Source organism: Harpia harpyja, chromosome 8, assembly GCF_026419915.1.
Source record: "Harpia harpyja isolate bHarHar1 chromosome 8, bHarHar1 primary haplotype, whole genome shotgun sequence".
NCBI classification, from domain to species: Eukaryota; Metazoa; Chordata; class Aves; order Accipitriformes; family Accipitridae; genus Harpia; species Harpia harpyja.
Genome location: NC_068947.1, coordinates 8,475,180 through 8,763,537, shown reverse-complemented (window position 1 = coordinate 8,763,537; position 288,358 = coordinate 8,475,180). Strand labels below are relative to the sequence as shown.

At 46.3% G+C, this 288,358-nt stretch overlaps 3 protein-coding genes and 1 long non-coding RNA gene across 11 annotated transcripts; 2 read left to right on the top strand and 2 right to left on the bottom strand.

Annotated features, from left to right (window-relative positions):
* Positions 1-108,332: 108,332 nt before the first annotated feature.
* On the bottom strand, positions 108,333-110,109 carry MID1IP1 (MID1 interacting protein 1). Of its 2 annotated transcripts, none has more exons than XM_052794661.1 (2): positions 109,914-110,109; positions 108,333-109,601 (listed from the first exon to the last, which is right to left on the bottom strand). In XM_052794661.1, exon 2 carries the CDS (start codon positions 109,462-109,464, stop codon positions 108,973-108,975), a length of 492 nt encoding a protein of 163 aa, XP_052650621.1. In that variant the 5' UTR covers positions 109,465-109,601; positions 109,914-110,109; the 3' UTR covers positions 108,333-108,972. The 2 variants fall into 2 exon arrangements, with proteins under 2 accessions (XP_052650621.1, XP_052650620.1); XM_052794660.1 differs by having other exon boundaries at positions 109,960-110,108.
* Positions 110,110-110,275: 166 nt separating this feature from the next.
* On the top strand, positions 110,276-121,091 carry LOC128145063 (uncharacterized). The gene is made up of 3 exons (XR_008236318.1): positions 110,276-110,734; positions 113,828-119,187; positions 120,163-121,091. It is a non-coding gene; the product is annotated as an uncharacterized LOC128145063 (long non-coding RNA).
* A 21,659-nt stretch (positions 121,092-142,750) lies between these two features.
* TSPAN7 (tetraspanin 7) lies at positions 142,751-242,700 on the bottom strand. The gene is made up of 8 exons (XM_052794375.1): positions 242,551-242,700; positions 162,451-162,639; positions 160,141-160,215; positions 158,676-158,771; positions 156,411-156,566; positions 151,836-151,919; positions 144,189-144,261; positions 142,751-143,877 (listed from the first exon to the last, which is right to left on the bottom strand). The coding sequence occupies exons 1-7, from the start codon at positions 242,629-242,631 to the stop codon at positions 144,193-144,195; spliced, it is 750 nt and encodes a 249-aa protein (XP_052650335.1). The 5' UTR covers positions 242,632-242,700; the 3' UTR covers positions 142,751-143,877; positions 144,189-144,192.
* On the top strand, positions 240,938-275,744 carry LOC128144930 (uncharacterized). Of its 7 annotated transcripts, none has more exons than XR_008236266.1 (7): positions 240,938-241,370; positions 247,887-247,948; positions 248,189-248,283; positions 248,417-248,524; positions 254,181-254,252; positions 274,015-274,144; positions 274,245-275,744. XR_008236266.1 is itself a non-coding variant. In XM_052794376.1 (6 exons), the coding sequence occupies exons 1-6, from the start codon at positions 241,993-241,995 to the stop codon at positions 275,241-275,243; spliced, it is 603 nt and encodes a 200-aa protein (XP_052650336.1). In that variant the 5' UTR covers positions 241,657-241,992; the 3' UTR covers positions 275,244-275,744. The 7 variants fall into 7 exon arrangements, 5 of the variants coding, with proteins under 5 accessions (XP_052650336.1, XP_052650338.1, XP_052650341.1 ...); XR_008236265.1 differs by lacking the exons at positions 240,938-241,370; positions 248,189-248,283 and adding an exon at positions 241,657-242,176 and having other exon boundaries at positions 274,245-274,377; positions 275,197-275,744; XM_052794376.1 differs by lacking the exons at positions 240,938-241,370; positions 248,189-248,283 and adding an exon at positions 241,657-242,176 and having other exon boundaries at positions 275,197-275,744.
* Positions 275,745-288,358: the final 12,614 nt, after the last annotated feature.

The window sequence follows — 288,358 nt, the reverse complement described above, 5'->3', positions numbered from 1 at the left end:
TATAAAAGAAGGGAGGCAGCTGTAAGTTTTTTTTAAAGTGGGAGGCAATTGTTTATGAAAAGATGCTAGAGGAACAGTCAGATGTACTTGAAAACAACTAGCATAGCATGTTTTTTTGATTTTAAAGCTCAACAAAAAGCAATGAAATGATTCTTTAATTAGTTTTGTATCTGGGTGAATCCTAAATTTCACTGTTTGGGTCTTGTTGGGAGGATTACTTGGCCAATGCAAGCAATTGTGAGCATTTCCAAATTCTTCAGCTAAACGCTGAGAAAATTGAATCAGAACTAATAAAAGGTCTTGTTACAGAAATAGGTGCTGGCATGGAAAAGGGATTCCAGCCCTCCAACTACTGACATATGCATGTTCATCATGTTCAGAGTGTCTGTTTCGCTTAGACTGAGTCAGAGTTATTACAAAAGGTTTAACTATTGCATACATGAACTTCTAATGGTAATCTACTGCCTCATTACAAAATAACTAGCCTTGCAGAGACTCTGAGGCTCAGCTACTTCTCTGTGATGTCCTCAGAACCAAGCTACAAGAGGAGCAGAGTTTTGGATTGCAATGTATAACAAATGATAACAGAAAGATGTTGTCAGGAGGTATTAGTAGGCTAAAGGAAATGAAGAAAATTGTTTGTGGAAGCAGCAGAGAAAGGATCTCATTAAAATGGATCCCATTGCAAGGAAGCTGTTTGAAAAAGAACATACCTTTTCAGAAGTCATAAGAATACTTATGAGAGCCATGCACCTTCCATATCTATCATTAGCTGGTATTTGGGGTTTTGAAACAGTACAGATGCAGCCCTCAGAGCCTTTCACAGTGACAGAGCCTTGGAAGGTAACACTGGAGAGGACCTCCTCTTGGGTAGCGGAGGCTAACAGCAGTGGTGACATCAGATAATCACTTCTATGGGTGAAGACTAACTGGTGCACAGCTCTACCCCAGAAAATATTTAATACCATTCCTCTGGCACCACATTTTGTTAGGCGGGAGCATAGGCCAAAACTGGCATGTGTGAGGTCCCACGCTGCTGTGGGACTTGGGAGAGAGACTGCAGTTATCTACTTGTGACAGAACTTTTAAAGACGGCCACTTGGTTTTGGTTTTAAGTGAATTACAGGATGTTCTCCCCCATCCCCTGGGGCTCTCACACCTATGTGCTGCCTTTATAAAATGAGGCCTTTTTCCTTCAGGGAGCAGAAAAGAGAATACCCTTCATACAATTTTACTTTGCCCATAAGGGCATCAACCAGGCATGACGTATTCATGGCAAATAACAAGGTTTGTAAATATACTATGTCTAGGAAGTCACTGGTGGCAGATGTTTTTTCTCCCTCACTGCACACAAGCGTTGTAAGCACAAGCAACCTCTCAGCATAGTAGCGAAGGGAAAATGCAGTGATGTCTTGCAATGGAGAGAGAAAAGACATTGTCTAGAGTTGAGTGCCTGGGGCAGGGGGGAGTGGGCTCATTTAGAAAATTAAACATGACCTTTTAAGCAGAAAATGGATGGATGTAGAGCAGACATCCCATCAGCTGTGTGAGGAGACAAAAATGTTACAATCTGGCTAAAAGCACCCCATGCTTTTTTTGAACTCTAGATACTATAAAAAGCTGTGGGCAAGTAATTTTGTCCGGTTCCTATGAGTATTAATATATGCAACCATTCGCAACAAGAAAAGAAGCAGTGTCTAATAATAATCATGATGCATTCTCAGCACTTAAAGGAGCAAATTTAGTCCTGATGCAATCAATACAGTTGCACAAGAGTCTGACTTCCCTGCTGCCTACATCCTGCAGGTCCCTACATGCCCTTATGTTTCAGTGGCTACAGCGCAGCCAGCTCTGAACTACCTCCCCGGAGCCCCAGCACTCATCACCCAGATGAAGAACCGAGGCACCCGCTGCAGTATGTGCTTCATCCCTGACTCCCTGCAAGCCTTGTCTTCTTGTCAGGCTCAACCCGGTATGTCACAAAAGCATGGCCAGGATGTGCACCCTCACGCAGGAGCTGAGAAGCGCTCTCCAGCTCCCCGGGGCCAATGCAGCCGTGGAAGATGAGCAAGTGCTCATTGCCTCTTAAGAAGAGATTCTTGCAGGAGATCCAGAAGAAGACCTAGGGCTAAAGGAGACCTCAACGTTTGCGGAGCACAAGAGCTGCAGAGTCACTGATGAATCCACTGAAGTATTTGAGGTGAAGAGTGAACTGCAGAGATCTCCTGCTGTGTTGCGCAAGTCATGTCTGTCCTCTCCAAGGTCCCCATACCACACCACAACCTCTATTGACCCCTCCTTGGATGCGATACGACCTTCCCCCCTGAGAGTAGGGGCAGCTGGTGAGCCAAACCTGCCACCTCGTCTGCGAGTTTGGGCTTGTCTACTGCCCTTTAGGCTGCTGCCACCTCCATTTCTCTGGTCCATTCAGCTGTTGCATCTTGTCACAGTGCCAGCCACCTGGCGCTCTGAGTAAGTGGTTGCCTGGAAATGTCAAAAAACCCCAAACCTGCCTGCCCTCCTGCTTCTGCTTCACATCCCAGACAGCCTGTGAAAGAACACAACCTTGTGGCTATGCCTCTAGCACTGTGAGACCAGGGGTTACGGCACGCTGCTGTGACTTCTGTCACAGCAAGCCACAGCAAGCCTCTGATTTCAGGCTGTCCTCCTTTTTTTAATAGTGTGTTTCATTCATCCAAAGCTGCCTGACTGGAGGAGCCCATGCCCACACTGATACTGGTTTGGAGACATCATTTGTACGTTGGGTTTTGTTTTATTGCCACTCATCGCCCACTTTAAAGTGGAGTCAAACCATTCAAGGAATGCACAGGCTTGGTGCCCTCCTCTGTACAGCCTGTATAACACTGGTTTCCAGGAAGAAGATACGGTGGGGAGGGAGGGCAGGCAAGCATCAAAGAGTGGAGCCTTTTAATTTCTGTGTTTACATACTCAGAAAAAAAATGTAAAATAATGTTTAAAACTCCCTTTAAAATAGCAGGCATGCTCTTTCTGCTGACCTTGCATAAAAATGATAATCAAAGAGCCTTTTTAGTTTACAGCTCCAATAGAATCATATGGAGAGAAAATACATGTTGGTCCAGTGAGTGACAGGGAGAGAAGTGTTACTAACAGACTTCCAATGATGTCATCCCAGGGGAAAAAAGGGAGAAAAAGAACCAGCTGAAAATGAAATACAATAATAGAAACATGTCTTTTCATACTAAAATGTAGATAAATATGGACATTTAGAGACATATGCTGGATGTAAGTCAGCATAACCCTGCTGATGTCAGGAGTGCTGTGCCAGTTCACACTATCCAAAGAGCTTTTCCTTTAACTATGTTCTGCTTTGAGCCAATGAATTCCCAAGTATACCTTCCAGCCTCCAACTGGACCAAGTATGCAGGTTCATAGCGGTGATAAACCAAAGGGCTGGAGACATGGCCGGGAGCCGCTGGCTTAGAGTTTTTCCTCCTGTTTGAGAAGACTGTGATCAGCCATGCCTGCCTACTGTGGGTGTCAAGAAAATAGTAAAAATATTTGCCATTTTAAGCAGTAGTACATTAGCTTTGAGGTGGGTGCATGAACATTATCCTTATCTGGCAAACGGGAAAACTGCATTCCCTCAGCATCAGGTAGCAGGTCTGCGGCAACCACAATTAGACCTCTGGTCTTCTGTCTCCAAGCCCCAAGCCTGTGGCTCCAGCTCAGTGCTGTCACAAAGTGACTCCAAAGAACGAGCACTTTACCTTGAAACAGAGCAGATTGCACCAGACACAAGATATTAAAAAAAAAAAAAAAATCAAGCGGCAGAATGCACTCAGTGCCCCTGCAAGGTCTCCACTTACACACAAACCATTTCAAATCAGCCAAGTTAAACACTGGCCTGCACTATCCCCACACTCTGTACATTTCCCAAGGACACAGTATAAATGCTTCCATCAAGGCACAGCTTAATTTATTTGTTTGCTTCTCTCCTTGCTCACGAGAAAGCATTTTTGTTTAAATGGGGAGAATAAATAGTCTCCTGACCCTTCTCTCTGCAGCACATGCTCCAGCACTGCCCTGTGTTTATGAGGCTAATGGGGGAGAATGCTGTGGGAAGCCCTTGTTAAAACACTGGCAGCACCTTCCCTTTCATAACACAGTGATTCGGGGCTGCATCGTGTTTGTAGAAGCAGGAGGAAGAGGAGGCTAATAAAAAAAATCCATTATTGGAGCTTTCTATGCGTAAGGACAGCCGGTCAAAATGCAGGGAAGACAACAAATACCTTGGAATAAAGAGCCCATGATGGAGATAAATAATCATGGGGCTCATTCAACAAGAGCCTGCTGTTCAGAAATCCACTGGAACAGCTGCAGCTTACACGTCATTATACTTCTGATCAGTGAGCATTAGGAGCCTTTTTGTGAGTCCCTTGTTTGTTATAATAATCATTGCAAAAGCAGACTCTACAGATATAAAACCACACAGGAAATGTGGGGACTTCTCCTCACCCCAACTTTGCCAGTCAGTCTCCATTTTAATCTTTTTCACTCCACCCCTTTGTTTTTCTTTTTTCCAGTGGTCTGGGGTGAAATGTACATCTTCCTCATCAGACCTGCATGGCTTTTTGCTTTTTAAATCATCTGTTAGCAGAGTTTGATATGATGTCAAGCCTTCTGACTTGGAGACACTCATGGAAATCTGGAGCCATGAAGGTAGGGTCTCAGGTCTTACGTATCAAGCTTATTTCTGCACGCACTTCTGGCCCCAGCAGTGTCTTGGCATTGTGGCAACATGCTGTGCAGCAAAAGTTGTTTTTCACTCCTCTAATTCTTTTGGGAATGCGCTGAAGGAAAATGGCATATCCCCGAGAATGGAGGGGAACAAGGCACCTGGCTTTGACTGTGAGAAGAAAGGTGCATCTTTCTTTCACAAACAAGTGGAGGAAAAGAATAAAAAAGAGCTGGGACCCCAACTGCTCTCTTCTTGTTACAGATACCTTCTTCAGGCTTTGGATCTAGGGCTGGGTGAAAATCGTTTGAGTGCCTGAACAGAGTGTTCCTTAGGTAGATCCGTGAGGTGTGCTTCATCCTGCTTACCTCATGGTGGTAGCCCATAAGCCACACAGAGTGATAAGCGACCTGCAGTTCCCTTGGTGGAGGTAGCAGTAACCGAGCCTCCCCCAGCAGATACTTTGTTGGACAGGAGAGGGCAATAAAACTATGCCCACTGCCTTCGTCCTCCCCAGCCACTAAAGTTCATTTGTGAGTTAGTGTCACTGTGGTTCATCTGCAGCCACAGATCTTGTATTGAATACTTCTCTGAGATGTATGGGGTCTTCTGTAGGCACAGATGTTTGTTGTGGAATGAGTTGTGTTCAACCTTTTCTGTGAGGTTTTCTGTGGATCCGCACTGGCTCGATCGTTTAAGTACAAGCCGATACTGATGTAATTGCGGGAAGCCCCGTTTTCTAAACTGTGTCTGTATTACCAAATTGGTTGGAAGTTCCCAGCTGCTAGCTCCAGATTTGCTCCACCACATTCTGACCCCACATGTCCCTGCCACCTCCTTTCCACAGTCCCAGTTTCTGAACACAAGGGAAACGTGGGCGTGCTGGCTGATGGTGAGCAATGACATGGTCTGGGCAGGTACCCAGTTTGGACCACTACAAAGGCAGGAACTTGGGGTGTTCTGTGGAATACCCTAGCATGCTCATGTGGATACAGTCTCCATCCCATCACTCCACCAACAGAATCTTAATTGCGTAATTCAGCTCTCAATATCTTCCTTAAGATCTATTACTTTGTTTCCCACAACCTTTCATCACACAGCCTGCTTTGATAAGGCTGTATCCTGAGTTAGGTCTTCATCCTGCCAGGGCAACTACTGCCTAAACATATGCCTCCTGTGCCTGAGAGAGAAAATCCCCTGCAGGTACTGAAACGTTTGCCCAGGTGCACATATTAATGTGAAAAGATGCCTAAGCAGCAGGAGGGCTTAATATATACTGGACCGAACAGTGCCTGTCACAGCGAGGACTGTATCACAGTGCACAACCTGGAGAATACATCATGAAACACAGCAGGCAAGTTCCAGCCCAGGTAGGGCCGGGAGAAAGGATTTCCCTTCTTGAATCTTTCTTGAGACCACTGCAGCTGCAGTGAAGCACCATGAGGAACACCAAACAGCCAAGCTAACTTGGCTCTCGGATGCTTTCACTGATGAATGAGAGGATCTCTCTGCTTTTTGTGTTTAACAACTGCTCCACCTTCTCAGGAACAGATGGGAAAAAACAGTTTCCAGCACAACGCTTTTGTGCACCACCCACAGATCTCACCTGGCTGTTCTCCACCTCTGCCTGGTCTGCCCCCACACAGCGTGGCCCTTCCAGTTCCCCAGGGAGGGGACATCTCTGCGGTGACAAAGCCAACTTGTCCTGTCTGTGGACGCAGCCCTTTGTGCTGGCCATTGCTTTGCTCATCCTGCTGCATGCATGCTGAGAAGGAGGGGTTTTCTGACAGCTTTAAGTGCAGGATCCTTTGGATGCTGAACTCATTCTTGCAGGTTTTCTCCAATTTCCTATGTCTTCTAGACTATTATCTTTCCAACAGTGTAAGGGTGACAACGCAGCCCATCTAAACAGGAACCTAAACACGAAGTCAGTGGTTAACCATAGCTGAGCAGGCAATCCACATGCAAAAATATAACGTGGTGTGTTTCCGAGATGTTTATTTAAGATCCTGTGAGAGATAAAATAATATTATTCAGAAAAATGATGTGATATAATTAAAAAGGCCTCCTCCACCCCCATTGCCTGCTATTGGTTGTTCCCTGCTCTCCTTGGAGCTCCCTGGCAACATACGAGCAAATAAGCAGCATAAATCACTTACATTCAGTTTGGTTTTCTTTTTCACCCTTGTTGTTTAATTTAACAATGCTCCAAAGTTTTTACTGTGTTCCCCCACTCCTAATAAAGAAAAAAATCATAAAAAGAAAAAAACCAGGAATTAGTACTGACTTGCTTGTGACCCGCCTGACTAAATATCACAAGCAGCCATGTTCCAGCCATCACATCCTCAGCCCCTGACACCAAAGCTGTTCTTGACAACAGCACCTGAATAACTTCAGCAGGGTGGGTAGCTTCTCCTGAAATCATTCATAAAAATGATTTGTTATTTAGGAGGGCAAGTAAGGCCACTGGGATTTGCCACTTCCTGCTCAAGAAAGACATACTACACGCTGTCTATGCTAACCCTCTAGGACAGTTACGTACATACTCACCACTACCAACAGATCATAATTAGACTTCTCATTAACCCCATTAGAAAATTACCCCAGTGATTTTTCTAGAGGTGTTTTTTTCCATTGGCTTTTGCCCTAGCCAAATGCAAAAAAAAAATCATGATCAAGCAAATGCAGACTTTCTGAAGAAGAAAAATATTCCCAGGGCAGGAATATTTCCTAGCATGGCTAGGAAAAGGGAGTCATATTTATGCAAAAGGGGTTGTCCTCTGGGCAGTGCTGGAATAATTAGGAAACATTAATTCCACAAGAAAAAACCCTCTTCTGTGCTGGAGAGCTAACATTCAGTCCCACTTTCCAAAGGAACTGTAATTCAGGGTAGCAAGGTTAGTCCAAAGTCTCAATAGAAGGGTGTCCACAAAATTTCTCCCTTCCAGCTGCTTTATGCACCATGAACCCCAAGACAGAAGGACACAGGAATTGGGAAACTCGCTCCTTTGTCTTCCTGTAAATCTCTGTGGCTTCTCCACAGCTAATGAGAGAGGCTACTGGTGAGGGTGGCACACACCACTGGCCGTCCTCACTGCTGAAATTGTAGACACCTAAGGAGAATGAAAGGGCCTCATCCAGAGGTGACCCAAATCAACAGACTGATGGCTTCAAGTAAATTTGGATGGGGCCTAAAATAAAATGCTGGTGTCGTGGTTTAACCCCAGTGGGCAGCTCAGCCCCCACACAGCCGCTTGCTCACTGCCACCCCAAGTGGGATAGGGAAAGAATCAGAGAGGTCAAAGTGCAAAAACTCATGGGTTAAGATAAAGACAGTTTAATAGGTAAAGCAAAAGCTGTGCATGCAAGCAAAGCAAAACCAGGAATCCATTCCCCACTTCCCATGGGCAGGCAGGGGTTCAGCCATCTCCAGGACAGCAGGGCTCCATCACACATAACGGTTTCTTGGGAAGACAAACACCATCACTCCAAACATCCCCCCTTTCCTTCTTCCCCCAGCTTTATATGCTGAGCGTGACGTCCTATGGTCTGGAATCTCCCTTGGGTCAGTTGGGGTCAGCTGCCCCAGCTGTGTCCCCTCCCAACTTCTTGTGCCCCCCCAGCCTGCTCGCTGGTGGGGTGAGGAGCAGAAACAGCCTTGACGCTGTGTAAGCACTGCTCAGCAGTAATGAAAACATCAGTGTGTTATCAACACTTGTTTTGATCACAAACCCAAAACATAGCACTGTACAAGCTACTATGATGAAATGTAACTGTATCCCAGCCAAAACCAGTACAGCTGGGAATGTCTAAGCTGTGTTCGGACTTCCTACACAACTGTGACAGCTATTCTGATGTGTAGTTCAAGACCATGGGGGATTCAGCCCCTGCTCTTCAGACCTGCCTGTCAGGACAGAGGGAGCCAAGGCATCGAAATCAAGCGCTGGTAGGGTGCAGCCTGAATGCAGTCACTTTTCTGTACTGGGGAGCAAAGGAATCTCCTGCCCTGAGGTTTTTTGCTCCTCTGTTTTGTCCTGGAGGCATTTCCCCTGTCTTCTCCACCCAAGTGGCCTACTTTGGGAAGGATACATAATTCCCTGGGGTTGTCACTGCAGACAAGTTGATTTGGCAGAATTCAGAGAGGGAACAGGGTCTATGAGGAGCGAGGATGTCTTCCCAGGCCTCCTTGTAGCACATCACCAGCACAGGAGGGGCTTTGCAGGCAGACAGTCCATCTATACCCTGGCCCAGCTTCCATTAGCTGTTAATTGCCCTGCAAAAAGGCTACCTCGGGGCTCCTCAGCCTTTTCCATGCCGTGACCCCTCGTTTGAACACAAAAGAAGTTTTTTGACCTCTCCTCCCATATCTCCCAGAAAAAAAGGAGGCAGAGGGGGAGTGTTCAATCCCCTGCTGCAGGCTGTAGCCCAGAGGTTAAGGGACTCGGAGCTAGGACATCTGCATTTCTTTATAAACAGCATTTTTAACACTGCAGCACCAGTAGTGGTGAGTGGAAGAGCTTTGCTCTGAAAAATGCTGCCACAGAGCGCAGCCTAGCAGGAGACATGGTTTCTCAGCCTGTGAGTAGTAGCAATCCAATATACCTGCAGTAATAGCTGTGGTGCTTAATGATCTCCAGGTCAACGCCACTCTGTCTAATCAACATTTACATGGTGTCCTTGAGAGCCCAGAGCACCTTGGGGAGCAGCAGCATAAACCCACGTTTCCCGTTGGATCCCACGGACAGGGACTGACTGTGCTCTGCAGTGCCATTTAACAGCCCTCCTGCTCCAGAGCCAGCAGGGAGCTGGGGGAGAAAGATAGCAAAACCAGCCTCTCCCACTATCAATTCTCTCTACGGGTCACAGTGACCAGCAAAGGTGCCCTGCCCCACACACAGTAATAAGCTGATAGCAATGCTTTCCTTGCCTTTTGGATGAAAGAGGTGCCAAGGGCAGCCCGCTATGTACCCACAACAAGGCAGCAGTACTGCCAGCGCTGTCTCTGCTGCAAGGTGAAGGCATCGCTCAGAAAGCTGAGAAAGTAGTCTCTGCCATGCCCAGGCAGTCTGGCAACAGAGCTCTTACTCAGATCTTTTATCTTCGTGCTAGGAGCTGGAATTAATCTGAGGATTTTGGAATTATTATAATTTGTCATCAAGATGGAGTGCGGAAAGTTTCACAGAGCAGAAATGTACTTGAATTCAGTCACTCCCATAACATCATTCACACAAACCCCTGAAAAGAACATTTTTTTCTTCTGTGTTTTATTTTTGTGTACGAGTTAGACCCAACCACCTCCTTGGCAATGCATGTATGCGGGCAAACTCACACTAGGGTGGCCTGATGATACCATTTCGGCTTGTCTGGAACTTTGCCAAAGAAGACCCATTTGGGTTGCATCTTTTCAGGTAGGTTTGGTTTCAGTTGTATTAGAGAATTACAGAGGCAGAGTGAGGACTCATGAAAGATGTCTTGTTTTGCTTTGGTAAAGTCGTAAGGTATAATTAAAGCGCGTGTGTGTAAGAAATGTACAAGCACAGAAAGGCCAATTTAAAGATACATGTGCAATGATAATTTATGTACCTAATTTGTAAGTATTTGACTTCTCTGTCTTAATTTCTACCTTTTGTAAAATGAAAAATGGGCTTCTTGTATATGTGATACAGCAGTTGTTTCTCTGGTCTTCTCCCAGTCCTTCCTGTCTATCCCCGAGTATAAAGTCTGCATGTCAGTGTCTCTCACCACTCTGTTAACTTTGCGTATGAATGAGCAATATTCAAGATATAAAAGAATTGTGAAAGCCCGGTTACAGTGTAGGTATGTTTACCTGTATGCTTAGCAATATACCATTGAAACTGGACTGATGACAAAGGAATGTCCTTGTAATGGAACTAACTTCTGAAGAAATTAAACAAACCTCGTCAGAAGAAACTAATGCTGTTTGCATGTTAGGCAGGCAGGCACATGGGCTGCAGTCGTGTGAATGCACCTTGATGTAGGAGTGGTGCAGGGCCCCAGGCTAGGGCCAGAAATGGAAAGAGTGATAGGTGCAGCCCTACTGGGAGTATGCTGTACCCACCATAAAAAGCCCCGCAGATTGCTAAGTAATCACAGCCCTAATCCTTCTGGGCCTGAGCATCTGGGCACATGCTCAGGGGTGCAGGCACTGTGGTGGTAGCAAAGCCATGCTCTCAGCCATCGCTAACCCACGATGCAGAGCCCTCCGGGAAGTCCCAGGTGCCTTAAGGAAATGAACTGGGATCACCAAACACCCCTAATACCTGGTGGTTTCCCTCTGATAATCCGTATTGCTTTCTGTTTCCTCTGAAGTATCAGAAACACAAAACTAATGCCCTGTTCACCTAACCAGGACAATTCCCAGGAAAGAGATGGAGGACATCATTGTCTTTCAGCAACTCCCGCAGTGCAGTGCAGCTTGGCAGTCGCATCCTTACACACCTCTTCAATTAAACTCTTCTTCTGCCCCAGTGGCTGTTTGCAAAGACTGGCTGACTAGTGACAGCATCTAGTTAGGAATAATGGTGAGGCGAGGGAGGTAGTTATCCTGCTTAGTTTGCATGACATAAGGCTTTCCATTCTGTCCATATAAAGAGGAGGGACATGGAGGAAAGAAAGATAAAGGGAAATGTCAATGTAGAATTTAAAAATGGTGGCAGTTGCAGGTTACACTGTATAATCAAAACAACTTGTGTTGTGCAAAAACAACTTGTGTTGCGCTAACTATCTTTGACAAATAATCAAGGGCTATTTAAACGCAGCTGCTGGGGTCAGAATGCCAACAGCCCCAGTGCAGGGTGGCAGAAGGAGAGAGATGCTGCCACTGCTTCCTCAGAGCTGTTTTCCTGACTCAGCTTTTGCAAAGCAGCCACATGGTGCATGATCCCCAGACCAGCTGGATAGCTCCTAGTCTTGCTCCCAGTCTTTTCCCCAGAGACAGAGAAATCACGGAGTCCATTATAAGGCATCTCGTCTTCTCGTGACAGACTAGCCTCCGCAGCAAGAGCTGGCTCCCCTCAGCCTGGGTACCTCTGCAAACACACATGGGGTGGCCCTGGGTGTGCTACCCGCTCCTCCTGCCGCGTACCTGTCTGATTAGTCAACACCATTGAGCCTTTCTGCTGGCGTAGCCCATGTGGCTATGAGGGTAGGCCACAGGGCTGTCATGGAGGCATGGAAAACCATGTAACCCGGCACCTCCCTTCTCCCGGGATGGGATGCGTTCCCATTGCACGGCTGACACCCAGGGGTGTCTCTCATAGGACTTCCCTGGCACCCTGTCATTTGACCAGAAGTGCAGATATGGCATGGCCAGATGTGGATGTGTGCACCCCCAACCCTCACACATTTTCACCCACTTTTGTGCATCTTTGGAGGGGTGGGATGGCAGGGCAGGGCCACCCCTGTGGTAAGTCTCCCTCTGGAACAAGCAGCCAGTTGCCCGGCTCGCAGGAACATTTATTGCAGACGTTTCAAATCACAGTCAGAAAACAGGCATCTGCTTCGCTTTGATTTTAAAAGAAACCGAGTCCCTCTTCCGAATTATTCAGCTCTCAAATTTCAAAGGCAGGGAGGAGACCGCGTGTGCAACAATCCTGCTTTATTCACTCCCTGTAATTTGTGGTGTGGCTTCTGCTCCCGGTGTCAGGGAGTAACTTTTCAAAGAGAATTAAAGAACAGCAAGCACTGAGCGCCTCTGGGTGAACAAGCTGTTTTCTTTACACCTGAAGACATTACAAGAGAATCCCAGGCTCTATTAACACAACTGCTGAGCTTTCATGGTGGCAGAGGAAAGCTTTTGAGCATGAACTCTGACTGCTCAGAAAGCAGAAGTCAAATGAGAAACACGGAGAATATATCAGTCACAGGAAGCCCATTAGTGCAAGCATGGAGGGATGCAAACATGATTGAATCCAACAGCAGCCTGTTTGTAAATGTTTGTAAATACTGTTTCGTATCACTTGGGTATTGCAAATCCTCTAAATTTTTGCTTTCCCAGAATTCCTGCTCTCTCCTGAAAACTCCCATTGGTTTCAAGCTGGCATCTCTCAAGGTCACACTGGTCTACTATTCACTATTAAATCCACCTCCCACGGAAGAAACCATTAAAAGCATCAGGAATCAGATCGCGAGCCATTTACTGCAGAGTCTGCTTCTCCCACTGTGTTTGCCGTGCTCTTAGCTAGCACAAAGGGCTCCTGATCCTGAATGGGGCCTCCGGGCACGACTCTAAATGTTAAACAGTAATTATTTTTGGTTAGTTTCGTTTTAAACAAAACGCATGAAAATCAGGGCTTGCAGAACTCCCCAGACAAAAGGCAGCTTGGGTTATCATAAACTGCCCTGGTCTGTGGCAGACCATTTGCATTGCCTCCTCTGGCACATTCTGGCTCTTAAGGAGGTCAAACTTGCCTTGGCTTTCCCTAGAAAAAATGTTGTAATGTTTTGTATGACACTTGTTTTTAAAGTAATTCAAAAAATAAATATGACTATCTCTCCGCACAGTTTATTTTTATGAGTCTCAGAGAATTGTATTAATTGCTTAATTTATATTTCCATCAGGGTCCATCAATTAAGAGGAATCGGTGGTATTATTATCCTTGTAAAACACCACATCAGTCAAAAATGAAGCAGAGTCAGAGGTCTAACTGTTAATCAGGTCACATTTCACTTCCTGTTGACATTTTTATTTCCCTTGCAGAAAATATTTGACGTTAAGTCTCAGATTATGAGCACTATTCACCCAATGCAAACACTGCAGAGAAGTAGTTGTGCTGGTGCAGCTGGGAAGTATGCACCGAGGCACTTGCAAGGCACCTCTTTAAGCAGCGCAGGGTGGATCGACAGCTATTCATCTTGATGATGAATGGGAAATCACTCCAAGGTGAAGGTCAGATTTCCATCTGCACCTCAGAAAGCAAGAAACAGGACCAGCAATGGCAGCAGAGGTTGTTCTGTTGTGGCTTTGCTGCAAGGTGAGCAATTTGAAGAGTTTGGACAGGGAGGCAAAAATACCATAATGTGATAAATGCAATCAAGTGTTTACTGGCAACGGGGAGACAGTAGGCTTGGCTGATGACACGGCAGAGGAGAGTACAACTGTGGTCAAGGATTCACTTCAAAACAAGGCATCAAACAGGAAGGATGGTTTTGTAGTTAAGGACATTGGCTAAGAGATAGGCTTTCAGTTATTCAGAACTAGATATTCATATGCTACTTGAGCAACCTTGAGCAGGTAATTTAGTTCTGCTGGGGTAAACTGAGCCTGGGAGAGGTGTAAAGCATGTCAGCCTGAACAAGATGGTATCGGGTGGCTGTTGCACCCTGAGCAATACTGGGAAACACAGACCCTTCTCTGCCTCACAAGTTTCTTCCTAATGGACTTGTTAATTTACATCCCCATTACGTCAAAGACACATCCCATGATAGTTTTCTGACTCAGCGTTTACTACTACTCAGAACACTATTTGTTTGCAGTCTGTAGTAAGGATCTAATAATATTTTCCCTTTGTTCATCGGTAACTTCCCAGAGAAGTCCCCAGTACTGTCTGTGGAATTTGAGTAATGTGCTCTGCTCTTGAGATAGCTGACTTACACTTTGAGAACAACATACGGTGTCTTCCAGCAATCATCCCAATGTAGCTAGTTTAATCTCTTTCTTTCCTATTCACCCTTTGCTAATGCCTCCTCCTCTCTCTTTATGCATATTGTCTCACACTGTATAGAAATAAAGAGATGCTTTACTTGTTATTGCTCCTTTCTCCTGCACCCCCCCGTTAATGCTTTTTCTCAAAAAGTGATGCAGAATATTGATTAGAGTTGTTTGTTAACAATGATAGCACTGCACTGGAAAAAAAAAAAAAATCTTTATTAAAACGTTTTGCTTGCACCAGCACCTGCAAAGGTGAATCCACTGTTGATAGAGACAAAACCAGTAACTTTCTAAAACTATGTTTGCATTTCAGCATTTTATTCATAGTTTTCAAGCTGAGAGTTATCTAACTACCTCCCTAACTGTCTGAGCTGCAGAGACTAAAAAAGGGGAAGAAACTACAGAGATGTGTCCTTTTTCTCAATCAAACTTTGTAAAAATTTCAACTGTCATTAGGAAGCTGAGTTTTCCGCCTGAAAGATCTGCAGAGAGCTGCTAAGATCTGTTTCAGAGAGGACCAAAACCCTCCATTTTTGTGAGCTGGGGTGGAATTAGATCCATGCTGTGGTGCAAAGTCCATTCCTACGGAGTGTAACACACCTGCCAGAGGTATTCTGTTAGCAGCAAAATCTGCAGACCTTGCCTCTCTTTCCTGCCCACAAAAGGCATGTTTGAGTAGTACTAGTTCTCAGATAAGCAGATATTTCCTCTTACACATATTTACTTTCTGTGGGGTGTGTGGCTCCACATTTTCTCTACAACAGCAGTCTCAAAACTCCCTCTTTTTTGGATTGCTCTCTAAACTTCCAGTTTGACAGCACTGCTTAGAGACCACTTTAACTCAGAATAAGTTTTTTTTTTTCCAGATTCTGCACTAAATCTTTATTTCACTGAATATTTTACATGTTTGAAGTACGTGTGTGAAGGGGGGGGGAAGGAGAGCTCTCACTTGTGGCTGAGGGGCGCGTGTGAAAAAGTGTGGCTTTGCTGAGGCCAGTGAGAGTGATTGGAATCACTTTGCAGTCCCGTAACACTCAGAAGTTTCCTGAGGTTTCTGGCTGACTCTCAGGCCCCCAACAGAATCAGCAGATATAGGGTCCTCTTCTGTTCATTTAAAGCAGGTCCTTTCTGTGTGTGCCCCAGGTGTCAATCTTTTGACACTCCTGTGCCGAGACAAAAAATAAGCCCAATTCCAATCCCCTTGATGTATATAGTCTACCTCCTGGATATAAAGACAAAGGTGGGCAATTAAGACCTCCAATGTAAATAAATTTTTTAGTCTTCCCCAGAGCTGATCCACCGTTGAGCAACCAGTTTCTCTTCATTTCACAGCAAGCCCCCGTCGGCTCCCAGCACTGCCGTAGCTCTCCGCGGTTATTTGGGTTGCCTGTTCTTGGGGCCCCTTTTGTCCCAACATAAGTTTTCAAAAGCCACCAGCTTGAAATCTCCTCCTGATACAGGTGAAGCCTTGGGTAAATATTGGTATCTCCCACCACAAACTTCTGTATGAAAAAAAAAGTTTAGCTCTGCAATCTAATTGTGAAAGAGCTTGTTCCTTTCCCTCCGTAATATTGCATAACTGCAGCTGAGTGTGAAGGGAAAACAAGTGCATACGTCTATTATTTTTCCCTATGCATTACCTTCAGACAAAGGATGTGGTTTCTGTTACATCTCTGGCTGCAACAGATGGAGTAAGATGGGGTTTTTTTCCTGTGTATGACTATAACATCTTAAAAGCTGCCTTCCCAAGTTGATCAAGCAAGTCATGAAAAATGGTCTGTTTATAAAAATGATGATTCTGATTGAGTTAAGGCACTGTAAGGCAGGCAGTACTGTCCCTAAAGAGAGAAAAAGAAAGGCTTTATGGAGAAATATCTTGTTTTCCTAATAGCTTGGTTTGGAAACAAGTTTATAAAACACATTAAAATCCCCCAGGGGCTTCAAGACTGCAGTGTTTCTAAACAGTCACATTTACCTTGACCTTGCAGTTGTAGGATAAGGAAAGATTGCCTTCTTTTTAGCCCCAGGAATACAATACTTGGCATTTATGTAGCACTTGAAATCTTAATAGGTGTAGAACCATGAACTGAGAATCCTCACGGCCCAAACAGAGCAGCGGGTTCAGGCACCTTTACCGTCCCCTGTATTATGCCCCTTTCCTCGTCTGCCTGAACAGAAAGCCTGCCCTGTGGGGCTCTTGCCTGCCAGGGTCAGAAATTGTCAGCAAGAGTCCAGCAGGCTACTGAGAGACACAGGCCAGTCAAACAAAAAACCAGCGTGTTTCATGTAGGTTGCAATGAACAACTTAGATTTTGATCATATTCAAAGTATGCTAAGGGCTGCTGAGTGGAGAGGCAGGATTTTCATTTGTTTGATTTGTTTTGGTTTTTTGAGATGTGACAACCACATTTTGTAATCCTATTGTCTGCTTTTAAACCTTAGGAAGATCTTGGTTCCTACCTCTCACCATCTTATTATGCAAAGTACTTGGAAAAAAAACATGGAAAGGAGAGGCAGGGACCAGTAAGTGAACAAGCTGGAGAGACCAGACGTGGTCAGGTTCTAACATGGATCAACTTCTCGTTTGTCTCTTGCTGTCCTCACTAACGCCTTGGTTTTTTTATTTTATTATTTTGACTCAGCAAATTAATGGGAAAGTGGCTGAATGTAAGGCTAGCAAGAGAGATTTCTTAATGTCAGTTCTGTAAAGTGACAGTGCTTTATTTCCTTGACCACAGCACCAAGGCAGAAAGTTCCTTACTGGCTTCATGATCATTAAAGACAAACTATACCAGTGAAGACTGCATTTTGTTTACCAGAGGGTCAGTCAATGTCCGTCCAGCATTCTCATGCTCACCCAGAACACAAAATTCTCATCAAATAGGGTAAAATGTGGACATCGGTGTGTTCCTGTGGCTCTCATCTTCTCCATCAGACCCATATTAGAGAAACAGCTCACCTTGTCTCCTTGAATGGCAGAGCGTGATGGTGGTAGGCTGCCCAGCGCATGAAAAAAACACTGCCTCCAAACTGGGAGAGCCCACTGTCTTTTGAGAGGGTTTCAAGAGGCTTCATGGGGTGTTGCCTGCTGCCCAAGCACTCTGTAGGTAAAGACGAGCAGAGGGGAATGAAGTCAAAGGAAAGTTTATTTTAAGGAGACTTCACTCTGGGAAGACAAAGCGGGAGATGATGATGATGATGATGATAATAATAATAATAATAGCCTTCTAGCATAGCCAGGAAGCATTTATCTAAACAGACGAGTCCACAGCAATATGCACTGTTAGATACGTCTGTCCTGGTGACTAGATCTTGCACCTAATTTTCACTCCTAGGTATGTCTTTTTAATTGTATACTTTTAACCATTGCTTTAGATTTATAACAACTTAGAACACTGGGATCTCAAATCATGATGGGAACCCCTCAGATATTAACTCAATATGGATATTAACCTTCAATTATAATGCACTGTTTCACCCAGCTGAATCATTACATTGAATTATTTAAAACAGAGACTACCATTGAAAAAAAAGATTTTTTTTTATATTAACTCAATTTTCCAGAAGTAAGACACCATTTTCCAAAAGCAATGAGTATAAAAATAAAAAATTGCCATGTCATCTTATGAATTATATAGTACTTAACTGAGAAGAATAGGCATCAACTATAGATTTAAAAACTCAGTGGATTCCTGGGAGGTGCTATGTAATCTTACTAATGCAATTATGATTCAAAGCAAACTTTAAAATCAGTGCCTTTATGACTCATCATGAGCAATGCATCCCTCCAAAGAGAAGGCTGACCATGAAGTTAACTGATGGATGCCTGTCCTGTAATGCTGCGCAGGGCAAATAACTTTACAGCACATTCCAAAGTGCTGAATGGACAGGAGAGAGGCCAACCCCTTTGTGATTCCCCTGGGAACCAATCCAGAGACAGGTGGAACTCACCAGTAAAAAATTTGACTTGCTGAATAAACTGTTACATTTTTTCTCAGTCAGATGCTCTATATCCACCAAAATGAGGATGCTGCAGCAACCTTCCCAGATGAAATTGAATGGCAAAAAGACCTGTGCCGCGGAACTAAAAATGTGTGAGTTTATCATGGTTTTACCAGCAGGCAGAGACTATATTGTGAAAACCTCTGGACTCCATCTATAAGCCTGATGGTGGACAGTAGCATAGCTTTAACCTTCAAGGAATTCCTTTAGCCTAGCGAGTTTTGACAGTCTTCTACAGATCTACAGGAAGTTATAGTTTGACTTTTCCCATACATAACATGTGCTTGGTAGTCAACCTTTTTGTGATAATTTATTTCCACACCTGTGTCATTTAGATCATAACAGAGGTTGTAAACTGTCTGAGTTGTAACCATTTTTTCCATGAAATAATTTTGGGCTGCCCTTGTGTCATTCTGAAAGGACTGGATGCAAACACTCTGTGGATGGGGAGGTGGATGCCAACAGGATATGTTCTTAAGCTCTTAATCTCAAAGAGGTTAAAACCATTGTGAATGCTCTGCATTCAGAGTCAGAAAGTGGAATTATCCTTTTCCTTACATCCCTCAGTGAAAAAACAACCAAATAAGAAGGACCAACAAGTACCTTCCTTCAATATAAAAGAAGTCTGTAGTTCTGGCTGGATGCTTCCCATGATAGTGGTATCTCTTCATACTAAAATAATGGTGAGCTAATCCCAGTTAAAAGAGGACTTTCAGTTTAGCAACTCCTGCCAATGAGCGTATATGGCATACACTATAACAGAGCATGGCACCAAGCTGGAGAAAGTCATGATTCATTGCTGGGCCCCACAAGGCAGACAATGGATGAGAACAAAATCCTCCTCCCAGAGCTGTTTTTTCTGCCAAGGATTACGAGCAGGGAGTGTGGCAAGGCCGAGGTGGTGTTGGCGGGTCGCTCCCCAGGGATGGCACCCTATTTTTGTACCAACATATCCAGATACAGTGGAGGAGGGTCCCCTGAAAGAGAGTCTGCAGACATTCCTTAGTGGGAACAGCCTGACAAGTCTGTCCTCTGCCCAAAGCAGCTCACTTCAGCACAAGTCCTGAGACACCTGATGACAGCATCTGAAGTTCAGTTAAATATCTGCAGATGGAAGTCACTTAAATATCAAGAAGGAACCACAAAATAGGGCAAATTGTAGAGAAAAATGGTCTCCGATACTCTGGCATGCTTTACGTAGAGGTATCTCACACGGAGACGTTAAGCTGGGAAGGCTTACCATGGCTATACAATCTAGAAGGGCTCCACTGGCAGTAATGTCGTTGTCATTACTCAAAAATATAGCATCCCAAATCCACAAAGAGTTGGGATCCTTCTGAAATAGTGCAAATTCAGAGCTGTCCTGAGCATGGGAAACAAGTATCAGGTTTGCTGAGCTGGGAGATGGGACATAAAGCGGGAAAGCTCAGGGGTTAATTAGGCACAGGAACACATACACGGCAGTAAAGCAGCTGTTGAACCACTCTGAGATTTACAGGGACATCAGGAGGGAGAGAAGAGACCCCAACATGACCTCTCAGAGGTACCAGAGGAACATCAGACATGACCCAAGACACTGAGCCAAAGCAGACTGGCACAGACCAAGGGCAAGTGCCTGGCAAGCGTGAGATCATAGAATCATAGACTGACTTGGGTTGGAAGAGCACTTTAAAGATTGTCCAACTGCCCTGCTGTGGGCAGGGATATCTTTCACTAGACCAGGTTGCTCAAAGCCCCATCCAACCTGGCCTTGAACACTTCCAGGGATGGGGCATGCACAACTCCTCTGGGCAACCTATTCCAGTGCCTCACCACCCTCATGACCACCAGAGGCAGTTCCCTCAGCCTGCCCTCGAGTGCCATGTCCCCCGGCCCCTCACCATCTTGAAGGCCCTGGGCTGGACCCACAGCCCGCCACCAGTATCTTTCCTGGACTGGGGAGACCAGGAGGGGACGGAGGAATCCAGATGCAGTTGCCAGAGTACTGAATAAGAGAGCAGGAAAGCATTTTTACTGTTTTTTTCTTGTTTTTTTTTTTTAAAAATTGTTTATTGCCAATCTTGAAAAGAACTAACAAAGCAATTAGAAGGGACCTTAATGCTGAAGGCCAGCACTTCTTCCTGGCAGAACTGCAGTCTTCTGCTCCTCCAAAGGAACAGCTGTCTCTCTAACTTCTTTGCTTGACCCGTTGTTGTTCTTCATGCACCGCCATGGAGGGTCTGGCTTCATCTTCAACCACCCATCGGGCAGCCTTCTCATCCTCAGACTGAAAAAACCCACCTCCAGGCCCCAGGGACCTCGGTGGCCCTCTGAGGGACAACTCCTGTCACCCAGGGCACAGCAGCCCAGCAGAAGCCAGGTTGTCTCATCCCCTGTTGTTGGGGCTCGGAGCAGAGGAGATGGCACCCCTTCAGGAGGGGTGGGGGGCGATGGGAAAGAAGGGGTGACACCACCCGTGGCAATCACAAAATAATTGCTAATTGCTGGGAGATGTAACGGGTGAGTCTGCAGGACGGCCAGGCGCAGAGGCTGGACCGATGGTGGGGCGCTGGCCGGGTGCTCCTGCGATGCCGCTGCCGTGGCGTCATGGAGGGGAGACCTGGCACGGTGTAGTGGTGCCAGGGGAGCCATGCTGGAGGTGAGTCCGCTTCCATCGGTTCTTCCTGAACTTCGGATGGATCCACCTGCATGGGCTCCACACCACCAGCCACATGAGCGATGGCCGTCGCTACCATGCAGCTCATGGTCCTCCCCACCGAGGCCACCTCCTCTTCCTCTGTGGCTCCTGCAACCATCTCTCTTCTCTGCCACTCCAAGGTGGGCAACCACTCACCTTGCTGAACTGGGACCTCTTGCTTCCAAGCATTCTTGGCATGAGAGGGCCTCAAAACTCAGCAAACTGTGGGCCAGCTGCTGGGGTCCCTGTATTTATAGGGCCTGGAACAAACAGCCGTAAGGTGGCCCGCGACATCAGGAGGCCAGTGTGATGGCGATGCGTGTGGCCAAAGATGGCTGTTCGGGGAGTTGGGAGGGCTGTGGCCTGAAAGTTCCCCAACTGTGGGAGGAGGAGGAGGGTTGGTGGGGGACTGAGGGCCCCTTTGCTGGGGATTGCTCCCCTGTGCCATTCTGCTGCCCCTTGGGCACAGGGACTGCCCTCCACCTCCCCTCGTCTGCCCTGAGCTCCAGCCCCCTCCTCATCCCACGCCTGGGGTCTCTTGGATGAGACGGTGGCAACCAGTGGGGGGGGCCAGGGGTCCTCAGTGACCCCCCCACCAACCCAGCTCCCTGCACTTGACAGCAGCTGCGAGGGGGCGAAGCATCCAGGCATCCCGCCGTTGGGAAAGGGAGACGCAGCCGGCCCGCACAAGGTCTCCCTGCACTCCATAAAAGAATTGCCGATTGCCAAGTGTTGCGTGGGTCCCTCTTCCCTGTCCCCTGGCCCTGCCCCTGGAGCGTGGAGAGGTGCCATCTCCTCTGCATGGAGCCCCGAGGGAGAGGGTCTGGCGTCCTTTGGGCTGCTGCGCCGGCACGACGCGAGGAATCTGTCGGCAGCCCACCAAGGTCCCTGGGGCCTGGAGGTGGTGGGGTTTCCTTTCAGTCTGAGGTTCACCCTTGCTCTCTTCTCTAGCTTTAAGGACAAACCTCAGATTTTTTTTTTTTTTAATTTAATAAGAAGAGGGAGACATATGTCCTGGGAAAGACCTTAATAAGCGTGTGGATTCTTAACGCCTTGGCTTGGTAGTTGTTACGAATTTCTAAGTGGATGCAACTGCTGCCTCCCATTGCTACGAGAGTACAGACTATGGGTCATAATTGCTGTTCACAAAATTTCCTCTGAAATAAGCATGCACTGATGTTTTCAGGAACGGCGTGGTGCATGCCTGCCTTGCATCATCTTCTGCACTGGGCGGTTAACAAACATCTGAGAGAATGCCAAGATGGTTTCCTGGAGCGTGTGGAGGGAGGTTGGCGTATCTTCACAGCCTTCTGGGGAATTTCCCTTGGAAATCTGAGTTGAAAACCTACCTGCCCCCAGCAGATAAGTCAGCATCACTATAGGCTTCTTTACAAATAGGTGAAGAACGAGGTAAAGGCTACTGGGAACCATGCTTCAGAGCCCATGTGGATGCCTCTGAGCACACAGCGGGCTTGGCAGGACCCCAGCAGCCGGCAGAGGATGGGGGTGACTCTGCCCACCTCCAGAGCTCACCTGGTGTGTCCCCAGTATAGCAACCACCATAATCAGAGGTAACTTCTCCATTGGGATGCTTGATGCTGCTGGAGGATAGGGGTGACTGCAAGGATTTCTTAACAAGACCTCGGGCTGGGTTTGTTTTTACCTACAGTAACCTTTATTTCCCCACGTTTCCTTTCTGGCAAACATGTGATGGCAATGTGTAAAAGTGTGAGGAGCGAGCTGAGCCTCCGAAAGCAGACTTTGGCACACACACGGGGACGTGGGAATCTTGTTTTGTGGTGGAGCCACCTCAGGAACACAGTGCTGCATTTCTTGTTTATTCACAGCATACGCTCTGCCAAGGCCTCATGCTGGTCTCTGCTTCTTGTTAGCTCTTCAGCCGCTCACCAGGCCCCAGCTGGTGATGGCTAATTGCAATCAGCAGGTGAAAAATGCAGTGTCTCAGCAACAGAATTGGCTCCAGCTTTGGGACACATTCTGGGAAATGGGGAGTGCCCAGAAAAAGAAAGGGAGATGCCTTAAACCTGAACTTCTGTGAAAAGCATTACTTGAGAAAGACATCAATGTACAGGACAAATCACATTTGCTTTTACTGGAAATTATAATGGAATGATTTAGTGTTAAGAGATGGGAACCTTTCAGCACTCACCTCTGGTGGTTTCTAGTTGCAGTCTAATATCACCTGATGCCTTTGTAACATGGCTTTTTTTTGCAAGGCTGTAAGCATCCTTCTAAAGCTCAAAGGACAGCGAGGGTATAAAGACTGTCTTGCACTTGGACCAGCAGTTCAAATACAGCCCAGGGTCTTAGTGTCTGAAAGGTGGCCTACTGACACTGGCCATCAGCCTGTGGCCTCCGGTGGTGGGCAGTTTTCCGCTTCACTGTCGTTGTTTGGGAACCTGGGATGCCAAAGCCAACTTATGGCACAAGTGTGTGGTCTGTGTCTTGTAGCAATGACTGCTTTCAGGTGATTTTGTCTGGCCTAAAGATATCTCTACCATCTTGTCAGTCAGAGCTCACAGCAGAGGAAACAGTGATTAGATCTGCAAGTAGAATTTGCTGCTTTCTCGCCCTGAGAAGTAGATCCTCAGAGGTCAAGGTTGAGTCACAAAAGCTGAGAAACTTGCCAGGCAGCAATGTAAGCTTCTCTGTTGATAAATTTGAGAGGACTTCCATTTCCATGGCTAGCAATATAGTATCTTGACAGGTGCTCAGTTATCACAGCAGTAGGTATGTTACAGGACATAGAAAGCTATGGATGACAGATACATGTTTGAGCAGCTCTACGTTTTAACAGGGTATTGTGAAACTAGGATTCCTCTGAGGTAGACGAGTGGGCCGTTTCTATGTGGTTTAATCAATGAGAACGAAGATTTCAGTCCTGCAAAAAAAAAGACACCATCTTCTTCCAAAAGAAATCCCACATTACCTCCCATGCAGGGATGGCCAGTATAGTGGATATGTGATATTAGTATATGTGCTGAGCAGTTCCCCATCAGTGATGCTGCATGCAGCTGCTGAAATGAAAAAGCATTGAGCAGCCTGGGAACAATGGGAGAGATACCTGGATTCTTCTAATGCGAGCGGCATGTATGTGTTTATTTGTTTGCAATTGTGCCAGTGTTACGGGATGATCAAGGGCAAATTCTGCTAGATACAGATCAGTGCATGGGCAGAAAAAGCAATTAAGGTTTTATTATCATCCCGTTCATATGCAATTAAAATAGAGTTGATTCTCCTTCAGATAAAGATGCATAAATAAGTAGAGACCAGATTGGGGTCCTGAAGTAGACAAAGGTATGCTGAAAGTCGTAAAAGATCACCTGTCAATTCAGTCGCTCAGACTGAGGAGCTGCAGGAAGAGGTGGCTGAGACAAGCAGAACACATGGGAAATGGCAAGCCAACGGTGAGATAGGATGTATGCAGCTTTTTTTTGTTGTTTCAAAACCCGATTTTAATTGCTGTGGGTTTACAGATTAATAAAACAATACACTTCTTCCAAAGAAACAGCTGTTCGGTGGGTAATTTTAATCACAACCTGGTGATAACCTCCCACGGGAGTTCATCTGAGCTGCCAAATAACTTTTTTAACAAAGAGTAAAGATGGTCACGAGACTGTAGCTAGAGAACTGAACAAGTGGAAACAATTGTGCAAATTGAAACGCAAGTCTGTCCCTTGCATGCATATCTCTGAGTAGAGGGAAAGGCTTGAGAACACAGATCACTTTGTCATGAGAATACAGCTAGTACCAGTATACACACAATCACTATTGCTAATCATCAGCTGGTGCGAAATGGCACAGCACATTTGATGCCAATTGATTGCACCCCAGCATGCCACCCATTAAGCAGTTTATTGAAGCACTCAGTTTGGATACGCTGCTTTGAGGCAGCTTCCACTGCTGAAATTGCTGGGAAATGTCTGGAATCAGGCGCTTCTTGGGTCAACTAGATATTGGTCACTTAGCCTGACATTAATTGTCCCAGCAACCACTCACTGTAGAAACAGGCTTCTGCCTGTCTAGGGTAAACAGCGCTAGTGACACTCCCTAAAAATCAGACAACCTGTCTGGTGAAAGCTTTTAGAGCCTTTCACAAGCTGCAAAAGAGCACATAAGTGATGGAAGGAGGTAGGGTGGGTGCATTATTGTTCTCGTTAGAGCATCATCTGCCAATTTATTACAGCAAGAAGCCAGCAAATGCAAAGCCTTCTCAGTGTAATGAAACCGCCGTGCTTTTTATGTAACATTTAAAATATTCAAGAGTTGGGCATGGGGTTCTGTGAATGTGGCCCTCGCTGAAGCCTGGTTCTCCGTTTATAAAAGCAAAGGAAGGCAGAGGAGGGGGCAGCGAGGTGGCCGTACAAAGATCCCAGCACATGGCTGCAGCGAGGGCTCCTGAGGGCACCGCAGGCACCAGCTCAGGGCCCAGGCTGTCTGATAACGTAAAGCACGTGGGCTCCCCAGGATTTCATTATAATGAAAAAAACGCAGATTCTCACCAGGCTGTTAATTTTTATGCATAAAAAGAAATACATCACTGTCTTAGACACATGCTTCCAGCCACACATTAATTTGATAAGGTGGATTGATTTTTCCCCATCTTCACTTACTTATGGCCTAGATCCTGTTGCCTTTGAAGTATGTGGTTTCTGTAGTACAGGATCAAACATGTTAGCAGCTCTTGAATTAGAAGAATCCCACACTGCTCTTCTAATAACTGTCCATCCACACGCAGCCATCTGTCTCCTGTCCTTCTAATGGACAGGCTAATAGTTTTGCTTAAGATATGCTGGTGGAAGAAATCCTCTTACTTGGGGAGCAGGCAGGGTTTGGCCATTCATTTACAACAAAATTTGTGGTATAATCAGCAGTTCATCCCATGGCTGCTAGAGACCAGGACTTTGATAGACCCTGTGCGGTAACAACAGGTAACCCTAGTTTTGTTCCTTACTATACAAGTTAAATAGTCAGGGACTGCAGGTCATCGTGGTGTGAGCAGCTCTGGGCGCCCGCTCAATTGCAGCAGCTCTGGGCATCAGCTGATTGCAGGAGCATCGGAGGTGTCACTCCCCAGCTGGCGAGAGCAGCTGGAAGACTTGGTGCCTTCACTGACCCCGCTGGGGCTGGGTTTGGCTGCAGCCTGGCATCTGCCCAGCGAGGCCTGGGAAACTCATTGGGAGCTCTGCACGCTACTGTAATATAGACATAACAAATTAATAAAGCCCTGTGATGCTCCGAAGAGCTGCGTGTGCTACACATGTGGCTCTTTGCACCTGCTAGGGAGGCTGCAGGTTTTATACGAGCAGCTATTCCATTTCTAAAAAAGAAACTAAATTTTGGAACTTTAGGGAAGTGGCATACATTTGCCCTACCCTCAGGCAGACCTGAGGTGTCTTGAGATGGACCTGAATCCTCTCGCCTCTTTGCTTTCTCAGCTATAGCAGCCCACTTCCCCGGAGAGAAGGAAACCGGGGGAGAGCAGAGGAACAGTGGCCAGGCTATCCTGATGAGCTAAGGATCCCTCGCCTCCCAGTCTGCTGCTCTGAGCCCAGCTGAATCTACCCTGTGAAAACTGGCCGCCCGCCAGTTTCTAATGGGCAGTGACACACGGCAGCTCGTGCCCTGCAGAGCAACCCAGGGAAAGGGAAATCTCAGCACATTCAAATCCTTCCCGCCGTTACGCTTAGAAGCACGAAGCAACGCAGGGGACTGCTCTGTGGTACGGCACTGACCTAATAGCATCTCATTTCACAGCAGCGCAACTGCAGGCTGATGGGGAGGGATGGACTACCTGGACCTTTGCAAAAGATAAGGGTGAGAGGGCACTTGCGGGAGGGATCGCAAATGCTTTAGCAACCCCGCAGTCCTGCACCAGGCTTCAGAGCGCTGCTGGCACTGGAGAGCGTGCTGATCGTCAAAACCTGGAAAGGAGCTTCTGAAGCAGCCTCTATGGCTGCGGAGGGCAGGCCATCCAGCCCTCCCCTAGCAATGCGTCGTGCCTGGTTTGCAGAGGAAATATAAACTGCCTGGCTGGCTGCAAAAGCATCTCCTCCAGGGGAACACACTGGGTAGCTCTGATTTAGACACCACCTCCCAGGGGAGGCTGGGATCCCAGGCACCTCAGCAAACCCAGCCTTAAATGTTCCTAGGTTTTTCAAGTTTTGCCCGCCACTCCTTTTCCTTTGTGGCTGTAGATCAGAGAGAGAGGAGAAAAAGCAGATGGTTTGTCTAAACAAAGGTCAGACTCGCTGCTCAAGAGGCAGCAGACCAGTGTTGTTCTGCAACGAGCAGTGTAACACTGTCAGGTCACGCAGCTGGAGAGTCCCCTTGAGAAGGTGAAAGCTTTATCCCTCTGATGCAATTCCTATCTTTTACGAAAGCATGCACAAACACACACAAATTAAATAGTACTCAGCTGGTACCTTCTAAGTGACTCAGAGAATATCAGGCAGTAAAAGCAGCAGAACCTCCTGCTTAAAACATCCTAGGGGTGCAAAACCATGCCCCAAACAAGAAAACCTAGTTTTCAGCCATGTAGCTGAGCCTGTTGCCAAATGAAGAGTACAGAGTCAGGAAACATACGCAAGAGAGAGCCGGGTAGGTAACTAGCACTGGCTACTCCAGCAGCCGGACCTACTGGGGCAAAGGAAAGCTAAAATTCAGTGCTTGCATTGCATCAAAGACAGAGCGAAGCCAAAACGTGAGCAAGCTGCGTAATCAGGTTACGCAAAGTTGTCTTTTACTTCTCATTCTTTAAGAAGGAAGCATTGTTTTTTATCTAACAATGGCTATAGCCAAACTGTAAAGCTCATGGGGGAACAAGTGAAATACCGTACTATTTCAGTAGAGCAGACGTCACTAATTACCTTCTTACCTTGTAGAATGTCAAATTAGATGAAAAAAATAGATCAAGCTACTCTTAAGTACAGTGATTAAAGTGATCAAAAGCTCATAACAGCACAGATTGTGCAGCAAGGTTGTAGTTGTGCTCTAAAACCTGCATTTCATGATGGAAGATAACAACAAGAGGCAAGGAGAAATGTAAACATGAGTATTTTGCAAATTCCACAAATCATCTCAAATGTGGACTTTTGGATTTAATCTCAGGCTTCAATCTCAAGCTGTGTTTTTCCAAAGCTAGGCAAGGCTTGTAGGAAGAGGTAATATTCTCTCGTTTGACCTTCAATCATCTTGGCTACAAAACACTGTTATGCCATTATTCTAGAGGCTCATTAATATTCTGAAACATAAGGAGATATTGCGAAGGTTTAAAAGACCCAGGCCAACTTCTGTGTCAGCATTCAAACCAACCTTCAGTTTTTCTTCTAAAGTCTACGTAGCTATCCACCACCTCTCTATCTGGAATAGAAGGACAGATCTCATTACTTCACTATATTTAATATACTGATCTTCACAATGCTACCGTGTGGACTAAATGCTAAGTATCTTTTTACACATTTGGAACAACCCCATGTAAAGGTCAAAGCCTGGACTTTTCATAGGTCCCTTTAGGCACCTAGCAGAGTTGTCTAAGCTAGCAGACTAAATTTTCTGCATAGTCCATGTAGCAACACGGGCAACAGAGAAGGGTAATTTATTCAGGTTCCCAGGTGCCTTCAGTGGCCCTCAAGGCAACACGGCTTCCTAATTTAGACCATGCTCCCATCATAGGGACTTCCAGTGATACAGCAAGAATTAGGTGCGATAAACCCAGACCTAAGTGACTTATCCAGTGTCATACTGGGAGCCTGTGGCAGATCAAAATTTAAAGCCATGTTTCCCTGGGTCCTGAACTATTCCATTATAATCAAATTGTTTTGTTGTTTTGTCTCTTGCCTGAGCAAGGTGGTAGATGAGTTCCTCTTGGAAATTTAGGTTTGTCCAAGTTAAAAATCCGCAAGAAAGAAGCAGCTGAAAAGTGTGACAAATGACAGTCACAGTGTCCATAAGGGTCCTCTTGTATAGTCCACGGAAACAAGAGAGCCCGTGTTAAGTTCAATAGACTTGGAGTTAAACCTATGAACCCTGTATGAAAGATAATTGGCTGATTTTATAAAGAAATCCCCCAAATGAATATTATTTTGCCTGACATCATTTATCTAAGCAAACAGAGCCAAATAGATACTCAATGGATGTAAGCCAGACTCCTCCAAACACTGTTGCATTAGTTTACAGCAGGACTAAATTTGACTCAGCATATCTAACAGGATATTTGATAATCAGGATGTCTTTGAGAGATCTGGAATGATTGCTTCTGCTCTTGGCCTTGTGTTTCTTTAGCAGATGAAGGGGCAATTCTATAAAGTTTTCACAGAGATTACTGGAAATTCTGGAGAAGATAAGATTAAGCCTGATGAAATACATACAAGTATTGTCTTTGGCATCCTCATAAAGTGTTGCAAGATAGAAACTCATTTTCTCTTTGAAACTGAGCAAAATTGAACCTCAAGGTACAGTAACATTATGATTTGCACAGAAAGGGAGACTGCAAACAAATCAGGAATGAGAATTTTTAAAATCAGTTTGTTAACAAAAGGTACTGTTTTGCTTACTTGCATTTTCTGCCCTGCAAAATGTAATTTCAGAAGAAAGAACCTTCCTGTCCTTAATTTCTTACCGAGAAATTATTTTTAGTAAAAGGTAGGCAACATTCCTATCATACCTCTGTTCATTAGTAAATCATCCAGAATTGCTCCTGTTACTCCTAAACATCTCCATCTTTAGGAAGCAGGCAGCAGTGTAGGTGGAGCACTGCTGACTGTTCACTGTACAGTGCCCTGGGAGCTACAGGCTCTCCATGAGACATAAAGGCAGTGGAACTGTCTGAAAACTGCTGAGACTGTGGGGCTCCACAACAGTTAATATTTTGGGTGCAGAGGAGAGGGTGGGGGAGGGAAGTGGTTATTAACAGTTTGCTTTCTAATATACAGCTTGGCAAACAGTTCAGAATTAAGAGAATTCAGCCTTTTCCTTGGCCACTATTGCAAGCATGGACACTTGTCAGCATACGACTGAAGACATACATATTTTCAGTGTTTACAGCAAAGCGTCTCCATTGCTGGTTGTTCTGCTACTGAGAAAGGGAGGGCAATTTTATTTTTCCTGTATGTGTAGCTAACAATTCCAGGAACCCCAGTTCTCCTCCCACTTCCTTTTTTCCCTTTCCTGGCTCCTTTCCTCTGGGATTTGACAACACCGGCCTGAGGCTCTGGGTTACCCCTAACATCACTTCTCCCCTCTTCCTTCCAAACGCTGTAAAAGAATTAAAAAGTGAATTTGTGGGTTTGTTTTGCAGAGGAAGACCATGGGAAAAGCCGAGATAGCACAGCTCTCCTGGACTTTCAGCTCTGGGTGCATCTGTGCTGCCCAGTGCAGTGCTGGGCGGTGGTGTGCAGCGTGCCTTCAGAGCCCATGCTAGCCCAGGATACCCACTGTGCTGCTCAGGAACAGCCTCCTTTCTAGATTTCTGCCACTTCCCTTAAGGCCTGGCCTCAGTAATCAAAATATTGAGCTAATTCTGGCCCTAGATTAATCCTTGCGTCAGTCATCCCGCTGGCACAGCCTTATGCCAGTGGCAAAGGTAGGAAAGAGCCTGATCCCACTTGAGACCCAGGAGATACCTGAGGGGTTGTGGCTGTACTTAAGAGGCTCATTCCTCAATACATCTTCCAGGCATTAAAATCTCAGCATGCACTGAGAGGCTCTGAGAAAGATAAACACAAAATCTGGATACCCTTAGAAATGGAAATTCTGGGGTACAGGGAACTGTGGGTGCCACAAGCTTTCTTGCTGCCTCTGTCTGTGTGTGCAGCTGGATTAAATACCGGACATGCTTTTATACTACAGCATTACATCCCTTCTGGAGGGCACAAAGAGGCAGCACAGCAGTGAGAACGGCAGCATGTCTGGGAAGGATCTGGTTTTGCTCCGGTACTTCTTACAGCCCTGGTCTATGTTAGAGGAAAGTTTTCCTTCTGCGTGACTGTGAAGCAGGGAGATGTCTGGTTTCCCTGTCACACAGGGAGTTTATGGCTGATCCCTAAAGTGAACCAGTTCCCCTGATTTCTAGTCTCATGCTCTGACTCTAAGACTGTCCTTCCCGCACGGTTCCCGCATGCATGTTGCGAGCAGGGCTGGGAACGCAGCCCAGTTTGAGACCGTAATAACCTAGACCAGTGGTGCCCAAAGCCTTTTGATCGCTGCTCACCATACCAAACAGAGCATGGCGTGTGGGCCACTGCCACATGCTGGGGCATGCCTGTCATGTCAGGTCACCGTAGCCAGGGAGAAGCCAAGTCCCTGCACTGGGGCTACCACACGTGCCACCTACAAGGGCTGCCTTGGGTAACTGTCCCGACGCGGTGTGGAGCCCAGCTGGAGATCATGTCTCCTGGCCTCACAGGTCACCAATGATCTGTAAGCTACAGCCTGGCATGGCCAACAACTGAGCAGAGGGTCTGTTTGGGAAGTGATTCACTTCTAGCTTTTTTTCCCAAAGAATAGCTTGCATGCTTTGCCGGCATGGAAAGTCATGATGTGGTATTTCTTAAAACAGGGACTTTAGAAAAGGTTTTAAAGTTCTGTTTGAAACATTTTGTTGCATTAAAGTAATGGTGCGGTGTCTTTCTCTGACCAAGCTTGGAAGCTAGCAAAACCTAATTTCAATGTTTAAGTGCGATGTTGTCTGTTTAATGCCATAATAGTGTTGGCTGGAAAGCCCTATAAAGGCAAAAGACTTTGGCTCATGCTACAAGGAAAGTTTTGGTTGAAGAAGACAACGATGAAAGTAGTACAGCCATAATAACTCTGTTTTGCCAGGCATGCACTTAGTTCAGTGTCCAACAGGATTATTTTACTGTATTTACATTTATAAAGTCCTGTCCACTACACCTAGGGCTCTTGGTCAAAATTAAGTATAGGCAGCTGCACTCATGCTGATTCTTACATGATTCCTCCAATCCTCCTTGCCCCTACACGAGCAATAGCTTTTTCTCCCACCCAGACCCTCACGCACACAAGCAGTGATAGCAGCCAGTGCATGTAACGTTACGGTCCCAGTGAAGTTGCACTGGGCTCCCCCAGCTCAGAACATGACCTTCAGGACTTTACCCCAGCAAACGGGCAAAAGAAGGCAGGACAGCAGGATTTTTGCAGCTGTCTTTGGCTTGGTTGCAATTTTTCAGTTCAGTTTTACTCTCCGGCTCAGAGGACTTGTTACCTGCCTCGCTAGACAGGGTGTTTCAGGTCTGTAGGGTGCAGCTACGGCACGCGGTGACGGCAGCTATTTGCTCGGCTCCCCAGTGCTTGGGGCCAGCGTGGGGTAAGCAGCGCCTTTGCATTCCCGCTGATCCCTGCTGGAACAGCACCAGCCCTACGTGGCCTTACAAGTCGGCTTCACTTTCCTTCTTATTTAAAGCTACAAATTAGCAGCCAGGAAAACATTTTGGTGTCAGCCCCTGGCAGTCCTCAATTTCACAGCAAGGAGCAATAGAAAACCGAGAAACAAAGAAAAATGCTAGGAAAAAACCCAACTAAGCAAAATATCATATAAGATGGGTCCTAGCTCCCTTCCTGCTCACGTTGTAAGATTACTTAGGTCCCCATAGCTTCTTAGTCCTATGGGTATGACAAGAGGTATGCCAGTGTTATTATCTGTTCAAAAATCGTGCACAGAATTTCCAAGTGACAGTCAGGACTGCAGTGTATGCAATATGAGAAAGGAAGCACAATACCCATTTAAGAGGTGGGTAACGATCGCTGTAAGAGACACAGCTAAGATTTCAGGGCACAGAGCAGGTCAGGTAGCCAGTACCACCAAAAAAGGTTATATAGGTGTCACAGGGCAAATTCACTCAGTAGGGAATCGGAGCCGTGTGGTATTTAGGAGTAAAAGTACTTACAGAAAGATTCAGCATTATGGAAGTTTCTGCAAGAAGCTTTTGTCAAAGCTAGTATTTAATCCAGATCTCCCACATACCTCCCCAGTGCTTAGACTGCAAGAATATACTTGTTCCCTAATTGCAAAAGAACACCAAGGATCTGTAAGTATTTCTGCCAGTGGGATTGCTGAGTGTTGGCATAATCAGAGAAACCCTTGACTGCAGGCTTTCAAGTGTCCAAGCAGTAGGTCAGAGTGCTTGTTGCCATGCTAAGTGGTGTTTTTTAATTCCCCACCCAAATCAGATAATTTAGGGAAGGTGGTGCAGATTAAACTCAAGAGTTCCTGAATGCCGTGTACCCATTCTTAAGCAGGAGAAATTTCCATTGCCCTCTAGAAAGGCCTTAGTTAAGTAAGGTCTGAGTATCACCTTGGAATGTATCCTGACTGAGTTGTGCAAGCTTTGCTCATGCTGCTGCCCTCAGTTCAAGTAGTCTCTTTTCAAAAGCCAGTTTTTGTACGCCCTGAACCAGCTCTGTGTATATATGCACCTTTGATGTAGCTGTCCCTTTTGTAGTACCTCCCAGCCAAGGATCTCCAAGACCCATATAAATATTAGTTATGAAACTCTAACGCAAGCCTGTGAAGTGGTTTAGGATTTCTCTTTGTCACATGAAGAGGAGTGAACAGAGGGGCCGAGCTAGTAAGTGCTTTGCCCGAGATAACAGTTGTTGGCGCAACGCAGTTGGAGGAGTAAGGTATCAATGGAAATATGGGGTCCTGCCTTCAAATCCCTGCCTTTTACTGACAGAGCTGCAGTTTTGAGACTGCCCTGTCTTTAAGACACCACCAGAGTTCATTTGGCCTTCATCGAGCCTCCCGCTTCCCTACCATTTCATTTATCCCCTTTTGAATCCGTGTGATTAAAGGAAACGTGAATTTGTTCCCAAACTGACTCTGCACTGCCGGTGTCTCAGGACCCGCCTGCAGCAGGAGGAGGTTTACCGGGACAGTGCACGGCGGAGGAGGAAGAGGATGCACGAGGACCGTCCGGTGGGTGTGATGGTGGATGGCTGCAGCCACCATCGCTCAGCCCCTGCGCCACGCAGGTGGGGACCGTGTCCATTCCTGGGTGCGACCACCTGGGTGTGATGACCTCCGAACTCTTCGAAAGCTGGGTGCTGGCACATGCCACCAGCCCTGCTGCTGTGCCCTTGCTGCTGCGGCTGTTCCGTATACCATCTAGATGACACTGGCTTGTGTCATTCCTATGTGCCAGCATGCAAATACAGGCAGGGAGGTGGCCAGGGACAAAGAGGAAGGAGCTAAAGAAGTGAGCAGAGGGATCCTTTTGCACAGCATGACCACGAACACCCCAGTTACCTACGGGCACATTAGCGAGGCTGCTTTACTTCTCACCCCTCCTGACTGTCACCTTGACAGCCAGGTTCCTATGCACCAGCGTGGGAAACAAAGGCTGAAGGTGCCCCCCAGCAGGCAGCTTGCCACAGCTATCGGATGATCTCCCTCGGCAGGCACTGCTGCCTCCGAAACGCCTTCACCTGTTGTCTGCTTGGCTCCCCCCGTCGCCACTGATAGCATCGCCACCATGACCTTGAAATCTTTCTCACAAGTGCCACCCTGTCTCTTAGCAGTGGGAAATCAGATTTTCCTTCCCTCAGCACCACTCCCCGCATTTTCATTTCTGAAGAAAGAGCCAGGGAGGGAATGAAGTTTTTCCCTCTGCAGCAGCGACTCTATTTTCAGCCGTAGCCCAAGAGATTGCTTCGCTCTTCAGCCTTATCATCCAATACCACCTTAATGCATGCAGCTACGAAAGGTTACTATTACTGACTGATATCACTGGCGCTGCTGGCTGGGGGTTTTAACCCTAGATGAACCAAAATCTCCTCTATACCACATCCTTAGTACTCTCCGGGATTTCAAATGATGTAAGCTGTTATTATTATTTTTAGAGTGTTTTTTTGTAAAACAGAAAATACGGTAAGTTTGTTACGTCAGAGGAAGACAAAGAGAAAAGTCAGCCATTCTCTAGGACCAAATCAATCAGTGGTTTACCATGCACGGAGTGACTGACAGCTCTGGCCCTCTGGCATCATAATTTATTCTCCAGTCTCATCTCTTTGTGAGTATTGCATGTCAGGCTTTTAAAAATGTATATATAGAACCAGCTAGGTGGTTATATTTAGTGCGACCGTAGGTATGGAAGCATTTCTTTTTTTAGCTTCTCTTGGTACTTATATAGAGATAGGAGAGAATCGAAAGGCCCCTCTGCACCCTCTGCGCTCCTGCGAAAGCGGCCCCTCTGTTTGGCAGTGTGCCCAGAGGAGTCTGCAGAGATGCTCCCGAGAAAAAGCTCTGGAAGGAACAGGTCGAGGAACAGTGAGTTTGCAGGACATTCCCAAATTTCAGCAACAACTCCCCAAAATCTCGTTCCAGTGTGGAACAAAAACGTGGTACAAAATAGAAGTTACAATTTTTTTCCCCCCGGAAGTCCAAACAATTTATTTTTATGTTTTTAAACCTATTTTGACGCAGTGGAAGTCACTGGAGGTGCATCAGTTGATAAGTGGGAAACCTCAAAGGGCTGAACACCCCTGAGATAAGCACCCGCTCCGATATAAGCATCCTCCAGTTCAGGATTCCCCAAATGTACCCTCCTTAGCAGGTTGGCCCAGATCCAAGGAAGGGAAGCGCTACCAACTTTGGGAGACCTTCAAGGCTCCCAGCCTTTCTAGGTCACTTCCATCCTGGCAAACTGGGCAAACTGGGCAGCTCCAGAGTGTGGTTCCAAGCACTGGGAAGAACCCAGGGACCGAGAAATCCGCTGGAGACCATTGATGTCCCAGCCATATCCCCGCGGAGCGTGTCTAACCACACAAATCCGCATTTTCCATGGAAAAGTTGTTCCAGCAGCCCTGGCTTCAGACTGGGCGTCCGAGAGGCCCTCGGCAGGGAGCTGCTGGCTGCAGGAGCAAGCGTCACGGCAGGGGAGCGGGACACGGTACACGGGCACCCCCGGGGGTGCAGGGTCCCTCGCCAGCTCCCGGCTATTCCTGACAGCTGCATCCCACGGCCTGACAGCAACTGTAAGCACTGAAAGTCATGAAAAACAGACAAGTTTAATGGGTACACGGACTTTTTGTCAGATCTGAACAGAAACCTCTGCTCTGGCCTGAGGAAGGATTTGTGTGTCCCAATATACCTGTTTTTTTCAGGCTGTTATCAGCTGGTCCGATAAAAGGTGTTACTTCTTGCAGATCTCACTTTGCTTTTGCACTAGCCCGCAAGAGGTACAGACATATGAATAGCCTGTTATAAATGCACCATAAAACCAAACACCTGCTTGCATTTTTTAAATGCTGTTGTCCGTTTATATTGCGGTTTTCCATTTCTTGTCTGTTTGGTATCTACTGGTCTGTCCACACACGAGCACGCTCATTTGTACAAGCACAAATCAATTTGCACGCACCCTTTCCTATGCAAATATGCTTGTTCCTTGGGCAGTTGCATATCACAGACCGGTGACATCTCCACAGCTTATTTTAGGAGCCGGAGGTAGGTTTTTCACATGTTGACCTCAAACCTACACACACAAAATAATCTTTGCTCTTAAACTGTCAGGCCTTGTTTTTCACACTGCCCAGCAAGAGAGAAGGATAAAGCACACGCAGACCTAAGAGTGTATTTTATAACCATCAAGAAACTAATAAAATCTTCTGCTTCAAAGCAGAAGTACATAATCCATGTGTACCTGCCCGGAGCTGGTCTGAGCAGAGCTCCCGCAGGGCTGAGGCCAGGGTGATGGACGCAGTGTCACTGGCTGTTTGGAGACGGCAGCGTTTGTATCCTGGGTACCGGTAAGGGCTTGCAAGTTATTACATCCCTTGCTCAATGGGTGAGAGAGATAAGGAGCACTTTCAGCAGGGTCTAAACACACGGGGCAGTGATAAATGCAAATCCCTCGTGCTCTGCACAATACAGGTAATGGGTCTTCAGCAGCTTCTCCCCGGCGGGAGGGAGGCACAGTCGGGCTGACCTCGTCCAGGAGGACAAAAGACAAAAAGGCGAGAACCCGTAGGACACAGCAGTTGCAACAGAAAGGCAGAGAGGCGTTTTGGGGTCCGGGATCTCAGAGGTGCCGGACTGCCCTGGCCACAGTCTCCGGGGGTAGGAGACAGACCACTGCCTGGCGGCAATTTGGCCAAAAGTGGCAGAGCGCGCATTTATCTTGGTTGAAATCAAGCTTTTTGGGGGGTTCAGTTGAAGCTAACCAAACGTCAGCACTCACCCTGGCGTGGGCATCTCCGAACCAGAAATAAACCCCGGAGCGTGCCTCGCAGCAGCCCTGGCGTGTTCAACCGCACGCAGGCGAGGGCAGCTGTAGCAGCAGCCTCTCACCCGGGAGCAGAGAGGAGGAGATGCCCCAGCCGGCTCCAGGGGCTGCGATTGCTAAAGCCACAGCCAGCAAACATGCCGAAGTCACCGGGACTGGGGAGAAAAGCCCCTGGGACAAAATGAGATGCTGACAGCCCTGGGTCTAGCCCTGCCGGGATCCCTCTTTGCAGAGGTCTGAACGCCTGCAGCGTGCTGGTTAAAGGAATATATCTTTTCCCTGCCATTTTTCAAGCTTGAAGGATGCATAATCACGACTATTTGATGAAGCTGCTTGTTAATTATGCTTACTGAAAGGTGTTTCCCCCTGTGTCTTCCTGAAAGACGTGATGCTGTCCCACAATACACAGCACAGCTCTACACTGTGCAGAAAGTTAGGGCAAAAATACCACCTTTTCCAAGGTGTTAAATGACTAGCATGGACTTGCATACTTAGTATAGTATACTCTGTTCCCCTCTCTGCCACAATCAATACCACTCTGATTTCTTTATCATGGATGATGGGGGATGGAGATGAGCGATCCCGTTCATACCTCAGCTTTGGCATTTTGATTCCCAAACAGCCCATTCACTAGTAGCATAAAAATAATGTAAAAACAAATACATCAAATAAATGTAGCTTGAAGACATCTCTATTACAACCCTACTCTGTATTCTATAAGCAAAATATGTACTGTGCATACAAACACCAGGGGAATGAAGGGATGCAGGTATTAACACTGACATATCAAGCGGTTCCTTCATGAGACCATATTATCTATGCAATCACCTACAAGTATTTACATTTCACGAACGAGATTTTCCAAACAGCACCTCCAGCCATACCGCCTCATGCTGTTCTTGGATGAAGTTCAGGTGAAGAACGAGGCCAAATCAACGCTTACAGAGGGTGTTTTATGAAAGACCTGGCTGCAGCGGGAAGCAGTCGGTGCTGGTGGCTCAGCGGGGGGGGGTCTCCCCTGTGGTGTGACCCTGAGTTGGGGTGACTCTGCGGCAGTGAGAGCCCCGCGCTGCTGGAGGTAAAGCACCGCATTTCTGGAAGACATCGTCCAACACCCAAGACAGGCAAGTCCCCAGGCAGAAAAAGGGTGGGCAACTCCTCAGCTGGATTCAGCCTTGATCTTTGGCCACAAGGTTGGGTGACCTTTTTTTTTCATATTTTGGTATTGGTTCCTTTGAACACAGTTTAGGGTAGGCAGACCTTGCAAACTATTTACTAGGACTCCTCTCTAGAGCAGTTGTGGCTAATTTGTCACTCATGGGGCGCGGTTGGTGGCTGAACTCACATGGCATTTTTATAGCCTTTGCTGGATGAAAAGTATGTTAATGAGGAAGAAGGTTTTAAAAAAGCCACCCGTTCTGCAAATAGGCTCCTATAGATATGCTGACCAAACAAAACAGTGCTGACAGTTCAGAAAGTTTGAAAAACACCATAATCAATTAATGGATTTTTTTCAATATTGACCCACTCCTAAATCCTGACCACTAGTTCAGATAGGGCACTTTATGACACTATTAAAACAAATTGTGGTGTAAATCGTCCCAGCATCAGTTCAGCAAGTTGCATCCAAGTACCAGACTGACTCCAGGTTTTCGCCATGTCCGGACTCTAGCACAAGTTATCCATTTTACTTATTTAAATTCCCTTTGCAGTTCCAATGAGACATGTGCTACTTCTCTACTTCTTCTCTTAAGTCGTTGTGATTACATTTGCTTTTAAAAAGTGCCTGTTTCATTGAGTATAATTTACAGGGTAAAACACCCCCCCCCCCTTTTTTTTAAAAGTGAAGCATTTGGGAATGAAAGGTGCTAATACTGTAAAAACTATTAACCTATGCCCTTCTTACTCAAAGCAGGAATCCACATTTTGTGCAAGGACAGTTTATATGACACCATATGAAAATGTGGCTTGCATTTTTACAAACCGTTTTTTTTTTTTTTAACATGCTGATGAGCGGAGCAGGAGGTGGCTGGGACATCAGTGCAGGATGTGGGAGATTAGGGCTAAACTCCTGCTCGCCCAAGGGAATGTGATCCACTGCTCCCACCTTTTACTAGGAGAGTCTCTTTATTCCCTGTCTTCCAGCTACCCCAGGCTGTGGGTGCTCCCAGCCAGCTGTTGCAAAACACTCGACTATTTCCTGGCAATGGGAGAAGAAAGCAAGTGAGTGCCCATGTGAGGATAGAAAGACACACAGTTATGCTTGTTAAATAGATAGGCATAGTCCAAACAGAGAAATAAATGAATTTAGCATTCAGCTGTATGTCCCTCCAAGCACACCCCAGCTGCTGGAGTAATTGTGCTGCAGCCAAGGGAGCAGGGCCACGGAGAAGGATTTTCTCTCCAACTGCAAAAACCCCTGTGGCCCCTTTGAGGTCTCTTTTCCAATGCTTCATCTCCAATGATGGATACGACCACTGGTCAGGGGGATATAGCTGCTGGCTGAGGTTAATAGGAGGGTTCAGGACATGCCTCGCTGACCTTCCTCAGTCCTTTTCTGTGACATTTAGGGCAGAGCCACACTTTATAGATACCATGTTAGCATTGGAGTCCCATGTAAACCTGTGCCATTGGTATCCAGCTTCCTCACAGGCAACAGTCCTAGAGCAAATTGAGTTGCAGTGCCTTTCCCAATAGCCAGCTGTCTGGGCATTATCCAAAGCTTGGTGAGTCTCTCCGTTGCATTTTCGTGGCTTTTGAACCAGAGCCTTCCTGAATTTTGTCTTCAGAGCACCATTATGAGCTTTGCATTTACAGCTGAACCTTAAAGAAGTGCCTGTAAACTAGAACAAATAAAGCTCAGCTTAGAAAGTAGTCCTTGCTACAAAAACAAGAGCACATACACCAGGCTGCCATTAATGGCCTCGTTTACAATCCCACCTCCTGTTTTGTGGATTTCCCAAATATCACAGTTCCTACAAAAGAAGGGGAGAGTGAAGTCCATCATACCTATGACACACTCTTAGATTAATGCTAATCAGATAATTATTCCTCTGTAAGGAAAAGATCTGTAGATAAACTCCAGCCCATTATAGGACATGGTTCTGCTGGCATCAGTCATTGGTACTTCCACAACAGGTCCAACTAAGTATTTCTCAATTATTAACAAGCCCGAAGCCAGGTGAATGAGTATAGTTGTGTCACAAGGGACACTGTTATATTCGAAAACCTCTGAGTTAAACAAGATCACCTCACAGTAAGTTGGAAGTGCTTCCCATTTGCTAGGTGAGAATTTGCACCAGCCCAGGTAAAGAGCAGGGCTGAGCCATGGGGGAGTTGATCCGCTGGCACTGTGGGATCTGATCCAGACCCCATTCGTGCGTTAGGAAATTCCTCCTCACCTTCCACAGGCACAGAAGGAACCGATAGGATGGGAATTAGCGTTGTGTCGGTCGGTGCCAAAATCTCTCGTGGAAATCTCCAAAAAAATCTTGTCCAAAAGCCCTGCTACCAAGACAGATAACGAAGATGATGAAAGCTCGATAAATTTACATTCCTCTGGGCTCTTTCACTGTACCCACCTCAGGTCTGTGTGCCCTTCTGATTTGTCTCCTGGACCACTGTTTTCCATTTTGACTCTCAGGCTAGCATGGAAAAACTTCTCATGGCACAACAACATGCTGGTACAACAGCCTTCTATAGATCTGCTGCTCCCACTGTTGTCCTGTCTAAATTGGCCCATAACTTCTGGAGAAAGGCCTGGCAGGGTGAATTTTACCCACCGCTGGTAGTTTGTAGAGAACCACTGCATGTAGCCTGCAATTCATGTCTCCTTCACACAGCCAGAGTGTGAGAAGGGGTCTGAGCAGAAATTAAAATCAGCCTCCTGGGTGCCACTGCAAACAGGCGAAGTTAGCACACTCCCACTGACACCCTTGGGAGGTAGGCACCTATGCAGAAAATGGACACCTCAATCGTTTAGCAGAGTTTGTCCACAGCATTTATGGAAAACTGATACCTATGAGCATTTACGGAATTTCATGAATGGGGGAAAACATTTGAATGATATATTGCTGTGCAGGCAGGCACCATGTGGGACCCAGACAGTTGGCCTCCTGTATCATGATAATAGTATTTTGTTAGTAGTCTTATCATCTCCACCTCCACAAGTGTTCATCCGTGGTTTGCCCCTCGGTGAAGCACAAAGTCATTTCCACTCCCTGGCAGCATGCTTACTGCCTTAAAATGAACAGGGGGGATGATTGCCTGTGGGAAAATAGTGCCCTGAAAGGAGGAATTGGGGGAAACCCACACCCTTAGTTTTCTCTGGAAGAGCTGGAAAATAGCTGTTTCCTGATCCCTGGGGTAGGTGAATTAGGGAAAGGAGGAGAGGGCTGAGCTCTGACCTGGCATCTTTGGTAGAGATGCTAATGAAAGCATTATGTACTGAGGAGCCATGTGTTGGATACGGGACAGAACTGGGCAGACTTTTTACGTCTACCTGTTATATGAGAGGTAAAAAGTCACGCAATCGCTTCCTCAAACAAAGATTTGCAGTCAGACTGTGTTCATGTCAGTTGAAGGCAGATCATGCCCTCCCGAAGGACTTCAAAGATAAGATAACAAGCACACACACAAAAAATGCGGTCTGCCTTGAATTCCTCTGGAGGGTCACTAAGGCACTTGCAAAGCCAGCTCTGGGTTGAATGCACTGGCTTGCCTATAGTCCTTCCAGTAAAATATGGTTTTCTGCCTGCAAACCTCGGTACTTAGAAAAGGAGAGATGGGTGGAACAGTCTTGTCTCCAGAGCAGAGATGCAAACAGCATCTCTGGATTGACATGTTTATGCATGCGATCTGCTGTGCCCGGGGACCACACGGCTTGACCTGCACCGTATTGCAACGCAGAAACTGAGTGTGGTATACAGGGTCAGAGCAAAGTTTCTGGATCAGCCCAGTACTGCATTCCCAAAAGCAGCAGTGGGTGGATGGGGAGGGAACGAGTAAGAGAAACATGGAAAGCAGAAGATGATCCGACTCCTTGCCACCTTCTCAGCTTCTGGCAGATGTGAAACTTGAAGGACTGTCTGAGCTGGAGCTTGCAGCTGAACCTCTGTGCCCTGAAGCCCCAGTTCGTCCATCTTCCCAACTCTGGCTAAGTCCTGTTGAAACCTGTGTATACTGGGGGCCTCCACATTATCTGGCGGCAGTGAGTTCCCCAGTTCAATTACATATGGTATGGAAAAGCATTCCTTTGCATTTATTACCAATCGGCTGCCTGGTTCCCATTCTGTCCTACCTAATTCAGAGGATGTGTGCCCAGTGGGTAGACCACAGGATAGGATCTCTGAATTAATTCTATTTTCATCTCTGTCATTCTTCTAAAAGTGCAGGTATTATTATTCATTGGAGTGAGTTTCACTGTCAGCCAGCTCAATTAAAATTACCCCAAGCAAACAGTGATCTGGAATTTAGACTGAAATGACATAGTTGAGACTAATGTTCCCTGTATACCTGCAGAGAACAGGTAGAAACTAAACTAGGCAATAAAGGTAAAAATTCTATTTTAAATTTCCAATGCCTGGATCGATTTGTGCAATTGAAACTGCTGCCAACATGTTATGAAATAACTTGTCATACAGTAGTAGACCCTATTATATAGCAGAATGCCTGTAGTTACAGAAAGATAAGATGAGATCCCACATGAAAGGGAAAAATGTGTAATTTCTAAAAACAGCAATTTACATACTGACCTAAGAACCATCTATCGAGCTGTTGTAATTGTGCAGTTTTCTATTTCTATTGACATGTCCTCATGTCACTTGTTGTTTGCCACTGAAACAGCACAAAAATCTTGAAAAAATTCAGCTAGACCACAGAGTGCTTAACAGCCTGCGTTAGCGGGTGAGTAACCAAACAGCTGAGAGAGGTTCACAGATATAAAGGTGCTGCTCAAAATGAGAAGTGGTAAGTGTCCGCATTAACTATAGTCTTGGGCACATGCTAGTACTACGCTCACAGCCCAACATTAATGGGATTTTTTTTCCTTCTTTCGAAAGCAAAAAGCCACAAGGAAAGCCAGGCAGCCTTTCTGTAAGGGGTCGTTTGCATCCAGGACGTGTACAAATCTCTTTACATTTATTTAGAAACTAAAGCAATTAAAACACCCCAGGCCCCTCCTGTTAACTCAGAAACATCATTATGAAGATGCTTATGCCACAGCAGCTTACTATGCTCGGTTTACTGGAAAACTGGAAAGCTGCATTTTCAGCCATTTGATCAACAATTTCCCGAGGTTGCTAATGACTTGCAAAAATCTGCCCAACAGTAACAACCTCAGGGAGACGCCGTTGTCTCCTCTGAGAACCCTTATTTGTTTTCAGAATGAGAAATTTAATTAGGCGAGGTTTTTTGGCGGAGGAGTTCATGCCTTGGGCCCTCAACAAGCAAACCCTGTGTGACCGCCCAGCACCACGCAGGAGCCCGAGCCTTGGCAGAGCCGAGGACCAACCGGGGCAAAGGAAATTAATCCAATTTTAAACCAGGTCCCGCTGCATTTCCCCCCTTCTTGTGCAAGCTAAGCAGCTGAGCTCACCCCTCACCTTTTGCATGAGCATGGGCTTGTGCATCGGTTTCATGGCTGGGAGCAGGGCTTGGGGGTGAGGCAGGGGCTGCTGCCAGAGTCCACCGTGGCTACTCCGGGGCTGGCCAGGAATGCCACCGCATGCAGCCGGGTGGCATTCCCCCGGCGAGGTGGCGGGGCGATGGCCAGGAAGGGTGCACACAAACAAATGCATCCAGGCAGGCGCGGAGATAAGGGACAGCCGGGTGCCACCAGCATTCCTGAGGGCTTTCTCAACTTCCACTGTCCTAAAAAAACCCACGCTCATGAGGCATGATTAGGAATCCCCAAAGACTCTCCATTAAGTCACTAATTGCTGCTAATTATTGTAAGGATGATTTGTGAGCGCTGGTAACGTGCTTGGTGCTAAGGAGACTGCAGAGCAGTGGCCGGTCCCCAGCTGGTGGCACCGGCGACCGACGGAGATGCAAACATCACGAGAAGCAATTCTGGCAGCAGGCAGCGGCCCCTCGCTCTGGAGCCATCCCAGGGGCACTGAGCAGGATACGGTCCCCCTGGGGACCACGGGGTCGGGGGGGTGGGGGGGACACACACCACACATCACCGCTGAGAGCACCTCGCGATGGGTGAAGTCAGATGGGGAGAGGGGAAACGGGTGTTCAGGTCACCCAGGCGTCCCCTCTCCGGCACTGGAAAGGGTTGTGCTCCGGCTTGCGGAAAAGCCGCCTTCTCCACCACCTCGGGGTGTTTTTCTCAGCAGAAGCTGTGGAGGGGAATGTCATGTTTATCCGAACAATATTAACAGCCTCTCCTCCATGTATGGTCTCATCACAGGAGACCCAAGCACTCAGACAAGTGTAAGATTTGTATGGTGCATGGGTTGTGCACTTTTTTTTTGCATTTGCCTTTTTTTCCACATGAAGACCTTTGCTTCGTTTAGCTCCCTGTAGAAAACAACAGCCTTTGCCATGACTGGTTGCACTGCACTCTTCCCTTTCCCTCCTTTACCAAGATGTGTTTGTAGGAATGCTCCCCAAGTTATTTTAAAGACAGACTGGCACTACAAGGAGCTTAGATTCTAAGGAGAGGAGGAAGATGAGGACAGATACTTGCTTTTTTCTGGTGGGGGAGAGCGAGCCACTGGAGAAATTGCCCTTTGTAGGATAAGAGAGACTCTTCCTCTTCCTCTTTGGGTGGCAGAGTAGCACACGTAGCTCCCTACCCTGCGAAGGAAAAGCCTGTACCTGTAGGTAAGTGCCCCCAAGCTTAGGCACTCCTCAGTCAGCCACTGCCTGCCAGCCTCCACCTCTCCATCTGCTGTTCTTTGGAGAACGATTTTTCTTAAAGCAAGTGTTCTCCCTCTCCTTCTTGGCTAAACGAAATGGGCTAAATCAGTGATGGCATCTCCTACAGAGCCCATTATTTAGTTTGCTGTCAAAATCATTACATGTATCATTTTTGCACAATTTTATTTCACAGCGTAAAATTAATAGAGAAGGAGAGGGGGCCTTAAAAAATCAGTTGTAAACAGCATGTTCTGATGTAAATGAACACTCTCCGGCAGCATTTGCAAATCTGCAGTAGAGCCTTGCGCATCAGACTGCAAAGGAAAACTAACCGGGGGCCTGGCTACAGAGGGAAGCCTAGGTTTTTCTCTTTTTTTTTTTTCTTTTCTACAGTTCAAGCTGCAAGGGGAAAAAAAGGCTAATAACATGCAGCTGAAAGCTAAATTAGATATCTAAAATTCACTCTGTTAAGTTAAGGAAGGAATTGCTCAACGCTCCAGAAAGAATAAGCTTAAGGTCTCTGGTCTGAACCACACTGCGGGATGTTTCCCTGCATCAGGCCTTCCCAAGGAAGCTCCATCTTGGGCTCTGCCCTATCTCCATCTCCTGTGCAAAAAGAGTGCAAACCAGAGACAGGCATTTCCCACTCAGCTCCTGCGGCCGTCAGCAACTGATTAGCAAAACGGAAACTGGCCAAGATTATTTTTAACCTAACAACATTCATTTAAAGCTCATAACTCCCCAACCCATTGATCTACGATGAAGGTGCTGAACAAAGTCCGATACAAAATTCTTTTTAAAAATTACTTAGAAGTGAATGCAAATGTATATGGGAGTTGGAAGCTCGGCCTCCAGGCTGCTGCCTGTCTGTCAGGGCAGCCCTCTGTGCCGTACAGATTGATGACTCCCTATTGGAAGTCATTCAGAAGGAAAGCTGTGCCTTGCTAGACAGCCCCTGATTTTCATATCTGTTATCCGGGCATCACAGCAAGGTCCAGACTGAGATTAGGCAGATACATAGGTGGATGCTTTACATTGCCTTCTAGTGACAAAAAAAGGGCCCTGGAGAGACTGCAATCACTTGCCCCAAGGGAGGACATGAAGGGTGACACATCTGTGATAAGGGAGTAGCTCCGCAGGGAAAAAAGACGAACTCGCCCACCATGAGTAACTCAGCTGGTAGCTTCTACTTGCCCACTTTGACTCTGTACTTGTGGAAACTTTGCTCTGAATAGCAAAATATTACAAGCCACAAGGCTACCCAGTCAAAATGCTCTGTTTATACATCAAGGTTTTCACTGAAGTGTCTTAATGACTTAAACAGATGCTGTAAAGCAGCTTGTTGAGGTATCTCCTAAGCTTGCGATTGAAAGCCCATCAGACACATCGTGGACAGAAATATGGGGGATTGCGAATTACCTGGTGGGGCTTTTTCCTACCTCTGCCCATGTGGTGGGTTGGCTCTCCCTTTTCTCAGGCGCAATGAGCTGTTTGGGAGGGAAACAGAGAAGCTTTGCCTTGAACCTTACAGGACAACTCGCTGGCTGAAACGATTCACTGAGATACAACAAGCTTTGTTTAGAAATGGATATATCCAGCCAGGAGCCCTTGGAGACAATAAAGCATCTGTTTGACTTCCTCAACGGGTTAGCTGTGTGTAAATCATTTATCCCCACTCCTGCTCTCCCTCCTCAGCTCTCAGTATTTGTATTTTTTTGCTAAAAAAACGTCGCCTGCCTTTCTGCTGGCGAGCAGCTTGGGACACATTGCCTGGAGTCTGACCTCAAAGTAGGGTGGGATTTGAATCTGAAATCCACTTGGTTTGATCTCGCAAGAACCGCCGCACTGCACAGCTTGTACGTCTTTAGTAAAAAGGCATGCCTTCAAATCCTTCCTTTTCAGAGGCCTGTCTCCGTTGTCAGCTGCCATCTTTCGAGAGAAAGATCTAAAATTAGAGAAAAGCTGCCCTCCACTGCTGGAGAATACTGCTGCTGTGACATTTGAAAGCAGAAAAAAGCTTCAAATAAAGGTCTTCTGCTTAGGCTCACATAACAAGCAAGAAAGGCTTTGGGTCTCTCCTGTCCAGACCGGCGTTTGTGGGAATCTGATTTAAATAGGCAGCCACAGCACCAATGCTTATCTTTGTCTGCCTAAGCGTTTATACTTTGCCTGTCATCTTAGGCGCCATTATTTTGATGGAAACCTACAGACCCGAGGGTTTTTCTTTTAAATACCTTTCCTAGGAATCCTGAGGGATGCCAGGACACCCCACTCTTATCAATAAATCAGTGAAGAAGAAAGAAACCCTCCGTGTGGAAACAGTGGCTCGAGACCCTTTGTACGGGGTGGTTGTGATGAGGTGCGGGCACCGGGGAGGGACCGAGCTCTGGCTGCAGCCCTGGAGACCTCGGGTGCAAATCTGTGGCCTTCAGCTAGGCCTGGGGTGTCCTCAGGAGCCCCCCGAAACCCATCGCCAATGGTGACACTGGGGATTAGGGGTCTGGGGCACCTCTGGTAAACCCTGCCAGGTCCCTACTGACCCTGCCGCTGCTCCCGCCACCGTGCTCTCTGCGCACCGCTGCATCCCTCCCTTTGAATAGTGTTTTCCCACCCCGCAGGGATTAGTGGGGCTAACGGGGTTAGAGCTGCTCTAATGTACCACGGCACAACACCCCAGGTGTGGTGCCCAGAGGCGGGGAGCCCTGGGGAGACCCCCTCCTGGTGCCAGGGGGGAGAGGACCAGCGGTGGCACACCAGGGCAGGCGAATTAAGATGAGAAATGAGTGCAAGCCTCCCGCTACCTGGAGGCAGTGAAGACACTACAAGACAGCAGGATTTGGCTGGGAGCAAAGCAGTGTGATGGTTTACCTTTTAATCCGTGTGTCTTACTGTGTCCCCAAAACAGAGACCCTGCTCTAACCCAGTGAGTGTATGCTGTTGGGAATCACAGCAAAGCAAGCAGAAAACAAACTTCCTTCTTCCATCTCGTTCTTCTCTTCTTTTTTTTCCGTCCCCCACCCCCCAGCATCCAAAAGACCCACTCCCCCGCCGTGTCATCCCTCATGCCTGCGCCACGGTGGTGATACCATGCGGCAAACTACCTGCCTACCGGCAGCTGGCTCCAGCAAGAGTCGAACTGGTTTCCCACAGCCCAGGCTGGCCACGCTCAGATCCGTCCGGCAGCACTACCGTGCTGCGTGGAGAGGGAACAAGCGGCTTGCTGTGAAAGGTGCATCCCGGGGTTTGGGGGAGGAAAAACAGGGGGTTACTTAGTAGGAGTAACTGCCTCAGCAGTCACCTGGTTGAACAGGAGGTTGTTTGGAAGTTGACTTTAAAAATCGCTAGCCAAATGTGTGCGCACTGAGGCGAAGCTCTCACCTCCCAGAGTGCACGGGGAAGGAGTGAATATGGGCACCGGGAGAGCGGGAGGACGACAGGACCAAGGGCAAGGTGCAGAAACTACGCGTGTGTGGGAAGGCTTTGATCTGGCAGGACTACAACAGATGTCTGCAAAACCGTCCCAAGCGTGAGGTGCTTTCAGAAGCCCTTTTTCCACATTGTGAACACAGGAGAGACTGCTCCTGGTCTTCATCCTCCGGGCTCTCCCTGCAGCGGGGCCCTGGCAGCACCAGCCCCGTGCACCGGCATCGCAGGCTGCCTGTGGGAGAGGCTCTTCCTCGGATCCTCTTCGCCACAACGACACACAACGGCCGACTTTGTCATGTGCCTGGCAAAAACAGAGCCTTCAGTGCACTGCAAATGGTCTGCCACCAGCAACTGAAGCGCCGGCGTGTTTTCCAGACCCTTTCAGATCCCCGCAGCTTGTGAGACAGCACGATGACGGGGGAAAAAACAAAATTAATAGCTGGGCTGCAAGTGCAGGTGATGCAGGCATGCCCAGTACCCCACAGGGCACAGGGCATGGAAGGTAGGATCTTGTGGGAGAAAGCACCTGGCAGCTTAAGGGGCAGTGGGATTTGGTTGCTGGAGTTAAAAAGGACCCATTTTTCTTAGGCAGGAGTGGTAGAAGTTTGTCTTCTTGAACCATTAAAGTGTAACCAGGATGGCTTGTCATCACCTGGCATCACCTCAACGCCTGTATTACTGTTGGTCCTACAAAGGGATCGGATCAAGCTATTAAAGGGCACAGCTAATTGTGTGCAGTCGAAAGCGCGTATACTTTTAGCATCAGCAGCATTTCAGGCCTGATTCGAAAGCCAATGAAACCACTGGGAAAAAATCCGTTTACTCCCTCGAGTTTTCTCCTCCCAGACTGGTGTTATGGGAACAGTCCCACAGGAACCCAAGCTGTCAGCAGAACATGGCTACTTGCACGCTATGTACATGGAAAACCAGGACACATTGCTTAAACTGAGAAACATGAGTATTAGTGAGTCCGTGTTGCTCTGCACGGTATTAGTGCCATGCATGACTGTGGAGGATTTGCTCCAGAGCCTTGCCTCATCCCTCTCCTACTTCTCCTCTCCTATGTTTGTGGAGGTCTGTCTGTCACAAGCAAAACCTGATTGAAAATGGGTTATTTATTTTAAGCCAAGCCATTCGGATCAAGTTCTTAGGATGTCCACCGACTAAAATACCTGATCTCTAATCTCTGCTTAGCCTCTGACTTTGCACTTGACTTTGGAGGGTGCGATCCTGCGCTGCAGGGATGACTGCAGACGCAGCCCCAGGTCCCGCGGCCACGAGCCAGAAGGTCAGCAGAGCAGGAATGAAGAGGAAAATGGGCACCTGCCTGAAATCCATGGGGCTGAGGCATGACAGCCTTTTGCAGGCAGGACCCAGTCTTTGCAGGGGCAGTGGGTATTTGCCTTGCCTGCCAGGCAGCATGTGGGCTTACAGGTACTGGTGGGAGCTGCTGGCAAACCCAGCCTGCTCTGCCCAGGGTTACGTCACCATTTCTAGGCCTTTCTCCAATTTACGAGCAGAGAAAAGGATGTTTCGGTGTGGCTCTTTGGGCAGATTTTGGCCAACCTCAGAGTGCTATGGAAAGCTCATTTCCAGGGCACCTGCTTTCTGGCCATACCCAAGCCATGTGGATAGCGATGCATCCCGGTGGCTGGGTGTCTGTTTCTTCTCATGGCCCCTTTCACGGCAGCTTGTCTCGGTTTGGACACTGCACTGTACATCCTTTCCCACATCCCTTAACTTGCCCTGACTTCCCAGAGTGTTTTCCAGCCCGCACGGGGGGGTGAGCTCCAGCAGACGCGTTGAGTGAAGGAGACAGGAGACCCAGCAGGGATTCCCCTTCTGCCCTGTGTGCGTGGTTGCTCCGAAGCCCACCCTGCCGAGGCACTGACTGCAAAAAAGGAGGCAGAGCTGGCACTACCCTAAAAACTTGCTTCTGCTGCCCTGTGGCCCCGCTCGGAGGGCAGCTCCCTTCCCAGCTAATCGTGCCCAGCTGCCTGCCCATCAGCGGGCTGCCCGGCTCCGGGGCATCTGAGCCAGACTCTGTGCCCTGAGGGGTGGACAAAGTGTTGTTGCACCCAGGGGCTTGGTTCTCCCAGCAGCCCTGCACCTTGAAAGGCAGGACCCTCTGCTGTGCATCTCCCAGGGGGGAAAGGAGGGAAGCCATCAGTCCAGAGCCAAGCAGGTTTTTAAGCTGCTAAAATGCTCCTCTTCTGCTTACATGGGAGTAAATGGAAATGGGAAAGGCAAACTCCTCTGCACCTGGGGACAGCGGGGCTCTTGGTGCTTGTGAGCACCAGGATCAGCAGCAATGAGGTGCTTTGGCTGCGAGGCTGCAGCGCAGGAGCGGTGCCGTGACGGGGTGGGAAGCTCCAGGCATTCAAACAAAAGAAGAAGTGGACATAGTTAAAAGGATTTTCTGATATTTGTTTAGCTTGGCTGCTACACTTTACTGAAGAAAAGGAAGGTTTTTGCTAAAGTTGAAACAAACAGTAGATCAGAACATTAAATAAAGGGTTAGCAAACCTGCCAGTAGTGCTAAGTCAGGTATGCTGATGAGGTCAAAATTTAATTCCACACTGAAATTGGAAATTTCAAGTACAAGTGTTCACAGCAAGCCAAATTATATTGCCTACCAAACCTCCAGGTGCTCCGAACAGCCTCTTTCATTGTCATTCGTCTGATCAGTATTTGCAATACTAAAATCCACCACGGAAACAGAGACAGAAGGAGAGCAACTTTTTAGTCTATATAGGGCAGACACAGCAGGGAAAGATGGAAATTGTCCACCCAGCACACACATTAGCCCAGGCCAAAAAAAATAAGAATGCAATGAAGTAATGTGGCTTCTGCTCCGATAGCATCCTTCCACCATAGGAACTCCTGCGTATTTGGTGAAAACGGGGGCGTTCATCTTGTCATTACTCCTGTGGCAAAATGAGCAGCATGAGTAACTCCTTGCAGGGGTGAGTAAGAGATTCACAGCTCAGGTTGCGCGCTCATTGCTCAACATCGCACTGCCCATCATCTGCAGCAAAGCCAGGAACAGATCTGGTGATGCATAACATCCGAGTTTGTGACTTATGAGTAATAATTATTGTAATTAAACAGTGGTCCTGAAATACTCCCTGAGTTACGAATGCTTCTTCACTCAAGTAAACTCCCATTTACCTAACTGAGTAAGGGCACCGCAATTCTGCCCCAGAAGACTTCGTGTAGCATTTTAAATTTGTATCCTCAAATCACACACTTAGTTAAAACACTCTTATAAGTCATTTTCCTAACTATTTGCAGTATAAATGTATTACAAATTAAAATTAAATGTGCAATTAGCATATAGTATAATATAATATAAAATTCACTCCTTATAATACTATCTAAAATTCACCAAATAGAACAGTAATGCTATGTAACTAAGCAAACAGGATAGGTGTGAAATTAAACAGGATATAGATGCATTGTGCGAGAGAGATTTGGTGGTGGAAATGAGTCACCTCTTTCTCAACAGCATCGCTACCAGCTACGGCATGCTGTGTAGAGGGGAAGCAAGACATCCAGCACAACAGTGGCTGTGCAAAAATAACACCAGAGCCGTCCCAGCCTGCACTCAGTACTTTTTAACAGCGAGACGTGCCACAAGTGAAGCTCAGAAATGTCCAGGCTGGAGAGTTGTGCAGGGGGGGGGTCCCCAAACCGGCTCCATCGGCCGGCACAGCTCCCATCCGCTGCCACGGGAGCTGCCTCCACCCGTCTGCAAACAGGGATGACGCCTTACGGCTTGGAGAACAGATGACTGAAAGCTTATGGGCAGTATCGACTCCATCCGACGTTTCTGATAAATAAAGGCAGGCAGTGCTATGTCAGAGCTGTTCTAGTGCCTGGCTGGATTCACCCCCGCGGTGAATAAATGAGTTCTCGTTGACAACCTTGTTCCAGCACGCCCAAGAAGGGAGCGGTACCCTAAAACCTGAGGGCAGCAGTACTGTGTCCCACGCAGCCAGCCTCCTGCCCTGCAGCCAGCCTCAGGCTTCACTCCCAGCTGGCAGCACAGTCCGAGGGGTCTAATCCTGCTTTCGGGTACACTAGCACAAATCCACGACCGGGTCATGGGCCCAAATTCATCCCCGGGGTGCCCTGGTTCCAGCTCCTCTCGCTGCTGGCCCCACAGAGAGGAGAAGCTACGAGGGGCTGCCATACATTGACGGTGCCCTTCTCCGAAGGACAGCACCGCTGAGAGCCGTGGACCAGCAGACCAGGCTGCCTCACTCCATCCAGACATCACGTGGACCGCAGCTCCTTTCATGTGCGGTGCCGCGCCAGGCTGCCATGGGGACATCCCATTCCCTAGGGGACGAGAATCGGGCCCCCTGATTTAAGCAGCGGAAGAGCTGACTTTGCTCTGCGCTATTTTGCACATTAATTGTTACATAAATGCATTCAAATATTTGTAAGGTTGATTCAAAATGTTGCTAAATCAGACTACTCAGATTTAACCACCAGAAATTAAATCAGATAATAAACAATCAGCATTTCACTCCTACAAAAGGATGATAATTTTGTAGGACGCTGGGTTTATATTGTCTATGCACCTGCATGTGGAATGTTAGCGATAAAGTGAGATTTGATAGCAAATTGGACTGGCAGACAGTTTTTGAACATAATTACTCAAAAGAAACCACCCGAAATCAATTTAATCATAGTGCAACTGATTTTTAATTTCCAATGGTACAAAAAAGTACCATTCACATTAGGCTTTTACTGACTTTGGTTTGTAATCATGGAATGTCTGTATTGTAGCCAAGCTAATTAAATAAATGTTAAGTATTTCTCACTTTGTAATACAGAAAAAAAAAAATTAAAGGTGCCTCTTAAACAGCAAAATGAACAAAAGCTAATGGCTTGGCAGCCCACTGAATCCGCGTTTATACACAGTCTGTACTTGTTTTGCAGTTGTGAAATTCTGGGACTATTATCACCAATTTCTGTTGAGGCTCTCCGGACAATTAGCAATTGCGCTAACAGACGGCTAGGACACAAAGGCTAACCGCCAGAAAGGAAGCATTGCTGCAAAATACCATCTGAAATTCAGTGCGTGATGCTGGTCTCTGTCCTGCGGAAAAAGAGGGGGGTGGTCAGGGGCTAGGACCGCAGCCTGCCCTCTCTGCTCTTGTGTTTCGAGACGTGGAAGGTGCTGTGCAGCCATCAAAATGAGTGCGACAGAAGAAGTGCCAGGGCCCCTTTCGGCTTCCTTAGTTGTGGAAGCACTCGGCGTGGGCACCGGCAGACGAAGCAGCCGCTCACGGCTGCCCGCGCATCAGAGGGGAAGGCAGCCGTCAGGGCACGCGGTGACTAGAGAACGAGTCCAAAAAACACATTGTGTGTATTAGGATGAGCAAAACAAACTGCCCCGTGGCAACTTGGTCCTGAGAGGAAAGGGCTGACGCAATTACACTAATTTCATCTGGGATGGGAAGTCGTCCCCAACCTGCTTTTATTCTCTAAGTGTTCCTTTTTAACCAATTTTGGTGTTTGTTCTGGATGTCATTCTCTTAGCTGGAAGCTACGGAGGCGCAATGATCTTAAAGCCCTGTATCCTCCCGAGACAGAGATCTGAGATGAGACGAAACTGGATTCTCACCTTCTCATCTTGCTTTTGATTTAGGGAGGGAGGAATTAGATCCTACATTCGCATGGGGGGAAACATTAAAAATCATTTCTTCCTCTGAGCCTGTAGAGCTTCGTGAGCAAAAGAACGTAGACCCTGGTCCAGCTGAGGATGTATCCCCTGAAAAGTGAGGTGCTTCCCCTCCCGTCCGTGACTGCAGCGTCCCCCTCCACTAGCAACCTGCCTGGCAGCAGGCGCGGATATTTCTGATGAAGTAGCCAAAGAGCAAAATAGGCCTTTCTGCTTTTATGCTGCCTTTGTGAGGGCTGCAGGAGGACAGACAATACCTGAGCTGACAGGACGCCTGGCAGCCCACAGCCTTCAAACAGCTCCTGGTGACGCTGAACTGGCAGAGTGAGTTCCCAGTGAATCAGGACACGGCACTGCCGGGCTCTGGGTACCACGAAACGCTGCGGCACTTTGATCTGTGGCTCAGAGCCAAAAGAGCATCACTGAATCACAGCCCATCTCCTGCGTGCCCAGTCACCGGAGGGGAATAGAGAAGCCTGTGCTGGGTACCAGGGGATCCCACGCGACACAGGTAGGTGCCTGCTGAAAGCCCAGGGATGCTCAGGGAGCTTGCAGGGTAGGTGCATGAGGGCTGCCAGCCCGAGTGAGGGGAATGCAGGAATACCCTGGGAACTGATAAAACAATCTGTGACAGCTCCTGAGCCCCACCTTCTCATCATAATGATGTATTTAGGGTCGTATGCTGCTTTGCTTTTGTGTTTGCAAGGCACCTCAGCATCGCTGGGAGAAGTGTTCTTGGTCAAGGGGCAGCGTTTATGCCAGAAAGCTTGCCCCTGCCCCAGACACACGGGCACCAAAGAATGGGTGTTTATACAAGGCACATAGCAGTGCAATGCCTTGCTCATCCTTCAGGCCTTAGGCAAAACCAGCCTGTTCCACTATATATATTTAAGATTGATAATTCCTGTCACAGGAAGGCCCCAAGCAGTTGGCCTGGCTTTAATAAAACACAAGTCACTGGTGCCTTCTCTCTTTTGCTCAAGGGTGAAATAAAAGTTGCGCTCGTCTTTCGCGGAGCCGGGAAAGGACATGCATCAGAGCATTTCAGGCACAAACCCCAAACACTCGAGATTAGGCTACCCCCACGAGAGGTTTTTCCCATCCTGCAGGACTCAGCTCCAGCACAGGTTAAACAGCTGACCCTGTGTTCAGGCACTGGAGACCAGTAGCGTTGAGAGCTGCAATGGCCCCCACTTTTTTGGGTAACTGTGATTAAAGCAGCCCACTGGCTCCCTGAGATTAAGATGCTCTGGGGCTCAGTCCCTTCACTTTTGCTTCACAAAGCAAGAAAACTAGAACAAAAAAACCCCACTGCAATATGTTCCAAGCATCCAGAGGCTAGAAGGCAACCTACACCAAAGAAAGTCAGCTTTCATTCTGAATGTAGGTACTCCTCACTCACATAGCCTGTGTGCCATATTATTGGAGATGACAGACCCTTTCTTTACCATACCTGTCCCACAAAACCCCAGGCAGCCTTCATAACTCCATGCAGAACTAAAAATGAACTATACTTAGGAATGACATCCAACATAGTCTTACAAGAAGCAAAGAAAGATCTTCAAGGGCCTGTTATTTATTTTTTTTTTCTTTTGAAGAACCCATTTGAGAATGGCAACATCCCCAAATAAGCCTGTAGTATTCCCAGGCAATGACACAGCTCTGCAGGATGGTTAAAAATAAACTTGTTGAAAGGCTCTGCCTCTCTCTTACACTCTGCGGGAATTTCCTGCGACTGCTACCTTCAGGGTATGCTTAGCAGTGACACACAGAGAAATGCTGGCACGCTTCATCCCTCTTGCCCCACCCAGGGAGTGGGTCTGCTAGGAAAGGGCTTTGCTGACTCACCGGGTGGGATTTGGGTGCCTAAATATAAGCGTCTAGTGCCATTCGAGATGCCCTAGGGTACCCTGCTTGATTCGTAGCTGCCGCTCTGCTCCGGGAGGGTGGGCATTTCCAGCAGATCCTCTGCCGAATCTGCCTGCCTCAGATATCCTCTGGTCTCTCAAAGGGCACAAGGTGCCGAGATATACGGGGCCACCAAAGTTCCCGCATCGGGTCAGATGGATCAGCCTGGTGCAGACATGCAGGAGGTGAGCACGGAGAGCAGAGTGCCCACGCTCCTCCTACCAAGCCAACTTTTATTGAGGTCCTCAGGGTGCATGAACCGGGATCCCAGCAAAGGAGGGATGCACTGGATCCAGGGCAGCCAGGAGCTACGCAGCATCCTTGTGGCAAGGGCAGAGGGGGTACAGCATCGCCGCCCTGTGAAAAACTAGGAGGGTGGTAAACATTGCAGGATGTCCCAGGGCAGCATGGGGGAAAGGTGCCTCAAACAGTGAGCAAAATTTACATCTGGTCCCAACCAAGCTGGCATCTGCCTTTTGCTGAGCCCTGGTTACCTGCAGAGCAGGGCTGGTTAAATGGCTGCCACCTGCCTGAGCTGGACCCACGAGCAAATCACACGTGTTCCCAGGTATGGGAAGTCTCCCACGGGAAATCACATCATCTCACTGTCCTCCTGATTAGATTTCTTTCAGTGGGAACAGGTGAGATGCCCCAATATTTTTCCTTCCCTGTGCCTTGTGGAACAGGGCAGGAAAAACTGAAAATATGACATAAGATACACTCTTTTTCCCAACAAGATATTTTTAAAGTAAAAATATAAAATGTAATAGAAGACTTTAAATAAAATGAAAAATGACAGTGTCTTGTGGAGAGGAGGTGCAGGCACTTTTCCAGCTTATTCAAATTTGGGATCTCTTTACTTTATGGTTTATTTTTCCTCTCCTGGGACCTGGGAGCCTGATAAGAACAGTCTAAGCATCTCAAATGAGCTCAGGCCCCATCCCAAACAACCGAGTACCTGAGATGTTACCTGCACAGGGAAGTTTTGCCAGATACTGTAGCACAGGAACAGAGAAGACTTACATGTGGACACTACTATTGTGGTATAACTGCTGCCTTCGTATGGTGTTCAACTGTTTCCCAAGTTTAACCACACAAAAAAAGCATTTTTTCTTGCAAAATGGAAGCATCTACTGTATGGCTTATGTTAGTATAGCTGCACTGTATTCACACCTTTGCATCCAAAAAGCTTTCCCACAAAGAGAAGGGTGAAGGTCAAACGCCTGCAATCATTTATCCCGGTCAGAGCTTCGTGGATGTTAGCAGATCCGTGGGCTCCCCTGGGAAGAGCAGAGGAAGAAGACTGTTGCTGAGTGACTTGGGGAACCAGCGTCAGATTAGAAATCGCAACATGAGGAATAAAAAGGAAGGTTTTCAAGGCTTCCTACGGTCTCTAGGACAGCTGAGAGCTTTAAAGCCTTCCCTTCCTATCCCTCCTGTGCCTGGGGTCCCCAGAGTGGTGGCTGAACTTCTGTTTTGCCTCCCTCCTGTGTCCCCGGGAGGCCAGGCCACCATTTCAGGTGTTTCTGTGAAACACGTCAGGGCACGAAGGGTTATGAGCCACAGCTCGAAAGCTGCTTTGCTGGTCTGGAGGGAGCCGTCCATTTGTGGGGAGGATGGGAGCTGTTCATAGGCAAGGCTGGTCTCTGGGTTCCCAGCCCCAGGAGTAGAAAGTTTCCTGTCTGCAAAGGAGACGGCTCTACCCAGAATTTCTAAAGCGAAACTGTGACACCATTAATCTTCAGGGCATGTGATGAAAATTGGTGGCTGAATAAAGTTTATGAATCACGGGAGACTGCTGGGGAAACAGGCCTCCAGGGAGAAAATGCATGTTTAAGAGCAGGGCTTGTCCAGAAGCAGGGATCCTGGCAGGTGGAAGCAGCACGCAAGAGCAGGGCTTTTTCTGCAAATTGGTTCCTACTACCAAAGGCTACGCAAGCAGCTGGACATATATATTTAGCTAGATGAAACGAGAGGGAAACCTTAGGATCTGACCTAGAGAATAAGTATCAAGAGGTGCTGCAGTCTTTTATTTCAGTACAACTGTTTTCTACCCCAGCAACTTAGTATACTGTTTTTGTAATAGATGTGCTGCTGTCAGTACCCATCAGAGCTGCATGCAGCTGGTGCTGCTGCCATCGACAGGGACCTGTAGGGAAGGGAAAGCCACCAGGACACGGTCTTTGGCCACTTCCCAGGGCTCCCCAGAGGAGGCAAGAGGAAGGGTCCAAATCCAGAGCAGAGATGAGCAACACTTTTCTTTCAGCACTTCAGGCACCAACAGAGAGGCAGCTGGGACTTGTCCTCCAAAACCAAATGAGGGATGCTGCTGCCTCCATTTGGCACAGGTTATTTATCAGCTTCCTGAACACAATCCTTTTTACAGGATATAGTATCTGCCCTTGGAGCTTACACAGACATAAAAGGGGAGGCTAAAAAAAGCACCCTGACACTGACAGGCTGATAGCGCAGGTGTGAGGGGAAGGTTAAGCGAGCCTGATAAACTGGCTCATCAAATAGGTCACAAAAGCCACGTAATATTGGATCCCATTAATACTTAAACTTGTGTGTAACAGGGTTATTGCCATTCCAGATCGAGCCACCCGGCCACACGGCACTTTCATCTGCCTCTCCTCATCCCAAACATCCTTCCAGTGGCTGCCTGGCCCCTTTCAATGGAAAACCCTCGCCATTCTCGTCCCGGCCTGCCTCTTGTCTTGGTGGATGCTGCCAAGCTTTCCCGCTGGTTGGCAGAGCTGACAGGTCTCACCACAGCTGCTGTCCCCACTGGCACAGGCACGCATTTGTCCCTGGTCCTCCAGCCCTTGACACGCAGCTGGGGTGGCAACGTGGATGAAGATGGTGCTTAGGATAGGACCCAGTCCTGGGAATGCTGCAGAAGCTGCTGAAGCTTCATACTACAGTATCAAATCAGAGAGTCATTTAAAGTCTAGTTTCATCAAGTCTGGCGATGCCCGAGCCCTGCTGCAGGAGCAACGGCACATCTGAGAGGCGGATCTCTTCTTGGCAAAACTGCCAAACTTCATACATTGCAGTCTGATCGTAACTTTTCCAGTATCACTCTATCCCCTCTGCTTTACTGTAAAATGGCTTATTTTGCATTCCTGAAGGCAAACGTGCACTTTGGAAACTTCCCTAACCTTGGCGGGCCTCCCACGGGTGGGCACCTCTCTAACTTCCAAGAAGACATTGAGCAGATCTGTCTGCGAGGGGAGCGGAGCGGGGCAGATGGGGGAGGTGGTCTCCCACGGGACCCACGGCAGAGGGTCCCCCATCCTCCCCCCCCACGCACCCACCTCCCGTCACCCTGCCTTCGGGACGCCTCTGGCCTCCTGCACGTCATTGACCTCCCCCCCAGAGATTCATCACTTCTTCAGCGGTCTGATAGTCAGGCCACGCTCTCCTTGTTTTCTCCCAGTGTTTTTTGTCCTCCCACAATGTAAATTAGTGTGGGATATGCCCTAGCCTCTCTCATCCTACCTTCCTTTGGGAGTATTAAGGAAAACAGTTAATTATTTTTTTTTTTTCCATTTACCAGTGGCCAACTCACATCAATAAATCATCCTTACCATGTCTTGCAAGTAAATTTGCTGTCTCCTCCTGAGAGCTTTTCCCTTGCATATCTAAAGAGTTTCTTATTTACCTTAACCTCTTGCACAGTATTTCTTTCATGCTTTATTTTTGCTTTTGTGTGTTTGTCTCTGAGTACGCACGTGTGTGTGTTACTTCTTGTACTCGCTCCCCTCTACCCTGTAACGCCTCCCTCCCTTCTCTGGGGTGACATTTTGCACTTCACATATGTCTCTCTCTTATCCTTGATTATTTTCTGTGCTTCCATACTCACCCACGGTGCCCTGTTTTAACTCCCGTGGTATTTATTACTGTTTGGCATATAAAAACAGTGGATGGGCCGTGATTTACGTGTCAGTGCTTTTCATCTCCTACCAGCCCACCTCACGTCTTTTCTCTCCTTTACCTTGTGTCATTCGAGCTCACTAATACTTCTCATTTTTCCTAAGCAGCTGCACTAGGAGCAGACATCTCTGTTTCTCCCTGTTGGGGGATTACTTTAGGATTTAGTGAAACCACAGGTTCTGCCTCTCTCCAGGTGAGAGCTCCGAAGACCCCCAACGAGCACCATAAGCACCCAGCTGAGCCCAAACTTAGCTCGCAGCTCCACGGGGCCACACCGTCTGATTTCCCCTGCCAGTCCTCCTTACAGACCGATGTGGGCTGAGCCCCGCTGTGCTGCAGCCCCGTTCGGCGGCAGGGAGCACAGCGTGGCTCTTCCTCACCAGCCGCTCGGGTCGAGAACCGTGCCGACCTTTGGGGATGCTGCAGTACCTGGCCCCGAGCAGCCATTGCTGGTGGTAAACACGGGCTCTCGGATGAGCCCTCATCCCTAACTTGCCCTTCGTGTCAAACAGCCAGGAGAGGTTGGGCTGTAATTTTGGACATTATTGAAATGCCTTTTTGATGCAGGGCAAGAGCAGCACCCAACAGCCTGCCTTGTAGATGCCCGGTTGAGGGCTGGCTTAACACCAGGCTGAGGCCAGTGGGATTGGGCAGGCGTAAAAATGAGAGTGGTGGACCAGACCCACCGTAGAGCTCTCTGCAACACCGCAGGAAAGGTCACGGTTAAATTGCAAGGGGTGCCAGAGGGGCTGTAAAAGCAGAGAAACCCAGGAAAGGGCAAAGTGGTGACTCTGCTCTGGCCTCTGGAGATCAGGCAGGGCTGGGTTTATCTCAGCCATCCCAGCCAGGAGCTTGTTTAAGCCATCCTTTAATCTGTCCTAAGAGCTAGGGTCAGCCTCTGATTCGAATCACCGTGAGCCAGTCCCATATACCATTGTCCTAATGCCTCTTATCTCAGTTATTTCTAAACATTCCTCAGCAGCAATTACACCTTTCCTCTCCAATCTCCCCCAAAGTATCCTTTACTATTTACCCACATCGATTTTTTGCGTCCCATTTTATTTATGCCTATTGTGCCTTGAATTACAAAGTGAGCGGCAAATTTTCAGACTAGCATGCTCCTGATTCCCTCCATGTGTCTGTTCTCATTCCTACCTCTTCCATACACCACAAATTGCTCTTTCGTTAGTGAAGCTACTTTACGAACTTCCAGAGGGAAGCCTTGAAGAGGAAGCGCACATCTTTTTTTCTAGCACTTTCCTTTTATTTTGTCTGTGGGCAGATGTATCCTCTCATACTCCCTTGGGATACTTCTCCCCTCCTTTCCATGGGTTTCTTGTTAAACAAAAAGCAAAATACCTCAGAACATAGAAACATGCTCCTTATCCTAGATTTAAAAATCTTCAGGCCTGGCTGTGTCTTTCTTGGACAGTGCATTTAAGCACTGAAATTAATCCCAGGGAAGAGAAAACTTGTCTGTTTGAATGATTATAAAGACAAATAGCTTACTAAAGGCGGGTAGATAGTATTTTAATGCAAGCATTTCTGATGTTATTAGAGTTCTCCTCAGAGACCTCATCCAGAGCATACACAACATAGTGGAAATGAATAAGTTGTTCACCTGAAATTCACTTCACGGACAAACTTTACAGAGAAAACACCTGGTAAGGCAGTGTACAGAAATTACAGGTGAACCCCGCGAGTCAGAGGTGTCCCAAGCCTCCCAAATAACTTCAGCCAGCAAGCCTGATTTTCCTATAGCTTATAAAACACCCCACTTGTTTGTAGCTACAGGGAAGCCCTAAACTATGTTAGGTCTGGAGAAGCTTCATCCCAAAACTCAACAGGAGCAGGCGCATTCAAGTCTCGTATCCAGCACAAAAGGGAGCTGCCTTCTCCGGGAGCAGTGGTGGGCAGCGGTGAGCGTGGGCTCCCAGCGCTGGGGCTTTGCAGTCACAGGAGGTGCTGGGGTATCTGGTCCTTGTGTCAGCATCCACAGGACGGCCTCCTGGGACAGCTCGTTAATTTAAGAGCAGGTGATGGGCTAAAAGCAGCCCGTGGACTGGTATTGGTGGATAACGGCTATCGCTGATTGCTCGGTGCATTCAGTAAAGCCTTAACAGATACAAATCTGCTTGTGCCCATTAAAGAGCATCTCCTTCTAGACCACAGCTGTAAAGCAAAACATCAACTGGGTCTCTAAGATGGACTTCTTCTGACCAGAGGTAAGGTAATGAGCTAGGGACAGCCTGAAGGGAGAAATCAGACCTGCAGTGGGAAATAACAGGTTTGAATGACTAGAAAATGTAAACACACTTGAAGAAAAACCTCAAATGTCTGTGCCTTTAGTTTGCTTGCTTGAACATGTAGCTTGAATTCTGTTTTGCTAGGCAGACATTTCTTTTCCCTTCTTGACAATGATTCCGCCTCTCCCTTCTTTCCCTGGCTGCCATTGCCAAACGCTGCTGCTAACTGGCACTAGAAAAGCAAGAGCAGAGGGGAACAAAGAAGCTACTGTCAAACAAAAGCAGGCATAAATAAATAGAGTTTTCCTGTGGTACTTCTAAAAACTAGACAAAACCTTCTTTCTCTTCCAAAAGAAACCATTTTATAATGAATCATTCGTTCCACAGGGCTTATTGTTCAGCTGATGAACGTGCGTAATGCACATTTACATCAGTGCAGGTGCTGCGAGAGGAGGGTATACCACAGCATATAGAAAACATGTCAGTTCTGGGATGTTGCACAGATTGTGGCATCTACCCTGCTATGACATTACTTGCAACTATAGTTTCAATCTTCCGTCTTCAGCAACGGATCTTATTTATTGGTCATTATGATGCAGGGTTTTACATATCAATGAGCATCTTTCTAATAACTTTCATAGCTCTGAATCAACCCCTGAGTGTGCCCAGTGTGGGTTAATAACAGCAAGGGAACTCCCTCTCTGCCAGCTTGAAAACATTCCTGTTGAGGAGGGAAGGAATTTGTGAGTGTCTGACGGGATCAAGTCCTGCCTTCTCAGAAATCAGATGGGAGCTTGGCGTTTGGGCTGTAAGGCTTAAGGAATAAGCAAGCGCTATCCCGTGGGCTTTTCCAGCAGGAGTCCCACCGAAGCCCCCTTCACGGAGGGGCCATACCTTTGAGGGCAGCTGTTGTGGGCACGGGTGCCACCAGCTTACCGGGCAGCGTGCCGGCAACCGGCCCCTGTCAGAAATCAGAAGCGAGCTGAAGCTGATCGCTGACTGGTAACATGGGGCTTTCTCCTGCGGGAAAAAGGCTGCAGGACACCCAGCCATCCGAGGTGCTGCTGGCTTCAGCCGTGAGACGGTTACTCCTCACGTTGCTGAAGCAGCTCGGCAGCCCCTCTGCAAGCTGAGAGCAAGAAGGCAATGACGGGCATGTAGGCTGGAGGGAGCACCCCAGCTCTCCGAGCCCATCACTCTGTACCAGGGCAGGAGGACCGAGGCCAAACTTTGCAGGCAACAGTGGTTTGTCAAGCCTCTCCCGAAGTCCCCCCCCCATAAAGTTTACCCAGCTTCTTGCTGTGACTTTCTTGCTGTGGGTTGCACCGTGTTTCTGATGTGACCGTCTGCTCCCAGCAGCTGGTTGATGTTATAGAATCATAGAATCATAGCATGGTTCGGGTTGGAAAGGACCTTTAAAGGTCACCTAATTCCAACCCCTCTGCCAGGGGCAGGGACACCTTCCACTAGACCAGGTTGCTCAAAGCCCCATCCAACCTGGCCTTGAACACTGCCAGGGATGGGGCATCCACAACTTCTCTGGGCAACCTGTTCCAGTGTCTCACCACCCTCCCAGTAAAGAACTTCCGTACAACTAACCTAAATCTACCCTCTTTCAGTTTAAAGCCATTACCCCTTGTCCTATCACTACATGCCCTTCCAAAAAGTCCCTCTCCGGCTTTCTTGTTGGCCCCCTTTAGGTACTGGAAGGCTGCTATAAGGTCTCCCTGGAGCCTTCTCTTCTCCAGGCTGAACAACCCCAGCTCTCTCAGCCTGTCTTTGTAGGAGAGGTGCTCCAGCCCTCCGATCATCTTCATGGCCCTCCTCTGGACTCACTCCAACAGGTCCATGTCCTTCTTATATTGGGCACCCCAAAAGTGGATGCAATACTGCAGGTGGGGCCTCATAAGAGCAGAGTAGAGGGGTAGAATCACCTCCCTTGACCTGCTGGCCACACTTCTTTTGATGTTATATGCTTTTGCCCATGAGAAAAAGCCCGTGGTACCAGAACATCTCTCTACACAGGCGCATCTGTACAGTTGGCTCCCGCTGATGCCTGGGTGGATGCAGGGACGGGACGACCCCTGGAGGTACCCCAAGCTGGGAGTCAGCCCTACTCTTGAGGAGGTAGAGCCACTTGGTCTTTGCCAGCACAGAGGACTCCACCTTCTGCGGGCATTTCCCTCCCGTGGTGTGCCCTCCTCGATGGTCTTCCAGCATCATTTACAGGTGGGCTGTAGGACTCCAATTTGAGCTCAACCTCCGCTCCCCTGCTTACTCAGAGGAAGGCATTTTCTCCAGGCCATGAGTCACTTTTGGAGGTACGTTCTGTCCCCCTATTTTCTCAGCATCCTTTTAAGGACTGGACAGCAGACCCAGACACAGCATGCTGTATCACTGCCTTTGATTCCTGTACTGCAGGCACAAGATCCACCTCTTTGCTTCTCTCTGTTTATTGCGCTGCACCTCACAGCATCCCATTAGCCGTATTTGCAACAGCGCTCTACTGAGAGTTCATCTTGAGCCATTTGCTTTACAATCATTGGATTTATAACAAGCTTGACCAAACCCCAATCTAATTTGAAACTGTGCTAAAGCACTTTTATATTTACTTTAGTAATGAAATAAAATTTCAGTTCTGTTTTTAGAGTGATTTATTTCAGCATCACTACTGGTACAATATCTCATTTGTGTTTCATAAATTGCCGTAGGCAGGAACAAAATACTAAAACTGTTTTCAGCAAATTACTTCTAAAGAGGATGTTTTCCCCTGTACACTCTCACACACAGACTTACCTTTTCAAAACTAACCAGTGATTTTGGTGCTCAACCTGACATCTATAAAAAGTGCCTGATGTTTAGAAAAGGGTGAATAGCCATCTTCTGACCACCCAGCTCTCTCTAAAGTATCTTAGACAGGATACCTAAATATAATTCTAAATTAAATCACTCTTGAAGCTGTGGACAGAAGTTATTTAAAAATAAGATATTAATGTGATCAGAATGTGGTCAGCTAGTTTGCAGCACGCTAGCAGTGTGAGATGTCCCTGACAGTCCGTGTTTCTAGCCCTAAATTGGCAAGCAGGATCTGGTCTCCCACTGAGGACCAGAATAGGTGAAGAGTTCAAGGCAAGGCATCTCCACGAAGGGGATGGAGAGGAGACACCTCAATTTTGAAACTCATTTTCCCCTTTGGTCTATCAGTGCCCAGATTTATTAACCTTCCCAACAGGCTGTAAAGCCCATCTATTTCCCTGTTCCAAGCTAAGGCTATTGCTAAGGGTGTGAATTGAGGAGGAGTTATTTATGGATGGTCCTTTGTCTAAGTTTATGCTGTTATTTTTAATTTATGTGGTAGGCGCCCAGTGTACTGCTAAGATGCCTAGAGATGCATTTTAAAAATTTGAATACATAAATAAATAAAAAACTCTGTACTCAACCAGACCTGAATTATGTAGTACGAAGAGAGAAGCGATTCAATAGACATTAGGGAACGGACCAAAGGAGCACAGCAGACCAATGCTGTTTGCAGACCCAAGAATCCTTACCCTTGAGCAAGCAATACAGAGGAGCTACAGCTGGCAGCCCAGATTTTAGGTGGTGTTACAGCTCATCATCCAGCCTTTTACTTGAGAGCTGAGTTCATGTCTACAGTGACCCCAAACCCATCAAAGAACAGAGCTCTTCCTAAATAAGCTGAACCGGGTAGTTGTGTAACACCAGCCATAGGTGGTGAAACCCTGGCCCCTGTGAAACAGCCGGGGGCTTGGCCAGCGGCTTGTAGGGAAACGAGGGTTTCACCGACTGGGTTAATTAGTTGTGTACGTCAGGTCTAACTACTGGATGAATCCGTTGTAAGGCACCCACCACTTAAAAGACAGATGTTTAAAGAATCAAAAGACACTAAGCAAATAAGCATCAGCTGGCCTATCAACAGGATGACTCTGTTTGATGATGATGCAAATCCTATAGTGCGCAGTAAATATGGCATACATCTATAAATGTACGTAATTAGAGGTAGCGTATCATTTGTGAATGTGACGCAACAAACAACATATCACAAATGTAAGAAAGAACCAAGCTGGTCTGTGATGGGGTATCTATAAACATATATAATTATACATAATAGTGCTATAGTATGTTGATAATATACCGTACTTATTGGATATGTAATCCCAGATAGCATCTCACAAACAATGTTATGGTATGCTTGGCTAAACTACATAAACGATAAATAGGGAATAATAAATATATCCATTTTATGTCCTTCTGTTTGTGTATGGTTTTAACTCAAATTCTAAGGACAGGCAGGACCAAAGGCAGAACATGTCAGCACCTCTGCACACATCTTGCTGTGGCCCAGGACCACCTGGAGCAGAGGCTGCAGCAAGCGGAGGGGGCTCAGGGCCTTTGCCAGGCAGCATGCAAACCCCACGTCATCGAAAGCTTCGCAACAGTGAAAGTGCTGATGGATAAACTTCTGGCCTGGGTTTCCCTGGGGCAGGTTTGCACCGCAGCCGCAACTAATAAACGTTACTGAGCTATCACTTAAGCAAACCAGCTCGGGTAATTTTACCAGTTCGGTGAGCGTGGCGTGGGCTTCGGTGACCACAGGCTTTTGCTCAGGCAGCTGAGAATCCCTGTGGCCGCCGCTGCCGTAGATACTGCGCTCAGGATCAGTAATTCAAAAGGCAGCAGCGCGGCCGACCCACCAAAGCTGCGCCGGCATCTCAGGGCTGCGCCGGGGGCTTGGCCTCGGGAAGCAAAGGCAGCAGCTTCCCCTTTAAAACACTTTCTTTTGGGGTCTCCTGTCTGCATTTCACCCAGCCCCGGATTCAGGCTGGCATGGGGCACCCCTCCTTGAGCATGCTGTCTGTGAGCATCCGAGCATTTCTGAGGCATCCTCCCCAAAACGTGCCAAGCTGCGGCAGAGTCAACCCGTGAGCGAAGGAGACACCGCACATGCTCCTGGTGTTAAAGCAAAGGCATGGAAAAAGGATGTGAAGTAGGAAAGGGTCTTCCTCCTCACCGGAGCTCCAGCTCACATGGGTCACCCAGAAGCTCCTGGCTCCGGCGGCAGAGCCTGGCTAGCAGCTGCCACCCCAGGGGACAGGGACGAGGACATGGACGTGTCCCCCAGTGCGCTGCTCACCCCAGTACAGCCTGTTGCTGTCACCACAGCTGGGACGGGTGGCACAGCCCACAGCACCCTGCCAAGCCCCATGCTCCTGCCGGGTTTTCCCCCCACTTCACGCCGTCATGCCCCCACTGGCCCGCTGGAAACAAACACTCGCTGTCGCAATAGACACTGGCCTCTACTTTCCACCCTCTGGTTCCCAGTGATGGACGATACCAGCTTGAGCAAGGAGGTGGATATATTTGCCATTAAGTGCATGATCAGAAATACCTGAAAGGGGTGCATGGAAGCTGTAATTGACGGAGGCATTGATCTCATTTGCTGATATGAAGCAATGGGCATCTTTTGTCTAAGGGAGGTTGTCAGAAGGCATTGCACAATTCAGAAGTTTTATTCCCTTTGTTTTGAAAGAAGTCATTAGGAACCAGATGGCTCAGGGATTTGGTAATAGAATATGAAACCTCTCATCTCTCCATCGACCATTCAAATATGACCTATCATATTAGTCATAGAAAATCATCAGATTACTTGCTGGTGTCTTATGCAAAATGAGATAGCCGTCCTCTTCTGCAGCGCAGCTCCAGCTGAACAGATTTTCCAGTTGAAATGGTAGGATTTTGTTCCAGCAATTTGGCTTTCAGCTTTTAAAAAATTAGTCTTTCTGGACTGTGAGCTGCAGTTAGCTCCTTGCTGAGATGGAGTTGAACAGGACTGCTGCCTCATCCCTGACACTGCTGCCTGCCAGTGACATGGGGAAGGGACAACTCGGAAACATGTCTCCAAGTGTACGTACTTCACGAGTGAAAGTACCTTATGCGAGATGCTTGGCCAATGCTCCTCAAAGAGAAGAGCACGTTGGAATGGGTCTGTGGCTTTAGCAGGACGACTTCTCAGGGAAAACACTACTGAAAGCAGTAGAAGTGGTGAAACTGCAGAACAAAGATGCGCTTTGGCAGACTAATTTAGAGGAAAGACCTCAAATGGATCAACTGTGTGAGCAGTGAGAGGTTTGGGACAGGTTTTTCCCACAGATGGTACTGCCTAGCACAGAGGAGCAGCTTGGATTAGGTGGTAGGAGGCAGTGAAGCAATCCTTCGGTGCACAGCACAGCAAGTGTGGGAGTTGCTGTTTCACCAGGACTGCAGCAAGTCACCACATTTCAGCTGATCGGGGGGGTAAAAGCCTGCAAGGAAAGTCCTGCATCACGCTAAATGCAAGAGAATGAGTGGTAGCACCCAATGATAAAGCACTTTTATCATCCCTTCCACTTAGTGGAGATGCTTTGAGATTTTCGATCTCTGTGCTGCCAGCTGGAGTGCAAGGGAGGGGAGTGGTAAGAGAATATCCTCGACTGGGTCCACGACCCACACAGCAGCTGAACCAAATGCCAAACCAAACAAGCGCTCTGTTACGGTGAATGAAATGGCAATAGCATAGAACATCAGAGGCTCATAAGGAAATAAGTGTAAATATACTTCAGAAACACAGGAAAAGAGGAATGAAACAGGACAGAAAAGCAGAGTCTTCAATCTGTTCAGCTTTTCCCACTCATGACAAACCTCTGCTATGTAAGCACTGGCTCTCATCCTGGGCAGCTGAAGTAATTAAGCTTTTAAGGAATATGTGCCCTGCTGACCTCGAGGACAGGACCAGACTCCTGAGCAGTCATTCAATACTTGGTGGAAGACAGAGCATCTCTGACACTGGAGCATTGCATGCCTAATCTGCTCAGGCACAAATGTTGCTTGCGATCCTTTGCAAAAGCAATGAGCAGTCCCATCCATGGCTGCATTACGAGCTCGGGTCATACACCCTCGCCGCGCCCAGTTTCCTACCGGCCATCACCCTTCTTCGGGGGCTTTGGGCAAGGCAGAGTCAGTCCATACTCTAGCAGCTCTCCTTAAAGAGATGGAGTGGGTGAAGAGCAGCTACTGGCAGCTCAGAGATGCTGCGAGAATGAGTAGCTAAGGCTTGCAAGGCAAGAATAAATGGCTGAGGATTGTGGCACATTAAGAAGAATGGAGGGGCTACACCGGTCTCCTCATTTACAGCAGATGGAGCAAAAGGGAGGCTGCTGTGGCTTGGGCTGCGCAGCTGTAACTGCAGGGAACAGCCAGACCCGCTCTCCCAGATGGACACCAAAATATATTACAAAGCAGAAAAAGCCTGACATGTTTTTAATAGAGACAAAATTTGCTGTCCTGCTCCCCTTCCTGTAAGCCTCAATAATGTAATGTTAAAAAGGAAAAAAAAAAAAAAAGGGTATGATCTCATGCTCAGTGCTTTATCTAAAGTGAGTTGCTGATCTCAGTCCAGCTCTTAGCGGGCAGATCTAGGCTCGGTGAGCATCTGCATGCTCCTGACCTGCTGGTGGTTTCAGTGGGAAAGCTATGGCACTGAGGGCCCAGACCTTCCCAGGGGAAGCCACTGGGGTTTTGCTTTTGATTTCAGGGGCAACGGAGCTGAAGGGATGGAGACTGGAGTATTTTTTATTTATAGAGGTAGTTCTTCCCAGGTGACGGATTAGATTTACCGGTGGGGTAGTCTTGCTGAGTGGTTTCGTGCCAATGAGGGCTAGAAAGCTCCATGCCCGTAGAGGCAATGTATTCCACAAATCCAAACTTCACTTAAAAGTGAGAGAAGTAAAAGTGCTAGGAAGTAATTAACAGGAAAGCCAGCAAAAGAACAGCTGAAAATACATTTAAACCCACTCCGAAGGGGGTTGTACCCTTAGGACTAGTGGGGCCATCTCAAGAAGCCTCGCTTGCACTGACGTGACTGTGCTACTGTTGCATCCTTTTTGTCTGTTTATCCATTTTCCATCCCCAAAGTCCTTTGCTCAGGGGGGGAGGAGAGGCAGCCACCTTGATCAGTGGTGGGGCAGAGGGCTGGGGCAAGGGGGACGCGGGGCTGAGCGCGGACGTGGTTTTGTCACCCGCAGGCGGATGCTCCGCCGGCTGCCGCCGTGGGACGGGGACCTCCCTGCGCCCGCCCTGGCCGCGGTGGAGAACATCAGTATGGCAAACGTTTCTATCCCTCTGCCATCTTGGCTACGTGCGGCGTATTCATCACCTTTATATTTTTTAATCTCCTCCATTTGCATATACACAGGTCCAGATGACAACAATTACCATAAAACAATCGCGTTGTCGCCCTACCAATAAAAATTGCTCTGTTAATCAGGAGACTTTCAGAGGCACCATGCCTGAAAGACCTCATTTTAAACTGGCAGGCTGAACAGGGCAGCAGATAAATTAGCCTATATATGATTGCATGCTGAAATACATTGATTTAAGATTTTTCCCATTCAGCCTGACAACTTGTCTAAATAGGCTCATGTCTGAAGAAGACAGCTTGCAGACATGATGCGAATGACAGGGCATTGCAAATATAATGCAGCACTGCGCAGAGCGAGGGAGCGAAAACATCGCGGAAGGGATTAGCAGGGTCAAAGAGAGGGTTAAAAATAAACAGAAGCAGGTACTCTAAACAGCACAGCTCTCAAATTTCATCCTGATTTTCTTCTTCCATTTCTAATTGCTAAGTCACTACAGGGAAAAAGCAATTACTGATCTGCTATCATTCACCATGTCATCTTTAGGTCCTCATTAGCAATTCCATTGACAATCTTAGCATTTAGCTCCCATCCTGTGATTCTGAGTGTCCTAATCACACCGTGATGGTTCGGGGTGCCTGAGGAGCAGATAGCAGAGACCACGTCTTCCTCTGTGTTTGGAAAAACGTGGTACCTTAGGTATGGATTGTCAGAAGTGAGTGACTGAGATGGGCTCCGGTCACCACCACTGCTGTGGGCTCTGCCCGTGCCATTCCCACATACGTTTTTGATCCTGGTCAACAACAGAAACCCTTGAGAAGGACTAATTCTTTTTTTTAAAAAGCATCCCTTGAAGCATCCTGTAAAACAGCCCTATGCCATGAAGGTTTTAACTGTGTAGAACTAAACCCCAGTATTTTTCTGCACCAGCAGCACGCAGTGCCAAGAGGACGAAGGTGAAAGAGCTGGCATTACTTGCAGCATTAGAGTAGACTCAGCATTAGATCTGATATAAAGTAATACGTATATTTTAGTACACTGTGTAATACCATCTAGGCCCCAGTGGATTATAAATATTAAGTAACTGCTGGATTTTCAGTGCAAGGCAAAGGCAGAAAGATGAAGAATTATGGAGGGACTTCACTGGAGACCTTACCACCCAGAGAGCTCAGAAGGGCTGAGCTCAGGGAAGGTGTCCCGACCCTCGGTGGGGGTTGAGGCAGCCGGTGCCTGGCACCCCCTTGGCCCTGCAAGGGCACATGCGGAGCTGGGCTGTACGAGGCCGTGCTACCAGAGCAAGCTATGGTGGAAAGATATTCTTCTCTACCTGTAATGTACGTAGACCGGTGGGGTCCCGGCTCAGCCTCTGGGAAGCGCTCCACTGGAAATCCTCGGAGAAGCCTTGTCCCCAACCTGCCAGCCCATCTTTAGCACTTTTCCTCCCCCTGAGAGGAGCTATGGGGTTTTTGTGAGTCTCCATTGCACCTCAGCCAGAGGGTCTTCCCCTCCGCTCCCTGCCAGGAGCAACTCCTGGGACCTGCCAGGCACAAGGGCAGAGCTCAGGTATGTGGTCCTAACAAAGCCCTGACAACACATGCGATTCCTATGAAGACTGTGGCCTTGGTAACAGAGGAACTGGGAGGAAAGCGGGGTTTTTCCATGTGTACCAAAGCACCAGTGGAAATCCCTTCCCCTTTGCATGCAGACATGCCCCAAGGTGGAGCACGTGCTGCACAGGGACATGGGACCCTCACCCGAAAACTCACCTGTGCTCCTGCGTACTCAAACTCAGGTCTCTCTTAGCACCGATGACCTGGTTCCTTACTGCATTGGGTCATGACATAACTGGGCCTCCACTGTCCAGAGACCATGAACTTTTCATCTTCAACCAACATGCAGTGATGACCAAGGGTAGCTAGGAAAAGCCTATTAAAAACCCAACATGTGCCATTGGGTCCACTGGTGCTCTAACTCAATAAGTGTTAGTCACCAGAAAGGTTGAGAGCACTGTTGTGATGGGAAGTCCTGCCTGTGTCCAGTAGGACAGGAAAAAGCCGCTGCGGGTGGCCGGCTATCAAGAGCATCACATGGGCTTTCAAAACCTCCTTCATGCTTCTGCCTGATTACTGTGGCATACTGACATCTGAAGAGGGTGGGGGATCTGGGGTCTGCCTCTCTGACACTCTAATTATCATTTATTTGATCGTCCCGCGCCTTAGATCCTTATTAAAGCATTTTAGACATGATGCAGTTTTCTCTAGTGGACCAATAAATTAAGGAGCCATATATTTTTAGAGCAAGCATTTTAGTAAACAAACAGTCTGGCAGGAAGAAAAAAAAAAAGAAAATCCCAGGGAAGCTGATATTGGGGAGAAAACAGTCTTTATGTTCTGATCATTGGAAACTCCTCATGTTGGACCAGTGGGAACAACGCAGCTGCCTGGAAGACAGGGAGGGAAGGGCAGGGGTGGGGGGCAGAGGGTGCTGCCATGAGGGCACCCCACGATTGCTGGGGGCGAAAGGATAGGTCTGCCACTGTGAGGGGCGACCCTCTTCCATTTTGTTTGGAGGTATAATTACAGCACAGAGACACTGCTCAGTCATCCAGGGGGGATGATCCTCTTCCTGAAGCCGGAGGTCAAGGTTTGATATGCTAGAGTCTGAATTTGAACTTCACATGACCCCTTGCGTCAAGCCTTGACCTGCAGTATCTTGATTTTTTACTTTGTCCCTTCTGTCAAGACACTGTCCTCCTCCTTCCATGATTTACCTCTTTCTTGACATGCTTTCATTCTTTGTCACACATTAATTCCGTGCCTTCCTTTAATCTCTCCCAGAAGGTCTCAGTCCAAACCCTGGTTATAACACGATCTTATCACAGACTTTGCTCCTAAAATCATAAAGGTATTTCTGCAGCTCGAGATCACTTGCCAACTGTTCCTCCCTTGCCTACACATGCAAAAAGATGTACGTACATCTCCTTTGTTTCCTGTTGACATAACACGCACCATGCTGAAGCTTCTGCCACGCATCTTCACAGCTAATCTTAGTTAACTGCAAATGATTAAGAACGCGCCGCTTACCGCGAGGAGCAGAAGAGCTCTTTTTCTGGCACCAATTGCTTGTGCGTAGTGCTTGGCTGTACCTGAACCTCCTCCAGCTGCTCTCCATGTTTGCAGCATTTTGATTCCTGCTGGGAGAATCCAGCTGCAGAAATGAGATCCCCCCCCCGCCCCTTCCCAGTTTAAAGCTGTCTCCTGACGTTGAGGCGAACACAGGTCCTAACTCGGGGTCCGACCGCCAGCGACTCCCCTTCCCGGGGGGGCCAGGCCAGGGATGTGTCTGTGCCTGATGCGCTGATGGTTGCCGAGCTGCAAGAACGTCCCTTTGGGGATTGCTCTTACTGAACATCCCTTTGGGGATTGCTTTTATTGAATGTCCCTTTGGGGATTGCTCTTATTGAACGTCCCTTTGGGGATTGCTCTTACTGCTGCTCCTCAGGCAGCGCGGTGCACTGACCGCCCCGCTGCCCGGGTGGCGAGTGGGTCCGTCTCTTCTGCATATTCATTAACGGCGATATAAAGAACAGATGGCACCTTCTCCCTTTAGTGCGCTGAATTGAAGTTTGATATTATTCTCTGTTCTTTGTTACAAGCGGGTTTAAATTACATTAGAGGCTTCGAGAGCTGCAGTACACGTCATCCCTTATCGTGCAGGGCAGGGAAAATAAACATCGCTGGGCTCGCTACCCAGTGACTCATTCGTAGGAGAAATTTTACGTTGGGGGATCAGCTCTTGGGCAGTGCACATCCAAGGGCCAGACCACTCCTTCGCTTGCAGAGACAACTGGAAGGGTTGATAACAGGGAATGCCAAGAAAACAGAGTTTTGCTTTGGGGAATATGTCCCTAAAACAGTTGGAAATAAATGGGAAAAGAAGAACCAGATTTCAAGGATATAATTAGGTTTTTAGGTATTTGCATTTTCATGTTCAATCACATAGGTAGGGGATTAAATGCACATTAATCATTGAAAAGTCTCAGGATAAATATTTAGTTACATGGAAATTATCTCCAGATTTCGATTCCAAGGCAAAATACTTAAGAGGATGTTGAGAAATGGCCAGTACCCCAAACAGTTGCCAAGAAATGAGTAAAAGCTAAAGTTCAATTTTACAACAGGATCTGTGCTGTTAGCCCTGTAATTCCTGTGAATAACCTCTGGCTTCAGTGGATTTACAGCCTGACCTAAATAGCACTCAGCTTTCTGCTCGCCTTCCACACAGGAGCACACTTCAGCCTTCTTCATACTCAACAGAGGTATGGAAAATTATTTTTGCTTTTTTGTTTTCACCTGGAAATTTTGCTTCACCATAAAAGCATTTACTTCTAGTGAGAATCTCTGAAAACACCCATAGCCCCCCTGCCAGAAACATTGTATCTGTGCTCCCAATGGTAATAAAGTGGGGTTTGCTCCTATTTGGCTCTCCATATGGCCATCATTAATTTTATCATCATTTCTCAATGCTCCAGGCACCAGTTTCCCCAGCCGCTTTTATTATCATAGAAAAAAATGAGCACTTTACACGTAGATAACATATTTCAGCCAATTTGTCCAGCTACTTTAAGTATCGCAACACTCCATGGAGTCAAGCCCGTTGATTGAAAAGTGAAGAAAGAAGTTTGTTGACATGGTCCAGGAGTAAGGAGCACCTTAAACAGAGAAGCGGGAAGAAAAGCCACTTGTTCCGAGTCCCAGCCCTCTCGTCCAGGGCACGTAACACCCTCCTGCCTTTACCTGCCGGGGGTACCGCAGGAGCGGGGAAGTTGGCTGCCACACTCCTGGTGCTTCGCTACATTGCTGACTTCAGCAGTAGGCTTTGTCCAAAACCTGAAGCATTTTATGTTTGAATTTCACCATTTGTAACACCACTGCTAACAACGCAGCGGCTTCACTTAATTTTAGGTGAGCAGCAAAGCTTCATCTTTTATCCATATGTAATAAAGGGTGTTGTTTCCTTTTTTTTGTTGTTGTTTCCCCACTCCTTGCTCACTGGATTTGAAGTCGCTGTTAATCTGGTTAAATCCAAATTGATTAAAAATGCAGCTAATGAATAAAACTCAGGAACCTGTCAGCAGCGCACACAGCCTTTCTGCACAACTCCTGCAAAGTTCCCTCTGAGTTCCAGCCTGCCCTCATGCATTCCTGGCAACTCACCGTCTATATTGTTATTCATCCAAAAAGCTGTCCCTACAGCAGGCAGCCGTTTAAATGCTTCCTTCCTGCTGAGGGTAACTCCAGGGAGGATTGACAATCCCCTGCAGTTGTACAGCCACATGCAGAGGGCTGGGGATGCCGGAGCAGGGCACGGCTCACGCAGAGGACGTGCCCATGTGAAACGCGTCTGCCCCACCGGCTCCCCGAGCTCACCTGGCTTCCCCGGGACCAAGCTGAACTCAGGCAGGGAGAGAAAGCACGGCACCATATGGCTTTCTTTAAAAGGACTATCTTCCCTCTTTCCAAGGCAAAAAGTCCTTCAAAGAGATTGACCTCCCACTCCCAATTTTGGGTCAGCTAGTTAGTCCCTCCACCCAGGTCACCTCCTGCATCCAGGAGGACACCAGACTTCTCCAGAGGGCTTCTCTGGGCACGAGGACATGGTCTACCACCAAGGCATCCTCTGCAAGGACTTTCCTCTCTGTCCCTCCATCAGGAGCAGAAGAGCGACTAGACCCCTAGCGCTGGGAAATTCATTAAGCAGGCTGATTAGCCTGTTCCCAGCCGTGATCTGCATGGCCAGGTTCACAGTTTTCCTCTTTTGCTGATAGGTAAAACCATTCCTGGTTGCAAACATGTTTTTGCACTTTTTGTTATCATCCACACAGCCGGATCTCAGGCTTTTATCGAAAGCTCTGTGGCACTTGGTATGCCAGCTAAAGCACCCATTCCTGGAGATATGTGAGTTTATGAACATTTCAGCCTTCTTTTGATCACTTCACTTTTTTTTTTCCTCTTTGCTTTTAAATAGGTTTGCTTTAACTCTTATCTTAGGGATTTTACAGAATTGTAAAACATTTTTTGTAAAGAAAATACACATTTTTATTAAAAATATTGTAGGAGTTTTCTGACTGGCATTCTCACAAATAACAGAATAACTCCACCTTGGTCTTGTGAAATGATCTTTGCTTCTAACTGAAAGAGAAAATCTCAAGTTTATGTATTAAGAAAGTTAAAAAGAATAAATGCAGTTGTACAGCCACATGCAGAGGGCTGGGGATGCTGGAGCAGGGCACGGCTCACGCAGAGGACTTGCCTATGTGAAATGCATCTGCCCCACCGGCTCCCTGAGCTTACCTGGCTTCCCTGGGGCCAAAAAAAAAGGGGCTGAAAGGAGGTATGGATATACACTGAATCCATCAGAATGACACATAACACCCAAACAAAAGATGAGAATATCAAGACAGTATATTTTATATACTGGTTTATTATATATGATATTGAATGTACTTGGCTCATCATAGTAAAGTTATGCCTGTATGTCAGAATTCACCAGCACATTAAAAAACACTAAAAAGAGCTAAAAAAAAGGAGAAAAACAACTAAGACTACTTGCAGGTGTTGGATCCAGTTCTCAAGCTGTGGCCCAAGCTTGCATACCAAAGACGCTATTTTTAGCAAGGAGAAAACTTTGAAAACGGCCAAACTTCTTAGCTCCCAAGTTTTTAGCTATACTGAACTTTTTCCTCAAAACAAGACAAGCATTCTTCTCAAATCCTTCCTATGTGATCATCTTCAGACACTTTAAAGCTCTTTATAGACCAGATAAGCTTGAAAATATAACATAACTGATTTCCAAAGTCCTTTGGAACAACCCACAGTGCAAAGAAAAAGCTCTCCTCCTAGTTTACAGATAAGCTGTGATTATTAAACCAAGCTCAAGACTGGGGAGCTTGGGACTATTTCATGCCATATTATCAATTTCCAGATAATGATTTCTCCTGTGATCCCCACATCGGTGTTTTCTGTCTTGTGGTCCCATGATCAAACCCATAGCTGTTTTCCACATTTTAAGTCTGTTCATCTTTGCTCAAGCAATTGTTTTTCTCCTTTGCTGTTAACTCAGATGTGTCCTAGAGCTGAAGACATCTCCTTCACAACTCTCCAGCAGCAGCTCAAACTCCCAGCAGCACATCTGCCAGGCAGCAGTCCAGCTCCTTCCTCCTCTCTCTTTTGCGGGACTTCTCAAAGAAAGAAGCAGCAGCCTCTGCTTCCCTGCACAAAAATGGGCATTTGCAGGTTTTCAGCGGCTTTGCATGTTGCCTGGAGCAGCTGTTGTGTTATGGAGCCGAGGCTGGACCACACAGGACCCAGGTTTGCTCTTTCCTCAGAGGAGGGAGCTTTGTCTTGCAGGATGAGGCTGAAGAATCCCAGGTGGAAGCCCTATCATAGGATCACAGAATCACAGAATCATAGAGTCATAGAAGCATAGAAGCATAGAATGATTTGGGTTGGAAGGGACCTTTAAAGGTCATCTAGTCCAACCCCCCTGCAATGAGCAGGGACATCTTCATCTAGATCAGGTTGCTCAGAGCCCCATCCAACCTGACCTTGAATGTTTCCAGGGATGGGGCATCTACCACCTCTCTGGGCAACCTGTTCCCGTGTTTCACCACCCTCATCACAAAAAATTTCTTCCTTCTATCTACTCTGGCCCTATGCTGGGCACCAATGGCTGCTGCACAGAGTTCTGCCCTCTCTAAATACATGAGCCGAATAGAAGTAACACCAATCTAACGAGACCTGAATCTCACCCCACCTTGCCCCTAACTGGTAGTGGATCTGCCCAGTGTCCCTGAGCCGTGAGGGGAGCCGATGGTGCTTTCCCCGTCCCCCTGCCCAAGGACTTGCACTCTGGAAAGTTGCTCTAAGTCTCTGAGTGGCCAATACGCTCAGCCTCCTCCCTGGCCCTACCGCCGCATATGGACTTGGGACCTTCAGAAATACCCTAGGTCTGTGGTACAGATGTACTACACATGGGCATGAGAGATGCTCAGCTCAGTTTCTCTAAGTTTTGATTCCTTTTTACCATTACTCACTCAGGCTCAGGAGGCTAAACTTATTTCCAGAAGGGATAAATACGTGTCAGGAGGATGCATCTAAATTGTAACGATTAACCGTTAAAGATCAAGGCACAAATCGAGCTGTCTCCAGGTGGGCTGGGAACCAGCAGCATTAGCGTGCATCCCTATTAGCTTCCGACAGCAATCAGCCAGGGGGTCGTGCTGGATGTCAGGCAGGTGAGGACCCTTCCCCACAACAGGCACCTCGGGCCGGGCACGGGAGAGCAGCTTGACAGACCTGAAGCTAGCCTGGTTAAGCTGGCTTAAGTAAGAAATCCATTCTGCAGAGGCAGAGAGGAGGATTTGCAGATGGTGAGCCCGCTGCAGCCAAGGAGCCTGCCTCCCCAGCCTTGGAGAAACTCCTCGCAGCCGTGCAAGGGACAGCAGGAATTAGGGAGGTCTGCACTCAGATACGGGAGCTTTACGTGTCTACGGTGCACGATGCGACCGAGCGAGGCAGATCGGGCCTGCCGTTGTCTTCATTGACCTTCTATAGACAAACGGGCACTTGCAAGGCACAGACCAAATTGAAATTAGTTCTTGTAGCAAGGATCGTGCAACGCGTCAGCAAGCGTTGTGTGTTCTAGGGTGAATGGTATTTACTCTACAAATGCAGCCCAGCCTAGAATATCAAAATATTTTATAGATAACCATGATATATAATTAAAAGCTGGAGGTGTCAGTTAGGAGAAACAGGCAGCCAAAGGCACGTTGAGGGGAAAGTGTTAATAAGGGCAGAGCAGAGGCAATTTCCCTTCTCTCCCCAGCGTCCTGCCAGATCAGGACTTTGGGAGAGACACACTGCCCCTCCCCTGCTCTCCACACATGGCCTGGCAAAAATACAGAAAAGATTTTGCCAGTCAGCAGCAGGAGGTGCAGGAGCAATCATGGCAGGGACCTTTGGACGTCCTGGAGAACTTTCTGGAGCGGACTTAGGCAGGGAGGAGGATCGACCTCTTCTCCTCAGCCCCGATCCACTCCTGGCTTTTCTGCTTCCTTCTCCCTGCCCTGTCCCCTCCCCAGCCCTTTCACCTGGGATGATGCTGAGACAGAGACTTGCTTTATTTATGCAAAAGGTCTGAGAGAGGACAAAGAACTGAATCACACCTGAATCAACACCACAATCCCCAGACATCGGGTGGCTTTCTGGCACACCCACCTACTGTGTCCCGGGACCAGCAGCAATGCTGTGTTTGGCACTGGAAACACAGGGACTGAAGGGAACCCTCTTGGTTGTCCAGACCAGTCACACACCATCAAGGAAAGCCATAACTCCATCAGAAGTTTGCCAAGCTGCTTCTCTAAACTAGTTAGGATTTTTTCTTTTCTTTTTTGCCCCAAGTATTACTTGGTTGTATTTATTTCCTCTGCATAATGTTATGACAAACTTTGAAGGCAGCAGCTGAATTTCCAGGGGAAAAAGAAAATAATAGAGCAGGAAAAAGAAGATACAGGCTGAAATGCGTCATGGATGTGAACTGACATCAGTGCTACCCATCCTCCTGGATTGCTTACGCTGCAAATCCACTGGCATGCCCAAAAGATGCAATCATGTACAGGCTCATCAGCACAGGCACTTTGGGGGAGAAAAATAATCCAACACCAGCAGTCTTCTTATTTTCATCTACCCAACCATGAGAGAAGAGAAAAGTGGGGTGGATGCGAGGGAGCCCACCAAGGACTGCTGATTTTGTGTCCAGAGCACCCAAGGCTGTGGGGCTCGGAAAGAAGTACCTTGACCCACCCCTTCTCTGCTTGCTCCATGCCGAAAACATAATTTCCAGCAGAGCAGAGATCCCACCAAATTTGGAAGCTTTTTTTCCACAGAGATAATCTTTTTGGAAAGAGTTAGCGAAAGGAAGCTACACTTGAATTTCCTCATTGCTAGAAGAGCTGGGATCTCATACAAATCCGATCAATGTACTTTTCATAAGATTCTTTTTCCTTTATTAGCGTACATTTCAGATCTGGAGGGGGGAGGCCACCTAGCAGGCAGGAACGGACAATTTTCTCCCGCCTCACCCAGCGCCGACCAGGCAGGGTCACTTCACAGCAGGTGCAAGATCTACATCCAGATTATTGTTGTATTTTTTTTTCAGCGTTTCCTAACGCAATGTTTGCAGTGTTTTATGAAATGAGTGTTTGTGGAAGAATCAGGCTTTTGGTACAGATACAAAGAGCAAGCACTGACCCAGGATAGGTGTTTCTTTTATCTGCTGGCTCGCGTGCCCCATCTGTTCCCATGCCCAGCTCCTGAAGGACAAAAATCTGTCGCAATTGCTGTCAAGCAGACCTGGTTCTTTAGTTCAAAAGGCCAGAGACTAATTAGCTCCCTTTTGAGATCCCCCGGCCCAGCCTTTGGGGTGCTGGATCCCACTTAGCCGATTTTCAGGGTGCCAAGTTCTTAAGTCTCCCAAGATGTGCAGATGGTGCTGGCGTTTGGTGCCCCTTCCCCAGGGGAAATCAGCGGTAGGAAATTATATAGCTGCTACACACACACACCCACCCCCAACCCGCAGAATCCACCCTTCCGTGAAAATACCAGAGAGATTTAAACAGCTTGCATAATTTCAAGAGGAAGTAGCGAGGGTACAAATAAATACACATTGTAATTGTATAACATGCCCAGTGTTAAAAAAAAAAAAAAAGAAGCAATGTTCACAAAGGTATCCAGATCTGCTGGCAGCTCTTGGAGCCAGATAGGACTGGATCTACAGAAAAACACGGCAGGGGAAGTCCCTGCGATGCCGGAGTGGTGCGCTCTGGACAGCCACCACCGCTAGCCATTGCTCCAGGTGGCTGCTGGCACGTCGGTGGTTTAGCAGAAGTTGCAATGATTGCGTGGACAGACAACCTCAAAAAATGACTGCTTTGAGATTTTCTGAAACTATTTTGTGTTCTTACCTTGTGGGGTCTGCTTGCTTTGTGTTTTAAACTACCAAATGCTGATCTGCATGTATTAGCAAGGGCATGGAAATTTTACTCAATAACTAACGTAACTAACACAATAAAAATCTCTTCCAGACAATTCCAGGGTGAAATAAAGAGCTTTTCTCTCCTGCCTGGGAGGCTTCATCTCAAGTTACTGGGAGACAGACACATGGAAGCACAGTGCCCTCAATCACTCAGAGACCTTTGCCCTGTAAGTTTGCCCATCTAAGAAGCAGCACTTGAGGAGGGAATTCCCACCCGAAATAAAGTACCGGGCATTTTGCGGGATGGAGGAAGTACAAGATCCCCGAGGCTGCGAGAGGGAAAGGCTACAGTGAAGTCAGGCGGCTGGTGTCCCTGCGGCAGCCCGTACGGTTCCCCTCCTCTCGGCAGAGGCAAGCCCCATTTCCCCTGCAAACAAAAGGAGCATCAAACCCAGGAGCTTACACGCTGCGATGACATTCATCCCAGCGGGGCTCTGCTCCCAAGGAGAGCAGGCACCAGGAAATTATGTGCAATACATTTAAGTGATTTACAGCTCTGTGCGTGCGCAAGCCCACTGTCAACTCTAGTTACCTTACAGTCAGCGGCAGCTTCGAACCATTTAAAGATTTCTTTTCCAGCTCACAATACACATACAAGGTGGAAATGAAGTCTACAAAAATCATGAGTCCGGGTTAAAAGGAAAATATAATCTCAAGGAAGAAAATGCACATCACCCCATAAGACAGAAGGGTCTTGGAAGGAAACTCCCCGCGCCGACACAGGTGCTGAGGAACTGAGAGAGGGGCTCGTGGGGGCACTGGGCAGTGATAGTCCCCTTGAGCCCACGGGAGACATCAGCTAGAGGGGCACAGGTGAAATGGATACCATCGGCATATGGGCACTTTCATCCAGGATGAAGAGAATCTGCCTGTTGTTTCCCTCCCGCCCGCCCCTTAGCGTGTGGGTAGCTAAAGGAGAGCCAGTATTAATATGAATTTAGCTGGAGGTAAACAGCCTTCTCAGAAAAGCAGTGGCAAGCGTGGATGAGACAGACATAAATCCAGTGACAAACAGTCGATACAGAAGTCTCAGATTCACACATTTTGAGACAAATGTGAAATCATTAAATATATTTCTGTTTCTCATTAACCTGCATCACAGGGAATTACAACACATCTTTTAACGTGCAAAAATCTTAGTTAAAGTTAAAAATTAACTTTCCTTCTTTATCTACATCTAAGCTGAACTCAGACTATCACAATGGGCACCTCTCCAATTTCTGTTTATAATTTTGAATCACCTTTCAGATGTCTTTTTTGCTCTCGTAGCAAAGACCAGCTTTGAACTTTGTGCATTACCAGGTTTTCTTCACCAGGACCTATATCTCTTTAAAAAAATTACCCAAACTGAGGCCATTTTACTTTCAATGCTTTTAAATTTTATCCCCCTTAAGCCTGGTGACTGCCTCCCTGAACTCCAATTTGGACCCCTTCAAAGCCCAGGGGAGCAAATGGGATTCTTTCCATCCATTTCTATCATCTTTAGTTGAAGTCCTTCTTGTGCATGTGATTGAAGCACTAGGAAGTGTCAGAGTTTACTGCAACTCCTAGGTAAGTTGGAGGAGAGAACTTCTTTCACATCTTCTACATACATTAGGGTGTATATCTCCATCTCCTTATAGCCACAATTTCTCCATAGCTAAGCTTTCCAGGGGTTTCCTGTTCCCTCTCTGACTTTATCAGACTCAGCAGGGAGAAAATGCTCCAAAGAGCCCCTCTAAATTAATTACTATACAAGCATATAGGAAGAGGCAATTGCTACCTCGTAGTGTGTATGACTGGGACGTTTCCCCTAAACCATTGACACACATACACATGGCGAAACAATTAAGCCCATCTTAACCCACACCCATGTGCTGGGTCAATTGGAAAATGGCCAAAGATGTTTGCCAGATCCCACTATTTTGTTTGTAAATTAATCACTCGTTAGAACTCTGGAAAGAGGGTCTAACTGCAGAGGGGATAAAGTCTCAGCAAAGACCAAGTGATACCCAGAGACTTGCCTAAAGCCCACTGGTGAGTGTGTGTCCCTATCAATGCATACGGAAGACCTCTACATCCCAAGCTCAGAGACGTACACGGGCTCCACAACCCGCTCCACAGCAAGCACAAACCCCTTCTGCCTTCTTGCCACGCTCTCAGGGAACAGACTCTCTTGTCCCTCAACCACAGAGAACGAATTTGGTTCCTTCCCAGCCCTCCACCTCCACGCACTTCTCCTGAGCCTCTTCCTCCTGGTGGGGAGCTGGCAATTCAGGAGGCATCGTGTGCTACAGTGAAAGCCAGATGTCTGGTCTTGCCAAGCTCGGCATGAAATGAGATTGAAACAGCATAATAAAGATCACACTTAAGTGAGCCCTGCACACGATTCTTATCTTGAGGTGCAGATAAATGTAAGTACTACCTAAACCATTAAGATTGAATTACTAGCATAGAAAATGCTCTCTTTGCCATGCACATAAGTAATTAGTCTTGTATTTTGAAAATGGAATATTAATAAATAAAACTCAGCACCTATGTTGTGGCTGTGTTTCAAACTGCTTTTCAAATTAATTAATTTTCACCAGCTTGTGTGAGACAGAAAACCATTATTAGCCTAGTTTTTACACACTGAGGCGGAGAGCTTTCTCCAGCCTGTAAGCTCCTTGTGCAACAACATCGCCTAGCTCTTTAAATAGCACTTTTAACTCCCGGAGCTCAGGTTACTTTGCAAAGGAAATTGGTTTCCTTTCTTTGAGATGAAAGGAGCCAGGAGGAAAAGGGAGCTGTCAATTCAGAGGTCTAGACGTGTTTCATTTAAACCCCTGGGGTTCCAGGGATGCTCACCAGCTTTCCTGCCCAGTCCCCCCTGGCTGCTGGCAGGATCCGGGAATGCGAGGAGGGTCTCTCCCAGTGCTTATAGCCTGGAACAAGGTGGGCACTGGGGAGATGCTCCAGGCCCTGCCTGGCGTCACCTGGGTCTGCCCGGTGGCAGCCTCATCAACAGGCAGGATCCTGGGCTGTCAAGTAGCCTTCCGCATGGGACCTGCAATTTTAGCAGAAATCGCTGCGCCAGCTTTTCTAGGGTTATTATCTGGTTCCTCTTGGCCGAGATCCCAAAACCTCTGGTCTCAGTCAAGGTGCAGCTCGCAGGTCCTGGAGACGCAGACCTGAGCTGTGATTTGGGATCGGCAAGCCCTGAAGCCCCTTCCTGGAGTTGGATGATCCAGGACTGGAGACGGGACAGGTATCCCAGGCAGCCATACAGCTCCTCCCCAAGAGGCTGCTTTTTTAATGCTGAAGACTCTTTTGGGGGGTCCTCTAACCTGCTATGCAGTGATGGGGCAGGACGAGAGCCCCAGCCACCCTCCCTGGCCATGACCACAACTCCTGCCCATGCATCCTCGCTCCAGACAAGCCGCTATGCGTGGGGAGACCACGCAGCTGATGATGCACATGAACAACTGACTTCTCCTGGGCCGAGATTTAAGATTAAAACATCCACAAACTTCTCCAGGGCTTAGCAAGGAGCAGGATCCACCAGAGCACATGTGCAGGCACAGACACAAGCCATCTTCACGGAGACTCGCCAGAAAGGGGCCAGTTCCCCGAGCCAAACCCGGGACAAAAGGCAAGGTTGTTTTGGTTCACTTCTGTTTGCTTAAAGTAATTCAACGGAAGAAGTAAAATAAAAAGGGCATGTAGAACTCCTGCTGCCAGGTGACAAAGGCCATTTTAAGTAAGGGCCTGGCCTCATCGTGCCTTGCTGCCAGGTCTTCCCCTTACATCCCCCCTCTCACGCCAGCCATGCCCCCAGCCCTCTCTCCCATTTTCTGGCATACCACTTTTCCCCGACCTCGGTCCTGCGCCGGTATCTGCTGTGCCCAGAGCAACGCTATTTGCATCTGATAAACTCCACGCAATCAGGTGACGGACTGACTAGTCCTCTTTGGTGTTGCTCGCAGGCAAAATGGAACGAATCGTCCTCTGCAGCAGCATCTCAGACCGAGTAAATGGTCCGTGTAAAGCACAGGGGACTCTACGTGACCACAAGTTTGATTTAGCTTCTGAGTCAGTCTTGTGGGGGAGGGAAAAGCCATCAAAATTATAAACACAATTTCTGCAGAAGTATGCTATTATATCACCGGGACACAAACACAGCTGTCACTGCCCTGTTCTCCGTAGGAGTGCGGGAAGCAGTCGGACGTTTGATACTTGGAAATCTGTCAGCCACATAAGACCGGCGCAAGCCAGAAGCGAGTTTCTCAGTGTCACGAGCTGACGAGGGGTTGAGGGACCCCCGGAGCAGCGGGTCAGCTCTAACCACCGCCTGCAATAAGGGGTGCCTATCCCACCCTGCACACCCGCTCTCCCTGGCCCTGGCACCCTCCCCGCTGCCCAACTTGCCCATCCGCACCCAGCGCGGAGAGCCCTTGGGGATGAGAAGGAGCAGCACGGAGCCTCTGCCTGCAGCTGCCGATCTTGCTGCAGCTGTCTGAGAGTGAGATTTTGGCTGCTGCCAGGAGGGGCTTCCCCCTCCTCGCCATTCTCAGCAGCGCCAGGTGATTCCTCTGCAGCAGGTACGCAGGGATGGACTCACCTGCTTCCATCTCAGCTGGGAAAAGGCAAGCCTGTGTGAGCAAAGCCATGTTCTGCAGCCTCCCCTCCTCGCCAGAGGTTGCGTTGGCAAGCCCTCACGGTGCTTGCACACCGCATCTCGACTAACTGGGTCCTAATTTGTGGAAAAAACCCACGGGGCTCCTCTGAGAGCAAAGGCCAGCAGAGCTCACGGGTCTGTCGAGCAGTTCAAGCACTATGTGAGACCAAGGCCGGAGGCTGTCGAGAGACAAGACCTAGGGCCCCCTCTCTTCTGGGCTCTTCTTCATTTAGGTAGCAGGTTTGTTCAGGCTGAACAGCAACAGCATGTAATAGAGCAGTAGCTGCTCCCTCTTCCAAATGATCATTTAGCTTGGGTTTGCCAAGCCATTCATTTCATGCTTATTAACCTTAGGAGTATTGTTTTGTCCAGACCGCCACACAAATTAACTTTTAAGAGGGGTCTATATGGATGTCTGCAAACTCCCTTAGACACAAAGCAACTCTTAAGGAATATTTAATGAAATATGTAACAGTCAGTTTATCTATCTATAAACTAACACATCATTCTGGACAGCAGCTCATCGGAAGTGCTGTGGGTAATTCTCAGGAAAAAAAATTAATCATCTAAAGAGGTGTGTAGGGAGGAGAGTAGGATGGTCAGAAAACTCTAGAAGATTCATCCACAGAAGTGTTTATTACTGTGTGGAAAAGATTTACCTTGCTGTGGAAGGAGCTGCAGCTTACAAGGGTCCTCACATGTAGCTCAAGAGCTCATCCCCATCAGCCGTGCTCACCAGCCCTCTCCTTCCTGATGATTAACATGTTTAGGAGGCTCAGTACCCCTACCCAGCCCCCTGCCAAATTTCTCTGAAAGGACAGAACTTGGATCAATATTGTAAGAAGCAAAACCAAAGTCCACCCTGACCTCTGCTATCACTTTAGAAAGGTGCATGGTGCAAAGGGCAGCATTCCCCTTCTGAGCTGTGCCCTGTACCACACGCACAAACATCCCTTGAGGATGTCGTGTCCCAGTCCTGAGAAGCTCACAAGGCAAACTTGGCATGGCTTCAGGAGCTCCCGTAAGTATGATCTTCTACGCGTCTGACACAAATCTTTTTGAAAAGGCTCTAAAAATGCCATACCACATCCCTGCACAGTGTGCCAAAAGCCAAGCATCGGACTGCAGCAAGCTGCAGTAAGGAGGTGGCAGCTTCAGGGGGCTTGGCTGACAGTGTCATCCTAAGTCACTCGGGAAAAGCCTGGTGGAAAGCAAATTCCCTGAAAATTGCCTGGAGCCAGAGATTCTCTCTCACGACATATTTGCACGCAGGCCGGGTCTCCTTCTTAACATACTTTGCCTTTTGTCTCGTTTTTCTGGCTTCCAACAACAACCCAAATGAAACGCTGGAAACAATGAAAGCATTAAAGGAAAATGTCATGCCTATCAATATACGCCTTTGTGGCTGTAGGAATGGAGAAGGCATGATGTCACTGGTGGGAATAGCTTAAAATTTTCCATTGAGAAAAGGGATCTGCCTTTAACAGAAGCAACACATCCCAAAATATGCGCTGTGCCACCCAGTCACGCAGGAGAGCGCTGAGCTGCGACGCAGCACAGGCCAGGAAGCCGATTTAATTCAGAAGTTACAGAAGCACCTTGCACTTATTTACCATAGGGGCACATAGCGGCGATGCGTGTGGGATTTAATTCGGAGAGCAAAGACATTGAGGGCAGCATTCTCCGTATACTGATATAAAATAAAATAAAACCAACCTACCCAGCAAGTTATATGTGAAATGCTGAGGGCGGGTGTGGCGTACGTAGCTCTGCAGCTGAGCCCATCGCCAGGCTGTTGAGTTTAACTGTACTACTTTGCATCAAACCCAATAACAAGTAATTACAGAAGTTTGCTCCCTCTCACCTGGGACCAAGCAATTGGCTGTCTGATGGACTCCGGTTGCTTTCAAGGGCATGTCAAAGGGATGAGTCTACTCTCCTGGTGATGGAGATGTTAATTTCCCCGGTTGACTCTGTTCTGAAGTGGACTGGAAACAGCAGCCTGGTCCCTCTCACCACCTCCCAGCTCCCACCCTTTAGTTGCTCAGCTATTTTAAGTGCATCGCTTAAGAGCTTTCTGACTGGGGGCTCTCTGTTGTGACAGGTATACTGGATTGAGATCAGATAAAAATTTTTTGAATTTGAGAAGGGCCAACGCTATGATGGTTAATTTTGGATCCAGATGTCACACTCCTGAAATTTCGGGGCCCGTGGGATGTGAAATTCTGGTTTCAGCAGCTACAGAGGTCCAGAGGTGAGGTGGGGGCTTCAGTTCTGGGCTGGGTGAAAGCTGCTGTAAAACACTTCATCACCTCTTCGGCTCACTAAAAACTTGAGACTTCCCCACCTGGGCATAAGAGTGAAAAAGCAGCCTCAGACAGCAAAATCCTGCCAAACCTTCTGGTTTTCCTCTCTACAGGCACCATTTCTGCTCTTTTAAGGAACAAGCCTGCAGGAAAATTAGGGCAATTCACGACGTTACAGCAAACTTTATAATGAGACAGTACAGGCTCCTGGCAATTTGCGCTAGAATATATAGAAATATATGGAGTTTCATGCAAATGCACGATCTATAGGGCTTTTGTTGTTGCCGTTGATGAAAGGCACCAGCAGGTAAGAAACAAGTCAAGCAACAAGCCTGCCTGCCTGCTTTTGAGGTCATCCTCTCTCATTTGCAGCATGGCAATTGCTTGCTGCCGGAGAGATCCCCAGGTCACAAACAGAGGAAGACAGCTCCGGCTGAAGCGTCAGCAAGTGCTAAGGTACAATTTTGTTCCGGGAAAAACGATATTCTGAAAATGTCAGTGCAGGGCTCAAAGCATCTGTTCGCCCTGCCCAGACCCAGCCGAGCTGGCCCTGCACGAGCTGCCTGGCGTGGGAAGGACGCGACCGGCTTTGGTGCACCTCTCTAACACACCTTAAGTTGAGCCAACGGAGACCTTGAGCTGGCTGGAGCGGCTGTACCTAAACCGTGGGGCAGGTCTGCTCTCTATTTACCGTGGGCTCTGTCCACGGAGCGGACTGGCACATCCCACAGCTCCCTGCTTGCCTGGGTTTCTTTGTAAAGTAATCGAGGCCACCGGAGGGACTACTTGTGGACCTGCATCTTCTCGCAGTGTGCAGAGTGTGCTCAGTCCCCACTGTTTAGATGCTGCGAATCCTACCGGCCCTGTGAACTGACCCTTTCTTCAGGATGGATGATTTCTGGCTCACCTACCCCAAAAGTCAAGTTGCTACAGCTAGAATCCACTGAACGCTCCTGTTTATAAAGCAAAGGCCAGCACAGCTCACATTTCCAAAGCATAGCTGGATCTAGTTTAGAGAAAAAGCAATGAAGTCATAACAACTTCTTCTGTCATTAAATTCAGCTGGCCCAGTTTGGGCACATTCAGGAAGCAAAACAATTGAGGCTGAAGTTAACCAGACCTTTTCCAAGGTAGATTTGTACTGTAAAATGCTACAATTCTGGGTTGCTAGGGTTCCTTCACAAGGCTCCCGTGCAATGCTAACAAGTGAAGGGTCACACCAAATGTCTACCATATGCTGCACAGGCACAGTTTCCTCTCAAGGTTTTCATTATATTACATTTTGATTTTTTTCCTTTAAGATTTAATTCCCTAGGCTGTTGTTGGAAGTAGATGCAGTTGTATCGATGGAAGGAATTTCACCTGCTCAGATCAAGTTTTGAGGGATGCAGACATAGCTGGGCTTTTTACGTTGCCTAATAAGCATTCCACCCCTTGTCCCTCCAAAGTATAGTAGTCATGCTTCTCATATCCTTGCACATACCCAAAGTACCCCGGCTGTGCTGCACAGGGCTAAGGCAACACAAGAACCATCTGCTTACTTAACAGAAGTATGTAAATGAATGTCACTACCACCTCTAATGTCACGCAAAAGTCAACACAGAAAGATTATATTCCACCAAAAGTCTTTGTCTGCAGGTCACCGTCCCCCAGCCAGCCTCCTCCAGCTATTCCGGGAAAGTCAACAGACCCCAACAGGTCATCTCTTCCAGGTGGGTCAACAAATGATACCGCTGAGTTCCTTCAGACTTTTTAAAAGCATAATTTTTCAAACTGGGAAAATATATACTGAGCAAATTTCATTCTAGCTCAGACACACTTAGCCAAATTGCAGTACAAAAGTTTCTCTGTTTGTTACATTTCTCTATAAAAGCATTGCAAAAAAGACTAATCCATATCGTTAACCGTACCAAGTTGGTAACAAAGTACATCAGCCAATTCTATATTTCAGTTTCTAATTTTGAGTTTCTACACATGCTGAAGAAAGCTTAGCTGTCACAATTTGTGGATCACTGTCAAAACCTGCAGCTTTTAAACACTTTCTTATGTAGCTCCTGAATTTTGGGCAGTTGCAATTTCAAGAGATCTATTCTCAGTGAAGTTGTGGGTCAAATTTAACAGCCAAATTAATGCAAACAAAAGGCAGCAGGTCAGGTAACTTAGAAAACAAATGCTTGGGAGCCCAATTATATTACTCTTTACACAGACCACTTTTCTTGGAAGTACCCCCTCTGAACAATTCAAAACCACGTTACTTTTTTATTGTAAAGGAGGCAGAGCTGAACTTAGATTCAGGCCGAGAAGAATTAAAAGACTAGTTTTTACAGTGATGCTTTCTGGTTCCTGGCTAAATCTCTTCTTAGGTCTTACTAAGGACGTGTAGAAAGTGTTATAAACTCTCATTTGATGTGTAACATAAAGGTTTGGTCCCACGTTTAGTTAACAGTATTCTATTGCTGCTCACAGCCATGGTAACTTTGTCTAGCTATTTTAAGATATTTCTGCAGCCATTGGAAAAATGGAAATTTTAATATTCCACTTGGGTATAATAGAAACATGAATACCAGAAGCTCTTGAAGCAGAACTCATCCTTCAACTCATGGGTGGAAGCAATAGCTTCCTTGACTTCATAGCATTGTTGAAGAGTCAATAAACTACCACCTCAACCTCCACGTACTCTAGAGAAGGATGAGACCTGAATTTCCCTAAACTTTCCCATTTTATGGGACATGTAGTAGAGAGCTTGAGAACCATGGCTTCACCTAGGCATTTGGGTGTTCACATCCAGTGAGCACTACACCAGCACTCACTAGGTTAGGCGGATGAGGAAACCATCGAGGAGATTGTGTGGGAGGTATACAGGCACTCCGCAGTCAATCATTATGTACTTACTGTTTTTAACACCACTGATCACACTCTAACTAATTCTAAAATAGTGGATAGATTGCTTCGGGATGTCCCTCAGCCCTTAAGAAATTTTTTGGTATTTCCTGTTCCATCATGGCTAATTACAAGATGTGAGCCAATGCACAAAGACTCTGTCTTTTTTTGCAGCCATCTTACTTTTATCTAGCCTTGTTTATTTAATGGTGTCTTAATCCAAGCTAATCACGTCCCTAGCAGCGAATTATGTTCTAAACGACAATGAATTACGTTAGCAGGAGGATAATCAGGGGAGAGCAATTCAATCACTTCTACTTTTTTCAGCATACCTTAAGCAAAAACAGCAACGAAGAAGACACATTGCAGAGCACTATATGAGAGGAGTAAAGTATTGCTGAACCTACCTGGACCTGCATAAGCAAGCGTGAAGACAGTGTAGGTCCCTCTTATCAGGGCTGTGCCTTCAGGTTTGCACTGACTTCAGGGCAAGTAACGCATGGCTTGTAGGAAATGGGGGGGAGGGATGAGGAGGGGGTTAAAGGAGGCTGGCTGAAAAGTGTTACCTGGATTTGAAAGCACATTCAGGAGCATGAATAATTCCTAATTTATTACTCCAGCACTAATAGTCTGCACTAGACTCCAGAAAAGTCCTTGATGGGTCAGTACCCCATTGAGTATGGCTGGGACTGTGCAGTGTTTCTCTTACTGATATAAAGAGTGGAAAAAAAGAGGGTACAGGGGGAGGAGCAGGATCAGCGTGTTAAGACTTGCAGCGTCTCAGAGGATGCCGAGGACAAAGACACAGCGCGCTGCAGAGCTGCACAACCCCTTCTGTCCCCCAAGCTGTTCGTCTTCCAGGCAGGCACAGTATTCTGGATACTGGGTATTTGTTAGCCTTTCGAATACCCCGACAGACAGGCCACATGTCAAACACGCTATTTGCCAGGAAGCACTTTTATTGATTTTTTTGATAAGAGAGTAAAATATTGGCAAAAGTTTATCTTACTCCTTATCATGAGCATCAACACAGAGCAAATTTCATGCATTAGTCCCGTACTTTTTCAACAATAATGTAGAAAGCTTAAATAAATGCATTCATCTTGCAGCAATGTTGTTTCTGGAATGGCTGCTTTGTAGCAGTTATTCAAGTGCTGGGAAGTGACAGATCAGCAGCCAAACAGCACAGCCAGTCCTGGCACTCAGAGGGGATTATCCAGGGCTAGAGAACTGCCCCTTGCAGAAATGGGTGCTAGCAACAATTTGCTAAACTGATATGCCCTGTCCCAGAGCTGAAAAGTACCCAGACACTGGGACCCTTCCTCCATCCGCCTGCACACAGCTCTCATTTGCTTCAGCCTGAACGATTCAAAACCGTACTGATGAAAAAAAGTACATTTTGTCTTCAACGGTTTCACATCTGCCACAAACACCATGAGAAAACAGGGCAAAGCCTTCTCTGCAGTGGGAAAAAAACCTTAACGGACAGCTCTCTTTCAGCAAGCCTTAGGAAAAAAAAAATGCTCCTAAAAAGGCAGTATTTGAGATTCAGCCTAAAAGAATGCAGGCTGGTATGTTTTGGGGGGAGGAGGAGGGAGGAAAGGGAGGAGTACAGAGTAAGAGGCACTTAAAGTCATGAAAAAAGCTGAGAATCAATAAACAGACTGAAGAACAGCGAAGAAAATGCGCCAGGATTGAAAATGAAACAAAAAACCCTCCAGCCTTGGGAAATTTGTGCTGCATATACAGATGCAATGGCCCAGGAAAAGAAAAATCGAGGGATCTGAAACTGCAGATGGTTGTGGCCAAAACCCTACACATCTTTATTTCCCAACTTTAAAAAAGACCTAAGAGTTTATTTCCCATACCCTACCTTATGGCAAGCTCTCTAGGACTCGGATCAAACCTTGAAGATTCGGGGTAGCTGTTTGCTGCCACTCTCAAGGGCTATACCTGTCTGATGGTGTGGGAAGGGACCCTACAAGAAAAGGAGGCTTAGGAATTTGCTTTGGGAAGTTTGTAACCATGCTTGGTATACACTGAATGCTCTCAGCACCACACTGAGTTTTTAAGAAGCGTATGTAATGGAATATATTTATCTGCTTGTACTTCTTTTTTCAAAGTGTGTTGCCATAAACCTACTAGGCTTCTTAAAGCTTTGGATCCTGTTTTTCTAAGAGCCTCTTTTCCTGTTGGGGATGTGCTTTAGCTCCGGGCTGAGCACAGGGAGCTCAGGCAGTGAAGCTATATACACCGCTTCCATCGATGCCTGCTATGACGCTGAGGAGAAAAAGAAGATAATGTCCCCAGACCCTGCTCGTGTCATGAAAATGCATAGGCAAGAAGACAGAGCACATGGAAGAGCACCTCATCTCAGCACAAACGTCCCCCTCGTTACGGCAGGTTTCCTTCCACAGGGATACTAGCTGTGTTGTCGGTCCGTGGGTGGGTAATATTTCTTGCATTAACAGCCCAGCTGTGGGCTGGCCCACTCCAGTAGCAGTTTCCCCCGTGGGACTCCGTGTATGACTGCAGTGAGCGGGAGCCAGTGCCTTCGCACTCGAGTGTATTGATCTAGTCCTGGAGGAGCGGAGAAGCACCAGAGCAAAACCAACGGGTCTTGCTTACGCTTCGGAGCGAGTTTTCCCTCGTCCCAACTCACTGACCGCAGGGACCTCACCCAGCTCACAGCAGGCAGGTCTCGGCGCCCGCCCCGGAGGCATTCAGGCCGTCAACCCTTGTGCACCACGGACCTTTCCGAGGTTTGGGAACTGCTTTCTCCCAGGTGTAGGCATGGGACCAGCACCCCATACAGCCCATGCAGCTCGCTCTCCCTTGACAGGCAGCCCATTGCTGCCTTCTCTCTCCGGAGACGTTGCCTGATCAAGAGCCTTGCTTTAAGCCTGGTTTCCAGGGAAAAAAAAAGGCCACGTGATTTTGCTGTGTGCATGCATGAATGCCTGGATTTCCTTTACCGGGTTTTGAATTCATCAGCTCACTTTTGTCCCAGGTTTGACAAAGGAGTTGGTATTTCCAACTGCACTTACCTGCTGGGCTAAGCAACCTTGGAGGTGATGCATGCAGGGTACCCGGCGGAACATGCCGCGCGTCCCACGTGCACATTTCCCTCCTCTGGAAACCAGAGCCTGGGGCTGGAGAGGACAGGGGCACTGGTGTTTGGCTGTGTTTTGCCCCCGCACAGGGTGAGAGTAAGGCCATGGGACCCAGGAACACAGAGGCTCGCGGGGTTTCGCCGTCCAGAGGCAGCCAGAGATACCTGGCTTCTGCAGGTTTTGTGAGAACAGGCAGCTGGGTATTCGTGCTCTCCCTGGGGCAAAGACCGAAGCATGAGGTCATGCTTTGTCGGCAGGGAACTCACATGCCAGAGAAAACACGATGGAGACAGACTTCATAGTGCTCCAGCTTCAAGAAGAGCGTCGGTTGAAACTTTCATTTCCTTAGACATCAATCAACACCAAGACACAGATCTGTAGCAAACCATCCGGTCATTAACCCTTTTACTGCTACTCCTCCTCTTCCTTACCCAGTCCCCCAACATGTTCTACCAGCCCACTCCACTTCTGGGGTATAAAGCTTAAGAGGAAAGTGAAGTCACATCTAATCTGCAGAAAATAATACATTTTATAGTTTTAATTATTTTCTCCCCTGCACATCTTCACATGTGCCACAGACTTTTCTCCAGGGCTCAGCTCCACATCCAGGACTCTCATATGCCCTAGGATGGAAATCTGAAATCACAAAACAATATCTTATGCATTTTTCTTTGCTCTAGTTTCAATCTCCTGTCCCTTTTCCAGCATATTTCCAACATACGAAGCATGCTTCCCAGTGTTCATTTTCAACACTCTTTCTTCCTTATTTCCAGTTTAGCATATTCCTTCTCCTTGCTCTCTCTTTTCCCCTGTCTTTTGTCTACCAGTCCTCCTTTCCTCCTTCTGTCCTATTTCAAAATCTCCCTATGAGCCAAGCCTACTATCTCTAAAGAGTAATGCTGTCAGCTTTAATAGGAGCTGGATTAACTCCCACGGCTTTCATCTTCCCATCTTTTTTTTTTTTCTGCATCCTCTCTCTGTCCTCCACATCCCAGTTCCTCTCTCCATCTCCGTCTTCTCTGCAACTTGCTTGAACTTTTCTTTCCATTGCTCACCTCACACCCTTCTGCTCCAGCCCCTCCTCGCATCTTTCCTGCTCTTTTCCATCTATCCATCTCAAGGCAAACAATCTGCCTAATCTACCATCTAGCCAGCCACTGAGCTTTCCAGTCCACACCCACCGCTGTTGTATGTGAGCACCTAATATATATTAAGATTAGGATCTCTCTTGTTCCCTCCCTTTTCCTTTCCAAACTATGTTGAAAATGCTGGTATGTGGTTTTTTTCAGTAGTTCTGCCTCTTCCCTCCATGCCCCTCCCTATCTCTCCTGGAGAAACAGAAAGCCAGAGATGCGGGTTACAGAAAACTGTAGTTGGCACTTACTTACCCTGTTAAATACAAAAGAGCTTTACTGTGTCTCTCTCCCCCCCAAAAAAGGACATGAGGCCTGATGTAATGTCATCCAAGTCAATGGAAAGACTGAGATTCAACTCCCCAGGAGCAGGAACAGACCCCTGGGAGAAGCGAGATTGACAGGAGGTGTGTGAAAAAAAGAAATGGATGTGAGAGAGGACTACGGAAGATAGGGGAATAAAGGGGGACATTAGAGGAAGCCCATGTTACCTGAAACATGATCTTCTCCCTTGTAATCAGGATCCCCCTTGAAATCTGTATTTCACTAAAACAAATCGGTACTCCCTGGAGGGGTTATTCTAGGAGGCTGACCTAGACAGTAGGGTAAAGGAGGATCCACCCATCATAATCTCAGCTATTTCTTTCTCATAGTTCATAAGAAAGTCATTTTCCCACAGCCACTGTTTCTCCCAAACATCTGTGCTATCATGGGAAATAAAGCAGAAATGGGCAACTTTCTGCTTCACCCAAACTGGGTCATAGGAGAGGGACAAGCAGGTCTGGGAGGGATTCAGTAGCCCTGACAATAGTAAAAAGGAGTGGATCCCACTCCTCTCTGTCCCCAAAACCAGGAGGAGAAGACAAAGAGAGACCCTTACTGGAGTCCCTAGTCTTTCCGTGGGGCCGGGAGGGAAAGGAAACAACAGAAATCAACAAGAAGGGTGGAGAGATGCAAACACCTCCTATCCTCTTCCCAGATGCGAGAGAGAAGAGATGGGAAGTGAGGATGAAAGCCTCTTCTAGGTCTCTCTGCGGGCTGTGAAGCATCCGTCTGGGAAAAGCAGTAACATTTAGGGTAGGGTGCTGGGGGCATCATGGGGAGCAGAGGACTGAACATAGCCCTGCGGCCCAGAGACTTCTTCAGTTCCACCATGGAAGAGGGACAAAGGTGGAGGAAATCTCGTCTGCAGGCAAGCACTTCTCCAAAACACAGGGGCTAAACGCAAAAAATGCAGACAGGAAAACCACCCCAAGTTTCCAACCAGCTTCTTTAAGAAGGAAAAGAAAAGAGAGAGGAAGAAAGAGAATATGAAGAAGGAGAAAGAAGGAAAGAAAAACAGGGTCATAGAAAATTTAATTCAAAATCTCTTAATTCACCAAAATTCAAATCAGCTATGTTCTGTTAAATAAATTGTGCTAGTAAGTTAGAACAGCCTTGACTTGCCTTATCTAGCCACCACAGTTCTTTAAGTGCATCAGCAGTAAATTATGTGCATTTGCCATGATGTTCTTGCAATCAGAATTAGGTTTCTGCAGGTTTCAGTTCTCCTCCTTTCCTACAGCAGGAGCTGAGGTGGAAATAAGGAACAATTCTACTCATACGCTACTCACCATTTCCCCTCTCTCGATTACTCAAACTGTCTACTCCAGGCTGTGTAGTTAGCAGCTTTTTCTGCTGTGTTGAGGCTTTGCAGCAGGTACAACATGACACCAGCTACATGTCCTGATCTCAGTCCATAATGCTGTGTGTTTTTCCACGGACTTCCATAAATTCAGAGAAATATCTGCAGGAAGGAAAAGACAATAATTCTACGTCCATTCAGATGAATTACAACCCCAAAATAATAGCTGGAAACTTGTTTGCAAGAATCAGTAGACTTCAAAAACAGCAATGTGTAGTTTGGGAAGAAAGATTATCATGTTGATGTGCACAAGAAGGAAAAGGATTGCAGTATAAATAATGCAAGAGGGAAGGAAGAAGGGACAGACAAAAAGAACATATTATTGGTAAAAATCAATGACGATCATCATAGAGTTTTTATGAGAACCTATCCTCCTTGAATAGGTGAATGCATAGGAGCGTACCTCAGTAGCCTAAAAATCAGAATGTTAAAGAGAAGTAAAGCAGACCATGTTTTTACCACTTGTCAAATAAAATGCAACATATTTCTGAGTAACTAAGGCAGTATGTCTGCTGGCAAAGTAGCAGTGTGTAATACTGTCATCTGTATATTGGGGGAACACAGATCTGCCAATTCAGAGAAAGTGTGGCTTCCTAGAAGTTAGTAATTTCATCTGATTCGTAATGAAAGGACTTTTTTCTCTTTCCTGAAAGAACGTCTCCCCTTTTTGGGCCAATTTATTGGGGCTCTCCTCACATCAAACTGCAACCTGAAGAGCTTGTGCCTAACAGTTCTGGAGACTGGCTGCATCAGAGAGCACAGTTTAGGAGGCATTCTCAGAAAAGCCCTTATCTGAGAAATGCCTCAAGTGGCACAGAGAATAGCTTTTCCCCAGTGCCCACAAACTGCCTTTCCCTGCTGCAGTGTGCTGAAGGGACCCCGGCAGAAGTGACAGATCATGCACTATGTTCTCGGTGTACCTCGGGGGGCTTTTCTTTCCCTCTGTAAGAGCATCTTGATTTCCTTGTGGTAACTGAAGGATACTTATGTATCTTCATATATCCTTGCTACTCACAAATAATGGAAAAGACCTGTAAAATGCATTTGTGTTTCCTCTGCAGAGAAAGCTGAGAGGACCGAGGTCAAACACAACTCACCATCTCTCTGACATTAGTCAACGTGTGGCATCCATACTTAGCTGTGCTCCACATCCTTTTGTATTCTCGCTCCTAACCACTTCTGTTTGCTACCTTGAGGCTGGAGCAAAGGTGGCCCACTCTCATTCCTTTAAAAACAATTTAGAAAAGGGAAACAAAGAAAAGTGAAGACATTGCTGTACAACAGAAAGGATGACTTTGGGAGCAGATGCTCAGACAACATGAGTCATGCTGCTTTTCTAGTAAGGGGCTCTTACCATGCACTGGAGATGGACCCCATCATCACCTTTTTTTTACTCAAAATACTGCCACGTAAACCATGCACTGACGCAGCACATGACATTCAGGATAACTGAACAGAAAGAAGACAGCCTATAGCTTAGCCAGCAGAGACTGAACGATCAAGCATCAAAGGTAGTCACATTGTGTTCCCCACAATATGCTCTGACAGTCCACAGACAGCTGGTTGGTCATATGGTGCCAGTCTCTCTTCCCTGCTTCTAGCTGCTACACGATATTAAAAAGAGCAGGAAGGAAGGGAAATCACTTCTTAAAATCATGTATACAAACAATAGTTGCATCAATGCAGATGGAAGGGGATCCTGTCCAAAACACACAGTCAAAAGCAGCGAGTGATTCAGAGTCTGACAGCCAGTCTCTACCGAGCCTAGCTTTCGTGGAGAAAGCCGTTGCACCTGGAGATGTCCCCTGGCCACCGAGTCCGGGGAGGAGGAAGAGGAGGAGGAGGAGGAGGAGGGAGCTGGCGTGGTAGCCCCTGAAGCCCAGCCCTTGCTGCAGAGGGCAGGCTCCCACCGCCATCAGCATCATCAACATCAACATCCTCACCCTGCGTGGCTGCTTGGGTCAGCCCGCGGGTCAGGGCCCTTAGCCACATTTCTGACGGGAACTCTTCCCCAGAATTTTCTGGGTAAGTCATTACGTACGTGCAGACCAAAAGGCCACTGTGGACGTCGAGGCGTCTTCCTCGCCCTACGTGCTGACTCCATGTCAGATGAGGGCCTGGCGAACAACATCCTCCCCTGCCTTCCACTGTCCGTATGACGGAAAGCTGGGCAGGAAGGCTGGCCGGGGTCACGTAGCCCTCCACAGCAGCTCCCTGGCCTCTGCAACAGCTGCCGGCGACTGCCAGGCACATCAGGGCTCACAACGTCCATCTAGGCACTGCTCCAGGTCTGAGATCTGGTAAAGGATGCAAAGGGAGAATAAAAACATTTAATTTCAAAATATGAAGCTTTTTGTGCCATTCTCTTCATCCACCAAGCCACGACAGCGCAAAGGAACATAGGTATCTGTGCTTTCACATCAAAGCTCTCAGCTCTCTAAAATGGTGTTTACAGCCTGACAAAAGCACCTTATTCTTGCAAGCACTGGGCTGCTTGACGTCTCTTTCAGAAAGAGTTCACATACCAGGCAAAGCTGACTTTGGGACTTGGGGGAGATAAATCAGGTTGGAAGAGCACCGTGGATTAGCACCCTTGCTCCCACTACAGCGGCTTCCTTTCTGCTCCCCCTTCCCATGAAGGCAGCATCCCCTGGCAAACTCAATGGGCAATCCCTCCTCCTCTTTCCTCATGGTACAGGCTCCTGCCTGCACCCTCCGGTGTTTTCCAGGCGGCTGCTCTAAGAGTAGGGAGGGAAAAGAGGAGGAGAGGTGGAGTGGGGCATGGCAAGACTCCAGTGCCACTGGGAGGGGACGAGAGGGAGGCTGGCTGGGAAAACCATCACCATGCAGTGCTGCCTACCCAGCAGAGAGAATCAGGCAAAATTTGCCGGGAGAGGCTGCCTCCCTCAGCTCTCCACCCGTGCTGGTTGCAGCAGCAGCAACAGAAAATTTCGCCTTACACGGCCATGTGGAAGCAAGAGAAGAAGCCTGATTGTTCCTGTAGCGCAGCCAGATCCTACCTCCTGCAGAAGGAGAGAACCGTGCCGAAATCTGCGCTCCTCTAAATCACAACCCCCAAGAGAAATGGTTTCAGCCTTGTCGGTGGCCTCGGAGCGTATCTGCTGAGAAGGGCTCCGCACAAAATACTCTGCCTTTTTAGCCAGTAGCATCTTTGAGGGCTAGCAGAGACCTTATTTTCAAACCTCCGAGTCGCTTCAAGTTCACCTCTCAAGGTTCCTTGAAGAGTGGTTCCTGTCCCTTCAGGAGCAACCGGCTCTCCTGGCTTTCAGTCCTCAGGTCGCAGCCTTATTTTGCATGGCATCCTTTAATTAGAGAGCAAGAGAGACCTTGTGCTCAGGGCGCTTTCAGGGAGGGCAAGTCCCAGGCTCCTGTCCCTGCGTCAAGTCCTGGGACTCGGCGTGCGTCGGTGCCTGCACACAAGATGAACCCAGCATTCCTGTTGCTCTTTCCTCCTTCCCTCCCACGCACTCCATGAATGTTAAAGCCTGCCCTATCAAGCAAAACTGCTACCATGGTGTATTTGGCATCACTGTCCCCTACCATCTTCTAGGTGCTCTCCAGGAAGCTGGGACACAGAACTTCACGCTGGGAGAACTTCCCTCACTGGGAAGCCTCCCGGCAGCTTCCGAAGAAGCCGAGTATCTCGCTCTTAAAGACCGCGTGGAAGCGTGTCTCCTCTCGGTGATGGCCACCGCGAGGGGATGGAGGCATCCAAGTGCCAGAGGGCTGAGGTGTAATCAGCCCTGTCCCTTCAGTGCTTGCACCAAGCGGTTCGTGCCGCCTGGCCGAGTCCCGCTCCCCGCTGCCCGGGAGGACGGCACGGGGAGCCCGGGCTGCCTCCTTAGGGACTGCAGGCTCCGGCGGGAGCGGCGAGCCGGCCCCCATCGTGCCATGCCCAAGTCCTGCTCGGGATCTTGGCCCGAGCAGCTGCCGGTTTCAGTGATACTCAAAGTCATCAGCATACAAATCTCTTTGGAAGACGGGACTCAGGCGACGCTTTCACAACCCGCTTAATCCCATCTACGTGAAAGCGGCTGCCAAGAGGGGAGGTCCCACTCTGCCTCCTGGCAGCACGTTCCCAACCCTTCCTCCACGCCAGCCCCGCCGCTAATGCAGCTACACCTTCTGCTGAATGAGGGAATTAGTACAGCCGAAAGCTTTTTTCCGCTGCTAGTTTTCCACTGGATCAGCTCCCTGCTCTGGTAACTCCATCGCCGCATGAGCGCCGGTGCCGGCACAACGGGAACGGAGGGCTCACGGGGCCAGGGGTGGGGGACGGGGGACAGGACGGGACCAGCCCTCTTGGCGCCGCATGGGCTTAAGTCAGTCAAGAAATAGCCAGCTCTGGGTCTTAAAATACATAGCCCTTTGAAATATATTGCATGTGTTCTTAGTTTGGTTTTAAAAATAAGACTTACATGACCGCATTCACCTAGATGAGGAATTATTCTAGTCTTTGCTAAATATCGTACTAACACCACCAGTGAAAGCTGAAAGAAACCCACCGCCTGTTTCATTACAACCAGACTTCTCGGCTTCTTTGGATGAGGCATTTTTTGCATGACGCTGAGCTTGAATACAAAAGCCAGCATCGTAAATGCAAAGGCCACGATCTGCCAGCTCCCTTGCTTTTCCTCGGCCGTACAGGCTCGCTACAGGGTATATTTTCCTCTCAGTGTGACACTACAATTAATACTCATGGCAATTATTAGGGCTCCTCAAAAGATGAGCACAGCACACATTAGCAACAGAAACCAGCTTTCTGCATTGTTGGCTCTGGCTTCAGCACAGCTATTTAGGCACTCAGATATTTCTCAAAGTATGGATTGGTGATCAGCCATCACTATTAAAACATTTTCAAAAAAGCAATGCCTCCACATGAAAAATAACAGGTTAATAAAAGAAGCCAGGTTTAATTACATGATTCAAACAAGGAAATATCGTTAAATCACCCAATAGGCTGTTATTACCAATTACAGTTCAGTTCAAAACTGAGACCTGTCTGCGTGATGAAATGAGATTGGTTTACTAGGAAGTTCAGGGAGGAAACATCTCAGAGACATGGGAAAGGGAATTGGGAAGGACACAGGGACAAGTCCATAGGAGAAACAGCCTTCAGGGAACGAAGGAAGAGTACGTGAGGAGAAGTGGATGGACAGCACACATGGGAAAGCAAGAAGCAAGGCAGGTGGCTTGAGCTATCCTGAGTGTTACCCACTGGTGGGCACTCGGATAAAAAAAAATTGTGTGAAGTCGATAGATGTTTGGCTGAAAGAAATCCTCGTGTGGGCTGTTCACAGCTGCAGGAGCAGGCTCCTCTGTGGTTAGCAAGCTTGATAACCGTATTGAGTTGGTGGCTTTGTTGGCTTCTAGCTTCAGCGGTCTAAATGGACAATTTTGTAACTAGCCCTGCAAAAATGCCAAATATCACTGTACCTGTCAATATACTCTAACTAGTGCCTATCTGCATAACTCTTCAGTTAGTGGCATACAATCAGGCTCAGGCATTCCCGTTTCCAAATGGTCTGATAATAAGGATGAAATGCAAACTAACTTGGTGCAGAGTGCAGGAAGCTCTGTAGGTTGCTTATCCCCCCTGAAAATTGAAGAAAACCAGACTTCAGTTCCAGACTTCCAGTGGAGGATGCTCATTCCCCTCTTTGTGATGACAAGTCTGGGGAAGCCATTTCAAATGTGAGTAAGATGAAATACAATACCTCAGGAGCACAGATATTAAAACTTGAAAAAATGCTTTTGTTGAGGTACGTCTAATTGAGACCTTGTGTCTCCTTGGATCTGCATTTAGACTGTCTACCTACAAAAGAGACAAGGGGAGCAGAAAGTTACGCTGAAATATTTGAGAACTAAAACTATTTCTTTGCATACAAAAAAAATCACTCTCGCATTCCAGTAAAATTTCCTCTGAGTGTGGTATAAGTGAAACCAGCTGACTGGCCAGGCTTCCTACAGACTCACTAAAAAACCAGGAAGGGTGTAGTCTATCTAACATATCTAATCTCTGCATTGAAGCAGCCTCCATCCATGCAATATCTGCTTGTTGGCAGACGAGTGCTGACTCAGCAAGTCTTTAATCTCTCAACTCCCAGGTGTTTTGATAAACCACGAAAGCTGTCAACTTGGACTTGAAATAAATCTTTTCTGCCCCGAGTGTGGTGGAAAACCTTTGTGTACAGGCACCGTTGCCCCTGCTCAGGAGGGATGAAAGGATGCTCCATCATTTCCCTTTCTTTGCTCCCAGGGAAAAAACACATCGGTTACGGGGTGAGAAACCCCCCCATTGCCTTTCTCCCTCCCCACCACAGCACGATCTGGAGGAAATCCCTGAAGGAAAGCTTCACCTTGCATCCCTCTCCCCGCTCCAGCACGTATGCCAATGACCAAACAGCAATCCCACAGCAAGGGGGTTGCCATGCTGCTGCGCTATACTCTGAATTACGGCTTTAGGCACTCTGCCCGTCTTCTCAGTTCAAATACAGATGCAAAGGGAGATGCACTTAAAAAGGCTCAGCTAGTCTTAAGTGGTGCATCCGTGCCTGTCAGACATCAACCCTGTTGTTTGTAAACCAAAGTTGCTAAGGTAAAACAGGCCAGAACAAAAAGAAAGAATTAAATTAGAATCAGACATATATGTAGATAAATGCGATGAAAAGATACAACGCTTTAATTGATACTATGGCAAACCTTACAAACATCACGAGGTAGGCTCATTTACTCTTTTGTGATTTAATGCAGAGGCACCTGTTTTCTCTCTAAGCTCTCCAAGCTTCTTCTGTGCCATCTCTTCCAGGACAAAATTCAAAAGAACAAAAACTAGAAGGTGTTTTCCTCATTCCGTCACTCCGGGTCAAAAAAGTATGACTGTGTTTGAACAGGGAAGGAATATTACTTTTTATAAAGAGTGTCAATTCTGGCAGTTGGCTACCAACAGAAAGGTACACAATTATTGCGCTCCTATTTGCAAATTTCCTTTTGGAAAGGAGTTTATAACTCCATTCCTTAAAACTAATTTTGACCCAAACTTGTCGTGCAAGTCTGTGGTCTGGAAGGAAAGTGATTTTTGCAACATTAGAACTAATGCATTCAGGTATTTCTGCTTGTTTAGAGGTGACAACAACAAATAACAGAAAAATGCATGCAGAGCTGGAACTGCTTTTGCAATGCTCACCCTGCTTGCACTCCCCTCAGATTCTATGGCAGGTTATAACCCATCACGCTCTTCTTTTTTCCCTGTGTGTATTATCACCTGAGGTCTTTGAGCTCTTCGGAATATAGTACCCATCACACTGTTAGCTAGATATAAATAATAAAAAGATTTCATGTTTAAAGATATAAATAATAAAAAGCAGTACTTCCAGACAATCCTCTCCCATACTCAGTGCTTCAGGGAAGTTAAGTCTGTGGGAGAAAATCACTGCAGCCTTTTCCACAAGGCGATAAACTGTACCAAACCCATAGGCACAAAGAGGAGAAGCTTGCTACCCCTTTCTTTTTTCCTTCTATTTTTCCTGGTAGAACAGGGTGCAGAGCTTAACTCCATAATGATGAGAACCTAATATAACCTTCCATCTGGCCACTAACGGTAGTGCATCTTTCAGCAAAGCTGAGCTACTGATGACTCATGTGTCTCGGTGCAAGAGCCTGTGCAGGGGAAAAACAAACCACAAAACGCAGATACCTTGATCTATTTAAAACCTTCTGAAAGAAAAAGCTTTCAGAGGGAAAGTAGGAAGATGAGAGCCTAGCCTGACTCAGCCTCACCTGCCCCCCCCAAGCACAAGGGACTGCAGCAGGTGGGTCTAGTCCAAATGGGTGTCAAGATACCGATTTCAGACTTTTCATCTGCTCCTGGGCAGACAGGGGTATGGCAGCTGACTTCTGGAGGGGAATAGAGAAAACTTTACGGTGCCAGAGGCAGGCATGATTCCTGAAATGCACATGTCGTCCAGCACAGACCTGCCATCCATCCAGGGCAGCAGCCAGCGGCCAAAGCAGCCTTTAAAAGGGTGTTCTTCCCATGGGACTCACGCCCATCCCCAGAGCCCTTATTTGTATACACATATACATACATATCTTGAGACAAAAGCTTGACTTCCTCCCCCCCGCCCCCCCCCCATTTGCCCTCCTGTTCTTTTGTATACACAAAAATAAGTGTTGACTCATAAACTATAATGACACATACCGGGCACTTCTATATATTAACTGATGCATCCCATGAGCAATGTCCTTGAGGCTCCTTGGCTGTAACACACCTTCTGCTGTGATCAATTTGTAACTAACTGCAAACTGTTCTCGGTCTCATTATTTATTACTCTTCTAATGTTTGCCTTACTGTATACTGAGTCTATTTCATTTAAGCAAGCTAAAAATGACAACTGCTTCTCATGGTGCACGTGTCTGTTCCCCTGGTTTGTGCACGGTTACTGTAGTTTGGCAAGTTGTCTTTATGTTCACTTGTGGCTTGAAGATAAAGCCACTTGTCAAAGTATTTGACATCACAAAGATACTTTTACGTTAGACTAATGTCATTTGTCATTATCACTTACAAGTATCAGAATCACTTTACCGGAGCAGACTAAAGGTTTGCTGAACTTGGTGTCCAATCAGGAGCACTTAAAATGATCCAGTCCTTCAGAAGAAAACGTAACTTCTAATAATAAACCTAACTGCATTATATAGCACCACTAATGGAAATTTTTCCCAAATCAGCATCTAAGGTACAAAATCTGAGTGTTAAGACTCTGCAATCTTATCTTTGCTTACTGCAATGTCAGGAGCTAGCATTTACATAATTGCCTGACCACCCCACCTTTTAGGCTAAGTTGTTTTCCACAGCAGCCAACAGCAAAGTCCCGTCCCTTGTCCTTTGCGTGAGAAACACATCCCTGGTTTTATCTGTTGGTTTTTCCCCCCCCTGCATCACGAGATCGCTTTCTTGATCCCAAGAGCCTCAATCTTCTCCCATGACCTTGAAAAAAGGGGAATTCTAAAGCAGCTGCCAGGTGGGAGGTGGCAGCGTCTCTTCTGCTGGTGTGAGTCTCAGCAGTTTTTGCCGCGGCTGAATCGGGATTACCCGGGCCGCTGCCAGCCGTGCAGCCAGGCCCTGCATGGGAGCCATGTGCAGTTCAGCAACTGCGGGTTAGTCCCTGACGCAAGGCAAACCCTTGAGTCACAGTATCATCCTATCTCCTCTGTTACCCAAACCTTTACTTGTAAGGAAGTGCCACCCTTGCTGCCAAATAGCGCTAGTTTTGAGCTGCCCTTTCACTGAAACTTTTCTCTTGTCTTTTTTTAGGATGCAAAGGGAAGGGATGCAATATTCATGGTGACGCTGCACTAATGTAATGCTATTTTTCTTGTGTTACTCATAGCCTAAATCAGCACCACACTGTCCCTTGTGCAACTTTTAAACAGTATCGTCTAAATTCGTACCAGGAGAAGTTACCGGGAGTTCAAAAGAAACGCTGTTGAAACTGCGCGAGCTGCTTTTGTCTGAGGTTTTACCAGCACTCCCGAGCAGAGGTTGTAATGTGGTTTTCAGCCGGCTGAGCGCAAGGCAGAAGGGAGCCACACAGCAGAACAGGTTCTCCCTCTCACCCCCACCTTCAGGAGAGCAAAACTTTACCGTCCAGCGTAAGGCACTGCATCTTTCGCATTACATTAGTCAGACTACGGCAAGACTGGCGAGCTGACATGTTAGGAAACCAGGGTAATCCCTCTCCTTGTTCATGATTTTTTTCCTGGCAGCTTCCCAAGGGGGGAGGGGAAGAGGAGTTAAAAACGTTACGAAAAGAACAAGCATCGCCAAGCTAAAAATCATCCGGCCTTATGAAGTTCTTCTTTACCCTAGAAGGGAAAACCTTCTAAAATATTTATTTTTAAACATACACGCAGACCGATTGTTTTAACTATACAAACATCTGCCAACTAATACCATGTCTGGAGTGCTCACGCTTTACTACAATGTTCTAACAGTTGGGCTGAAAAACAAATTGCTAGGAAGTATGTGAATTTAAGCAAAAATATCCTTAAAGCTGAGAGAAAAATTCTTCTATTTTTAAATGGAAAAAGAACACCAAATAAGCCCTAAATCTGATGGCAATAATTCAAAGTGAAATTTCAGTATAAGGAGATGTCTACAAACTTGGCGTTTCAGTGCCTGAGAAGAAAACTTCATACCTTATGGAAGGACGTACATATTTATTAAATGGTCATCCTCTGTGATATGCACGCAGTGTATTGTAATCAGTAAGTACACTTTTAATATTAGAACTTAGTATTAGAACACTATATAGACACCCAATTCTGAGGCACATTAATTCAGCAAATGAAAAAAAAATGCAGAAAGAAATCAGTACTATTTGGGTAACATAAAACCAATTAATTCCTAGTATCCAAGGAGAATTACAGAGGAAAGAAAGTAATGCAAGAGATGGGGGAGGCAAGTATCCCAGACCTATTCGGAGGGAGAGAAAAGAGCTCCCCACAGTACATTAAGATACTTCCCGAAAAAAGCAAGAGTCATTCCACGGCTTTGCTCCAACCTCCATGAATTGCTGCCTGCAAAGTAACCATGACTCGGTCTTCTCGGATTTTGTTAACAGGGCACTGACCTTCACGCAGAGCAACTGGACTGTCCGGTTGGCAACAGCTTACCAAAACTCAGGCCATGTACAGTGCAGTTAATACGGTCATTCATCCATTTTAGATACGCCGACTTAGCATCACCACGCAATTGCTCCCTTTGGGGGGAAAAAAAAAAGCCACAACCCCCCTCTCTCTTGCACATGCAAAGATTTCTGTGTCTAGTAAGGCAGCTCTGGAAATAACTTGGAAGAACAACAGAAGAATTCCAGATGTTAAAAATATCATTTAATTAAACATAAATCATACCAAAAAGTTTAAGTCACTTTTAGTTAATACATTCGCATTTATTTTAGAATATACTCTACATCTGAGTAAAAAAAGTTTTAAATAAACTCCAGTACATGTACAACCGTGGGACCTGCCATCCGTCCCGCGACAGAGGGATGCTCATGAGCCCGCTGGGTTCCCTCCTGGGTAAGAGAAGCGATTTTATGCCAGTTCTGTTATGTTCATCGGCTCGCCTTGAGCCTCCTATCTGCCAGCTACGCCACCACCTCGTACACACACACGGGCTCAGCCCCGAGCAACCGCTCGCCCCAGACCGTACAATAAAAAAAAAAAAAAAAAAAAAAGGAGGGGGGAGGGGGAAAAAATAATAATTAATAAACTAGTACTGATTAATTTACACCTCTCTCCCGCTTGTGCGTTGATAGAAAACCGGCCGCGGTCCTGGGAGCGCTCAGGGAAGCCTCAGCCCCGGGGGTGCAGCCCTCCTCCTCCTCCTCCTCCTCCTCCTCCTCCTCCACCGCCGCCGCGGCGGCAGCATCGCCGGGTGGGGACCCGCCGCTCCGTTCCCGTTCCCACCGGGCCGGTCCCCGCGTCCCCCCCCCCCCCCCCCGGCGCTCACTGCCCCCAGCTGCTGAAGCCGATCTCCTGCTTGTATCTGTTGGTGAGGACGTTGGCCTTGCGGGTGAGCTTGGAGAGGACCGAGTGGAGTCCGCTGAGGTGGTAGTGGAACTGCTGCTCCAGGTCCTCCTCCCCCTCGCCCTCCTCGGCGGGCCCACCGCCCAGCTTGTCCTTCTTGCGGGTCGCCTCCTCGCCCGCCGGCGGCTGGACCACCCCCCACTCGATATCGTTGCGGATGGACTTGAGCAGCATGTAGTGGCTGTACATGTCCCTACGGGAGAAGTAGGCGCCGGGGTCGCCGGGGGGCAGGGGGGTTTCTCGCTGGGGACAGACGGCTCCGGCCGCGTCCAGCTCCTCCAGCAGCAGCGGCACGTCCCGCAGCAGGCTGGGCACCATCACCGTCTGGTCCATGTTGTTGACGGCGCCGATGAAGCGGTTCATGGCGTTGAAGAGGGAGTACTTCTGGCTGTACGAGTCGCAGATCTGCATCGTGCCGGCGGCTGGGAGAGCTCGGCGGGGTTGGGGACTTGGGGGGCTCGGACCGCGGGGCTCCTCCGGCGGCGACCTCCTCCTCGCCAGCGGCACCGGCCGCCCTCCGGGCTCGGCGGCTGCTCCCGGGCTGAGTCCTGCTGGCAAGCGCCGGCGTTAGGGGCTGCTCTCCCCCCCCCCCCAGCCCGCCTTCCCGTCCCGTCCCGTCCCGTTCCCCGCCTTTATCCTCGGCCCTATCTCCGTTTTTGAGCCTTCCCCCCCGCCCCGATCCCCTCCCTTAAAAAAAAAAAAAGAAAAAAACCAAACCAAAACGCCCCCCCAAAACCCCCCCAAACCCAACCCCGCCACTCCTCCCGGCAGCCACGCGTGGCGTGCGGCAGGGGGGGCGGCCCCGCGCCACGCCGGTCAATTAAAATTCAGTCCCGTTCCCCCGCCGCCGCCTTCCTCACCCCAGCCGGCGTGCCCGGGCCGAGGCACCGCGGGGCAGGCACCCACCGTGGTCCGCAGCCGCTCTCACCGCCGCCCCGTCAACCCGCCGCCGTCGCCCGTGGCTGCGCTCCCATCCCCGGCGCCGTATTTATAGCGCCTATCTTAAAACAAGGTGTTCCCCCAGTGCCACCCCCCGCGCCCGCACGGCAGATAAAGGCGGCGGGAGGCGGCCACCCCCCCGCCACGGCTCCGCCTCTCGCCCCGCACCGGGGGAGGGCACCGCCACGGGAAGGGAGGGCGCCAGGACCGGCCGGGCCGGTGGAGCAACCCGGGCCGGCGGCTGCAAACGAACCCCCCCCCCCCCCAGCTCCCAGGCGCCGGTAACGTCCTACCCGCCGCCCCCGGGCACGGCGCCGTGACCGAGAAGAGCTTCACCACCGGCCCCCTCCCCTCCTCGGCGACAGGGCAAGCGACCCGCAGCCGCTCGGTGCCCGCCGCCCCCTCCCCCCCTCCGCCACCGACCGGGCGGGGCAGCGGGAGGCGCGGCTCGGGCGGGGCGGGGCCGGGGCGGTGAGTTGATTGACAGAGCAGGCGGCGGGGACACGCGGGCCCCGCGTGCTGTCCGCGTTCGCCCAGGCCGCCCATTGGCTGGCGGGCGCGCGGCGAGCGTGACGGCCGCGCCGCCCGCCGCGCCCGCGCCGCGTGCCCCGACGGCAAATTAGAGCGGGACGGCGGGGAGGGCGCCGGGGCCGGCGGAGCCCCGCCGGCACGGGGCCAGGCTCGCGTCGCCGCCTCCCAGCAAGCCCGCCGAGGAGCCGCGGCTCGCCGTGCCAGCCCTGAGGTGCGCGGAGCGGGGAGGGGAGGGAGCGGGCGCGCCTTTGTCCCTCGGCCAGGCCTGCGGAGGGCCGCCCGGCAGCGGCCGCGGGGCGGCCGGCATCACCCCACAGCCTCACCTCCGGGCCCAACCAATCGGCGGGCAGCCCAGCGGCCCGGCTCCGCCGCCCCCTGCCAATCAGCGAGCCTCGGCAGCAGCCAATCGAAAACAACAGCCCCCCCCGCCACGCCCCCCATCAGCCGGCTGGCGCGGGGCTGGTCACAGGCCAGTTGGCTGGAAGCGGTGCCGTGGGTCACGTGGGGCAGGACGGCTTGGGGACGGGGGGGGGTGTTGAGGGCGTTGCCGTGGCAACGGATCAACCAATAGCCCGAGGCGGGGGCGGGCCGCCGCCTCTGGCGCCTGCGCGGCGGCGGGGAGAGCCCGCGGCCGCGGCCCGGAAGGGGACGGGGCGGCTCTGCGGAGGTGTCCGGGGCTCGGTCTCGCCCGCGGCTGGCGGGGACGGGAGAAGCCCGGCGAACGGGGCCGGCCTCAGCCGTGCCGGCTGCCTCCGTGCTCCCGCAGGCTCTCTGGTCCATCGGGCTGCTTCGGGTTTCTGCCCAGGCCGCGGCCCGGAGGGAAGGAGGCCCGGTTGCCTGGGCACCGGGTGGCAACCGGACTGCCTGAGGGAGGAGAGCTCGGCGAGCGGCACCGGCGTTGGCAAACCCTTGGGGTTAAGCGGAGATACGGGCTGGTGTCAAAATCACGATCTGTTCGCAGATAATTCATTGCGAAAACAAACACACGCAAAAAAAAATGATCGCACCAGGCCGGAGAAGTGGCCACAACATGTATTTGCGTGTTTATGTAGACACAGTGCATCATTAATACACCATTACCAGTTTCGCGACCTTTAATTGAAATGCAGCCTGTGCTGAACATTAAATACATTGGAAAAAGTGATAGATCTTTAGGAACAAGAGGAATGGGTTTCTTGTCTGACTTCCCTGTCCAAATTAACAAAAATATTAAAACGCCTGAACAAATTTAAAACTGAAGGCGTTACCTGTGGTTAGAACATACTGGCTGGGGAGGAGAAAAAGTTGACAGAAACAACCCAGCTTGAACCCCCTGCAAATGGGGGAAGTATGCGGTCGTAGCAAAAGCACCAGACGAGGAAGAGCCGTGCCTTCAGTGCGATGATACTATACAAATTACGACCTGAGCATAAAGTAAATTTCGCCCCTACCTGCCCTTTTTGTTCCGCAAAATGTAGAGCCACACGGTCTGCTTCCAGCTTCGGCTGTAAATGTTGCCTCATTTTTAGCGTAGTGCTAATACAGTGCTGTAGCCTGTGCAGGCATGTGTCTAACCCATTAGGCTGAGATAGATCATACTCAAGTCAAACTTCACAGCATAAGGCAATAGGCTTTTTTTTTTAAGCTTCCTTATGTTCTGATCGATTTTGATATGCAGTGTAAATGTCTCTGGTACGTATAATGTATATCATTAACACAAGCCTGAGTAGGTTTGATTGCTCTTTGGTTAGAGTGAAGTAAAGGAGCACGTATTTCTAACTCCAGTGGTATGTAATTGCGATGGCTGTGCACACGAGAAAAAGAAACGGCACTTTTCTTTTTCCCCTCCTGTTAAGAAAAGACGATCCCATATGTGGCACGAACGTTAACGTGCAAGTGGCATTTCTTTAACGTATTTCCTCTTCAGAACGATCTGATTATTGTGGCCACGCAGCGCCTGGAAGGGGAATCAGCTGGAAACACCTCGTCTCGTGTCCTGAGCAATGAAGAAGCTTGCATGTTTGCTATCTGGCAGTCCAAGAAGGTGTAAACGCTTTCCTTCGCCCAGCACAGGGTCCTGGGTAAGGAAACCAAAATGACAACGTGCAACAGTAGTCTTTACCCAGCACCGCAAGTGCAAGCCCAGCAGTGTGGGGGTGAAAACACCTTTCCGCTTGAATAGATTTGGTACCGCTATGCAGGAAAGGAGGAGTCACATATAAATTACCGTATTAGCTGAAAACTTTTAATTTTCCCTGAAGTGAATGAGAGCTGGTGGTGTTCAGCCCTTTCTGGACGGGGGCCTTCTTTCTGTGGCCGACTCCTGAAGAAGAACACGGATGAACTATCGCTATTGCTATTTAGCTATTACTGTTACTGAGCTATTACTATTACTAACTAGTTAACTCAGCTGTACATCGGTATTTAGCCACAGTAGCACTAAGGTTAGTGCTACAAAGGCTAGCTATAGTAACAGTGCTGCTAGTGGCCTGTCTCCTCCAGCGACATGAGCAGCTGCGCAGTATTTTTCAAGAAAAGACAGATGATTCTGTCAATTTGCGTGGGTTTTCGTACCATTTGTAAGGCCTGTTTTAATTCTCTCTTCAGTGGCAACAGGATAACAAACCGTCTTTGTTAACAGTTTTCCCAGGATGCATGCTGGCACGAAATAGGTGCCACTGGCACGTTGCAGACCAGCGATGGCTACACTTTGGCGGTTAGGAAGTTGTTCTGCTGTACAGTGTTTCCAAAATAAGATGAGATCTTGTGTAGGCGAAAAGTGATAAATATGTGCAAATATTTAATGTTGCATTCTGCAGCCTGGGAACACCATTTGGGCCGGCCTTGTAAGAGCAACATCTCTTGGGAATTTCACTTCCTCTCGTAATCTGTTGTCGATGTGACATGGCAGATTAGAGTTCAGCCTCGGAAACTGCGAGTTGTTTCCTTCTATTCCTATTTGACATACATTTTTGCTCAAACTTGTGAACTGCTTCCATCATTTTGGGTAGCAGTACAGATGCACACATTTAGCACTTCTCTCTTCTCCTTTTTCTTTCTGAAACGGAGTCCAGTTGTACCAAACTCTGAACCGAGGAAACCCGTCATTTCTCATCCAGAAGGAATGTATGTAAATTTATCGTCTTAATTGATGCCTCTCCATGAGTTTCATATAATCAGCTCTTGTAGCTTAACGTGCTAATGATCAGGGTAAGTAGAAATCTAATATGTTAAAGGAATGCAGACCAATTTGTCTGAGTCCTGCTGACATCTGCGGTATAACTTTTGCAAAGATTTACTCATCTCTCTTCTGTCTTTCACTTAGCCGCCTTTTACTCCTGTTTCTGTTGGTCCTCTGCGAGCGGAGTGATTCTCCAAAGCGGACGGAAACCTCTGGGAAGGCATGCAGAGGGGTCAGGAAGAGGACATTCGGAGAAGGGAGCGGCAATCCTAAATCCCCTTTCCCTCTGGCACGCATGCAAATCTGGGCGAGACTGCACGTTGCCAGAAGCGGCACAACAAGGGCTCTGCGGCGTCGCGTCTCGGTGCAGAGGAGTGGTGTTTTGTGTGCATGGCGAAAAGCAGGAGCTCTGCTGGGAGCAGTGCTGGGGGAGGGGGGGCAGCCATCTCAGGCAGCTCCCGTGAAGCCCCTCAAAGTCACCTAGCTCTGCAGGTTGCAGCTGGGTCTCTCCAGGCCCACCAAGTCCTCGCTTCCTCAGAAGCATTCCTGGAAATCATTGCAAAATGAGCTTTGATCTGTTCGCCAGTCACTGTGTATTTGCAGGGCCTGGGATCCCTCCCAAGCAGTGCTCAGCTAGCACCAGGACGTCAAAACGGGCTGAACCCCGCCGCGTAAAGGAGCCGGTGGGATAAATGCTGCCACGGTGTTGTTCGTATGGCGTGTGGGTAGCATCCCTCTCCCGTACCTTTTGCCAGCCTCATCCGTTTCCCCTGGAAGCTGGTTGGAGCAGGCACTGTGGTGTGCAGTGCCCAGGACAGCAGCGGCCCTTTCCAAATGGCTCCTTAGTGCTGCCATAATAAGCCTGATAAATAAAACATGGCTTGCAGACACGGATTTACTGGAGAGGGCTAAGGGGGCTGTAGCTCCCTCATTAGTATCTCCCGGTGCAGCGTGTGTGCTCCTCATTATGTGGCACAGTGGCAGTTGTCTAGTCATCCACGATGAGGCTGCAGCCACTCCAAGGATGCGCCAGGGATCCCAGGGACCTTTTTTTTTCTCCTGTGTTAATAATAGGAATTTACAAGAAAAAAAAAAAAGACCTTGAATATGAAAAGGATGAAGGGGGAAAGACTGCAGCGCTGAGTCTGATTTCCTCTCCCTTGCGTCTCTAAGTCAGCAGCAAATGCAGAGAAATCCATATAGCCGTGCTAATACGGAATTGGCATGAGTAGGATCAAGACCTCTGGACTGCACAAACTCTTATTTTGGGCAGCTTTGTTTCCCTTCAGTCTAAAATGCTGCTTGTAAACTCTTGGCCGAAGTATAAACTTCATCCCCTCCCTCCCATTTTTCTTCTTCTGTTTAAGGGAAAAGAATCATTTTGGCCGATTTCAAGTCCCTCAAAGCTGGGGACTCGGGAATCTGGGTTAATCTGAACAGGGTTTGTGGAGGTTTGATCCAGTTTTTCTTTCCGGCCATCATTTAAATCCCTCCTACCTCTCGCATACAAGCTGCAACTGCATCATCGCAGTAACCCTGTGACCGAGAGGCATGAGAGTCTCCTCTGAGACTGTAATCTCACTCTAAACAGCTCTCTGGCGGGTGCTCGTGAGTGGCAATACATCATGCAATTTTCTCCTTTAGAGGCTCGCGGTGTCATCTCCACCGTGATCCCTGCCCTGCCTGGTCAGTGCTGGTAAGCCAGAGCCCGGGGCCAGCCTGGGAGCCGGTTCCTGGCCCAGCACCGCATGGCTGGGGCACACGCGGGGTCAGGAACGGCGTTAGCAAAATCTGCCCCTTCCTCTGTGCCGCCCTGCCCACGCTCTGGCAGAAAAGATACCTTTTTAGGATGGCAGGAGACTTTACTGGCATAGCAAAATAATCTTCAATAAACTCATGACTTTCTGTAACGGTATTTAATATGCAGATAGCCAAACGAATGCCACCATGATATATTTTTATGGACAAATATTATATATTAAGCCCTGATTTATACATTTGAGCGTAATACCTGGGGCTCTGAGGAGAGCCTTTAATCTCTGTCAGCGAGGCAGCACGCATGCTAAAACGCCGAGTAAATCTGCACGGGAGCGGTGAACCGAGCGCAGCATATATCAGAGTTCTTCCGCCTGATAAAATTAAATACACAAGACCACCTTTCTGTGACATTAACGGTTTGATACGCAGGGGCTGACATTAGGAAATACCGATCTGCGCTTCCCACTCTGACCCTAACCTGCAGCGTTCCTGCTGCTTCTGCCATCCCCATCCCGACACGCGGGATGGGTGCCACCTCAAGCTCCCAGGAGAAGTTCCTGGGTGAAGGAAGGGTCTCTGCCCGTGACTTGCCCCCTCTCCTCCCATCACCCTTGCCTTCCCTGTGACTGCCTGGGTGCAGCCGCCCTATTTCTCCTTCGTCAGCACGTGTAGTAAGGTGAGCATCGGCTCAGCATGGGGTTCTGCATTTAATAATCTCACCAGCTCAACTGTTTTTATCTCAATCTCCCTTCTGAACTGATAAATCTAAATTGCACATTTTCTAAACCGCTTAGCTTAGGGGTAAATCTTGCAGGTATCCTCAAATGACTAGCTGGTGTCTTCTGCACCTGTCTAGCACCATCTACTGTAGCTTTTTTATACTGTTTTCCTTTCCCTTCCCATCTGCAGGCTTACGATTCCTGCAGGAGCTGCCTTCATCCCGAGGAGTTTGTGGAAGAACGGGAGCTCTGGTTTTCTTTGAAAGGCCCGGGGCTGGCATGGTGGTGAAACAAATACAGTACACGTTCATCCTATAGATTACATTTCCTCGTTTTAAACCAGTGACCCGATTTTCAGTGCCTAGCTTGCTGTTGATAAATTTTACACTCTTCTCAGTGCTTGGAAAGAGAAGAAGATGGAGCGGAACAAAGGTGGCCCACCTTCACTGAACCTTTCCATACTAGCTGGTGGAGCAAGAATTAGGGACGTGGCAGGACGAGGGGCTGGAGCAGAGCTTTGTGTGCGGAGGAGAAGGGCCTGCCTGGGAACAAATCTTCAGTTGCTGCCCCGAGATGGCAAGGGCGAGACATCAGCTTAGATTTTCTAGCATCTGATGGGGAGTTATGGGGCGGGACTAGAGGCAGCAGGATTTTCCTGTGAAAGTCTTATCTCTTCTTGTTATGTTCAGTATGAAAAGGGAAGCTGCTCTGAAAGAATATCCTGCTTTTTCCGAGCTCGGCAGTTCAGAGCTGACATGGAGCGTTATGTGTCCTTATTATAGGCACTCCTATTACAATGTGGTTTTGGCTGGAGGATGTTGTATGGTTAAAGACAACTATTACAACTGAAAATAGAACCAGAGCTTTCCGACTGCTACGACTATTATGGATTTGTATGATTAATATTTAGTTGCTTTACAAAAAGCATCAAAAGCTGGAAGTCAAAATCAGAGCAAAGTTGTGCTAAGGATTGCGTATTTTTTTAAAAAAAAAAAAAAAATCTGTTCATGATGAGTATTTCTGTAGGTGATAGATTAACATAAAAATACTGCCAGTCTTTTCCAGGGTTGTAAAACACAAAACAAGGTACATCATACTTTTGTTGTTGTTGTTATTGAAACCCAAATTATCTGTTTGAAACTAACTTGTTTCAATAGCAAGTAATATATTTTTCCACAGTCCTTGTGAAAACTGGAAATGAAGTAGATTTGGCAGCTTAGCCTGTGAAGTTCTGTGGCAAATCTGCAAACTGAAAGACCAGAGGGTTTTGTCCTGGCTTTGTTTCTTGATGAAGTTCTGAAGAGAGCTAAATTAAATCCATGCTTTAGCCATATGTGCAATTTTGTTCTACTGGAATAGCTTATAGCTGCCAGTGAATTTCTCCATACTCCCAGCATTGTGTAAGGGATGATACAAGAGCCTGAAGATTACTCTCTCCAGTAGTACCATGCATTCGCAAGCTTAAAATTATTACAACAGCATTTTTTTCATTTACATGGCTGGAGAGAATCTACTTTTGCAGTAAATTTGTGTTTCAAAGCAGATTTCTGTGTCCATCATTATTGGTGGTTTACAAAATTTCTGTTATTCCCCCCCCCCCCCCCCCCCCCCCCATGTGGGGATGTGGGAGCAAATGAAATAAACCCATCATAAAAAATAATTTTGTCCAGGTGGAACATAAATCAGCCAAAAAAATATTATTCTACATGGCAAATAAAAAGCATATGCTGTATTATTTAAAGCACAGCCTCCATATTCACATACAAAATTAATGCTACAGTGGGAGGTAAAACTGATGGAGGCAGACAATGAAAATATTAGGAGTAAAACATGATGCCAGGAACAATTCAAGCAGAGCCACTTGCAGGGTCATGGTCATATTCCATTTCAAATGGGCATGGAAATACACTGTGGGTTATTCTTCTCCAGAGATGCACAGATAATAAGCACCTGCTCCCCATGTCTACTCTTCCCTTTTAACTGTTGATTTATTGGATGTTTCTGAAAGCTGTGGTCAGGCTCGTGAGGGATATATAACGTGGTGCCTGCAGGAAGAAATGGGAGCGGGCAGACGAGCTGCCACGCTCCCCGTCACTACTTCAGGGTGAAGGGCTGAGCGGGGTTCAGAACAAAAGCCGGCTCCTCTTCAGCTTCCAGGCGAAAAGACCCTACCAAAAGGTAAATCGGCAGCCTCCCTGTACTTGCTGTGCCTGGGTTACACCTAGGGAAGTCAGTAAAAAATCCTAAACTACGTTCCTTGCCTCAAACTAGAGTAAATGGTGGGTTCAGAGGAGGCACATACAGCGTTCAGAAGTCTAAGGCACCAAAAGGGGTCTTCTCCATCACTAGGTACTTGACTTCCACAGCATCAAGGAAACTACTGGAATATATGTCTATAAAACATACTATTGCCTGTGTTTTAAGGTCATTTTCAGAACAACATTAGGAATCCAGCCTTCTTACATGTATAAGAAGGTACGTACCACATACTACTACACCTTACTACGTTGGAGATGGTACCATCAGCAAATTTTTTATGCTCATCCTAGTTCTCCCAGGGTCGGGGTGGGGGGGGTTCATTCCATTCCTCCCCTAAACTGACAAACAGCCTCACTAAATAAGGGATGAACGTAATCTTCAGATAATGTTGAAGCTGGGTCACTACGAAGAGACTTTGAATTGATAAGATGTTTTTCTGTGTAATTTAATAAAAAAAATCGTTGCACAGAGAGCTTGCTTGGTGTAAGTTATGCTTTTTCACTGTTCTTTGACATTTTCTTCTCTGCAGCAGGACTGGAGCTTTGCAGCTATGAGGTCTTGAGATGTTCCAGTCATGGAGGTCCGTGAGCTTTAAACAACACTGCCTGCCCATTTAGAAACAAAAGAAAATGCTGTTTAATTAAAAATGTGAATCTGGAAATGCAGGGCTATTGAGAATCACTCTGAGCTGCACATTTTACATACATGGCTAAGAAAAAGGTCCACTGTAGCAACTGAAGTAATGCAGCGTTCAGTTCCCCTATGATGGTAAGCAGTTTATTAACCTAGAACTACAAAATCATTCAAAATTACATTTGGCGATGCTGAATTTCTGACACAAATCGCCCGATGTAAGGAAACCAAGAGGGCAGCCGCACAGCCTTCCACTGAGCCCTGCCATGTCTCTAAACAGCAGCAGGAGAGGAACACTGGGAGCCAGGATCGGAAAGATAAAAAAACAGTGTGGGAGCAAGAAACTCTTGCATTTTAACCCTGGCTGCCGGAGTTTCAGGTGTTAAGCAGTCACAGTGAAGGCCAGGCTTTAAATAGAGATCCCTGTGCTCATTCCTGAGGCCCTTGGACCTGACTTAAGCACCCAAAAGAGCACCGAGGTGTTTAAAAACCAAGTCCTGATGGTGCAAGCTGGGTTGCTTTGAAATAGGATCCTTAAGGTCTGATCTTGCAAGTTCACGATGGAGTTGTGAGCACGCCCCACTTACAGCTCTACTCATGCTACCTCTCGGGCAAGGCAAGGACTGACTCCTTATTTACTCTTGACTACAAGGGAACGTAACCTTGGCCACCGCATTTGCTTCAAGGACCTGTTGGGGCCTTCTTGCAGGAGCAGGGCCCACAGGACCCACCTCCTTGGTTGGACTCGGCATGGAATGGGGAGCAGCACGGCTGCATCGGTGCGGAGCTTCGCCCTTGGCGTGACGGTGTGAGCCGCTGCGCTAGCAGGGCTTGACTGCTTTCGGGATGCGAGCTCGTGTCTCTGCGTGACACTGCACTACACTGCGCAGGGCTGCCACCTTGCCTGGGACTAGATCAGGGACCTCTGCACCATGTTCCGTCCCATGCTGTTGATGTGTCCTCTCTCCATTTGATACACCTCGTGCTTTTTCAAAATGAAGTTACGAAGAGTTTCAGGGAGTACACCTGACCGCGAGGCCTGCCGGTAGATTTTATAGCCCAACAGTTGTATATCTTTTTGCATAAAGCTCTATCTTCTCTCCTTGTCAGTGCCTTGTGCCATCTACCCTTGACCATCGTGAACCAAAGACCAGGTTTTTCACTTCTGCATGTACCAGACCTTAACCAAGGTGTAGTCTGAACGACACAGAATTACCTGCACAGCGAGGCAGAAAAAGATCATCCCTTCCCACACAGGCTTCCCGACCTGGGTTCAGATTCCTCACCACTTGCATTGTAAATCCCCCAGAGATGAATCTGCCCCATGTAACACGGCTGGAGGGCAATGCTGGTCTTCTCTGCCACCAGTGCTCGCAGCAGGTTGCCACAGACCTGGTACCCAAAGCTCCTCAGTGGATTTCCAGGTGGGCTGCTGGCCAGATTGGTACATGGGCAGAAAGGAAAATCAGGCAGACCTTATCTCTTGCCTGGCAGGTTGGTTCCTGGTCATCAGAGGATTTTTAACTCCATGTGAATCTTTTTCTTTGACAGACCAGTTTCAAGGAAAACATGTTTCCCAGCCTGACCTGCACGCATGCATCGTGTCTGCTTTAGCATGTAACTGGAAAGGAGATTTGGGGCACAGGTCTGGCAGAAAGCACTGCCAAAAGTACAAAGTAAACACACCTCCCAAAATGGGGGGAGGTAAATTTACTCTCTGATATCTTTCAGCTCTAGTAGTCTCAACTGGTCCAGTAATCTCAATTGTTATAAATAACACTGCAAATGTTCTCCAGCAGAAACGTTCTCTTTTGGCTGACGGCATCCCTTTAAGTGCTAAGACACTGTTGTGCTGAGTTTTTGCTGTAGCCAAACAGGACTAGATTGAAATCAATAGCCCCATTTCACCTGTCACTTACTTAAGCTTGATTTGAACCCATGTTTGTAAAGCTGAAAGGCTTTTCTAGTCCATGGTTATTGTGCCTCCCACGTCCAACCCACCTGTGAGAATTTCACATTCCTACATCTTAAAAAGAAATATGATGGACAATGAAGGTAAATGTTTGTTTTGTTTTAGTATATTTAATTCAACAGGTTTTCTGTTATTAAGGCTGGGCTAAAATGGGACTGCTTGGAAAGCAGACATATCTGCTCAGAGCAGAGACTTTCATAGCTCATTCAGAGTTATTGGTCTTACCCACAATATTAGTGATAAAAATTGATTATCCATTCCCACTTGCTTCACAATCCATAGCTTTTTTTTTCATTCATATTATAAGTTGGTTTATACAGAGTGAGACAGTGTTATTTAAATAGCAAAGGATGAGCGTAATACATCTTACTTGCTAAAAGCCCACTCCAGCAGAAAGCAGGATTTTTTCATGTTAGCCCCGTCCTGTCCAGAAGGTAGAAATAATCTGGACTTGGCAACTGTCACAGCTTCTTTCAACTCTGAAGAGAAAATACGCTTCGGTCAGTGTATGTGCACTGCCCACTCAGGCTTCCTGCTGCCTTTTTATCCCCAAGTGCAAAGTTTGGGACTCGATAGGGCCCCATCGTTCGATGAACAGTTATGCTGAGCTTCCTAGGGGAAGGTCATTTTGGCACTGTCACCAGCATCTCATCGAAGGCGGGGGGGAGGGGGAAGGACTGAATATTGCAAGGACGGAGAGAAAAATTAACGGGAGGGACACAGCTCAAAACTTCTGCAAAAGTTTCCGAGTGAAAGCTCTGTTTTGGAAGTCATGCTTCAGCAATATGGGCTCACCTGCTCCCAAGGAAGGGGACCATGCATAAGACATCTCCAAGGGGATCACATCATGATCGTTAGCATCCAGAGCCTTATACACTCTCTTGCAGCTGTAGAGGAGAGGAGTAACGTTCCTGCCACCAGCTCTCTACGTTCCCAAGCATTAAAAGGACAGAGCAGTTTGGATGTTGCCTTCAGATGAAGCTGTAAAACTTGCAGTCTCCAACTTAAACTGATTCCTTGAGTCCAACAGTTAGATATGGTGTGGGACCAGAGGTTATCCTTAAGGTGGGGTAAGCTATAGCATTGCAGTTGTGAGGAGGAGTTTATTGACATGACCGTAACCTTAACTCCCTTGCAAAAAATAGACAGGTAACTTACTGGCCTGCCCAGAGATCAGTGTTTTTGACTGAGACCTAAAAGATTTTGGTTATTTGATCCAAAACTGCATCCTGGAGATTCCACCTTTCCCTCTGTAACTCCTTGTAGCATAAACAGGTATTATCTGTACACAAAGAAAAGGGAGAACAGACTCCTAATAAAAATACCTCACAGCTGAACTGCATGGGTGGTAGCTTCCCTCACACAGTAAAACAGCCAATGCATAGACTGACGTAAGATTGAAAGGAGAGGTGTTTCCCCGTGGGACTATTAAATGTAAATCTCTTTTTGTTCAGTAAGGAGATGAGACAAGTTTTTCCACCCAGTTGCTGGGTAATCTCTTTTGGGGTGAGGACTGCTTGTCTTGCACAGGATCTAGAGCTCCTGAGGGCAACTGCAGAGCAAACAACTAACGCCAGCAACAGCAATAAGAAAAATAGCCACCTATACATCCACACCGGCCTTTACGGTCTCCTCGCCTCCGGTATTTCAGAGCTGCATCCGATCTTTAAGGCGCGATCTCTGCGGCCGCAGGTTCCCCCTCTGGTTTGAAGGCGGGAGAGGAGGTCAAGCGAAAGGGCAGGGGGATGCGCAGCCCACCCACCCTCCGTGGGATGCCCACGGCCAGGCTGTACCCGCAGCCTATACCTACTTCTGGGGGGGGCAGGGGGGGCCGGGACCAGCAGCCCGGGCTGCTCTGCCAAAACTGACGCTGTTTTGCCATCTAGTGCCGCGGGTCCAGATTGCAAGAGCCCATCGCTGCCCGCCCCGCTCCCGCATGGCCAGGCTCTCCAAGAAACCCAGTTTTATGGTCCAGCTAGAATTACAGGAACTTCAGCCTTTTTTTTTTTTTTTTTTTTTTTTACATTAATTTGCATCAATATTTTATGTGCCGTAATGGCTGGATAACCCCGGCTCAAAGAAGTGGTATTTCGTGTCGTCGATAGGAATGGGAAAGGGATAAATCGCCGGTGGCCGCGTGAGCTATCTGTGGCTCGCTAGGAAACCCTTCCCTCGCCCATTAGTCATCGCCTAAAAGTAGATATTTTGTGTCATTCGGATCTCCTGATTTAGGGCTGAAACCGTGACGGAGCCGAAGCCATTAGCCGAGCGCCGCTGCCGTCGCTCAACTTGTTTGGCAAATGAGGCTCCTTTGGGTTGTGAGGGATGTGATTTACACGGGGAGCTTGGGAGCAGAGCCAGGTGAATCGCTTTCAGTGACAGCGAGTAATGAATTTGATCAATTTTGCAGGCCCTCCCCTTCCTCTGGTAATCGTCCATGAGTAGGTCACGATTTTCTCACGTTTATTCATTCTTCTAAATTATTTGGTGAATAATTTCAGTGAATGTAGGGCATCCTTAAAGGACGTGCGAGCAGTTATTGGGGGAGTCCTGGAGTCAAAGGGATTTTAGCTGGTTGCCTGGAAGCACAGAAACGCTGTACTAAGCCTTTCAGTCAAGACGCATGGGGGTTACTCGTGTGTGAATTTATGATTTACTTTCTAAAATCATTCTCCCCTGTTCGTTTAGAGTGTGCTGTGTCTACAAGCTTTGGGGCTGTGACATTTTTAAGACTATAACTAGATATGAAAAAATGCCTGTGATGCAGTCCGACCTAATTTCCTATAAAATACAAATTAATATTTGCTGAACCTTTTAGTTTTAGGTTTAATTTCAGAAAATTCTAGTCACCTCCGAAATGGAGAGGGCAGAGATAAGTGAGTTTGGCTGCCCCACAATCAGTTCCCAGCATGTAGAACTAACAAGTCTCATGCTTCATGAACTTAAACTAATGGGGGTGGAAAAGGGACAGATTTGGTCTTTGAATACCATTCCCACAGAGAAAAAAACATCTCTTTGTTGGTAACCAATTTCCAGAGGAGCTTTAGAAATAATTTCTGGTTTCATTATATGAAACTTCCTTCTGCAGTTGGATCCACACATACATCTTCACAGGTACAAGACTTGTCATAGTGGGAGAGTCGGCATTGCTTGAGTAAAGGACGAGAACATAAACCATGAGCCAAGCACGTTAAAAAGTAGATGATGACAGGGCAAAGCAAAAAGAAACTGAGTTGAGCTGGGGACAGAGAGGTAGTCAGAAAGAGTGAAGACAACGATAGTAAACGAACGAGCTGTGTTCGGAACACCTCTACTGCTGCACAGGAAAACAGGGCAACAGACATACCACCATGAGGAAAACTTGGCAGCTTTCAAGTTAAGCCATACCACACCCTGTAGGGTTGGTGAGCTATGAATAATACCAAGGTTTAATTTTACGTGCTAGCACAGGCTATATTGTCATCTACAATTCAAATCTTTACTTAGGAGGTTATTGGGTTTGCTATCAAGAGAGAATAACAAAGAAGCATTTGAAGATGACATCCAGTGAGACCTGGTTTTCTACAGATTCGTGGCTTAAGGCTGAGCGCCTAAGAGGACACTGTACTGCCTAATAGCAGTTATGCTCACACTGTTCCCTTTCCCTCATTTGGGAACGTTAATAGGGTCTTTTCCATCCACCTTCCTGCTTTCATGCAAGCCACAGGAAATTTCTGTCTTGGACATCTTTGGCCCTCTGTCACATTTGGTTAAATTGGCCGGTGAATTTAAAAACTGTTGAGGTTAGCTGCACTGAAAATCAACCGATGGATTGAATTAGCCTTGCTTCCTTAGCAAACTCAAAGTTAATCAACACAGAGTTGGAGGGATGAAGACTTCAAAATGGGATTGAATCACAGCAGAAAGGATGACCTTTTTGAAGCCAGGCAAGCATTTTCATCATTATCAACAATAATGACTAATAAAGTAATAACAATAACAGCCGACCTTTTATGTAATAGCTTACATCTCAAAGTGCTTTTCAAGCTTCTTTTTTCCGCGTTTAGAGTAATTTTCTCAAAATGCGCTACATTTTTGCAGTGTGGCTGAAGTCCAGTCCCTCCTTGGATAGGACAAAGGCAATCACATGGATTGTAACACACTGCACATCAGTGGAGGGAGAGGAAATTTTAGACAAAGACATTCAGATAGATTCCTGCTCTGACATAAAATGTCAAGGTTTCTTTCATATTAAAGCAAGGAAGCCAGGACTTAAATGGTAGACATCTTATTCAGTCTTTTCTTGGCTAGACTAGGCAAACTGTGAGCATTATTGCAGATAAGACACCCCAAAGCCAATCTCCCGTCAATACAAGGAGCTGAGTTCGGATCAGAGCTGTGCTGTGAATGCATAAGCACAGCCGAGCTGATTTTATGAGATGTGCAGTGACGTGCGATCGCACAGATCCTAAAAGATACAGAGCACGCACCAGATAATGCCTCAGACCCAAACTTGTAAATGCTCCTCTTCCAAGGACTTGAGTGCCAAAGATGTGTTCAAAGGCAGAGAAGCGGCCATCGAAAAGCCTTTGAAAGTATTGATGCTGAGCTGCAATTCAGTTTAACTTTTGGGGCAGGATGGGTTATATTTGTTCATATTCTTACAGAAATATAAGCTATGGAGTCTCTGCATGTATGAGGATATATATACAGAGAGACAGAGAGAAAAAATTACTGGATGCTTTATATTTTACTCCTTATAGATTCTAAAGTTGCTGGCAGTTATATGTCGAGAGGAGGCTGAGCTCTCATTACTCACCTGCCATCAGCACACAGACATGAGTGCTTCCTCTGCAGTCTGGCGAACACACAGAAAGGGTACCGTAACACTTACTAATTAGTTTCCCTTTACAGTATTTCATTAAGATATTAGTATTATTGTTGTTGTTATTGTTACTATTATTCTCCCAGTGAGTGTGCACAGAGGATGACTAAATAATTTGGACAGACACAGCATGATTGGGAAAGAAAAGGGTTTCTAAGCACTTCATTTTCCCCATCCCGTTCCCTCCAGCAAGAAGAATAAAATCCTGCGGTTTTCATGCAGAACCTTGTGCAGGAGACAGGCAGCAAATAATTAAGCATTCCTTTCCTACAGCCCAGCTTAGGCCTTGTCTGCAAACACGCAGATAATGCCACTGCAGAAACGGGGCTTTAGCGGCTGCGTTAGCTTACCGGTACGCCAGCAAGTGTAGGAGGAGGCTGCACACCATCAGCGCTTGCTCACCGACCTGATCTGTGTCAGAGGGTCGATGCCAAGCACGGCTGAAGCCTGATGGATGGGCATAAACAGCAAAGTGCAGTGGGCTTGTATGGGGGTCAACACCTGGATGAACTCTACAAGCATTAGAGGAAGAAAGGAGCAGCACATCTTTGGCTTTCCTTGGGTTCATATGAAAGCAAGTTAACGACGTAACCCCTGTCCATCTCCCTGAGTTAGACACACAGACAGCGAGGAGATGCTGGAGCAACCTCAGATACAGTAAGCCTACACCAGCTGCTGGTGTGATGCCAGCTGTGATGTGCTGAGCATGAAGCTGACGGAGGACCAATGTGCATGGGATCCTGACTAGCCAGCTCTCCATCCAAATATTCCCCTCTGATAAAGGAAACTTGGATGGTTTCTTTAAAGGTCCCTAGAGCCGCAGAAGCTCAGTTATTTTTCTTAGAAGGGCATAGGACAAAATAATGGATGCAGCTGGAGGTGGAATTGAGATGAAAGAAGGGTAAACTAGACCGAGGTTTCCTTCTGTACTTTATTGATGCAAGCAGCACAGATAGCTAAACTGAGGTGTAGGACCTCAGAGAGATAAAGACAGGTAAGGGAAGGGCTGAAACACATTTCAGAAGGGCTGAAACACTTTTCCATGTCAGTATCGCTGTGTCAGGAATGCCCTTCCAATTTTTTTTTTTTTTTCCCCAAAATAACAATGTGTGAAGTTGTATGAAGAATGTTTGATAGGAAATACTAATTGTGTGTAAAGCTACTTCTGGAAGTTCTATAAATGAGCTTTTCAAGCAACTCACAGGGGTGAGAGGTCAATTTTAATTGAATTTCAATGGGATTTGTGCATCTGTTGTGTCACAGCCTTGAACAAAATTCTAAAACTGTTGGTTTTCACAGCAGCAAGACTTAACTGCTTTCTTCACACTGTAGTAAAAAACATCAAAGTCCTTTAACTACAAATCAATATAATGGACAAAAATTACCATTTGAAAATTGTAGGCTACTATATTCATTTAAAGAAAACATTCTTAATCTTGCTAATCCCTATTCAAATAAATTCAACAACTACTTTAAGAGACATATAATGATCTAATGTACTCAGCCAGCTCTGTGTCTCCTTGAATAACTCAAGGGGAGAAAACAAAACAAAACAAAACAAAACAAAACAAAACAAAACTCCAGCCAATTGCCAGATTGGGATACGGCACACCTTAGTAAATTAAAGTAAGATGGGAGACAGATGGACGCCCTTTCAGAAGCCAGATTTTGGTAGTTAGAAAGCATGGTGATAGTCAGGCTGTGATAAAATCCCCCCTACCAATGACCCAGAGCAGACTGGACCTAACAAAGCCGTGGGTATCCAGGAGTCACAGCCCTACACTGAAAGTCTGTAAATAGTTTAGTTAACTCCACAGCTCTCCTATGCTTGAGATATGAGTTATTTACTTGGGAGCATTACTATGGTACTTGGTACCCTGGGCTTCAGGCTGTTTTCTCTCCAGTTCAATGTCAGCGTGTGGAGTCATTGCAAAGCACTTTCCCACACTCCCCCTTGCACGCTTTCCTTTTCAGCATCGTGGGAAATACCATGTCCACGCTTTCCACGAATACTCCCTAAATGACTGAATGTTCATGTTGGGAATATGTAGGGGGATTGGTTACTCCGTCCTTTACTTTGAGGGCTTGTTGCTGGTTGCAGTATTTCCTCTTTGGCCGCGTTTCTTTCCCTGCTCTCCCATTTTGCTGGAGATACAGTACATTAGGCTTTATGGTGTTCACATGGGACACTTCTGCTTTCTCCAAATCATTTGTCTGTATCTCGTCAAGCTGAACACACTGACGCTGGGTGGTATGCTGGCTGCTATTTTGAATTGACATCATTCCTCTTTCAAACTTTCAACCTACTTCCAAAGGCACTCACGGTTACCTATCAGGGTGCTACTCCCTGCCTTTGCCTTTTCTGTGGCAATACAGTAGTTTAGGAGCAATTTCTACCAGGATGCTACAGAGCGAGGGGATGACCATCAAAAAACTGCACAGTGACGTACATGACCTAGCATGTCTTTCCAAACTGTGTCCCCTGTCCTTGTTGTGCCACCTGCGAAGCTCACTACAGGCTACAGCCTGTATTCCGGAGGTGACACACCACCTCTCCTTTCTTTAGCTCTCCCTGTGGACATCTTGCTCTCTTTCAATGACTTTTTTTTTCAGTTTAGCAGCTTTCCAAAAGCAGAGACACTTGATCATCGTCTCAGCTTCACCAAGCATGTTAAGTCTGTGCTGCACATCAACAAATGTCACGCTGTTTGATGGATTATAGTTTAAGAGTAAAAATATGGCCATCCTAATGAAATAGACACTTGTGAGGGTGGAAACCAGAGACCATGGAACATTTTACAGTCATTGCCATAGCTTGGCAAAGTCCTGTTATTTATTTACAGCTGCATTTTGGCCTGTAGCATGAGCCTGATTGTAGTGGTTGAAGGGGAAGGAGGGGAAAATACTGAGTGGCGATGCTGGTAAATGCTTCATATCCTCGCTCTCGCCCTTTCTCTGTGTCCGCTGCTCTTGCTGTCATATTTATTCTGTATATAAGCAGTGCAGTTTCTTTAGTAAGTGGTTTGAGTTGCATCGCTGGGTGTGAACACACTGACCTACTTCAACCTCCTTTGCAATTTCTAAATTTCCTTGTTTACCCCTTTCATTCTCAGCTTGTTCACTGTTGCTTATAATCAGCAGACTTTACTGCCTTTGTGGTTGGTTTCCCCAGACATAATTAAATGGTCTGGGATTGACATATGGCTCTGCTGAGGTTTGGGTTGCATCTCCTTGGCTGCCTCAACGTCCTCCTTGATTTGGGATTCTGATCAGCCTGCCCCTGCATGGCACATCATCAATGGGCGCTTTCATTCCTGCAAGACTCTCTTGTATCTGCAATAACGCTGTGAAGTGTTTCTGGCTCTCAAAGCATGCCGGAAGGTTATTCCAAGACTCAGTCTCAGCTGTGGTGCCTGTCGTGCATGCTGGAGCCTCCAGCGGGCCTGCATCAAACTACGGCAATTTACAGGGGTCCCCGTCCCTTCGCAGGAGGGTCCTGAACTCTCCAGGGCTGATGTCTTCCCCTTCCCAGGACTGCAGCTCTGGTTTGGAGCATCCCTTGGTTCTTTGGAGGCTGATAAAACCCTGTCAAAACAGCTGATTTGTGGAAGAATTGGGTCCCTTCCTGCTGCCGGTGATCTTGCCTAAAGGTCAAAGCAAGACCCGGTATCTCTCCTGCCCCCCTTCCTCTCCTCTGCTGTTACAAAGCCTTCTCTTGTTTCGTATGCTACAAGCTATGCTATCTGTGCTCTTCTTCTGCAATGCCTCTTTTAATCCCTTAATTTCAGGTTTGTGAAACATTGCAGGTGGTAACAAGAACAGACCTCATCTTTTCCATGAAGTACCTGTATGTCCCTGGGTGACGTCCCTGTATCTTTCATAAGAATACAGTTAGTCCCCTTGCTCCTGGGAAGGCTTTTTTCTAGTTATAGTTGTAGCTTTTGGTGACGTGCACCCTCTTGGTCTCGAGTCTAACAGCTCACAAACGTGCAATCTCATGACCTGCTGCTTTTCTTTGTCAAGTTCATTGACTTTAGTGGATTTAGTGACAGGTACCCAGTCTAGAGATGGCCCTTTTTGGAAAGTTAGACATTGCAAGTTTTAGTCTTCAAATTACATTTCCTGAGTTTTCTGGTCCTGTGCTTGCTTGTGTGGCCGTGGTTAGCTATGACCATTGCTATACTTTTCACTAGTGAGAGCCTTAAAAGTTGGCAGATTGTCTTCTCACTGCACTTGAACTTGCTCTTATCTTTCCCACAAAGACCCTTCACCTCCCAGCTTTTCCCACTTTGAACGTTTTGTGGTTGTTTCTAGTTGGAAGCTCTTCAAAGTATGCATTCAATCTGTCTTGTTATCACTCCTGGTGGAAAAGGTTTCCTCCTTTCCTTTGGATTTTCTGTGCACTTTTCCTCTGTCTGCTTTACTCTGGCATTTCCCGCCACATGCTCTTTGACACTTTCTAGACATCACGTTACAGTGGTGTCTGTGCATTTCTGCTGCGGGCACGTTGCTTTGCCCAACATGGTCTTTGCACCCACGCAGAGAGTGCCATGTCTCTTTGCTGTCTATAGCCCGATAAGGAGACATTCTGCACACTTGTAGGGTGCTAAATGAAGATGTGTCGAGAGCTGATCAGTTTTGAGTTACAGAGTTTCTTTAATATATCAGATTAACAAGGCTAATGATTTCTTTTAAGGCTATTTTCAATATGTAGGACTTTTTTCTTTCTGAATCCTTATGAAGAACATCAATCTTTGGTAGATCATTTATGTAAACGTGTCATCTCCGAAGTCACGTTCTTTCCTTCGTACCATCACTCTCAGCCTTGCAGCTCCAACCACCACGAAAAACAACAAAAAGTGCCACTGTGTTGTTTCCCCTTTTCCCACCTAGCTCAGGCCAAGAGGCAAGCCTTTATCTGAATTTTTTTCACAGTACCCTTCCATGTTCCCTATATTTAATCTTTTAAGCCTGGCACCTCATCTGTAGTAAGTAAGATTCTTAAAGTAAGCAAAGTAAACTCATACAGCAAGCAGCCCTCCAACGCCACCGTGCTCTAGTCTGGCTGTATTCTGGAGCTGCTTCCCAGCTCCATGTTCGAGGCGCTGCGAAAATCAGCTGGAAACTTGGTGCCGCACAATAACCCGCTAGGAAATACAGTCGCTTCGGATTTGCTGCTGCGCTTAATGCTTCACTGGAGATGACCTCTGTGTGCAGAGGCTGAACCTTTTACTACACAAGCCCTTCCACCTCGCGCTAAATGAGACGTCCTTTAACTGTGACAAAGTGGGAAATTGTATTATTAGCAAGATTAGTTGCTCTGATCTCAAGCATGAGGGCAATTTATTAATTGTACCTTTCCTTGATTAGGCAGTCTTCTCCCAAGCACCTGAGCTGCATGAAAGTTCAGGTCCTGCAGCGAGAGCCCTTAATGTGTTCCTGCACGGCACGGCAGGCAGAGCCCTTCCTGGGAGAGCCTGGAGCTGCTCTGGGCTTTGCATTCTGGTGAACAAGCTTGTTTAACAGGAGGAATATGTAAAACCCCGGTCTTGTGCCTGCGGTCATGACTATGTAATGAGAAATCTTTTTTTTAAGCCTGTGCCTTTTGGTGCTGAAATCTTTGGGTTGAGTCCCCCCGATGATCAGTGTCTGCCTGTGTGTTTCAGCAAGACCTCGTTTACACCTGGGCTCATTAATAAGAGCGAGATTTACAGAAACAACCACTGCCAGAGAGAGGGGCCTCCTCTCTTCCCGCGTTTATGTCCCTGGCTCCTAACTAGAAGTGCTCCTGGGATGAAGGGAGTGGACCCACAAATATTTGGCATCCAGCATAACTTGTTTTCCGCCAGCGGAGCTGGCAGATCAATCAGCAGAGAGTAAATTGGGACCAGTTTCAGGTGACTGCCCTTTGTTTCCCATCGATTTCAGAGCTGCCTCCGTGACAGGCTAATGAAGGCAGCCGGGTGCCAGGTGCTGCCGGGGAGTGCCACCGCGCATCCTTCCCCGTGATTGAACTGCCACCGTATCACAAAGCAGCGAGAACAACTTTGATACGCTCAGGAGGTGAAATGGCAAGTACAACTGTGAAGCTTGAAAGGGAAGCACCAGAAAGCAGAGTACAAGCTACTGCTTGTCATTTAGCAGAGACAAACGTGAGTGCAACCAAAACAACAGCATTAGCCGATTAGCAAGCACCTGCAACCCGACACAAGCAGATCTGCAAATGCAGGGGATCTGTCAGCTGTCGTTGCAACACCGCCGCGAGTGCCACAATACATTAAGTGGGAATAAAGAGCGGTGGTGTAACAGGTGTAATTGCAATAGTGCTGAAAGGGACACTGTCAGAGCTTGCAGACCTGAAATTAGATCTCCCCATCTCCCGCATGGGTGTGCGGGAGGTGCAATGTTCTATTGCACTGAGGCTCTGCCTGATGGATCTGCTGTGGCATCCAAGGATGCAACAATCCTGCGCTCAGGCACAGAGCTTGCGAAACTCAGCATCCCCTTTGCTCGCGGTCCAGAACAAGCAGAGGACTGCTGCGACTGGCAATACCTCAAAGAAAGCGCCTGGTAATCCCATGCTCGGGACCACCTTGCCGACCTACCAAATACATCTCTTCTGCCCTGGAAAGCTGCCTCTCAGAAACTGCTATCAGCTTTAAAAGCACTCAGTCAATTTTAACTTGTCCTTTCCTTGCCACATACTCTCCCTTCCCATAAGGCAAAAATGTATTCAATTTCAGTCAGAGCATAAGGTATACAGGTGTATTATACAATGATGATGATGATGATGATGATACATGGCGTAATAGCAGTCTTTTACACACATACACAGATGTGAGTACCACCACACACTTACTTTATACTTTACAGAAAATACTCAGTATATGAAATGTCACCTAAGCATGGTTTATCTGGTCGTATTTCTTCCCTGAAGGATAAGTGGTAAAAATAAAGAACATTGATAAATTGGCCATATAGGGGTTTTCATGGCTAGGGATTCTTCTGCTCATTAACCTGAACAAAACGGAGAAAATATGGTTCACATGAGGGGCTGGCCCATCTTCCACTTTAAAGATTTTACAGGCCAGTTCATTAGGCTGCTACTAATATACTCAGTTTAGTCAATCAGCCCTTGGTTGTTGGGCTGTCTTGGGACCGTGCCTTAGATGCAGAGATGTGCACCCTCCCTAGTACCTTCCCCAGGTGGCACAGGCGTGCATCTTTCTCAAGGAATCAAAACGCTGAGAGTGTTAATTGGGAGGGAAAAAACAAAAAAGCTTGGTCTTTGAACGCAGTGTTGAAAATTGCACTGTCAGCATCAACAGGGGGCTGGAAGAGATTGCCAGGGCTGCGAAACGCGGCTCTTCTAGACTCCTGCAGCTGGCCCTGCGGGTTGTGTCCTACACAGCACGACTCAGGTTTAGCCAGCTAGACCGGACTAACTCCAGCATGGGAGAAAAGCCAAGCCCTTTGCTATTTGCCCCCGTGCCATTTTGGCGGACTCGACGCAGAAGGGCTGAATGTCCAAATGTCTTTTGGGTGCTGGGACCCCACAACGCCGGGGGAATCTCTGCTCTCCACCAGCCGGAGAAGGGATGGAGATTCCCGGGGGGGTACGTGAGCCCTCCCTGGCCATTTATCAGCAGCTCCCTGGTGTGCTGGTGCCAGAGGGAGCAGCACAGCCTGGGGTGAGGTGGGGGGGGATCGCACCCTGTGCTGTGCCCAGCAGTCCTTCGGCACAGCCGAGTAACGCGGCCTTGTCAGAAGATGATTGAGGCCCTACAGATGGAAGGGTCTCCTTATTCACCTGCTAAATCTATCCTTGCCTGCTTCAGGCAGCAGGAAGGCACTACATACAGTGACTTGTTGCAGTCCGTGTGCCCTGGTTTTGGCTGGGATAGAGTTAATTTTCTTCCTAGTAGCTGGTATAGTGCTGTGTTTTGGATTTAGTATGAGAAGAATGTTGATAACACACTGGTGTTTTCAGTTGTTACTAAGGAGTGTTTAGACTAAGTCAAGGACTTTTCAGCTTCTCATGCCCAGCAAGAAGGCTGGAGGGGCACAAGAAGTTGGGAGGGGACACAGCCAGCGCAGCTGACCCAAACTGGCCAAAGGGGTATTCCACACCATGTAAACATCATGCCCAGTATATAAACTGGGAGGAGTTGGCCTGGGGGGGATCGCTGCTCGTGAACTAACTGGGCATTGGTCAGTGAGTGGTGAGCAATTGCACTGTGCATCACTTGTTTTGTATATTCCAATTATGTTATTATTATTATTGTATTATTATTATTGTATTATTATTAATAATTTTCTTCTGACCTATTCAACTGTTCTTATCTCAACCCACAAGTTTTACCTTTTTTTCCAATTCTCTCCCCCATCCCACTGGGTGGAAGGGACGTGAGCAAGCGGCTGCGTGGTGCTTAGTTGCTGGCTGGGGTTAAACCACAACACTGTGTCTTAAAAGCAGCTTATTTTTTCCCCAGAGAGATGACAGAGTTTGCTGTGAGTTTTTGGACACCTGTGCACACCACATGCCTTCTTTGACAACAAGCAGAGGACTAGCGTGGCCTTGGAAAACTTAGCCTACTCATAAAGAAAAGGGGCTCCAATTATTCTCAAATACAAGACACTGGCTGGCAAGAGAGAATTAGGGAGGCTGAGGAACAGTAACAGCCATAGCTTGTCCAACCTGGGAATAAGCCAATGGCAAACACAACAGCTCCTTTGTGCCCCAGCTAAAAATTGCCTCCTGACTATTTTAACCGTGCAGGGTGTCCAGCGTTTGAAACCCTCCCGGGACAGGCAGCTATGTGCAACCGCCTTCAACGCTACAGGCGAGTTTATTGCAGGCAGCGATGAAGCAAGGACATGGGCGATGCTTTGGCTGCCAGTTGGACAGGTTGAGCTTCAACTCCATGACCGTCTGTCACATTGCTGTGCCAGTTCGGGCCGAGAGAAATAGTTCTTGGCATTTCCAGCATTCATTTTTAACATAACTGTTCTCTGAGCGTCCAGCCATAGGCTGCTCATGGGGAAAGCGAGAGTTTGGCCGTCAGGGACCGGGAACTGGAGCCCCTGCTGCAGCCCCTGCCATGATCTGAACCGGTCGGTTGGTGCTTGTTTGGGCTGGAATTTCAATGCCTTTGCAGAAACACAGTCTGACTCCAGAAAAAGAGCTATTATTAATCACCTCAGTCATCCAAGAGCTGCATTTGCCATTATTTAAACAAGCATCAGTTGATCCACTAGGAAATAATAAAAACAGCAGAGGAACAGTTCAGGCTCAGAAGTTACTATAATTTTGGGGTTTTATTGGTTTTTTGCTTTTTTTAAGGGAGACTGCAGCTCCATAGCTTGAATGAGCTGAGCTCCTTACTGCGGTGGCCCAGGGGCAGCCTGCATTTCTGTGCATTTCCCACCCTACCATCACTACATCCCTTCCTAACAGGGAAACTTAGGCACATCACATCCCCCTCAGGACTCCAAGGAAGCTGTTCAAATACTCAGGATAAAATGCAAAAAAAGGAGCAAAGCTGTCCATCTCCTTACTCTGTTAGCCTTTGCTCTTGAACGGCTGCCGCACGCAGCCGTCCTTCAGAAGCCCGGCAAAGCCGTCCAGACGGGGAGCCGGGGGAAGGGGAGATGCTGGACATTCCAGCCCGCGGCAGTGGCAGCATCCTGGGAAGGACGGCGACTGCCCCGCAGGCTGCCAGACCTGGCCCAGGGGCTGGTGCGGGGCTGCTCGTAGGTAATAGCCGTCCAGGCTTTACGGTTGCGGTGCCTACCTGGGACAGGGTCCTTAAATGCTGTATTAATGGGAGTTTTGCAGGGCAGGTAATTTATAGGGAGGGTTTATGAGCATCTCCCACTTCGGTAAGTGCACCTCTGTATGGGGTCACAACTCCTACTGAACCAAAACATACTCGCCCCATAACTCCACCTGGTTTTGAGCTTGTTGCTGCCTTTATGTCTTAGAGTCTGACCTGTCCTAGCTGCAGATACTAGCAGCTAGTGTTTCTTGGCACTGTGGCTGTGATGGCATTAAAGGATATTTTCCTTTCCAAGCTTCAACCATTCCTGCAAAAATTTCCTTTCCTGGTATTGCAAGAAAATGAATGGTGGAAAATACAGACTCCAGCGTGCTGTATGTATGCGACTAGCAGCAAGGGGGCTGATCTAGGGATTGCAGCCCTGCTAAGGGTACCTCAGAGGATGCTTACGGTTCCACACGAAAAAAATATTTTCCCCCGTGTACTTTTTTTTGAAGTTAAGTAATTGCATCAAAACAAATGTGTGCTCAAAGAAGCTTACAGCTGCAAAATTAGGCATTCATAATCTATGAAATGGCAAAATTGAGACCGCCTAAAGCAACTGTAATGCAGCCCTGTGCTTACTGCACTGATCCCAACAGCCTCCACGCTGCCTAATTCCCTTCTCCTTGTTTTCTGCCCGTTTGTTCCTACCCTTACACCTACAGCCTTAGCTCCACGGCATGACTGTATTTCCTTGACACATCCAGTGAGACGGTGCTCTGATACGGCACTATCGCCTCCAGGCAGTACCGCAACGCAAGTTAAACAATCAATACATTTACTACCGAGTGTTTTATCTTGCTGCACGCAGCGTGGAGCAACAGCGGACACGTGGCCACCACAGAGGTGTTTGGTAGAGCCGGCTGTTAGATTTTGTGTTGGCTCCAGAGCCGGTTGCCACGCTTGCCTCCAGTGCTCCCACGTTGCCCCCGGGGCTGCAGCACCATCTCCCACGGGGAGATGTCCCCAGCGTGGGGGGGGAAGGTCCCCGCTCCCCAGAAGAGCGCAGGGAGGGCTGGAAAGGAGGAGAGGTGGGAGGCATCTTTTTGCCTTGGGATGGGAACAGTCTCCCTAGCAAATAAGTGTGAGATGATGGCAGGGGGAGAAGTGGGCAACGATCTTCTCTGTAGCACGTAAATTTGCTGCTGGCCTGCTTAATTAGACCTCCCATTACCTACCGTCTTTCCACGGGGAAAGCCAAGCTCCCCTGCCTCATCCTGGACCACTTCTTCCCAATTTAGCAGCCCAGCTTGGAGGGGCGGATCCAGCTCTTCGCTTGAATCCTCAGGTTTGTAAACGTAGTGGGGAAGCTCTCAAAGCCTGGCTGCAGGAAGCTATGCCAGCAGCCCCCCGGTCAGCAGCAGCAGCCTGGGTCCCCACCAGACGCGGGGACGTGCGGGTCGGAGGGGAGCGCTGCCCCAGGGAACAGCGGCAAGGATGCTCCCAGGGCAGGGGAAGGGTAGCTGTTGTTCATCTGTTGGCTCTTTGAGGGCTTTCCTCTGACAGGGAGCACCCGCCTGCGCCCTGTCTGACCACCCCGAGGAGAACCGGGCGGCCGCGATGACGGCGGATGGGCTGTCAGAGCAGGACAGCCACTGAACGGAGAAGTCGATGTGATTTTTGCATCTGCACCGAGGCATACGTCGCTGAAAATGCCAACAAACAGGAGCAACGGGGAAGGGATGCTGTCGCCTGGTGCCAATGGGTTAAGCAGCGAAGGGCAGACGGCAGGAGCACACAACCCTCTGCCACTCGGCTGCCAAACGCCTCTCGGACAGTAAAATCACCACGTCCAGACAGCCACGCAGCCAAGTCACGTTCCACCCCATCAAGGTATACGGACGCATCCAGCAAAAGGTAGCAGCCGGCACTATTGCATCTCTGTTGGCTTCCTAAGCTTTGCACCCGGGGACAAATGAGGCACTGGTCTTTTTGTACGCTTTGCTTCATCTCCTTAATGAGTAAGAACTCAAGTCTACTGCACTAATCCAAGCAAATTATTAATGGCCTTTCATTTTGAAGCAAACAGCTCCAGTGCTCACCAGAGTAGGATTGCCTCCTGTTTGTGACCGTCCTGCTGCCTGTGTTGTCAGACAACATCGTTTTAGAACAACATTCATCTGAAGTGGATTATTATTGGGTTGACTACCCCTTGGGGTGTAATGAAAAGCATTCATTAATTCTCAGGGCAGGAAGGCTAATTACTTTTTTTATAAAAAACCGTGCTAATTGCCAATAACTTTTTTATTGAATGGGTCTCATAGAGATGATTTTGATTGGCTTTTTGATTTCCCTTTCACATTGTAGCACTTAAAATGCCTAGTCCAAACAAGCAGGGAGCATCCAGGTTACCCGGGTGAGCATCGGGAGGAAACCCCACCATTACAAAAAGACCGGTGGACTACGCCGGTCTACGCTCAGTTCGGTGCTCAAGCTTGCTGTGGTGCCGGCCAGGGTTTTCCGAGTCTCACACCTTAACGCTGCCTCATGCTTCCACACAGCAAGCAGAGACCTGTTTTCCGTACTCCTCCAAGGCACGGCATTGATTTTGGCAGGCTGTCGGTGCCGGCACGGCAGAGGGAATGCACAAGGCTCGGGCTGGTTCCCCGCAAGGCTGAATTCCACCTCGCCGGCAGGGAGGAGGCAGTTCCCGGCCTTGCAAGCACCAGGATTACATGAAGGTAAACAGAGTAGCACACAGCAATAACCCACAGGCTCAGTGTACCAGTTCCTATACTTGGGAGAAGGACTCATTCATCTGTCATTTGGGTCACACTGAACTCCAGGAGGAAGAAAATTCTGGGCAATTTTTTGTTTGCTTTTAATTACAAATAACCAAAGGCCTGAAGAAACCAAATAATCAATATAAGCACTAACCAGCTCTTTTGAGCAAGCAATAACTTACAAACATGACATTAAAGGTAAACCCCAGAGAAGCACAGTAAGCCCGTGGGAGCCAGGGTAGGAACCTACGAGTGTTAAACCGCTCCTGCAAAGCCTCAGGTAGTGCCACGGACAGACGCTGGCCATGAATTTCACTGCATGTGCACCGCGGTAGTTTCTAGCAGTCTGACACGTGCAGAGTCCCACAGAAGGCTGCTCTCACCATCAGGAGGACATAAGAGGTGCCCTGGCAGGCAGCAGTCCCCTCCGGACTGGACCGCAGAGCTCCCCGCTGCAGGCTTGAGCTACTGAACCTGCTCAGCTTGGAGCTGGAGATTGCTGCTCTGCCACGTCGGACACGCGACCAGGTTGAAATACTTCCCATTTCAAACCCTTTTGACTGAAAAAAAAAGAAGTTTATATATTTTTTGCTCTTTTTTTTCCCCCTGTCCCAGCCCAGCAGTTCTCCTACTGGGCATCAGCCTTCTCTCACATCATGTTTTCTGATTCTCTACTCAAGAAGATAAAGCACACAAACCATGGCTTCCATGCAAGCCAGAAAGCTGTCCTTGCTTCCCCTCTGGAAATAATTCTAATTTTTAAAATATTAATTTTTTTTTACTTCGATGAATAATCTCCATTTTAAGAACAGATAGGGCTTTCAAAAAGGACTTTTCACTTCTGAGTGCCCTGAGAGGTTTTGAAAGGGCTGGATTCCCAAAAGGGAGGTCGCTTGGCACTTTCTGAAAGCTAGAGCATTTTGGAAATACCTCTAGGGGTTTGCCAGAAATCTACTGCTTCTGAAAGTCTTGGCCAAGACACTGTGTTATATGAGTATGGTGAATAAAAAATAGCATTCTGGTGATTCAGTAGTCGCATTGGGAATATACATCACACGAGGAGTTACTGTTGTATAGCGCATCAGGGATGCTGTATATATGTGTATGTATATACACACCCCAGTTATCGATTACACGGAAGGACTGCCATCTAAAATAAGTACTCGGTGTCACCTATAGATAGCTTCAGCAGAGACCAAAAATAGCCACACTGCAGTTACCACAGAGCAGAACAGACTCCAGAGCTTGAAGAGTTGCTGCCTCAGCACGGCTTGCTTTTAATGAGCTCGCATGTACCAAATATCTCCAGTCACACCGGGCAAAAATGAAACATTCTTTGAATAAAACGTTTCCTGACTGCAACAGGAACCGGTGCAATGACAAGCAAAAGGCAAAAGTAACAGCTTTTTTTCTTCAAAATCAGGCCAAGCTGGTAAAAGCAGCTTGCAGAAAGTTGACCAGCCTTTACATGTTTGGAGGGCAAACCACTTTTACTTACATAAAAGCAGAAGTGTCATTTGTATGTCGAATTATGAAGATTCCTATTTTTATTATACAGGTTCATACTGAAGCAGCCCTAACTCAGCCCTGGTAGGTCTGACATCCCAATCAATCCTCCCCCTTCAGTGGGATGCCGGGTATTTTATGAATGGGGCTTGGCTGACAGCAAATTAATTTGCTAATCTTAAAATTATCTTAAAGAGTAATGAGCCATTAAAGTCAAAGGGAAGAGCCACAGAAGACAGAATCATTTTAGCCGCTGCATTGGGTCCTTCGAGGAGCAACAGGCTGAAATCCCGTGAGCAGTCCCGCAAAGCCCGTCTCCTCCTCCGCAGCGATGCTCGCCCAAGGATGGCAGCACCCAGCAAGGCCCTGCAGCACGGCCGCCTGCTCCCAGAGCCGCAGTTTGATGCTACTGTGAAAAAATCACCTTTACAGCAACATAATACCTCTCGGCAGTGCTCGGGGCTGTCCTCCTCAGCAGAAGCAAGCCTTGGGAGCCAGCTCAGGACGGGATGCATAAGCCAGCTAAGGTCACTGGTCCACCTTGCAGCCAAACCAAGGTAGCAGCTCACCGGGACCAAAACGTGGTGATCTCAATGCCCTTTCTTCCTCCTCCCACAGTCCCCCTCCATCTCCCACTCCCCTCGTCCCCCAGCCATGCCCCGTTCCTCCTGGGACTCATCCAGTGACCCCATCACCCGCTTTGACTCCCAAACCTGCCCACCCTTCTTTTGCCCAGCTCGGGTCCGGTGACTGAATGCAGTTTGCTCGGGGAGGGATCAGGCAGCCAGAGCCAGCCCAGCGCAGCCGGAGCCGGACCCCCCTGCCACTGATTCAGTTCATGCCAGAGGGTGGACCTCAGCCTCCCAGTACCCCCTTCCAGCTTCATCTCTGGAGGCAAAATCCCACCCGGCTGACATCTACCCATACTCGGCAGCTCCGGCTTTGTTTCCTTTCTACCGCCTCGCTTCTCCCTCCAGGAGGGAGGGATGGAAGCGTGGGGATGCTGCGCCCGTGGCAGGGGATGCCACGGTGCCAGCTAGCGCATCCCTCCCCGCCGGAGCTGCTGCGTGGCCCCAGCCCGAGCCAGGGGAATTTCGCCGGGGAAGCCCTTGGTGGGTCCTTCACCAGCCTGATCCTCTCCACAGAAGCTGTCGAGAGCCCAATTAACTCACGTACCCCGCACAAGCGGGAGTGCTGCTGGGTTGAGGGCAACAATTGAGCACGCACTGAAGGGCTTTGCTGAATGGACTTAATTCAACGCTTACACCTTAAAGCTGAGCACATGCTTTACTGAATGGGGAGGGGCAAGCTGGAGCAGTCCGGGGGCCTGCTGACCTGTCACCCAACATCAGCATTTTCAAAAGAAACAGCTCTTGGCACAAACAACTCTTTCTTTCAGGAAAAAGGAAAAAAAAAAAAAAGGAAAGAAAACCGAAGAGAGGCTGGTGCTTTTCCACTCCGGAAGGTCGCTGGTGGCTCCTGAGGGAGGAGGTGGCAGCCTTGCCTCCCTCCCTCCCCTCCGTGGGGCAGAGGAGACCTGCCCGGGGATGAATAGGGGAGGGAAACTGGGGCAGCTGGTGGGCCAGTTCTTTCTGGTGTGGAAAAACATCCCCCCGCGAACTTCCTGCGCCTGCGGGAGAAGGGCATCGCTCCAGCATCGCGTAGCCCCAGCAACCGAGCAAGCGGCTGCGACTGTTTTTAAGCTCTCAGAAGGGGCTGCAAATGTGAGTGCTGCGACCCACGCCGAGTGGCTTTGTCCCCCACAAAGTGCCCAGCATTTATACAGGACCTGTATGGGCATTCTCCACGTTTAAAGATGGCCCGCTCCCTCACGGCAGATGCTTTGAGGGCAGATTTAAATTTGTGGACCAGCTTCTTCTCTTATTTAAAACCCTCTATTTCTCTTCCCTGCTCTGCAAGTGCTCTCTGAATAAAGCCAAAGATGCCACCGGGGTTTTTAAGACGTGCCGCCTCGAAATATGCCGATGGGTTTTTGCCTGTGCGGCTGCAAGCCCGTTTATAGTCGTGGGTGAGAGCGCACCGACCGCGCCAGCACCGCTCAAAGGTTCATCGGGAGATGATGCTGGAGGCACCACGCAGGGCAGCCCCCCCAGGCAGAGGGTCGCAGTAACCGGGTGGGTGGCACTGAGGGATGGACAGACGGACGGAGGACGGGCTGGGACTCCGGCAGCTGTACGGGCTGTGCGGACGCAGGCGCTGCGCAGCTCCTCCGCAGCCAGAAGGCTACAGGGCTTCCCTCCTCAAGTCGTCTTCTCTGTCTACGTTGGCAAAGTAAAGGGCTCGGTCCAAAACTTCCAGGTTTAAACTTTAATGGGCTTTCCGTCAGATCTTCAACGCTTCACGTATTCAAATGAGAAAGAGATAAGTGCCTGCCTTTCCACGAAAGCAGCAACGATGGCTATTACCCACCCCCCTCAGAAGAAGTCCCTCTTCTCCCCAGCCTCACCAAAATTAGAGAAATGCTTAATGCCAAAATCTCACACAGCACTAAGGACGGGATAATAACAACACTGCAGATCGTTATCAGTCACAAGAAGAAAAACTGCAAAGCAGAGGGTATGTATTTGTCACATGGTGAAACCAGCTGTGAAAGGTTTTTCTAGGAGTTTTGAAACAATTCCAGCTCTTTCTCTTTTTTTCCCAGGGTAGTAACATTTTTCTGTCACCAACAAGTTAGTCATTAAAATACACATAAAGACACGCCACTCCAAGCTGTGCACTTGTGCTTCCTGTTCACTTCGCCCCTCGAAAGAGTTTTGTTACGACTAAAGAACGAAAAGGAAGCGGCTAGAAATCTGTAATGGTTCCATTTATTAATACGTATATCACAAATACTCACAATATCAATGCATTCTCGTTGGCATGCTAGACAGAGGCATTATTAAAAAAGTCCTATTTTTTTAAAAAGGTTTTAAACTTTTGCTTTCCCCCAAAAATATTTCATATGCCTGTTTTTTTTGTGATTTTTTTTTTTTGTGTGTGTGTTTTTATTTCAATTTGATTCAACAATGTATTTGGTGGCTGCAACCTCAATGCAAAAAGAAAGAAAAAGAAGGAACAGGAAAAAAGTATGAAGGCCGCAGTACAGCACAGTTCAATTAGTTCATAACTACCTAATAAAAATAAAGGAAGCAAAATTCCTGCCTTCACAGTAAGCAACAACACAGCTTAATAACAGTATTACACAGGATCAGGTTCAGAGGCAAAATGCACTAGACAAAGCCTACCGGGATACGCACTAGGCATACAACACTGAGTAAGAATCAAAGATGTAGAAGAACATCAGGAATAACGGTTCCCTTCAAGCACAACATTTTAACATCATTTTCAAGTATCTTTATGTTATGTTACTGATTCCTTTGTTTTTGGGGAAGGGGGGCAGGCGCAGGGAAGGGGGAAAGGATGAAAACCTTAGTAAAGCAATAAACAAAACAAGAAAATAAGATAAACCCAAAAGAATATATATTTCATATACCGTTTTTATATGAACGTGTGCAACACTTATTAACCATGGTGAAAGGCTAATTATGCCCTCCAGTCACTACATGCACAGCCCGATCAATGCTGTTAATGAATTACCTTTGTTAACTTACGATGCAACTACTGTGTGACCAAGAACATACATACGGTGCCATCCTACGCCGAGCCGCGGGGATGGGGTCTGGGTCCGGAGGCCAAGGGGACTCAGCTGCTCTCGGTGGCACCGCAGTACTTCACAGAATGGTACACTACGCGTGGGACAGAGTTCGGGAGGTGGGGGGCGAGTGTGCGCGCGCACGTGCTTGCTTGTGAGGGTGTGGGCGTGCGTGCGTGCGTGCGTGCGAGAGACAGTGGGTGCTATAACATTCGTTTCAGTCTTTCTCCAATTCTGCAGCTCCTGATCTTCAGACAGGCTCTGGACTTCGCACTTCTGAAAGACTAGGGAGCGGGGGGGAGAAAAAAAACAAAGTGGGTTGCTTTGGTTGCTAACAGCATTCATGGCAGGTATTTTGCCCTCTCTTTTCAAGAATACTGAAATGACAAAACATTCAACAGTACATTTCCCCCTTTTTTTCCCACCGGACAGAATATTGGGATGAAAATCCCAAAGCAAAGAATCCTGTGGGAAGACTTAATTCTCGATGAACATGCTGGGCAAACTTGCCTGCTATCTTCAGCAGAAGCAGCACAGCCATGGCAATATACCGAGGTGTATATAAAATACCGCATGGAAAGCGGGGAAAGCTCACCTTGTTACACCATCTCGTACTGGTTAGCAGTAATAAACCGGGACAGACAGCATGCCAGCAGCATCCCAATCAACTGTTCCGGACAAGAATAGAAGTAGAATAGAAGGACTTAAGTTAAATGAATGCAGAGCAAAGGAGAAGCCATGGTGAGCAAAGGTTTCATGTTCTGGAGTTATTATGCGCTACAGAATTTATGCCTTTTTTTAAGGACCTTATTTTAAGGACCGCTTTAATCAGAAAAACAGCACTGAAATGTCCCGTCTTTCTTTGTCGGATCTTCCTCTTGATCGTTATCAGAGAGTGTTTATTTGACAGGCAGCATGCCTTTTTGCTGCTTTCCAATCCCGTTGTCATTGCCCGGCCAAGTCAGAGGTGGATGGGTAAACGGCCGGGGTTTCAGCACAGTACCGGCTCCGTTTCACTCGCAAGCTCCACCTGGGTCCCCCGCCACCAGCCACCGCCACCGAGAGCTGGCGGTCCCCTTAACTTTGTTTAACAGCGTGCTGGGGAAAAGCTTCCTAATGCCCCAGGGTGGTTATGCTTTCTTTACAAATAATGCAGCACCAGAGAAATGAGCGTTATAAATCTGGAAATAAATAAAAAAAAAGTCTTTCACTATTCCCTCGGCTGTCACTCAGATTATTGAAAACAGATCCCTGGCTTCCACTCGTCAATAAGCACTCAGTCATTTCAACGTTTTGCCTATTGCAGTTTGTTAGCGTTTCCCGCATATGCCAACAGCGTTAATACACTATAAATAATTCAACCTCGCCTTTCTCATTTGGATTGGTCAATTAATTAACTCATGAGCATATCCAGACTGTTACAGCTCATCCCCGGCTACAGGGGTGAGGCGAGAGGGCCGTCTCTACAGACGGACCAGCCTTCCCTGGACCTGGCTCCAAGCAAGGGCTGTCACGGCCGCTCCGGCCATCTCGCCCGTGGCCGTGGGGCACCACCTCTGCCCGTCTCCTTCTGCCGCGGGCAGAGCGCATCGCGAGGGAGCGGTGCTTGAGAAGGGGATCACAACCTTTCGGCAGCAGCGGAGCTCCCTCAGACCCCGCAGAGCATGCGTAAGATAACGCCTGGCTGGCTGCTCGTCCAAACTGGCTCCTATTTCACGCTTGGCATTGCGTGTCCTTTCCCCTGGACTGTCAGTGCTCCCTGTTAACATGATCATCATCAAAATACACGTCTTCTATACCAGCCAACTGCTTGATCTGGGCTGGCATCAGCCCAGAGCAACACCAAGCCAGGGTACCTCAAATCCAGATAAATTGTTTTCTGCCTCTGAGATGTCACATTCCTGGTCAGGCCACGCTTCACTTCCCAGAAATTTGCTTCCTCTCCTGTTTCAGTGTCCACCAGAACTGTTCTGGGCATCTCAAAAGGGCACAGAGTCACCTTTAAAGCAGGCTGAACTCCCAATGTTCTCCCCCACCCCTCCCGATTTTGGCACCAAATACCGAGGAGGACACTGCCCTGGTTATAACTAGATGTGGGGCACAGATGACCATCTGACCCTGTGTTCACCTCCTGACCAACCTCCAGTAAAAACTTAAGCTACTAGGGTGCAGGGGCTGTATTTTCAGTTGTCAAAAGAGATGTGGGTGCAGAAAACCCTCCTCAGCTTTGAAAATCTCACTTGATACCAATACGACCTTTTCGCCATCTTGTTGCCTTTTCTACTGAACTTCTCTAGACGCGTGTTCAGGCAGGAAACTTATTTGGTAGTTGGAGTGCTCATGCACTTGCCCAGGAGTCCACGGACCAGAAAAGATGAGGATGCCTGCATTGGACTTTGGATTTCCACGCTTAAATGCTCCAGTCACTGGGAGGATGATTTTACCAATTTGGCAGTTTGGAAAGTGTTGCTGAAAACCCACCACATTCTGCAGGCTTACTGGAGAGGCTTTGACAATCGCACTGCTGACTTGTGCGATGTTTCTTTAGCTCAGTTCTGTTTTGGAGAATGAGATTTCCGTTTTGGAGAATAGTATGTATTTCTCCGTGCTTTGACAGGCAGAACAGAGCAAGCGCCTCTGGGTGGCCCTGTCCCACCCGCTTCGCTATCACTTTTCTGTGTTTGTGGTAATTTTCAGTCTTTTCTCACCTTCCTTGGCTGGTCTCACAAGTTACTTCTCTGCCTTACTGAATTAAGAAGAACTTCACAGCATATTTAATCCTATTTATTTTCACTAAGCAAATTCCAGCCCAGACCCAAATCAGTTCCTCCCTCATCCTACAATGGCCAACAACATATGTACATTCAAGTTTACTTTTTTTTAAAGTTTTTTTAAGTACCTGTGCCATGAGGTATCTATTATTTCCCATCACAAGCACCCAGATTACGGCCATTGTTGTTCCCGACCACAATCTGCTGCTTGTATCAGGTTTACAAGGGGAAAGATGCTGCAGCCCATACAAAGAGGAAGCCATGGGCTTTTCTTTCCCCCTTCAGCTGTAGCAGACCTCTGCAGCTACCTTTAATTAGGGATTCTTCTGTTTTACACAGGCTGTAACTCTAATAATCAGCCTGTCTAAGCTTTGCAGCATTTGCAGGCATGTGACAATGTTTTGATTTACTCAAGTCACTCGTAAGACGAATGGCAAGTTACACATGAATGTATCTTCTGATCTTTGGCCCACTTACTAATTCTTTGCTCTGTCCATATGCTGGTTTATGCATTTAAGTGGCTATAGTACCATAACATTAAGCTTCTATATTTCAAAAATAATGGCATGCATATCGAGCCATTGCATACACATTTTACACAGCATTTCTAGCTATTACCAGGACATAGCAGAGCTATGATAAATATCTTAGAAGTACTTTGAACACATATAAAAACATCTATTTTCCAAGGTGTGTAGACTTCCACATTTAACCACAAGAGCACTGTCCCTCCTGTAGCCAAGAAGAGGCGATACTGTATTAAGTTGCTGAATTTTCCTCACGGTCCTCTTTCATTACAGTCATAACTACCGTCCTCTGCATTTACATCAGGTTACAGGCTCCCAGTCTGTGAACCACAAATGAGCACTCTCCACCCACCCCTGCTTTCTGCATTTGCTTGATCACATGCAATCTCTGCTCTTCAGACGGGAGGAAGCCCCTTATCCTGTTGTGCAGCAAGTCCTTGCAGCTCTTTTGAAAAACCAGAGGAATCGGCATAAAAGGATTCTGGCAAAGAAATCAGCTGCTAGAAGTTGCATTCATTTCCCTTCGCTCCCATTGTCTCTCAAATATCCCATCTCAACTTTTATCCACTTATTCTTTTTTTTTATTTTACAGTCCCAGTTTTTTAAGTGCTAAGATGCCAGACTTGGTTCTGCATTTGTATTCTCTTTCACTTTTTCCCTTTCTTCCCTTTTTTCTAAGATTATCTTGGTCTTCTGAACTATAATATGGAAAATTGAGAGTTTGCCTCGGCACCTCTGGTCTTGCTACAGGAAACTCGAAAATGCTGACAAATACTTTGGTTTAGAGCACTGGGAAACCCACATCCCTCAGGTGTATCTCCTATACTACCATGCTGTTGGCCAAAGCTCATTCCAGAAAGCACAATGCAGTGCATGAGTTCTTTATCTCTCCATGGTTTCTAGGAGTGATCTCAGGCATATCTCAGTTCTGACCATTGAAATCCATCCACAGCAACTTCCTAGCAACTTATCTCCTATCATATACATGATAACTGGCTTTTTAATATAGTTATCTTGCAGGAGCTAACACTGACTGGAAGCTGTCCTGCATGACATATTTATTACATCTTATTATATTGAGGAGAAACTGAAGTGCAATTTGAATTTCCATTTTATTTTGGGTCTTGGTATCTTCACCATTTCTCACTCTTTGAGAGAATTTCTATAAATAGAAATGTGCTGAAATAACTTGGAATTTGTCAGCAGATCAGGTAAGCTAAAACAGGGGGTTTTATCCATCAGGAATAATTGTTTAGCTCAATGATTTACCTTGCCATATGCTCAAAATGCAAATCTCCAAGCATCCAGGTTCCCTGGCTCTATTTTAGAAGACAGAGAATTTTCTATGTCACATGTCGCCTACCTGAGTCAGCCTCCTGTGCCGTGGCATGCCTCTGGCACAGGTCCTATCTCCATGCTGAATTCACACTGATTAGTCTTTAGAAGCAGCCCGATCTTATATCAGATTTCAAGTCACATATTGGATCCCGATACGGATCCCACTCCCTAATCCTGGTGCAAGGGGTGACAGAGGTGTAATCCTGTGCTAGGGCCAAGTCTCGGCCTCCCTATACTCAGACAGGAGTTGCAGCAGACAAGGTGGATGATGTCTGTCTGCACCAGAACTGCATCCACAGTCAGGCAGAGCTACTCACATTAACGGTGACAGTAAAGAGGCCAGGTGGATGTTGTACTGTAGAGAGGGACTGTAGCTGCCTGAGGACATATCTTCAAATGATGGGAACCGTGAGTGCTCAACAACTGGTTTTGAGCACGTGAAGAGCACCTGACATCCAGTCCTTCAGTACAAAGGGAATAATTTGGCCTTAACACTGCACTGAGACTCCCCTACTCAGGGACTCTACTGCAACCACAATCTATAAACCCCTCTAGACTCTGTCTCTTGCATCTCTTAAGCCAACGCCTGCACTGTAGTTTTATCTAGGCGAAACTCTTCATTGTCTATGCTGCTTGCATAATTTTATTCTCTGTTGGGCACAACACAGAGATCATTTTGCTGCTCGGAAGAGCACCTGCTAAACTGAAATTATTCCAGCTGGAAGTCAGCATTGGCATCCGAGTCCAAAAACAATCAAATTGTATTTTATTGTTATCGGTTCAAACCCGAGGAGCAGTGCAGACAATGTCAGCAACACAGCAGTTTTTTTAAAACTCTGACTCTGACTGAGAGGTCTGTGCCAGGCCTATAAGATGTGCAATGCCATTACATCAACTTTCCCTATTTCTGGGAATCAGCACATTCCCCATGCTAGTCAACAGCTAACAAATCATGTGAAGGAAGGGCCCTTGAGCATGCTTTACTGTAGAAGAGCAACGTGATCTAATTTGTCTTTTATTTCGATTAAACCTATTCTCAGTAGGAATAGCAAAACCTCGCCTTCAGCTGGAGCATTGCCTGGCATTACTGCCAGCCACAGTTAACCTGAAATCAATTTGTAAACACCATCCCTAATTGGGTCCAGCAAAACAGATTAGGCAGTAAATTTTAACTGGCCACCTTCTACTCTTCACACCCCAGGAGAGATGCATTTTTCTCCCCTGCATCCCCTCTCTTCTCCTTTTTACACAATCACAAACACCCCAAGCAGCTGGATATCAACTTCGAGTGCCAGAGCCTTGCGCTTACGCAGGGGAGCGACATCCCCAGCTGGCAGCAGGACACACGCTGCCATCAGGCAGCGTGAGCTGCCAACGCCACATCCAAACATACTTTGGTTTTCACTCGGAGGTGCAGCAGCAAAGCGCCTTCCTCCCCGTGCTGCCTGCAGCCTGTCACGCTCATCTTGCCTTGCGCCAAAGGGCTCCCGTTGCAGGGGCCACATTCTGCCCGCACTGCCCGCCCGCCTTCCCCTACGGAGCTCACAAACAACCGATGACCTACAGTAAACATCCAGACATGTGCCAAAATAATAACAATTCCAGCTGCACTCTTCCTACAGTCTCCCTTCCAGCTGCAAACAACTTTCAGGCAAGGTAAGATGATGCTTTGCCTATTGTACCTATGATACATCGATTAAAGGCTTTCAGATAGCATTGGTCCTGACTGGGGCACTTTCCCCAGCAACGTATGAATTGTAAAATTCTACGCATCCCATTTTTCTTTTGGATAGTTTTACATGAGGCATTTTAAAAGATGCTTTATAGCCTTCTGGCTGTCTAGAAACCAAACTGAAATAAGAGCTCAGAGTCCTATAGCAGTAATCAAGTCATAATCAAGGTTGGAGAAGAGTATCAAGACAACCGTGACCATTCAACAACAACTAGAATAGCCTATCAAAAAAAACCCCCCAAACTCCCGTGCTCCATGCACCAACAGCTCCAGACTGGTGTTTTCATCGCTTCTGGATCCCGAAGACCTGGCACCCACGCACATGCCCTGGGTGGCTGCCGGTATGATGAGCCAGCGTTTACGCCCACATGAAACGGGCTGATAGGCCAAATCACAGGCTTCTCACATCTAACACGTAGGCTACAAGGCATCAGGATTCCAGATATGCCCAAGGCAGGGCAGTCAGCTGGCCTGAGCCCAGACAGTTTTAGGGCTCCCTCAGGTTGTACATATGTTGACCGAGAGGACGTGGTGGCCATTTTCCACACGGCTTAGGGACAGTTATTCTGAAGAACCTAGAGGCCATTGCAACTGCTGAGCAAATGAAACCTCAGAGAGATATAACTAAAACACCTTGCAGCCAAGCGCAGGCTGACCACATGGGGCAGCAGGGGAAGAGGGCAACCACAGCCCTCCCGTTAATTCACTTGGCCATCACCAGCAACAGCACTGGCAAATCTCTTGTTTCCAGTGCAGCACAGTGTAAACCTACAGCTTGCTAACTGAATTAATGAGTTTTAAGAAGAAGTCAGTGATTTTTCCTAGCGCCTCATTTTTTCCAACCACTGGATAAACATAAGTCCTTCAACAGATATTTTCATATTTTCAGTGTTGCCTCAGGACCCAGATTTTTAATATTGTGTGAATGAAGCAAATGAAAGTTGCATGATAGTTTTTGAATATGACATTTGCAGTTGTACTATGTACTCTCTGCAAAGAGAAGGCAGATTGCCTCTCAGGTAGAAACGGTTCAGGCATCATGCATGTCACTGTGCATTTTGCTGAACCATTCTGCAAGCATTTTTGCATTGCGTGTGTTTCCCTTGTTCTCATTTTTGCCTGTTTCCAGGAGAGTCCTTGCCATCACACACAAGGTGACTAGTACAAAGGAGCATCTTGTTGATAGATGCAGGTGTTTTCCTGCCCCTTATTGATCAGAAAATTCTGACCAGACCTTTAGTTTCCCCAATTCTTGTCCAGGTAAAGGCAGTGTCAATATCAGGGAGCAGCAAACACCTTCTTAGCTCTCCTCTTGTCCCTCCCAGGCCAAACTCCTTTTGGTGCAGGCAAGGAGTTGGTTTAATAATTTGCTTTTGACAGATCTCTGCTCAGTGTTCAGTGCTAAAAGGAAAAAAAAAAAAAAAAAAATCGGTCACCAAAACCAGGTGCCCCCTCCAGGCTCCAGGTCCAGGATGGGGACGCCTGAAGGTACGCTCTTATTTGAATTCTAGACTCCTTTAAGAAAAAATAAGAGTACTTAGAAGGTAGAAGCCTATCCAAACAATGGATAAGCTATTTGTCTTCTTAGCTGTTTATGCTCCATTTAAGCCAATGTTTTATTGGGTTAACCTCTATTTGACCCAGTGGAGGGACAAGTTGTTTTCCTTGAGCTAGTCATTAGCTCAACCGTAACTGATATTCCCAAGGAGAAACTTCATTTAAGTTGAAAAAAAGAAAATCAATGAACAGATGACCTCAGGACTAATGAGCATGCTGAGTTCAGTCCCTTTCCATAATCCTTCCTTCCCTGAAGTCCGGGGAACAAAAAAGAGAGGGGAAAAAAAGGGGGGCAAGGGAAGCATTTATGCACTTACCTGTGAGAACGCAATCCCAAAAGCCACTCCAGCTATGATTCCCATATTTGTCTCCATAAAACTGGTCACCAAGTCATAACAGCCCTGGAAAACAAACATAATCATTCCTTGTATCAACCTTCCCTACCACAAATGCATACATAGAAATTTCTCATTTAAAATGGACTTGGGCTAGACAATATTTTTGCTGTAATTTCCAACAATGTCACCTCTTTATTTAATAGCAAGTGTGAGTAAATGATGGAAAGTGGTGGCAAAACCAGTTCTTTTTAGAAACAAATGTATTTCAGTACTTTTAAAAGCTAAATGTGATGTTGCACTCATTTTTATAGGTCTTATTAAAGAAAGTCAGTTTGCATTGTTTTAAAAAACATTAATATAGCTTTGACCTGAAACCAAACCAGTAACAATATAAGGTAATGTTATAATACAATACAGGTTTCAAGAATGAATAAATGATGCTGATCTCCTAACACTCCACATATTTAATACAAGCATGCTTCAGGCATCCAGTGAGGCATTTGGCTTGCCTTTGCCTGTCAAAGGACACCAGGCAAGGTACTGAGTAGCACATAACTTTAAGCCATATAACAAAGTTATCAAGGGTTTTGTATGAAGTTTCTTGGTTTGTTTGCTTTTGGACATAAAATTCCCTGTCCTGCTCCCCAAACCCAACTTTCTCTCTCCAGCTCAGACCCTGACTCCATCAGCTGACTTGCTTCCTCGTGCCTCAATTCACAGCCCACACCAGGGCCAGAAGATTCATATGCATTTCTGTCCTTCTCTTGGATAGGCTGTTTTGAGATGCCCCCCTCAGTATGATAATTTTCACCAAGTTTCTCCCCTCACCTACTCTACCCCTCAGAAAAGCATTTGAAATTAGCTTTCCTAGTTTGTGGTGCCTAAATGAATCTACACAAGTGACGCAAAACTTGGGGCAAAAAAAAAAAAAGATGACATCTACTTTTTCTTTCATTAGTAACCCATCTGTCCATACAATCCAAAGCCACCTCTCAAGCCCTTCTGCCACGCTTCCTCAAATGACCAGCACCACTCTCAGCCTAAGGCCAGTCCCAAGGCATTTTATTTAATGTTATAACTTTATCCACTTTATCAGAAGTTGGAAAAAACAGAAATAACAGTGAGTTCCCCTTCCCAGTTTGGACTTGCGTCCTGTAAGTGAGAAGTGTTCCACGTTTCCCCTCCATCCACACACCCCTCACTTCTGCAAACACTGTAGGAACTCAGACGATTAGATGCTTGTAAAAAATAACAGCTAGAAGGAAAGGACAATGTCCTTTGTTAAAGACAGGCCATTCGTGAACTAAATTGCATCATTTCTTTAACCTCTTTTACAATATCAGAAGACATTTTATTTAATCCTGAGAGTAATGAAGTGGTAAACCTACTAGTAGCTGAGAACCAACACAGCAGTAATTCATTTCTGAAATGTTTAAGTGTACATAGTAATCCTTAATTACGTCTTACAACAGTGTACAGTATGTCAGATTCAAGTTTGCTTATTTAACACATCAAGCAACTGTAGTTGTGTGTGTCTTACATGTTATGAAATTAGATTAGATTTCTCAAGCAGTGCTTTCATGATGTCTGACATGGCTTAATGTTCTCCCAGCTCTTCTGAAATCTGTTCTGCTCAACAGCCTTCAAGAGATGCAACATCTAACAGCAATGGTAATTTGAGGGAGACAGAAGATCTCGTTAAAAAAACATGCAAGTGAGAGAGTTGTGATCGCTCTCCTCATTTGAAGACTTTGTTTTCCCAAATCACAATAATCTGTTTCCTGAAGTACATTGCATAAATACGGCTTAATTGCTCAGTCCTTACTGTGCATGGAGTGAGAGCGCAGGAAGCACCCAAGAGCTGCATACACATTACAGAAGTATGCGAAGCACTGTGTGTGCACATCTGGGTGCTGATTCAGAGGACAGAAGTGACGATTTAGCAAGCATCCGATCATTCTTGACTCCATGCATCTGTTCCTTTATTAAGATTTTAGAGAGAAGTTCTTGAGGTTTGTTGGTAATGAACTCTGAAGATTAAAAGCACTATATGAACATTAAGTAGCTAATCCTAATGACAGCTCTCAAAGTTAGGTGTTAGTCTGAGATGAAGAAACAGACAGACTGAATGATTTACCCAAGGTCACTAAGCAAGTTAGTGGCAAAATTGGCAAAGAAAATCCAGGAATGTTGTCTTTTAGTCCTGCAATTAGATCATGAGTTTAATCCTCTTTGGATAATTCATCATTAGTCCTCATAAACTGTTAGTAATGTGATTAGCTCATAGAGAACTTGTCTTACTGAGAGTTTTGCAAGATCCACCAACAAGATGTATTCCAAATATACTTATGCACAGGAAAGGTAACAAGGGTCTTCCACAACACAGACAATACGTATTTTCCTTTTTCTCCAACACAGAGAGCAAAGTGCCTATTTGCAAGACGAGTAAGGGGCTTGGGTGAGAGGCAATGACGTTTGCTTCCTATCTGAAGTGAAAGCATAGGGCCACACAACATTTCCTCCTGCTTGCTTGTTATTCCCATGCCCCTTTCAGAACCATCCCACCTTCCTCAAACATTTTGGACAATTCCGAGAACTCGCAACTGCTGAACAGAAATCTTTACAACCTTTGATTACAACTGGCTATCTCAGAAAATGGGACACAATGTCGCAGCACATCCAAACTTCCCCTAGGTTATTAAATCATGTAAATAAGTCAAATGCTTCCTGAAGAATCAGCAGTCCTTTTCTGTCAGGTGACTTGTGCATTTGACAGGAGAGATGCTTAGGAGCAAGCGTGGCTGGAAGTGAGTTACTAGCCCTGGACTAGCACAAGCTCATTCATCCCTCAGCCACTTCCTACAATTTAGCAGGCATCCTTTGCAAAGAAGAACTCACAAGTGGACAGGGATTTCTCTGTGCATGCAGAGCACACAGAGCAATCCTGGCATTCTGGGGAAACACCAGAGCGGTGCTGGGAATGCAAATGGCACCTGCTCAGTTATGCAGCCAGGAAAGGTTCAGAGTACACAGCCATCCCAAACTGAAAAGGTGAGACCTGCTGGTAGAGCACCAGTGACACCAGAGAGTTTTCCTGCTGGGAAAGTGGGCAGAAGCAGGGGCTCAGGATGGGCTGCCCAGGAGGCACTCTGCCTGCAGCCAATGCTGGCCGTACCGCACATCCCCTAGGTCCACCCTGTCCTGCCTCTCGCCTTCTTTCCACTTCTACAAAAATGGAAAGTTACTACAAGTTCATGAAGTGCAGCTGAATGGAGCGGCTCACCCTTTACACTCACGCAACCCAGCAAGATTACTTTGGTGGTGGTGCCAACTGTGAGTTTCTTAACAGATGGACGTCACTAATGTTCCACATATGTCTGCAACAAGTGGTTCTCATTAAACTATTACAGAAAAGAAAGGCTTAGTGGAAAATAATCTTCTAGTTGGTTTTTTTTTTTAATAGATGCTAGAAAATGTTGTCCACTTGACTGGTTTTCAAAGAAAGATGTTTCGGGCTGTGCTTAGCCACCACTCCAACCTCCTGATTCACAGGTGACTGAGGTGAAAAAGACAGAAACAGAACACAGAGAGGTATTTCCATATTTCCCCTTTTATCTACGCAGGACTTTTATTTATTTTTTAAAATTCAACTCTGAAAACAAAAACAGAAACGAAAATAATCCTTAAGGCTGACTAAGCTATGCTGCAACTTAGCATGGTGATTTGGCCATTGATGATGCACTAGCACTTAAAGCAATAGCTTGAGCTGTATTTCTGCAGTGCAGTGTCTGTTATATATGCTGCATTATTTTCTCTTTATTCCTCTCTTTCTTTGTGTTCTCTGTATTTTTGTTCTCCAATTATTCCTTTTCTTCCTGTTTTCCCAAACTGCTTTCCCAACCCTGTTCTGTTTTCCCAACCTGCTCCTTCAGGTGACCCCAGGGGAGGGGTCACTTTGGCTGTGCTGTGCTTGCAGCAGCACATGTCCAAAGATTTTAAGAGTCATTGTAAATGTACCAGCCAGCCACAATGCTTGTTGTCAATTACCCATGTTGTCTCTGTTCGGGATGACAGTTAGGCTCTGGCGCTGAAACTACTGTTTGAACATAAGCAAGAGTAAAACCTGTCCTTCCCTCCTCCTAGCTATGTCCTTGTCCTCAACAAAACCCCACACCATTCAGCAGGAGTGAGCAGAGAAGCAGAGAAGTGTTGACCGACCTAACCCTCAAGGGCAGTCGAGCGCATGTGCCACTCGTGGTCCTGCGCCTGGCCAGCATGGCCTCGATGTGCAGCGCCATACCTCAACCTCTGCTGTGAGGAAGGAGAACAAATCCCCTCCTCATCAGAAACGTCGCACCTGGTCATTTGAGAAAGGCCAGCTTGAAGAATTTGAAAGCAAGTGGGGGTCAAAGCCCATCCTCACCATCACTCCAGCCCAATACACACGATATCAACCAACCATTGGAAACAAAATGCAATTGTAAGCAGCCGTACGCTCCACTGGCATACTGGATGGTTTCATAACAACTGCCTCCGGCACAACGTTACTGGTACCTTCTGGTTTACTTTGGTGGCAGCCACGGTCATGTTACGCAGATCCTGAGTATTACAGTCACTGGAGTTCATGCAACAGCTTGTAGGGATGCCGTGTTTGAAGAAGTAAGGGCTGGTGCTCCAGTTGGTGTAGCTCTGAATGCCGCAGCAGCTCAGCTATGAGGAATAAGAGGCAGATTTAAAACAAACAAACCAACCAGAATTAAAACTAGTACAGAATCATCACTGCCCACTTAGTAAGCTCGTAATCAAAATAAAGACAGGTTGTCTCCAGTTTTGAAAAGTATCCCCCACCCCATTTATTACAAAAGTATCAGGAATGTCATTTACAGAAGGTGGGAGCAGATGACCTACTAAAAAAAAAGATATTTTATGAGCAGAGCTACTATTTGCAACATTTGACAAAGGTCCAGCTGTAAGGCCATCTTTTTTAGTTGAAGGTCTTTTGGGTTTTTTTCATTTGTTTTTTTTCCTTTGCTTATTTAGTTATTCGATTAAAGATGATCTTGGAAATTCAAGACAGAGCCTCACAATGCAGTCAAAATAAATGGCCTTAAAAAGCCCAAAGCATTACACAGAATTACATCCTTCTTGTCTCCGAGTCAGGAACCTGTGGTGTTCCCAAATTGCTTTGCTGTATTACAGAAGGCCATACTGGCCAGCATTACGGCAGACTTTGAGGGGCCACGCTTCAGTCCAGCCATGCAATGCTGGCTGTTGAAGGGCCACCACGTCCCTTCAAATCCTCTGGCATATCCTTTGCCATCATGCGCCAGACCACTTTGCAGGGAGAGGTTTTTTTTTTTTCCATGAAAGACAAGGGGATTTGTGTTCAGCAGCTCCAGAAATCTCTGGGAGCCACGCTGCCAAACACATACAGGGTCAACCTAGTACAAATTCCTAAGATGAAGCCAGCCTCTCTAACTCACCAAAATAATTTCTAGGAAAATTCACTGAGCCATGAATAGGAGACCATATGTGTCTATGAAATCAGCTGAAAAACCATAAGTTGGAAAGGATGTTCTGCTCTAGATGCTAAGCTATAAGACATTCACTCAAAGATATGGAGTATGTGCTAAATTTTCTGCATGAAAAGGGCTTGTAAATGCAGTTCCTGTAAAAAACAGAGCTACAAATGAAATGAACATTTTGCTACGACAGGAACACTGAACAATTACTCAAAACTATTTAGTTTAGCCAACTCCAAGGAACCAGAAATTCAAAACACAGGTTAACATTAGGCAAACAGACAGTCTGACAGCAGAATATACTCAGTTTAGAGCAGTGCAGTAATCTGCTAACCCAGAGAAGACAGGTTAGAGGCACAGTTTCAAACACACTGAGGGGTCCAATATAGTAGTGGCAATTTCTAATGAAGATCTAGAAGTCATCAGTACAATTACATTAAAATTTCAGCTGTTCAGCAAGTTACAATCATATGAAAAGCAAGTTGGCTCATAGAATGTATTGTGAACTGAAGGGATAGCTGCTTGCTATGGTACAGTTTCCAGTAGGAATTTAAATGTGAATTTTATCGCTCTGTGTTGTAGTTGGTGGACTTGGTCCCTTTTGGTTGGCATCTCCAACTAGTATGGCCATGCTGTAGCATTCGCTCGTGCCCTGTGCCCTGCTGAAAGGCAAGGCAACCTCCCATTGCCCTGCTACTGCATCGCGTGGGTCAGAAAGGCTCTTCCACCAAGCACCTAATCCATCCTTCCAGCATGGCCAGAGAACAGCTCTCATTGCCGACCTCAGCAGCACGTTTCTCCACCCCCTTTTCCTCTGGAGAAAATACACTCCATTTCTCCCCTTAACTCACTAGGTGTCCTTGGCCAGCCTGTCATGCACTTGTGAAGAGAACTAATGCAGTTTTTCAGTGATACGGGATGCTAGACTATAAAATCCTGTCTCATCCAGCTGAAATTTACATTTCATAGTCCCCTTGACAGATTCCCTTAAGAACAAGGTGTGTTCTTAAGGGATAAAACTGGCCCCTAAACCTAACTCAAGATCTGGGTCCAACAACAAGCAAGTGCAACAGGCCCTGTCTTTATTAGATAGCTTGTTCATTAAAACTTAGGCATCTTGCATGAGCATATCAGTTGAAATACTTTTTCTTTAGATCAGTTTTGCCAGCCTCTAATTTTGCTTGCAATATACAGCTTGCAGATTGAACCATCCACACTTCATGTTCTCTGATCAAATCTGAATGTATGCTTTGTCTCTCTTTATTTATTAATTTTTAATATCCAATTTTAGACTTACACTTTCCTGTACGTTATCCACTGCATGGCTCCGCTCATCGTTCTTGTTGTAATTCTGGATTGCTTCAGTGTATGTCCTAAGGAAAGTATCCTTGATCTATGAGGGTGAGGAAAAAAACAGCACACGTGAGCAACGAAAAGCATAACATCTGGAGCAGTTTTTGCAGGAAGCAAATGCATTTCCAAACCTAACAAGGCACTCAAACTACCCCTTCCCACTCATTTTTAAGCGTGTTTTCAGAGCTGGCAGAGCTCCCTCTTAACTGCCAGGAGTCATTTATGCCCTTTTTCAAGTGGGGTCTATTGGACATAGAAAGAAAACTACCCCAGCAAACTGCTACATTTTAAAAAACAGAAAATGACTTGACTTATAAGAAAGATAGCCTTTGATGCTTTTTCCCCAAACACTTTGTTCCAGCACTAAGTCTGGTGACAGAAGCCAGTGGCATCGAAAGAAGACATGAATTACCCAACTGGGCAGCAACCCTCGTCCCTAGCACCAAAGGTGTTTGCGTAAGGAACAAGAGGTCTCTCAGCTGGAGAAGATCAGGCACATCACTAGGAAAGGCACTTTGGATGGTAAAGAGGCTGGGTAGCAAATGATTTGGGCAACGCACATGGCTGTGACCTTCGCAAGAGACTGCCTCTCCCAAAAGGGAGCAGCAGCCTGACACTGAGGAGGTATTTCAGGATCAAATTAAAACCTATCCATCATTTGCAAGGGTAGATAACAGAAAAGCCTATAGCAAGGGAAATCTCATGTCAAAAGAGGAGGCTAGAAAACCAGTTAATACAAAGAGAAGAGACAAAGAGGGTCTCTGGGGTTGTCCTGGTTCAGCACTAATGGCATGTAGGTTCATGGACTTGAAGCCAGAGGTAGACCTGATTACAGTGGATAAAGCAGAAGTACTACTACAAATCTAGACCATCATGCTTTTTTAAAGCTTCTTCCTGTCCCAGTTTCCTACCTCATTCTGTTTCTAATCTCTCCTTATTCTCAGGATAGAAACAAAATCCCATCCCACTCCCTCCCACCCCCCCCCAAAAAAAAGATTTACAAAACATCGAGTCTGGTCTGATGCAGAATTGCTCTCTGCCTTATATAAACAAGCACTTGCCTGGCTGAAGAAGCTGCGTTTAAGAAAAGTATTTAATCTATTTTGCAGTCCTCAGCATATGTAAAAGAGTAAAGAAGATCTTACATGATGGACACACAAAAAACGATAGCTCCAGAGTAAATTATCAGGCAGCTGAGGCCAAGAGCTTTCGCTAAATCCCTTCATTTGGAATCACATCAGTTTTTAAGAGCTGTACATGTTATTGTTGCACATCAGCCGCATCCCTGGAGATGTGTATGGAGCCGCCGAGCTCAGCGACCTACACATTCTCCACGCTCCAGAGAACTTCTCAGCAGCTCCTGCCCAGGAAGGCACTGCCATATGCAAACTCAGCACATTTCCACATACCTCGTGGCGAAACACAAACCCTGAAATGCCAGCCACTAGCTCAGCCAGGAACACCAGGGACAAGAACATGGCATACTGAAAAGGAAGGAGGCAAGAGAAGTCAGAACGTGACAGGCTTTTGTCTCAGCACAGATACTGCTCAGTTATCACAAAAAATTTAACTTTCTGCTCTAGACACTCTTTAAAGATGTTAAGAAACCAAAGGTCTTTTGGAGGTGATATTGGTGATATTGGAGGTTATTGCCTGAATATGTTGTATGTGTTTATACAACTCACAAATGATATGTATTGTCTAATTACTGACTCTTCTGACATTTCTGTTCCCACATTTCTTAGTGTCCTCATATAAATTAAAACACGCTCACATGCCAGAGATGGATCCAAGTCACTCAGGTTTTGATCTTGCAGTAAAGAATACAAACAGACCCTTCATGTTTGCATGGCACTCTGCTAAAGTAAATAGGCTTCTCCAGGTGTTTTGGTTCATGTTTATCTATCTCACTGCTAGACTGGGATTTGCTGCCTGATTCTTGAAATTTCTCCAATGATGAACTGAACCACTGACTTCATTGGAAATATTCTCACTGTAACACTAGACAGAGGCCTCAAATACTTTGCTGAGCCAAGGCCCATGTTTGGCTTTAGGACCAGCATTTGCATCCAGAGCTAAATAAACCTTGAAAACAGTGCTTTCAGTGTAGACACTCACAAACTATTAAAAATACATCTAAGCAGAAATAAAGAAGGTAAAGAAAAATTGCAAAGTGGGATGGTAAAAGTTGAAGTTGGGGCTTAATTATCTGGAAGGAAAATTACCTTTTTTCTCCACATGCTAAATAACAGTTAATTAAAAAAGGAAACATTTTAAATTAAATTCAGTCCTAGCAGGATTTAGTGGAAAGAGGAAAATTTATTTTTAATGGAAGGTTGTTGGAGAAGGGAGGACAACAGTGAAGGCAGAACTAGAAAAATCATTCTCTCCAATTAATGCAGCTGTCAAATCACTGCCTGTATTCTGTTCAGGAGAGAAAGAAAGTTTTGAAATATTTCTTACATGTACAATGAAAATAAAACCATATGCTTGGAACAGCACATGCCACTGTTAGGGGCATACCTTTAAAAAAGTGACATGACTTACAGAGCAACTAGCAGAGCCTGATTTCCTATGGATTTATATCATCATTCACCTTTATCCCTTTCCCATCTGGACTGCAGTAACTCCGACAAGCCTCTACACGTGCCCTGACAGCATATCACCAGCAAGAGACGGCAACGGTGCACCTACGACAGCATTAGGCACATGCCGACTGGCCACCAGCATATACCTGCTGACCAGTCTGCAGCTGCTCTTCTCCCCTACTGTGCCATCAGTTGAGGAAATGAACTCTCTTTAAGATATGCTTTTTTAAAATCCAGTTCAAACTGGAGAAGAATTGTCCCATCTCCTTAGAAAATCAGCCCCAAAATATCGTAGCAGGACATGCATTGTACTGTCAAGCCCTTTTCCACTATCTCAGTGCTTCACAAGTGCTATTTCCACCCTTCAAATCATTACATATGCAGCATTTTGCTCCTGAATATTCCTAGAAACACAGTTTATCATACAGGTTTGCTTAATCTATAGTTACTTTGCATTTTAAGGTGGGCTGGAAAACTCAGAACAGAGAATCTTATAGGGAGAGAAGTTAAACTGGACTGAGAGACAGCTGCTGTACCTCTGCTTAGTGTACCTTGAGTCCATGCTGCTTTTGAGATGAGGACAAACATACCATACAGAGCTTTGTTTTCTGGGGTTGACTTGTTTTATTCTAGTGAATGTTAGAAGAAAAAGAAAGGCTGGTGTGCTTTCAGAAAGTATCTACTATTTTTTCCAAAGATTTCAGATGAGAGTATTAAAGTGACCCCTTCAAAATATACTTCAAATGAACTTCACATTTACGATGCTTTGGACATTTTTAAGATTGTAAATATACCTATCATCTGGCTCACAGAAAAACAGAACGATTGTAGAGTTACTCACAGAGTAATTCAGCAGCAGCATTTCACCCTGCTCCCAACCACACATGGGCCTGTATGCCGTGCAGTAGCGAAATTCATTCATACTCAATCAACAACTGGTTTTGGCAAAGATTTTTTTTCCCCTTCTTTGTCCAAAAGACACACGTGTTGAACATTAAGATCAATAAAATCTAGCTTATGTGCCTAAAAAAACATGTTAACATCTGGTGAAGCTTGGCAGGGGGTAGGGGGAATCCCAATACATCGACAAAACCTCTTCCCCTCTTGCTTAAGGCACTTTGGCATGCTTACCAGTTTCAGCATCCATGGGCTGCCACGACAAGTGGCAAAGCAGCCGAAAAGGCCGAAGACAATGATTGTGGTACCCGTTCCGATGAGCACGTAGGGGGCATTGGTGGAGTTCTCAGCAATGAGAGAGATGTATGTGCCAAGGGTGAGCTTGCCCCAGACGCCGACTGCGAGAAGGATAACGCCTGTGATCTGCGAAGCAAGAGGAGGAAGCTGTCAGGAGTTACCAGGGAAGGCATCCAAGTTCAATATACAGTAATCCTGAAGAGATTTATTGGTGCTGTTGTGTTGGCAGAAGGAAGACTCAAGACTTTTACTAACTCCAGAGGGACGGACAGAGAAAATTCATTTCCAGCATCTGGAGACATTACATTAAGACTGCTACCAGAGGACAAACATCTAGGACTAATCACCACAAAGCTGACGATCGGCAAGGGAGGATGTAGTGTACCACCTGCAGGAACGGGCTCTCTGCTCCTACAGCACACTGAGAGAGGCGGCCAACTCCATCACTCTTACCAAAAGCCAACAATAACTGCCCAACAATTCTGCCACAAAACCTGACTGAACCACAAAAACCTGCTGCTTGATGTCCCATCCTTCTTAACGCCAAAGTTTCAGGAATACGAGCATCCCTTGCAGTGCGTTACTCTGGCAAGTGAGCCTTCCCCAGGCTATACAGCAAGCGACCCCGCTGGGTGGGCAGAAGCTTTCCCCCCCCCGAGCATGGAGTGGGAGGACACCAGTGGGCCCTGGGAGCACCCAGCCTCTTGCCCGAGATGTTCAAGCAGAGACGGCCATGCCGCAGGGCAGCCGGGGCACGCAAGCTCCCAGCACCAGCAGGGACGCGGGGGAAGCCCATGGTGTGCCGTATGCCGACATCGAGCAGTGGCCACAACAGGGACGATGCCTGCAGCATCTGCTGGTCGTCTCCCGATGCTGACATGCCTGCTTCAAGACTGTACACACGTAACTCATTCCCACGGCGTGTCCAAAGGTGGGACACGAAGGGCCCGTCCGGAGTGCCAGATCTGCAAATGCTTCCTGAATTCCCCCCCCACTTCTTACTAGCTCCTCCTGGCCACTGCCGAGGGGCAGGAGCAGAAGAAATGTCCTGACAGTATTCTTTTGTTCGCTTTCCAAGTTTTCTCTTGTGAATATTTTTATACTGCTGTGAAATCTTGAAATTCAACACTATTACAGCAGGGTTGCCCTCCAGTTGTTTGTGGAGGGGATCCTTGTTCACAGTTATGTTGCACCTAAAAAATCCCAGCTGAGCTACGCTGTAAGATCTTTCAGCTACTTTTCATACAGGTCGATGTGAATTAATTCAGGGAAAGCCTTCTCGAAGGAAAAAAGGAAAGTACCTTTTTTACCTAGGCTGGCTCAAAAAGGACCATGCAGGGTGTACCCCCATCACTGCCTTCCCACTGTGCCTTTCCATCGTCCTGCTGCTCGGCGCTAGCAGGCAAAAAGGAGCCCGTCCTCTGCTCGACCTGTGTCTGCGGCAGCGGCAGCAAGTGCTACTCTGGTGCAGCACTTCTCCCTCTCTGGAGAGGGAACTGCGTTCAGCAGAGCTGCTGAATAATCAGAGCCACCTAAGGAAAATACCAGGAGGAGGGAGGATACAAAACAGATGCTCTGAAGAAAGATACAGGGGGAGGGATGCAGGGAAAAAGAATAAACCAAAAAAAGAGAGAATAAGGAGAGAAACAGGAGAGGGGACCAGGCAGACAAAAGCAAATTAACATGTCCTCAGAGAGAGGAGATCCCTTCTATTCTAGAGAGAAAATAATCTTACCGGGCAATTTTGGCACTTCCCAGTTCATTCCCTTCCTTCCCCCACAGCTCCCAGAGCTGTAGGGAAGACATGTCCCAACCTGGCTCCCACTCAGAGCCCACTGGAGTGCAGCACTGCCAGGGAAACCCATCAGGTCCCTCTGTCTCCCTAAGCCTCCCGTGCTCCCCCCGACCAGCCATGGCAAGCGTCGGCATTTCTGTCACATCTTGGGGACAGGATTAGCAGAGATTTCTCCTCTCTTGCCCACCGTGGCGATAGGAATACATCTGGCTCCTGTCCATCTTCCAGTGCAGCTGCGTGAAAAGTGCTGATTCCTTGCTCTTGTACCCCACCAACTAACAGCTGAACGTCAAAAAAATCACCAAGTAGCTTACATACCCACAGGCATCAAATGCCTCCGCTGAGTCTGGTTCCATCCACACACAACACTGTCTTCACCTCTCTCCCTCTTCTCCCTAACAAAAGCTTTTTCAGAGGGTGCAGATTAATAGCAAAGTCCGAAAGCGAGCTGTGGGGGACTCGGAAATCCGCAGAACAACTTTTGGTTTCTCGCCTCCAGTTCGACAAAGGGCTGGTTTCTGTGCCTGAGCTGCTGAAAGTTTTACCACTGTCCCCAGGGAGACATAAAAGCAGCCTTCACTGCCAAAATGAACAAACAGCTTCACATTTGAAAGAGAACTCAGGCCTTGCAATAAAAAGCATTTTTAGTCGGCTGTTTGAAACAATTACTAACCCTTTACTATGCGTTTTAAGAGTTTGGTTTCCCCCTGTCTCAGGGGGGCCTATCCAATTTATGGTACACACAGACTTTGGAAAAAAGGAGCAAAGCCTCTCGGTGTTTTATTCCCCTTCTGCTTCTTAATAGAGCTCCGATTTACATGGATTTAAGGAAATCCCTCAGTTTGTGGGGAGGTCTAAACCCCCAGCAAGCTTGGCACTGTGCAGAGAGGACGGGATGTTTCCACAAAGACATGCTGCAGACACGCCTCGGGTTGCAGCAGCGCCAGCTGGAATTTCGCTCGTGAAGAGGAAAAACCAGAAGACTTCCCTGCAAACCTTTTCATGACCTTTATTTAACAGAGCACGAGCAGCGGTATGACTAACACCCACCTCCACCCAGAGGCAAACCTTGTTTCCTTATTTTCAAGACACACTTTTTATCCCTATGTCTCTGCTCCACCACGCAATCAAGGGAACAATCAATGCACCGGCCTCTTGTTTGGTTTGGGTTTTAGGTTGGTTTTCTTTAAAAGCAGGAGGGACAAGGGCAGACAGAAGACCGGGATAGCACTGGCCTGAAAACAAGGCAGCGGGAATACACACCGCGCCTGCCACTCACCATCACTACCCGCATCGTCTCCTACTCTACCTCTTGCCCCAACAGGCTGCGGAAATGAGCCCTGTATGGTTGTACCTGATTAATGAAGCAATTCCTTCATTTGACCTGAAACCACCACGCCAGCCTAATTCTGTGTCCAGTGTGACCTGTGGGTCAGGCCCAGTAGGTGCAAGAGCTAGGTGATGTGTGTCCATTTGCATCTGAAAGGTCTAAAAGGAAACTCAGAGCACCTCCTGCAATGAAAAGTCTCTCCCCAGTCTTGCCCACTCCCTTCCCACTGTAATGTTTCCACTCAGACCGTGATCATATAATTCAGTGGCGAAATGGAAAATGACCAGGAAATCATCGAGATAAACAGTGGCAGATAGATATATGGATATGATCAATACATCTTCTGGAGGTATTTCAGATATCCTGGCAGTCAGAGGAGAGTGACCGCAAGCCTTTTGACTTTTAGAGCCCCCCTGAGCCACAATTCACCATCCAGAGCAGCTTTATTTATAAACACCTGCAACAGCCAGCACACATGGAGTGAGAAAGCAGCAGTCCCACTCCACCAGTGGACTTCTACAGCAAAACCTGGCCTTTGTGTGGCCCCTCCAAGGATTAAGAGGGTTAATGGTATGGAAATGGTATGACAACTACAGCCTATGCTGAAAGGGTGGCACAACCCCACTCCAGGTCCTCACCAGACACAGAAGAAATAAACTGGCAGCTGCAGAGCCTATAATGCCCCAAATGAGACATCTGGAGCAGTACAGAAAAACAAGCCTTAGCAAAGGCAAAAAAAAAAAAAAAAGGTTTGCTTCTAAAAAGCGACTACAGGAGAGATCCTGCCCAAATGTAAGGAGCTGTGGGAGAACCGTCAGTAGCTGCTCTTTGGAGGGCTGGGACCCCATTCCCCCCACAGCCCCCGGGGGTCAGAAGGGTCAGAGCAGCCTCTCTGAGCTCTGGCCCCATTTTATGCAACACCAGTTGTGACAAGCATGATATGATGAACGCAACCCTGGCTTTCGCCACCTCCCTCAAGCATCTCCGACTTCGTGCGTTGTTGGTTTTTTTTACGGTTTCAAGCTCAGAGTTTGAGTATGCACAGAGGCGGCCGATCGGAGGAAGGATGCACAGGGAAGGGCTGCCTAGGTAGCTCAGCCATTTTCAATATTTACCAGCCGTCATGTACCGCACCATCCCCTTGCCCAGCAGCTAATGACGGGTCTGCGTCCATGGTGCAGTGCAAGGCAGGAGCTCCCAGATAGGCAGGAGGCCGAGGAGCATCCCGCGGGCACGCTGCTGCCCTCGGGGCAGGATGAACGAAGCCCATGGAGCAACTTCCAGGGGTGGGCTGGCAGTGCCTGGGCTCCCAGTTGCATCAGGGAGCTTTGCTCACTTGCCACCATTGCTGGGACCCCTGACATGGAGACCCTGCCCTCCTAAAGCAGATCTCTGAGCACCCACTTCGTCACAGCGCTGGGTCCCGTAGGTGACGGGGGGCTGAGGGCAGAGCCATCTACACTGCACACAAACAGAGCCAGGCAGGTGAAATGCACCCTCGGTGCTTACGGATGTAAAACTCGCAGCGTGGACAGAAAAACGGAAGGTGTGATTATTACATGATGAGGTTATCCAGCTTTTTGTGCCGTTCTCTGGTGTGGTTAAGGCAAAGTGAAAGAGAAAAAAACCCCAAAATAGCAGGATTCATGGCCTGTCACAAACATACCTGAAAGAGAAAAAACCCCCAAAATATCAGGATTCATGGCCTGTCACAAACATACCCAACGCTTTGATTCAGAAAAGAGCTCTGAAGTTTTCCTTGGACTTTATACAAACCTTGGTTTAAGCAGTAATAGCCCACACCTGGATAAAACAGTCAAAGCACGCATCCATCCCCAAACAGACAACATCATTAGAGAGAGATCTGTACCAGCAGCCAGGGCATGCCTGGTTTATGCGTGCTCAGGGCCAGTTCCTACTGCCATAACAAGCCCCAGAAAGTCAGACAGGTTTCGAGTCCACGAATGGCCTTGCAAGCGGTTTGGGCTGGGTTTTGTCAGCTCTTTTTGATGCTTGCAAACTGTCCCGCCTCTCACGTTATTTTGACGGATGCTCCCTTTCTGCACATTTCCAGGCCAAAAAGCGCTTCATTTCACCTCTTGACATACGATGCTCTCCTTCCAGCTGCTGTCGGGAAAGCCCCGGGCCTCGGAGTCCACCCAGCAAGGGAACATCCCAGCCATGAAAGTCTCGTGCCCCATCCCCGACACCACCCACAGCACCTCCTGCTAGCAGCCACCACCACTTATTTTGCTTTGGTGATGGCCCCACTGCCGGCGTTGCTGTCACGCTGCTCCAGCACAAGGGGCAACCGACTCTTCTGAACACGGTGGCCGCAGGATCAGGCTCCCGGGGCTGCTCCTGTCCCCTGCCAGCACAGCCCACCGCCAGATCGGGCAGCGCGGCCAGCTTCTCCTGCTCGCCCCTGGGTGGGAGAAGTCGCCGTCAGTCTCAGCAGAGCAAAGGTTTGCAAGTTACTGATACCTGCTCCAGGCTCACGGATGCCAAACTGAGGGAAGCTGAGAAAATTAAGACACCCTTTGATACACCGTTACTGCAGCGGCTTTTCAAGACCAGCAACCTCGAATCACTGTTTCTTTTTGGGACCAGAAAAGGAAAAAAAAAAAACCAACCTACCCTGCAACTTCTGGTTCTTTTCTGCGCTCTTTCTCCTGCCTTCAACTTTATTAGAAAGCTATTTCATCCTGGATTTCATCAAAGGTAGATCATGTCTTCCTTACAAAAATTTACTGCGGTGGAAGCCCCTAGACTCACGTTTCCTCAGCCAGGAAACCCGAGATGTAGCATTCAATAAAATATTATTAGGCCTGCCCTTCATCTAGGTCAAACATTTTAAAGGTTAAAAAAAAAAACCAACACAGGAGATATCCAAATAGAGCGAGGATTGTAAAGACTACACGCAACCAGAAATTGCATTGTTTAGCGCTAGCAGGTCTCACATTTCATTGCGTCTGAACTCGGGCTCGGCAAACACACCCCAGAAACTCTCGACCGATGAGATGGCAGGAAATGAAGCAGGTAGGCCACCTGGTCATTTTCTAAGAAAAACTCCACTGAAATCAGGATGTTCCCATGGAGTTTTTTAATCTAGGTGAACTGGCATGTTCTGGCTTAAAAAAAAACAAAAACCATTGGGAAAAAAAACCCCCAACCGTCTCTACCCCTTGCTGTGGCCATGCGCATCATGGCCAAACCTCACCGGCCTCCCAAGCACCGTTATGCTCCCCTGCTCCTTCCCAGCTAACATCTCTGTGAATCTCACATTTACTTTGTGTACCACACATTCACTCTCACATCTGAATGAACTGGGGATTGTCAGTAGGACAGCAAGACTGCACATGGACCACCAAAGCATCTCTCCTTGCCTTGCCCTGCCTCTCCTCAAGCATGGTATCACAGAGACATCCCACCAGTCAGCGATTTTGGTCAAAGGCAGACTTTCTAGCTCTTTTGCCTTCCTTCAGCGTTAGTGCAGATGTTTCCAACGTTATCTGCAGTATTGCCCCTGGTTCTGGACCTGATTGGATGTGGTGAAAAAGTTAACATGCTACAGGCAGGCAGAAATACAACTGAACCAAATGTTAGGTCTAACTTCACTTGTCCAATAAACCACCTGCTTTTAAGAGACACATGGGCAAAGATGTAGCCAACTGCGTTAATACAAGGGTATGTGCTGCAGCTTTATAGGAGGCAGGGAGAGTGATATTCTGGCAACATTGGGCATTGCTCTAGTCAGAACTAATGCTAAACACATGCAGTTTCTCAATAAAGGGCAATGGAAAAAATGTCTAAGAATTACTTCTTTTAATAGTGCCAAGACAAAGATTAAACTATCAACCCCCTCCTTCTGGGTAACAGCAGCGAAATATGTAAATAAGAGAAGAGGATTCAGAGAATAACTTTCAAAAGTGTGCTATCTTTAATTGTGTCAGAATTAGGCAGGGAAACACTAAGTACTCCTTTAAACTGAATGCATGCTACATCTTAACCGAGCCTGTTGTCTTCATACCTCGAATCTCACAGAGCATTGGTAGTACGGTATAAAGGCAGCTGCTGCCTTAAACTGAGATAGGAGATATGAAAGCTACTACATCTCACATCCACAGACATTCAAGACGCCCAAATGCAGAGAAACTGATTTATACACAAGGCTTCCATATGGAACATTTAAAGTTTATCATTTACAGAGGTGAAGATAAATGTGCAGCAGTAATTGCTAGTTTATTTGTCTACATAACTCATGTCCTCCTGTTCATTACAGATGTCAGCTATTTTGATTCCTAAGCTCTGGCAAAATAAAACTTGGAACCCTGTCCTGACTGATACAGAGCACACAGCAATCCCCACTGCTTCCAAAAGCAGCAGGAAGAGCTCAGCATCTCCCTGGACTGGTTCTTTATCCACAGAACTGCGATGCAGGAGGGCAGCTTCATTAATCAGGATCTCCAGTATCACTTTTCTATTTCGTTTCATATTTGCAACCTTACTAAATGAATGTAAAATGTGTGCAACTTAAAAAGAGATCCAAAGCAGCAGCAAAGAGTCAGATGCAAGGAAAATACCCCTGTTGCTGATATTTTCAGCTCCTCGATTCCAATACTTCCTTTTCCAAACACCAGCCTCCCTGCATTTTGGTAGAGGAACGCTGCCTCTGCACAGCTCTACTGCAATCTTCTCCTCAAACAGGCCAGAGAAAGTCTGTACATAAAATGGATGAAGCCAGGGGAAGGCAGACAAGAACTAATGCAATCCATCTTGGCTGAAGCTGAAAGGTCTAGCAATAGGTTTAGCAGGCTGTGAGGAAATGAGAGAGGACCAAGGCACACAGCTAATTAGATCTACCAGACATTTCCCCAAAGGCAGGAAACTTTTTCACGAAGAAAATGGTCGACCTTGATAGCATCCAGAACAAATCCTGCGTTAAAAGCATGTCCAGAGAGGCTTAAAAATAACTGGCCTACCTCTGAAAATTTTATAACTTTCCCAAAATAGGCAAGGGATCACATTCAAAATGTTCTTGCTTTACAGCCTGCCAATGGGAGTGGCTGGCTTTGAATCCTCTCCTGCCTCAGCCTCCGGGCTCTCATCAGGCAGGCAGGCGACTAAAACAAACATAAATCTTCCTTTGAGCTTCAATGTCAGCTCTTCACAGGCAGGAGCAAAGCAATAAGAAAAGATATGATGCAACATGAAGATGTATGTAAGCCAGCAACACAGCTGAATTCTCTATTCTCACATCTGGTGATCCTTACACCTACAAAACCAACTTGGGCTACCTTTTGCACAGGATCGACCTCTGCTGGAGCTAATAAGAAATGAGGATGTCATGAGCTTTATCTTTGGAAGAAGGCAACGCTTTCATGTCCTTACCCCCTTTGGAAAAAAAAAAATAATGCCCACTGACATAAAAAAGAAGTCAAACACAAAACCACCACCAAAGGTATAGTCACCAATGGTGCTGCCTAGCATTTTCACTAAAAATGCAGATGCTTTAAAAAAAAAAAAAAAATTCTGATGATAGACAGAAAAAAATGTTTCTGGTAAAACTTCCTTGTCTGTTTTTAAAATCCGCTATAATTATACTCTACTCAGTGAAGACTCTACTCAAGAAAAAGTTGCAAGCCAATTAATAACAATTTTGGGACCATCTGCAAACTGAGGGACAGTCTGTAAAGGTCAGTGTGTTAGGAGAAAACACCTTCAAAGGCCATTCTGGTACATAACTGTTCTAGCACTTTCCAGTCCCTGACTTCACCATTTCTTAATACAACCCCGGGTACCTGTATATTGGCTTTGTGTGGCAAGGTTTTGGTAGCGGGGGGGGGGGGGTTACAGGGGTGGCTTCTGTAAGAAGCTGCTGGAGGCTTCTCCTGTGTCCGACAGAGCCAATGCCAGCCGGCTCTGAGACGGACCCGCTGCTGGCCAAGGCTGAGCCCATCAGAGATAGTGGTAATGACTCTGGGATAACATTTTTAAGAAGGAAAAAAAAAAAGTTGGGACAGATGGAAAAATGGCAGCTGGAGAGAGGAGTGAGAACATGTAAGAGAAACAACCCTGCAGACCCCCAGGTCAGTGAAGAAGGAGGGGGAGGAGATGCTCCAGGTGCCGGAGCAGAGATTCCCCTGCAGCCCCTGGGGAAGCCCATGGTGAGGCAGGCTGTCCCCCTGCAGCCCAGGGAGGTCCACGGGGGAGCAGATCTCCACCTGCAGACCATGGAGCACCCCACACTGGAGCAGGGGGATGCCCGAAGGAGGCTGTGACCCCGTGGGAACCCCACGCTGGAGCAGGCTCCTGGCAGGACCTGCGGATCTGTGGAGAGAGGAGCCCACGCTGGAGCAGGTTTGCTGGCAGGACTTGTGACCCCACGGGGGACCCACACTGGAGCAGTTTGTGCCTGAAGGACTGCAGCCCGTGGGAAGGACCCACGTTGGAGAATTTCGTGGAGGACCGTCTCCCGTGGGAGGGACGCCACGCTGGAGCAGGGGAAGAGTGTGATGAGTCCTCCCCCTGAGGAGGATGAAGCGGCAGAAAATAACATGTGATGAACTGACCGTAAACCCCATCCCCGTCCCCCTGTGCCGCTGGGGGGGTGGTAGAGAATCCGGGAGTGAAGTTGTGCCCGGGAAGAAGGGAGGGGTGGAGGGAAGGTGTTCTGAGATTTGGTTTTATTTCTCATTACCCTACTCTGGTTGATTTGTAATAAATTGAGTTAATTTTCCCCAAGCTGAGTCTGTTTTGCCCGTGACGGTAATTGGTGAGTCATCTCTCCTGTCCTTATCTCGACCCACAAGCTCTTTGTTATATTTCCTCTCCCCTGTCCAGCTGAGGAGGGGGAGTGATAGAACAGCTTTGGTGGGCACCTGGCGTCCAGCCAGGGTCAACCCACCACAACCTGACATGACAATTTTTTGCCTCCCTGCTCTTCTAACTAAGGCCCATCCCTCCTCTTCTTCTCCTCCTTTCCTGCCAGGGTTTCCCATCTAAATAATGCCTTCCTAAGAAAATCCAGCCAAAAGGATTTAAAGAAAAAAAATGCCGTAAAATTAATTTGCTAGATTACATTCCTCTCTGCTATCCATCGCCTGTCTCACCTGGGTAGGCTGCAACTCTCTGGGCGCAGGGTTGTCTCTTCCCGTTGCACATGCAGGATGTCCAGCACAACGGGTCTTGCTTCGTCCCTTCGCCCCAGCAATCTATTTGAGTTATGATCCCTGCTGCTCTGCATCCATCTAGTACCAGTTGCTGTCACAAAATTGATTATCCACCACAGCTCTCGCTGTTTCCATCCAAAACTGCGATTCTTATGTATTAAAACTACTGGCCCATGCCCTCCCTGCAGAAACCATCATCAGGGCTACCACCACGTGCAAACTACGGCAACGGGGATGCTGCCTCTGCTCTCATGTTGCCACCCGGTCAGAGCTGAGTATCTAGTGCACCTGGGCCAGGGGACAGTCACCAGATTTGCCCTGAAATACAATGGAGATTTTGATTAGACACACTGATGTCAAGCTTAACAACCTGTTCCTGCACAGCTTCTTTCTGTAAGTGGACTTCAATCCTGTTTCCTTTTCAAAAATGTTGTTAAGGTTCAGTGCTTTTCCTTGCTGGGACACTATTACAAGTACATGAATAGTTGTCCTGAGTGAGCTGCCACCAGATTAGTGTCCTCAGAGGTCAAATTTTAGCGCTGGTAGAAAAAATTATGAAAAGAAAGTAAAACACTGACTCTCAGGTAGGTGCTGAAGTGAACACTAAGTTATTATGGCTTTGATCTGGCTCCTCACCACTGACTCTGCAGACAACAGAGTGTGTACTTACCCCTAACTTTAACAGTGTCTCTATCAACTACAAGGAAGGAAATGCAAATTGTATATAGAGCCCAGCTGTTTCCCAGCACCCCCACTCATCCATACACTAACCATACACCAAAGTTTAATAACACTTTCCACGCAGGCCAGGGCAGAAATGACAGTCAGGCCTGTGTCACTTATTTTGTAGGAAAAACAGGTGAAAAATCACAGGGAGGTGATTGCAACCTTCTCCTTGCAGCCAGGAGAAGAGGCCAATGATCACTGAATGAACAGCAGGGAAGAAAACATCAGAGTCATTTTGTTTGCTGCAGGATGAAGAACTGGATATAGCCCAAGAAGTCCTAAAAGCACTAACAAAGAGTGTGGGGGGACACACAACACAAGAGGTTGAAAACACCCTTGCAGTGTGGCTCAAAACTAATCATTTCTTGCTAATACAGTAGTAAATACCTATTCCTATAGAATTTTCCTATAAGGAAATAATTAATTACATGCCACTTGTAGAAAGATTGAGGAAGAATAATGAGATTTGGGACCTGATCTCCGTCCTAAGACCATGCACATAATGAATGGTCGTAATAAACCATCATATTCTTACGGTGAAAACTCAGCTTTATTACACCTTGCACTTACAGAAAAATACTTGGAAATCTTAGTAAAATTAAGTTCTTCATCACGAGCCTTATGCTTATTTTTATGTAAGACACTTCATTAAATGAGAGAAAATATTCTGTTTTACAGTTTAGTCACCAGTGGCTCTATTAATTGATTTATCTTTTAAGTCAGCTGCAGACAAAAATGTGGTCATCTCTGGATAAAAATAAAATGCAAAAATACATTTCTGCTGGGAATTTTCAGACCTAATTTCTTGAAACGTAGCTTTAAATATGCATGACTGAACGTCTAAGGAAAAAGAACTTACAGTTTGGAGACATCAAAAGCAGCAGCCCACTCTGCAAGCTAAAGCGCATAATTAGAGAAAGGAGGTGCCTTCAGCACCCATCGTTAGCTTGTGGAGCACGGCTTAGAGCCCTGCGGCCATTCGCGCTTCCCGAATACTGATTCATCGCACGTGCCGCGGCTCCTACGCATGTCAATTGTGGTCACTTGTGAAGAACCTGCACGGTGGTCCTGTGGCCACCGCAACAAAAACCAGGCTGGTGGGGGGCAAGCCTGCCTCGGACCGAGCTTGTGGGGGCACAGGCTGTTTCTGGAGAGCGGCTGGACGGCTTCAGCTTTGACCTGCTCAGCAGCCAGAGCCTCTGCAGAGCTGCAGCCTGCATCGGGCAGGACCACGCATCTCAGGCGGGTGGCTAGAGGGTCACCTCTTTGCCCAAGCCGTGATGGAAGCCGGACCGGGCCTCACCTCCCCTCACCCGCACCTCCTCCGTTGAGCTGTGGGTAGAGACGGCAGGCAGCCATAGCCTCCCTTGTCGCAAATGGGGCTCACGGAGCTCCGTTTTCAAGGGCCAGCAGCTGGGTGAAGGCTAGGGCACAGAGCCAGGACCGAGAACGCTGCTCGAGCTTGACACAGCACCGACGGGCGTTTCACGTTCCCTGTCTCCGTCCCCTTCCAAGAGGTACATGCTGACAGCCTCGGAGACCTGAGGCAGCAGTGAGGCAGCATTTTTGCAGCATGCACCTGGTCAACACACCTCCAGGACGCTGCAAATGCCGCACCTGCGCTGCTGAAACCTCATCTGCAGCTAAGCCGCTATTTCCTCGATTTTTCTTCTGAATAGCCTTCTTCCTCCATCGTGTATTTGCTCTGAAGAGGGCCTAGTCTGTCTGGTATTTGGCTAGACATCCGCTCTTGCTACCAAAGTCTGGATATGGCTTATCCATGAATGCCATCCAAACTCACAGCATTCAAGGAGTGTCCACCACACTGCAACTGAATTTCAGTACAGAAAAAGGCTAAGGGACGGGAAAGCAGAGATGGTGCTCCTGTATGTGACAAAAGGAAAAGCAAACCTTCTGGCATTCAGATTAAACCTAATTCAAACCAGTCTTAATGGGTCAGGCAGCCTTTGGGATGGGTGGAGTCGATGAGAGGCAATGACGTCACCGTCTAGATTTAATAGCGGGCAGAGCGTGCACAGAGGAATCCAGCCCTGCCATCCTGGGTATGGATGAACGCAGAAAGGAGAGCATCCCACCTCACCAGTCACCCTGAGTCAGTGTCTGTTTCACCAGAGAAGACTTTTGTTTACATCTTCTGCTCTCAAAGACGACAGTGCCCACCTGCTTTTCTATTCCTCTTGGGCAATGCAGTGACTGGTGGACGAGAACAGTGCCACAGAGCTTGAGAGTCACTGTCAGGACTGACATCCAGTGAACGACCATTCTAGACCAGGGGAGCCACATCACGGGAGAGCTGTGGCCCTCTTCAAGCTCTGCCTTTCTGCTATTCATTGATGGGCTTCAAGAGATGGAGCAATTCCCCGTGGTGGCCTCTCAGTCTCAGCACTGGATTTCCAGGCTCTCCCTTCTGGTCCCAGGTGAAGAACAGGAACCTGCCCCCTTTGAAGATTTCAACAGTCAGGCAAAGCAGCCCTGTAACAGCCTGTCCTTTAAACGAGTCAATCATTTTGTCCACCGATGACCTCCGAGCTGCTAGCACAGCTCTCCTCCGACACCAGCCTGGAGAGAGGAGCGCAGCATCGCCTGCAGCCTGGCACTGCCCTGCCGCATCGCTGCTCTCAACGCCAAGCCTTCAACAAGTATAACTTTAAACACGTGTATACTCAGTTCAATATCAATGAGAAATCACACTCCTAACCAAAGAAACAGGGCTTGTTTTGAAGGTCTAGTACTATATATAGCAGAATAGAAGGAACTAACTGATCATCAGGAAACTGATATAGCCAGAGAATATTTACCTATGGGACCTGAAAGTTTTTGGAAGCTTAAATGCAGCAGCTGTCCCTCATATTCACACTTTCAAATCCCTGCAGCAGCAATACACAAAGATGACAGAAATGTGGTTTACACAGCATAATATAGTTTGACCTCAAACTTTAAAACAGTTGTCCAATTTTACTGAGATACAAGACTTCAAAAGATAAAAAATGCAAGATAATCAAGAGTAGATGTTTTGAAACAAGAATATCCCCTATTTAAATCCTTTATTGTTTCTTAAATGCTCTTGTTGATTGCTTGCCTCCTAATAAATCCATGAAAATCTCAACTTCTATAATCCTTATGTGAAGAAAATGAAACACCCTGAAAAACAGCCTCTAGTGCTATCCATGGCCATCAGACTAGCACTACGTTCAAAGCCCATGCTGGCACAAGAATGATCTAGACTTCAGTGGAAAGAATTCCTTGCACCTCAGGACTGACCAAGGTAGGGAAGACTGAGAAAGTCTCCGATGAAGGAGTTTTGGTAGTTTCAGAGGATCAGACAGCACAAGAATTCTTCCCTGCATGTGTAACAGTCTTCAGGCATGTAGCAACAAACTACAGCATCATACTACACCATCTTAAACCCAAGCGAACCATCAAAACTTCTTCATCTCTCAACAGGAATAAAACAAAAACCACAACATGCAGTGAGCATGCAGTAAGCGTACAGTGACCATGTGGTGCAGTTCATCCAGCTCTAGAGTAGCAGAAAACAACGTGTGCATCCTGAGCACAGAAAAAAATGTACTCTTTTGCACTAGCACACACCTTAGATGACAGCACACACCATAAAAGTTGTCAGAATAGATACAGTCAGCAAAGACTCTGCAAAACAACTCTGAAGGGAGTTGCTGCAATGCAGTTTAGGAGAGGAAGCTCCTCCAGGGAATTACTGCACCCATCTAACACACACGCATAGTCAGCACGTGGAGAAAGGATTCTCTATTGCACCATCAGCAGCAATGTGCCCACAGGGGAAAGGTAGCAACCAGGCCTGTTGGGTGCACAAAAACTCTTGGGCAGATGCAGAGCAGTACCAGTCCAGTTCCAGCCTTAACTAGGCACTAGTCTGCCACTTCCATACGGCTATTATATTTCTGTAATTATGACTTTGCTGATCTCACACAGCTTCCTCTGAGTACTGAGAGGTAGTAACATAGCATATATAGTAATATTCAGTATAACACAGCAGCATGAGACCCAGAGCGATTTCTTACTGTGGGAACCGGAGGAAAAGAAAAGCTATCAGTTTGTTTATCTGCTGGTATTACAAAGTTAAGATTTAGCAGTAAGAAAACTTGAAAAGAATTAAAAAGTGATTTACAAGCTCATTAGTCACCACACACAGCAGTGGTGTGAAACTCTCTTGGAACCACTTTGTATTCAAGCATCTACGCTCCTAATAACCTTCAGAAATAGTAGTATACGGCATTGAAATGTGCAATAATAGATATGCAATGAAATTCAATAGTACCAAATTCAAGGTCACGCTTCTGGGACCAATGCCAGAAGTTTCAAGCTCCTAAATTTGCAAATAATAGTGGAGGAAAAGGATTTCTGAAGGCCAGCTGACCACAGCGTTCATGAGGAACCACTCGTGGCACACACATAGAGAAAAAGGCACGTGCAACCCAATGGCCCGTTTCCAAAGGCAAGGTATTTCCAGAAGAGGCTGCGCACGGGCTGCCACCGCACAAGGCACCGGTGAGCTCCATCTGCAATGCTGTAATGCAATCTGCAACGGGCTAAGTCCGGTTATCCCCATTCAAGAAAGCTGAGGTGATACTGCAACAGGTACAAAGAACGACTCCCAGGATGACGAGGCAATGGAGAGTCTCTCTAGCAGGAGGCGAGACACGTGGCTTTCAAAGCCTCGCACGAAGTGGGATAAAGAGGGGTAAGGGGATATGAACCTGCCTGTAAGGGGATTACACACCAAGGACAAGAGAGAGATATTTAAGCCAAAGGACAACTACGCTGGGAACAAAGCGGGCGCACGCTGGCCATGAATGCATTTAGGGTGGAAATGGGAGTAACGAGGTTAGGAGCAGCCTCCTCCTCTCGGAAGAGCGAGGTGGGAGGGAAGGAGGAGAAGCCGGCAACGTGACCGCAGCCTGCGAAAGATGACAGCTGGGCAGCTTTCATCCCTTCACCCGCGGGAGGGGGGCTGCTGGGCAGCGGCACAAGTGGAGAGCAGGAGGGCCCTGCTAAAATCCCTAATTGGCTGGAGTCCGTGACGAGGAAGCGGGGGGCCGGGGGGGCTCGTAGCCTCCACCCGTGCAGTGCCAGGCCGCCTCTGTCAAGAAGGTCGTCAGCTGCAGCGTTCGTTTCAGTTCAATCCATGCAAAAATCACTTTGGGAGCATGTGTAATGATCTGATAAGGGCTTTGTTTAAAGATTAAAAAGGGGGTTATTATTGCAACCAAACCCCTAATGTACAGATCCCATTTTATGGAAAATCACTGGTTATTTACATTCTCCTAATCATACTCAGAATGAGCCGAGAGCTGCCATTCCTACTGTGGGACTGCTTTTTTTTTTAGAAAGGACACCTTTCTTTCATAATTGAGACTTCTGGTTCTTTCCTTTTCTCCTTTCACATGAGCCATGTTTTCCCGTCAAGCCCTTCCAGGCACTGTGCTGCAGTGAACTTCTCTAGTGGATACAGGTCTGCTTTAAGCAAGCAGTGCACAGATGGTGGATCCCCACTATGTTGCTGTACGGTTCCCACGGGCCATCATGAGAAAGAAAGTGTTCTCGTTTCAGCTTACCCAAGTCAGTCCTTCAAAACCAGTGATGTTCTCTATAACCATCTGTATTTGCTCTCACCCACACCTTGGCTACTGCCCCTCCACCCAAACACAGGTAGCAACACAGCTAAGGAAGCAAAAAAGGTAACAAAACAAGGCTAAGGAGGGCAAAAGTAGGGTTTATTCCACTCTAAAATAACCCAGTTTTGTCCCAGTGAAGGTCCAGCACTCTGGCTCTGTGTCTACACAACAGTTTTTCATACTGCTCTGTTTTTCATTTGTGTCTGGCTCTGCTTTTCATGTGCTGCTCCTACTAAAGAAGCCAAAGTCAAAGCCAGAAGTCACTTTTAATACTCAAATCCTTTTTTAGAGAGAGGAAGGAAATGTCTGCCCCAAATCCCAACAGGAAGGCATTCTCATGGACCATTGTGTGCAGATGCTCAGTGCACTCTCCTGCATTGCTGGGAGATGGACTTAATAACCAAGGTTGTTCTCTCAAGTCCTACCTTCCTAACAGCTGAAAGGAGGAGGAAGGAGGCAGATGAAATTCAAATTTGTCAGTTCCTCTAGAGCCCACACAGTAGACAAACACCATGTGCAGCCAGCTCCTAACTTCTAAAAGTTTTTTGAAATGTTAAGTGTGCATTTTTAGAATACATAGTCCTTAAAACCAGCAACTGCCTACAGAAAAATCAGACACATGCACCCCCGAAACAACTATGTGGATGTCAGGGGCCTTCTGTGCAAGACCAGCTGCCAGCTAGAATGACCATCAACTCCCTTCTGTGCAGGTTTAGCAGGGATACGATGTCTTTAACCGCAAGCAAGTCGGATATTCAAGGAGGTGATGCTCAGCTGTGCATGTGAAGCTATGTGATCAGAATATCCTTATCCTCAGTGGAAAAAAGATGACTGTTCCACAAGCCGCATTGGTAGAAAGGGGCAAGTGACAGCAAGGCAGCTTTGAAGGACTGCAGAAGAGAAGCTACAATTCCCTAGCATGCTCCTAGCATTTAGCATAAGACTGCAGTGAACTGGCCTTGTAGTACACCATCTTATTAAAATAAAAATATTTCCAAGAATCAAAATTCAAAATGACCACCCCCCACATCCAACACATCATAGCTTATAAATATTATTTCAAAATAGTTTATGACCTGTAACCATTCACCAAAAGTCCCTGGATTATATCAAAAGAAACAACTGAATTGTGTTTTATATTTCTATACATACACACATACAGTTGCTTAAATGGTTGAGATACAGGGAGTGCCTGTTTGTGGGTATTGCACTTGGGTATGGGTCTGAAAATAAAGGCATATCCCTCACATACAAGTTGGTTTTTGCTACACGTTAGTTTTGTTTAATGAAAATACCGACACTTTTGAATGTGTGTATGACTGTATGCGTTTTCACGTAAAAAAAAAAAAAGTTTTTTTTATCTAGCCTTGCACTCAAACCGCTAAATTCCAGCTCAAACAAACCCAAAAGAAGTCAGCCAGAGCAGGAACAAAACTTTAAAAATTTCAATCCAGATGTTTGAAGTTGTGAAGTTCTGTGGTGTTATTAAAAAAAACCCCAAACAGTAGAAAATACCAGATAATCATAATACCAAGTGACACTCCCAGATTGCTGATAACATGTATCTAACTATACTGCTGGTACTTTAATGCTCTTCCGAGACAAAAACTAACCTTCAACTCTATTCTCCATCAGGACGGTCAGGCCATCAGGAAAGCTTTTTAACCATAGATCTCCCACCACTTAAACTCATCTTACGTTTTGGTGTGGATCCAGAAACTCTGGACACATGCAGGATTCCCTCACACCACCCTGAAGCTTTGCCACAGCTCCCGTGGGAGCACGGGGACTAACGCCCTCGTGATTTTGTGGCTGAGCTGCTGTGAGTCCCTTCAGAAGAGCCTCAGGAGGCAACGGCTGCCGCTTCCATCTGCGGACCGCTCATCCCCACTGACGTACCTCCACCCAGCCTGTGAAACGTCCTTTGTCAAAACCAGCGAAACACCTAAAAACTTCTGAGCAGGAATGCTCCTGCTATTTGAGATGCAGTGTAAGATTTGCAGAAGGTATGGATTACTGTTATTTGTTGAATCAAACTCTTAGATTTCTATATATAATACTTGTGGCTCACTTGCTCCTTTCTCCTTCAAGTTTTCTTTTCTTGAAACAGCTACAATGATGTCCTAAATGACAGATGGACCAAATTGTACGGGACTTTGCATATCTTATTTCTGTGAAAGATGATTCATTTTTAAATACTTTAAGACTTCTTTATTCCTATTCATTTCATCAGCTCTAATCAGGTTTTGATATACCATTAACATACTTACTAACCAAATCCACAATCAAAGCAAATAAATGAAGTAGGTGGATTGTTTAAATGACAGGAGAGAGGAGGACTCCTTTATCACAATTCCTAGCTCTGGCACACACAGTTTCAGACTCTGATTTGCAAAGCCTTGCTGAAGCCGCTCAGAGCAGCCACTGGAAAGGTAGAGGTGAGCAGCCATCCCACCGGCTCTTGGTGCGGCTCTTCAGTCCCCCAAACACGAGATAAATTCCCCACAGTAAGAGAAAGAGATGAGGTTTGTTCTGCGTGGCACCTCTTCTGAGTTCCCTTTAAAGTGGCTGCAACTAAGACAACTGGCGAAAGCCTCTCCATGCATTTGGTGCTAGTGCACTTTCAGCTTCACTGGAAATAGGGGTAATAAAAGAAGCCCATGTTTACATACAGCAGAGAAGAACTATGTTGAGGAAGCAATTTCATTTACAAGCTTGAATGGAAGTACTGCAATTAATGGAAAGTAAAAAGACAAATATAAAAAATAGGCATTAAAAAACCTGTTATATATTTTAGAACAGCAATTAAAGGAAATGATTCAGCGTAGAGCGCCCATTGAAAAGATTAAAGAAAACGGTCGCCTCTTTCTCAAGAAGAATTACAGTTTGAAGGGAGGTTTCATGCTAGTATAATGATGGTTTATTTACAGATATTCAATATTTATCTTACTAGCATTCATATTAGCAGTAAGGCAAGCTAATGTTACCATCATTATACACATCATTCTGTTTTATTTCATTTGACTGGTTGTTGTAAAATTCATGTTTGCACTGTTGCCAGTCAGTCTTGTTCAAGCCTCATCTATGATCTTTAAAGGTTCCAATTTGGGGAGCCACCTACTAACGAGAGAAAATAGAAGGCATTAAAAGGCTGAGCATGAGCCATACAAATTCCTAGTTGATTACTCTCTTACATGCATTTACTAAGCTTTCCTATTTTACTTCACCAGCTCTTACTACACACTGCCAGCAGCTGTCACTAAGACTGTACTGTGACTGGCTCCAGGCAGGCATGTAGCTCCCAAATTCGCCACCCTATCTGGCTGTAGCTGATGCTCACCGTTAATCCAGGATGACACACCAGCAACATGGTCGATTACCAAATGGGCTACACTAAGCTTAAAGTATCGCACCCTGGCAGCCCAGGAACAAAATAGTAGCAGTATCAGCAAGGAAGGCAACAGCAGATAAAGTTGCTACATTCACCCACATATAATGAAAAAATAAAATAGAATACCAGACATATCTTTTCCATTTCATGTTGCCATCCTCATTGTTAACAAACATTACAGTGCTTTCACTTCCAAACTCCAGGCATATACAAAAGGAGCACATCCTCCTACTTAATTAAAATATAAAAATATAAAGACCTGAGTTTTAATACGGATTATATTAACAGGTGGACCTCATGGCTTCCAAGCATGCCAGGCTGTTGGGGAGCTCTCCTGCCAGAACATTGCTGAGGACAAAGCTAGGGAATCGTGTACTTTCCTAGGATTCACAAGAAAACGCACAACAAAGCTTCCAGCTGTGACAGCCCTGACAAACAGCTCCAGTACATTCTGCTTCTTCAAAAACATGTTATTCCCACCTAAGTGTTACCAACAGGGAGTGCTCCAAGATCAACCTCTGGAGAAGAAGACACAGCCCAACAAGTAACAGGAACTTCTCTGAGAGAGTCTATGTCATCGTTGGCTTCCTCAGCCCGTAAGTCTCTCTTGGACTTCAAGACTCTGCCTACAGTTGTAGATTAGTGTAACAACAAAACTCAGTGTAAGACTTCATGGAAGCGGAAGGTGACTTGACTTTACGAAACTCCGAAGCTGATTTTACTTACTGACACTCTCACATTCAAATACTCATGAGCACCAAGATGCATGTGTCCAAGCAACTGCCTGGCCAGGATCACCTGCGTACACATACCACAGAGGTCCAGAGATGCTGGCTGCCTAGTCCTCACAACATCTCCTGGGTTCTTCTCAATGGGACATAGAAAACTGATTTGGGGTTCATCTTCCATACCATTTAAGAGTGAATATTGTTCAGAAACTTCTGCCTCATTATTTTGTTTTGCTCCTCTCAGAAGTCTTCGACAAAAATTCCTGAATTTCACAGTTCTTTTGTTTTCTTTATCTGGGCATCCTATGGCTCCAGTCTTCTTCTTCTTCTTACCCTGTCTTTAGGTGAGGTTCTTCTTCCTCTTCTTGCCATTTGGTTCCTTGATTGAACGCATGCAAAGGGTGCTCCATAGCAAAACATGCTGTTCCTTTAACCCTTGTTCTGCTGTTTCTTATGGAGGTTTCACACACAGACATTTCCATTCATACCTCACTTACGTTGATCTTGGTATGTCAGTAACAAGTTTCTACACTGCAAAGTCTTGACGCATTTTGCAGTGCATTTTGCTGCACTGCAGCTGCAGAGATGCCTTCATTATCAGTAGAAAGGATCCCCAAACGTGCCACATCAAGAAACATAAAAATCTAGAATTAACAAGAATGGATCTTTTTTGTTTGTGCCAAAAGGGCCAGACTTTCAAAAAGATATTTTAGATACACTGTGAATTAAGCACAGAAGGGCTGAAAACTCACTGCCTTGTAGGTTATGCAAACACCATACATGACAGGAATGAACTACCAAATGAATGCCTTGTCAATTAAAAAAAAAAGTACCATTCTGTGATATAGCAAGAAAGAAAAACAATCTGACTTGCACAGTTCTTTGCACAATGCAAATCACTTACTTACAACTAATCCCTTCTACCATTACACCATCCCAATAGACCAGGCAACAAGATTTGTCTCTCAGGCCACCAGGTTCCTGGACTCCAGGTTCCAGGTTCCCAGTTTATACCTTACTAGAGAAATTACAGGAGAAACAACCAACCATTTCCATGCCCTAGACATTGGAAAGGGACTTGATGCATCTCTTCCAAGAGCAGTGTGGTATTGTTTAGTATCCAGGAACAGAAGATGGATGATTGGGAGCTCTGGATGCTCTCTCTGGCTTGGGGAGAGGAACACACTTTCGTTAGAAGTAAAACAACCCGGACTTATTTAAACATTAAGATGCGTGCCATTCACAAAGGCAAAAAACTATGGCTGGATGCTAAGGCACAAATGGATAAATGAGTGTCCAGATAAGAACACATCACAAGAATACTTCACATTGGATAAATGATGCCACAGCGACATGAAGCTGTCTACAAAACAAAGCTGAGGCAAGCGCACGCCCCAGAAGATGCCTCCCCTTTCGTCAGAGAACTAGTTTCTCTGACAGTGCAAGGGTCACAGCCCTGCGAAACCGGAGAGGACTGACTCACGGGAGCTGGAACGAGCAGGCACCACGCAATACTTGTCGCATTACTGCACACAGGGCACACTGGGGAGTTTGACGTGGCTAGCACGGGCATCCCCTTGGCCCTCGCTGGGAAAAACTCATCAGCACTTCCTAGACAAGGCTGAAAACAAACCTGAAGGAAGCCTGGTAAGTTTGGAATAGTTAGATTTGGTCTTCTTTTGCTACCTGCTCACTGAGTACACCATATATATAATAAAAAGATGTTAAGTTCTCAAAAGTTAGTTTTCTTTTCACTAAAAGGGCCCACGTAGATTGGGAAATCAGAAAGTGTGAATGTTCCCACAATACAAGTACGTTGCCCCCACTATACATAAATATTATTGCCAGCACAATTCAAGGCCTGGCTCTAAAGTACTTAACACTTGGGAGAAATTTCACCTTAGCTATTTTGTGCTACAGATGACAGCACAGCAGAATGCCCTGCTACTGAGAGGGCAAGAACGAAAAGAAGATAAATAAAGGAATACAGGAAAACATAAATAGAGAAAAAAGCATAAATAAGTGCAAACAAAGGAAATCTTCAAAAGCAAACGTGTTCTCCCGAAGAAAATTAGCTGAAGTTTTTTATCTAGCAGGACCAGTTTTGGTATATATCTTCACCCACCAATGAAAAATAAACAAAACTGTTTTAAGGAGGATCTGCCACCTTTCATCCTTTTTCATCTTTGACTGCTATTTTCCTCCATCTCTGTGTTTTACACTCCTCACGGGTGCCTGCGCATCCCCTTCTAGGCATGCCTCTGAGGCACTTGGGCTCTGCAGCCCAGAGGTAGGTTTGCTCTCTTCTAAATGCCAACCCAACACAAAGGGAAGCCAACAAAACCCACGGGGAAGCTGCCAAATGTTTCAGTGGCTCTAGATCTCCTCCCTCCATGGAGGGGCATTCAAAAGCCACTCGTGATCTGCTGGGTACAGAAAGGCAGAACAGAACGGCTCTGTTCCACTACACTCTATTACTTTCTTAGATCATCTAAAGAATATTTAAGAGTATCCTTCAAAGCAAAGCAATGCTTAAACTATAATGAAAAAATGTCCCTTCTACATGCTTTGCCCTCTCCCCCAATAGGACTGCTTAAATACAGCCAAATTCCCCTTTGCGCTAACCTGACAAAGTAAGCCGAACTTACTTTGATCAAATTTGCTGACAAATTCAGATCTGTAAGGGCTTCTGAAACACATTTACACATGTGTTGAAGAAAACATTTTCTCATTCAAATGGATATTTTAATGTCAACCCAAGTAAATACGCCCCTGCTGCATCATTACCGGAATTGCACTGTTTAAGAAAGCAAATATAAGAAGAAAGTAAAACCTATTAGAAAATGTTGATATCTTTTCACTGTCCAAGCTGATAAAGTACCAACAGAAATGGAAAACCAAGCCCCACCTGTTGGAAAAAAAAAAAAAATTCTTGCAGCATCTATGATCAGGCATACCACTGGGTATGAGTCGTTGCCTTCTCCTTTTGGAATGGCTGGCACCTGGCAGGAAGCCATCAGCAAGGTATTATCTTCACTGTTATTTCTTGAACTCATAATGTCCCATTAAAATGCAACAATATTATGAAAATGTTCCTTTCAAAACTTAAAAGCAGCATTAGTTTTCAAATCAAGATCACCAGTGTACATCTTTAGCAGCATTGCCTGCACTACTGCTGTTAAATGAAGCCAAAAAATCATTTTATTAATTTAAACAGATGTTCTTTTTTAACATAAAAATATTTTTTTCCAGCTTGCCTCACTTGCTTTATCAAATGAAGGCACAGAGGTAAGTAGGAAGTAGGATAAAGCCATGCAGCATGGCTTACTGAAGCTTAGTTATTGCAAATTAACCCAAATAACTCTTTCTGAAAAGCTGACTCACTTTTTGTACAACAGGAATATTGCTGGAACTAACTCAGTTCCCTTCAGTAAACCTGCTGACAGAACACCATGCAGAAAACACAAAAAAAGCTGTACAGAAACAGCCTGATGATAAAGGAGCTGGCAACACAGAGGGAAGCTGCAATGGCCTTTGCCGATGGGAGTTATTAGCGAAATTCTGCAGGCATTGGAGCTGACCTATTTTTGTGCGCGTCACAAAAAATTAGGAAGATCCTAAGGAAAGTTTATCGGCGATGGAACTGGCCAACACTGTCACACAGAGGAATACTGTCACACAGGAGACACTGGAGGAAATGGAGGCATTTCACGCCAAAACAGACGGAACACGATTAACTGTGCAATGTCCTCAGCACATGAATATAGATCTCTGCCACATGCTGGTCTCAGTCATACCAGCTGCTGAGAAGGTATTAGCTACCAGTGCAATGCAGGTGTGAAAAATGCTTGTGCAAGTGATGTATTTCCAGTAGGCACATGGAAATATGGGTGCTACAGAACAAAGCACTGATGAGATCTCCTCTGGAGTAGAGTATGATTCTGGCTGTCCATGATCAAATATGACATAATGAAAGCATGGAATATCTAGAGAAGAAATGCTTAGCTCTTCCGCCTCTGATCAGCTTACTGTTTGAGGAAAGAACAGAAGAACATGGCTTGCTCTGCTGAACGCAGCAATAACTGAGAATAAGTCCAACTGTCTTTGAGCTCAGCTGGCTTCCCTTGTTTACTCCCAAGGAACTGCATGGGTACAAAACCACAACTGTATTGTCTCGGGATAAAATTAGGTATTTAACCCCTCATACAGATGAGTTTCTGAATAGCTTTTCAACAGGACTTTTGGAGGCAACAGCCAGTGAGCTCTGAGACAGAGTTTGGTCAATACAGGAAGGCATCAGATGATGTAGGTACCTGTAGTTCTTTCCTCCAGGAGGTGCTTTCCATCCCACATTTCTACAGTTCTAGAAATATCTATATACCACAAAATCCATATTCATATTAGGTCTTTTTCAGTGTTCAATCATACCAATAACCAGTCTTCTAACCTGTCTGCCTGCCCCCAAATCCTGTCTCTCTGCTCTGCCTGACCTGCACTCAGCACAAAGAACCTGAGCTTGAAGCTTGAAGTGGTCTGTACTGCCTAGCAGCCCTGGTAATCCTGCGTTCACGATGGACAGCAGTGAATGCCCGCAACGCTGCGTGGATGCCAATAACACATATATTTCCTGGCAGCAAAACCCAGAAGGAAACAAAGGTGGCGTGAGAAAGCAAGCTCTCATCTCTTTTCTTTAAAATCTTCATCAGAAGACTGAAGCTTCTCAAACTCCAATGTGTGACTCCAAGTCAGGGTCACTAGTGCTTGCAGGGAGCCTCCGTGAACATCGTGACTGCTGCAGAAACCACAGTTTCCCAAGCTGCCTAGTGGGTTCCTCATCTTCCTCCAGCAGCAGCACAAGTCACACTCAAGACAGTGCAAGTGCAAGGTCTAAGGGTAGTTTCCAGTCATGCTCTTAACTCTTTCTGCAAGCACGCATGACCCCTGTGACTGTGTGGATCACGCATAAAACTGGCTAAACAGCCAGTTTAAACTAGAGCTGGTTGGAAAAAAAAAGCATAGGTATTTTTGTGGGGAAGATCTCATTCTGGTTTACAGGTTTTATATTCCAACTTGACAATGCCTGCTAAACTTTCAACCCCCTGCTCTGAAGCATCAAGCATATGGCTCCCACAAAATACCCACACCCACAAAATAATGCCTGCCTGACTCTGCAGAAACACTGAAATAAAGGCTCAGAAGTCTGCATCCACAGAGGCAGTTGGTAGGTTACAGGTCGCTTATTGTAACAAATTTTAGTTATCTAAACGCTAAGCCAGAGCTATGATCTCCCATGTCCTCTACTTCCTTTGTCAATCTCTCAGTCCAAAATCTCAGCGTTGACACATGGCTGACAACACAACTAAACCATGAAGACTGCGCCCAAGAATGGGCATCACAGGGCAGAGGATAAAATACAGAGGAAGCACCTTTCATAACTACTATAAACCAGATTATCAGAGGTTCTAAGAAGCCCAGCATGTAAACAGGAAAATTTTCAAAAGCACCAAGATATTCAGAAGGGATAATGCAGTAGAAAATAGGCACCCAACTTCCAAAGACTGTCTTTCATCGCACAGAGGTCCAGCAGCCAGACCATCTGAAAACCCCAGGACCTATCTGCACCTTTAGGTACCTAAACATCTTTAGAAACATGACTCTACATAAACATCACCTTTTCTGACCACTCTTGTGCCTGCATTAATTTGTCCCTTCTCTTACATCCCTTGACGTGTTCATTTTTTTAATTTAATCCATCTTAGAATAACATACCAAAATATTCAGTATTTCAACTCCCTACCCTTAGCCTTTTAATATAGACACAACATATTTCTAGTGGATTTTTAATATAGATGTATAACTAGAAACACCAGTGAAGACAGTTCCTGTAAGGAAAAGATCACATTAAATATCCTCTGCAAAGAACATAAAATCAGTGACATTTTGACCATCAGGCCTTGAGGAATGATCTGTACTTCCCGCTCACAGCGTGCTGGCTGGTGCTGGGCTGATGCTGAGCAGATGGCTGCAGTGCATTTTTTGCTGGCGCTGAGCCATCATACTGTTTTTTTCTTGCTCATGAAGGTTGCGTTATTTATTTATTTATTATGTGTCCTTAGACACTAGTGATCAGGGCATGATGGAAGTGCAAGCACATGAACAATAAGATGATGTTGCAGTTTTGAGGGGCTATTCATGATCAAACTTTGATTTTCTGCTGCCAATTTTCCATTTACCACCTCTTGCCTAATAAAGCCTTCCCTATTGTCTCTCCAGCTTACAACTGCTTGAGTGTTTCTATGGGAGCTAATATTAATGTGTCTTTCCTAGTAGTTTTCTTTCTTTACAAATAGCGCTGAGGATGTCAGCAGAGCTTCTGCAACCATTTTGGTTAAGCACAAAGGTTAGGATCTCAAACTAATTGGCTTAAAGACAAAAGAGTCTTTAATTAAAAATCTGTAACAGTGAAAGGGATTAAATACAGACGCAGCGTTATTAGATGCTAATTTTCATACAATTGTTCAGAAGATGCACTTTTAGTAACTAATAAGCCACCCATTTTTCTTTTTTAAATCAGTTCCTCTAAAAATGGAACTTTATCTTAAACTCTTTATCTCTAAGCTTCTCGTAGATGCTCTTGTTTTCACATTACTTTTGAGAGAAACCAAAACAAGAACCAAATACACATGAACTAAAGTAGAAATAAAATCCATTCAACTCCAAACTAAGATCCACACAAATTATGCTGCACAGAATCAATAACCATTCTGCTTTTTGCATGCATATTTAAACAGACCTAATCCCATACATAAAGGCAGCAGGTTTAACAATTACAAGATAATCGTCAGACAGACTTTAGATCAGCCAGATGTCCAGAAATATACTGTTAATCTCAACTGTAGTTTTACCTCCAAAATTATGCTGTATTCTATCTTCTGCCCCCCATGCCTCATTTTTAAATCCTTCCATTATTCAGTCCATAGCTTTTTATTATCCTCCCCTTAACTCAGTGTGATCAGTTAAGTTCCAGTAGATGAACACATTCTCCATATGAATAGGAAATCCAACATAGCCACATCACTGCCTGGTATTTACATGTAAAGTGGTAAATCTTGTAAGAAGAAAATTAAAACGACATCAATTTATACTTTGCATTAAGTGGATCAGACATCTCCCCTCTCTCTTCCCCCGCTCCCTCCCACCCCCTGAAGCTTAAATGACGACAGCAGCACTTTAATCTTTTTTGCTGAAGGATATTAACAGCACTGGGCTATGTGTACTGCTCCTCTAAGTTTCTCGGTTATTAAATACTTTTTCTGCTTGGTTGCTTTCAGGCTTAGAGTCAAGTTAAAAATAAATGAATACAATGCAATTATTAATACTCAGTTCTGAACCAACTTTAAGCGTTTAAGAGGTAGCGAGAGAGGGCAGTAAATGTTTGAGCAGAAGTTCTGATGAAATTTATTTCCTTTATTTCGATCTAGAGGTGAAAGACAACAAAAATGAAACATTTCTAATGACTGACTGGTGTCCCATAGCAGGGCAACTAAAACTCAGGAATACTCTAGATAGATAGTTGACCTGCTTCTAAAAATACTTTGATCAAAACTAAACACGAAGCCACTCCCTTCACCCCATACAAACTCACAACTAAACTTCCTACGTTTTGCTCAAATCATTTTCCCCTACAAAACCCCGGATGAGTATATTCAAGCGGCTTAACCTCCTGCCTCGGTTCTGGACTCTGATCTAAAAAACAAGAGGGTGTTTGCCGTCCTCCGTTCCCAAGCCAGCTCCCAAGGGGATTGCTTTTTTTCCACAAGCACCTCCGGGCAGCAGGGGGGAAGCGGGAGAAAACGTTCCCCACCAAAAATTGCCCATCCTGCCGTGGGTAGCCCGTCAGCCTGCGTTCTCCACTCTCTGCCTCTTCCCTCTTCTCTCCCTCCTGCCTCCTGGGAAGAAGAAAGCAAGACAAAACCCCCACATTTTCTAACGCACGAGCCTGGTTTCTTGGCAGTCTGCGTCTTGTTTGACAATGAGGAAGCAGGCAGAAATGGGGCAGCAGGAGAGAGGTTGCGACTGTACCAGGCAACACCTGCAAGGGAATGCACCTACTGCTCCAGCACATTTTGTCATCTCCAACACCGATGGCCACCGGGAGGACACAAAAACAAAGCACAGAGCTGCCCAGGACAGCAGAGAGATGAGACCCAGGTGAGGAACAAAACGAGCCCGGCCACCAAGCTGGACCCAGCGGAGCTGCAGTTTGGGCTGCTCCGGCTGGAAAGAGTTGCCTTCTTCAGGTCACAGATGGTCCCCAGGCCAAACAGACCTGACCAAGGCCTCGCATCCTGGAAACTGGGGACTTAAATCAGGCTTTGGTGGGTCGAGCGAGCACACGACAGACCCCGCGGGTATGGAGCTACACTCCATAGGTGATTGAAGGTGAGAAACGGAGGTTGCAGCCTTGCTCGGGTCCCAGAGAGCACCGTGTAACACGGCAAGGCTTCACTGACAGCACCGCTCGGCCGACCATTGCTCGTGCAGCTCCCACACCACCAACTGCACGGGCAGACGAGGCCGAAGCAGCCAAGGAAAAGCAGCATGTCAAAGAGGAAAGCCAGAGGAAGGGTGACCTGCCGGCCACAGAGGATGGATTCCTCCTCCCACCCTCCCCCCCCAAATAAAACAAAACAAAATCAGGGCAGCGAGAGCTGAGCCAACAGCCAAAGACGCGTAGGAGTGCCTGGGCACTTCTGCTGAAAGCCCAGCCACCCACGCATACTGGTTTCCCTCCGGCGGAGGTGGCAGAACCCAAATGCAGGGCTCAGCCTCCCACCACCCAGAGCACAAGGCCCCGGCATGGCGGGGACGTGGCAGCCGGCCCGGGCAGACACAACGGCAAGGAGCCCTGGTCCCGCTGGGCTGCGCAGGAGGGGCAGAAGAAGGGGTCCTACACAGGCTTTTAACGGCGAGGACGCAAGGCGTGGGAAGAGGAGTCTTGAGGCTGTTCTTCCATCGGCCAGGGAACAAGAGACAACAGCCTCTATCCTCTCACTTTTGGGGGAAAGAGGGAGACGGGAGCAAGCACTGAACGACAAAGGCACAGCATGCGTGCGGTGTGGATCACAATCATGTCTGTGATACCACGCAATCCTCCGCCTCACACCAGCCACTGGTAGCTGCTGGCTCCCTGGAAGAGAAAGCAATATGATTTGTGCTCTGCTGAATAAATTCCTCATTTCCTTTTCCAGCTGTCTCAAGTGACAGTCATTCCTCTTATCGCAGCAAAGCACATTAGCAGAATGAACATCACCCAAGGCAACTGTGTTAATTTTTTTTTGGAGGAGGAGCTTGTGTCAGAGTAGCTAGTATGAGGGACACTTCAAGAAGGTATGAAATAGCTCCAGGGATGGCCGAGAGGAACCTGATGACTAAGGGAGTGCCCTCGAGAAGGCTTTGGGTTATTCTGTGAAACGTAGCCCATGGCAGGAGGAAAGCAAAGGGCATACCGCTTTAAATGAAGAAGGCAGGTCAGTATATGTTGAAGTGACACATACACGGGCAGTCAGCTGTGCTGCTAATCAATCATTATCCTTCACCCTCTTAGAGATGCTGCTTTACATCAAATGCCATCTATAAGCCCTTTACATTGTGGCAAAGCACATGGAGAAAGATGGAAATGACAGTAATCCGTACCTCACAACACACTGGTATCACTCCGACATGAGATTCGGGCTGAGTCTGTCAGCTCCAAGCTCTGATTTTCCAGTAAACATACAGGTCTCACACCACAGTTCCCATGGCTGTGAGTCACCAACAAATCTTCCATTTTGCAGGAATACTTAATGCAGCATAGACTTGACAAAATAAAGATGGGTGAAATTCAGTCCTTATAGGATCGAAATACATCTTTTCAGACAATGTGCAGTAAGCATGTTCATGGCCAGACTGGCATTTGCACCAGAAACATGCCAATGCAACATGGTGTTCCTGGATGGATTTTTGTAGCTATGATCGTGTTTTGTTTTTCTTCTTCAGAAGTGGAATAATTCAAGTCTTCCCCACAACTCCTCTCTCATGCATGAACTGAATTTTCTGAAAGCTACACGTATGCAGCAGTTCTTCAGCTTAGCTGACTTAAGAAAGATGTCCTTTTCATATTCCTCCTCCTCCTTCCAAGGGAAAGCCCACACCACTGCTCCACCAGGTCACCACAGGCTGACCACAGCCACCACTGTCCATGCAGCATTGTCATCCTAAATTTGTTTCCTGGCACATGACTATTAACTCAACTAGTAACGCAAATGTTTTTTTGGAGGCCTTTCCCTCTCTGTGTTCTCTTGTATTCCACTTTCTCCTACTGGCATCCAAGTGACCTGAATATATAAATGGAAAAGGATCCACTGTCATGATGACAGCAAAGTAAATTCTGTTTTCTGGCTTACCATCCCTTGTCCATTTGTGGACTGCATTTTCTGCAGCTCCCACATAGCCAACCTCACCAAGACTATGAGCCGCTGGCAGGTGGGGCACTACTGCGTGAGCATCACCATGCTGGCAGCCAGTTCCACTTGGAAATAACTTTGCCAACAAGGAACAGAGGAAATAGAGACTGACAAGACAAAAAATGAAGAGCGATAAAGTGAGACAGCAAACGACAAGACGGAAGGAAATGAAACAGCAAACACCACCACAATGTTTCTATTGATATTTTACAGCCCATCTGTGAAGACCTCTATCCTTTACTAGTGCATCTCTTTTGTAAGAAGAGATGTACAGAAAATCAATCACAGGTATGCAAATGCTTATTGCTGTTACTACAACTGGTTAATACCCTTGTTACGCCTTTAACCTGCCTCTGTTCTACTGTGAACCAGCCCTCCTCTCCAATACAATACGCTCAGCTATTTAACAAAGAATAATTCAAGTAGGTGAGACCACGAGCACATAAGACAGCCCTCTGCCAAAAAAATACACAAACCCTGTTGCCTTCTAAAGACAGCACCAGTGATCTGGTTTATGGCCTTAAATGCCTAGAAGATTACAGATAAAGTTGATAATCCACCTTTAAGATGGCTAAGTGACCATTTTGTCCTCAGACATTTGCATAGGATGTAGGACATCATCCTGTGGTACTTCGACATCTTCTAAGCAAAGGCCAAATCCCCTCTTGTGTTCCAAACACCGGCAGATAACCTAATATAACCATTTGGCTCTTCGATGCAGGTCCAAATTTCTAGTAGTCAGTGCTAGATGCACAGCAACCTGCAACCTGCAAGCCAGTCTTGCTGGAGAAGACTTTCCCACGGCAGCCTCATCACCAGCGCAGGCAGCAACTCCACCAGAGGCTGCACAGAAACCAGCCCAGGAGTCCGCAGAGCCCTGGTAAGCCCGTGCTCGACCCACAGGTCGGGTGCACCCCGCGGCAGGGACAGTGTCCCCCTGCTTGGGCTGGCTGGGAGTTGGGGCAGGGTGGCCCTGGCTGCTCGCCGGGTAGAAGGGTCTCGCTCTGCCCATCCATTTGGCTCTCGGACCCTGCTGTCACCGCAGGCTGCACAGAGCCACGAGGCAATTAAAGTAACAGCATTTCGTTTGGGCACATTCAAAGCGCTGCGCAAATAGAGGGATTAATGAATCCCCACAACGGCAGTGCAAGGTAAGCACCGCTCTCCAGATGGAGAAAAATATGACAGAGGCAGTGCGGAAAAGCCAAGAATAAAATGCAGGTCTGTGCGCCTTGTCAGACTTGATTTCAGTCCCTCGGGCCACATAGGAAAACATTTGCCTTTAAAGTGGGAGTGATTTATGATGATCTGGATCTCAACCTTGGCCTATTTTAACAATTATAACTGGACAGGAAAAAAATCTCTCCCAAATGTTAAATGAAGGTTTTAAATCAAAATCTTCTATTCCAATGCAGAGGCATTTTCTGTACAAAAGGAAGCAACTGCAGACCCCTCGTGGCTCAGTGGCGGCAGGTTCCTGAGCTCGTTTTCTCCAGAGCAATGCTAAAAGCAAGCAGTGCTGAGAAGTTTTCACAAACAGGCTGTGCTACTGGCCCTCAAGTCATATGCCGTGTACGACAGCAAGCAGAGAGCTGTCCTGTTGCTGCTCAGACCCAGTTGCTAAATTGCAGCAAATGTAGCTAAAATACACAAAATCAGTACTTGCGTACAGAAGTGACTGATGTAACTACTCCAGGGGTGCTACACAATACTGACGTACCATGAAACAATCCCTCTACTAAGGTGTGGGCTACACCGCAGAAGAATTTGGAGTCACTGCACTACTGGAAACCCAACATTTCAGCACACCAAGTTTATTTCACATTCACACAAAGGCTAGCTGACAGGAAGAAGAACAGAAACTTCTCTTTGACGCACAGAGTTGATATGCAGGGGACACCGTTCTCCAAGGCAGGAGGTAGACCAAGACTCCCCTGGGTTCACTGAAAAAGATCTGTGCACTTGCTCCTTCCCCACAAAAGGACTAAGCAGACTTTCATCTGATCACTTATTCACTGGTGAGCAGGAAATTATTGCTATGTAGGTTAAGATTAAGTCATCTTGAACACAAAAGATTGCAGAGTGCAGTTTTATTTCTTGGGAGATCTTGCGGCAGTTCACAGGCTCACATTGTCCTTCCTGCTGCCTCTGCCACCAACCAAGGGCTTCCTCTTGATTCCTCATTCAAAACATCTGAGCATTTAAACATTTAATCAAGTCTAGCTGTCTTTCACAGTGGGAAAACACGTGGTAAGTATTTTACCCAAAAAGCTATAATGGACTTGGGTATAATTCAGACTACTAAACATTACTGAAATGTAAAATCGAGTAAAATGCAGGTTTTAAATTTTAGGGGCTTTTTTTTCTACAACATGGGATGGCACACTGAACCTATGAACAAGGATGAAACATCTCTGTAACAGTCTAGCTCGAAAAAGGCTCTGTGGATATTATCACCAAAGTCCCTGTGGAAAATACTTGCAAAATAATGGATTAAACTCATGGTCTTGCCAATGACAGGACAAAGTGGGAAGGGAAGTACTAATTTGGGCACCTCCCTATAGTGTGATTTCTCTTAAAACTTTCCAAAGCAAACCAGAAAGGATGGGGATGATAAGCTCAAGGTATCCTGATGTTACTTTCTTTTTCTGCCCTGACACCTCTCTCTCGAGCTCTCAGTCCTTTTGGTCACAGTCTGACTCCACCAGCCAGAGCAAGAGTGGCAACATGCAGCTGCCCTTCAAGATAAGATGCTTGGTCCAGAGGCACCATATCTTCTGCTGTGTTGGAGCACTTTTGTTCTCCCCAAAACACCCTCCGTGATCCCATCTGTCCTGCATGGCTGGAGCATGTTACAGCTCACAGGGCTGGGACTTCGTCTGCTTAGGAGAAGGCAGAGGGCTGTAGCAAGACTTCATCAGTGTCGGTTCACCTAGAGCTCAAGCCTTTATTTCAGAGGTGACCGATCCTGTGCCTAGCGTGGTTGCAGCATGTTGCTTGAGCCCTGTCCCCGATTGCCAACTGCACCCTTGTAACCAGCTCCGCTAGGAACAACTGCCCGTAACCACGGCTGCTTTCCAAGCACCGTGGTGAAACCCACTTCTGCCTGGACAGTAGCTTCCCAACAGGTTTCACCTGTCGTAAGACATCTAACAGTCTCCTGTGCCATGAAGTCCAAAGCAGGCTTTGGCATTGTCAGCCAGTTATCAAGAAGCACATTCAGGGTAGCCTGAAGTCTACCACAGTCCCTCTGCTTTGTGTTTCCTTTGTGTTTCCATGGGCCAGGGGTCCACGGGTATTTCAATAGGACACACATACACATCGGGACTCTGGTGGAATTCAGGCTGCCGCAAAACTGTCCCGTCTGCTGAACATGGCCAGTCTTTCCTAAAAGTCTCTTCTACACAGAGTTCAGCCCTGCAATGCCAATGGACATAAACCTCGACACTTGCCTCAGGTCTTCTTTGGGGCAGCCAGCGGGGCTGTTGAAGAGCCATCCCCGTTCCTGCTCTGCCCTGCCTCCAAAGCACCTCGCAACAAACACTGAGAACTGGGATGTGCTGCCATCTCCTCTGCCAGAAAAGTCACGGTGATGAATAAATGGCAACTGTGCCTGAGAAGTAAAGCTGGGAAATCTCTTAGACAAAATCCAGTATGGAGGAGGCTTTGGAACAAGTAAACAAAAAAAACCAAGGAAGGGAATAAAAAGAAGATACTCACAGCTGTTGGCTCATTTGATTGCCAGAGAAACATGGGACAAGTTGCTGATAATATCATGCTGTCCGCATACAAGAACTGGCAAGATGGCACAGAGTGCAAAACCAGGAGTCATGGCAGAAAAGCCCCTTCCTGAAAACAGCACTTCTTGCTGCATAGCTAAGAAGCTGTGGGGATTACACTTCCCAGTATTAGCTGGCTGGTCTCTTATCTTGGGACTGGAGATGGGGGAGGAAAAGAAACATGGATTTTCAGCACTCTGCCCAAAATTGGAACAGGAGTGCAATCTGCAATATGCCGCACAAAATGAATCACTATCACTTTACATCCTCACTGAGGTCTCACTACTCTTACCCAGTGAGAAAGCAGAAACAGGTATTACAAGGGGAACCTGTGAATAGAAAACAAACCATTACAAAGCAAGCTGCCCTTCCTATTAAACAACACTTCATCCATCTATTCCTACTACTGGTCTCCCTAGAGAAATCACGTTATTTGTTAGTGACACAGCACCTGAGTGTCAAGGGGAAGGTTCACTGACACCTTTTCGGCAGCCACACACAAACCTCAAGACCCTGTGCTGGAACTGCAGCGAGCTCATATACTGCTGCACCTGCCACACACATATGTGCATCTACTGCCCATCTTGCTTGTTTTATCCTCATTTCTATCTCTACCCAGCACTTAAGAAGGGGGGGAGAGGAAAGGAACAGAAAGGACTCAGTCGTTTCTAGCAAAAGCAAAAATAACTCTCTTTCTAGCTGAGAATGACAGCATACTTTTGTTTCCAGACTTGTCCATTCTCTCAGAGCTAACCAGCAAACTCTAACTCATTTGGGGAATTACTTGTTAAAGCAAGAAAATATCAAAGAGCCAGCCAACAGCCTTCACCTATTCTGCAGCATTGCTGTCATCAACCTTATGCTCTCTAAGCATCGAAGCAGTTCTTAGTGAAATTTCACTGGCAACATTTTAAATCAAGATGCACTATGTTAATGCAAGCTTACCATTTAATTTCTAATGTGACATATATATATGTATATATAAAACCACAATTTATTGAAGGGTCTGGTCTGCTCAAATCCCATCCTTGTAGAAGTGTTCCTACCCAGGGGAGAAAACCACTCCAAAATACAATACCAAAAGCCAAGTTAGTTTCTTTTCCAGCAAAGCTACTGAAGCTTCAAAATCTAATGTCTTGAGCTACCCTCTTGGGAAGATTTTAAGCAAATTAACTGCATTACCTGGTGCTGCCACCAGATGTCAGAGAGCAATAGAGAAAAATTAGTTGTAGCTGTCCTAAGTCAAAAAGCTGGCATTATAAAAGGGAGGTAACAAAGTTAGCTCAACCATGCCATCTCTATGACTGTGATGTCCACATGATTCTACCCCTATTTACTGCAACGTGTCTTATCACACGGTAATATCTTATATGCAGTGAGTCTTCTTTCAAATAAACAGCCCCAGGTTTTGAGAGTGCCGTCAGGGGAAGGAAGAAAAAAAAAAAAGCAACCTTGGTTTTCTGAAGCTGGAAATTCAAAAGAAAAACCCTAAGGTAATGCAGCAGCATTATGTAGGTCTTAAAGGCACATGGCTCAGAAATACCCAACTTCCAACATTAAGATCAGCCCTGCTTTGTGCACATGTAACAATATTATTACATATACTGTTATCTTCTCTCTCTTAATTATCATGCTGTTGGCAGCAAATTTTAAACACTTTATTCAGATCCCCACCCTCTCCAAATCCCCTGTCAGTGATGAATTAAATACAGAAGGATGCATTAGAGACTCTATAGCAGCCACATTCTTCCTGCCAAATTTGAAGGCTCCCTTCAAGTCACTCTGTAGCAGATTCTGAGAGTATGAATTGGAATATGTGATGGGGAAGGAGGGCATACAAGGTGATTGCAGCATGAGTTTGAAACTGTGGATTGTACACAGGTGGTAAAGCCACAATTGGGTTTGGATGGCAAGACAGAAACGTTAAAAAAAAGCTACTCTTACACTCCACTGCCCTGCATCGTCCATATGTCACCTTTCTGGAAACGCATCAGACAGCTTTTCAAATCCTGCTACAACTATTTTTTGTACCCTTTCAATATGATGGATACAAGGCTTGGAGGATGCTGAAGCCTCTTACATGATTTAAAATACTTACACTTTCTTGTAAAGAGAGTAAGAATGTTAAAAAATGGTATCTTGGGTCCTTCCCAAGGTAAGATGGAAGTACTACAAGTCCCAAGGGAAAGGATAAATTCCCACTTCTCTTGCAGTGCAAATCTTGTTCAGGAGCAGTCCAAGAACGTGATTAAAGCTACGGCTGTTTAAATTGCACCTTTGACTGGCTTCAAGCAGAGAAATTTGGAGGTCTAGAGGAGAAAAATACTGCTATGGCAGGTTGAGTGACTGAAAAACATGTCTAACACTTGAAGATGTTCAAGGACTGAAACAGGGCTGAGAGCGCATATCAGGTGAGGAGATAGAAGCCTGGCAAAGCAGTCAATAGCATATGGCAAATTAATAATTTTTCTAGAAATTCCACATGTATGATTTTATACATTGCATTACATCAATATACATAGACATCTACATCCACATACGAAAAATCTAAGGAGCCGGGTTTTGAAGGGCTTTTTTGCCAGCCCTTAGGATGGAGTTAGTGGGCAACTCTTCACAAAGCCCGTCCCAGGACCTGAGCGATACGTGAGAGGACCAGCAGCTGGGAACACAGCTGATGCCCTGGAAACCTGTGAGCAGATGGAAACTGGAACGATGGATGTCACCAGAGGAACGGCGCGGGTAGCACTTTGTTCCAGATGCTTCATGCTGAATGTAGGAGATTATCGGTTATGTGAGCAGCAGATATATGGGCAACAGCTCCAGCCACAGTGGACGCTCTGCTTCCCGTCCTAATCCCTCTCCCAGCCGATGAAGGCAGCAGACGCAACGCTTGCCTTTGCTATCCGGAACACAGCACGGCATGGAGTACAAGGTAAACAGAGCGTCAACAAATCGGTTTGTGCCAGCCTCGGCATAAAACACTCAGTACACGAGGCACACGGTACAGTCTAATGAAAATTGCTTTGGAGAGTTTGAGTACCAAATGTTTCAGCGAGGGGATAGCCCCATCCTTCTGTTAAGCCATAACACGAGGGAATTCCCATGACACTGAAGAGCAGTCCTGCTTGTTGTGGTGTATCTGGCTGTTGCATGCTATAAATACACTAAGGCTGTACATTAGTTCCACAGTATATGTCAGGCAGCAGACAGTTCTACTATCATACACTGCAAGCAGTACTTCCTCCTAAAAATTCCTGATCTATCCATTGGTCCTTCGGGTCATGGCAACCTGGGTGTGAAGCAGGTGCTTAGGATTACAGTGTTGTTATCTGATGCCAAACGCTTTTTAGAGCTATCACTTGTACCGAACAAATTTATTCTATAAACAGCATTTGCAAAATCTCCTTAAATGTACTCGTGCCCTTATTTATTTATGAACCGGCAAATAATTCATGAAAGAGGGCAGACAAAGGGAAGAGATGGGAACAAACAAGGTGCTCAGGATTATAACATATATCTGGATTTGAAGGAAAAAAAATGACTTTAAAAGATAAGACTGCAAAGTTATCTGACAGCGTTGGCTTTAAAGCCTTATGATGTCATTTCATGCTTCCAAATGCACATCAGCAACCACAGGAGAGATTAATGGTTCAGAGCCGCACCACAGAGATCCAGGCACAGACCCACTGAGCTGGCTGTGGGCTTTTCCATATAAATGGCCTTACCCTTGCGTAAGAGAGCGGGAGGCTGTACGAAGCGCACAGGCTTTAGATGAGACTCCATGCAGACCAGTAACTTGAATTAAAGGCAAAGCCTGGAGAGCTGTGCTCTAAGGGCTGATCACAGCTGCAAAGGGGGGGCATCAGGGCACAACCCAAATCCCACGATAAGCAAACCTGGACACTTTACTGGATAGATTGAAAAAAACCACCCTGAAAAAAAGCCCCCAGAGGTCATTAGTACCCCATATACTTTCAGACGCTGTTGGTCCAGCTCTCTAACCAAATGCAGGGCAGGCCGATTGTGCCCTGCAACTGCAGACACTAAAAGGAGTTCATGTTTCAAGCTCTTACTGTTGGCATTCGAGTTTGACAGAATCAGGTCAAAATCAGTCTTGCTCAGTCTGATACGATGCAGACTTCTGGATCCTACCCTGCTCACCAAGAAGATGGGAGACCTCATTCTCCTTTCCCAGAGTCATGTTGTTAAAAACTGCCAGAGAAGTGCTAGTGCTGTAGGATGACATGCCAGCAACAAAAAAAACCCCTTAAGTGCGGTGAACATTTTCAGAGAGGGGAAGCACATTTCCTACCACCATTGAACAAAATAATGGAAAAGGATAACCTGCCAGATGAGGCAGGTACCAAACCATTTAAGTTAAATGCACCCCCAAAACCCTATTAGAAGTCAGTACAAATCCTGATGTACTGCCCTATCATGTTGTAAATAAAAAGAAAAATAGAGTGAACAGGATGCAGTATCCTCCTCCCCTAGCTTTAGCTCCTGCAAAAACAACATTTGGCGGCATACACTCTCACAATCTCTTCTTTGTGAGATAGGCTCAGGTAAATGGTGCAAGTCAGAGAGTCGGAGGGTACGTAATTTTGCCCATCCATCAGTGCTGAAAGCAATCTTTAGCTAAAAATGACCCAGGACCTTATGACATAAAGCAAAGAAAATGCCTTCAGTGAAAAAGGAGCTTCCAACCTCGTAAGGGTTCCTGTATTCCCAAGTGGCTCAAGCAGAGCGGACTAACATGGTAAGGACACGGGCTAAAGGGATGCACTGAGACCGTCTCCAGAAAGGGATCTGCGCATATTCCAATCAGTGAGGTCTTTTAATTAGATGAAAGCTTACTATAAATTGAAGGGGTTGCACAGAAATGTCAATAAGGCCTCTTAATGCTTCAACACATCTCCCACAATTTAGTCGGGGAAAGCAAAGACCAATCTACGGCTGAATTACAAAAATAAAGCCACAGATCAGTCTGAAATCCAGGTTAAGAAAGCTAGTTGGTTTTGGCACTGGGAAAATACCTACAGTCATTAAAGCAAAAACCCCGTAGCTCTGTGTATTTACCGCTTCAGACAATCTGAATCCCTGCGACAGAAGCAAGCGGCTGCCGATTGCCACCAGCTAATTATAGTGCCGGTCCCACGACAGGACCGCCGCTGCCGGGGCGGTGTGAAGGCAGGCAACTCCGCGACACATTCACCAGCAGCTCTCCAAAAATGACCCGCTCCCGCCCGCCTCCATTTCACAGCCACCGTTTAATTGCCGACGGGCACGCAAGGAGAGAGCCGGGAGGAGAGCTGTGCCCTCCCAGCGCGGTGGTCCGTTTCTGCTCCTCCAGCCCCACGTCCCGGTAGCCGTGCTTGGCTGACAGCAGGTAGCGGAGGGGACGCCTGGTCCTTCTCGATGTAAGGAAACTCAGGGCAAGGTCTTACGGCAGGGGAAACGGATATTTATTTCAACTCGGGACAGATCTGGGGGATCCTTCAGAGAAAGTAGAGCCAGAGCCGTCGGAGCCGGCAGGGCACCTGCTGCCTGCAGCGGTCCCTGCCTGCAGTTTCCATAGCCTGCACGGCTACCAGGTTGCACCCACTTTCCTGGGGCACTGGCCGTGAAACAATAACTGCTGCACGTTTATTCTTCAACCCCCAATGTTTCACAAGAATGAAAAACAAAATAAAGCAAGGGGAGATTACTCCTAAAATGTTTTCCTTGACCTGGAGAAAGCAACAGCTTGCTACAGACCTCCTGCTGGCCTAACCCTTGGTCAAAACAACCAAAAGGGCTGCTGCATGTATTTCCATCTCAGAGTTGTTTACAGAGTTTTGTCCTTCCCTCAGGCACTTTCCCTCCCATGATTAGCAGCGATGTGTGAAGATACTCTGGTATCAGTACCCTTTCCCTGGAAGTGTTCCAGTCCACCAGCCCCAAATGACTGCTGTGAAGGGCAGCGTTAGCCCCAGCCACTGCACTTCTCATTCCGTACAGGTCCCCCAGGTTTCTTCCAACACAGTCAGAAGCAGGCGACGACGCACACACGGTTTGCAGCAATAGGCGGGTAGTTTTTCAGTTTGACTCTGCCAGAGCGTCACTGCAAGTCTCATATATAACAAGACGACTGTTTTCCCTATACTTCTGATAATCATGCAAACAAAATGATGCCACACAATCTTAAACATTAAAGACTGCAGAACAAGTCAATTCTGAAGAGATACTTCACATAAAATCAGTGCTAAGTAGATGGGGAAACAGAGATGGAGAAGGAATGAAAAATAAAGCCAGCAAGATAGTGCACTCAGCCATATCGCATCTTAGTTACTTTTCAGTCCATGCAAGCTGCCTCTCTTGGAATCAATTCCAGTTGCACCTAAACTAAATCTGATCAAAGTTGCTGTAATTACTTATATCCTTAAAGTATCAACTCATCAGTAAGAATGAAACAGAGTCAGCTCATCAAATGCTTCTCATTATTACAGTCTTTCACAGCAGGAGCCTGCATCTTCCATCACTGCAGACATCTGCTATTATCATCAGAAACCCAAAGACAAAGTGGCACGAAGCCTCTCTTTTTCAGGATTATTTCAGTCTGAGCATTTGTCAGTGCCATGCACGCTATCTCCATTCTCCCCAGCTGTCGCATCTAAGATGCACATAAAGAAGTGCAAAAGTACTATGAAAAGCACCTACTGTAAAACCCACACATTGGCAAGGGATTTGGGAATATATATAGTACTTGAACCTACATTTGCCTTCAGTCTATGCAATATACTAGCTTTCAAGTCTATGGGGCCATTTAACATGGGGGCTTTCAATGCCACCATTCCCAAATGCCAGCATCTAGTTGCATGTTCCTGAACATTTGAAGCCAGGAATGTGGCCATACCAATATTTGCTACTTACCAGCTTCCCAAATCCTTACGTTTATGACTGATTTACATTTCCCCGCATGATTTTTATCTGAAATTAAGATTTTCAAGTGAGGAACCTGCACTTACACCAAGATCATTTTGGACAATCATTCACTGTTGCAACTTGACTATAGTCAAATGGAAGAGAAAGCTAGTATATTAGCATCCCATGAGCTTTCACTACTGCAGGAAAGCTCTAGATCCCTCTGTATAAAAATATTTTTATATTTTCTCTACCCATACAGCCACACCTCTTTGGATGTTGCATCTGCAGATGTTCCCATAAGCAGTCAAGGAAGCACAGCCTTGATGAAACTAGCAACAAATGGAGGACCCATACAAGTGTCATTAATGGGTCACTGTAAAAGCAAAAAGAGAAGTCAAGTAGATTTCCCCCTTTTTTTCTTGTTCTTGGTTCTATTCCACACTGACATTAGTGAAGGAGAGGAGAAAGTAGAGGACCTGCTTATTAAAATTTGCAGTGCACCAAGTCTGGAGGGAACGCAATTATACCGGAGGACAAGATTATATGAGATTATTTCATCATTTGAAGACATGCTTTGAAATTCAACATGGCTAGGAGTACAGTTATTACACATACCCAGAAACAACCAACTGTACAAATAGAGGTTGGGGAAAACTGTTCAGACAACAGCTCTTCAGAGAAAGATCTGGGGATGGAACAGACTGTAAGGTGAGCATGACTCATTCAAGTCATACTGTTATGAAAACTGAACATGCTGGGATGTATAAACAGGAGCACACATCACCTACAATATAGGTCATCCTTCTGCTCTGCTTGGCTTCATAAGGCCCCAGATGAAGCATTACCTCCTGCACCGAGTACTTTAAAAAAAAAAGGGGGACTAAAGGAAGAGAGGTCACAGAACAAGAAAGATATCCAGAAAATATGACTTGGGAGGAGAGGTTAAAGAAAATTGTGCTGTTTTCATCTAGAGAGGAGGTTTTCCTCTAGGCAGGGTGATAATGGACTTCTATGTACATAGAAACATGCTACCAATGTCAATAGAACGATCTGTTCTCCATAACTACGGCAGATAAGGAATAATGGGCTGAAACTGGAGCAAGAATGACTCATATCAAACATTATAAAAACTACATATAATGATAACAAAGCACAGGATTAGATTTTATGCAGGGTAGATCCAGTGATGGATGACTAAGTATTGCTGATCATACCCAGGAACAGGGAGAAGAACTTGATAACCCCCTGGCATTCCCCCTCCAACCCATTTTTTCCTAGTTTTCCATGAATCTCAACTTTACAACTGTAAGCACTAAGAGCTACAACAATATTATAACCATAAGAGCTACAACAAACCCCAGTGAAGTTTACATACCTCATTAATACTGAAAATTAAGTCACAAACATTCTGTGTAAACTGGTCAACGTGTGGGCAGAGAAGTGCGTTTTACTAAGGACAGGATTCAACTGACATAAGTTTAGCAGAACAAGAGAAATTTCAGCCACATATCACTCTCATCCCCCAGCAGAGTCAACAGAGAGAAATGCCCGTGGTTGGTGCCAGGGGCATGCTCTGTGCCGGCTGGGCAAGCAGCCTCAAGGCTAGCTCAGGGCTTGGCTGGAATCGAGAGATTTATTGTACAGATAACACACAGTATTTGTCTGTGTGCACCGTAACATTTATCTGTGTATACTGCATCTCACCCAGAAACCCATGCTTACACTTCCAGCTATTCCCTGATCAATGCAGCTGGCCACAAAGCGAGGATGCTCTACAGCACCGGCACATGAGGTCTCAGATGGATTTAAGGTTTCTCTTCTTAAAAGATTTTGGCTACATCCTTTACTACATAAGGGAGAACAGCATCCCAACATGCTTCAGGGTTCTCACTGATGTTAGCCCGTATGGGACATCAGCATATTTTTAGAGTAACACTTCTTTGAAAACTATCTTAGCCCTGGCTCTAGAGCCATTTGTTTTTTTCAAAACACAACTTAGGACGCTACCAGAGAGGAACAGCTTGTGTTATATCCTCACTGAAACATCAGGCCTAACTTCTTGCAAGTAAGAAAAGCATAACCTTCCAGATTATGTTTAAGGTTTGGGGTCCACGCATTTTCACTGGATTTTCTCCTGGTGGGACACGGCCTCTCTGGAAAACATTACAAAGCCGGGGCAGTGCCGTTCCACAGCTCATGGACCTTTTGCATGGTACAGGAGATCAGCAGTTGCTTTCTTACACCGCAGCATTTGTTCCAGCTCCCTTGGGGCCGGGAGGGCGAGGGAGGCACACACAATTCCCCTACTGCGGAACACAGAGATAATTTCTTCTAATTGGAGAACTCTAAATATTTGGAAGTCAGTATCCATTATTATTCTGGAAACTTCAAACGGCAATAAAAGATGGGTTGATTCTGGCAAAATTTCTTCAAAACAAAAGAACATTATCAGAGCACAGAGACACTTTCCTGTTTTTCAGTGTAATAACACCAACAGATATATTACAGCAGGATTTCTACAGCCAGGCAGACAGCTCAGCTAGCTCTAAAGGGGAAGAAAGACAAACTTTTAAATGTGAACATCCCAAACGAAGGGCATTCAGATATCCCCTCTCCTCCCATAGATGAGCCTGTGGAAAATATTTCTGCCAAAAATGGCACAGAACATCAACTGAAAAGTTAACGATGAAGTCATATTCAGCTGTGTCTTTCAGATGCCGATACAAGTTATGTGACTTCTCTTCCCTGAAATGGCTTGGGGAGAAAAGAATAGAGAAAGGAGAAAAAAGCGAAAAGAAAAAAAAAAAAAAAGAATTGCACTGGAATTGACTTTGGGAATAAATGCTGTATCAGCTGGAATAAACCCATACTGGGTTTGAAACAGCACTTTGCTATATTCAACTGTACAGATTTGCCTGACTGGAGATGGCTGCACTCAAAGATGTTGCCATAATAATTGGGAACATGCTGACATCTGCATCAGAGGCTCAGTCTAGTCAGAAGTCGAAGTATTAGAAAGAGGCGGTGAGTTCACTCTTAAGGGTCTTGAAAACTTGCAGTCAGGAGAGCATTTTGGGGAAGGTTGCCTATTTAGTTCCAAAATGTTGTCCTAAAGCCTGCTGAAAATGTTGCAGAACAGAGAGTCGATCCTTTACTCACACACTTGTCTCAGAGCAACCCCAAGCTACACTTCACTTGATTAAAATGTAGTTAATTCACAGACTTTGCTTAGCCAATACCACAGACTACATCTGTTGGCCTATTGCTGGGACTCATAAAGCAAGGTGATTGCTTTACCTGTTTATCAATTTTGGACATGCCTAGCTGTGGTTGAAAGATTAGGTTTGAAATAGCAAAATTCCTATATGAGAGAAAACCAGAAGGCCTAACAAATAACAATTTGAGTCATGCTCTCTTCTTGCCATTAATTTGCATGGCGTTGGCAGAAGCAGAAAAGGAAGATGTGTAACAGAGATGATGTACAGATTTGCAAGAAATTGCTCAACTGATATGCAGAGGGGCCAAGAGGAGTTTAATTTCAAACAAAAAACATCCAGTCACCAGCACTTAAAATTACTTACAAGAAGTGACATTTCCAGTTGCAGACTGTGTTCTGCTTATACACATAAAATCCATGGTATTCCTCTTCCCCTTGGTATGCAGCGCACACATGAATGGGAGTTGCTGCTGAAGAAGTTCATTAGCTCTCAGGGTTGAAGGGGATCATGTTCCTCCTAACTACGTGAGAAAATTCCACCGACACAGTGATTGTCACGACAAGAACAAATACGTAATGCACAGAAACAACAGTGCTTTGGGACCTCAACAGATCACCCTGCTCTGTTCAGAGGATGCTATCACCTCTCTTTCTGATACTCAGTTCCAAATGAATCAGGGACCAAACAAGCCCACCTATTATTTCTACCTTGCCTCACTTGCTGTGATGTGGCTTCCTTTAAGTTTGCTTCCCTGCACCCATCACTGATGAAGGAAAAGAGGTAACAGGATTTCACTTTCTGTCAGTCTATGATGATGCAAAGGAGTAATGAAAGTTATTCGGTAGGAGTTGGTGAGAATATTGCATCATTGTTCTAGCTCTGTATATAGGATCCATATCCCTGCTAGGATACACTAAATAACTAGTTTTCTGACCCCAACAGCATTTATTTTTCTCTTTCCAGCCACCTTTGTTTTGAAATTAGGAACCACTTTTATTCATTCACAGCCCAGGAAGGTAAGGGCTTTCTCTGCCATCACATGTATTTGTTTAGCATCGGTCCCAGATACATTATTTGCTGAAATTTGTTTGAACTTTCTTTTGGTTACCAGGCCTTCATCCAAAATGCTCTTCAAGAAGAAGAAGTTGTTTCTCTCTTCCTAGTATCAGCAGCAACATAACCAGGATCCTGAAGCACGCACCACATCAAAAGCTGGTGAAACTCAGGAAGAAAGCAAGACCTTCGCTTCCAGTACATATCGAAAGGACCAGGGAAGCAGGACTGAGAAAACAGTTTTCTTTAGGAATATACCCAGGAGTTTTTACTGACCTTGACTTGACCTGTGATTGTCTAAATCTAGAATTAGATCTTCGTCTTCCAGGACAGACAGGCAGGCAGACAATGAGAGCCTCAGAGGAAATTAATAGTACAGAACAAGAAATGGGCATCTTCATTCATGTCATGGCACTCCCTGGGATGCGAAGGTAGGAACAGCTTTGTCATGTTCCTAACTCAGCTCACACAAATGGTCAGGCACTTGCCCTGGCTGATGTCCAGCAGCCTCCTCCTGATCTTCATTTTCCTCACTTGAACGAGTTTGGCACCATAGGAATTTAAGTGCAGAGAGGGTTTGTAGGTAACCACGCACATGACCCTGAAGCAATCAAAACCAGCCATGGACCTTGCCTCAGCAAACTCTATTTGCTCTTGCAACGTTACATTTTCTTTGCTGACTCCATCGGGCACTGATTTGACCTGACGTATGACCTGCACTCCTCACCAAAATTGCCTTTTCTCTGTTCTGCGATTTTCTTCCAGGGTGACTGTTTGGTCTGGCCTTTACACAGGAGTCTTCAAGGGCAGAGGGCAAAAGGGAGCTGCAGGAAGGATGGAGGAGAGAAAAATCACACCAGCATGTGGACAGCAGCGCACACTGGAGCTAACACCAGAACAGTCAGACCTTTCTCTCGCTGGTGGGGATGACTTGCGTGGCAGAAAGTGAAAGTTGGTGCCTTTGAACTTTTCATTAATCACAGGCTGCCGGGAGACGAGCAGCAGTTGCCTGGCCCCTGTCAGTGCGGTGCAAAGGATATCACTCAAGGGCGCTGGTCTCTCCTGTGACGGTGGTATGCTGCATCAGCAGTCCCGAAAATGGGACCATCACGCAACAGCCTTGGAAACTGCTGCAATTAAAGCAAGGAAGGACGACAGCATGTAAAACCAGCACGCTTCACTTTCCAGAAAACCACAGAACAAAACCAGAAGACTTTTAACAAGAAGGTACTCAAGAATTTGGGAGCAAAACTACCTCGTACTGTTAAAACGTCTTTCCTTCTCCCTGAAGGTTGCCACTGTCTCAAGCAGCAGACAGAGCAGGCGAGGACACCGCACTTTGTCTACACACTACCTCACCACTGAGGATGCATCACTGCATCATTTTAGGAAAAAACGTATCATATTAGCATGTCAAGTCTCAAACATGCAGCTTTTTAGATTAAGAGCAAAACCAGCTCCTTCGATTTAAAACAACAGCAGTTTGGGAGCTTCTCATTCATGAGTTTCTAAGAGCATGTGCCATTCCCTAAAAAGCTGAACTAGCTATGGCTTCAGAAGCAGCTCTGCACAGGCCACACTCCCACAATATACTTCACATTTCTCTGCCCACGCGAATCCCCCCGCACAGCCAGGAAGAGGGCAGGCACCAGATGCTCTCAATGCCGCTTTCTGTTTCCTAATGCTGCATTTCACAGCCAAAAATAAAACAGCCCAAAACAACCCACTGGTTTATAGGTACTGCACACCCTATCTGCTTCATCATCCAGAGCCAAGCTCCGTGCTGTAGAAACAGCTATACCTTGAAAGAGAAAGGTTCACTAAGGTAAAGTAGTGCAAGCGAAAATTAAAGAGGGCAGAGGCTCTCGTAAGGAAAGCATTCTGGCACGTCTCTTCCTCAGTGGCTTGGCCCCCTGAGCAGAATACAAATGAAGAGCATCACTGACAAGCCACTATAACATCTCAGTCCCCTTTACAAGTCATCCATTCGGCTCACGGCACAGAGACAGTGCAGGCATTGTCAGAAATACACTGGTCGCAAACAGAATAAGAGGGAGGCCCACAGACAAACATCACCCTATTGAGACTGAACACAGCCTTAAAAATATACTGAGAGATACAGCTATCAACATGCCTGCACAAAATGGAATATGGGCAGAGCACTCAAAAGTGCTTGTTCATTCCTTATCCTCCATTTCAAGCTATAACGTCACCCTGCAATTAGCTGAAATAACCTCTATTCTGTTCAACTTCTCTACTGATGAGAAGCTCACAAGAAGCATGAATCGTCAGGAAAGGTTTAAAAATACACCAAAATTTTACAGCAACAGCAAGAGAAATAAAGCACTTTTACTTTCTCTGTGTGCTTTTTTTTAATCTTGCAAGTGCTGATTAGCAAGGATGTCACAAGTTTGGCTATGCAAGCTAGTTCATAAAAATTAAGTGGGAATAGACTTTTCCTAAGCGGGAATAGACTTTTCCAAAGCTTCAGTTCTAAGACAAAAGGGCCGTGCCATTGCTGGGAAAGATTTGGGCATTTCATTCTTAAACAAAGGTACATTGTAGACTCCAGAAATGCCTAGCTCTAAAATAGATTGAGGACAAAAAGTCTACCATCAAGGCAAAAGAATTAACACAGCAGTATTTCCATAAGAAATAAAAAGTTGAGGATGTCATATATTTTATTGGCTGATGATCCCTGCAGAAAGACATGGGTGGGAATTAACTGTGGGCAAGTAAGGGAGCCTACATTTCAAACAGCGTATTATTCACAAAGTTTTTTCCCCACCTCTATTACTTTGTGAACATCTGATTCACTGGGCCTTTTGTGTTTTTTCTTTAATTAAACATTTCAAGCCATTCACCACATCTGACTAATGAACCCTGCATATTTTATTCTCATTTTGTGTGCAGATGGGTTGTACACACAACTGTGAACACTGTGGCCTATGAAGCATAAAAAACAAATTTAGATTTTAAAAGTAAGAAAAAAAAGCTCCACTCTAACGCAATTTTAGAAGCTTGGGAGTAAAATATAGTCTGAGTGCTGGGGAAGCTCAAGCTGTCAGAATGCCAGGAAAATCTCTGAGAGTCATATATGAAGTTGCAAAAGATAAATATATTGGGATAACCAAATAATTGTATGCAGGAATTGTTTTTGTAAAGAAAATGATGGGCTGCACAGGAACAGTAAAGTACTCTCAAGCCCAATTCATGTTCTTTAGGTGCCACATTTATACAGACTGCAATGAGAAAGGTATGCTAAATTAAGCTTTTTATTTAAAGGAAGTGCTGATAAAACATGAAAAGAAAACCCCACATCTCTGGTACACATTCCTCCTTCTCTTAGCTCTGATTGCTCAAAAATCAAAGACAGAGATGATTAATTTACTGGTTGGAACATAAAACTAATTAAACAAATAAACAGCTTGTCACTCTGGCTTCAGAATGAATCTAGTGGAAAATTTTTTCCTAGGAAATCTATTTTGGGAAAGCAATAAACCACTGGGAAGGGCAAAGGCTAGAGAAAAGGCTAGAGTCGTTAAAAAAACCACCTGGAGAAACTGCGCTATTTCTGACGTTAAGGAGGATTTTTGCTTGCTTCAGCGTCGCAGGCATCAAATAGTGACGTTGATTCTCGGAGATAGCACTTTTCACACAGAGCAGCCAAAGCTGGATCATCTGTTGTAGAGAAACTGCAATGGGGGTGAAAGGAATTACCCTAACCAGCCGTGCATCAGTGTCGGAGTGGGGACCACCACCCACTTGGGCTTAGGTGCTTCGGCTTGAAGGAAGCAAACCACTCGTGAAGGGCCCCCCCACGCCTCGCTTCGGTTCAAGCTGCACCATTACAAATCACCCCTGTGAAAAGGCGAGAAGCAGCTCTCTTCTGCTGCTAGCCGAGACACCAAAGTGGAGAAAATTACTATACACAGCGTAGAAAATGTTTCCTTTGGCAGCAGTTAAGAAAATGCTATTCATCCTGTATACAGCCTGCATGCTCCTGCATAATAAAGAGAGCGACTGAACAGTCTTTTAAGAAGTTTACTGGGTCACATTTCTCCTGGACTAAGGCCAGCGCTCCCAGTATCCTCCAGTGCTGGGTGCACATTGCACAAATCCTTTACTGGTCTCAAACCTTATTTCTTACTGATGCTGACAGTGCCTGAAAACAGAAATATGAACCCTGACATTACTTATAATGTAAAACATGCTTCCAGAGGTTCTTTAGGGCAAATTAATAAATCCACTATCCTTGCTTCTTAGATGGCCGAATGGCCATGAGAAGTGGAGCCTGTGCATGTCAATGTCAATTGGCAAGGGTTTGTCCCCCGTCAGAACAGCACATGCTGTTTCTCAGAGGCTTGGATGAGAATGAGAAGCAAAGTAAAATACAGTGAGGGGTAGGATAATGTGAGAACTTGATTATGCAAGCCATTAAAGTTAATGGCACTAGTCATACGTGGACAAATTATGCCAGGGAGTATGGTTTTGCAGAAAAGTGCAGTGAGGATAAATTGTACTTTCCAGCTAGACTGCTTTCTAAGGCAGTCAGTCCTCCCCCTGACACAATCAAGGAACCACATTTTCCAAAAAGCATGTGATACAAGATGCTGTGGGCAAGAGCCCGTGCAGCGGCACTGCCATCCTCTCGACAGATGAGCTCAATGCCTTGAGACAATCATCTACTGCATTTAGTGGTTCTCTGGAGAATCAGCAAAACACGGAGACATCAGCAGTTGCACAATCAGTGTCCGAGGCTCCCTAGGTCAACAGGAATTGCTAGTAAGCAATGTATCTTTTGCAAAAGGAAGCAATTTCTTACAGAAGAAGGTGACAGAAAATCTCCCCAAGCAAACACTGCCCCAAAAAAACAGAAAAAAAGAAAGAAAAGCAGGGGCACGAAGGAGAGGCAGATCGAGAGGGAGTTGGAAACAATGACAGTTTTTGGAGTCCCCTTTGAAGAACCCTGTTTGCTGCCCTGGCTGTGATAACCAGTCCACCCCCGGGAAGCGGCTCTGCAGCTCTCCTGCTCCTGGCACAGCAACCAGCGCTGGGCTCTGCCGCAGAGCCAGCCCCATCCAGCAGCACTGCCCGACACCATCACCTGCCACAGCCTCCTCCCCCACGTCCAGGGAGGAAAGCGGAGGTATGGGAAGGATGCTGGACAGCCAAACAGACTGGAAAAGAGGTGAAACACCTTGTGTTCCTAAATTAGCCTCTTCTATATCTGAACACATGCGAACTACACAAAGGACATAGAATTAAAAAGAAAAAAAAAAACAGAACAAAACAAAGAACAACTATTTTTTTCCTTCTCCTTAGCTGTACTATCGTTAAACTATTGTTTAACCAATAGGTCTTCTAGAAAAGTTATTTTCCCTGTTATTCTTTAATGATTCAAAAATTATTTAAAAAATAATTTAATATTTTAGTGCTTTGACTACTAGTACTTAAGCAAAGCTCATCATGAGCTACATTTCAACAAGCGTTTCCATAAACTGAGGGTAATAAAGTTATAGAGAATGGCCTGTGCACGGAAAGAAGAAAGGAGCTGTGCACATTAGGAATCAGCAGCGGTCACACATCCGGAGGAGGGCTGGAGCAAAATAAGACCATAAAACCCAACCTCTGATTCAGCCACAGAAAATCAGCCTTCCCCTGTGCAGTATCATCACAGCTGGCTCACTCTGGACACTGTGGGCTAAGAGGCGATGCCGAGACAAGGTGCAACACAGCTCATTCAGGAGCGCTTTGCACAGCTGACCGACTTGCAGAGTACTTGGTTTAGTGACTTTGCAAGGCAAACTGGGTTTCCCAGCCCAGGTCTGAGCATGCGAGACCTCAGCTTGGCCGGGTTGGTGAGCTGTCCCTTCACAAGCAGAAGGCATGCGTGGAAGGTGAAGACTACAGGACACAAAATAAACAGGTACAGAGGTACGTTTGCAAAGTCTGGCCAAGAGTTTCACTCCTCACTGCCATTAGACTAATGGGCACAAGCACAAGAAGATATTCTTTATGCTGCCCAGGTTTAGGCAGTTTTGGATAATTGTGCCCAGAAGCTCCATCTGGGGCAATTTTAAATCATTTCAGATCTAAAAGCAAGAAGGGGAAAGTGAGGGTAAAAAAAAGCAGAAAAAGGGGAAAAGAGCCTTTAAATCTCTCCTATAAATAGCGCTGAAGAGCCCAAATAGTTTAATTTCAGGCCCAAGACCTAATTTACTAAGTAGTAACAGCACTGTCACTGTACTTAGCAGAAAGAGACATGTCGCGTTGTCCCAATGAAATGTGCCCTTTAAGGCATTACTGAAAAGCCTGCAAAAACCCCTCACTTTCTTGTTTCGAAGAAACTTTCAGCAGTTGACCCTTTTATTGAGGTAGCTACGCACAAGCTTAGCAAAATTATGTGCATTCTTTTGCTGATGCTCTTGTAAGGGCTGTAAATCAGCAGTGCACATACTTGCTTAACACCTCACCTACTACCAAAAAGGCAAATGAGCAGGGCTTTGCTTCTGCAAGAGGCCACGAGCCGGCAAGCTGTGCTGACACCTCTGGATGGCACTGAGCCCCCCAGCTCCCACCGGGATGGCTGGCAGAAGGGGAGGCTTTCCTCAGCATCCTTCTGCAAAAGCCTCTTGGCTTGGGCAGCTTCAGAAGCAAAAGGCCACCCTTCTTGTCCCCTGCACGAGCAAGGAGCAATGGCAGCACTTGGAGCCGGAGCTCCCTCCCGAAAGCTGGGAGAGCTCAGCTCCAAAGTGGCACCCTCCCAAAGAGATTTAAAACCAGACATTTGTCCAGGCCAGAGGCGGCACGACAGGTGCTTCATGGATTTTTCTCGTTGCTCCGAGTTACATTTTCAAGTCTCCTTTAAGTCTCCCCTGCTGGGATCTCCACCAAAAACTTGGCTGTGAAGAGGTTGCAGCTGCGCGGGACTGCACTGATGTCTGGCAAAACACCCAACTCTAGGGCAAGGACACAAAAACCAGAGGGAAATGTAGACGCTGCACTATAGACACTTGCAACATGCCATCTCTCCGCTTCGCACAGCAGCAGTTCAGTTCTCTAGTGCTCCTACAGACACGCCAAACCGTACCGATACTCTCCTTTTCTGCCTGTCCATTGGTACAACCCAACAGCATTTCTGCCGTACCATCAGCAGTACAACGGTTGTTCCCAGAAAAAAACCCGCACCAGCTCAACAATCCTGACATGTTTCCCACAAAAGAGGTAATTTTAACCATTCTGGGTATGCTACAGGCAACATTTACATTTGCACAGGTTTAAACGAGCAGAGTTCAATTTCCAGTACATGTAGATCAAGCTGCGGTAAAAATTCAAGCTTGTGACACTTGTAGGAAGGAAGGCTGGGCTGATAAGTGGTGACTCAGACAAGCTGGCACTGAGGAGCAAGCTGACAGAACATTTAATTAACAAATTAACTTTCTACTCTCTTAAATAAGCATTACAGTCTTGCAAACATCCAAGAATATAGTACTCAAATTCTACCTAGAAGGCTATGTCTGACATTTTTCCAAGCCTCACTTCCTGGTTTCCATTAAAAACAAGTTTACCTACTGCATCATCAGATGTTCTGCTGACAACAACATTTTGCTGTGTACGCTTCTTTGTAGCCACAGGGCGTATTAGCCAATTCCACTGAGTCACTTCTAGCAGTGTCTCACTCTATCAGTAGCATCAATTTGTGTGAGTGCCTGTTTGTTTGGCTGTCCTCCAACCAAACCAGCTTTTCTGACTAAATCTCCTGGTCCCTTTCTGAGCAAATAAGAGCCAGGAGGCTTGCAGAAAGTCTTCTTCCCATTGGGAGAGGGACTCAGCAACAAAATCCTGGAGACCTTTTTCAGAACTGACTTGGAACAAAGAAAGGAAAATGGACGGGAATAAGAGAGATCCATGTATCTCACCATAAGTGTCTTAACAGCTGTGTCCCTTTATTTGTCCCAAATTTGGGGGTGGGGGGTGGAGTTAACCAGTACCAATATTGACTGTTGAAGGACATTTTCAGAAAACACACAACTTTGAAAAGACATGGCTAAAGCTACAAAAAGGCATTTTCATGTGCTAACCCTATCCATTAAGACACTGGATCAAACATTTGCCCAGAAGCTTTGAACTCCTGTTCTGCTTTTTGGTCAATGTCTTTTCCCCTCTCCCGCACACAGCCCTTGCTTCCTATGTTGGAAAAAAGATCTACCATTAGCAAATTCTAACAGCTTTTAAAACAAATTTGGCTCATGTTTCCCAAGCTAAGCCATTTGCAAGTTCAGGCAGACCCGAGCACCCATCTTTCTTTTTGAACATCTGCTCTTACGCTGGCCAGTCCTCAGACACAATGGCCCCAATTTCTCCAGCAGCCACTATTCAGGTAAAATAATGAGTGTCAACCACTTAACCAGCAGATGGGAGCAACAGCTCCAAACACTGTTCAGACAGGTCCCTTGGGCCGGGACCCTTCTGTAACCCTTGGAAAAGCAAGCCACCTATTACACACTTACAGCAGGAACCGGTAACAGACATTTAATTGTAATTAACAGTTTGCTGAAGGACTGGCAGTGGTAGCAGGGCCAGAATACAAAGGAAAGAGACACTTCCCCTCTTTCCTGGGACAGGGAACAAGAAGCAGAGATCACCAGTGATTTGAAAGAGCAAGCAGCGGCCAGCCAAAGTGCCTCGGGGAGTCCTAGTGTAACGGAGAAAAGGTTTCTTGGCCAGGAAAAGCAAACTGAGAAGGAGGAACTTCCCATCAGACAACACTAATCCCAAAATCCCTGATGGACACGCAGGAGGGAATGTAGGTAGCAATCCCGTCTCTCCTCCATTTTCCCCAGGGCACTCTTTCCATCCTCCACGTCTCAGCGCCCTGTGAACGCTTCCTCCCTGGAGCTATGGGTTTGCTTACCGCATTACCATCAGCAGGAAAATCTGGGTTGTTTATTGTCCCTCTCGGGGAGGGCGATCCCGTATTAGGAAGATTAAGGTCAGCCTGTAAGCGCGTGACGCGATAATCTCCCGCAGGCGCCGAAGGGGCTGTGTTACAGAGAGGCGGCACACATCCTTCCCCGGCTCCGTACCCCCAGATAGCCGCCGTGCCAGCCAGCCCCGGCGCAGCTCCCGCACCTTCAGGTTGCTCCTCGGATGCTGCCGGCCAGGGCGTACATTCCCTGCTGGTCGCCTGCCGTTACCAACACGGTGATGCCGAAGTTTGCAACCTCCACCCGGAGTCCTGCAGCTCAGCTGCTTGACCACGCAGCACAAGCCCACGGGGTCTGCATGACCTCCACGGGCTGCCGGACTTGGCTGCTGCCTAACACCCCACCTTCCCCACCAAGACACAATATTTCAGCCAAAATATACCAGCGTTGCTTTGGCATCCCCTCTGTCTTCCCAGCACCATGCAATATGCTCTCCGGTACCTTCTGAACAGCTTGTAAGCCAAGCTCCTTTTTTAAACGATAAGCAAATTACACTGGGAAAGTCATGAAGGATTCCAGTGAAGTGGGGGGAAAGAAATCTTTATTTTCTGGGAACACCAGCTGTTGTTTCCCGCCAGAAGGAATAAACAACCCTTTCGTACATTTTGGGAGAGCAGGATGGGGACTTTTTAAAACTATTATTTACCTCACAAAACTAAAGGCGCAATTTAATTTCACCCTGAATAAGATAACTAAACATGAACCATAGTTTAAAGCCCAGCAGCATCAACAGAAAAAACCCCCACCAAACTCCAAACCCCCCAAAACCCAAAACTTATTTCTTGCCCAGAATATCACTTTACTGCTGACTTAGGAGAGAAACATTAAGCTGTTCTTAACAAGCCTGGTCAGGATCATTGTCTTCAACAGCAAACCAAGAATTCAAGCTTCTGGATGCTCAACCACTGCAGCTCACAGCGTTTCTAGTATTTCACAAGCAAAGCCACTCACTTCCACTTGCCCGCTGTCCCGACGGGAAGCCTTACAGTGCAAGAACTGCCCGACGTGCAAACCAGGCACACCGTAGGCAGGCAACGTAGTGCCCAGTTACCCACTGTCAGAATCCCCTCGACGCTTGTGGTCGCTTTATTTCTTTGCTAACTGATGGTCCCCACCCTACTTAGATCAACCTCTTCATCATCCCTTCTCCCGCTGCCTCCATTTGCAGGGGAGACTCCAGCCCGTAGCTCTCGTGCACCCAGGAGACTGCAGCACTGATTTCTAGCAAGCGTTATCACTCTTGCTCTCGTTTCACGGGTGAGCACCATCTCTGAACGCTTTTCTTCCCTTCAAACACTTAATTGCTTGATGTATTGAGAAACTACCTTTTAAAATTATTACACAGCTCTGTATCACTAGACCTCCATCTCCCAGCATCAAAACCCATCATGCACGGTCAAGCCAAAGGAATCTTTTATCGTGGTATCACAAGGAAAGGTGTAAGATCTCTATGGATTAAGAAACAGCTCTTATGCAGCAAGTTCAGAATGGTTGCTATTTTTTGACTCAGCTTTTCTTCTTTAAAGCCAAAAGAATTTTTTCCAGACCTGCCTGGTACTGATTTTCCACCAGCACCTCAGGTGAGGAAATCACTAAGTTCATTCTCAAAAGCCCAGCCTTATCACAGATTTTGTACCTAATAGGTACAGGAGGAAGAAAATAGCCCTCAGTGTGGTTTTGAAATCAGTGCAAATACAGCTAATATTTAAATAAGAAAACCTTATTAAGTAAATTTTTACATAAAGAAATTCAACCTGTTCTGATGCTCCTTTTCCAATCCCCTTTCCTATTTCTCCTCTAAGCTAGCAAAGCCAGCTAGAAAGATCAGTCCATGTGACGGAGCACAACAGTTGGCGTTCGGTGTACAAAAGTAGCCCCTCCACCCCCAAACCAGTCCTATTTCCTAGGGCTGTGGTAAGATGCTGGGTATACCAGTTACCTGCTTAGCACCAATCTCAAGGTCAAATTTTCTTTTAAGATCCACTTCCTCCAGAAAATGATGAGTTTGCTCTACCAAAGGTAACTCGAAATCCAAGCATCTTTGCTACACACAAAAATACAGGGGTGTCAAGTGAGAAAAGGAACAGAGCCCCCTTGGAGAGAATCACAGCGACTGCTGAAATATTAATGAAGCTCTTTATTTGCGAGAGTCTAAAAAGGACTTTGAATAATGCATTGCAAGCAACGGTACATCAGCAGTGGCTTTTTTATGTGAGAGGCAGCTGGCATTTTAAAAATAGACAACTTTCAACTTGATGGGGGTAGCTTACCAGCGGAGGAAATTATCCACAAATGCACCATCATTTAAGGGAACAAAGCAGATAAACAAGCAGAGCACAAAGAAAGTTTATTAGTACAAATGTTCTGAAACAGTCCTCTGCTGTCAGCACAGGCTTGCCCACCATAAGTGCAGCTTCACTATTATTGGGCGTCTCAACATGTTCTGTCCCTTACTGTCACCAGAAAAGTCTCTTTAAGCACTCCGCAATGGGCACGGTCTGGCAAACATCTAATGATTTGCTCCTGTAAACAAAAGACATGCTCTGTCCCCCACTGGCAGCTCATGAATTTCTGAAACTTATTTTTAAAAACAGGATTATTAGTGGAATCAGCTTTCTAATTCAGTAGAAGAAAAAGAAGTGGGAGAAAATGGCATTGTAATAGGAATGGGGTGGAAAGTAAGACCCTTGGAGCCTGCTCAGCTATACAGCTAACTGGACATGCGGGGTCCTTTGGCTTTAGGATTACACTAAAGGCCCCACTCCCACAGCACGAACACCTTTAGCAGCAGCATATTAAACAGCCACATGCAATGCAGCTAGTGAGCTGCTTGGCACGTTTGGGGTTTCAGTGTTTATACTTACTAACAGCAACATGACTGACGGACAAAGATGTTGCTGTAGCTGGCTTTGTGACAAGTCCCCCAGAAGGTGACATAAGTCCTTGCAGCCAGAGATGTCTTCTAAGTATCCTTCATATGCGCTCCCTTTCCCTATGCAGCCAGGATATAAAATGCAGCTTTAAAATACAGTCGCACGGGCATATCCAAAGGCGCGGGGCTTGATTCAAGGCACAGGTGCCGTCACAGTGGGCTCTGCCCGCACATTTACATTCCTAATGGCCAACACCGTCGGCACTTTCCTTTTTCACTGGAAGCACTGTGAATCTCGATGCCGCCGAGAGCCCCAACATTACGAAGCTATTTGGGAAAGGGGCTGACAGGAGTTTTGCAGCCACCCGAGTGGAGGTTTCCCTCCCCACCCTCACTACCACCCTTGCCTCCCCTCCCTCCCCTCAGCCCCTCCGATTCTGCTGCAGAGACCGACCTGCAGATAAGGGGCTTTTGTACCATGATGGTGTGTTACAAGGCAGCACGGGGATGTCTTCCCCTACCCGTTCCCAGGGGTTCCTCCATCCCAACACAATCCCCTCTGAGACCCGCTGATCCCACGGACCAGCCTGCCCCTGCCCCATTTCCCCCTTTGCCTCCCCCCCTGCTCCGAAAGAGTGGGGGTCAGCGGGGCAGCAGCTCCCCTCCCCGAGGGATGGGGAACTGAAGGGGGAGTAGAGAGGGGCATGAATCAGCCCCACAGCGAAGGCTACATACCAAGTACCACAGTGTTTTAGAGTTACCCGGTACCACGCACACGCAGAACAGCAGTGCTCCCACAGTACTGATGTATTGCCCATCATTGCATGTATATAGGCACGCCGCTACTGAGGCAGGCAACCTTAGGAAAAGTGAAATGTCCCAGAAAGCAAGTGCACAGGGCAGTAAAAGAGCATGCCTTGCCAGTCCCATCTCCTCTTCCATCTGCCTGATTTATTCTGTCTAGCCACTTATCTATTTGACTGGCCATCAAATGACTGGTTGGTTGCCTCAAGCATCAGTTTCCCTTTGCCCTTCTCTTCTCCATTAACTTTTACCTTCCTCCTCCATATGTCCCCCTCCTCTCTTTCCATTAACCCACCCTTTCTGGTTTTACATCTTTGCCTACGCAACCAAATTCCGCCAGTCGTTGGTGTCCACATTTCACACGGCTAGAAACAGGCAGCCGACAGCCCTGACATCCACACTCACTCCTGGCGGGTGAAGCCATGTGAAGGAAGAAAAACCCAAAGGAAAGAAAGGACAAACCCCCACCCCAAAGGGATTACATGTTACCATGGCCTTAGAGAAACTTCCAAAATGGCCTGAGGGAGTGAGGGGCAGGAATCCCCGATGCAGCCAGTCTCCTTGCTCCCACTTCACACCGAGGGGTAAGTGAAGGGCTGCCTGGCACCCCGAGACCCCCAGCACCACTGCCTGCCGCTGGAGGACAACGCATGAGCACGACATGACGCAACCCTGGGCTTGACTTGTTTTCAAAACACGCTTTGCCTTGCCGGGGCATGGGGGGAGACATTTGGTCACTGCTAACATCGCAGGCAGCCTGCCCGCAACACCACCGCGGGGCAAAACCTGGGTGGTGGTGCCGATATTCACGCAGCAAGGGACGGTTCATCTATTCACAGAGAGACCATACTGTCTGGGGGGGTTAGTTGTGAATGAGATGACAAGAAAGCTTTTTAGGGCTTGCAGCCCAGTTTATGCTCCTGACATCTCTGTGCGTGCCAGTGCCTCGTCCGATGCCATTCCCTCCTGCATCAGCACACGCTGCACCGAAGTTTATGCTTTTGCACTCCCCTTCATACTTTTATTTTCCATTTTTTCAACTCTCCTCACTCTTCCCCCTCGCTTTTTTTAATGCAGTGCAGCCTTTTTTTTTCCCTGCATGCTGCTGAATGTAAGGGAAAAAAAAAAAAGACCAACGCATCTCAAGGGCAGAGCGGGGACCCGAGCGAGAGGGCGAGCAATGCCGCCCGGGGCGCAGGTGCCGAGGAGGGCAGGGCAGGTGGCTGTACTGAGCGTGCACAGTAAATAACCGTGGCCTCATTGGGAAAGCATTACAAATCCAAGATACAGCTGGCACAGGATGGATTTAGCATGGTTGTGCTATTCAGCATTGGCATAAACCCCCCCTGCCCTGCGGCCGGACCCCCTGCCACTGCAGCGCAGTTGTCCCATCCCCATGTTAGCAGTGCCCAACAGGCAGATCCCCCCTCAACACATAACTCTCAAAAAATGCTGAACAAGGGTAAAATCACAGGGAAAACAGCCTGCAGTGAACCCCCGGACTGTACCACAACCTAAAAGCCCCAGCAGCATTTGGACTCCTGACGCACTGGGTAGAGTTTCGGGTAGAGGCACTCTGCAGAGGGGAAGGCAGGTTCATCTAAACAAAACCAAAAATGTTATCTTAAACCTTTAAACAGGGTGGGGAAAAAAAATAATAAAAAGAGAGAGAGATGATTTCACCAGGAGTTTTTAAATGAAAGGCAATGGGGAAGTGCAAAAGCACACAGTGTTTAGGATGATGCATTCCCTGTGGACCAGGTCATAAAATCTCTGCAGCCTCAAGCTGGGGACAGGACAGGAGCTGGCAAAATGTGGAGGGGAGATAAAAAAGAGAAGTCTGAATAAATTGTCCCATTTAAAAAAGACATGGGAAAAACAGGGAACCAGAACAAATGTATATACTTGTACACAAGACGATGGAAGTCTAAAACACATGATGCAGACTAAGATGGGGGGGCTGAAGTGTTTGGTTTTAAACGAGGATGCCAACACACTAGCCACATCAGGAACCTGGTGAAAGGGAGGTAGTAAGGAGGATTCTTTAAAAACAAGCTACTTGTTACTTAGGAGAGAGAGACTGGATCATATCGGTGGGGGAATAGCACTGCCTTAGCAATGTGATGACCAAAGGCAGCAGTGGCCATCACAAGAGCCAAAGAAATCCACTGTCCTTCTCCAAAATAATGATCCCAAAGCATGGGAGCCTGTCTGAAAGGACATTAAGAGAACAAGCAGCCGTAAAGGTGATACATTCGAGGGATGTAGGAAGATTGCTTAAACATATCCATGTGGAAGTACAGGGCAAATGGTACCTGCCAGAGGAGGCATCAGAAAGACCCAAAGGCAAGCTGCCGCCACAAAGGAGCAGTCTGATGAACCGTTGTGGGCACCCTTACATCAAAAGACAAATGCTGCGGGTCCATCCCTCATGCCCCACTGACACCAGGGCTGCGTCCCAGGCAAGCTTCATGGCAGTTGTCTGGGAAGGGACCACTCGGTGGGACAGAGGGAACCTGCTGGTTAGCCAAAGAGCAGTATGAAGAATGGGATAAATGTTTTGCTGCTTTATTCTACCAGAATGTAAGCAAGAGGCATCAGAAGCAGAGTGAATTTTGAACTTCAGGGTCGCTTCCAGGATGTACAATATTATTGCTGTTAGTATTATTATTATTTAGGTTAGATATACATACAGATACCATTTTATCATTAGGCATTTCAGGACAAACTGTTCACCATTTGTCTTTCTATTCCTGAAGCTGGGAGCCTCGAAGGTGCAACCCAGGTGTGCTGTAGAAACACCGGCAGGTATGCCAGGAGCAAAGACATGTAAAACTTCAATAGTATGACATTTGTGAGTAACTACGGCACTTCATAAAGAGAGTTTCAAAACAAGCGACGCTAGAGTTTTTCTTCCTTCAAATATCTTCCTATGTCATCAGAGATCAAGTTACCTAAATTCTTCCCGTTTTTCTAGGTGAATCATCTTTCACATATTGTTTACTGGAATACAAAGCATAGTAAAATCTTCTGTCTTTACAGGCATCCTCACTTCCTCTGCCCAATTTGAAATATGCATTAGTAATGGGAAAATCCACAATGTCTTCCTACAACAGGAACCAAGTGCAAACCTTTACAGTCATCCTGTGGTTTTCTTGCCAGTTTCAAAGTCAGGTAAAAAGTTCATGGTTCATTGTAACACACATCAACAGTGAGCTAGAGAAAGGTCAGCAATGGATAGTGTTATGATACCGATATTCTCCTTACTAAGCAGGTAATAAACTGTCTTTTCCTCTAGCAGTGCTTGCCAGACCCACACAGAAGGAACCTGCCAATTTCTATCTACCTGCAAGGCTGACTTATGAGGTCAAAGTATTATTATAAAGATCTTTTTGCCTGTCAACTTGTGATATACACACAGATCTTTGAAAAGGAAAGAAAGGTACTGCATTTAAACTCTGGCGTGAACTTTTGGGAGGAAAGTGGTCGTTAAATTCAGAATCTGTGTAAGCTATACAGCCCTTACCATCATTTCTTAGGTAACTTCTCATGTCCATCAAGAAGAGATTTTATATATAGCAGCCCGTGTATGAGCAGTAGCCAAACTAGTATATGGCACAACAGGGAAGCACCTTCCTCGCCATCCAGCTCCTGAGCAACTTGCTGGAACAGGGAGGGAAAGAGCAGGCTCCTGACTGCTATGGGGAGACATGACCTGGACCAAATTAATTTGTTAGTGGCTTTCTGCCCCCTCCTTCCTCAACAGGCTGCTAACAAATTAATGAGCTATTTCTCAAGAGCAGAGCTTAAGGAGGGAAGCGCAAGAGAGAGTTAGCATTAAATACTTTGATCCCTTCAGCAGCTTACGTACAAAAGCAGGTGCTCCCTCCCTTGCCGTTCTCCAGAAGGTATGCCACGGCACTCCATCACGGAGCTAAAAGAGAATACGAGAGCCAGAAAAGACTCAGCCGTCACCTCCATCAAGGCTAAGTGCATTTGACCATTTTGCACAGGCATGTATCCTGTGGCTCTTGGAGCAAGTGGGGAATAAACTCATCTTTTCTACCCCTGAAAGACCAACAATGTATTTCTAGTCCTGTCTCTGCAAACAAGACCATTGGTGAAAAAGCAGGGCATGGGATTGGGGCAACCATTTAAGTTCACTGCTCTGAAAATATCCTGCAGCTGTTCTAGCTCCCACAGGAGAGGCAAACTCAGATGAGTTCTTAACCTGGTCAATTCATAAGGGAAAATAAATTCCCAGTAAGCAAGAACTCTGCAGCAATTCATCTATACTGTGTCAAACACTAGTTGAAGGATTCTGAACAAATTGAAAAAACAAACAAACAAAAACCACAAAATTGTCTGAATTATTAGATAAACTGTAGAATAATTTGCTCCTGAGGAGAAAAAAAAATTCTCTCTCTCTCTCTCTCTGAATAACCTATCTCCCCAAGCAGCTGATATCACTTCACCACACCACAACAGCACTCCAAACTGTCTATGAGGTGCCTTCACAGAAACCAGAGGTTCAAACACTGTGGAGAGTTTAGATTAGGGACATGTGGGGCACATCTGCAGTACACAATGCAGCTGTACAAGCAAAACCAATAAAGTCAAATCTGTGCATCCCTGGTCTGCAGCCAGTGAGCTCTCCTGAGAAGCAGAGAAAAGCCCACCTTTAATCACACCCATATTACTTCCATGACCCAGGCACCTCTAAGCAACACTACACTGTGCTAGGAAGACAGGTCTAGCTGAGACATAGCTCCACTGTCTTTACAAAGAACTGGGCTTTGCAGTCCTGATTCCTTTCAAGTTTGGACCTTCCTTATATTTGAGCTGGTTTCTCCCAAACTAAGAGGCTAGCACAGAATTACTCTCAGAAGGCTGTACTCAGAAGCAGGGCTTTGCAGATGTATCGCACAAAGACCATGCAGTTGTCTTGCGTTATGTCCAAGATGGAAATGCTCCTAAGGCAGATGACGGAGGCTACTTTTCTTCAGACAGAACAAGCCTTGAAATGACCTTCCAGCTTCAGGTCAGCAAGGTGAAAGTGAAAGGATATGGGAAAGACTGTTAAACATGGTCAGTTTTGTGACAGCATTTCCCAGGGGACTCACATCATGTCAAAGAAGGGCTTTTAGTCCACCATGAACAGAGCCCCTCTGACTTTCTAATGCTGAACACATGCAGAAGAGTCTTGCTAGCACAAGCAGGCAGGTTTGGGAAGAAAGCTGACAGAATGAGAGATCTTTGTGGTGGAATCCTGTGACCAACTGGAAGAGAAATATCTGAAATATCTCAGGCCTTCCTTGGAAACTCAGCAGAAGCCAGTATGGGCACTGGAGTCCTGAAAGCTATTCAGTTCTATAAGCTGAAGCGACTGCTTCAAGGAAAAACAACCTTCTATGGAAGAAAACAAATTCACAAACACAGAACGGCACAAAGAATGTTTTAATTGCCTTTGAGATTACTTTAATACCAAATAAGGCAAAAGTTGCTTTAAATGGAGGGAAGGCAGTTTCCAAAACAAGAAATCTCACATTAATTTGGCAAGAGGCGCCAGGTGTACCGTTTGTATCTTTTTATTTCATGAATGACCAGAAAAGCTTCTATCTGAGTCCATGCAGAATTTGGCTTTACCCTAGACTCAAGCAAGTGTGCGTACGTGGGGCAGGGGGAGAGGAGGAGTTTTCACTGCTGTACTTGGTTTCCTCTTCTCTCCAAGGGCAATTCAGAGGCAGTCCTCATGGATCTTTTCATAACACATTGCCAAGCTTTTCTGCTTATGCTCAAAAGACAGATGTCAAGACAGCAGGAACTACTGTCATCACAGTGATGCAGCACTAGGAAAGTGCAACTTTCATAAGCCGAGTTGTGAGACAAATGCTTCCAGGCCAGGCTGAGAAGTGTCTTGCCCTTGCTCAGCTGCCCAAAGATAAGGTCTCAGCCTGACAGAATCACCTTAGGTCATCTTCCGCATCATTCTCTGGGCACTTGTAATGTGTTTTATCTACTACGGGTTATTATCCTACTGTTGAGAAGTCAGAATGTTACATGATCCCATGGTTGACATAAGCTCTAGTTACCTTACATGAAGCAAGGACTGCTTAGTCTCTGTCCATCCATGGGGAAGGAAAAGGATTTAAGTTCCAAACCGTGGCAGGGGAGAACTGAATGAAATGTTATCTTCTAAACTGGATTTGCATGGGAAGCTCCTAGGACAACAACAACAACAAAAAGAAAAACCCCACAAAGTGAAGATTTCCCCACGTCTGACAAGGAATTTTTCAGTAAGAAGTTTATCCCATTTTTATTCATGTGAAAAAGGACAGTTTCCTGCCTCCCGGATACATAGTTTCTTAGCATCAAGAGGAGACAGATACCAATACATACTATAAGAGCTCTCTGTAAGGCCTGATCTACCAAAGCACAATCACACAGCCACGTCTAGGATCTCTTGGCCTTTGCCTGCTGGCGCCTTGACAAACATCCAACAGAATACAGTACGCAACGCAAGTTGTAATTTCAGGGGTTGTGGCTAAGCCTTAGCCATCTTTGCAGAATCAAAAGATTTACCTCCACAGACTGTTTAAGATCACAGCTTTCTTCTTCCACGCCTCTTCCCTGCCCCCTTAGAGATGTGCCTACTGCTACAGATGAAAACCAAGCTGGAGTGTGGAGGATGCTGCCAGCCCAGCGTTAAGAAGAGACAGCCCCAAAACAGGAGCTCTGCAAGGCAGCCACTTTCTGACACATCCCCCTCTCCAGCCTTTTGCCCATCATGGTACCTAAGCATTTTAGTGCAGGAGAAAAGCTAGCGGGGGAAAAACTGGTCCGAAACGTCTACGACCAATTCTGGTTTTCCTCCTTCAGTTTTGCATTAGTTACTACATTTTAAGGCCATCCTGTGGCACAGCATACATGGAAGCAAGGTTACATAATGGAACTGGCTGCTCTCTTCTGTATACTTTCTCGCACAGTACTTTTGATTACAGGATAAGCCAAAAAAAAAAAAAGAAGAAAACCAGCAAGCACAGCAATTTTATCCAAGAAGGGGTATAATTGCAGTATTATTGATATAGCCCAACACGAACCACAGACATTAATTTTCAAGTGTGCCAAGACTTGGAATAAAGAATACCAAAAATTAGATTTCCACAATTCCAGTGCCAGCTGTGCTCCCTCCTGGGAAACATTCATGATGCAATCCAAAACACATATGTAGATAACGCTGGCTTCTACCCTATGATCCTTCCTGTCCTCACTAGCGTGGGCCATCTGTTACTGCTTAGCAGGCAGCCCCACTAGATACTAGGTTGGTACTACTTACATGAAAAGGATGAAATAAACTGCCAGCAAAAATGGCATTTAAGAGGTCTTTCCTAAGCAACTCGTAATTTTCCATTTGAAAAGTGTAATTTAAACTGCTCCAAATAGGTGATAAAAGATACCAAAGCATGAACTAAGCCACAGGCCAGTCTCTGTCTCTAGATGATTACCACTTACGGAGGAGGAGAAGTGGGAAACAGAAATCATGCTGTAGCTTACCTGAAAATTCTCTTTTTTAGGTAGCAAGGTCCAGGAATGCCAGAGAAATTAATGACCTTTTGCTGAGTCCCTGCTGAGCCCTTTCCCCTCTTGTCCACCAGACCACACAAGAGGACAAGAACAAACCAGTGACTGCTCTAAACTATTCTGCTCTGCTCTCAGCCTGAACAGCTGAGCAATAGCCATTACAAGAGACATTAGGATAACACTGCACAGAGTCCATCAGAAGAAAACCAGCCTGCCATTCACCCAAACCCACTCAGCTTCAAGATGCATACTAGGATGAATGGTCATTTCTTTCCATGAGCTGTCCCCACCTACACCCACCAAACAACAAAATACACCTTAATCTATGGCTAGTGAAAAACCTTAATTTAACTCTGACACAAAACCAAGGGCAGCCAGCATTAACTTCTTCGGCAAGGGCCTCGCTGGGGTGTGGGAGAAAGCACAGACCTACAGAATAGGCTCTCAGCATGAACAAACTCCGTTCTTGAAGAAATCCCCAAACTAAATGCTTCCTCCAAGCAATAAGTTACCTGAAACCCTTACCCTCACAACCTGTTCTAGCCTTAAATGGCAGCTTGGGAAGCCCACTCTGTCCTTCCCAGCACAACTCAGCCTCAGCCCCAGTAGGTGCTACTGCACTTTTCCTGGGCTAAAAGCAGACTCCTGAGAGCTGCCATCCCCACACAGACTGTACTTTGTATACGTCCCATTCAAATTTAGCAAAGAAAACTGCTAATAAGTCTTTGCAGCTGTCATAGCACCCACTGCACTAGTAAATTAGAGAGAAATCCTTCTTTAGCTAAGAAGTCAGTCCAATTCCTAGGAGCACTCGACAATCTCACTTAGAAAATCTGGCAGAATGCACAAATCACAAAATTCTGCATACCGGTCTTTAACCAGAGCTCCGTGTTAGCAAAACTCTTCTCCACATCTTCATGTCTGCATTAGGGTAAAAGGAAGCAAATTAGCTTGTTCTGGATGTCAACATTTAAATTTGATCCTACTCGCCACACTTGGTACATACCATGGAGATAACAGATTACTGACACTTAGCATGAAGAGGATGAGGACATTCTTAAATAGGCACACTGAGTTTCCTTCCTTTGGGGTAAGCGTGTCAACACGCTTGCTCCCCAGCCAAATGATCTTTCAAAATAGAGGTGGATATCCATTTACAGAAATGTGCACTTATTTCCTTGAAGGAACACTATCCCCCCTATGCCCTGCATGAGGGGAAAATGATTTTTTTTTTTCCCTGCAAAAGGGCTTGCCTGATCTATGAAGTCAGGAAAGTTGCCTGGGTCACTCCCAGCGGTGGAAGCCCACTCACCTGGGGGCCTGCTGTCATGCACCAGCAGCTCTATCTCCCAAGATATTGGGCAACCTGAAATGCTTTTTCCAGTGCGTTGTGTATGCAGCTTCAGAATAAAGAAGCATCACGGTCTACCAATTTCATAGTTCAGATACAGCCAGCTGCTCCATCCAATAATCTCTTTCCACAAGCAGAATTCATTAGACTTCTCAGAAATATTCCCATACTCTACAAGCTACCTTAACAGCAGGTAAAATGCAATTTTTATTTCAGCTTGCTATTCCTGCAATTGAAATAAGACGTCAAACTGAGTGCTACAGTGTAATAATTATTACAGTCAGGGACTTAAAATAACTGATTCACAACTGTGCCAAATTTGACCAAACTGTTCCTTAGACATATTGCTTGACTTGCATTAGTGTCTCCATCTATAAAATGGGCATGCCAACTACTATTTTTTAGGGACTACCACTGGTAAATAAATCTGAAGATTCAGTTTTCCCATAAGTAATTACACAATGCTTCTTAAGAACAACAGTATTTGAAGAACAGAGAAAACATAATACACAACTGCCAATGTTGTAAAAAACCCCACCTTATCAACATACAGGGACCAGCCAGGCTCCCTTTTTTTCTGAGTTTAATCCAAACAACGTGCACTCTGCCATGTCCTCTGATGCTGGCCATAATACTCAGCATTTATTCATCCACCAGCTGACTCAACGTGTGACCTCGCAGTACACTATCTCATCAACGCATCTACAGATCCAGTCTTTTGCTCTCACATTCTTTAGTTTAGGCTTTGTTTTTATAGAAGCTGCAAAATTTTAAACGCAATTCTGCCTCTTTTGGGGTCCATCTAAGCATCAGTGGAACCACCACACTGGAGGAGCACACATCTTCTTGTGAAATCACGTTGTGCTGCAAAATCAAAGGGCAACCAAAGCAGGTCTAGAGACAGGAGGCAGACCTTAACACGTCTTCTGTCTTCACAGAGGAAGGAAAAAAAGGTTTATCCTGCTGAGATATCCAGCACCAGAATGAGTGATAAACCCTCCCAATCCCAAATCTATGGGAATTCTGTGGGATCCAAGCCAGAATAATCTTCTGTTTCACCGAACCTGAATACTAAGCACGGGTGAGTTTCAAAAAAAAATCAGCTGATGGCATAAGACAGTCTGGTCATACATGGTTCCCACTGATTTTAAGCAGAGCAAGATGACTTTGCAAGACATTTTATACATTTCATATGGACAAAGCTCAGTCCACCCACATGGCCTCATCAACCTCAGCTGATTTAATTCTTCTTAAAATGTCTTTTTATATCATAACCTTTTGCTTACCAGGATTGCACTAACATATGATATAGAGCAAATATGCTTTCAAAAGGCAAATGTTCCTGCCATGCAGAGTCGGGCTTGGGTGCACAACTGATCGGCTGGTGAACGGTGCTAGAAGAAAAACTGGTTGACTGTCTGTTTCCCACTGATGAGGTGGCTCTTATTTTTGTATCATTAACAGCTTGACTGATTGCCTCAGGAAAGACTTAGCACGAAATTCTTCTCAGTATCCTTCAGATTTAGAGGTCTGCCATCTTACATATTTTACATATTTGATGCTGCTGAAAAAAATAGGAAGTAATTTTGGTCTAACACCTGGCATGAAACTGCAAAGCCAAGCACTTCGTGAAATTAAAAGAATAAATCAACTAAGTGGTTGTGGCTCGGTTATATTCTCGATCATTTGAGGATTGCACTGCTCTAGGAAACAGCCAGCTCCTTGCTTTAATACTGGATATTCTTCAGGGTACAAGGATTAATCCTGTTTGGTCTCCTGGCAATCTGAGGTCAGCGAGCGAGGGGGGAGGGAACACTTTAAATCTGATACTTCTGTTAAAAAATAGCTATGGTGCAGCACGCTCAGGTTTCTCTACGACAGGGACCAGGTTTGTTTTGTGTTAAAGAGCACCCATTTCTCTGTATAAGTATTACATGCATATCATGCCAGCTCACAGAAACTGAGGCAACTTTTCCATATCATTTTGAACAATTTCACTAGCTGAAAATTCTCTCTCCCACAGATGTACCTATTTTAAGCACAACCATCTTTCACGTCAGAAAGCAACTAGCTGTTGCTTACAAAACACAAAACTCCTGGAAGTGGGAGGTTTTATTTTTGTTGCTGGTTTCAGCTGAAAATAACGCAATTGCTGGATGAAATACTCAGTTTATTACCACGCTGGTTGGTCCAGCACATCTCCTGCAGCTTGTAATTTCACAGCCGGTGAGCACAGCGGGACGGTCCACCCCACGACTGTCCGCCCCAGGGCAGATCCCAGCAGTGCTCTCGCCCCGGCCGAGCGGCTGCTGGCTGACCCCCGGCTGTGGCAGGGACCACCTCGGATGGGGCAAGGACCAGTGGTCCTGTCCTGCGTGCCGCTCTGGTGAGCGTGCCCGTCAACACGGCCGAGGGTGGGTGAGCTCAGCGCCGCGCAGGGGGACAGAGGGCACGGAGCTGCCCCTTCCATGCTGGGAGGATGCTGAGCGAAAGCATCGCTTTGAAGAAGGGAAGCCAAAGGGGGAGGATTTAAAAAGGAGTGTTTTTTTCCATATGAAAGTATTTGCCTACGAGGCCACGAGCAAAGACAACAGTTGCCCTATCCTGCCAGCAAGAGTTTTGCACGAGCACTCTGAAAGCTGCACAAAGATCCTGCACATACTCAGTAAATCCAGCAAGGTCTTGCTGCCTCCTAGAAAGGCTGTACGTGTCCCCAGTCTTACCTGCCGTGACAAAAATAAACCTGTAATGCTGTCCTCACAAACTACATTTCTTTTCTTTTTGAAAGGTGTGACCTTCCGTTAGTAAATCCTGATCCAATCCCTTTGCATCATCCCCTGTTTTATGAGAACAAGCAGAATACACTGGGGCTTGGCTTGTATGTTCCAGGAAATAATACTGAAATACTCCTGACAGCCAGCCCCCTGACATCTTGAGGTCCTGGCTCTTTCTTCAGGAGTTTGTAAACTGCATTTGCACATGAAAAAAAAAACCTAAAGTCTGCAGGTGATGCAGAGATGGTCTGTAAGTCATTCTGGGACAAGAGAGATCAATTTAAGCCTCTAGGTCATTTGACCTGCATAACTTAATTCAGCAGTTTGTCCTGAAGTATACTAGAAAGAGAAACTCAGTCCCAGGTAATACGCAAGCTGGTCTCAACATTAGCTAGCAACTGCAAAATGGGTCTGCTTCAACTGACTCAAAAGACGCAGCTATACAAAAAAGCAGCTCTAACGTAGTAGCAATGACCTATAAACCAAGAGGAAGTTAAAAAAAATCTGTAAATGTGCAATAATAGTAGCTGCCAGTTTCCTATAAGACATTATTTTACAGGTAAATTGAATGACGCTCTGCCTGTGATCAGTGCATGCCGCAGAACAGTAAGTCCTACATCCAGCACAAGGCAGCTGCACCAGTAAAAATGATCCCAGCGACTGAGATGCAGCCATCAGGGAGAGCGTCGAGGTACTGAGAGCAACCTATCTGTTTTTCTGTTTCCTCTTTGTTTTCAAAGGGAAACAGAAGTGATACACATTTAATTATGTTATTATTCCAAGCCTAATTAAAGCCAGTTAGATGTTAAGTACTATTGAAGCAAACGCATACAGGAGGGTCGAGTTTCCATCTTTTCTTCTGTTAATACATACCTGGAAAGTGTCCTCTCTTTTATCTTAACCTGTTCTTGCAAGAATAAAAGCCACAACTTTCCTGACAGTTTTCTGGTGTTTTGACTATCTTTTGATGCAGTGGTGGCAACAGCAAGTTGTAATGAAAATGCTTTGGCCAGGAGACTATTAGGGAATACAACAGAAATCATGGGATCTTTCCCCCTCCCCTTCACCACAGGAAATCTGCAGCAATCCTCCATCTCATATGGCTTTTGGAATTGATCTGCATGTATTTCCATAAACTGTATACAATGTTCTTCACATTTTCTTTGGTGAGGTCAGAGTAGAGCATTTGGACAGCCTCAGGCAAGCTGCACACTGTCATGTACCTTTGCGTTACCTTCTAACATGGACAAAAATCCCAATCCAGGCATACGTCCTTGCAGACTGCATGGGGTTGCAGCCCCCTGGCTTCCCACCTCTGCTACAGACTTTCAACTCTGGTGGAGCCCCAAGCATCAGATATGACCTTGAAGCCAACACACTTTATAGAGCTTCAAAAGGGCAAGCCTTGGTTCTGCCTAATTGGACTGATTCAACACATGCCATGACACAACCCATGATGCCATAAACTGGCCTAAGTTTCCAGTCCAGAAAAAAAAAAGAATGTCGAGGTTACCTGGCATATTCAGGAAATTCTTGTTTCTTTGAAAACTTCATTTTTTTTAGCATTTCCCAAAATGAATTCCGTCCAAATGCTAAATGTTTTTAAAACTTACCAAAGGATTAAATCAGCACGGTCTAGCTGAAAGTTCAGTTGCAGGGAATGTACTTAGGTCCTTGCAATCAGAATAATTTCTCGTGTGCTAGGGGTGAGTTGTAAACATACTTTGCTGGTGGCGTTCAGCACAATTTTCTGTTCCCATGTACTATATTCTCTGAAGCAGTACCTGTAATGTGGCCAGGAACAAGACCCTGAAGTACTTGTTAGCTTCACCGATAACTACAATCCTGCGGCATCAGCAGGTCTGAGCTGCTCATTTCTGTTCAAAGGCATTAAGGCACTGAGTAGTTATAAGGGTCATACAGCAGGGGCTTCCTTCACTTCCCAGTTTTAGGGAAATGGAAGTGCTCCTCTTCCTATGAAGTTTACAGGGTTTCACCCTCTCCTCTCTTCTTCTCCTTCTCTGCTGCACCACATAAGCACGCCAACTTTTCCTTAGGTCTGCTCCCAAGATCCACAGACTTTTGCAGATTAAGTCCATCACCTCATTATTCACAGCATCGCATTCTCCTAGCAAATAAACTCTTAAAAAAACTTGCTTGAATATAAAAAAAGAACATTTCAACCTGATCCATCCAAATCCACATGCAGCCCAAACCAAACCCAACCTTTTCTCAAAGCTCACAGCAATTAGGTCCCAGAAAGAAATGGTGACAAGACACAATTTCAGCCTTCTGCCCAGCCCGGACTCCGCAGAGTCCTCCTGCATTTTGGTGCATCCAGCCTGGTCTCCGGGAGGGGATCACCACAGGTACCGCACAGTGACCAGCCACCAGCTGAACTCAGCACAGCAATTCAGGGAGATGCAGAAAGCAAGAAATGCAGAGGGAAGGGGGGCTGCTTGCTTCTTTTAAGGATTTTAGCACTGTTGCCAGAACCATATAGATGGAAAAAGAACATCTGGAAAACATCTTGCAAAACACTACATGGAAATTACAGCAAAATTAATATTAACAGCATCACTTCCATTCTTTTATTACAGCTCCTAAAAATCCTGTGGCCTACTCCCAGAGCTCAAAGAACCAGCTCAGCTATGAAATAACAATAATCCAGTAAGACACGAGCGTGCCACACTTCAGAGTCCCTTTAGTACAAGAGAAATTTAAATGCTTCCCTCTCATAACCCAGAACTGTTATAAAGACAGAACATATAAGCCATCTGCCCACCACGGTGAAAGAGAGCTAAGGTGGGAAGAGGCTTGCTCTACTGATGTGAAGGACCTATTCTCTGAGAGATGATTAAATGCTAATTAATAGTGATGAGCCTAAAGAAATAACATTATGCAAATGAAAACGGCCTTACAGTAACTGTCATCTTCTCCCTATAGTCACCTCTGGCGTCTTGCATTTTATTCTAAAGATTCAGTCACCTAGGTTTGCAAGACGCTGAGGTCAACAGGATTTTCACCCGCAAATTTAGCGGATGCAGAGCAGACTCGGTACTACAGTAAAGCTAGCATCTCTGTAACAAGTATCATAGGACTTAAAAAGCATGTGAAAGATTGAAGGAGATGTTTCTGCAAGCTTAAATGCACAAAGAGCCTTTCTAGATATTCATCTGTTAACTCATTGGCACATAAATCTGTAGGAGAGTTGCAACAACCAAAGAAACAATGATAAAAATCCAGAGATGAAGACAACTAACGGTACGAGGTAATCTAATTTACCTCTCTGACAGCACAGGGAATTGATAAATACACACATAATCAGAGATAAAATCAGATTCTTGGATCCGTTTTAGATTCCCTTGGTTTGCCTACAATAATTGCCTCCATTTCCTTGACGAGCAAGGCTGGTATGAACCAGCATCCAAGAAAAAGGACTCTACTGCCTTTTTGACAGAAAAGTGCTAACAAGGCCTCCCCAGCACCCCTCCCTGGAATTTGTATTTATACTGTCGAGGCCACAAAACAGGTTGCTTAGAGCAGGAGTGAAAGCTAAACAGCCGAAGTGTTTACTACACGTACAGCAGTACTCCACCACAGCCCTACCCCATCCCCTGTGGAAGAGCAAGGACTTCTGCCACTGCTCGTTCATGAATGCATCCTACGTCTTCCCAAATATAACTGAAACACTTCAAGTCACCCATGATCCCTCTTCACCAGACCAAACTGACCTGTTAATGTGAAAAAGTTACCACCCCCAAACTAGAGAACTGTCCAGATACAAACTCCAAGGTCAAGGTGTAGCAGGTACCTCGTCAACACATACGCATGGCTACACAAACAGCAAGAAAAGAAGGAGCATTTAACCAACAGCAAAGTCAATTACTCCCTTAAATGAGGTGTACAATGCTAATTTGTACCACACACACACACAATTTTCGGAACGTGAATGGGCATCAGCAATGCAAAAACCACACCGACTTGCCAACCCCTCTGCTCCAAAACACGCAAGCCGACTGCACCCGTAAAATCAATTCCCTGCCAAGGAGAAGAACAGCATGAGATCCTCGCGATGTCTGAAGGCACAACCGACACCATACGGCAGCTTTCCCCCCGTGCCGTCCCACCCACGGGTGACGCCGGGGGACAGGCAGGAGCTGGCCCCCCACCTCCTCCCAGCACACCTGCGAGAACAGACCCAGCACTTGCTACAGCGCGCCAGGGGAACTCACGGCTTTGTCTTCTCTGTTTACTCACACTTACCCGAGCTGTCATGCTGGCACGGCTCTCCTCCGTTAGCACTGTCATTAAGGGGGCTTTATACCACAGCTGTGATAAAACCAAAAAAAGCCCACCAAAACACCCACAAAAGTAAGCCAAGTCGGGGAAGTACCCCAAGAGGGAATTTAGGAAGCTGGCTCTGGAGCTATGTTTTTAAACACCATCTAGCTGCTTTTTTTTTTTTTTTTTTTAATTCAGTTATTTATTTAGCCAACAGAATTCACCTTGGGCTATGCTCACAAGAAAACACCATTATCTTTAATCTTTCATGTATGTCATTATGAGAACAGAATGGGAAACAACTGACTTAAGGAGGCAACTGCGTGAGGTTTGTGCCTAAACAACGGAGCACTTCAAATCCATCATGACAGGGATACTGTGCATTTTTGAGGGTGTAATTTTTCTGGATTTCAGATAACTACGTACGAATAATAAAATTTCTTTCTAAAAGTATAGCAATGATGACTTTGCAGTCAATGGAACCACCAAAAGATAGAGCAGTCTAAGCCACGTGGGAAAGCTAAAACATTTCTCAAAATATTTCCTTTAAAACTGTCTTCTAATAGATATTAACAAAATTTAAAAGAAAAAACATAAGCATGGTAAGTAAGAGATTTTAAAAAGACCAGACACATGCAGAAAACAATGCATAAGCACTGGAAAGAAGTTCTGGGGTGAAAACCAGCAATTTCAGCAACCCAGCTGGACATTCGTAGCAAAGATGACGAATGCCACTAGTAACTCAAAGGGACACGCAAATTTAATCCCATATTATAACACACGGCTCGAACGGCTGCATTTGAAGACGGGTCAGCAGTTCAGCCATAAATCTGTGTTACAGAGCAGGCCATGGTGCTTGCTCTTTGTCCCAGGCATTTCCCAGAAACCGGCTTTGTGAGCTCCCGAAATGGTGGGCGAAGGCCACCTCTGCTATGGCGTGAGGACCAGGAGCTGCCCACCCCCAGAGGGGACCCGAGCCCATCGTCCTTCAAGGGGCCATCTTCTGACCTGCGGCCACCAGACGAACTGGCTAAAAGAAGATTAATGATATGGAAACATGCAATTTCAAGCTGATCTAAAATCACAGCGCCGGCTGTGGCCTCACAGCCAAGCGACACTTACCTGTCCCACCACACTCCAGTCCACGGCTCTCCTGCCACCTGCTAACCTCCAAGGGGTCGTACCAGGATGCACAGGTCTGTTTTCCAAGCAATAAAAACTTGGAACACTAAACTACTACTATTGCAAATAGGTACCTTAGTTCTGATTTCATCACATAGCAAAAGACAAGCCAAGTTCTAAGAACCTAATTTAGTATCCAAAACATCGATCTTGGTCAGAAGATGCCTTTCAGATCAGTGACCCACCTTGGAAAAATGTCTGAATGGAAGCTCTACTTATGCGCTTTTATTACATTAATTAACAGCAAGAAAGCCCCATACCAGCAGGACAGCACGCACAAAGCACTCATTTGAGTGCCAAGTGTCTCACAGGGCCTAAAAATCAGAAGCTAACCGCTTTGCTACGGTGCCTGTTTGGGGCAACGACAAGTTTTGCATGGAAGATGAAACCCATTTTCTGCAGCCCTATAACTTTAAGGACCAGGGCATACACCCTTAAAGCTCCCTCCCAAAACATATTGAAGCAGGCTGTTCATTTGATAACAAAATAGATTTCAAAGCCTACAATGAAATATTAAGCATACATACATTTTAAGACATAAGATCACTTAAGAACTAGATAAATATAAGGTACTGAGGGGTGCTTAAAGGTTTCATTCCCCTATAAAAAATTCACTTTGAATTCTAATGTAAAATTCATCTTCCCTTAAAAACAAGACAGGTTATATCTCGGATTTCTACGCAAGCAATTTATGATACCCAAAAGGAAAAAAATAAAAATAGCTAACAGCCAAGCAGTGCTTTTATTGCCTTTTTTTAATCTACTAGTTCCAAAGCAGATGCATTCAGTACAGAATTCTGATTAGGAAAAAAATGGCTGTTGAATTTTTATTACTATGTCCCTTAAGGACCAAAAGCGGTAACCCTAGGCATTTAATGTGTACTATGAATAACAATACATATGAGCACATAAAAAGCTTGTTATCTCTGTTTATGGAATTTTTTTACCATGTTGATACATTTACGGAAAGAAGTTGGGAAGTATGGTGAGGGGGAGGAGAGGAAGCTATCAAAATAACAAATACTATTAAATAAAACCTATTTGGAAAGGAACAAGCTACACAGTATGAAATTTGAATGAACCATGTCTCTTCATTACCGCCCTGCAGCTCCCATGTAGTCAGTAGAGCCTCATTTAATGCTTACACTAAAAGCCTTCATCTACATGCATCTCAGCCATTGATACAAATGCAATTCATATTTAACCCTGACAAATAATCACTCATGATAGGAACATTCTGCGTACATAAGATTTTCTTCTTTTACAAACAATGTAAACACAGAGAAGTCCTTCTGGATGTTTCAAAACCGCTCACTGGATTCAAAGAAGCATCTTCTTTCCCTGTCCCCCCACATCACAATCCATAACCACCTGGCCAGACACCCGCAGGGTTTCCACCACACACCTCCCTGTCACAGAACCACTTTCTTCCCTGTGTTATACTGCAACTCCATCCCCACAGCTAGAAAAAACCCGTACAAACTGCAGCTAAGCAACGCAGGGCTCTCGCCTTCAGAAATTAGCTTACAACCTCTCAAAAAAACGTGGGTAAGCTGTCAGAATAAAATTCTGCAAACCAGCCATTTGTGGCACTGGCATGTTTTCCTTCTGGTACTCAGTTAAGTCCAAAAAATAAATTTTTAAAATAGTTTCTCCTGTTGAATCCTTCCCATATTTTCAGCTCTGAGAATTCACAGGAACCGAATTTGAGTTACGCTGACTCTGGAGCAAGCAGCTTGTGAGAGTACTAAAAGCACCCCAGAAAATAACGGAGGGGCGTTGAGACAACTCCACGCATCCCTCAGCTCTCAGACTTGCCTGTAAAAAGAAAATGAGGGTACGGCCAAAGCACACCATGCTTCTGCTCTACTCATGGCAATAGGTGCAGCCTTGCTCCAATTTATACTCCGTGTGTCGATTCAAAGCCCAGAAAGGGGCCAAAAATGTGAGTTAGTTTTTGTTTTTCTGTGCTAAAAGGAAGAACAACTGACGAAGACTCGGGATCTGTCGTTAACTACTCTGGACCTTTACCAAGCCCTTTGCTGTCTTCTCCCATTGAGATCTGCCTAGGTTTCCCTAGGTTGGTGCCTTGGGAAACCAGGTGCAACAGCAAGCACGATGGAAAAGAAATTAATTCTCTTTTGCTCATGGTTGCAGGATTCTGCCTCCAACCGCTTATTTTCTTCCTCCTTTTCCAGGCTCAAGGAGGAGGACAAACAAACACCCTGACGGCTGTTGGGTGTTAAGTAACTGGAAGAACCACATTACTGGGCCATGCCTTTGGAGAAGACTGGGACACACAGGAGCCTGACAGGCACAGTTCCGAGGAAAAGAATTTGCACTAGAGCATCCCACCAGCACAGACGCATTGCTGTAGCCCAAACCAGAGCTCAGCTGTGTTATTTACACTGCGAGGTCCCAGCTGTCAACCTGGCCTGGCAGCACGACAGCCTACAGCGCAAATGCCCTTAGCCAGCTGCTTGGCTCAATTTACAATTCACTCTTTTTTAATGAGATTAGCATTCATCAAATGTGCTAGCTTGATGGGCACGACGATTTAAGTCCTCTGTTTAGTCAGGCTACAGCAGATACAGCAGTCACTTTTAAAAAAGACGCAATTTGAAGAGAAACCATGAATTCACCAGAGCTTCTGCAGTTGCTCATTAATCACGGGAAGAAGAGGGGTTTCTTATAGATCCGTTGAGAACAGAGCACTGGAAAGGATGAATCTTGAAATTGTGGTAAGTGTATAAACTTAGCAACCTACCTCCTTGAGACTAGCGTGAAGGATCTACTTGCCAACAAAAAAACAACAGATTATTCCGGCTTCCTATCCATTTCAGTCATCAGACAGACACATCTGCTGCAGTTACCACCAAAATTGTTAAAAAAGAAGGGGGGTACGTTAAGTGCTGAAGGGGGGGGTGTCAATAACGTGGAGGTACTGCCGTAAGCATGGATTAGCAAAATGACTTTTGGTCATGCTTCTTTTAAAAAAAAAAAGCCTATAAAGTTGAAACGGTTAAAGTCGTGCGTTCACTATAAAGATGTAAAAGGCTGCCATGAATAAGCAATTCTTTTTTTAAGCAGAATGATGAAAATTTGAGTTAGTCCGTTTCACGGGCACTTCTCGCAGCATAAAGCTATTAAAACGATAAGACACAGCCAGCTTCCCTTGCTAGGGAGTGACAAATTCGCTTCAGCGTATTGTATCAATGATGTGCAGATTACGGTCTCTAACAGCACACGGCGGGGCCGTTCTCCGATGTTGTCACCGTGTACCATTAAAAGGTCTTTAATCTGCAGATCGCCGCCACAATGCGCTGCTCATGCCAGCGATCTGCTGAGTAACAGGCCAGGACGATGCGAAAACCTCCAGCCTCCGGGGTCGCCTCAAAAACCCGGCTCCCCCGTCAGTCAATCACCGCAACTCCATTAATGTATCTGGGTCATAAAAAATGGTTTACGGGAGCCGGAGCCGGGTTACGAAACGCAGCGCGGCGGAGACACGGGCAGGCGGTGGGGGGTCAGCACCCGCTGCGCCCAGGTAAGAGCCCGCCCGGGCACCGGGGGGGGGGTCGGGGTGGATAACGGAGGCGGCCACGGCGGCAAGCGGGGGGAGAGACCCCTGCAACTTTGCCCCGCGGGGGCCCGGGGTTAAAAAAAAAAAACAAACAAAAAAAACCAAACCACAGCATTATTTCATATATACGTGTGTGTATGCTGCGTCCCCGCACGGCACATCGGTGACATCCCGTTCGGGGCCGCGCTGCGGAGCCCTCACCGGCGGCCGCCACCCGCCCCGCCGACCGCCCCGGGCAGGTGTGGGTCCACGGCCACCGCGAGTGGGGGGGGGTGGGTGGGTGCCGGGCCCCTGCCCGTCGATGGGTGGGTGTCCGAGCCGCGCCGCGCCGCACTCACCCAGAAGACGAAGGAGTAGATGATGAGGAGGGTTTTCAGACACGTTATCACGGGTTTGGTCTCCATTCTCCTCGATGCCATAATACTGAGATCCCGGCTGCAGGCTGGGCGCGGGAGGAGGAGGAGGAGGAGGAGGAGGAGGAGGAGGAGGAGGGAGGGAGGGAGGGGAGGAGGGAGGGGAGGCGGGGGGAGGTGAGCTCAGCGCCCGGCTCGCCCCGCCGCGCCGCTCGCCTCGGCCGCGGCCTCGGCCTCGGCCCGCCTCACCCACCGCGCCGCCTGCCGCCGCCGCCCGCCCGCCCCGCCGCCAGGGAGCGCTGCCCGCGGGAGCGGGGCGCCGCTGAGGGGAGCGGGGCGGGGGGGGGCGACCCGGTGTTAACGGCGGGCTCCTGTCAGCCCCGCGGAACGGGCTGGAACTTCGCCTGTGTCGGGGTGTGTGGGGAAGAGCTTGAGATTTTTGAGATCGTCACACACAGACTCCCCCCCGCCCCTCCCCGGCCGCCCCCCCTTTCCTGTGGAGACGGTCACAGGCATTACTTGGCCCGCTCAGGGGAGACGGGGCTGGAACGTCGGAGCTGGGCAGGGGATTGCCCGCACGGGGAGAAAATGTCTGTCAGCGTCACGGTGAAAATTTGTGCTCGCGTTCGGGCTGCGAGGATCTGGAGACCACAGCAAGGGCGAGTACCGCAGGTTTGCTTTCCGCCGTGTAACGCGGGTGAGGCAGGCCGTAGCTAAGAGCAAGAGCTCTGCACCAAACCCATCCGAAGGGCCAGGGCTCCTCCGTCTCTGCACCTCTGACGGGTCTCTCTTTGGCCGCTCTAGTGCACATGATGGGGCTGAGACACTAGGGTTTGTGAATTTTACCTTACAAGAGCAGGCCGTGAAGCTGGGAAGCTGCTGGAGCCAGATCCCTAACCTTGTCTTCACCTCAGCCTTGAGTCTGAACTCTGTCCTAAAACTAACCCCGACATTGAACCCCCCCCAGCCTAAACTGACCAGAAACCTCGTACTTCTGTATGCCTTTCAGACCCCAACCTTCAGCTGGAACAGACCTGGCTCATCTCTGCTGGGCAACACACCCTGGAGAGAGAAGAGAGCTCTGGAGAGAGCCTGCTTCTCGTTAACATCACCGCAACTACCAGCCCACCGCGAAATCCAGCAAGGGATGGACAGCAGAGAAGTAACGGTGTTAGTCTGGGAACGGAAAGGGAGCTGATCCTGCAGAGCCCTGGCAGCAGAGCAGGGGTGTGGGTCTCGCCAGCCTCCCCTGGGTGGGGAGGATAAAAGGGGCTTGTGGTGTGGCTGCCTTCAAGAAAAGCATGGCCAAAATGGGTGTGCACATGTACCTTGGTAGCCTGAACTGCTGCACGAAGCCCACAAGAAGGTGCGGAGGGAATGCTTTCAGGCTTTCCTTTCCGTGGCTCACGTTTTGGAGGAGGGTATGCACAGCATGGCCCTCCTAAGCAATGTGCGTGCACGCCCCCCCAAAGCAGTGCTCTGAACTATACCTTTTACTGCATTAAAATCGAAACAAGGTCAGTGCTAAGCAGCCTATCTCCTCAAGCTACAAAAACAATGCAGTTTGTGCAGCTGAGACATAACAAAGTGATAAAACAGGCTTCACCATTCAAGGGACAGTGTTTAAAAACAGAGAGAGAAAAAATGGTCCCCAAGCAAGTGCTTTTGTAATACGCAGTTTTGCTGTGAAGGCTGCCACAAGCTTTTGCTGTGTTTGACTTATGACTTTAAGAGTTTGTTATTTTAATGGATAGCCTACTATTTCCCGAAACAATGAAGGCATTTAAAGGATGATTGGAGCGGGAGTATTCGGCAGGAGATACTGTTTTTTTGAAGCATTCACCACTTCCGTGGAAAATTGAGATGACAGGTGTATAAATCTTTATTGACTTGGCCATTAAAATGTAAATAAGTGCAGTAACTGCAAAAAATTATATTGACACTAACAACAGTTATAAATATTCACTGTACAAAAATTACAGTAAGAGTTTTGACAGAAAATAGCTAAGCAAGAGCAGGAGACACTTCTCTTCCTGCCCCTTACACATGGGCTGTAGAAAAGATAAATGCTGCTGTCACTGGCCAGGGGACAGTAACCATTTATTTCAGTAGCTATGGTTATACTTCCCCCCCACCTCCACTTCAGGTGTTTTTAAGAAAGTGTGAAACAAAATATAATATCAACTGGAATTTAAATATCCAGCCAACAGAAAGCATGTGTGGCTATTTTGGTAGATGCTGATTTTGACAAAGACTCACATTTTTTGCCCATAGCACGTGATTTTAGGTCACTCCGTCTTGTAGTGCCTAATTTGAGATACAGCCCCTGAGTCTTCTCACAAGGATGTGTTGGGGATTTAAACTCCATAAAGGCCTACAGGCCCTCCCTTTACAATGTTGTTAAAACTCAGAGGGTTTTGCACCAGAGAACTTGCACCAGAGAACCAGAGAGAAAACAGAGATGCAAGAAGAGAAGTCCACATCAGGAGATACGGTTCCTTCCTCCACGAATGTCAGTCCCTAGAGGGGTGATGTCCTGAGAACTGAGAAACCGAGACTCCATGTTATCACCACTCGAACCTACAGTCTCCTGCCGAGGCTGTCTCTGGAGGAATGCTGAGTTGCTTTTTGACATAAAGTCAAGCAGCATATACTTTATTGGATGTAGATGCAAATTTTGGATTAAAAATGAGAATGTCTGAACGGAGCTGGACATAAATCTGCCTGGTTACAGCAAATACCATTAAAATATGACAAGAGCACCAAGCCATCAAACATTTTAGGCTTAAATGCAATTACCAAAAAATTGCTAGCCTTCAAATGTGCATTGGAAGCATGTTTACCTTTTAAAATTATTTTACCATATTTTTGCGGATTTGGGAGTGCAGATTTTCAAGTATTTCTTGCACAAAATCAAAGCAAGTCTTTCTAAAGCAAAATACATTTTCAGTTCTGTAATCCATGTTTGCAAAGTTGGGAACATAATGCTCTTCACATCTCCCCGCAGAGAGAACATTCTTGTAGTTATTCAAAACAGGACATTTTTGCCTAGCTGTGTCATTTGCAAAATATTTCTTTAAAACACTAGCAGTTTGCAGGGGATTCTTCTCACAATCGGTGCCTGGGAGCTCCTTTTTTTTTCATAATGCATGGGGAATATCCTCTTTCTTAATAAGTCTGTCTGCAGAGCATCAGTCTGGAAGGAGTTCCTTCATCCCACGACAGGAGAGCATTGTGTTGTAGAAAGTGAAAATGAGGACTTCCATCCTTTCTGAAGCTGGCATTGGTTATTTGATGGTTAAATAGAAACTTTCTGGGGAAAGTGGTAGAAAGATGTAAACAGCCATTGTACGAAGTGTGGTAAGGCCTCACACCCTTCTGCAATTATAGCAGGTATAATGAAATATGGTGCTTTCTTCTCTTCACGCCCACTCTGGCCTTCCCTGGATTCCCTGGGGTGCTGTTGAAGGTAAAGGCTGCAACCTCTGCTGTCCTTTATTTGGCATTCAGGCTTATAACCCACACTCGCTTCAGCCTCCCTGGAGAGAAGAGGTTTGAGGGTTTTTTCCTCCTTCTCTTGTTCCTTCCCTCTCTGTGTTGCCTGCCAGCGGCTGTCCTCAGCTGGCAGGACCTACAGCCTGCGTCAGTCCATTGCAGAGTAAAAGGCAGAAAGCAGAGGGAAAAATAAAAGTGTGATAATTTTGCTGTGCTCATGTGTCTTGGGTGAGTTCAGGTGGCTCCGTACAGGCCCCACCAACACGTCCACATGGTAATTTGGTTCTACGAAAGCAGAGCTCTTGCGTAGCTGCACACTTTTGGCAGGTGCATCAATGGGACCAAGCTGTCAGGCCCAAGACCCAAAATGTATTTTCTAAGGAAGCCTCAGGCTTTATATGTCCCCAGGGAAGCCATGGGGGGTACACAGCCAATCTCAGAGAATGATTTGTCAGAAGAGACCCTGTAAGGAGGCACACGTAGCGTTGATGATGTCAGCTAAGGTATGCCCATTTACAACAACCGATGAAGAACATCCAGTCTGCTGCAGCACAGACATAAGGGAACAAGCACAGACATCAGCTTTAGCAGTTGATCAACAAGTATGAGTTAGGATGAAACACGTATTCAGCACCGATTCAGGAAAAAGGGCTTGTGGGATGGATCTGCAGTATTGAGAACACAGTGCCACCTCAAACTGATGAGCAAGCAGTACATATTTACAGAGGAAGAAGTAGTAATACTAAGAAGCTTGCTTAGACCTTTTAAGAAAGTCTTAGGATGCTTTATAGGAATGCACATCATGCTTTATGAATTAAGCTCAGTAAATTGAGGCTTTTGGCTTATGTTAGGCCAAAAAGAGATGTCAAGGGAATAAGAATCAAAAGAAGTAGTTTTAGGAGAGAAAAAGTGGTAAAAGGAGTGAACTCTATACCTCTAACAACACAAACTAACCAGTTACAAGATCAGAAATGGTACAGAGGTTAACAAAACTGAGGTAGAGGTTACATTCTCGTCCTCCTGGAAGCCAGATGGCAACTAGATATATCCAGTTGTCATGTTTCTTTTAGTGCTTTTTTATAATAATTATTAGATGATAAAGCAAGGGCTCTGCCATGCTGTGATCTTCCTTTGGCTCTGGATTGTTCCTTGCTACAGGGACAATCAAATTCTTGGGGTTTTGCACCTTTACTTCCAAAGCTTGAGCACCTTTGTCCCAAAATCCAACCAACTGTGTGGGCGCAGGAGGAAGTGTGTGGTGGAGGGATGTCCTTTATCCCATTTCCCTTCAGAGCAGGCGTGTAACATCTGGCTTTTATCAGTAATGTTGACACGAATATGCTTTTCATAACTTTTCATATTTCTCAGCAGATGCCTTGGTTTAAAAGGGCAATTTCTAGCTGTTTTGTAGGCAGGCACTTCTGATGGCTTGTGGTGACTTTTCTGATTACTCTAAAGCTGTGCAAAGCGTCCTCTCTGAAGGGAGTGGAACAGAAATACATTTGTGAATAAGTATAACTACCATAACAGGATGAATTAAGATCACCAGCATTTACAGAGAAGGGGTGGAGGACTTGGAAAAGATAAGAAGTCAGAAAGCAGAAAAATACACAAAGAGCATATCTATATTATTTCAGGAGAAGCATTATTACATCTCCAGATGATATGAGTTTTGACACACAGCAAGAAAAATGGAGCCATACAATTTTATAATCTTCATCTTTAGCAATAAAGTGACAATTAGCCCTGCACATTTGCCAAGTCGCTCAGATTGGTTTGTCACACTCTGTGGTTTCTCTTTTTTAAATTGTTTTCTTTCTTTGTAGTTCTGAATACCAGCACCAGATTCTGTCCTGGTGTCCCTGGAACACCTGGACATTTTCTTAAGGTCAGTAGGTAATTTACAATTACCTTGGGAAGAATTAGATCATTTCTTCTTCTGGAAAGATCAATGTGAGGGCTTAAGAAGCAACTGTAAGGCCCCCCTCATCCATGATTTTCTGTTATTTAGCTTCTCTCAAGAAGCGTGGTGGAGCTGCACCTTAAAATTTGAACACCACAGCATTCAAATCTGTTTCCATTTTCCTCCTTTTCCTTTCTTGACTGTGCTGTGATTTGTTTTCACTAGATTTCTCCTAAGTCTGCCGTGAAGCAACTGCAGGCAGAACTGGGGATCCTGGCCTATGCTCCAGCACTGGCAGAAGTTACCTCTTGTCATTGCAGGTTTGTAAGTGTTCACATAAGAAGTAGGGGCAAGCAAGCAAATTCCAGCTTTTCTGTTATGCAGGTGCAGCTATCCACTTATGTGACAGATGCAGACTCCTGACTGACGTGTAACCGTCTGTTTATTGTGCAGTATTTTCAGGGACTCCTGAATGTCTTCAGCTTATGGATAGAAGGATTGGGAAACCTCAGGTGTGAGACAGCTGATGGACGATGGACAACATGGATGCTGCCGAGGGAGGTTAGGATGTGGAACTTACACTGCAATGGAAAGTGTACAGCTGGCAGGACCTGATTCCCGGTGGGAGAATGAAAGAAGATACCCTGGGTGACCCAGAAGAATCCTTACTTTATACAGTACAGAGGAGGATAGGGGACAGTGCGAAGAGAGTCACAGAGGCTACGGTCAGCCCAAGACCTCTTCAATAAATAGTCATGCTCAAGGTGGCAAAATGAGAGCATGCACACAGTGAAAGGAACTTTGAGGTACACTGCATGAATTTTGAGCCAATGTGTTTTCTCTTGACGTGGTGCCTAGGTTTCCTTCTCCTACTCTAAACAATGAATCCTCTTCATGCCTTCAGAAAACAAGAGGATTGATTTTTAAAGTAGCCATTTATTTTACAACAGCATATATATTGGGTTTGTGTGCCAAGGTTTTGCTAGCAGCCGGGGGCTACATGGGTGGCTTCTGCGAGAAGCTGCCAGAAGCTTCCCCTCTGTCCGACAGAGACAATGCCAGCTGGCTCCAAGACGGACCCGCTGCTGGCCAAGGCCGAGCTCATCAGTGATGGTGGTAGCCCCCCTGGGATAACATGTTTAAGAAGAGGGGGGAAAAAAAACAAACAAAGTGCGCAATTGCAGCCAGAAGAGAGGAGTGAGAACATGTAAGAGAAACAACCCTGCAGACCCCCAGGTCAGTGAAGAAGGAGGGGGAGGAGATGCTCCAGGCGCCGGAGCAGAGATTCCCCTGCAGCCCCTGGGGAAGACCATGGTGAGGCAGGCTGTCCCCCTGCAGCCCAGGGAGGTCCACGGGGGAGCAGATCTCCACCTGCAGCCCGTGGAGAACCCTACGCCGGAGCAGGGGGATGCCCGAAGGAGGCTGTGACCCCGTGGGAAGCCCGCGCTGGAGCAGGCTCCTGGCAGGACCTGCGGATCTGTGGAGAGAGGAGCCCACACTGGAGCAGGTTTTCTGGCAGGACTTGTGACCCCGTGGGGGACCCACGCTGGAGCCGTCTGTGCCTGAAGGACTGCAGCCCGGGGAAGGGACCCACACTAGAGCAGTTCGTAAAGGACTGCAGCCCGTGGGAAGGACCCACGCTGGAGAAGTTCATGGAGGACTGTCTCCCATGGGAGGGACCCCACACCAGAGCAGGGAAAGAGTGTGGGGAGTCCTGCCCCTGAGGAGGAAGGAGCAGCAGAGATGTGTGATGAACTGACCCCAACCCCCATTCCCCATCCCCCTGTGCTGCTTGGGGGGAAGAGGTAGAGAAAATCAGGAGTGAACTTCAGCCTGGGAAGAAGGGAGGGGTGGTGGGAAGGTGTTTTAAGATTTGGTTTTATTTCTCATTATCCTACTCTGATTTGATTGGTAATAAATGAAATTAATTTTCCCCAAGTTGAGTCTGTTTTACCTGTGACGGTAACTGGTGAGTGATCTCTCCCTGTCCTTATCTTGACCCACAAGCTTTTTGTTGTATTTTCTCTCCCCTATCCAGTTGAGAGTGGCTTTGGTGGGCACCTGGCATGCAGCCAGGGTCAACCCACCACAGCGTACTAGTGATAAAAAGAGAAAAAAATTACAACAATTTAATAGTCAGCATGTTTTGGCAAATAGAATTAAGCTGTATAAAGCAATAACATTTAAGAAACAATTAATTACAGATAAAAGTATAATGACAATAAATCTTAAACCAACCAAAGAAACAAGACTGATACTTAGAGCATATCTTGTGCCCACCTCAGTGCCAGTCAAGGCAGAGGTCTTGATTTTTAAAGACAGCCTGTCGCATATTGCATACAGGTATCTGTTACATGAGCAGGCAAAAGATACAGCTCCAGCTTAGAGGCCCAGCTGCTGTTTCTGGAGCAGGCTCCTTCCCTGTGATGCTGGGGAATGGAACGGATGCGAACTCCTCACTCAGACACTGCTTGTTTCTTGGATGAGCTGAGAGAGGTGGACGAGAGCAACTCTTCTTCCCTTGAAGAGGATTTTTTGCTTTGCACCCACGTCCCTTCCTTCTGGAAGAGCAATCTCAGCACTGTTTCCTGGAGACACCCTTTGCTTATCTTTCTCAGGTTCCGTCAGCGAGCAGCCTTGTTTCCTCCACAACCATATGACAACTTCCTAAGCCATTGTGTGAGGAGCTCCGTTCCTCCAAACGGAGGAGCAGCAAACAGTGGGGGACTCAATCTGTGTCAGTCTTACCAGCCATAACAAGCGCTGTCTGTCAGGCCCCTAGCACACCCTCCTACCCTTCCTAGGGTCTGGACTGCTTGGGCTCATGGCCAGCTTAGATAACGGGTGCAGGCGTCACATCTTGAATGAAAGAGATGTCTGAGAAAACGCTGTGAGAAGCCTCAGTGGGAAAGGCTGCCCTTCTCTCAGGAGGTTCTTTTAAGCTGGGCACTCTACTCGTGCTCTCTGCCTGAGCTACCCTGCAGCTACGTTGCAGCCGTGCCCGTGCCGATGCCTGTGCTCCAAGCTGGCCACCCACCCTAGATGGGCTCAGATCAAGGGATGCAAGAAGCTTACGCAGCTTGTTCGCAAAGTCTCCCTGGCACTGGAGACAAAGCACCATATGCTCAAGCAGCAGGAGCAAAAGGACGAGCTGAAGGCAAAGGGAGTTGAGAGCAGAAGGGCAAGGAGGTGCACGGGAAAGGCACCCCGACATCTTGCTTCACGCCCCCCGCTTCCTCCTTATGGGGCACTGGTGGATAACGCAAGGCTACCTCCCCTCCCTGCAGCTCCGAGGGGCTGACTCTTCCACTTCGCTTTCTGAAATCTTCCCTCCAAGGTGGCTACTGCTTACAGGCATCTTCCCCCTTTTGCTTTTGGGCATCGTCACCCCCTTTCGTCCTTGCCTTAGAGTCTCTCCTGGGCCCTTGCTGTGTTAGCTGCCTGCTCAGCCCGCTCTGCGGGTGAAACCAACAGCAGTATCAGCAACAAGCGTCGGGGCAAGGAGATCGGGTCCCGAACGTGTGCCATGGTCCCATTGTCCCCAGCACGGAGCACGGCAGGCAAGACGCGGTGCCGCTGTCACTGACGCATGAGGCACAAAGGTTGCCGGCATTGCTGGCCCTTCACGCTGGGTCTGCTGGAACCAGGCTTAGACTGTAGATATGCAGATTTTTAATTAACACAGGATCAACTAGGGCTTTCCTTTTTTAACATTATAGCTGATGCTGATAATGTTTTGTAACAGCTGATTGCCTTTGAAATGTATGGTTCTTTTCCTTGTTTGTCCTGAATTGTATGTATTTGTTAATGGGGTTTTTTTTGCTGGCAACCAACAGAAATATACCCATATTAGGAACTGAGATAAAGCATTTATTGACTCATTTGAAAGAATTTTTAATGAGGTAAAAGTTACTTGTATTCAATACTCAGTGTCATACAGCAAAAGGAAACATAAAAAAGGAGCTGCATAAACATCAGCGATACAATGCACTGTGGAAACGATCTCTGAAGACCTCCCTATGCTGTCCAGCTCCTCCTGGGGCTTCTGACCTGCTGCTCAAGAGTTGCAGATCAGCACCAGAACATCCCATGTCTTCCTGCCATCATGCTGGCTTCATGGATAAGGGATGCAAAGTGTGCCATCAGTCCCTGGGAGTCACTGCAGGCATCCCAGTGACACTCGTGTGAATGTCTCCCGTGGGGAAGAAGAACACAGCAAGTCTCTTATTGATCACTTTGGTGCCTGAGAACCTACAGGCTTTAGAAAATGAAGTAAGTCTCTCAGTCTCTTACCTTTTTCCATTTCAGGGAAGCAATTTGCTTTGTTTTCCTCCCACCTTGCATTTTTACAGCCCCCTCCGAGTCCCAGCCCAGCCTGCAGACACGTGCAGGATCTTTTATCCCACAGGCCGCCTTTGGGGAGGTTGTCATGTGGCAGTTGCACAACGTACGTGAGGGAAGGAGCCACATGCACTGCACAAGTCACATGAAGCCAAACTAAATTATATACTGTTTTTTTACTAGGTTCTGGTGACTTCAGAAGCACAGCAAGGGCCTCTATAATACTTACGAATTACTGACAGGATATTATTCCTGTGCAGGAGCAGGACAAAAAAGACACACAGTGGGTGCACCACGGGGGTGGTACCATAGGGAAAGAACTTCACCATTTCCATGCAGGAATGAGAGAACCAGGTACAACTTTCAGGGATATGTTTTGATGCAGGATTCGTTTTTTAGCACCTGGATAACACCACTAGCATTCAGAGCATTGCTGTAGTCGGTAAAGTAGTATCAAATAAAACAGGGTTCTACAATTAGTTTCTCCTGAAGATTTTTCTGTCAAATTGGGTCAACTTCTAAGTAAAGAAAGAGAGCATTTTAATCTGTCAGCACTGCAAACCTAGCCTGGGATTTGAAAATTACTTTTGTGCTTGGAAATGTTGTGGACTCTGAATTTGGCAAGCAGCATTGTTGGTGCATAACATATAATGGTATATAAACCAAAACCTGATCCTTTCTGCTTTGCTTAGCTTACCATTGTTTTAGCAGATGTTTGCTTTGGTGGGTTTTGAGGGTAATATGAGCAAATAAAACTCCATGAAGATATTTTTGCCAACATTGAAAATAAAAAATAAATGATCATCCCTCTGTTTTTTTAAGCAGTAGCATTTGTCACCTTTATAAAAATACTCTCTATTATAGACATGAAAGAATATCATAAAACTGCTCTGCCCATATCTGCAGGGGAATCAAACAGATGGCAGAGCCCACTGCAGTTTGGATGAAGATTTCATAGCTAGATATGCAAGAGAATAAGTAAAGTGGTTTCAAGGTCAGCAATGAGGTGAAAACTGTGGCCAGATTTTCTTCAGCTAGGAGCATGTGCAGCCTCATACATTTAAAGGAAATGCACCAAACTCAGAAATTCCTTCACTACCAGAAGCAAATGTCCTCAGTGCAAGATGATATTCCAACAGGGGGAGAAATTACTTACTTAACTGGCATTTTTAAAATGCATATTCTACACAAATTTTTTTCAAATAGTTGTTCATGACTATTTATGTGTCTATATATGAGCATGTATTTTTTTAATTCAGTTAGATATGCAGGTGGTCATACAGCAGATTGTAAATAATATTAGTTGTGAATTTGGGCAACAAAAATGATTCTCAAATAATGGTTATTGTTTTTCAATTAGTTCTGGGCCAAGCACACATCTAGAGCTGTTAGCAGCTGATTTTTTCCTCTGTGCTTCTGTCTTTTATGCTCCCACAAATCTCTGACTCAAGTAGTTACAGCTTTAAATGGAAAATTTCCTCCCTGATTTGTTGTGTTCCTTTAAAAATAAAAACCCCTAGCAATCTAGCTTGTGATATCCATCAGGCTCAGCTACACAGTTCTGGAGGGTGTATTTCTCTCTTGTTTACGTCGTTAATCTGGTTTTAGTTAATTTTCACTTCCAGATGTCTCTTGTGCCTGTTTTTTTTCTGGTTAACGGGATATAAATTACCTTGATAGGGCAGAGCTGTTTGCTCTGTTTTACTTGTTTAATTTCTGCGTATCTTTTACAGAGCCTGATCCCTCATCATCACAAAATAGCTTTTACTGGCTTACAACACAGATTTCACTACAGTTATTTAGTGGCATGAAATATGCACAACAGACTGAAGAATCAGGCTTGTAGTCTGAGCGCTTGCCTCTTCTTTCATTAAAGGGGCACGAAGACCTGCTCTGGCGAGAGTTGGATGAATTCAGCTCCCAGACCGTGAGAAATACGAAGACTCTGGTTAGTGCGGCTGAAAGAATGGAGGTGTGAGTTACTGTTATGAAGGATGACTCCTACTTGCTAGGTTAGGATGTTATCTTCAGAAAACAATGCTAAACTGCATCGTGTTTAGTATCTCCCTTCCTTGAGAGGCAAGGGGTTTGGCTTCACTCATTATCAGTGAAAGAGGTGTTGTACAGCAGCGTTAGTGGACCTGCAACGGGGTTGCTGCCAAGCAAATCAATTCTGTGCTGCATCGTCTTCTGCTGAATCACTTCTGGTCCCGAGGTTTCCCTCTGAGGGAGTGGAGGATGGTGCCAGGGTCCAGGTAGCTCCTCCAGGTTTTTTCCTGCAGGGGTTTCTGAAGAAGGGTGGTTGGGATGCAGTGGTGTCAATGATGCCTTAGTGGACTTGAGCAGGTCCCCACAACACTTCTTCAGTTACGGGTGGGCTAGATGCCTTTGCATATGGATATTTAGTTGCTGGATTATATAAAGCACTGCAGCAATCAAATACTTCTTGCTGCTTTTCCAAAGATCTGCTGCAGGGACACTCGCAGGATCCCAGGGCACCTTGTGCTTTTCTCTAGAGGCTTTGAGAACTTAAAGAGGTGAGATCCAGTGATCTTAGAAAAAGCCTGAGAACGGGTCCTCGAGTATTAAATTTGAGTGGCAGGGAGAGCCCCTGGCCTGTTCTGTGCTGCCATTTCCCCGTTGGTAGCCCAGGGCTAACTAACATTCAACTATAGGCAGTCAAAAAGAATAGAAATGCTTCTAAAATTTTCCAAAGCTTACAAAAATGTGAAGAGCCATTACTACTTCTTCTCTAACCAAAAAGGCCCTGAATCAGGGCCCTGCTCTTTGCACTTACCATCTCCAGACAGTTCTTCGAGGGACAAGTCAACTTACAGCAACATTTGCTTCATTTAGGGACCCGCCGCAGGTCCCTCTTGGGCACCTTCTTCCTGCTGACCAGCTCACCTGAAGAGAGGTTGAGAAAAGCCGTCACAGAGCAGCTGGTGCACATACTAACTGTTATCAATGAGGTTGCATAGTAATTGTTATTCTTGCATTGTCAAAAGCGCTATTTTTGGTTTTATGCTAGTCAGCCGAGGTCTTGAGCTCGTGCTGATCAAGGATCGTGAAGGAGGCTATGCAGCAAGTCAGTGAGATTTGTATGCTGAAAGTCACTTCGTGCTTTGAGAGCCTGCCAAAAATAGTGTTTCAGAGGGCATGTATAACTGCCAAAAACAAGCTGATGAATGGTGGTATCATTGAATTTGGATGCAGAATGAGGGTCAAGTTCAGAACAGTCTAGCAGTAGGCTATTCACACAATCTAAGCAGGATGGGACCAGGGCTTTTGTAATCAACACTTATTAAAAAGAAGTTATTTAGCCCTGTTTTGTTCTAAAGTGCAGCAGAGGGAGGGCAGAGAGAAATTAAACCTGGAAATTAGATGACAAAGCAAGTTTAGGGCCATAGACTGCCAGGCTTATCGGAGTATTTGGGAGTTTCCTCTAGTTAGGCACAGTGAAACAAAGAAGGGAAATGCTAATGGTCTCTTCTGGAACCTGTACACATCCAGGAGCTGGTTCTGCAACACTGGTGTTCACTCTTTTCTTCCAGAAGTAAAGTTGTTCATGGTTAATATTAATTCAAAACACGGGAATAAGAAGTCTGTAGATGAAATACTGCATGCTATTTTTCCTGAAGATGAGAGGAGTTGGAATTTAAATAATGAGACTTAGTTCTGAAAGTATACAGCCTTGCATTTCATTTTTTTACTGAAGAATTTAATCTCCCTGGGTACCAGGCGGGTGATACAGCAAGAAGTGTATCAATTTTTCCTGTGTGGAGAAAGGTGGCGAAGAAAAGCACAAATCAGGTACAGAAGGTGTCAGGTTTCAGCTGAATACCCTCTCCTCTTAGCTTTTGCTTTTCAATTCCATTTACATTCTTCTCTTTAACCAGTGGGTGCTTTCCCATTGCTTTTGACTGAAAGAGCTTTTTTATGGCAAGTTACTTTGGGCTGAAACCAGTTTTAACCAGTTTTATAGTCAAGGACCACGTGACCAAGAGAGATATCACAGGAATTCAGGTCCACCATGACAACTGCTGAGAAGAAAACTAAGAGCTTACCTAAGAGATAATACTGCCTAAAATAACTGCCAACCATGATACTGCTAATTGCTGTTAACGTATACAAGGTGTACTATCATTTCTAACACACACAAAGGACACGCGCGGAGGTATGGTGGGAATGTCATGGGCAATTTAGTTAAAATAACTGAATATATGGTAATTGTGGCTACATCCTACTATGATTTTTGTGACCTCAGCGGTATCCTTTCTTATACATCAGTCACAAGCTCTCAGAGTGATGACTAGCCAGCCCAAACCCATGGAAAAAGGGCCAGTCCTTGGTGTGGCACTATGTCTAGATAATGACATAACAGGCAGATGACTAAGAAAACCACTGAATGTAAATTAGTTGTTTGTAACCAGAAAACTCATGCGAGAGCTCATGATGCACATGGCTCAATGGAAAACAAATACAGTAAGACAATATGTAATTAAATGGAGTTTAGAGCTGAGGCTATCTATCCAAAATCATCTGTATAGTGTTGCCATAATATCTAGCGATGGACAAATCCACCCCATTGGATCTGGACATACTGGTTTAATAGATATTAGTTGGTTCTACATCTGCGCTTAGATTACTAAATGGCTTGTACAAGGTAAATTAAATCTCATGGGAGAACATTACATTAGAAACATTAGCTAAGCTTTACAGGCCTAAATGATTGCAGAGCTGTTCCAAATCATGAGTGATGATTTATACCAATCTTTTTATTAATTTATTGCCTGCCCCTAAATTGGAGAGTTGCTTTTTAGAGAAAATGTCTCAGTTAAAAGAAGACCTGAGCTCCAAGAAGACAGAGGACCTTGATTCAACATAGCAAAGAGGGTAATAAGGATTGAAGAGTTTGTGAATGATGTATTAGTTTGCAGTTTGAATTCAGCTCCAACAGAAATCTCGCCAAGATGCCCGATTCTCTTTCCTCACTTATCTCTGGACAGCAAAGCTGGCAGCTGTCCATTGCATTCAGTGAACAGTCAGATTTTGAACCACATACTCAATAGTCACCAGTGTCTCCCTCTTCCACCCAAACAAGACCTCTTCAGTTATCTTTAAGGTCAGAGCTAGAGCGGGGCTGTGGACATAAGGAGCTTGTCTTTAGCTGCACCATTCTGCCCAGCTCCTGCTCAGACACTTCATTCTGTTCTCCTGGGAGGGACCACAAACACCTTGTCTCTGGTCAAGGACTTCATCACATCTCAAGGATTCCTCCTCTTCCTCATCACCGCCAGCCGTCAGGCGTGCGGGTCTGGGCTAGAAGTGTTGGCTGCTTTGTTCCCTGGTGTCCCTGTGCTTCCTCACGTTCTCCCAAAACACCCCCTGCCCGCACGGTGAGGGTTAAACCTGGCCGGTACCAATTCCTGCAGCGTGCCTTTGTCTGTGTACAAGCACTGATGAACTACGGTCCCTCTCCAAATATCCCTGCAAACAAACAGTGCCAATTCAAATGTTTGCTGAAAAACAAAGGAAAGGGATGCAAGCCTGGCTGAGCAGGATCATCTGTCTGCTCAGGCACAAATATTTGAGGGGACCTTTCTCCATCATTTTCTCAGCTAATTTCCAGCTTTATACTTAACTGCTTGCCTAACTGATCACTCCCTGTCAGGGTCTGTGATCAAAAAAATCTGATAGTCTCCAGAGAGTAGTATGTTTCATTCTCCTGGGCGAAACTGGAAGTGATGATATTGCAAAGCCTGGAGGGTGAAGGTTGGCCTTTACAGGAGGGAGGAAGAAGACGTGGCTATACTTTCATTAGACAAAGAGGTCACATTTTTTCATCTTTCACTTCCTAGGTACAATCCAGCCAGTGCTTTGAAATGCATTGCTGCCCTAGCTGCAAATAAAGAAACTTAAATTTAGGCCAGTTTATGAAGCAGCACTCAACACTATAGCTTACATGGCGTCTCCTCTTTTGAGACTCATAAAAAGCAAATTTATACCAAGAGGTGTTGCCTTACAACTGGTGTCAGATTCTTTTAGAATCAGAGATTGGAAATGAACACCTCAGCAATGGTGAAAACTGCTTTGTGTTTGGAGAGCAGGAAGTTAAATGGCCAGCCTGCGTCAATTTTTCCTGCTTCAGCTGTGCGGCAGTGCTAAAACCAGACAAAAACACCAACAGCTTGCCTGCTTTTATGAATTCAGGTTGCCCTAGTTTATATGGCTGTACGTGCGTGTGCGTATGTATGCGCAGTTACTCTGGGTGAATGGAAAGAAGAGCTCCGCCTACAAAAACCATAGCTTATTTTGGGGCTGTTACAGGCTTAGAGAGACACTGGCAAAGGTCGGTTAATGCAGCTGCAAAAAATGTGGCTCATAAATCAGAAAAAAGGACTGCGATGCATTTGGAGTAGCCAGTTGTGCTTTATGAATAGGGTACACTGGGGGAGTGAGTAGAGCTGCTGGACACGGAGTACAGCTGTATGTGCTGTATATGGACGGAGTGGAAGAAGACCCACGTGGCTAGGCTTGCCTTTGCCACATTAGGCAGGCGACCTTTGGTGTTGTCTAACCTAACCAGCTCAGTGACCTTTTTTATAGAATTTATCAAAATGGATAATAGAGCAAACATAAATTGAAGCAGGCATGCTACTTAGTTTATTTGCAAAACTAATAAAAAATGCAAAAAATACAGTAATCAAATTATGTTCTCAAGTGAGAATGAATCAATAGATTAATAGCTTCAAAGTGCTTCCGTACCAAATTAACACAATAAGCAATCAAATCAAATGATGAGGCTGTCACTTTCACTTTCAGTCCTTGTCACTAATGAAGTTGTGCTGAGTGAATCAGAGGAAGAGTTGTTTGCTTTCAGACCAAAAGTATCTGACATCCTACCCAAAACACTCCTTTCCCTTGGCTGGGGAGGAGCAATAGGTCACACCACGTGTTTGGTTTGTACTCAGAGCCTTACCAAGCAAGAATGACAGAGGTGAGTGATGTTCTTCTTTCAACATAAGTTGTGTGCAGCTATTCAGGTGTAAACAGTAAGTCTTGCCATAACATTTCTTAAAGTCTTGTGGCTATTTCAGGGTGATGGGTGTCATTACCAATTCCCCTGCCCACGCACGCAGTTTGTAGGATAGCAGATCTACGCGCTTAACACAGGTGGGATGGCTAAATACTGCATGATGGCAGCTTTTAAACAGCTTTTGACCTCATCAGGACTTTCTGACTAGCTCAGTGGCAGGCTGAGATTTATTTTTGCGAAACTGTGAAAGGTGTTTGTCCCTGAGCTGTACACAAACACTTATGTGTAACCGGGGGAGGAGGGTGGCGGGATGAAGAGAGAAAATAATTAGACTGAAGTCAACCTGGCAGAAGAGCAATTCAGTGAGGAGCCAGCGGTTGTGCCTGCGAGCCAGGCGAGTGCCCGCTGGCCAGGGCTGGACCATGCTGAGTCCCTGGAGCAGAACTCCTCAGGCACCACTCGCTTCGCTGCCAGTGACACACACATTAATGGGAGGCAATACTGGGAAAAATAGGGAGGGATGGAGAACGTACTGCTTGACAATCCCTAGGAAAATACGTGCTAGGAGAGGCTGTGCTTTCTGATGATTGTAGTATTCCCTCCCTGAAACAAAGCTGAACCCCAATGAATGCTGAGGATAAGAAGGGCTGGATTTATCCTGTGTAGAGATATGCTGGGAAAAAAAGTCTCTGGATGTTTCTCTCACTAAAATATCTCAATAGGAGAGTTCAAAGGCAGATACTAGTGGGCTTTATCAAAAGAAAGAGCTTTCAACCCATCAGAGAGCAGCAATGTGCTGCCCAAGGAATATGAAGATAACCTATTATAATTTCACGCCGTGTTATTTTATTCCGTAAGACAAACTATTACTTGCTTTCAGAAGTTTATAACAGTGACCATATAAATTATAGTTTGATGTCACAGGCAGTCTCACAGTTTAGCTAGTAGGGCAGAGAAAAAGGTAATTGCAAAATGTACAATGACAATAAAACAGCGAAGCTAGGTAGTTATGTTAGCAATTTTTCCTGATGTGTGAATGTTTCCACTATATCTAATTTTCAAGAGGAAAATGTCTTTTAAAGAAAAATCCTTCCCAGAATTCTAATAAGGGCCAGAGGAAATGGATGGTGAACCTTGTGGTGAGTTGGGTGAGCAGCTTGAGGTAGCAGGGACATTAGCTGAGATGTCACTTGTTGCCTCCTAACAGCTTCAGGGAGAGGACTGACTCTGAAGGGAGCAGGCATCAGCCTGGCTGTCGTTGCTGGGGAAGTAGCTGGAGTGTTGCAGTCTTTGGATATGCAGTAAACAGACAATGCAAGAAAGCAGTTCAGCATCACTCCTCCGAGCAGATCACCACAAGCAACAACCAGAAATTTCTAGCAGGTGGTGAGAGGAAAGCCCCCACGGCAGCTCTGTGTGGGTGGCTAGCAGGAGCGCAGTGGTCTGCTTCTTTTCTGATATTGTTCTAAAAAATTGGGAGGACACTGAAGACGACCTCACTGGGACAATGGCATTGACTTTAGTAACTCTTCTAAGTGTGGATGAGCCAACAGAAAATGGGTTGTGGGACAAAATAAAGTGCTCTAGGCATTCTGACTATTGCAATAGGTGCTTGTTTAACATGGCTGGGAATACTGTTATTAAAATAAATATTTGTTGCTAAGATACCCTGTTAGTTCAATAGCCTTGAAATCTAGTTTATGTCATTAGACTGGAGGTGCAGATATTTTACAGATAAGTCATTACGGCCATTGCAGGCAGACCTGGGAGGCAGGGAGGGAACTCCTCAAACACTAATAAGAAATAAAGCAGTCACTAGCAGCAGCTCTGACCTGGAGGGCAAACTTACCCTTGGAAGACAAGCAGCTCGCCAAGTGGGAGCAAGAGAGAAGACTGAGCAGGAAAACAGTGGTGAAACAGTGGTAGAAATGTTTATTCCAGCCTTCCTAAAGCAAATTCTCTTTACCATTAGGAGAGGGAAAGAGGTGTCCCTAGAAACTTCCAGATACGAATTCAGCATCTTTGATTAAGCATCTCTCTCTCCATTGATAATTTAAGAAATGAGTAGGAAATGCTGGATGACTCATTCCAGCAGAGGTACTGTTTTTCTGAGGAGGATCAGCAGCTTTTTAAAGAAAAGGCAGTGGCAGTAACAGGTCTTTTTCTTCATCTGCCTCTCCCTGCCATCTCACCACGTAATAAGACTAGGGGGTGGAAAACGTGCCTTGAGTGTGAGCAGCCTTGGCTCCGTGCTTTCCTCAGCCTAAGAAGATCTGGTTGTGTCTGAAATGAGAGTATGGAGGGGAGCCAGGGAGGGAGTGTGGGGAACCCTCTGTCTCTCCTGTTGAGAGGGGACCCCTCTGCAATCGTTAATGGGGCTTAGCTCCCAAACTTCATGGGGCTCAGCAGGAAAGCTAGTAAGAGGGAATCTGAGTTTCATCTGGGAAGTGAGAGGAGGCTCTGCTTCTTGCAATATGTCATTAATAACACAAGTGGCCACCAAGTGGGATCCAGGGTGTTTTGGGACAAGACACCCACTGCCCCTTCTTGAAGGCTAACTGGAGCCGTTTTCCTCTTGCCTCTTCTGCTTGTCTCACCTTCCAGCCAGAGAGTGGTCAGGGTAAGCAGGGAGGTTCTTTGTGTGGTTAGGTGTCTACCAGAACAGGTCCCAGGGACGTACTGTACCCTGCCCACACACGTGGGCACCAGAAACATCCCAGTCTGCAGATTTCCTTACCAGCAAGCACATGAAAGCTTGAAAAAACATCACCCCTCTCTTGCTAGAGACTGAGTCAAAAGGGAAAGCACCAGGGTTGGATCCTGGTTTCAGACACAGAAATCCGGGGGCAGTGCTGGCACACAAAGGAAATTTCCCACATATTCCCCCTATTTCTTGGGGCTTTAGCAGCTGATATCTTATTAGCATTTAGATTTCTCAATTCAGTTTATAACGTTTCATTACAAAGGGCTTTGCCAGATGGTAACCCTTGCTGTAGCAGTTTAAGATGTTATTGCCTCCAGCTGCCCGCTCTGTCCCTCTGTTCAAAGTTATGACCTTGTAAGAGGCAGCAGAAGGGGCTGTGCACCCAACTGCATCTGCTCCCATTCACAATCCTGCACGTTAAGGCCCTCAACTAATGCTGTGGACCATAATTTGGAGCAACCAGGGGACAGGTGACATTTCTTTCTCCTCACTGTGCTAAGGGGGTGATAACCTTTGCAACTGGGAGTGAGTGACAGCTGGAGCTGGTCACATATTAAAGCAGTAGCTCACGTCTCTCAAGGCTCATGTGTGGCAGTCATAAGCTGTGCTGGCCCCAGAAGGACTTTACTTACATAGTAACGCAGGTACACCGATTTGAACAAAACGGTTTGCGCTTGGGCGTGCAGCTGTATCACCGTTTCTGCTCTTCGTGCTCCTAAAGAAAGCAAAGCTGTATTTTATGAGCAAGCCAAACTATCCCAGCAAACGTGAACTCTTGCCAGCATAGCTGGATCTGTACCAGAGGCTTCTGCTGACACAGCTAAGACAGTCAAGGATTATTCTTCTTCTCCCTCCTATCAACACACCAGGCTGGAAAATATCTGTTGTAGAGACTGGAATAAAAGCAATCACAACAGTTTGTCTTTTCCGCAGTGCTCCAATTTAAACAGGGTCATACAGGCAGCATCCGTGGGTGCAGTTTTACTGCTGAGATCAATTTCAGTGCCCTGCAGAATTCGACTAGTGGTAATGTAGTGCGGCTGTAAAATTAGAAAGCCCAATTATGGCCGGGCTCTGTCTGCACATCTCTCAGCTTTGGTAGTTGGAGCCACCAGCATATTCACGCGAGAGCAGAAATCTGCCAGAGATGCCCGGCAGCCAGCCTCTGAAAACAAAATATTGGGACTGCCCATGAAGAAGAGGAGCTCACAGTTACATCTAGCTGCTGTGCTGTCTGCTTGTATAACCATTTTTTACTTATAGAGAAGCTATTCTGGCAGAGTAAATATTGCCATAGAAGTTCTGAGAGCGGTGTTGAAGGAGAAATGTGTGGATTAGCAGGGATGGCTAGCGAAGCACTCATGTCACCTCTCTGCAGGGTGATGGAAATATTTTATTATTACTAACCTATCCGAGGAAATGGAAGTCCTCCATCCCTTTCCTTGTCCCTGCTGTTTAATAATGAGAGTGGTGAACAATATGGTGTCCTCGACAGTCTTCAGACCAAGAACCTGTGGACAAATTACTAAATTCTTTAAAGCCAAGCAGGTAAAATCTTGATCCTGATGACTTCAGCGGGGCATGGATTTTACTTTATGTGCACAAACTTGCCCATGTGTATAAAGTCCTTTCATACCGTGTTCTGCTGTTGTGTAATAGTTAAATTATTTCCCAGCATTAATGTTTAACATAGATTTTTTTCCAATTTTAATGTAGAATTAATTGATTCCAGTTCTGCCCTGAGTTTCTGGTAACTGAACCATACTTCCTTTGCAGAAGGGTGATGTATGGGGACGTTATTATCTGAACCTGGGTCCGGGAGACAAAGAACCCGATGCGTCGCTGCCTACCACTCCTGCAGCCATTTAAAGCAGCCAGCAGTATGTGTAATGCTCCCCCATTCTTCACCAGTGGTAGTCTGTGCTCACCTTCCAGTGGTGTGAAGAACAACCCATTTTGCTGACCAGTGGAGGATGAGGTCCACAGATACTCACTTTCTCATCTTGCCTCTCCTAATGACTCCTTAGTAGCCTTGGGCATTTCATTTCTTGTCCCTCCCCTTTTTCTCATATTTATAAACCAGGGATAATATTTATACACTCTTTTGGCTGTTACAATGACAATTAATTACTGTTCATGGACTGCTCTGGAAATTAATGTATTGTGCAAGTACTAAGTGTAATTTAATTATTGACTATTCAGAATTATTTGACTCTATAGGCTATTTTTAGCTCTTGTTTCTCAGTCTGTACAGAAAACATACCTATTTCTTTCAGTCTGCAGAAGAGACTGTTAATGCAAAAGGTATATATGCCCTGAAGCTGGCTGCTACAGAAATATGAGACTCTCTAGATGCCTAGAAACCAAAGAAATATTTGCACCATCTTCTATACCCATTAGTGCACCTTCTTTCCTCCCTGTCACCTCCCTTCCTTTCTTAGCATTGCATGGTGTGGTTTTCCCACCAGTTGCTACATTAAACCTACTTGGAGGTTCTCCCTATCTGGAAACAGTTTTGTCTTAAGATTAACCTGTCCCAGATCTTATTTTCAAAACTTATTTCATTTCTGTCTTCTGATCTCATGCTAATTTGTTCATATCTTTTCAAGTTTTAGACTAAGGAAAATAAATTCTGGGGTTTTTTAACAATTTATGACTGCAAATCATTGAGGATTTGGCTGAACTCTATGTGCATGGCTCAGATAAAGTTTCTATGTCATCAGTTGTGAGTCAGTCATGGTTTGGTTGAATGGATGTTGCTTGGTCTCTGGCTGTCTTCACCAACTCATGGATTGTGTGTGCATACATGTGCGTGTGAGCTGGTGGAAACAGGCAGAGAGATGCACTTCACCCATTTTGTGCTGACCTACCCCCTCAGAAACATTGAGAAAAAGCAGTGCCTGTGCTGTGGGGACTCTGGGGACCGTGGGGACCATCACTAAGGAAACTGTATTTGCTCATTGAGTAGATTATTGTCATTATTATGCTTCTTCTGTCTGATGTATGCTGGGTTGTTTTCACGTTCTAGAGAAGGGCGACTCTTGCTCTGTGGAGAATTCAGAAGGACCTCCTTCCCCGTGTCTACAGCAGTCAAGGAGAACAGCATCCTAATATTTGTAGCCAGCTAAAAAAAAAAAAATCATACTCCAAAAGCCATAGTGAGGATCTAAGGAAATGGAGGAGAGTTGCACGCTCAGCCGCTCATCTTTATGACCAGATAAGATCAATGTTCAGACAACAAAAGGTTATAATAAGTTTCTCTACTGGATATTTCTCCTCTACAGACAGTTTTGGTGAGTCTACAGAGACTAACTCAAGAAATGCCCATAATTTCTCAAATTCTCAAATCTGTGCACTGCCAGTAACTCTGTTCAGGGAGTACCAGATAAAATCCAGAAGACTCAGTGACCATCCTCTGCTACACAAATAGTGCAGCTGCTGCAAATGAACCTAGGGAAAAGGAGACCAGTATGTTTATACTGGAGTGGGGAGAGGACCAAGAGACTTTTCAGACTGTCTCCTAACCTAACTGTTGCCCTTAGGATCACCCTGCCTCATGTGAGGTATGATTCAGGACTCTGTAATGCCTTCATTGCCTCAGGCAGCATCTTTTTCCAGAGGAGCAGTAGGAAGAAAACACAAATGTACTAAGTTATGAAGCAATACAGAGCTATCAAGCGGTTCTTCTGACCCAGTCCCTGAAGAGGAGGTCAGAGAGGCAGACCAAGATAAATGGCCATCGCTCCGACCTTGTCTTGATTCATGCACAAAGCCACAAGTCAGTTATTTTTCTGGAAAAAAAATTGGGAGCTGTACAATATTTTTTGACCCAGAAAAGCCAAAATACCTGGAAAGGGGTTTCTTCTCTGCACTGAGGGGTGGCTCTGAGCAGGCTGAGAATGGAGAGGCTGGGGTGAGGAAAAGCCTGTAACAGATGGGTGATGCTGGTTTGAAATACTCCATATGAGGCTTTTTCTGGGCAAGGTTAGAGGATTCACTGAGGCCCTCCTGGATACAAAGGGAGATTGAAATGGAACCTCTGGGGAGAGGCGTGAGCTCTCTCCTGTGCTCAAGGAGATTAAGACTCAGTAGGGACTTGACCGACTGGGAGGTAATTTCTCGTGTAATAACAACAGGGTAAGGGCGTGCATGTGCAAACTCGCGCTGGAGCGGATTGGACTCAGCAGTGAGGACAGCACTGACTGTACTGATGGTGGAGTCGAACGTGGGTTTGCGTGTGCGCGTATAGGCGTATAGTCATGTGTTTCATAAAACTTAAGTGGTTGTGCTGAGGTTGAATGTGTCTGAAGAAGGATCATTGCATACTAAGGGTGAAGAACAGAGGTCAGCAAGCAAGGCTCCTACAAGGGAGCAGCAAGTGAAAGAGGAGTCAGCTGCAGAAAGGGGCAACCCTACATGCAAGGAAAGATGGTGTTTAGAAATTCAGTGAGGGAGCTGTGAATGGGAGGAAACCCTGCTGCATAATACTGCATATCCACATATATTACCATGGGATGGGAGGCGTGAGACCCTCATATTGGATGAATAGTGACAGTTTAGAAGTAAAAACATGGAGAACTGATGGCGGATAACGTAGTTCTGTGCTTGTAAGGAGAAATACATGTAAAGGACAGGAACCAAATAGGATACAGAAACAGCTGTATGCTGTACCCAGTAGCTACAGAAAAGAAACAATACTTTGAAAAAACAATGCTTGCATCTTGCTGGGAGGATAAAACCAAGCGAAAGGGTTTTCCACTAGAAAAGGAAGAGATAACCTGTTCAGAAGAGGGTGTCTTCAGTGACATCTTGTTTTTTTCTTGGTATGACAGTTACCTTGTTGAGCCTTGGGGTATGAATTGTGCTACAGTAACACAAGTAATTAAATGTGTCTGAATAATTAAGCACATTTGAACAGAGAGGAAGGAATACCAGAGACTAAAAAATGCGAAATCGTCATTCAACAGAGGAAAGGGGTTGAGTAACAGTCAGAACGACTCTTCGTATATTCCCAGCATGTCCATGCAGCAGCTACAGCAGTAATTTAGTAATCAGTTAGAGTCAGGGCGCATTTGAGCTGTTACAAAATACATGGTTTGATTTGGTTCCATACCACAGCTCTTCTGGTATCGCTGTTATGGTTTTCTATTAGTATATAATATTCTGCCTAACTGTATTTTAATAGCACACTAGCAGCTTTGTGCTCTGCCCAAAACACAATATTTAAACAAAGAACTGTGGATTTTTAACCCGCTCATATTTTATGACTAAGATTATTGATTTTCTTATAGCACTCCAATAATTTTCTTTGGGGATCACAGTGGCCTTTCACTAATAGGCAATATAACAAGTTGCTCCATTATAATGTGGCCTCATCTTCCAAAGTTTGAAACTTGGCAGCTGAGTAGAAATGGAGAGACCAACAGGGACTTTCCCAGAGGCTTCCTGAGGAGTCAGAGTTGAATTAATTACAACGCAGGCAGAAATGTGTAACAGCTACTGCTTCAGGATCTAAACCAGAAAAATGTCCATTAGGAAAGCTGATGTGATCTCAGATGCAACTATATAAAAATCTGAACTAGGCCATTTGGACATTGGCTGAGCCTGGAGAAAGAACTTACAGAAGCAGTTAATGCAAGCACAGATATCGATCCTCATCCCGGTGCCTGAGTGGGCTCATTCACTGTTTGCCCTCAGCCCCAGCTTGAGTTCTGCATCATGCAGGGACAGATTCATGGGTCATTCCAGCCGGGGCTCACTGTTCAGCCCACCTCCCAGACACCTGTGAACTGTTTTCCAGCCCTGAGTGTGTAGAGGCTACACATGAAGAAAAATAAAGCTATTTGTACCTGGTGTGCTGAGGGAGCTTGGAGGACCTGGCCTCTGACTCGGCCACCGCTGCGGCAGAACCGTGACTCTGTTCCAGCTCCCACACAGCCAGCCGATGCAAACGTCCAGCAACAAGGGTACAAAAACCTATCATTAGTAGCTTTTAAACACAGCGGTTTGGAAGCAGCATAGGAAAACACAAACCCTCTGATTGCAGGAAGCTAGGATTAAGTCCTAGCACCCCAGGAAAAATCGAAACCCGTGTACTAACATCCCCCTTCTGAACAAGTCGCAGAGGCTTCCAGCCTCTGTGGTGACATGTGGCCAAGCATGCCATTAATAGAGAGGGGATGACATCTCACTGAAGTCACATCTCCGGACTGAACATAACTAGGGGAGCGTGTCATCTACAGTAAAACAGGATACAAGCATGACTGTGTATCAAGATATGTTTCTGGATGACACAGTCATGGAAATGACCACCTGTCAGCTGTGCACATTTTGGGAAGAGGGCACAAGGTCTTCATCAGCCAGGAAGACACGTGACAGAACATCAAACTGTGCGGTGTTATAGACAGCCTGCCTGTAGCATGACTGAGAAGGACTGTCCACACACAAAACCGGTACACTTCTAATTCAGCACGGGACCAGATTTGTATCAAGTCAGGTGATGCCCCATTTAAATTAATTTTTAACTGATTTTTTAGTTCTTGGTAAACCTGAACTTCTGTTTTACGTAGATGTGGTTATATTTTTTCTAGAGAGCAATTGTCCCTTCCACCCTCCTTGGGCTTTCCATTTTGTACTGATAATCCCAAAGCAAAATCTCATTAATGTCTTCTGAAAATAGCTCAGAGAGTTGCGGATTCCATCAGAGCAGCTGATTTTGCATTCCAGAGGCGGTGAGCATCACAGAAGCCAACGCAGGGGCTTGGCACAGCAGTACTCACAAGTTCCAAGATGATTTGCCTGTCAGGCACCCATTTAAATGGCATCGTGTCTGTGATAAGCAGCTCTGTCTTCATTATCCTCTCTTAAAAGCCTATACCACTTACTGATTACTTCAAGAGGAGCGGATAAGGGCCCTGTCATTTTACATTGCTTAATACTTTCCATTACAAAAGACCATTGTGAAGTTTCATGAGAAACTTTCATATATTCAGTCTGTTGCGGGGGGGCTGGACTTTCAGCAGCAGCAAAACCCTTTGGCTGGAAAAGTGGAATTCTTGTTAGGTTTTGGCTGATTAATTGTGAAAAAGTATATTGTCCCAGAAAAATCACCCTTACTTTTCATCTTTGGGAAAAAGTTGCTTCCTTGCCAGGATCAGCTTTCTGAGGATGGGCTGTGGCTGTAGCAAAACTGCTCATCTCTCTCCTCTCGGGGTGCCCCAGTGCCATCAGTGATGAGAAGAGAAACAGGCCAGGGGCTTTCCCTCGTCCTGTACAACCAGACATCTTTCTGAGCCCAGTACACAGCGCAGCAGAGCACCTTCTCTTCTGGACCACCACATTAAACACCAGTGTTCCCACTCCTCCCTTCAGCTCCCCTCTCCCCACACATGCCAGGGAGACCCCCTGTCTCCAGAAAGTAAGTAAGGAGCAGGCTGGGCACGGCAGTCCTGGATATGTCCGTTTCCCAGCCTGGAGGGGACACTCGGGGCTCAGTTCGGTTGTCCAAACAGAACTGTCTTGTGGTGTTTCAGATGTCCTCCTCTCTCCTGCAAACTTCTGTGGGGCTGAAGGAAAAGCAGGAGACCCACAATCTTCTGGAGTGGAGGCTGGAGAGTAAATGAGGTTCCCTAGAGTATTTAATACAGCACAAGATGTCTACAATGAGAGAACAGATTCAAACTCTCCTATTCATCTCCACTTTCAGACACTTAAATATAGTTGTCTGCAGTACGCGTATCTGCAGGTGGAGTAGGTGTCTCAGCTCCTATTACTGTCACTGGAGAGCCAGTTAGTACCATTCAGTAGAACCTGGAGAGCTGTGAATGCACCAGGCGTGCCCGTTTTAGGGAAGCCCTGCAGACCCCGTTGACTACAGAGGCAGGATAGGCAAGGGGCTCATGTGTAGACAGCTATTCTAGGAACACCTAAACTTAGGTGTCTGGGTCTGGAGCCGAGTCCCATTCCCTACATCTGTGCCCGGGGTTCAAGTCCTTCTCACAATGGCAGCGGGTTGCTATAGTTACATAGAATTTGTTCTTTATCATTTTCCACTATATGGAAAAAAAACCTGGGGAATTACATTAAAAAAAAACAAAACATGCAAAAACTTTATGTTAACAAGATTCAAGTTGCAAAGTCAGACACTTGAAAACTAAAATTGCTGTATGTAGTTACCCCTGCAACACCTAATTCAGTCGTCTTGTGAATAGATTGCAATTTTCTAGATTTTACAGCATTATAATTTTTTTCATATCCACCTCTCTTCATTTTGCATTTCAAATTACTTTCTTCCAATGTTTAATGATACATTATTAATATAAATATAGCAATACAAATATGTTACAAATATCACTATGCAAAAGCTGTATTTATTCAGGTTGCATAGTCAAGCACTTGAAAGTTAGTTAGGAAATGCCAGATGTACCTACTGCAAGCACAGCAAGATACATTCTCCATCCCAGAAATCTTATGAATCAAATTAACACAAGATGAACCATCTGCTACGGGGATAGGATGGGAAGACAAAACCAATAGTGACCAGGACAAGTTACATAAACTAAGTATGGGCACTAAGAGAAAATGAGTGATTGCCTTATGTTCTAAGCAGTTTCAGGAGATGACTTGGCCCTGGTGCTGTGGACATTCTTGGAGTAATATTCTGTATATTGTCCATATCCCTGGGCCTTCTGAAATAGCGTCATCAGAAACAGTGTGCCTGTGGGGACTCAGACATGCCTTCCTCAAATACCTGTTGACAGACACATTCCTGGTGTTAGGAATTTACAGTATTAAGTGGGAGTTCCTCTAGCAAAAGTGCTGCAAGTAAAAAAAGGACATTTCGTGTTACAGAAAGTGACTCTGGGCTCCAGTGTAAGGGGGGTAGCCCATCCTGAGCCCACCGCCTCAAAAAGCCAGTGCCTTGCAGCGCAGATCCTGCCGTGACCAGCCTCACATCACTGCGAGCTGGCACGTGCTCGGATTAACTTTTTTCGCAATGACTTCATTTTGAGTGTTATTTTCAGGCGCAGGTCTCTGAGCATGGGTGCGTGCACACGATAATGAATATTGCATGCAGAGTTGTGATCCCAGTCTTTGGGTTTTGTGTGTGAGTTCCTCCTGCTGTCTCTGGTGACAGAGGATGACATTGACTCTGCCTAGGACTCCACATGGGATCTTTTAGACATTGAGGACAGAGCAAAGAGGAAATAAAATAGGATTAGGTTCTCAGTTCTTTCTCCTTACTAGGTGTTCCACCAGAACATTACCTCTAACACAGCTCCTCATCTCTTTGTGATGTCTATGTTTTTATGCTCCCGCACAAACATCTTGCCCACGGGAATGTAAAACCAGACAGTAACGTGATTTCCTCTCCCTCTTGCTAGTCTGGATGAAGCCCACTCTTTTGCCCCAAATGCATATTTTTCCAGTGGGCTCTGTGGAGCATCTCAAGCTGCTTTGTGCTACAGGTTTCTGATGAAGATACTGGTGGAAAAGTAGACCACCAGGAATGCTGGGCAAGTCTTCACTGGTTCATCTATCCATCTACTAATTTCAGTTTCAGATCCGTGTCTTTACTGTAGGACCTGGGCGTATTTCCCAGCTTCTGGATCTGTGCGTGCCTTCTTCCCACTTCCAGACCTGGGGTTGAGTCAAGACTTGGATATGCACCAGCCTCCTGCCCCCCGCACCCCAAATTCCCGCATGAGCTGGCCAGAGAGGAGCAGTGACACCCTTTGCCTGCTCTTCTAACTGAAAGAAGAGGAGAGCAGGTCTGCAGGGCTCGCCACAGTGCCAGCATGGGCTATGCTACCTTAGCAGTACCCAGTCATAAGCACTTCACACTCCACTGCAATCTGTTCTCAGTTTCTGGTGCATCAGATGATTCATAACACAGAGGAGAAGAATAACTAGGTATAAACAGCAACTCCCACCACGCTCCTATTAATCATCTCAGAGTATTATTGTCCCACCACATTCCGCCCACCAGCTGATACCCCTCCAGAGTGTTCATGTCCCATATGCTTGTGCAGCAAAGGGTGGCTAAACACGTGCGAAGCCGTGCCCGTGCGCATTTGCAGTTCTCCCGATAACCAGCGATTCTCCCTTTGTTCCTCCTGGAATCTCAGTAATCCACTCCCCGCCCACACGCCTGCCATCTGTTTTGGGCTTTTTGGTGCTGTCGCTGTACCCGCGTAAGAACAACTGCTCACAGCTCATCCTCAGAAACGTGTCAAATGTTGCTTTCTTTCCAGTCTAGAAGGAGGAACTGTGGGAAGGTTATGGAGCTCTCCCCTTTCTTGGTTTCTGAGAGTTTTGAAAAAATATCTTTTCTGTAATGATCACAACACAGAAATGATCTGGCTTACAAAATGCGCTCTTCTTCCCTCCTACGCATGCTTCAAAACAAAACCCTTGCCCTGATCTTTCTTTGGAGAATGCAGTCTATTGTTAGTACTCTTTGCTATTGTTAGTATGGACTGTTATAGTGTTTCCTAAATTTCCTTATTCCAGTAGGTGGAAAAAATACACCACTTCTCTGACCTTTTGAACTGCTTCCTTTGCTTAGCTGTCAGCATAAGTCAATGCATAATATGTAAAAAGGGTAGAAGAATATACACGTGTTTTGGTTTGTAAAAGTGGGGTCAAGTAGGTGGGAGAAAGAAACGGTAGGAATATAGAGGTATGGATTTATCTTCTTTAGGTTGTTTCCCGTATGTAGTACACCCTGTTTCTTGGCCTCCACAAGAGCAGGCGGGTCCACATTCACCCTATGCAGTGCCATTAGCACTAGAAGGTTCTCTGGAAACTTTATGCTAATGACTTCAAGCCAAGCTACCAAATGGACAGCTCGTTTCTGTAATTGGGTGATTTTTCTCTAACTTCATCCACACTACTTTCAAAACCATCTCTAATGTACATCTTGACTGGTCTAAGCAATATTATTTGTTTTCAAAATGTCATTAGTTTAATGTGGGAATTTTCTGTTTGGCACAAAAGTGAAGGCACATTCTCACTGCAAGTGTGTTGGAGCTCACCTGTGGTACTTTCCATTACATCAGTCACTAGGAAATTGCACATTTCTACATCGCAAAAGGCTACATAGTTGTCACTGCTGAAACAAAATGGGGTGGAAGGAAGAAATAGCTTTCTTCTTAAACATGAATAATAGTTCAGCTGGGTAAAATGGCTTTTGAAAAACTTTTCAGAATAATTCCCTTCCTCCTGAGGCTAAGTTAGAGGAATTGCTAAGAGAAGAAGTTCAGAATTGAAACCACAAATTGAATAGAATATCTCCTGGAGACTTCACAATGGAAATATTGTCCCCGTGAGTGTTAATAACCTATTTGCCATTGCTTTCCATCCAGGCCAAAGAGAAGGGGGAAAAAAAGAGGGAGTGAGAATAGAAGGCTAAACACTTTTGTATAATCCAATGTTGTGATTTCCCTCCTAGCTGCCAACAAAAGCAACACTTTGAATTTTGGCTGATAATTCAACTGGGAGAATCTCAAACAGTTTACAGATTAGCAGAAGAACAACTGTGACACGAATAGTAACAGACTAAGCAAAACAACAGAAGGAAAAAATGCAAGATCTCCATAAGAAAACACTTTGCATCTCAAGGGCAATCAGTTAAGTCCCTTAAGTACAACAGTCCACCCCTTACCTTGGCAGCCACCACACCCAAGAAACACAAGCTTCAGGAGATTGAAACTAGATGTGAGCTGGGCAGATCATTTACATCCCATCTTTTCTAGTGATGCTTGGAAGTGGAGCTTTCTGTGAACTCTAAACTTACACTGCAAAGCATCAAAGCATTTTGTTGTCCTGTTGTGGTGCCTCCTTATTATAGGCATGTGATGCCTTACATGTATTTTGAGACCTGCCTGCTGTATTTATTCATTCATGCCTGCAATTTTTACTTACATCATCCTCATCCTTGATCATCTCTATCATCTCTATCTCGAGTACCCATTCCGGTACCAAGTTCACCATTGGATGATATGGATCATGTCCCCATGGCTCCCTGGCCAGAAGTCTTCAGATGCAACCATTTGTGGGAAATTTTTTGGCAGAGATGCTCTATCCTGCATGGGAGGTAAGGAGGGAGGAAAGATAATACAATACATTTCCTCTTTTGTTGCTTTTGCAACCTGTTGATCATCTTTAAAAGATGAGTGATTCTTTTTTTCTTTTAGATATGTTGGCAAATGTCCAGAAATGAAGATGCATTTATCATAAACCTGGAGATGCTAGAGACATGAGGGACTTAGTGGTCCCTAAGACTATCTCTTGAGGCAGCGTTCCTGCAAAATCCATTATTCTTTCCACGTCTTTGTCACAGCTAGTGAATCTTTTGCTCTATCTTAAAAAAGCTTGGTGATATTTCCTTTGCCTTCCTTTCTAGAGGTAAAAGAGGCAATAGGAGACCCAGGCTGTTTTCAGCCCATGCCTAATATGGGAAAAATCAGAAGGCTCCAAACGTTTCACCAGAGCAGTTTTCTCTCAGGTCTAATCAGTAAGAATGAGAAAAGAAGATATGGCTTTGCCATAGCCTGCTGGGTCCATTGTTTTTCTTTGTTAGCAAACTACAATATCTATGTTCACAGCATAAGAATGCAGCCAACAAATCGTAGACATACCATATATTTCATGGGTTTAGCAACCCATAAAAGTTGAGAGTAGCATCTGATTTATCTCGGCAAATGGCTCCAGCTGTTCTTGGGAACATATTTTTTTAATCAAAGGAGGTGTTCCCTAAATTAAGTCTTGATTCGAATCTCCTTGTCCAGGGATATATTTACAAAACTATTTGTAAAATATTATCTACTTCATAAAAACATTTTGAATGCTTTGTTAATGCAGTGTGGTGGGACTTTCCTGTAATCATTGTTTCTTCCCAAAGGAAACCGACATGATGATTAGTAATTGCTGGATTATCAAACAGTGCACAAGCTCATTTTCTGGCCTAAGCAAGTTATTACAGTTCCATAAATGCTTAGCCACATACATTATTCTACTATACCAACCTATTACTAAAGAGACCACTGAGGAGAGGACACACGACCCGTAGAGGGACAGAGGAATATTTACTTTCCTGAATGCTGCGGTGTTTTACTTGCTTGCTGTGTGTGGTGTTGCTTCTTTCAGGTGTGAATGCAATGGATGCATGGCCCCCACGTCCCACAACATCTTGATACGGGGATAATGACAAGTGATGATGTTATACAAATACGTGAAGTTCAGCTTGGCCTGGTTTTAAATAGTGAGGTCAACCTTTGCTCATCTGCGACCATCCAGCACGGCTGTTTTATGGTCCCTCCCTGTTCACTCTCCTACCAACTTTCCTTTTGTCCCTGAAGCCTAAATCCCGATATGACACAGAGATGAAAAATCTGCAGGCTGGTGTCCATTGGAAAAAAAGCCTATTGGTCTTCACAGGCCTCTGTAAATCACTAGATGACCTTCTTTCTTCCAGAAAGGAAATCGAAGGAAGAGCATGACAAATACATATTTTTGACTGGTTAATATCTAATTTTAACTACTAGGTGACTGTATTGGAAAGACAAGGCAGAGGTTTTTTAGAGGGATTTTTTTTTTCCAGTGGAAAATGCTGGTTTGACAAAAATGAAATTTTTTACTGGTGCTTATGGCTTTCATTAAAATATTTGCCAAAAATGTTGAAATATTCTGTTCTCACCTTTTTGCTACAGCTTTTATGTTACACTGCTATTTTACATCAATGCAAACTGAAGTCTAATTGAGTAAGTCCAAAGAAAACAATTTGTCCTTAATGTTTGAACATTTCCCTCCATGAAAAAAATCCGTGGCCATCACTTTTATTTATGATTCACAATGAAACCAAATTTTGAAGCCCTGGAGTTTTCCAGAGGGTGGGATGTCTGGTTTCTGACTGCCCCTACTTTTGGTGCGGCTGTGAGATGGATGACAATGCTGATGGTGCCGCAGAAACAGGACCGACGGGGCGCAGCACACGACATGGCCTGAGGTCTCTGCTCCGTACCGCAGCATCCAAGTGCCACAAAAGCTCCATTCAGCAGGGTCCCTGGAAAACTCCCTTTTAACCCACTCTAGTTGCTTTTTCTTTCCTAATTTATTGTTTGGGTGGTTTTTTCTTTTTCTCTTCCAGGGACTTTTTTCACAGTCTTGGCTTGCTTTCTCTTTCTGTCTCTCTTAAATACTCCGGTGAGTGTAATGCTCTCTGTTGGCGGTCCATATGTAGGTTAAAGAACAAGAAGGAATACTTTGCTCTCATCAAGAGGTGGGTAAACTGCCTAAAATTTTTTCACGGGAAACATATTCAAATCCCTGCAGGAAGGTGGAAACATGGATGGTATAAGACCAGCCTATTTCATGGTTTATAACTTTTATCAGTATGTAAATGAAAGACGGCAAGTGGCTCTTTCAAACATTCACAGTAAAAGTGCTCATTTGGTCTCATTATCAAAAAATAAGTGATGAAAGAGATGGGGACATGGTAGAGAGAGTCAGAGACAGGGATGTGACTAGCGTCCAAACTGAGTCGTCTTAACCTTTACTTGGGGCTGTGTTGCAGACTTACTTTTTGACCCAAGGAAAGTCATTCACCCAGGTTTTTCAAAGCAGCCATTAAATTCAGGAGCCCAAACTGAAACACCGTGAGAGGGACTCCTCTCACTGGAGATGTCTATACGTGGGGGTGGTCACGTATACCCTCTTTACGACTAGGAGAAAGCAACAGCTGGGTCCAAGACATGTTACCTCCGGATTGCTTTGAATATCCACATCAGGATGAAATTAGCCTGTCTCAGCAGTGCCTGTTTCAATCCCCAGCCTACAAGGGGAGCCGACACGGCTAACTCACGCACTGTTATGTGTACCAGCAGCGTAGATGTCTGACGTTAGGCGAGAGGCGTCTGCCTCGTGGCATCTTGTTTGGTGCAGCTGCTGAGTGGCTGCAAACCCCACTAACCTTTGGGGATACCCACACAACAGGTATTTTGGAAGCGAAACCATTTTCTTTTGATCCAGTACATTGAACTTGCAAAAATTTTATATCTGACAGCCTGGCATTTTTTTTCCTGAGGGAAAATATCCTCTCAGGATCATGCTGGTTTTGTGTCATGGTTCTTAAGGCTCAAGGCCAAAGAAAAAAAAACAAAAAGTGAGAAAGATGCTATTAGGAAATCACAGATACTGTTAAGGGCCTAAACGATTGTGCTGTTCCTTTCAGAACACAATTGCTTAAGCAAAAAATCGCCTTGTTTTTAGAATTACAGCAGGGGTCAGGTAAGATCAGCATCTCGTGAATTTTACTAATGGAGATGTTCAGCCTGGCAGTTTCAGTGCCTCCCCAGTTGCTATTTCTTGTATTTATGCATAGCCATAAAACTGCTACAGGTCTCAAATAAGGAACAAGAATCCCTAAAAATTATAAGGTGTCAGAACAGAGAAACAGAATAGAGAAAACTCAGACAACACTCCCTACCCATTCTATCTATCTTTCCTGTGAACTACTAGAGAAGGATAAAAATCTTGAAAAGATTAAACAGAAACTTCTTAGCTTTCAAATAGCACTCCAGTGTACTAATGTGCATCCCAGGCCAAATTCAGCCCTCATGGAAGTGACTGGAATACTCATGAAGTCAGGAAATTCATGGAGTCAGGCTTATGCCTAAACTTGGCTTCATATGTCATATGGGGGAGCTCATATTTTTTTCTCCTTGGAGTGAAAATACAGTTTTCAACCAGGATATGATACATCCCTTCAAAAATAATATACAAAGTCCCTGTCATAGAAGCTCAGCTACACCAATTACAGCTTTATGCAGCACTCAAAAGCAAAAGAATAAAGAACTGCTACAGCCCTGACACAAGCTGGGATGAACATGATGTGTATCTGACTTCTGGTTTGAATTCAGCAGGCTTCTCTATTCTAAAAGAACAAATGGATCTTGCTTCCCCAAGCATATGGCAGCAACACATGCGATTTACATCCCATATGGGGTCTCTTTCAGGCAACCGTCAGACTATAAAATGTCGCAAGAAATTGCTTTAGATGCCCATTATATAGTGCAGACACTTAGCATTCCCCTTTGTAGCACTGTCCATAGGTCCAGGAGAGGTGCTTTTAATATAATTGTTGTTTGTGCTGCATTAGTACCTGAAAGTTAGGGATCACTGCAGCACCTCTGCCGTCGTACTGTGAAAAATGTAGGATTCCTTCAGATGCCCATGGTCTAATATAGCAGCAGATGAAACCAGTTGGTGTGATGCATAATGAGAAAGAATGGGACAGGAAAAACAACGCTGTGTGGTTACTACATAGCGTATTTTATCACTTGGTCTCAAAGCACTTGGTAAACAAGGTAAGCAAAATTATTCCTGTATCAAAGATGGGGAGACAGAGGCACAAGCAGGTGACTTTTCAGAGCATGCATGGCAGAGCTGGCATCAAAACGTAAGTTGCAGTCCACCTCTTTACACACTTACACTGCCTCCTCCTCACATACTTTGGTCCTGTTTAAATAGATCATGCAGTATCTATGAATAGTTCAGTCACATACATATAAATGTGTAGGCAAAAACCCACAGAGAATAGGCCTTTTTATTTCCTTGGCTGCCTGCACAGTCGTGCTTAATTGGCACCATTGTGTAGGCAGCACAATAAAAATGCCTAGCAAAATGATCAGATGCAGATTTTAAGGCCTAGTATCAGAAGGGCCTTCCTTCTGCGATGAAGAAAACATGCGTATACTCAGTGGGAAACTAGATATCCAGGCAAATGAGGCTAGAATTTCTGGCATAGCAGAGGATGCAAATCAACAAGGCATTAAAGTAAATAAACAGATAGAAGCCTGGAAAGGGAACAGAGAATATTTGTGCTTGATGTAATTATAAGGAAGACAGCAGCAGAAAGGGATAAAACAAGGAAGGAAATCGCTTGATCAGTGCACACGCATTAGGTTTAAGTGGTTTTGATACTAGGAAGGCCAAGAGGAGGAAGGATTCATAAGTTTCCATCACAGTGGGCTATTATGAACACCATGTTGGGCACAGCAAGTAACTCGGGCTGTGGGAATTCACCTTACAGTGGATCTGAAAGATGACAAGAGTGATCAATGAGAGACCACTGAGGTCAAGAAGAATGGTGACGACTAAGGGAAGGGGAGTAAGATGCAAAGGATATTGAGGTTTTAGCCTAATAACATGACTTCCAGGTTAATGAGTCACTCTTACAAGCACATAAGAGTACGTAGTCAGGATGCAGAGATGACCAATGTACTATAAGATTTTCTTTTCAAAGGAAGAAAGGAGAAGAACAGCGGAAGCTGTTGACAAGAAGCATTAAAGGAATAACCAGAGAAAAAGAAAGAGGTCTTGAGAAGGGCAGAACTGCCAAAGCCAAAGAAAGAAAACATTTCAGCAAGGGTGTAAAACTGATGGCACCAAAGCCAGTTAGAAGCCTTAGGACCTAAGGAAGATACTCTATGATATGGTCTGGTAGTTGGGAAAGAAGAGATGGCACGTAGCATATGTGCCACCCACCAACAAATGCATGAGAACTGGGCAACTGTTTGTCCCATTTCACCTAGCCTTGCACAAGAGCACGTAACAGAATTTTAGTTGTGTGGCAAAAGCCTTGTCTTGAAGGATAATATTTCTTTTCACAAGCCAAGCTTATATCGTATCCTTCAGCCATCCTACAGTGACACTGTTGTTAATACAGCTGACTTGACATGGCAGTGCCATGAAACCCAGATAACGGTACTGTGACAACCCAAGCATTTCACAGCACATCACATAGCCGGTCTCCAGGCAGTAATTTGCCTGCAATATTGGCCCCTTAGCAAGAATTTGAAAAATCCGGAGAACATAGGCTGGACAGGAACATGCTCAATGCAACACTCTGAAGTTCCTGCAGTCATTAATCTGATGTTTTTCTTTTACCTCTTCTGGTTATTCTGGCCCATTTTATTGAGACTGTATATTAAGTCACTCGAGGCTTCACCTTTAGGTTTGCATGCAGCAAGTTTTTGATGTATGTTTTTAATAAATTTTCTTTAGTTCACTCAGGCAACAACCTCCCCAGTGCCAAACACCCACGCCGAGCCTGCTGTCCGCAGGAGGCTTTCCATTTATTCCAGTGAGCCAGGTCAAGCCACAGTCAAAGCCTTATTCTTGGGAGGCTCACTCTAGGCTATAAAACTGATAATGACATGAGGACAGCAAGCCTAGTGCTCAGACACAGTAATTGCTCAACAGTCCATGAGAGAGATATTCATAGTACATAGTAAGCAGCCAGTGTGGGGAGACCAGAGAGTCCAGAAAGACAAACGTATTGTTCTCTGATGGAGACCTCCAGATGACTTCTCTCTGCCTTCGTCTAGACTGGAATTAACCTTATGAATTCAGGTAATTATTCTCTGTCCCGACTCCTGTGTTAGTGGCTTCAGAAAGCCTTCTCCCTGCTGTCTCCAGTAACAGCAGTCCACAAGGACATTTCAGATCTTAATTGAAAGGGAAATGTTTGCCAAAGGTCAGTTCAAGTGGAAGAAAAGCCCCTTTCATTGTGGCTGGGGGGAGAGCAGAGCAAATAAGTATCTCAAGGGAGGCATGGAAAGCCTTTGTGATTTATTTGTTAGGAGGCAGGTGGGAACCAGTGAATTTTCCCCCTCTTATTTATTTTTGCCCGGCCTTTACAAACTCAACACATTTCTAGCAAGGACATACATCATCTCAGCACAGTTCTCAAGATCGTCCTTTTTTCCTACACTTATGCACACACGTGATAGATCACGCTGCTTATAACTTTGTGTGAATTAGTGCACAGGAATGTTTAAATAAATGGTTGGAGTGGCTCATGTCACTTGCTGATGACCACCAACCACTCTGAATGTAAAACGCCATTCAGAGACCAGAAGAGCATCCGTCTTGGATTTCACTTGAGATTACAATGCCAGCGCCGATGCAGAGACTGAAATTTAAGAAGAAAAAGGATGGGAAATTACAAAGGACATACTGAAGGCCTCCTGACGGTTCAAGGCAGAGGCAGGAAATCCATCATGAATGATTTTAGCAAAGTCTTCTGCTAAACTGGACCTCTAACTCTTTGGTGTGGAGGTATTTCTCTATAGACCCAGACATCTCCGGCAGCTGTCATTCTGTTCCAAAATTTTCCATCTCAGATAAATGTAGGATCACTTCTTTCTTATTTTTGTGGCTACAGACAATATATGACGTGAATGGAAGAACACACTGTATTCATTACTGGGGGGTGTGGTGGTGTTCTTAAAAAAATCTCTCATTTCAGGCCTTTGTTCCACACTGTGTTACACTTCTGGGTCCTGGGAAGCTGAGATGTGCATTAGGATTCTGGGACTGAGAGGTGGCACTGGGCAGAGGAGGAACAGTCAGTCCATTTCACAGATGATTTTGACAATTCCGGCTGTGCTGAGAGTCTCTGAAAAAAGGAAAGAAGATCCTGGCTACAGGACAGTCCCCTGACAAGCACCTCAGTGCCAAACACTGGAGGTGGCTCCAGGATGGTCAGACCAGGAGCCCAGGGTGTCAGGCAGCCATGGACTCAGATGCTTGGGAAGGAGGATCCTCAAAGTTTGTAGGCTTTCAGCTCTCTGTCCCCTCACCAGGTAAACACCTAGGTTAAAGGATACATATTCTCTTCAGCAGCCTCCTGAAAAAACTCAGAAGTAAAACATTTCCTAAAGAAAGACTGAGCTCTATCATGAAAAACTGACTTGGCACAGTGTTTTGATATCGAGTGTCGCAACTGCAGCTGAAAAATCTGCCACCAGTTTTTGCAGAGGTTTCACGGTTAAGCATGTCGTCCTGCTTAAGAATGTGCTTAAGCATGTCCTGTGTTTGCTTCTGCAAAGACCCACTGTAACACACGTCATCTGTCTTCATTGTGGTATTAGGCAACCAGGCATCTCTGTGAACAATGGCTCTCCATCAACTGGTTGAAAAAAAAGACTGCTTCAAGGAAAGGCACTCGCTACCTCTTTCGGAGACAGTCCAGACATTTAGGATGTAAAGGCTAATCCAGTTCAGCCATGTAAGGCCGATACTCTGCAGATATTACCTTTTTTAGCTGCCTGGACTTTGGCATAACAACCCTGACATGCTGCCAGCTACAAGGGCCTTCTTTATTTTTTATAATAGCCTTTGACACCTGTTTTACACAGGCAGCAGTAATCTGGAGACAGGAAGTATGTGCTAGCTTTCTGAGATACTGAGGGCTTAAGGTCCATGCGATTTCTGCGAATTTATTTCTCCTGAAAGTCAGGTCCCGTGTCTATAAATTAGCCTGGCAACTCAGCAGGGCCCTGATTATTGTCACTTGCAACGTATGGTGTTCAGAATCAACATGCTTGTTCTCCTTCTTCTGTCCACCTCAGCAATGAGGAAGAGTAAGAACGCCCATCGTGGTCCTGAGCATTAGCAGCAGGCACTGGGAAACAGCTTTATCCCATTGCAGAATGGGTTAAGTCCTAAAAGTTGCAGGTGAAGCAACAGCCCTGGCTAACTAGTGACGATCTCACAGGACCACCTTTGTGGGAGGGAAACTCCCACAGTCATCTACATTGAAATAGCGGTGTTATGTCTAGCTGCAGAGACGGGAACAAGGAACGGGTGACTTTCTGATGTACTCAGAGCTAAAACTTTCAAACTGGCCGTAACTGACTGCCCCCACAATTCAGAATCCATTCTGCTTTTATAAACCTCTGATAGAGATTGGTCTCACTGCCCTCTCACAATGACAGAAAAGCTTTTCCTTAGCAGAACCAGTTATTATCCTGCTATACGGATGCCTAAAAGCAATGTGTGTCATGGTCACTACAATACAGTCTTTTAGAGGAATTTATTTAACATGTTTTCCTGAGCCCTTAATTGCAGTCTTGTGAATCCTAGTTACTACCCTGACCAAATCAACAGTATTGCTGGAAGAATAACTATAATCTCCTGGTTTCCTTTTCTCAGGAAGGCAACTAGTAAAATAAATAGTTCTGCTGTACTGCAACTTCCTATAGCTGTTTTTGATTGCATTTTCCTCCCTAGTGCCACAATAAGAATTAAACTCCTGTCTCTGGTGCGGTTTTCGGATGCTCTCCTGCTGTGAAGTGATGCTGTGAAAAGCCCAGTGATTCACAGCTCTGATATTTCATGTCTAATAGAATTATTTCTGGATGGAATTGTTAGCTTTCCTGAGAGAGAGACACTCATAAAGCTGGTAGGAGACAAATTATATGCGTCTACCCTTGTCTCCTTTGCAACGCTTCTCAAAATCAAACTGGCTACACTTTTAAAAATTCCTCCTATTGCAAGAATGTGTAAGCAATTTAAAAAGTAAAACATCGGGCATTGTAATTATGCAAAACACGGGAAATTCAGGGTTACAAATGGATTTAAGAAAGACCCAGCTGTGTCACAGCACAGGGGAGTAAGAGAGAGGGATCTGAAAGCTCTCTTGTCTTCCTTCGTAGATCCTACTATCAGTAGCTCTGCGTTATAGGATTATATGCCTATAAGGCATATGTATAGATCACCACATGAGGTGTGTTCTGTAATTGCTGGATTGGGATTAAGACATTTTATTGCTTGAAGTCAGTCTGAGTTTAACGTGCTTCGAAACCCCCCCACGGTTCCTGCCCCTGCTGCCTTTGGAGGTGGCTGTGCCCCAGAGGAACCCGCAGGGGAAACCCCCTGGAGAGGTACATGTGTCACTGACCCACTGGTGTCGGATCCCCAGAAATCCCCCCAAACCGCTCTGGAATTTAAGTCAGAAATCTGAGCTGCGGAGTGAGTCTTGAAAGCCTGCTGGTGAGGCATGCAGGGATTCTGTGGCGCTGGGAGACATTTCTTTTCAACTAGTTAAAGTCCCAAAGTAAGCAAATAGCCTTCAAATGCTATCAATTACAAAATATTCTAGTCCGCCTGGGGAAAGTGCAACGCACCATCACCATCCTTGGGGTGCCCCGCACCGGCAGGTTTGCAGGATGGGTGCAAACCTCCCCGTGCTGAGGCTGCAGTTGGGGGGGGCTCAGCCCCACCACACCAGGCAGGGGGTCCTGGGGCGGCTCAGCCCTCGGGCAGTGCAGCAGGGTGCGGATCGACCCGTCGGTGGGACAGCGTGAGCTGCTCTTGAGCAGAGCGGTTTGCAGAAAGCAGCAAGGGCTTTGCTGAGGCTGAAGCCCACCCATGGGGAGAGCGTGTCCCAGGCGATGAGAGGGGTGCAGATCCCATCCTTACACCATGGGAGAGCATGGCAGGCTGCTCTGGCAGGGGCTGGCGTGTGAGGAGAGCACCCTCGCACCTATATTTCTAACCTGGGTCTTCTACAGCCCTGTGGGGACACCTAAGCAAAGGCTTTTGTGCAGCTGCCTGTACTTGGACTCAGTAGTGTGATTTTTCTGTGTGTGCACCAGAGTGTCTCTTGTTTCAGGTTCTCACCGGTTTTCTTTCTTCATTACCCAAGTAAGAGCAACAGCTAGCCATGAGCACTATCTCTGGCAGAGAACCCAGGGACTAGTGGCTGGCAGTTTGTCAAAAATAACGCTTTAGCGCAATAAACACTCAGGCCACATTCAGCTGGGGCACAGCATAGGAAGCAGGATGAGGATGGGAAAAGCTACGGGCTTCATTTCGTGCTGCAAACAGAATCTGGTTTCTGCCAGACAGCTTTCTCTGTTGTGTGGGCCACCCCAAAACAGGTGCTTTAACATCACTGATTTGGTGTTACGGTGATCAGCCCGGTCTTTACCTTCAGAAACGGGTGCCCCACGCTGGGGCATGCAGAGGGGTTGTGGATCCCGTGTGCCATACCTGGGGACATGGGGGGTTCCCACCTTCCAGGGCTGAGACAGCAAACCGACTGCGCACCCTACCCCATGTGCCCAGCTTCCCACTGGTGGGGAATTGGGACATGTCATGAGCAGTTTAGCTTTCTCTATCCAATGAACATTATTTTGTGCTTAAATCACTAAGTGCGACCTGCATCTGCCCTGCCCACTCTTCAGTACTCTTCTCCAGCTATCACTGCTGTTCCTCACAGTTGGACTTAAGTCTTGGCTGAACTAAGTAACTTTGATCAGCAAAGTTTGCAATTTTGATGCTCGTCCCTCTTTCTAGATATATTATGCTTGTGTTGGAGCCTATTTTGCATGGGTGCCAAGCCCCTTAAAACAGGCCCATTAGAGAGCAGCAGAATTCAATAGTCCTCTAACATATAATGCAGACCACAAGGAGCTTTCCAAGGGCTTTGGCAGGGTCAGGCAACACTTTGACTGTGGTTGTGAAAGATCTGCTCTCTGAATGGAGTCACCTCAGATTGCTTACCCCTAGAGAAAAATCCTCTACAGGCATACACATGGAAGGGATCATCAGCATTTACAGAGGCCACAAAGGTTTGGGATTTCTTCAAATTGCTGGTAACAACATTGTGCAAGAATCAAATAGCCTTGCAAATAGCTGTATTCCATTAGTCAAGACAGCAAATGCTGGGCTGAATAAAATGTTTATTGTGGCTTATGAAGTGTCTCTGTACACATAACCTTGAGCAAGACCCAGAAATTCTGGACTCTGCATTTGAGAGGCAGCTGGTTAAATAGCCCTGGCAAAATAATCAAAAAAGCACTGTTTATTTGCTCAATACATTAACCAAGTGATTAACTGAGTAATGGGAGACCCAGAAGAAAGAAGAACCTTTCCTTTTGTGCGAAGTGTTTTTCAGACTTTCCACCAGCATTACACATTCCTGGAAAACAAAACTAAGCTCAATATACCTCGACTCAGTCATGAAAGCTTTCCCCAGACTGAATGATCAGCGGGGTGCATCGCTCAGACCTTCATGCAGCTCCTCCTCCCTGTCTCACAAAATTTGAAAGGCAGCAAAATAATTATGGCTAACTTACCAGCCTGTCTTATGAGGGGTTAACGTTAATTCAAGACTTATGGAGGACTTCAAGCAACCAAACCCGGGTGCCTCCTTGCTATTTGATTAATCTAATTATTCCTGTATTTCCCTTTTAGCAACCCAGCTTCTCACAGGAGCCTGCTTCTGCTACCAGACAATGATTAAATCTGCTGTAGATTTTTTTCAGTGTCATTTCTGATGTAAGCTGGTGCAAATAAAATACTTAATTCTGTTTGAGAACTCTTACTTTTCTTTGTTCCCTCCTGATTGTCCAGGATCCCCACTCAGTCCTTCCTAAGTTACTGTTCCTCATATCCTTAGAGATATTAATTATTTGTAAATTCTTTCTGCAGGCCTCCCACCTGCTGTAGTTACTGTGCCGTCTCTTAGCTTTGTAGTACACAGGGAAAAAATGTTGTTCTTACTCCTTGAGAAAATTATAGAGCAGCATTTTGCCCCTCTTTCTCTACTGAATCTCTAATTAAAGTTAGATCACTTTCAGAAGATCACGTAAGGGTAACCAAAGAATCCCACCACTGCTGGTAACGAGCTGCAGAACAAGTCCTTACAGAGTGCATAAATTGCTAATAAGCAATACTGCATTTCTATCTCTAGGTGTAGAAGAGGAGTAATCTCCTCTAAAGGGCCCTGAAGATACTGAGGGAGTGGATAGGGTGCCAAAGCAGAAGACCTAAGGCCATTTGAGATGCTGTAGGATGTCCTTGCTGGCCACTAGTTTCTGTTCTAAGTGCCCCATCTGTCCCATGTCACATCTGCCAGGTCTATGCAGATGTCTCCGAGACCCTCAGCTGTCTAAAATGACATTAGAGTACCCCTGGGCCCCTGGTCCTCCCCCAGGGCCTCAGCTGGGATCAGACTTACCCTGGTCATATCAAAGCCAAATTTAGCACTAGCTTTGGAGCTGCAGCTGGGCTTTGGGCACCAAAGATAGCATACATATACCCCCTTGGGACACAGAACAACCGCAGTGCTTGTCTGTGCGTGAAGTTTGGATGCGGCTGTACATGAGGTAGCACACAGCCAGCCCCACAGTGAGGAGGAACGGGGCGGCGGGGTGGCAGTCCTCCTTTTGTGCCTCTGAGCAGGTGATGGATTAGGCTGGCAGCTGCCCACGCCGGTCCATGGTCCCGGAGAGGGACCAGAACACAGCACTGCAAATGTGTGAAGGTGAGATATCGGAGCAGGGAGTTATTAAATGCGGCAGATGTGGGTAAGACTTGATAGACCTGGACTGGCCCAGGACTGTTCTGTAGGTCAAACAGAAGAGCGGGGCTTTTGTGGAAGGAAGGTGTAGGCTATCAGGAGCCAGGCAGGAGCCTCTCTGTAAAAAGACAGAGAAGACAACACCTTATCCTTCAAGTGGACTCAGCAATGAAACCAGCACTTCTACTGATTAAAGCATAATAAATGTAATGAAAACACTGTAAGCTATTAGTGACTGCTACCTGTTCTGCATTTGTTTTAAGTCCTTTGAATGCTGACAACTATTGTTTTCCCCTAGAAAATCTTTCTACATTATTGCTCTTTCCTTTACTCACCACATTTGCAGTCATCCCTTGTAAATTCAAGTAATGAATTCATGAGGAGTCTGGACGGCATAATAATACTATCTTGCACGCTACCACAGATACCACCCGGCAATCCCAGGATGCTTAACCCGCTCAAGTGGATTAAGCCTTGCAGTGCTGTTCGGCTGCGTGGGGAAGCAGTGAAAGTCCCTTCAGGCAGAACAGAAACCCTTCAGGGCACCTTATTTCTGGGTCCCTGGGGCAGAAATGTACATGTCTATTTGGTACCAACCCGACGCCTCTAGGAAGTGTCAGATCTGCTCTGCGTGCACTGTGCAGACAGCCTGCACATGTTCAGTAAATCTGCCCTGCTGGGATGTGTCTGGCTCCCAGCACACAGCACATAAACTGGATATTGCACGTGCAGAAATGCGTAGTACGTTCAGTGCTTCCACACAACAGTCAGTCGCTCAGCACGTGTATCAGAATAGCTGATGATGTGAGCAGTTTGTGCAAGACAGAGCAAGGACTATCATCCTGTGCCATATATGTTCACAGAGGAATAGAACCATATGAAACTACCCCCCTGGAAACATTGGACTCCGTTGCTCACGTGCTGTGCAGCAGATCTATGCATGTGTTTTAAAAATGTCAAGGGGATTCAGATGTCTGGCATCCTGCTCAGATTCCTGAGTATAAAAAGAGTCTACAATAACCTAGATACACATTAGCTCTAGCCAGAGCACAGAGAAGCAAAAGAGTAGCAGATAATTGTTAAACTGTTCACCATGAAACATTTAACAATACAGCTTCATTATTATAAATCTGCCTGACTTCACTGATAGTGCAT

Bases quoted from the DNA above. Each gene is read 5' to 3' on its own strand.
- MID1IP1 (XM_052794661.1), bottom strand. From the start codon at position 109,464: ATGCAGATCTGCGACTCGTACAGCCAGAAGTACTCCCTCTTCAACGCC.
- LOC128144930 (XM_052794376.1), top strand. From the start codon at position 241,993: ATGCGAAAACCTCCAGCCTCCGGGGTCGCCTCAAAAACCCGGCTCCCC. The intron at 254,253-274,014 runs GTTAGTGCGGCT...CTCTATCTCGAG, and splicing joins TGAGAAATACGAAGACTCTG to TACCCATTCCGGTACCAAGT. The intron at 274,145-275,196 runs GTAAGGAGGGAG...TGCTTCTTTCAG, and splicing joins TGCTCTATCCTGCATGGGAG to GTGTGAATGCAATGGATGCA.
- TSPAN7 (XM_052794375.1), bottom strand. From the start codon at position 242,631: ATGGCATCGAGGAGAATGGAGACCAAACCCGTGATAACGTGTCTGAAA. The intron at 162,640-242,550 runs GTGAGTGCGGCG...CTTGCTTCGCAG, and splicing joins TCTACTCCTTCGTCTTCTGG to ATCACAGGCGTTATCCTTCT. The intron at 158,772-160,140 runs GTATGTGGAAAT...TCACCCTCATAG, and splicing joins GGTTTGTGTTTCGCCACGAG to ATCAAGGATACTTTCCTTAG.